Source organism: Homo sapiens, chromosome 13 (genome assembly GCF_000001405.40).
Source record: "Homo sapiens chromosome 13, GRCh38.p14 Primary Assembly".
Lineage (NCBI taxonomy): Eukaryota > Metazoa > Chordata > Mammalia > Primates > Hominidae > Homo > Homo sapiens.
In genome coordinates this window covers 94,408,274-94,683,145 of record NC_000013.11, presented here as the reverse complement: position 1 = coordinate 94,683,145, position 274,872 = coordinate 94,408,274, and the positions used below count along the sequence as shown (strand labels likewise).

General features: G+C 40.1%; 3 protein-coding genes, 1 long non-coding RNA gene, 1 other non-coding gene and 2 pseudogenes across 20 annotated transcripts, besides 11 other annotated features; 4 read left to right on the top strand and 3 right to left on the bottom strand.

Moving 5' to 3' along the window:
- Positions 19,959-21,548: an enhancer, noted in NCBI's record as "VISTA enhancer hs796". NCBI's record gives its function as "enhancer in: forebrain[4/5]" and the evidence as "EXISTENCE:transgenic organism evidence [ECO:0001131][PMID:17130149]".
- Positions 21,877-22,378: an enhancer, noted in NCBI's record as "NANOG hESC enhancer chr13:95313022-95313523 (GRCh37/hg19 assembly coordinates)". NCBI's record gives its function as "activates a minimal SCP1, AML or CMV promoter by ChIP-STARR-seq in primed H9 embryonic stem cells {active_cell/tissue: H9 hESC(primed)}" and the evidence as "EXISTENCE:reporter gene assay evidence [ECO:0000049][PMID:30033119]".
- On the top strand, positions 31,617-31,749 carry RNA5SP36 (RNA, 5S ribosomal pseudogene 36; annotated as a pseudogene).
- On the bottom strand, positions 48,485-81,289 carry GPR180 (G protein-coupled receptor 180). The gene is made up of 9 exons (NM_180989.6): positions 81,074-81,289; positions 77,597-77,755; positions 70,756-70,956; positions 63,816-63,996; positions 63,629-63,678; positions 61,911-62,068; positions 59,846-60,037; positions 57,103-57,180; positions 48,485-56,133 (listed from the first exon to the last, which is right to left on the bottom strand). Exons 1-9 carry the CDS (start codon positions 81,216-81,218, stop codon positions 55,975-55,977), a joined length of 1,323 nt encoding a protein of 440 aa, NP_851320.1. The 5' UTR covers positions 81,219-81,289; the 3' UTR covers positions 48,485-55,974.
- On the bottom strand, positions 71,321-71,572 carry NDUFA3P5 (NADH:ubiquinone oxidoreductase subunit A3 pseudogene 5; annotated as a pseudogene).
- Positions 78,402-78,901: an enhancer, noted in NCBI's record as "H3K4me1 hESC enhancer chr13:95256499-95256998 (GRCh37/hg19 assembly coordinates)". NCBI's record gives its function as "activates a minimal SCP1, AML or CMV promoter by ChIP-STARR-seq in naive H9 embryonic stem cells {active_cell/tissue: H9 hESC(naive)}" and the evidence as "EXISTENCE:reporter gene assay evidence [ECO:0000049][PMID:30033119]".
- Positions 80,879-81,478: a silencer, noted in NCBI's record as "silent region_5435". NCBI's record gives its function as "represses an Ori minimal core promoter by ATAC-STARR-seq in GM12878 lymphoblastoid cells {active_cell/tissue: GM12878}" and the evidence as "EXISTENCE:reporter gene assay evidence [ECO:0000049][PMID:35858748]".
- Positions 80,879-81,551: a biological region, named in NCBI's record as "Sharpr-MPRA regulatory region 4462".
- Positions 81,257-81,551: an enhancer, noted in NCBI's record as "tiled region #4462; HepG2 Activating non-DNase unmatched - State 10:DNaseD, and K562 Activating DNase matched - State 5:Enh". NCBI's record gives its function as "activates a minimal TATA promoter and a strong SV40 promoter by Sharpr-MPRA in HepG2 and K562 cells {active_cell/tissue: HepG2 | K562}" and the evidence as "EXISTENCE:reporter gene assay evidence [ECO:0000049][PMID:27701403]".
- Positions 86,821-87,130: an enhancer, noted in NCBI's record as "active region_7866". NCBI's record gives its function as "activates an Ori minimal core promoter by ATAC-STARR-seq in GM12878 lymphoblastoid cells {active_cell/tissue: GM12878}" and the evidence as "EXISTENCE:reporter gene assay evidence [ECO:0000049][PMID:35858748]".
- TGDS (TDP-glucose 4,6-dehydratase) lies at positions 86,873-109,092 on the top strand. Of its 6 annotated transcripts, none has more exons than XM_011521066.3 (12): positions 86,873-86,984; positions 89,239-89,305; positions 90,837-90,905; positions 92,203-92,293; positions 99,910-100,052; positions 101,957-102,055; positions 103,193-103,252; positions 104,373-104,416; positions 104,976-105,141; positions 105,717-105,775; positions 106,735-106,832; positions 108,294-109,092. In XM_011521066.3, the coding sequence occupies exons 2-12, from the start codon at positions 89,249-89,251 to the stop codon at positions 108,362-108,364; spliced, it is 957 nt and encodes a 318-aa protein (XP_011519368.1). In that variant the 5' UTR covers positions 86,873-86,984; positions 89,239-89,248; the 3' UTR covers positions 108,365-109,092. The 6 variants fall into 6 exon arrangements, 4 of the variants coding, with proteins under 4 accessions (XP_011519368.1, NP_055120.1, XP_011519367.1 ...); NR_130731.2 differs by lacking the exon at positions 86,873-86,984 and adding an exon at positions 86,994-87,095 and having other exon boundaries at positions 92,203-92,289; NM_014305.4 differs by lacking the exon at positions 86,873-86,984 and adding an exon at positions 86,994-87,095.
- Positions 129,979-134,398, bottom strand: LOC124903191 (uncharacterized). 2 transcript variants are annotated; one of them, XR_007063836.1, is made up of 2 exons: positions 132,835-134,398; positions 129,979-131,048 (listed from the first exon to the last, which is right to left on the bottom strand). It is a non-coding gene; the product is annotated as an uncharacterized LOC124903191 (long non-coding RNA). The 2 variants fall into 2 exon arrangements; XR_007063835.1 differs by having other exon boundaries at positions 133,005-133,404.
- Positions 132,604-133,103: an enhancer, noted in NCBI's record as "H3K27ac hESC enhancer chr13:95202297-95202796 (GRCh37/hg19 assembly coordinates)". NCBI's record gives its function as "activates a minimal SCP1, AML or CMV promoter by ChIP-STARR-seq in naive H9 embryonic stem cells {active_cell/tissue: H9 hESC(naive)}" and the evidence as "EXISTENCE:reporter gene assay evidence [ECO:0000049][PMID:30033119]".
- Positions 132,886-133,065: an enhancer, noted in NCBI's record as "active region_7865". NCBI's record gives its function as "activates an Ori minimal core promoter by ATAC-STARR-seq in GM12878 lymphoblastoid cells {active_cell/tissue: GM12878}" and the evidence as "EXISTENCE:reporter gene assay evidence [ECO:0000049][PMID:35858748]".
- On the top strand, positions 133,424-133,496 carry TRF-GAA1-5 (tRNA-Phe (anticodon GAA) 1-5). Its single transcript has one exon. It is a non-coding gene; the product is annotated as a tRNA-Phe (tRNA).
- Positions 133,636-133,865: a silencer, noted in NCBI's record as "silent region_5434". NCBI's record gives its function as "represses an Ori minimal core promoter by ATAC-STARR-seq in GM12878 lymphoblastoid cells {active_cell/tissue: GM12878}" and the evidence as "EXISTENCE:reporter gene assay evidence [ECO:0000049][PMID:35858748]".
- Positions 133,740-246,335, top strand: DCT (dopachrome tautomerase). 10 transcript variants are annotated; one of them, XM_011521049.3, is made up of 10 exons: positions 133,740-133,976; positions 177,527-177,633; positions 178,093-178,235; positions 214,101-214,400; positions 216,488-216,588; positions 217,347-217,513; positions 220,957-221,136; positions 222,920-223,055; positions 239,509-239,710; positions 243,070-246,335. In XM_011521049.3, the coding sequence occupies exons 3-10, from the start codon at positions 178,130-178,132 to the stop codon at positions 243,246-243,248; spliced, it is 1,371 nt and encodes a 456-aa protein (XP_011519351.1). In that variant the 5' UTR covers positions 133,740-133,976; positions 177,527-177,633; positions 178,093-178,129; the 3' UTR covers positions 243,249-246,335. The 10 variants fall into 10 exon arrangements, with proteins under 10 accessions (XP_011519351.1, NP_001309115.1, NP_001309113.1 ...); NM_001322186.2 differs by having other exon boundaries at positions 178,074-178,235; NM_001129889.3 differs by lacking the exons at positions 133,740-133,976; positions 177,527-177,633; positions 178,093-178,235 and adding exons at positions 203,464-204,185; positions 230,484-230,539; positions 237,385-237,427.
- Positions 190,528-191,727: an enhancer, noted in NCBI's record as "CDK7 strongly-dependent group 2 enhancer chr13:95143673-95144872 (GRCh37/hg19 assembly coordinates)". NCBI's record gives its function as "activates an origin of replication core promoter dependent on BRD2, BRD4, P300/CBP, MED14 and CDK7 cofactors, with strong dependence on CDK7, by STARR-seq in HCT116 cells {active_cell/tissue: HCT116}" and the evidence as "EXISTENCE:reporter gene assay evidence [ECO:0000049][PMID:35650434]".

Below are 274,872 nucleotides of genomic sequence, written 5' to 3'. Positions count from 1 at the left end.
TTCTCCAAATCTCCAATAACAAGTGCTCTTGCCTCTTCCTCCCAAGTAAAACCAGCTTCTAGTCACTTCTCTCCAGCTCTGCTGCCCTCTTACCTGGTCACTGCAGCAGCAATCTGAACAGTCTCTCTGCCCCCATTCTTGCCCTGCCCCAATCCATTCTCCACACTACACAGTCACGGTAAATCAGATCACATCCTTCTCTTGCTTAAAATGTTTCAGGGACTGCCACTGTATCCAGAATAAAATGCCCTTGTCCACCAAACACTACAATCTCCTTCTCCTGGCTGACTTCATCCCCTCTCCTGCTTGCCCACAATGGTCCAGCCACACTGGCCTGTCTCTGATTTGAACATGTGAAGCTCATTTTGCCTCAGGGTTCACGCTTCTGTTCCTTCTGCCTGGAATGCTCTTCTCCATGACCTTTCCATGGCTGACTCCTTGTCGATCTTGCTCCCTCAGAGGCCTCTGCTGAGCAGCCATCTCCTCACTCTACCACATAAATCTATTTTATTTCTTTTCTTTGCACTTACCACTGTCTGATACATCCTAATTTGCCTATTTATTGTCTTTCTCCCTGCTCTCATGGAAACTCCTTGAGAGCAGAGACTTTGTGTGTCTTATCATCTCACTGTGTACAGTACTCAATAAATGCCTGTAAAAATGAACAAATGAACGAACGAATGAATGAATGAATGAATGAGTCTGTTTTATGAATGGGAGAACTGAGGCACAGAGAGTTAAGTCCCTAGACTAAGATAACACAACCATAGGTGTTAGAGCCAAGGTTTGAACCCAGGCAGTTAGTTTCAGAGTCCCTGATCTTAACCACAATAACTTTCTGCCCTTCTCCACCCACCTGGCACAGACTTGGTTAGAATTAAAGACCAGAAGGGCAAGAGAAAGGAGCATACAGGGTGGCTTTCTGTCTCAGATCCAAGGAAGGCTCCCCTTGGAACACAGGGAGAACAAAACAACCTAGTGGGGACTGCTCTTAAATGTTACAAGGCGGAATGTGAGTGGATTTTCAGAGCCATTTGAAATCCACCCACCTTCTATTAGACCCCATCTTCAAGTCCGCTTATACAAAAGCTGGCAAAAAAACTGCCCCCAAAGCCTTCCCAGGGATTCTGAGCAGATATTAAAGTCATCCTTGTCTTTAGTCTGACCAAAAACAAAACAAAAGAAAGTCTACCTCACGGCACTGGCATAAAGTCACCTTCACATGCAAGGAGGCTGTGCCTGGGGACTGCCAGTCTGGCCTTTCTAAGGTGCCCTCACAAGGTGAGTGTGAATGGGTGAGGAGCCAGCCAGCCACTCCCCGGCACCGTCATCCCCTGAGAAAGCAATTTCCTTTCCCTCCAAGCAGCACAAGCTTTAAAATATGGTCTCAGAGTTCCTGAGCCTGAGGTAATTTGTTTTTGCTGCATTGGATGAAATATCGTGGCCTATTCTTCCCTGTGTCTAAGTCACTTCCTGAAGTTAAATGTGCCTAAGGAGGGGCAATCATGCAATTAATGTATACAGGCAGCCAGGCTTTGTGGTTCACGCCTGTAAACCCAGCACTTTGGGAGGCCGAGGTGGGCAGATCACTTAAAGCCAGGAGTTCAAGACCAGCCTCGCCAACATGTTAAAACCCTGTCTCTACTAAAAATACAAAAATTAGCCAGGTGTGGTGGCACACGCCTGTAATCCCAGCTACTAGGGAGGCTGAGGCAGGAGAATCGCTTGAGCTTGGGAGGTGGAGGCTGCAGTGAGCCAAGATCACACCACTGTACACCAGGCTGGGCAACAGAGCAAGACTCCATCATACACACACACACACACACACACACACCAAAAACAAACCAAAAAACCTATAGAGGCACCACTCAGGAATTAACTCTTCAACGGTATCTTCATCTCGCCCCATCCTCCACTGCTTTTTTCCCCAGAGTTACTTGTTGGTTGGTGGGTTGCTGTTTTTTGTTTTCCCTTCCCCACCAGCTCCTTCCGTCCTGAAACCCAGAAAAGCAGAATGCTTTCCACGTATTGTTGACTTTCTCCTTGTGTTTTCTGTTCAGTGTGTGACAACAGCAGAGGTAGAATGAAAGGATTACAGATCTTTGGAAATGAGTATTTTCAAGCTCATTGCTTGGAGAAACTACTAATCACTTTAGCAAAGGTTATTCATTGGAAACCAGGCAATTTAAACACACATTTCTCTCTTTCAGATGTAATTTTTGTAAAATGATAATAATTCAGCAGTTAGTAGAAAGAGCAGGACAGTTGTATATCAAGATCACATTCCAGCCCTCTACCATTTCTATTTCTGACACATAATAAAGGGCAACATATTAATAAGAGAGAAATTCAGAAGGTACTTTCAACCAAGAATGACTACAGAAAGATTATTTTTTGACCTTTGTCTTTCTATGCTGGAAGAAAACTAAGACCAAAATACCAACTTTGGTTACCATGAATTGACCAAGATTAGATTTATTGACATAATGTCATCTTCTTTCTTTTCTTTTCTTTTCCTTTTCTTTTTTTTTTTTTTTTTAAGTCAGAGTCTTACCTTGTCACCCAGAGTGGAGTGCAGTGGTGTGATCTCAGCTCACTGCAACCTCCGCCTCCTGGGTTCAAGCAATTCTCCTGCCTCAGCCTCCTGAGTAGCTGGGATTATAGATGTGTCCCACCATGCCAGGCTAATTTTTGTATTTCTAGTGAAGACGGGGTTTCGCCCATGTTGGCCAGGTTGGTCTCGAACTCCTGACCTCAAGTGCTCTGCCCACCTCGGCCTCCCAAAATGCTGGGATTACAGGTGTGAGCCACCATACCTGTCTTCTTTCTTATGTGTTGCTTGGAAATGGCTATTGGCAAGCTATAACTTATACAGGTGTAAATACTTTAATATCAAAATTAAAACATTATTATTTAATATAAGACAGTTAAATCCTAGTACATCAGAAAATTTGAGTTCAACTTGGTTAAAACTTGAGAGAGAGAGAGAGACAGAGTGTGTGTGTGTGTGTGTGTGTGTGTGTGTGTGTGTGTGTTCCTCCTTATTTTTGAGCCTTGGAGCTTCCAGCAGTTATTTATGATAAGGGCTTCCCAAAATCAAGTGTTGAGGACATCACTGGGGGAGATCAGGGACAGCGTTTTAGTTGAGTGGCAGATTCATGAACCGAGCACAATGTGGAAATGTATTAATCGTAATCAAAAGACATAGGATGGCAGGGTAGGGAGGGCCCTTAAGAGTTATGTAATCTCATCACTCTGTATTCAAAAAAAGGCTCTCCTGATAACCTATTATATTATGAAGGGTGGAGGAGGAAGGAGCTCCTCCCCATCTTGATCCAGTCTGGCTGGGTTGTTTGGTGAACTTGTTGATGACTCAACTACAAGTTCTGATCACAAATAAAGTAGGATTTCTAGTAGGATTCTTTGTTAATTGTTTCAGTTTAATGCATAGGATTGAAAATTTGAACGTTTGCTCAATCCACATGCTTCTTGAGTAAGGACGGGCTGGGCGTGAGAAGACAGGCAGGTTCTTCTGGTGTGCTCAGGAGATGTCAGTATTTTCCAGGTTTCCAGGGGGGTCTTGGGGAGTTGAGCTCCAGCTTCAGTTAGAAGCTCTCTTCTATAGGAAGGAAGCTCACATGACCTCCCGCCAATCCAACTAGAAATGGCTCAAAGTGCTGACAAAGTCTCCTGGAGCAGCCAGTGGAGCTTAACTCTGGAAGACAGTTACAAGCTCTGCTGATGAAATCAATTACAATGAACAGAATTTTAAGACACTTGTGGCCAGATGATAATCAGACATGGTGGTTACAATTTCCATGGCAGATGTAGATCCTGCTCTTGAAACTCCCACATTGAAAGGACTGTGGAGCTCCTAACTTCATAGATGACCTCCACATTTAAAACACCATGGAGTTCCAAATACCCACTTGTAAGTCTCATGTAAGTACAAGCATTACTGAAAGGCGTATGTGAATTAAGAGGAATAATCTTTCTTCTGGGTTTGGAGGCAAACCATTTACCAGCATTTGGTTTTCAGGTTTCAAAAAAAAGTTTTTCCCTTGATGTTCAGATACTAGCTCATTTCACCGATCTGTCTGGTTTCTTGAATTTCATAGCAGAATTCAAACAATGTCCACTAAGTCTGAGTCATGTAGGGAGGTTTTTGGCAGCTAAATCTGTACACCCAAGGGTGCTTTCTGTTTTATTAATTAATTAATTATTATTTAAGTCCAAAGCTGTTTTATTTTCACTGGGTCACATTTTGATCCATAACATTCCACTTTTTGAAGGGAAGTGCCAGTTCGCATTTAGTCTGGTGGGATTCCAAGTGGCCATGAGCCACTGATTATTCAGCAGACACTAAAGACGTGTGAGCCTCTTCTTGCTGATTCCTTCCGCTAGAAGAATGCACTTTCCTGATAAATGAAATCTGGAAACCTCTCTTCTCTTTAATTTGCGTGAGGGAATTAGGCAGAGGGCCTACAAGGATTAGGAGGGCTCTTGTACCATTCATCTGGAGTCGCACAGCAGTCACAGAGCTCTGTGGAGATGGCGCCATCTCCACCATATTCAACATGGAAATGACTCTGTAATCGAACTCCATTAGACACTAAGGCTGAGCCTCCCTCAAGTAAGAAATTTAAATATTTGGGAATATTATCTGGGAAATTTGGCTTTAAAAAACATTCACCTGATATATTTGGGTGATTCATTAAAAAATCATTCTCCAGAAGTTAAAAATATTCAAAGAATGACCTGGATTCTTCCTTCCTGTTGATATGTAAGGACATATTCTAAAATACACACATTGTATTCTAATTGCTTAGCCACTGAATTTCAATTCTTTCTCTGGAAAGAGGTCAGATTGACTTAGAGAAGAGAGAGGTCTAGGTCTCGTGCCTGGCCATTCTCCAAAGCCTTGGTCTTGCATCTCTACCCACCTGCTGGATATTTGAACTTGGATGTCTAGTAGTCATCCCAAAGCCCAGCTAGCTCTCAGCTCCAATCTCCCCTTTTCCCCCTAACTGGCCTTCTCCTGATTCCCCTCACTGCCTGTCGCACCAACTCTCTCTGCTGCCTTCTTTTCTTTTGTCCTGCATAGCCATGAGTCCCCAGGGCTTGCTGGGCATTCCTTTGCACTATCTCTCACACCCCACCCTTCCTTTCTATTCCCATTGCCTCCAGACCCCTGCTGCTTCAAGCCTGGATGATTATAATAGCATCCTAACTAATCGCTTACTTGTTTCTCCCCCTCCAATTCACTGCTGCCACAGTAATCTCCCTAAAACACCATTTAATCATGCCAAACCCTTAATTAAAAATCTTCATTATCTCTTCATTACCACCAGGATAAAGTCCAAGCGCCTTAGTTTCCTTCCACTATCTGGCCTCAATCCACATTTCCAGCTTACTGCCCACTATTTCCCCACAGTTTTTGTAGACTCCACGAAAACCAGTCTAACCACACCATTCACCCACGTGGAATGGTTTCTCCAGGTCTACTGAGATTTGTGTGTATTCCTTGAGGCCCACGTGAAGTCCTTCCGCCTTTTGTGAGGCTTTTTCTCTGGGCAACTGTGTCCTCCTTAGAGCTCCCAGAATACTCAGTGTTCTTTACCACGGTCTGTCATTATTTAGTTTTTGAAGTACTTGTGTTTTCTGCCTACTAAACTGTGTCTTGAGATCAGATACATCTTTATATCTCCCTCTCATTATAATCACCACTACCACACCCTGACAACCATCCCAATAAATTACAATTATGATGTGATCTGGTTATATGATGTTTGGGGTTTGATAGCCAAAGAAAATAACTGTTGTAATATGTCCATTGTGATTCTTTTTATTTGGGACAACTGATATGGGCAATTGGAATGCTATATTATGAAGGGAATTATTTGGTGAATGCATACTCAGTTGAATTTAGCCAATCCCAAAGAAATATAGTTAAAGAAGAAGTGCTGGGGAAAATCATTTGTAGGGAAAGATTGCAATACTCTACACTCCTAAGGACTATGGAATACAATGGAGAAAACCCTTGTGCACAGCTGTAGAATAGTAGAGAGGTTAAAGGGAAAGTGGACACAATTGTGTTACTAAGTTACCATTTCCTTTTAAATTCAGAAATGTGTACCTCTGCCCTCTTTGCATTTATGTTAGACCCACATTGGAGTAAGGCACACAACACCAGGATGGAGAAGCATCAGACGGCTGTCATGATTCTCTTTTGTCTTTTGGTTCTGATTAGATATAGGTACCTCAAACTGAGGAGGACTTAATGGATAAAGAACAAAACCAAACCAGCAAGTGTCTTCCCTTCTCTGTGCTAGCCAAGAGTGCATTTCACTTCAAGGGCCTTGGACCTTATAGTGCACTTCAACTCACTGTATCCCTGCATCTCTAAGATCCTGCAGGAGTTAAGTGCTCTCCTGGTTCCCATGGCATCCTGAGATCAGGCACCCATAATCTCATGTGCTCTGATCATGGGAGTAAGAATCTTCCTTAGGGTCATTTGTGTACAGAATGCCTCCTTTCTCCACTTTCCTCCCACTTGCTGGGGAAGAGCTGTCAGGAAACAGACTTCATAAGAAAGCAACATCCAGTGGTTGGAGATGCTGGATTTTTTTTCATTTTCCTTTCCTTTTTTTTCATTTTTGTTTTTGGTCTTAAAACACATTTTCCCCCACCGGGAAACAGGAATCTGGGCCACGTGTGCATTGGCATTGTCTCTGGAAGCCAGAGGTACAAACAATCACATCTACAGTTACCACACCCCTGGGCACCAGCTAGAGGTCTTCTCATGTTGTCAATGTCCCTACTGCACAGCTGTCATCTGAGGAGTCCCCAAGAACTAGCTGATGCTCTCCAACCTGCTTATATCATCTTTCCCAAAGGGTCCTCTGCAACAGGCTTTTCTTTGTTTCTCCCAGTAAAACATTAAAACAGTATTTCAGTCAATGAGATCTGAGGTCACACTATGTGTGCAAGACACCCAGAAGACATCATTTTTAAAAACTCAGATTCATTTGGAGCCAGTGAACTCACATTCACATGACTTGAGGTTGTCTTCAGGTTAAGGTGACATATAAACACTTATGAATTACAAATTATTAATATAGTATGTTACTGAAGGAAGTAATCTGAGTTCAAAGTTGCCCTAAAAGTGTTAAAGTTGAGGAAAATATTGATGCAGATGAAAGAAAATAGAGAAACATGGTATATAAAAACACATGGAGCTGAGTTGGAGTAATTTCTTCAATAAGGATGGGAGTTTAAGAGAATTCTGAATGGAAGTTCCTTTTCCCATCAGGCTTGAAACACAAATTTAGTCTAATGCATCGTTGCATCCATGTCAAACAGCTTAGTGCCAGGCATAGAGTAGGTGTGCAATAAATGTCTCACCTACAATTGGTGCATGAAAAATTAAGTGTTGCAAGATCAAATATATCAAATAAAAATTAGCATATTTCTAACCTTCCTCTATTTTGGTTTAAAATTTTTTATCTTCTTGACTTTTTGACAGGGCTGAGCGGCCAAATGTAAAGGCAGGCCTGTGTTGATTATTATTTATTGCACACCTGTAATGGTCTACTTGGCACATGAGGGTTGTGAGAATCAGATGAGAGGCCATGTTATTGCCTAAGAAAGATAATACAACCAAAGCATGTTTAAAAGCTTTTTGCTATTGGATGGACACTAAGGTCTTCAGAGAAAAGATAAGGGCATCTTCTAAATCACTCATGTGCTATAGATAACGTCTTTATTTAAAAAGTTCAATTTTCCCAAGGTTTTTCCCTCCAGGTCAAAATAACAGTTGCCCTTTCTTGCCTGGATACCTTGCATAACGTACCTTCCAGACTAAAGAGGTAACTGTAATAATTTCCCTCCCCTTGGAAGGGCATATATAGCACAGACCAGAAATATGACTGGAACAACCATTCTTTAGAGAGGAGAAAATATGGAGGCCTTGCTCTCTGTGTGATGCTGGAGGTCTCCACAGTAGCAGCGTGCTAATTGGTGAACTGTGCACCTGCAGATAGCGGGGCAACTCTCTTTGTGACCTCTAGGCACAGGAGCGCCACCTAGTGAGGAAATCCCACTTCAAAACTTTCCAAGCAAAACCACCCCTACTTTATTCATTTCACTTTTCCTTGAAAAATAATTCTTTTAAGCTCACACAAACATGCTTATAATTTTAAATATTTTAATAAAGAATCCTAACTTCAGAGTAAAAATACTAGAGCTAGTCAAATACATTGTGAATCAGGAAATTCACTTTGTATTACTAACAATTTCTTTCAAATTTCTTTTCACCCATGTGTATTTTCAAAAATGCTGATAGGGTATTTTGAAATATAAAGAAAACCTTCAAAACTCTGGAAGAAAATAAAAGAGGCATGGAAGAGGGGTTGGGAATAGAGTGGAGAGAAACAGAAACAAGACTTCATTATATGTCATATATTGCTTGTTTATTTTTGAACTGTGTGAATGTACTGCTAATAAAAAAATTAAGTTAAAACAGAGAAGACAGCACGTATTCATGTTGCAAGTAGTCATTCCATTTCAGCAAAAACAATATCACCAGTCACATTAAATTTATTTGACAGTTTGCAAAGAAAATGCATCCTTCCCATGAGATTCAAGAATTATCTCCAATTACTTATCTGCTAAATGTAGATGGGTACATATAAAAAGTTGATCTCTCTCTCTCTCTCTCATCCCTCTCTCTCTCCTTTCTCTCTCTCTCTCTCTCACACACACACACACACACACACACACTTCCTCTGAGTTTCTTACATCTGACACAAGCAGATATCTCAGCTATTGATTTTTTTAAAAAAATACTTAAGTCAATGGTACTCAACTTCCTTGGACAAGCTCTGTCAAGTGTTTTACCTAATTTTACCCTTGGACATACTAACTAAAAAAAAAACAATGGATGTTAAAAGTTACAAAGCGAAGTTCAAAGGACATGTCTTTCAGGTTGCCCACAACTGCTGAAGGCAGGCTCCCATTTATCTTCTGCTACTTAGAACTTGTGCAAAATGTGGCTTATTGTCATGACAAAGACACAAACTCAGAAACTGTCAGGCCAGGCCTTGTCAGCGTTCCTGAGATGCCAGGCCACCCGTCAGTGTGTCTGGGAGGGGCAGACCACAGTCATGCCTTCCAGCACACCTCACAAGGTTTGATAATTTGCTTTGAGGTTATTTTATAAAAAGCCAAACTGTCTACTTAAAAAATGTGAAGATGAACGTGTTGTTTTGAAGATTTTTTTTTGCCTCTATTTGCGGTTGAATTTTTTCTGTCCAGAGATCATTTTACGATTAGCTAAAAGACCCTAAAGGCTCCAAAATTGTTTTTATAAAATGGGAAGAAAGCAATATTCAAGAAATTAGGCAACTTTTGCTAAGTAAGCAAATGCACTTTTTTTCGAGTTTGTTTTGGAATTTTGAATCAGATTGCCAGTGAATAAAAGCCATACTATCACTGCATTTTACTGTGATTTGCTTTTGGTATGAATATTTGGAAAAATATTGCCTTTGTGCCACATTTAAAGCATTATAATGGAAAATAAAAGAACAGGTTTGGGATTTTGCATATAAACTGCAGATTGTGGCCTGAACATAATCTAATCTTAACAGTATATGTTGCTGTACCTACTGCCAAGTGTAAGTACCATCTTCTGTTACATATATATAAATAAAAACTATAGGCCAGGCGCGATGGCTCATGCCTGTAATCCCAGCACTTTGAGAGGCCGGGGCAGGTGGATCATGAGGTCAGGAGATCGAGACCATCCTGGCTAACACGGTGAAACCCCGTCTCTACTAAAAAATACAAAAAATTAGCCGGGCCTGGTGGTGGGTGCCTGAAGTCCCAGCTACTCAGGAGGCTGAGGCAGGAGAATGGCGTGAACCCGGGAGGCGGAGCTTGCAGTGAGCCGAGATCGAGCCACTGCACTCCAGCCTGGGCGACAGAGCGAGACTCTGTCTCAAAAAAAAAAAAAAAAAAAAAACTATAGAGAATAGTAAAAAATAACTTCAGCAATTATTATATGACATGTTTCAACAATTTTTCTTTACTAATATTCCCTTAAAGTATTAGATTAAATACAGGCTGATAGCTAAAAACAAGAGAATTGAAGTAAAGGTGTGTTGAGACTTTTTAGATACATACATTTCTACCTCTCACTGTATAAGCTTGTGGTTTTAATTAAATGCTATAAAATAGAGTAGAATCAATGACAAGGCCATTATTCCGTAAAAATGGACTAGATTTGAGAGTGTTATTTATCTGACAATTGGTTTTGACATTATAAAAAAAGGGGAAAGTATGTACTATTACAACTGTTTAATAATATCTGGATTATAACTCTAGTCACATAGTTGCAAAGCTAAAAAGAGGTGAAACTGAACCATTCTCTAGTAAACTCATGCCAATATCCCATCTAAACTGTTGTACAATCATCCTCTTTATTTCATATCTGACTGTTCTGAAATTGTTCTTAGAGCAACGACTGTGATCCAACATTTAGTAATGGATCACTTAAGTAGAACATGTCCCTGCCCCACAAATCAGTCAGAATTTGATACTGGATTCTCAACTAGAAACTACTCATATTGCTAGAGCTATAAGCAATATGAAAAAAATCTTCGTTTTTGTATATACATGATTCTCAAGTTATTATTTTCTCTAAAAGTATTATCCATTTTGGTTGCTTAGTTCTTTATAGCTGAGAAAGAGTCTAGCATTCTTTTGGGGCTTTTTGAGACACTGTTGCCCAGGCTGGAGAGCAGTGGTACAACCTCAGTACAACCTGCAGCCTCAACTTCCTGGGTTCAAGCAATCCTCCCACCTCAGCCTCCCAAGTAGCTGGAACTACAGGTGTGCAACAGCATATCCAGCTAATTTTTAATTTTTTATAGAGATGAGATCTCCCTATGTTGCCTCAACTGGTGCTGAACTCCTGAGCTCAAGCGATTTCCCCTCCTTGGCCTCCCAAAGTGCTGGGATTACAGGCATGAGCCACGGCACCCTGCCTAGCATTCTTTATAAAATATTACAACTATTTCTTTTCAGAAAATTGCTGCATGTTATGATAAGACATTTTGTCATGAACTAGGTGGATTTATATGGGAGAAATTATTTGTAGCTCACTCTTCAATTAATAAATAGAAATGCTGGTTGTTTCAACTGGACCATTTTTAAAAGTGAATTGGAGCTAATTATTAAACTTTCTATTCAGAATTCTACCTAGAACTAAACAGCAGATATATTAGCAAAATCATTTAAATTAGACAAAACTATGATTAATATATAATTCTTACAAACACATGATTACATACTGCATGACCTAAAGCACTACAACACTACTCTCAACATATTCTGTGAAAATTTCACTAACTTCCTAAGGAATTCCATTTTTCTTTGTAAATCTGTTTAAATCACTAGCTATCCCAGCAAGTACCTTAGCTGGAAAGTTAAACATGGAATTTTTCTCAGTAAGACTTTCCTTTCTTCATTCATTCATTCCTCCACAAATAATGGATGAGTTGTACATCAATGAACAAATATACATTGAGTACGTAATCAGTGCCAAAATGAAAATATACTTATAAATTGATGTGAGTGAGATGCAGGAAAAGAATAGGGTGCGCTGAAGAATAATAGAATTACCTACTTTAGATGGGGTCTTCAGAGAGACCTCTTTGAGGAAGCAACATGTAAGTCACCTGAAGAATGAACCTGCAGCAGCCAGGTGATGAGTGAGGCGGGGTAGATAAACAATGATTTTTTTTGGTATAAATTTGCAATATTTGGGGCATATTTCCACTAAAAAAAAATATTTGGTGGCCAGGCACAGTAGGCTCATGCCTGTAATCCCAGCACTTTGGGAGGCCAAGGTGGGTGGATCACCTGAGGTCAGGAGTTTGAGACCAGCCTGGCCAACATAGCGAAAACCCATCTCTACTATACAGAAAGTAGCTGGGTGTGGTGGCGCATGCCTGTAATCCCAGCTACTCAGGAGGCTGAGGCATGAGAATTGCTTGAACCCGGGAGGTGGAGGTTGCAGTGAGCCGAGATGGAGTCACTGCACTCCTGCCTGGGTAACAGAGGAAGAGAAAGAAAGAAAAGAAAGGAAAGAAGAAAGGAAGGAAAGAAGGAAGGAAGGAAGAAAGGAAGGGAGAAAGAGAAAGAGAGAGAGAAGGAAGGAAAGGAGAAAGAGAGACAGAGAGAAGGAAGGAAGGAAGGAAATAAATAAATAGTTATTTAACTGGGCATCTTGTATTTTATCTGGCAATCCCAGGTGGGCACCTGAGGTCAAATCAACTGGGAAGGTCCTGGATTGGGCCAGAGCCTCACCACTTTGGAGGGGGTGAGTTGTCTGGCATGAAGTGATGGAAGAAGGGTATAGGTGAGTTGAGGTAGGAGGGCCAGGAGCCCAAGATTACTGCGTGGCTTGTTGAGATGATTCTTTCATGCCACGGATTTTGCCTAAAGCAAAGTTTTGCAGCACATTAGTCAGAGGCTAATTTCAATTTAATATAACTTTTCAATTAATATAAAAACCTGAGAAACATTCTCGACAAATGCACAAACTGTAAACTCCAGCAAGATTTGCTAATTTTCTTGAAAGATAAGTTTAAATAAGGCCTTAGTGGATAAATTATGTGTAGGTTCAATCTCTGCTTTCCACTTGGCTATTTTATCCAGAATTGGCCCAGTCTGTCACTGTACATGTAGAGGTACTGACAAATGCTGCTGTGGACTGAATATATGTGTTCCCCCAAATTCACAGGTTGAAGCCTAAATCCCCATTGTGATGGTATTTGGAGGCAGGGCCTTTAGGAAGTGATTAGGTCATGGGATTGGAGACTACATAAATGGGATTTGTGCCTTTATATAAAGAGACCTGAGGGAGACGATCTCTCTCCCGGCCATGTGAGGATACCATGAGAAGACAGCCATCTGTGAACCAGGAAGGATGTCTTTCCAGACCCGGGATCACCAGACCCCTTGATCTTAGACTCTCCAGTCCCCAGAACTATGAAAAATAAATTTCTTTTTGCTTTTTAAAACAGAGTCTCGCTTTGTCGCCCAGGCTGGAGTGCAGTGGCATGATCTCGGCTCACTGCAACCTCTGCCTCCTGGGTTCAAGCGATTCTCCTGCCTCAGCCTCCCAAGTAGCTGGGATTAGAGGCACCTGCTACAACGCCCGGCTAATTTTTTGTATTTTTAGTAGAGACAGGATTTCACCACGTTGGCCACGCTGGTCTCGAACTCCTGGTCTCCAGCGATCCACCCGCCTCAGCCTCCCAAAGTGCTGGGATCACAGGCATGAGCCATCGTACCCAGGCAAAAAATAAATTTCTGTTGTTTAGGGCACCTTGTCTAAGATATTCTGTTATAGCAGCTTGAATGGACTGAGACAGATGATGTCTGGAGAACCAGAAGGTACTGGCAGGCTGAGTTGCCCTACGGAGGCATTTGACTCAACTCTGGCCTATTACAGGGCTGTTCACTTCAGCCCCTTGGGTAGTCTCACATAAACCTCTCTGAGTAGCACATATGATTTAGCCTTTTCAGATATTTGAGTCAAGAAAACATACTAGTCTCTGTTTTGTAATATTTTATTTAGTGTTAGAAATCATATTATACAATCACCTCCCCCCGCCCAGTGGTTATCCCCACAGAAAGTATACATGTCACAAGTTTGTTCATAACATTTAACTGGTAGCTTTTTGTTAATATACTGTTAAATATTATCACAACGTTTTTCATTCCAACCACAAAACAATCTAGAAAATATTATAATTCAGCTATCTGGGGAAACTAGGAAGCCAAAGGTTTAGAAAATAACAACAAAAAACACCATCAAAAATACACAAAGTGACTCACAAAGGAATATCTGCATTCCATATGCTTTGGGGGAAGTGTGTCCGTTTCCCAGAGCAGCTATAACAGAGGACCACCAACTAGGTGGCTCGAACAACAGAAATTTGTTGTCTCACAATTCTGGAAGCCAGAAGTCTGAAATCAAGGTGTCAGCAGGTTGATCCCCTCTGAGGGCTGCAGGGAGAATTTCTCCCAGGCTTCTCTCCTGCTTCTGGTGGTTTGCTGGCAATGCCTGGTGTTCCATGGCTGCACGCATGCACATGCAGCCCCCTGATCCTCTGTCTTCACATGGCCTTCTCCCTGTGTCCCTTCATATTATCTTCCCTCTATGCATGTTTTCTCCTTTTTATAAAAACAACACAGTCATATTGGATGAGGGCCCACTCTAACAACCTCATCTTAACTTCATCGCCTACAAACACCCTATTTCCAAACAGGTCACATTAACAGGTACTAGGGGTCGGGACTTCTTCAACATCTTTTTGGGGAAGATAATTTGTATTACTCCATTTTCATGCTGCTGACAAAGACTTACTTAATTTATAAAGAAAAAGAGATTTGATGAACTCACAGTTCCACATAGCTGGGGAGGCCTCAGAATCATGGCAGAAGGCAAAAGGCACGTCTTACGTGGTGGCAGGCAAGACAGAATGAGAGCCCAGCAAAAGGGGAAACCCCTTATGAAACCATCAGATCTCGTGAGACTTATTCACTGCCACCAGAATATGGGGGAAATCACCCCCATGATTCAATTAGGTCCCTCCCACAACACGTGGGAATTATGGGAACCACAATTCAAGATGAGATTTGGGTGGGGGCACAGCCAAACCATATCACAATTCAACCCATAATGGGGAACTGAACAATACTGGAAAACCTCGGGGTTTAAAAATAATAATAATAATGCTAAGCTGGTACTATTTTCTTAACCTCAGTTTTGATTACTAAGGAGTCTATGTTTGAGTCCAAAAGCATCTTAATCTATGCAGTCCCAGGAAGACAAGTTTTACACTAGATGACATGATACAAGATGCTGTTTCAGCAGACAGTCACAGGGGAGCTGATTACAACTCACCCTCCTGACCACTGACCAAAAATCAGTGATCAAAAGCTTCAAAAGGACCCATTTTAAAAGCTAGTAGTAGTCTGATTTTTGACAAATCAAGATTCCCTAGAAAGATAGATTGCTTAGTTATGCAGTGAAAAGCTCTGGCTTCCTGGTTTCCCCAGATAACTGATGGCTTTGGCTTTGGGCAGATATTTAACCTTTCTTTTTTTTTCTTTTCTTTTTCTTTCTTTTTTAATTGAGACAGGGTCTTGCTCTGTTGCCCAGGTTGGAGTGCAGTGGTGCAACCCTGGCTCACTGCAGTCTTGACCTCCTGGGTTCAAGCGATCTTCCCGCCTTAGTCTCCCTAGTAGGTGGGACTACAGGCATCTGCTACCACACCCAGCTAATTTTTCTTTTATTTTTAGAGACAAGGTCTCCCTATGTTGCCCAGGCTGGTCTCAAACTCCTGGGCTCAAGCAATCGTCCTACCTCAGCCTCCCAAAGTGTTGGGATTACAGGCATGAGCCACTGCGCCCTTTTCTGTCTCAGTCTCCTCATGAGGGAAGTAGACAATGACCCCTAAGTTCCTTCCCAGACCTATGTACCAGTCACCACTGAACACTGAAAGCCATGATGTGATGTGTTCATGCATACCCGAGACAGGAAAAGAAGTAGCTCTGTCTCATAATCCAGAGTAAGATCTTCAGGCCCTAATCCATGCCTGCACCCTGTATGTTCCATTGACTTAACAGGTGCCTGTCAATAAATATGACACTAACTCCTACACAGTGGTAATGTGCAGGAGTTGTGGAAATACCAATGCACCAATTACAGGAAATGGAAAAACGTAAAGAAACTCTTACTAAGCAGCACATCTCTGTGCTCCCCTTGCCCTGTATAACTTCCTCTCCACCCACTCAGAGACATGGGGGAGTCACTGTGTGAACAGTGTTACAAAAAAAATAGGGACCAAGGCCTTTGCCTTTGAGCAATTTGTTGGTCCCTGTAGAAGGTTTACCAAACAGAAGCATAAATGAACTAAAAGGAACATGAACATTGAGAAGTAGCCATCTAAGTATAGAGGAAGAACCATTCTAAACGGAGCAGCAAGGCCTGGGACACTAGCCACATTCAGAATGTAGACACTAGCCACACTCAGAAATGCCTAATGGCAGGATTGACAGACTATCTTTTGTCTTTTCAGAGCAAGGATCTTACAAAGTGCTTCATAACACACACATTTGTGTGTGTGTGTGTGTGTGTGAATGTGAACACACAAATGGCAGTCAGTAGTGGAACTACTTCTTTAACATGTTTTCACAAGAATTTCAGCTCACAGAGTGTGGAAAGTGTTTTGAGAGTCTCAGAAAAGTACCCCAAATATGACTCCTTTTTATTCTTCAATATGTCCTCAAAATATAGAAGATCCAACTGGACCTATGTAGATCTGTGGATGAAGACTTGGCAAGATCCTCTTTGTTTAATCTTGGCTGGGTTAGTGCTAGGATTTTTGTAAACCTGTCTAGAAAACTATGTCTTTTCACCTTCATTTGGCTACACATTATTGCAGAGGAAGGGTAAATCAAATTTCTTGATGGTGATTGCTCTAGAAGGATGGGGATGAAGGTGAGCTTGGTTTGGTAGACTTCTTTGCATTTCCAAGACGTCATGTAAGACTTGCTTTCCTCTGGCAATGACTATTGGAAGAGAGACTCCTTTCCTCTGAGAAGCAGTAACTGCTACTTCCCTATCCAGTATCACATTTGAAGGGACTTCTCTTTGGGCAACAGTCATGAAACTTCCAGCATTCCCTAAAGGGAAGTAACTCTTTTTTGGCTGGATGTTTGAACTGGCTCCCCGGGTATTCACATGAGCAGACATTTTTCTCTGAGAACAAGTTGCTGTTTTCTGCTGAGTGAGGAGGTTGGAATGAGCTACCTCGTGTCACTACTTGCATCAGTAAAGCTGAGATTGACAAATGATTTGCCCCCGTCACTAGGATAGCACGTTGATGATGTTGGCGAGACTTTTCCGGCATGGGGCATGCTGCAGAAATCAGCGTTGAGTGTATGTGTATTTGTGTCTGTTTTATAATTTGGCTCTTTTGGGACATACCATTATATCAATAGAAAGGCTCATAGTGTGGGGAAATAATCTGCTAAGGGATTTGTTGCACCTTCTTCCTCACCAAACATCTTTATCAAATGCTGAGCAATGCTGTGTCAGGTGTGTTTTGGGGTTTGCAAGGGGGCTTTAGGCTTAATAGCCAAAAAACAGGCCATACCAATAGACACGGGAATCCCTTATGAACCTCTGCATATATAAATCCTGAGTACCCTATTCAAAACAAGCTGGTGATGTGTTTTCTTTGTCAGTTGCCATAAACTAATTCCAGCTGCAAGTGTGTGCAACTTATCCCTGTTACTTCCTCTGTCACTCAGCTTACCACAGCAATGACAGTCACTGATTATAGATGCACTTCAGGGGTGGTTTATGCATAGAGGTAGCAGCATACTAAATGTTGCTTTAGGGAGGAGGAACTCATGATCATTAATGGCAAGGATAATAACGGTAGGTGTAAGGCAAAGTTGGGGTTTATCATATTTCTTAGTGAAAGAGGAAATAGTCCTTTATCACCAGCTGATCTGTCCCGTCAAAGACAAAGGGAGTCCTTTGGACGGGAAAGTTAAATGGGTTGTCATCTTGGCTGCATCTCACCCCATGCATGGTTCCATTTATCTTTTCTCCTGACATTGTCTGTAACCTAAAGACTCCCATCCACAATAGAGACTTCAAATGGGTAGGGAGGAGAATTAAGAGCTTATCAGACATCTGGTGATAGGCAACTTGGGTTTAGGCTTAGACGTTATAGGATCTCCATTTAGAAACATCAAAATGTTCATTTTGTGCCAGTTTGAAATGTGACTTTCAAAGATGACCCTAATCTTAGGGGAGTAGATAGTCTGTCTGACATATGTGAATTTCACTAGACAGCCTGGTTTTGCTTCCCTGTGAGGAATTAAAGTAGATATGCTAAAAGGTTGTACCTCTTTCAAAGCCGATTCTCCCTGTAAGAAAGTGTTAAACTGCAGTTGGCGATGGAAATGGCTGATAAGGCGTCTAGTCGGTGCCACTGCCTCCGTGGGTGGCTGCTCTTTTGACTTATCTGAATTCGAAGTGAGGGGCTGTTTGTAACAAAGTCTTATGGACCAAATTTACATGGTCAGAAAGGTTTATAATATAACAAACACGCTTATCATCACTAGAATCTTTACAACAGCTTGGATGACTTTTTAATTGTGGCTTAATATAGTTAATTATGGCAACCTTTCCCCATTTTCCAGGATGATGAATTAATATTACAGATCATTAACGTTACTAAATTGGCATAATGATATAGTAGATTTAACGTCCCAGTTACGTTAAGACCTGCTTTATAATTTGGCTCTTTTGTTATTTGCCTTAAACAGGAGAAGCATGCAATGTACTTGCCTCTTACAGTAGGCTGCATGTAACCACTTGTACTATTTTCCTTAATAAATTATTGATATAGAAAATCCCAAATGGAAGACTTCTTCATCTTCAGACTCCATATGAAGCCAACATTTTCTTTCTAATATCCACTTCATCAGTAATAAAAGTTAGAAAGCTCTGGCTCTTCAGCCAGGTTTTATAATTAGAGAAGACCGTATTTTACATCTGCAAAATACTCATGCTTAGTGGGAAAAAAATGAGAAACACGATATGTTCCATTCTGTTGCAATGGTTATACCATTTTAATCTCTTAAGTTCAATATATATCCTCTAGCAGGCTATACTTCTAGGATTTCATTTTTAGATCCTTAAGGCTGCATATATCTGTCAAACCGACATAATGAATTTAAAGTGCTAATGCCTAGAAGACCAGAAAAACATTGAAATATATCCTTGGTTGATTAAATTACCACCTCCAGCTACTTTACATCCTCATGTCCAAATAGATTTTCTTTTTACTTACCAAGTGCCGGATCTGCAAGATGTGGAAGATGTAATTTTACGGTGAAAACATGCACATGTCTTTAGACAAGAGCATTTTATTTAAGCATCTTTTTAAAGTCTGTACAGTACTTCTGTGATAGGACTTGCAATTTGATTATGGTCCTTTCAATTATGCTCAACCTGCAGGTTAACCTTGGGATCTGACATGTAACTTACAATTGTATACTTAGAATGAAATTTGCGTTAACAATCTGGGTACTAATATTCAAATGGTCATGATAACAACATTGAAAATATGTCAACTTGTTTTGCAAAAATAAAAAGGCAATGATGAATCATGTTAAAAGTTGTTTGTTCAGGAACTGCTTAGATTGAGAGAGTGACAACTCAAGGCAGCAAAAATGACTGAGAGGCATTCCTTGCTTCTGAATGGGGTTGCCTGGTCATCTAACTAGTCTGTCACAAAAGGGAGACCTGGTGGAAAATCTTATTCCTGCCTGTAAAAGTAGCAGTCAAAATAATCCTAAAATAAACATGTTATGGACCTGAGTGGGGAGAAAATATTGGTTTTCCATTCAACTTTTACTTCTGGAATTTAGGGTAGAATCAAAGCTGAAAGATAATCATTTCTTTCTATATGCCTGTATTCACAGACCTACACTGCCTTAAATAACTCCACACAACTATGCACACTGTCACGTAGTCTAATTCATACACATGTACAAACACACACGTATACTCAAGCAAACCATCATAAAACTCATATATACAGATTGTAGTATCAGTAATCACTCTCTCACCATATTTAACAGGAAAAGTAACAGCAAACTCAGCAGCAGTTTTGGGGGCTCAATTTCTATTGGAAGATGACCCATTATAAGTATCAACTATATGACACCCTGTCCTGACCATGAGCCACTGGAAGGACCAATTCTGACCCATTGGTATGTTTACTGTCCATACCAGTCTGAACTTGACTAAGGGTGGAAGAGAATGGTTCTGCCATTTCAAGGTTAAGTTTCTAGAACCTTGTAGTGCCAACATACAATGCAAAGACAGTGAGTATCAGTGGTTAGACATCAGGGTACTGTGATGTCTGGGGTGAAACTAAAGACCACGATGAACGTGAAATAAAATGACAAGTATCAGAGGAAATGGGGGAAGGTACCGAAGGCAAGAGAGCAGATTTGTAGAGCTTTCAAATGAAACGTTATAATCCCTTTGACAATCCTGTTGACTATGAGCTATAGCAATAGGAGTACAACACAGAAAAAAAGATACATTGTGGGATAAACAGCTTCTTATAAGGTAAAACTGAATGGCCAAAATAGATTAATAAGGAGACACAATGGAGAGAAAAAAAGAAATGAGTCAGTGGCAATATAAGAAAAAGGTAAAAGTGAACAGAGGACAGAAAGGCAGGAAAGAAAAAAAAATGTAAATGAGTGAGACAAAAAAACCAAAAGACGAAAAAGAAAAAGAGAACAAGAGGGGGAAAGAAGTAATATTTTTTTTGATAAAAATGCACAAAAGGGAAGATGAACTTTGTTCTTTTTCTCTTTCTACTCTCCTCTCTTTTTCTGCTTTTCGCCTCGCAGCACGCCAGCCTAAGCTGAGAGCTGTAATGTCATTAAATTGCAAATGCTTTTTCATTTCCGACACACACTGTTTACTTATCTGGCAAAAACATATGTTGGAAGGAATCCGTTAAATTCTGCCCATTGCCTTGGGTAAAAGTGCAATGGAAACGGCCTCACCGAGCGTCCTCTTTCTTCTTCTTTAGCACTCCCCTTATCTACAAGACGGCTTCGCAGAAAACTGGCTAGTTCAATGAAAAATGAAGATACAGCGGGAGATTAGGGAAGAACACTGAGCACAAAATTCCTGGAGAGAGGGTCACTCCATTGCAAATGATTTCACTCCTCTAGATCTGCATAAATTACTATTTTTAAGGCATCTCCAAAGTCTGTATATTTTTCTCACTCTGTCAAACATTTAATTTCACGCCCCGTGTTCTGAATATGCTAAAATGCATATCTCTGATGCACCTTTAAGCCAGAAAAACGAATGCAAAATTGAAGATAAAATGATGTGATTTGCACTACAAGCCTATTACTTGAGGTATTTACATATAGTTTACCTCTGCAGTTCTGAGGATGATTTATTTAAAAAAATCTGGATTAAGCTCATATAAATATGTATAAATCTTTGTTTAGAAAATAGATTTTGCAGCTGTTGTGTCAAAAAAGTTCTTTAAGATTCTGTGAAGAATTTTCCTTTTAGCACGCTTTAAGAGGGGAAAAAAGGGGGACAGAATTTGACATTCTGCTTGGCGGGGAGAAAAAAGCCTATTCCACCATTCGGCAGTTATAAAGATTCCTTTTATTGCCCTTCTTTGCCCAAAGCAGCTGGTTCCTCCTTGCTCTTTTATTATACTCATTTCATTTTCTTTTTCCCCCGCTTTTTGCTTGGGACCAAATAATAGTGTCCTGGATTACAAAGCTCAAATTAAATATCAGTGTTTAATGACTGAAACAATCATGAGTTTCTGAGATGTGCCCCCAGTTCCTGCTCTCCTTTTTCCAAACAGGCTGCCTTCTGCTGCTTCCCACACACAGCCTCTGCACTGACACGGAGCCTTGGAACTGCTGAGGGAGCCGACTTCTAGCTACTGATTTGAAAATGATTATTAACGTAGGGCAAGCAAGATATCTGATCCGCTGGAGAAGCAATTCTAAAAACACTGGAGTTTTGTTTAAACAATCTCCACATGTGCATTTCAGCCCCCCTCTCATTTTTTTTTAAATCTAGAGTTTTGCCTCTTTGTCTGAAAAAAAAAAAAAATGCTTCATTTAGTCCGGCCTCTCACATCCTCCCTGATCCCCATCCCTCTGCGATTATTATGGGGGAATTACTCTTTGCTATTTTCTTGTTAGGCTTTGGGTTTAGGAGAATTTAGATAACAAAGTTGGCTAATTCAGGACTGAACACACATTGGACTCTGCAAATATACCACCCGCTACATGATAAGGGCAGGGCCCAGCTTCTGGGCTGCACCTGCTGTGATGCTGTGGGAACAGCTGCTTCTGGAAGCAGGTAGTGGGAACAGCTATTACTTCAAAGCCCACAATAATCCTTTCGCAATTAAAACAAGAAAGGGATGTTTACAGGCATTTGATCGCTTTAGGTGGAGATATGAGTTTGCTTACAAAGATTGAATTCCAGTTCTGGTGTGCTGTGCCTGCTTAAAGTTGACTAATGACGACTTAAAATAATGAAACTGCAGTCATTTTCAAAAGTTAAGTCATTCTTTTTGCACAAAATGGCTTAACGATCCCCCCTAGTGGCCTGACTCTTGTTACTATGATTTGTGAATACTCTCCTTTCCAAAACTGCCCTATTGGTTTGTTTATAGGTTCATAGCAAAGAAACTGCAGATAAAACCAAAGTCAGATCATTTAGAATTGAACTGAGCTTCCACTAAATTCCTCCTTTTTTGCTCCTAGACAGTGGCTATTGCTCTTAGAGCAATCAGACTAAAGATTCCCACAGAGCCAGCTTTATATCTTGAGGGTTTTCTTAAAACTGATGAATAAACTCAGGTTTCCCACGTTCACACTTCCATTGCTGAAATCAGTGAATAGCAGGGTGTAATGCACTCTATCTTTTCAATATTGCTGGTGGTAGATTTGAGTTTCTGAAGGGAAAATGAGTAAATCATAGAAATGTTCTATGTCTTGTTTTCAGGTAGGTTTGGCCCAAACTGGATTATTTCAATCCTTTGGGATAGAATTATCTTTAAATGATTGAAAAACCCTATATGTTTTTCAAGTGTAACCTCCAAGAAAATGCCTGGTCATCATTGCCACGCCAGTGTTTAATCCTTTTTCTTCACTCTGCATACAAAGGGTGGGCCATCCATTTACTTCAGTGTTTACAGGTGAGATGAACTCTCTTCTGCTTCCTTCAAGGCCCCTGTGGACACCCAAGGGAGGCTGTAACTGAGCTGAAGCCATCTGAATATTTTAAGCTCAGAACATGGAGACAGGGAGAGATTTCCAAACCCGAAGGCTAACTTCTTTTCCTTTGACCACGTTGCCAGTCACATTCCTCTTCTGGAGTATGTAGTTTTGGAATCTAGCACTTCCATTCATCATGGAAGGGGCTATACAGTTTTCCCCCTTAATAGCTCACATGGAAACACTATCAAGATTTCTTACATTACTGGAATATTAAAGAATATTAGATATGTACTAAATGTGCATCTACAAAAAATAGTGCAAAATAATCCTAAAGCCCTAAATCCTGACCTGCAAGAAGCTTATGTTAGAAAAAAGTAACATCAAAATGAATCCATTGCCAACCTCTGCACTTCAGCCTTGAAAACTTCCAGACCTTTCAGTCCTGTTTTCTTCCACATATTTAGACTATTTCCTTCAAAATCACTTGGATATGACTTCATTTCCTTCCTTTCAGTTTCTGCAATCTCCATCCTGGTCCACAAAATCATCATTTCTTGCTACAAATATCTCTAGGAGCCCTAGTACCTACTTTTATTTATGGATTAATTAATCTTAAACCCAGTGGCAAGAAATTTTTCCCTAACCATGCAACTTTCCTTCTTAGAAATCTGCTCTAGTTCCCAATTACATAATCATGAAACTTAATCTCCTTAGCTTTTAGGATCCCTAAAATGACCAGCCTTTTCAATCAATCAGTTAGTAATGTAATTGTCATTTCCTCTATCTGCTAGCTTTCCTTTCCCACCCTAGTTAGTTAAACCTGTTTGTACTTCCTTGAACCACCACTTGGGATTTTGCACATACTCAGACCTCTCCTGCGTAGGCAGATCAACCCTGAAGCTAACAAATCTTAAGCTTCAGGGCCTTGCTTGCACCAGCTAAGACCTTATGCCTAACTTTGCATTTGTTTTCTTAAGGAGGACCCTTATATAAATTGTATAAGCTTCACTTCCCACAAAATCAAGATCCACTCCAGGCTTTCTCCTTTATTATTTCACCTAGGTGTGGACATCTACTCAGTTCAGAATGTTCTTAGGATATACACACATGCCTGTTCATTCTCTCTCTCTCTCTCTCTCTCTGAACTATGTATTGCACTTGTGTCTGTTATCAGTTTTAGGAGCCTGAGGGTTTTCCTCCCTCCAATTGTGCTATCTTTCCCATTAGATGATATCATAAGCCATTCTAAAGTAGGGACTATTTCTTATTTATATTCTGTAAGAGTACTGAGTACCAGAATATAAGAGCATTGGTTTAATATTTTAACATATTGAACAAACATGTTTACCAACTGCTTCTTGAGGAAGCTTGAAAATGGTTTACTTATAAGTGTCTATTTTAAAAATTATTAGAGGCTAAACCTATAATTTCACAATAGCAAGATCATTCAAATAGAAATCAAAACAAACATTCATAGAACATGTTCATTGCTGTATCTTTAACCCTAGCATGGGCGGGTAATAAATACTTTTTGAGGCCACATGCAGTGGTTTATACCTGTTATTCCAGCGTTTTGGGAGGCTGAGGTGGGAAGATTGCTCGAGCCCAAGAGTTTGAGACATGCCTGGCCAACAAGGTGAAACCCCATCCCCACTAAAAAAAAAATACAAAAATTAGCAGGGCCTGGTGGCAGGCACCTGTAATCCCAGCTACTTGGGAGGCTGAGGCAGGAGAATCGCTTGAACCTGGGAGGTGGAGGTTGCAGTGAGCCCAGATCACACCACTGCACTCCAGCCTGGGCAATAGAGCGAGACTTCATCTTGAAAAACAACCAACCAAACAAACAAACAAATAAACTTTTTGAATAAATTATACATAAGTCAGGACTTGGAGTGAGAACAGAGAGACTTTCTCATTGGTTTATGTAACTGAAAAGCCAGAGGCTTTCACTGGCTCCCGGCACAGCTGGATCCAGAAATCAGTCTCTTCCCCCATTTGGTGCTTCTTTCTTCTGCATTGAATTCACCCTCAGGCAGGTCTACTTCATGCAGTTGCATGATGACCTTCAGCACCTCTAAGCATCCTATTGGTTCAGAAGCCACAGAATAAAAAATCAAAACAAAACTTTCCCAAAATTTCCAACAAAAGTTGCAAAATTGAGTCTCACTGGGCTGACCTTAGGCACAACCTAAGTCATGTGTCCCTGCTGACCTGTGCTTAGAATAGACATGCAACTTTGGGGATGGGGAGGGGAGTGAACCTCATTGAGACTATGGATTGAGAGAGTGGTTAGAGGTGATTCTCTAGAGGGAAATTGAGATGCTGCTTCCAAAAGAAGGGAACAGATGCTGGGTAGGCAAAAATGGCCATACCTGCCTCCTGGCCCTCACGTAGCTTTTGATCTAGTTGGAGAGGAAAAGACAAACGCCTGAAAAACTAAATAACAATATAAATAGATACGTAATAGATATGTAAGTAGTATTGCACAGCAAACAAATGGTGCACTCACATGTGTGAGTAGGAATGAGATCATCCTGAAGAAGTCCTTAAAAACGAATTCTAAAAAGCACCTATATAAAGTATCTTTGTCATTCTAGGCCACTTCCATTTCTTTACAGAAAAAAATGACGAATACTTAAAAAGAAACAAAAATTTCTATAAATTGATGGTTGGGGTATAATTTGGTAGAACCACTGTAGAAAATAGTTGGGGATTACCTCGTAAGGTTGAATATATGTGTCGTCTGTGACCCAGTGGCCCCACCCGTCAGTGTATGTCTTAGAGAATTGCTTTCATAAGTGTACAAGAATATCCAATGTCTTTATCATCAGCACTGAACATAGTCACAAGCCAGAGGTTGCGCCAGACATGCACAGCTGTGTCATTAGCCACTGTGTTCCATGCATTGGCAACAGCATATACAGCATCCTTCACACTAAACTCCTTTTGAAAACCTTCCACACCCACTTCTTTTCACTGCTTCTAGCATGCTATTCAATAAAGTGTTTTTGTATTTACTCCTCATTCACCTAAGCATACCCTGGTTTCATGGCTGAATTAATGCAGTCACATATGGGGGAAAGTACATGGCATAGACATTATTTCTGAGAATTTCAGCTGGAGAATGAGATTATTTGTCAAGGAACAACAAAATCTTGCAGTCACCATCCAGTCCAGCCTCCCTGCGGTGAGCACAAGCTACTGGCAAAAAATGTTTGTGAAACCAAAAAGAAAAAAAAAAAAAAAAGTCCCTGGTGACTCATACCTTTCTGTAAGCATACTAATGGACTGGTAAGAAATTCACTCCTTGAAAACAGCAAGGATGCAAGTATTTTACTATTACAGCAAGTTTACATTTATGCATGCCTGCTGCATTAACACATCCCAGCACATTTGTTCTGTCCTTGGCCTTCTTAATCCTGTAAGGGCTGTCTCATCAGCTGTAGTCAGTGTCTTTCTGGGGCAATAAAATTGAAACAGTGATGTTTCATCAGCATTACAGACTTGTTCAGCATCAGGTTTTCATCAGTGATGACCTTGGCAAACTCATCAATGAATTTCTTATTTTTATTTATTATTGTTTTTTAATTTATTATTTATTTTTATTTATTTCTCACTTTGTCATCCAGGCTGGAGTACAGTGGCATGAATACAGCTCACTGCAGCCTCAGCCCTCTGGGTTCAAGTGATCCTCCCAACACAGCCTTCCAGTTAGCTAAGAAGATGAGTGCCTGCCACCATGCCCAGCTGATTTCTTAAAATTATTTTTTGTAGAGACAGGTTCTTGCCATGTTGCCTAGGCTGGCCTCGAACTCCTAGGCTCAAGCAATCTTCCCACCTTGGCCTCCCAAAGTTCTGGAATTACAGGCATAAACCACAATGCCCAGCCCATGCATCAGGGAATATCTTTGCTGCTTCATCAGCAGCAGATGCTTTATCACCACAAATATTTAAATGTTTAATGCTGTGTCTTTTCTTATATCTGCAACCAGCCTATTGAATATTCACAAATCCCTTCAATTTTCAGTTCATCATGATAGATATTTGCTTGTTTCATGATCAGCATACCAATAAGTGGCATGTGTCCACCATAATGCAGACAGATCCACACTTTCAATACACCATCAAGATCTTCATTTTTAGTTTTAGGCAGTTTCTCTATTTTTCAATTTCTGTTCATCATTTTCAACACAGAACTTCAACAGTTCATCCTTCTGTTTCTTCAGGTCCTATATAGTGGTCACTCCAATATCATACTCTCCTGTAAGATGCTTCTCACTTACACAGCTGTCCAGTTTCTCCAACATCTTGACTGTCTATGCTACAGATAAACATAAATGCTTTTTCTTATCACTGTTACCCAGAGGGATTCTGCAGGCCTTTTTTTTTTTTTAGCACTTTCAACAATATCTTTACACTGTAGAACACAGAATAAGTTAAAAAAACAGGCCAGGCATGGTGGCTCACATCTGTAATCCCTGCACTTTGGGAGGCCAAGGTGGGCGGATCACCTGAGGTCAGGAGTTCAAGACCAGCCTGACCAACATGGAGAAACCCTGTCTCTACTAAAAATAAAAAATTAGCCGGGCATCGTGGTACATGCTTCTAATCCCAGCTACTTGGGAGGCTGAGGCAGGAGAATCACTTGAACCCGGGAGGTGGAGGTTGTGGTGAGCCGAGATTGCGCCATTGCCCTCCAGCCTGGGCAACAAGAGTGAAACTCCACCTCAAAAAAAATAAAACAAAACCAAAAACAGAGTGAGTAACGCACATAGGTCGTGGCCCCAAGTGGGGCATCATGGGGAACCTGCCCATGGAGCATCCACCCTGCACATATACCATTTTATTACCCTTTGTGGGTGTGTTTGCATGGGGGAATTTCAGTGTGTGTTAAAAAGATACATCACAGCTGAAAGAGGGTGGGAGGGTCTTTTTCCTTTGGGGACACTGAGTAAATTCTATGTGTGGCCTTTGTTTTGACTGCAACCTGTCACATGAGGCCCAATGTGGAATTTTTTACTTGTGGTGTCACATTGGCACACAAAAAGTTTTGGATTTAGGAGCATTTGGAATTTTGGGTTTTTGGATTAGGGATGCTCAACTTGTAGTATATTCATACAATGAAATACTGTACAGTGGTGAAAAATGAAAGAACTACAGAGACACACAACAACAAAATGTATCTTGAAAACCTGACTGAAGAAGTCACATCCAGTATAACACCATTTTTACAAAGCTCAAAACCATGAAAAATGAAACAATATGTTGTGTAGGGGTATTGTTGTCTCTATATAAAATATTACACAATAAAAGGTTTTAAGTGCCTTCAGTCATAGCTTCAGGAGTCAAAAAAGGTAAAAATAAAAAAGAAAAAATCCATAAACTCCTATATTTGTGCTTCCTGAAAAATTTGTTTATGGATTATTTTCTTCGAAAGGAAAAAATCCTCTCAGTTTTGTTATCCATTTAATATATTTTTAAAAAGTGATTGTAGAGAATTTTTAATCTATAACAGTAGACAGAGTAGAACAGCAAAGCCCCATGTACTTATCACCTAGCTCTAGCAGATATTAACCCATGGTAGTTCTTCCCCATCTACACCTCCATCGACTATCCCTACCCTGTGTATTAAGTTGAAGCAAATATCCATGCATCATCATTTCATAATGACACTCATCCATACACATTTCAGTATATAGCTCCAAAAGTGACACTCTTAAGAAACCCACAATATCATTCTTACACTTTTTGAAAGCCACAATTCCTGGCTGGGCGCGGTCGCTCATGCCTGTAAACCCAGCACTTTCTCAGGCTGAGGAGAGCAGATCAACTGAGGTCGGGAGTTCAAAACAAGCCCGGCCAACATGGTAAAACCCCTTCTCTACTAAAAATACAAAAGTTAGCCAGGTGTGGTGGCACTCGCCTGTAGTCCCAGCTACTCGGGAGGCCGAGGCAGGAGAATCACTTGAATCCAGGAGGTGGAGATTTCAGTGAGCCAAGATCGAACCGCTGCGTGCCAGTCTGTGTGAGAGAGTAAGACTCTGTCGCAAAAATAAATAAATAAAAAGCCACAATTCCTTAACATCATAAAAAATACCTAGAATTCAAATTTGCAATTATCTCTTTTATGTCAAAAAGTTGTTTTGGTAGGGTTTTTTTGTTTTTAGTTTTTGTTTTTGAGACAGAGTCTCACTCTGTCGCCCAGGCTGGAGGGCAGTGGCACAATCTTGGCTCACTGCCACTCCGCCTCCCGGGTTCAAGCGATTCTCCCGCCTCAGCCTCTGGAGTAGCTGGGACTACAGGCATGCCCCACCACATCTGGCTAATTTTTGTATTTTTAGTAGAGACAGGGTTTCACCATGTTGGCCAGGCCGGTCTCAAACTCCCGACCTCAAGTGATCCACCTGCCTCCGCCTCCCAAAGTGCTGGGATTACAGGCATGAGCCACCGCACCCGGGTGTTTTGGTAGTTTTTTAAAAGCAAGATTCAAATAAGGGACACTTTTTCTTTTTTTTTTTTTTTTTGTTTGGTCTAGTTGATATGTCTGTTGTGTCTTTATTGTTTTATTTTGCTTTTCTGTAGTCATCTTCCATTTCTTTTTTCTTTGCAATTTTTTTTAATTGAACAATCTAAGTTGTTTTGTCCTGTAGAGTTTCTCTTCTTCTGCATTTTGCTGATTGCATCTTCTGATAAGTCTATCCTGTTCCTTTGTCTTCTGTTTTTCTAGGAAATTGAACATTGGATCTAGAGACTTGATCAAGTTCAGGCTGTATTCTTTGACAAGCCCACTTTGTTGGGTGGTTGTATCCTTGTATCAAAAAGCACATGATCTTTGGTTATTTTTGTGATGTTAGCAGGCACTGATGTTGAATGCGTAGATCCATTCATTATTTGGAGTTGCAAAACAGGAATAGTTTCTTGTCCCATCCCTTCTTCATTTATTAGCTGAAATACTTGTATAAAGAGAAATGTCTGCTCATTCACTAGTACAGTTTATGCACGGAAGGCATGATAAATGTTTGATTATTTTTCCCTTTATCAATCTTCAAAATTATGATTTGGTTTCCTTCAGTGACTATCATTTTTGGTATCATTATGAACTAATGTATTTAACATGTTTGATGCATTTCAATTCATTGCAGTAATTATTCTTGTCCTTCATTCTTTTTTTTTTCTGTATTATTTTTTATCCAGTGGAAGCAGTTACTATTTTTACTGATGCTGAAGTTCCCGCATTTTTGGTTATTGGGAGCCTTTTCAAACTGACCCCTAAGTCCATTAGACAAGATCCCAGTAATCTTTGATTATGTCCTTTCTTTCTGGTTTGACAAGATGTTCTGGCATCATCTTATAAATTTCCTGCTCCAAACCTGTGATACATGCAGCTGGCATCCTAGGTGCTAGAGGTGCTCACTGTTATGGGGCTCACCATTGTTTCTTGGTTTTTGCAGTGGACGGCACTAGGAAAGTATACATATTAAAAATAAACTATGTGTAGAGTTCACAGCAATACTTCTAGTTTAAATTCAGAGCTACAGGGTTTTACTCTGTCTTGGCCGTCTTTTATTGGTAAGTTTCTTTTTCCTTGTTAAGAATGGTGGTTCTCAAAACATTTAATATTTAGTTTAAAAAACTTGCTTTAGTAGTTGATCATTTTTACTAATTAATAAATTTAATTGGCGATGTTTCAGTTTTTGTCACAGTTCTAATTAAACTCCCTTAAAAAATTATCATAAACATAGGATTATTTTCCTAAAGAAAATTTTAAATTATAATATTTTATATCTAAGTAGTTCAAAACATTATTGGGACATTTCATGTCTTTTCTAGTAGTGTTAGTAATATGTAATGTTGGTAATGTTAGTATTTTACAGTTTGGGGTCTGAAAGTCCAAAAAATGATTTTTGACTTTTGAATAGTCAATAGTCACCCAGCTTGCTTTGTTTAAACACTCCATGTTTTGTTCATGTAGAATGTGATACTAAATCAGAAAACTTATCTAGTCTTGCATTTTAAAAAGTGTTTTGTAAGAGAGCTTAGTGATGGCTTAGAATGGCATCATCATATGAAAAGATAGGCCCAAACATTCAGTTGCTTCTAGTAACATAAACATATTATCAACCCTAACTAGCAGGTTAGTGGGGAGCTAGGATTAAATGCCAGTCTAGGATTAAATGCTTGAAGGGTGCTTCCCAAGTAGGCTCTTCTCACTTCTCTCTTCATAAAAATATAGGAATTGAACAACTTGTCCAAAGTCACACCATTACTTGATAGAGCTGGAGAGATCCTTGACTATAAAAGGCCAATGTCCATGCGTGTTCTTTCCACCAAGACAAACTGTTGTGATTTTAAAGTATGTGAACTATACATTTGACTAGATCTCTACATACTCATCCTTTATCTTATGTGTGTGCATATATATATACACATCTACATGTGTATATGTGCATAAACATATACATACATATATACATATGCACACACATATATAAAAAACATAAGGGATGAGTATGTAGAAGGCTAAGCATGTATACTACTCACAGGTATAACCAATACATAAACATGGCTGACACAGCTTCTTCAGATAATGAGTGCTATATATTTACTACAGGTTTTAACAATTTGTCTTTGAAGTACATGCTTAATTTGGATCATAAATCCAAAGGCCAAGTTTACTTTCCAGTCTTGACCTTGTTTAATTCTTGGCTTGTGCTCAAGAAATATTAAATTGTGGCCATATCATACCATGCCACCCTGAATGCATCCAAGATCAGACAACATTGTCTGATCTGGGAAGGTTAGCAGACTTGGTTAGTACTTTGATGGGAGATCGCCTGGGAATACCAGGTGCTGTAGGTTAAAAAAAAAAAAAGTAGCCATGGCCGGCGCGGTGGCTCATGCCAGTAATCTCAGCACTTTGGGAGGCTGAGACAGGTGGATCACTTGAGGTTAGGAGTTCGAGACCAGCCTGGCCAACATGGTGAAACCCCGTCTCTACTAAAAATACAAAAATTAGCTGGGCACAGTGGCACATGCCTGTAATCCCAGCTACTCAGGAGGCTGAGGCAGAAGAACTGCTTGAACCCGGGAGGCAGAGGTTGCAGTGAGCCGAGATTGTGCCGCTGCACTCCAGCCTGGGCGACAGAGCGAGACCCTGTCTCAAAAAAAAAAAAAAAAATTGGCCATAATGTTACAAGAAACAAAGTGAAAAACTCAAAATCAAAAGTCATATCAAGGGAAAAATTAAATAGGTCATTTATCGAAAAGTAAGCCAACAGTCATTCTGATCTCAAGTTTTCCAAGCAAAATAGATTGTAAGAAAAAGAACAATGATCCAATTAGGGTATTGTTAAACATACTACAGTAAACGTTCTGATTTCTATAATCTTTACTTACATAGCTGTCTAATGGAGCAAAATCTAGCCCTTGTACTATATATTCCTGAGGCAAGGTAGGCAACTCAATTCTAGCATTTCAGCCATTAACTTTAAATTTCTTACAACTCTAATATCTACTGGATGTACTTGTTGGCAAACCTGTTAGCTTTTCAAATATATTACACGTCATACCTAGTAACTATGAGGACTCATTTGTCACAATCTGGCTAAAGAAACTGGTGCTAAATTTTGTGCTTCTGGGTAGATGAAAGGAAAGTGAGCTAAAGTGTACAATTCCAACACCATTCCACAAATGTGGAAGCCAAAGGGTGAATACTAAAAAAAATGAAATGAGACATATCTGAAAAGTAGCTGCTGTATTTATGAGCTAATCACACCTCAAAGCATAACATTGTTTTTTTAAAAAATAACAGAAGCAATAAAATCCTATTATGGATTAATCTCATGCCAAATTTTGTTTTTGAATCAAATCTATTTTGAGCTAAAGAAAATACAAAAATGCAAATGAGGGCCCTGATCCTCCAGATCTTGTGAACATGTAAGGGCTGATACACTTCAAAGATTTTTTTTTAACTCATAAATTTAAATCATTATACGACACAGCAAAACATACTTATTTGTAAACCTTTTAATTTTGTATTCCATGTAAAGTTTCAGCCTAATAGAGGTCTTTAGGAGAGAGAGTTTTAAAAATCCTAAAATTAGATGTTTGCTCAATACATACTGATTTAATTTCTCAACAGTGTCCTATGCTCCTAGAGCGCGAGTGAGAATTCAGTTGTTTCACAAGACAAGCAAAGCTAAACGACAACAGCAAAACCATGTTTGAAAAGAGTCGGTGCCATCAAATATGCAGCCCCATCCTCTTCAGATACACACACCACTTGAACACAAAGGGTGAGAGAGTTCATGGACCAGTTGTTTGTGCAATATTCCCCTGTGTGCTTTCTCCATCTGGGATGAAATATTCATTAGTAGACCTAAACAAACTCTTCAGAACATTTTTATCTCAAAGTGAGAAAATGCTATTCAAACAGGCTGCTAATGAAGCCATCCACCATCTTGTTTGATGTTGCCCTTGTAGAAAGAGTGTCTCAAAGGCTTCAGGCAGTGCCTCCTCTCAGTTGGCAACTGTTTTAACCTTTGTAGGGCAGTTGTGTAGCTTTAACACAGGCTTTTCCTATAAAATGCCAACACACGTGCTGTAAATGTAAATATGGCGATATTCACCAACATCAACTGTGTAGTATCAGGCATCACATAAACTATATTTTACTGCATGAGGTTCACTCTGTAGCAGTACATAATAACATATCATTATAAAGATACTTTTTCTTAAAATTCAAAGTGTAAGAAAGAATGTGTTTTAGTTTCTGTCCTGAAGCCAGAGAATCCATTAGCATTGGGGAATAAATGTATACTGTTGGCAAAATATGTAAAAGAAGCATTTTGTACATATACCTTTCACAAGAATATCTCACACTACCTGCAAGCAAATATGTAATGTGAAATAATTTTATATTATTTCAAGATGTGTGTGTATATGTGTGTCATAGACACAAAACAATAAGTGAAGTGAAAGCATATAAGATGAAATTTTTACATTAAGATTGTAACGATGCAAAGACATTTTAAGATGCTCTTGTCATCCATGCAATTACAACTTTTGTTCCATTGGGTGACTACAGTGATTAGGAAGATGATTTTGTAGGATTTGAGCTGACACAAAATGTGTGTCAGAGCCCATAGGTACTATGTAGAAAGTCACCAAATACAGTATTCTCTACCACATGACACAGATATTTCAAACAATATTCATTTGAAGACAAAACTCAATATTTAACCCCAATGAAATTGCCCTTCTTCATGTACTTTCTGTTTTAATTCATGACACACTCTCTGTGGTAGGCAGAATTCTAAGATGCCCCCCAGGGACCCACACTTTCGAGTATAAGCAGGACCATGAATGTGATGAGAGAGCGCTCCAGTGATACCCCGTGTGGCAAAAGTGAAGGGATCGTGCAGATGTAATTCAAGTCCCTCCCCAGCTGGCCTTGAGTTAATCAAAAGAGAGATAAGCCTGAGTGGGCCTGATCTAATCAGGTGAGCCCTTTAAAGAAGGTCTAGAAGTAAACTAAACTCTAGAAGTCAGAGAGATTCTCCTGCTGCCCCTGAAGAAGTAAACTGCTGTGCTGAGAGAGGACCTGGGAGAGGGCCACATAGCAAGGAACTGGGAGCAGCCTCTAGATGCTAAGAGTGGCCGTGGCTGACAGCCAGTAAGAGAACAGGGACTGAATTCTGCTAACAACCACATAGGCTTGGAAGAACATTATGGGCTGCAGAAAAGAACACAGCCACTCTGACACCTTTGTTGAAGCTTTGTAAGACCCAGGGAAGAGGACCCAGCTCACTTGAGCCCAGGAGTTCAAGAGCAGCCTAGGCAACATAGTGAGACCTCATCTTCACAAAAATTTTTTAAAATGACGCGGGAAGCTCATATGAGCCCGGGAGGTTGAGGCGGTAGTGAGCTGTGATTGTGCTACAGCACTTTTGCCTGGGTAACAGAGCGAGATCCTGCCTCAAAAATAAATAAGTAAATAAGAACTAAAAAATAGGCCAGGCAGGGTGGCTCATGCCTGTAATCTCAGCACTTTCAGAGGCCAAGACAGGCGAATGGCTTGAGCCCAGCAGTTCAAGATCAGCCTGGCCAACATGGTGAAATCCTGTCTCTACCAAAAATACAAAAATTAGCCAGGTATGGTGGCAGGCACCTAAAGTCCAAGCTACTCCAGAGGCTGAAGCACAAGAATCACTTGAACCCAGGAGGCAGAGGTTACAGTGAGCCAAGATTGCAGCACTGCACTCCAGCCTGGGTGACAGAGCGAAACTCTGTCTCAAAAATAAATACATAAATACATGAGTAGAATTTGTATTCCTTAGTCTGTTATTCAAAAGGCTTTTTGATTGACCACCTTGCTAGCCTCTTCTGGCACTCTCCAACTTGTGTCCTGCCCTCTGGCCTTACCAAACAACATGTATTTCCCCAAATAAGCTCATTCAGACCTCTGCTTTGCATGGGCCATTTAGTTTGCTTAGAATGCCCTTCCTTCCTTGGGCCTTCTGGTAAACTTCCTGGCTCATTCTTCAAGATTCCAATATCTTCACCTTGCCTTTCATCACCATGAAGCCCTCTCTGTCCACCATCAAAACCCTGCAGTTGCTTTCTCCAGTCTTTCCATTAAACTGTGTGCAGAACTCCTCTGGTACTTACTCACTGTAATGCCTGTGTCTGATTCCATGCCTATCTGTTACCTGTAAGAGCTTCCTGAGGACAGAGCCTCCATCCCCTTTCTCATTCCTTTGTATCTTCACCTCTAACACACCCCTTGGGACATAGCAAGCAGTGAGTAAAACTTCACGAATGAAAGAAGATATAGTAGGAACTCAATAACAACATCAAATGTTATTTATGAAACTTCTAAAAATGCTTGGCATTGTACAAAGTGCTATGTAAAGTTTAAAAGGTACAATGAATTGACATCATAAACTAATATTGCTGATAAAGATAAACCATGAAAACACTACAAGCAGGAAGGAAATTAAAACAAACTAAAATTAACAGCAGAAATACTATTACATTTGTGCTGTGAATAAATGAGTGTACTGCAAAGTAAAAAAGTTAATTTGGGCATGAAACCGAAATCCAGAATTGAATAAGAAGTACAGAATTTCACTACAGAGGGGAAAGGCTACTATCCTGGCATCCTGCCCTTTCTCTCGTTTGCTGTCCTATAAAACTCACCTAGTGCCTACTACATGCCAGATGGAGTGCCCAATAAAACAGGTCCACTCCAGTCTAGCGGAACTTTTAGTGAAGATGCATTTCTGTTATGTTACCTTCCCCTTGATGAAAGAGGCTACTTGCCTTTAAAAATCTTTAAGAAACGATTTAGCATTGTTTATAAAAATGAAAAATCCACATGTCTAGGAATTCGTTAAGTAAGTTATGTTCACACAGTGGAATAGTGTTCAGGCATTTTAACTGGTGCTAAAAATTAATATATCCTGCACATGATGAAATAATATTATAGAATTATCCCATTTAATATGTGCATGATATTTATATTATACTTAACCTTAAGGGGGAAAATCTGCAAGAATATATACAAATTTATTAACAGTAGTGTCTAGTTGGTAGAGATAGGTTTTTCTGTTTTTTGCTTGTAATATTCTTTGCTTGATTATACTTTCTAATTTTCCCCTATTAAACTCCTCTAATTTTCTTGTGTATTTAGTTTTACAATGGAGTAAGAGAAAAAAGGAATTTTCAATTAAAATGAAAAAATACTTCTTTTTCCTTTGAGACAGGGTCTCTGTCACCCAGAGTGGAGTGCAATGGTGTGATCATGGCTCATTGCAGCCTTGACCTCCTGGGCTCAGGTGATCCTCCCACCTCAGTCTCCCAAACAGCTGGGACTAATTTTTTAAAATTTTTGTATATTTCATATTTGCCCAGCTAATTTTTGTAGTTTTTGTAGAGATGGGACTCACTATGTTGCTCAGGCTGGTCTCAAAAACTCCTGGGCTTAAGCAATCCTCCCACCTCAGCCTCTCAAATTGCTGCATGTAGCCATTAGGAAGTCATTTTTCCCATTAGCCAACTTAATTAGGCTGGTGGTCATCTTTCAACAAATATCTATTGAGTACCTATTATGTGTTAGGCTTCCTGCTAAGTTTTGAGAATAGACTAGTGATACAGTTCTTGCCCTCAAGGAGCTCAAAGCGTAGAGAAGAGGAAGAAAATGGAAAATTGAAGTGCAGTATGGCAAGGCAAGAACCACAGGAGCATAAGGGAGGGGTATCTAACCCACCTGGGAGCTAGGGGAGCCAGAGAGGCTTCCCAGAGGAACTCACACCTAAGGTGAGCCCTGAGGATCAAAAGCCAAAGGATTCTTATTAATCATTTCTTAAAAATTAACAAACAGCTTCCTTCCTTCCATAGTTGATGAGAGCCTAAATGAATGAGGATGTGTACTGACTTAGAGTTTTTCTTTCATGGATTCCATTAAGTAATACTCTCAGATGTCCTGTGGTCCCCAACTCAGGGCTGAGAGAGGCTCTCAGTGGCCAGTTGTCCTTTCCTTTGCTTCCGGTAGCACCATCAGCATTGGACTATGGCGACTGACTTTTGGCAGGGGGGAGCATGCCCAATCACTAAGTTCTTTCTAAAAGTCTAACCTAAATTGCTTTTACCATAGTTTTGAATTATTGCATATAATTCTGTTATCTGTGAAATATAAAAGAGCTATGTCCTCCATATCACACACTTCCCCTTCATTTACTTAAAAAAAAAATAGAATCATGGTCTTGCTCTGTTGCTTAGGCTGGAGTGCAGTAGGGTGATATCATAGCTCACAGCAGCTCTAACTCCTGGGCTCAAGTGATCCTCCCACCTCAGCCTCCCGAGTAGCTGGAACCCAGGCGCTTACCACCATGCCCAGATATATATATGATGTTGGTTACATGGATGTATACATCTATCAGAATTCACCAAGATGTATACTTAAGATCCATGCATTTTACTCTAGGTAAACTTTACCCAAAAATATTTTTTTAAAGATGGCATTGTAATCACAGCTATGAAGGGAGCTGACAAACAAAGTTGTTCCACATAAGATGGGGGCATAACTAACTAGGCACAAGGCATAGAAGCAAAATTCATATTGGACTTAAAATCCAATAACTAAGTTATAGACTAGTGATACAGTATATCACTAGTGTATACTAGTATAGACTATACTAGTCTACGAGTGTGTATATATATACTTGTAGAGATGGAGTCTCACTATGTTGCCAGTCCGGTCTTGAACTCCCGGGCTCAAGCGATCCTCCCACCCCAGCCTTCCAAAGTACTGGGACTGCAGGTGTGCGCCACCTCGCCCAGCCTCATTTACATTTTTGTTTTTAAGAAGTCCCCTCAGCCTTTTCTTTAATCCTTGTAACTATCTGTCGTTTTACATTTCCTCATAGGATCTACTTTACATTGTTTTAGCTAATTTTCTTCTACTCTCTTCAATAGTCCTCTCAAAATATTAAAATCCAATTTAATCTAACATTCCACTGGGTTTAGCCTAGCTAGACTAAGTAAAACAAAATAATACATTTCCAGTTCTTCCATGTAATGCTTCCATTTAACATATTCAGGTCTTGTAGAGTAAAATCTACTCTATAACTTAGTCATTGGATTTTAAGTCCAATATGAATTTTGCTTCTATGCCTCGTGCCTAGTTAGTTATGTCCCCATCTTATGTGGAACAACTTTGTTAGCTCCCTTCATAGCTGTGATTACAATGGCATCTTTAAAAATATTTTTAGGTAAAATTTACATAGAGTAAAATGTATGCATCTTAAGTGTACATTTTGGTGAATTTTGATAAGTGTATATATCCATGTAACCAATATTCAGTCAAAATAAGAATATTTCTAGCACCCCAGAAAGTTCTCTTGTGTCCCCTTCCAATCAGCTCTCACTGCTCTTATTTCTATCACCATAGATCAGTTTTGCCTGTTCTGGTCTTGGTTCTGCTTCTATGTGACCACGTGTTTTCAGCAAATTTTTATCCCTGGAGGCTTTAGATTCCTGGTCAGTAAAATAAGGGGATTATTTTAATAGAACCTCTAAGACTCCTTTTCAGATCTAAGATTTTTTTTCTTTTTTTTTTTTTGAGACAGAGTCTCACTCTGCCATCCAGGCTAGACTGCAGTGGTGTGATCTTGGCTCACTGCAACCTCTGCCTCCTGGGTTCAAGAGATTCTTCTGCCTCAGCCTCCCGAGTAGCTGGGACTACAGGCGCACGCCACCACTCCTGGCTAATTTTTCTATTTTTAGTAGAGATGGAGTTCCACCATATTGGCCAGGCTGGTCTCGAACTCCTAACCTCGTAATCTGCCCGCCTCAGCCTCCCAAAGTACTGGGATTACAGGCATGAGCCACTGCACCCAGCCCAGGTCTAAGATTTTAAGAATTGCCACTCTGATCTGATCAAAATAGTCAAATGTTTAGGATAAAATGTTTCACATCCCCTTGCTGCACTCTAGCACTTAGGGAAGATGCTAGGGCTGTCAAAGTACTCTTCTATGCACTTGTAAAAAAATGACTAGAAAAGAAAAAATAAAAAAATAAAAATAGGCCAGGCGCGGTGGCTCACACCTGTAATCCCAGTACTTTGGGAGGCTGAGGTGGGCAGATCACCTGAGGTCAGGAGTTCAGGGCCAGCCTGACCAACATGGTGAAACCCTGTCTCTATTAAAAATAAAAAGTTAGCCAGGTGTGGTGGTGCATGCGTGTAATAATACCAGCTACTTGGGAGGCTGAGGCAGGAGAATCACTTGAACCTGGGAGGCGGAGGTTGTAGTGAGCTGAGATTCCACCATTGCACTCCAGCTTGGGCAACAAGAGCAAAACTCCATCTCAAAATAAATAAATAAATAAATAGATGATAATCTTTGATTTTTAAATATTAAAATTCTTTTACAATTTTTCTTATTACAAAGAGTAAAACATGATCTTTGTAGAGTATTTGGAAAATGAAGAAAAGGATAAATAAGAAAATCTAAATTCCACCACCCTGAGATAATCATCAAGATTTGGTTGCATTTTTTCAGTTCTTATATAATACTATATATAGTAGCACAAAGTTGGAATTGGAGAGTATTGGCATATATGAAGTTTTCATTTTTTTTTAACTTAACATTTATTTTATCATGGCAATTTGTACATCAGCATTCTTCAAAAATGTCTTTGCAGGGTGGATTGGAACAATTTGGAAAAAGAAAATGTTGGATCCCTACCTGACCCTTTACACAGCGGTTCTTGAGTCTGGTTGTACATCTCAAGTCACTTGCAGAAATTCAGAAACAATACAGTGACCACACCCCACCCTCAGAGATTCTCGACAAATTAGTCTGGGATGGAATCTAGGCATGAATATTTTTTTTCTCATGTGATTCTAATGCATAGCCTGGATAAGAACTATTGTTTTATATAAAAATAAATTCCAAGTAGATTAAAGATTGATTGTAACAATTGAAGCCATGGCATTAGTGTATACAGATGCCAGTGAAGATGGAATCTTGGGTACTGAAGAAAACCAAACGCAGGAACCCCAGAGGAAAATATTCACATACTTGATTATATGAAAGCTTTAAATTTCTGTATGCCAAAACAATCATATAAAAAACTGAAAAGCAAATCACAAAGCAGGAAAAATATTTTCAATATGCATTGTAGGCACAGTTCTTAGCAAGTGTAAAGAAAAAGATGAAGAACTAACAGAAAAGGCCAAGCATACGCAAATAACCCAGAAAAAAGTCATTATATATAAGGAGATAAAAAGCATTTCCTTTTCAAATAAAAAATAAGCTGATCTTCACTTCAGAATCTATTCCTCCTTTTCTGACTCCTCCTCCGCCACCACCTCCGCCCCCACCACTTATAACCCAGAGGCTGTACAGTAGTGTTTACATTCCTGCCCAGAAGCTCCCTAAAAAAAAAAAATCAAACTCAAGGCAGATATATTAAAACTAAAACATGAATATATAAAGAAGAAAGTCACACTGGACGCATAAAGATCTCATAAAACCAGAGGCAAAGGAACGTAGCATCATGTTATTACTGCCTGAGTCCAGCTTTGCACAGGTTCAACTTGCAATAAAAGGAAGTCTTTTCAATCTGCTCTAGTGACTTTACCCTTATTAGAATGCATACTCATTATTTTCTGATTACTCCTCTACATAAAACATATCATTTTGTACCTTGGTTTCCACACCCCTAGTATGGTATTTATATTTTATCTCTAAAGATTGTAATAAATCACTTCAAACACAATAACCCATTTAAGAATGGATTTCATAGGCAACAAGGTGCACCTTTAGTGATGTGATTGCAATCATCAGATGCTCCAATTCTCCTGAAGCATGTATTATACAGTGTGTACACAAATGCTGCAGCAGTGTAGAAGAGGCTATTACAGGCTGAGTGAGTCAACTCAACTCAGTATGTACTTCCTAGTTTCAGGATGTATCCATAGGAACCCTTTGAAATGTTTTGTTTTATTAATTTGGCTCCTTTCTAGTTTTCACTAGAGCCAATGTTTTCGAGATAATGCAGTTTAGACATGTCACAGCTGTTGAAATTCAGCATAAGCTTGAGCTGACAGTGGTGTATCATCAAGAATCAGAAAAACTAAAACAACATTATGATAAAGAGGAGAAGTATGAAAAATACGGAGAAGACAAAGGGCAGGAAATATTGCCTTACCGACTTAAAGCAGAGCCCTGGAGGGAAACATCTGGTTTGGAGCAAACAGTGATTCTTTTAGCACACTGAAGAGTTCTCACTGGATAGAGTGAGGAGTGGCTGGATCTGAGAGAGGGGTTCCTGGAAGCTGAAGAGCTGGCAGGAAATGTTGCTCTCTAGAAGGGAATTCATATTTTAAAAGGTGAAAGACCTATGACCTTAAAATCTAGATAGAAGCCATAATCTGTAATTTTTGCTATGTGTTTAAAACCCAACCTTCCTCTGCCAGGAATGTTTTCCATCTTGAATTCTCAGGTTAACTCTATGAACCACTCTACATTCTTTGAAGAACAATCAAAGATAGAATTCACAGGGATTTAAAAGCCTTGTTAGTTTGGAAATATTAAAATTTAACAACTACCAGGTATCATTTATTTCCACAAAAGCTGCTGTCTTTACAAAATGAAATAAAACATAGTCTACTAATTTGACGAGGAACATAAGTTAGATCAATCTGTGGTGTACCCAGAAAGAAACCACTTTGCACTGAAACAATCTGTCTCTTACTTACCCTGGCCCCCTCGCCAAAAAAAAAAAAAAAAAAAAAAAAAGCCTTTTACAAACATTGACTTCTGAGTAAGTCTTAAAAACTAATCTTCTGAAAGATCTATAAGGCTCACAGGCTAGGCAAGAGATTTAAAAGTTTATTTTGTGTGGGAGTAAGTTGGAATGCAGTCATGTGTGAATTAGAATCTTGAACATATCCCAAACACACCTAACTTTCTGTTCTAACCACATATGTATGATTATTTAAAACAAACATTTCATCTCATGCACATTTAAATATTATCTCCACGAACAGACAGATTAGGAAGAACATCAGGCTCGCTGAAAATTTTACACAAAACCTTCAGGTCTATAAACAATGAGCATTGCACTGAGTGGGAACAAGCACCATACATAATCTTTACAACAATTCCATGAGCTCCTAATATCAGAACTCATCTCTCAGATCTGGCCACTTCTCACTCTATCTTGTAGGACCTTTTCCTGTACTAAAAGAATGACTGTTTGCTCTGAAACAGATTACAAATAAGAAAATTGTTGAAAAATGGCACAGCCAAGATTTGAATTCAGGTCTGTCTTGCCACAAAGGCCATGCTCTTTTCCAGTATATCATAATACCTTCTAATTGTGAAAGGTTTCAACATCTTTTATACCTAACCAGCCATATTTTACAGCACCTAGTGGCAATAAATCTGAAATATAAGTGATGTATAAAGCAAAAATTCAAACAGTACAACTTGCCAGGTGTGGTGGCTCACGCCTGTAATCCCAGCACTTCGGGAGGCTGAGGTGGGTGGATCACTTGAGGTCGAGAATTTGAGACCAGCCTGGCCAACATGGTGAAACCCCGTCTCTACTAAAACTACAAAAATTAGCAGGGCGTGGTGGCGGGAGCCTATAATCCCAGCTACTCGGGAGGCTGAAGCAGGAGAATTGCTTGAAACCGGGAGGCAGAAGTTGCAGTGAGCTGAGATTGTGCCGCTGCACTCCAGCCTGGGCAACGGAGCAAGACTGTCTCAAAAAAAAAAAAAAAAACAAAAAAAAAAGAGCTGATTTTAAATAGACTTTTCAAAGCAAACAGATATGACTCGAGAGTGAATCTGAATGTTCTCATTCTTCATACTGCTAGAGATTATACCATATTAAGTATCCGGATTTTTTTTTTTTTTTTGAAACGGAGTCTTGCTCTGCCGCCCAGGCAGGAGTGCAGTGGCATGATCACGGCTCACTGCAACCTCTGCCTCCTGGGTTCGAGTGATTTTCCTGCCTCAGCCTCCCCAGTAACTGGAATTACAGCCACATGCCACCATGCCCAGCTAATTTTTGTATTTTTAGTAGAGACGGGGTTTCACCATGTTGGCCAGGCTGGTTTTGAACCCCTGACATCAAGTGATCCACCCGCCTCGGCCTCCCAAAGTGCTGGGATTACAGGTGAGAGCCAGCGTGTCTGGCCGTTTTTTTAAAAAAATCTCATCAGTTTGGGATGATAAAACTTTCCAAAATGTATTGAATGATGGTTCTACATCAGGAAATCTATTACTGCTGCTCACCATGTTGATAGAACAAAAGAGAATAATTATATCATCATATTCTTGGATGATGAAAAGGCATTAAACAACATTCATTTTTTATTTTATTTAAAAAAATCATGAGTGAACTCCCATTCACAATTGCTTCAAAGAGAATAAAATACCTAGGAATCCAACTTACAAGGGATGTGAAGGACCTCTTCAAGGAGAACTACAAACCACTGCTGAACAAAATAAAAGAGGACACAAACAAATGGAAGAATATTCCATGTTCATGGATAGGAAGAATCAATATTGGGAAAATGGCCATACTGCCCAAGGTAATTTATAGATTCAATGCCATCCCCATCAAGCTACCAATGACTTTCTTCACAGAATTGGAAAAAACTACTTTAAAGTTCATATGGAACCAAAAAAGAGCCCACAATGCCAAGACAATCCTAAGCCAAAAGAACAAAGCTGGAGGCATCATGCTACCTGACTTCAAACTATACTACAAGGCTACAGTAACCAAAACAGCATGGTACTGGTACCAAAACAGAGATATAGACCAATGGAACAGAACAGAGGCCTCAGAAATAATACCACACATCTACAACCATCTGATCTTTGACAAACCTGACAAAAACAAGAAATGGGGAAAGGATTCCCTATTTAATAAATGGTGCTGGGAAAACTGGCTAGCCATATGTAGAAAGCTGAAACTGGATCCCTACCTTACACCTTATACAAAAATTAATTCAAGATGGATTAAAGACTTAAATGTAAGACCTAAAACCATAAAAACCCTAAAAGAAAACCTAGGCAATACCATTCAGGACATAGGCATGGGCAAGGACTTCATGTCTAAAACACCAAAAGCAATGGCAACAAAAGCCAAAATTGACAAATGGGATCTAATTAAACTAAAGAGCTTCTGAGAGCAAAAGAAACTACCATCAGAGTGAACAGGCAACCTATAGAATGGGAGAACATTTTTGCAATCTACCATCTGACAAAGGACTAATATCCAGAATCTACAAAGAACTTAAACAAATTTACAAGAAAAAATAAAACAACCCCATCAAAAAGTGGGCAAAGGATATGAACAGACACTTCTCAAAAGGACATTTATGCAGCGAAAAGCCACATGAAAAAATGCTCATCATCACTGGCCATCAGAGAAATGCAAACCAAAACCACAATGAGACTCCATCTCACACCATTTAGAATGGTGATCATTAAAAAGTCAGGAAACAACAGGTGCTGGAGAGGATGTGGAGAAATAGGAACACTTTTACACCGTTGGTGGGACTGTAAACTAGTTCAACCATTGTGGAAGACAGTGTGGCGAATCCTCAAGGATCTAGAACTAGAAATACCATTTGACCCAGCCATCCCATTACTGGGTATATGCCCAAAGGATTATAAATCATGCTGATATAAAGACACATGCACACATGTTTATTACAGCACTATTCACAATAGCAAAGACTTGGAACCAACCCAAATGTCCATCAATGATAGATTGGATTAAGAAAATGTGGCACATATACACCATGGAATACTATGCAGCCATAAAAAAGGATGAGTTTGTGTCCTTCATAGGGACATGGATGAAGCTGGAAACCATCATTCTCAGCAAACTGCCTCAAGGACAGAAAACCAAACACCGCATGTTCTCACTCATAGGTGGAAATTGAACAATGAGAACACTTGGACACAGAAAGGGGAACATCACACACCGAGACCTGTCGTGAGGTAGGGGGAGGGGAGAGGGATAGCATTAGGAGATATATCTAATGTAAATGACGAGTTAATGGGTGCAGCACACCAACATGGCACATGTACACATATGTAACAAACCCGCACACTGTGCACATGTACCCTAGAACTTAAAGTACAATTAAAAAAATCATGATACAGTAAAATTGACTTCTTTAATATACAATTCTTTGAATTTTAACATACATCTAGACTGAGATAACCACTACACAGTCAAGATAAAGAAGAGTTCCATCACCTCCCTCAAAACTCCTTGGTGTTACCCCTTTGTAATCATACCCTGTCCTTACCTGTAATTCCTGGCAACCACTGATGTTTTCCCCATTACTGTAGCTTTGTCTATATGAGAATGCCATCTAAGTTGAATCATACAATAACATGTAACTTTTTAAGACTAGCTTCTTTCATCCAACATAAGGCCTTTGATTCTCATACAAGTTGTGTGAATCAAGTTTCCTTTTATTACTAATAATATTCCTTTGTAGGGATACATCATACTTTATCAATTCAGGACATCTGGGTCGTTGTTTTTTATAATTATGAATGGAGCTGCTATAAACAGTATGCACAGGTTTTTGTATGAGCCATTCATTTCTCTAGGGTTAATACCAAGGAGTGGAATTGCTGGGTCATATGGTAATTTAACTTTATAAGAAACTGCAAAACTGTTTTTCAGAATGGCTCTCCTATTTTGCATTCCCACAAGCAATGTAGGAGAGTTCCAGCTGCTCCACATCCTTTCCAGGACTTGGTAATTTCAGTATTTTTATTTTAGCTATTTTAATAGATGTGTAGTAGTATCTCTCCAACCTTTTAATTTGCATTTCCCTAATGACTAATTATAGTGAACATCTTCTCATGTGTTAATTTGCTAGCTGTATATTTATTCTTTGGTGAAATGTCTGTTCAAGATTTTGGCTCATTTTTTAATTGGGTTGCTTTCTCACTGTAGAGTTTTAAGAGTTTTTAATACATTCTTTATATGGAATCCTTTATTAAACTTTATCATATTTACAAATATTCTCCCAGACTATTGCCTGTCTATTCATTCTCTTGACAGTGTCTTTTGCAGAACAAAAGTTTTTCATTTTGAAATCAAATTTGCCATTTTTTATCTTCTGTGGATTATGTTTTAGGTGTCTAAGAATTCTTTGCATAACCTCATCATAAAGATTTTCTCCTGTGTTCTAAAAGTTTTCTAGTTTTATGTTTTACATTTAGATCTATGATTCCTTTTAATATTTGTATGAGGTGTGATATGATTTGGCTGTGTCCCCACCAAAATCTCATCTTGAATTGTAGCTCCCATAATTCCCACGTTGTGGGAGGGACCCAGTGGGAGATAACTGAATCATGAGGTGGTTTCCCTTATACTATCCTCCTGGTAGTGAATAGGTCTCACAAGAGCTGACGGTTTTATAAGGGGAATCCCCTTTCACTTCGCTCTCATTCTCCCATCTGCTGCCATGTAAGACATGCCTTTTGCCTTCTGCCATGATCGTGAGGCCTCCCCAGCCACATGGAACTGTAAGTCCGTTAAACCTCTTTTTCACTGGCCAGGCACAGTGGCTAATGCCTGTAATCCCAGCACTTTGGGAGGCCAAGGCGGGCAGATCACGAAGTCAAGAGATCGAGACTAACCTGGCCAACATGGTGAAACCCTATCTCTACTAAAAATACAAAAATTAGTTGGGCATGGTGGCACTGGCCTGTAGTCCCAGCTACTTGGGAGCCTGAGGCAGGAGAATCACTTGAACCCGGGAGGCGGAGGTTGCAGTGACCCAAGATCATGGCATTGCACTCCAGCCTGGGCGACAGAGCAAGAATCCATCTCAAACACATACACACACACACACACACACACACACCCCTCTTTTTCATTATAAATTACCCAGTCTCGGGTATCTTTATCAGCAGTGTGAAAACACACTAATACAAGGTGAGAGAATTAGGTTGAGGTTCATTTATTTTGCATATGGATGTCCATTAGTTTCAACATCATTTGTTGCAAAAGCATCAAAAGCATTCCTTTCTTCACAAACTTGCCTTTGCACCTTTCTCTCCCACCTCTTCTATTTTTCTGGAATAGATTGTGTAGAATCAGTGTTATTTCTTTAAATGTTTGGTGGAATTTACCCATGAAACCATCTGGGACTAGAGATTTCTATTTCAAAAGTTGTTTAAATAAGAATTCAATTCCTTTGATAGTTATAGGACTATTTTGGATATTTATTTCTTGAGTGGGTTTTGGTAGTTTGCGATGTTGGGAGAGGCAGTCCACCATCCTTTTGCATCCCTGCATGTTCCTAATGGGGAGACCAAGAACACGAGGCTCTAACTACTCTTTATCTAGGCCATGTCTCAAGGTTGTGTATATAGTGAGCAGGATGAGGAAATGTTTCCCCCTTGACAAAGAGCCAGTTATAAAGAAGATAAACTGTCTAGGTTCAGTGTTCCTTGGGTGCAACACAAATCCACTGCATGTGGAATATTCATGTAGTCCTGCCTGTATTGCCTCCATAAACTTCAGATATATGTATAACCAAGGTAAACCAACATGAAGCTCATGGTGCTTGCTGTAACAGGTTAGTTAGCTTGTAAGTATGTAAAATCTCAGACCTTTTATAGTTCTTGCCATATAGTCTTCAGAGAATTGGTTATTTCATCTAAATTGCCATATTTATGTTAGTAGAGAATGTTTTTTTGTTTGTTTGTTTGTACTATTTTCTTACTGTTCCGTTAATGTCTGCAGTCTGGTATCTCCTTTTATTCCTGATATTAGTAATTTGTGTCTTTTTTCTTTTGTCAGTCTTGCTAGAGGCTTGTAACTTTTACTAATCTTTTCAAAGAATGAGCTTTTGGTTTTGTTAATTTTTCTCTATAGTTTTTCCATAATCAAATTCATTGATACCTGCTCTTTATTATTTCCTTGTTTTTGCTTGCTTTGGAGTTTTCATTTTTAAGTTGAAGGAGCAACAATTAGAGGTAAAAAATTGAATAGAAAAGACAAAAATAATGATTATTTGCAGACAATACGGTTGTTTACCTAGAAAACACAAGAGAGCCAACCAGAAATTTATTACAACTGTTAGAAGAATTCAGTTAGGTGACTGGGAACAAAATTAGAATGCAGAAATCAATAGTTTTCATGCAGAAAACAAAAGCCATATGCAACATAATGAAAGAAAACATTAACATATTCATATCAAGAAATGTACAAGAGCTATATAAAGAAGTCTTTAAAAGGTGATTGAGAAACACATACTTCTGATTACTTAATATATAAGTATATATAATATGTACTATATATGTATACAAGTTTTAAAAAATCAGAAAGGCATTTCGTACTAGTTTCTTGGATCACTATGGGAAAACCTAGTTTCCGACAGTTGATAATATGCTTGGCTGAGGAGTCAATGTCATGCTACCACCTGTGGGTTTAACACTCAACACGTTAAGAAAGTCAAATTTCCCTAAATTGCTATGGAAATTTAATTCATTCCACTAAGAATACTAAACAGGATTTTTTTTCTTTTGAAAATCAGAAAAATTGATTTCAAAGTTTATATAAAAAATGAGCAAGACTAATTGGAAAATTATAAAAAACAAAAACACTTAACAGAAAATTATCCCTACCAAAGCGTACAGCAATTTTAAGACTACAATAATTGAAACAGTGTGGTACCAGATCAACAGTTCATCAGATAGCCTTAAAAGTCCAGAAACCAATTAGCAACGAATCAGTAAAGATGGATTATATAACACATGATATTGCAATAAGTCAACAACCATCTGAAAAAAATTAAGTTGGATCTCTAATTCATATTTTAACAGCAAAATAAATTCCAGGTGGATGAAAAAAACATACAAAATAAAACCATAAAACCACTAGATGAAAATACAGGGCATTTAAACATAATCTCAAAGAGCTAAGGCTTTTCTACCTGTGAAACAGGTAGAACACAGAAGAAAAAAATGAAAGACTGATAATTCCACCTGCATTAAAAAAACTACAAGAAAAAGACACCATTAAAAAAGTAAAGAGAAAAATCACAAATTGAGAAACACAGTTCAGACTCATATCACAAATGACCAATTTCTGTTATAAAGAGTTTTAACAAATCAATAAGAAAAAGACAACCAACCCAATAGAAAAGTGGGAAAAATATGTTAACAGATCGTAGAACTGGAAAGAAAATGGTTTTAAAACAAAAATTAATAAGAGAAATGCAAATTAAAACTATAATGAATAAAAGTTATTTATCAGATTGATATCTAGTACAATCCATGGAAAACAAAAACACTTAACCGAAAATTATCCGTACAGAGAGTACAACGTAATTTTCTGTTAAGTGTTTTTGTTTTGCACGGATCATCAGGATATTTGCAATGGCTTCTGACACCAACTGCCTGAAGTTAAGCCAAACTTCACAGATTAAGGGCCCAGTCCTCCATATGACTGCCCTCACTTCAGAAACTAGCAACTTTGGGCATTCCCAGGACCATCCTTACTTCTGACCAACTGGCTGCAAGTTCAGGGGTCCCCACAATACCTTCAGGTTCTATAATTAAATAGAACAACTCACAGAACTCAGCAAAGTGCTATGCGTACTATTACAGTTTATTATAGCAAAAGGATACAAATCAGAACAGCCAAAAGAAGACATACATAGAGCAAGGTGTAAGAGGATCCCAAACACAAAGTTTCTGTGCCCTCAGGGACATGTCACCCTCCTAGAACACACCAGAGTATTGCCAACCAGGGAAGTTCACTTGAGCATCACTGACCAGAGTTTCTCTCGGGGTTTCATGACAGGCATGATTAATTGACTCAATCTCTATATAAAGCTGAACTCCATCTCTAACCCCTCTCTCCACCTCAGAGGTTGGGCTAATATCATATGACTCAAAACTCCAACCCTCTAATCCAATGGTTGGTCTTCTGGTGTGGCTAGCCCCTATTTGAGTCATCTGGTTAGCGTAACTATCAGAGCTCACTATGAATAACAAAGATACTTCCATCACCTAGAAAATCCCAAGGATCTAGACCTGGAACCTGGAGTGGAGGCATTTTGGGAGGAGGGAAGGAAGTCTTGGCAAATTCTTGATTACTGTCTTAATTTCAGCCTTGTCTGTATTAGCAAGACTGAAAACCAACAACGTGCAGTAACAGAACTGATTCTTTGAAAAAATCAAAATACATCCATATAATGGAGTTCTATGCAATTGGTGAAAAAAATGGGACAATTCTAGGTAAGGCTACAGAATAAATTGCTGAATGTGCAAAAGTCTGTATGTTATGCTATAATTTGTGTTTCATATATGTTTATATGTGCATGGGGCCATTTCTAGAAAGATAACTGGTAACAGAGTTTGGATTCAGGGAAGGGAAATGAGTGAGAGAAGGACTTCTTTTCCCCACCTTTTTCAACTTTCTGATTTTTGTACAATGTGCATATATTACCTGTTTAACAAGAAGAAAACATTAGAAGGTTTTCGCATACTTCTTTGAGGCTACTGAACATAACTTATAACTTAATATTTTCTTGATTACCATCAGTCACTGTCATGAATACATTGAACAACAAATCTCTTAAGAGTCTACTGAGATACACAACACAGGGCTGCTTTCACCTACACTAAATGACCCCAGGCTGCTGCAATTTGAGTGTTATTGTCATTTCTAGTTTTCCCATCTTTTCCCAGCTGCTTCTGACTACTGTCAACATTCCCTCCTCTAGCTGACTAGAAACTTCTCTTTTAAATTGGTGCTTCTGGTTGTGGCAGGCCAGAAACCAGACACATGGTCCTATTACAGGACTACATAAAATAAAGAGAAACTGCCTCTGTGAGAATTTGAGAAATCCTCTCGTAACTGATGTTTTATGACAACTACTTGACTAGTCAAGATTTTTACACACTACCAAGTTCCATGCAATTGAACAAAGAATAGGCAAGGTATTATTGAAGTCACTACGGGTACTTCTATTACATAATTAATACTACACTGTTAAGTACAGATTTGGAACTTTTTCAGCATTGCCTTCATTCACTCAAAAATATTTTTGAGCATCTAGTATGCACCAGGGAGTGTCCTAGTATTAGGCATACAGCAATGAACAATAGAGACAAACTCACTTAAAATTTATATTCTAATTTGAGAGATGACAAAGATAAACCAGCTAAGTACAACAAACAAAAAAAGGGATAATATGATAGAACTAGGATGGGGGAATAGCATTAGGTAGGATGGTATGGTTAATCAGGGTCTGATCAGAAAAGAACCACTAGGATCTAATACACATACACATATCTTAATATTCAAAATAAGGGGCTTATTATAGGGATTATAGGAGGCGGTTTCTTTTGTGTCTGGCAGTTGGAAAGGGAAGACATGGGAAATGGGGGAAGCAAGGAACTTGCTAGGATGAGTAGAACCTGTGGGAACTGAGTGGAACTTGTGAGGATGGACTGGAAGCCATACAGGTCTCTCCCTGCCTCTAATCCTCCAGTGTGAATGATGGAGTTGTCCAGCAGAAGCTGGCACCCTTTGTCAGAGTAAAACGCACACCTGGCCCAGGAGCCAGAGAAGCTGAAGGAGCCATTCCGGCAGGAACTGGTGTTCCTGTGGGCCTGGCTGTTGTCCCACAGGCCAAGAGAAGCCAACAGATAAGCAATAATGTGGATAAGCTGCAACAGTGCCTTGTGCCTTGTGCCTTGTCTGGCCCTTCCTCTTACAAAAAGAATGCAGATCTGGCTGCTACTTTACTTCTGCCTTCTATATCTTGTATCAAACATTTCTTATGGCCTACATTGTCCTGAAATTATGCATGGAAGAGAATTCTGCAGAACCTATCTCCAGGTTGACTAAACTGCACCATATAAATCCACCACAGATGGTGAGTTCTCTAAAAGACATCTCAGCTGAGAACCTGAAGGATGAGGATTCAGCCTTCCAACCATGCTAAGATTTGGAAGAGAATGTCCCAGGCAGAGAAGATGGCTAGTGCCAAGTATCTGAGGGTGTGATATAAGCTAGATCTTTTTTTGATGAAGGACAATGAGGCTGGGATATGTGTGTGAGAGAGTGGTACAAATTAAGAGATAACCAGATCATATGGGCCTTGCAGAACATAGTAATGAGTGAGGACTTCTTTTCCTAAGTGCAATGAGAGGCACATGGAGGGTTTTTGTCAGGGAAGTAGTAGTTTGATCTGATTTATATGATTTTTAAACTTTTTGAAATAATTTCAAACTTACAAAAAAATTACAAGATTAGCACAAAGAATTTCTGTATGCTCATCATCCAGATGATTTCCATTTTTAAGAGATTGTTTTGGCTACACTGTGGAGAATGGCCCTAGTGGGCAGGATCACTTCTTTCCTCACCTCCAGGCTTCATGGCACTCCTACAGCACAACACATATGATGCCCCTGGAGCTGTGCAGAAGGCTGCCCAAGTGTGGACATGGTAATATTACTTAGAGAGCTATTGCAAGAAATCAAGCTACGGTGCTTCTACCACACTACTTTCAGATCACAGAGGAAAACCAATCTCATTATTTTAGTCTCAATTCACAAATACATGTTGGAATAAAAAACAGTATTACCTCTTCGTATCTGGCTACTTCTAACAATCATATCAATTCTCAAAACAAACAAAAAACAACCTCAATGATTTGATACCACAGAAGCTATTTAAGAAAATGTTTCACAGATAATTCCAAATTTCCAAATTCCAAAGAACGTGCAGTCTCCTAGAAGAAACATGCTGAAGGAGCCCATGTTCATGTTGATAGATAGGTTCTAGTCTCATTATTTTAGAGATGATCTCAGATTTGTGTATCTCCTATGTTCATCAGATGTGACTTTACTGGAGATAATAAATAATTACCCTAAAGCAAGCTCTTCTGCCTAGATTAACTCTCCTGCTAGTAATACTGTCTGGTTAAAAGCCAGGTTCAAATACTGAAGTGTGCTGAGGTCTTACAGATATTCAAGCGCATGTTCTGATTTTAGCACAATTCCAGTTTTAATGTTCAAATCAACAGCAAAAATTATGATGGATAGCAATTCATTCTCACTAAAACACAGCTAATACATGTTCCTTAAATCATGAAGGTAAAGTGGAAAAACTAAATAGTTTGATGACCTTAGAGAAATCATTTATTCTCTCTTATACTCAGTTAAATGGGAGCCTGGTTATCACAATAGAGATGAGTAATAATGAAGGTAAAATGCCTGGTAAAATGCATCACAGTAGGCACCCATCTTATTATACACATGTCAATAAAAATAAGCATCTATTTTTTAAGGGAAGAAAAGAAATGCTTCTTAATAAAGCTCTGGATGAACCATTTATCTTCTTTCAAAAAATGTAAAAACACATAAAAAAGCATTATCTGACAAAGAAAAGTAGAAAAGATTTTTATCTTTAATTAGAGTTTGTAGTATACACTTAACTTTCTGTAATCTGCAGTGATGAATCTCTATGTAAACATTCAGAAAAAGAGCGAATACTGTGTCATGACTTATGAACTATAAATTTTGTCCCTGATTACTAGTCAAGAACAGTTTTATACATTTATTAACAACTACTTTCCTCCACTTAACAACAGCTCTTAAATAACAAAATAAATTATCAGCATTTCCAACCATAAATTTAAGAATTAAAGTTTAAAAAACTGGTTAGTTTCATAAATGCAAGCAGAGTAATAAATTTCATATATGTTAATTGCAGTTACTTATGTTCTTTGAGTGAAGTAACACAAAGATTTTTCCCTTCCCCTTTTGGCAAGTTCACAAAATTCATGAAAAGTCTTCATCTTTTTCTTTTTTGCTTAATTTCTTTTTTGCATCTCAGCTGAACACAACAGACAATAGCTGGGGTTATTAGCGAGACATGATAAAAGAAAAGGTTATGACCACTCAGACGATCATGTATACCTAAAACATAACTCAGACTTTCTAGTCTTAACCTGTAGCTCTAATGTACTAAGTGATTTACAAAGAACTAATAGAGAGATGATTTAATGAGCAGGTTGAACTTGGTAACTTTGTCATTTTGGGTCACAAACACATATTCTGCCCTGAAAATGAGGCAGAATACTAGTCATTTCCAATGAGACTAGGTACAAAAGAAAAACAAAAACAAAGCCATAGATATTTTTAAGTTGCACTACATTATTTTAACTATTTAATTAAAAAATTTAACTACCAGATCAGTGCACTGTTGCTTGCTTAAACACACAGTAAATAGATAAAAAATATTTTTAAAATAAGCCAGAAGTAAAAAGGAAAAGGCCTGAACAGCTTGACAAACAGCAACAGAATAATTTCCAATCAGTGACTATTAATGGGAATACTCATTTTATACAGCGAGTATTGACAACCATTTAGCAATTCTTTAATCAGGCACTTGATATTTTTTAGCTAGCATACTCAATACTGGGGCATCACACACACACACAAAAGTATGGCTTTATTACAAAGGATTCAAGATGGCAACTACTTAGAATCCAGTGCCAACACGGATTATAACAAATCCAGTGAGTGTTTTGTTTTTCAATTATTCATAGAAAATTTAATCCTGATTAAGTATCCTTGGGCAGGAATTCATGGGTAGTTGATGACTGAAACCAACATTTATGTGAAATGCTTCTGTTAATTTAATCTGTGTATACGGCTTAATTATGATTGGGGATTCAACGTAAGAGAAATGAATTCTATTGGGATCAAAATTTCAGTACCATATCACATAGTACCTTTTCCCTTCTTTCTGTTTAAACACATAAACCTGCTTGTCCCTTCACCTAAGTGCTCAGATTTTAAAATCCTTTGTCCTTACAACCCGTGTAATGTATTTAAGTTTTATTTTTTCATAAACTGTTTGTCAAAAACCTTTGCTAATCAAGCTAAAACCTGAACTAGAGCCAAAAATGGCAGAAAAAATTGGAGAATAACTCCACCCACAAATAAACAAAAGCTTATTCATTTAACTGTGAACCTATTTTATATTCATTTCCTGAAGTAATTTCAATTCCTTTAAACTCAAATATGAAATACATTTTCCTTAAAGCATAAAAAGCAGCAGTTTTAAAAATCAATGTATTACACTGATTTCATAACTGGACTAGTTTAGATATTTATAAGCAAGTAATCATTTAACTGATTACTTTTTATAAGACTATTAAACCTGAGTTAGCTATTAAGATGAGGCATTATAAGTGGTGAATATTTTACCAAAATATCATAGTTATTTTTCACATTTATTTCCACATAGAAATCGCTTCAATAATTTTATAACAACACTTTCTTCAAAGTTTGTTGTTTAAGTATATTTCAAAACATTTCATTTATTACCTTTTTTTTCAGTCTTGGTACTGCTTAAATGCAGTTATATAAATAACATGCTCTGCTTTCGCTGTTCAAGTTTTCATACTAAATGTATGAAAAAAAAGTCACTGTATTTGGATCCTTATTGCACTCTTTTAACCAATTCACTTTTCCTCTCAACAAAAATCAAGTATCAGAAATGAGGGCGACTTTTGTGTCCAGATGATATGGTCAGTGGTAGTGTTACTGAAGAAAGTGAAGAAACTTCCCAGTATAGACTGTGAGACAGAAAGAGTCTGTAGAGAATAACCATGGAAACAGACTGGCAAAGGATAACACCTATTGTAATAACCTGAAAAGAAAAGGAAAGGAATGCTTTTACTACATGCAGAAATAGAGAAATAATATTCAATTTATTATGAATCTATATATGCTTTTTATATAAATACAATACTCTATCTTTCATCTTTACCATAGGTACATTTTATCAAAAAAATTTTCTGACTAATGCTCAGAACTCTAATTGTTTAAGGATAAAAATCCCTTTAACAGTTATTTTGTAGATGACAAAGTAAGGCACAAAAGAATAACTTGCTAAACCATTCTCTCCTAAGGGTATGCACTACAGACAAGTTTCAGTAAATAAGAAAAATCAGGTTCCTAGCTAATTTAGGAACAGGAATAAAGCACGCTCCTACCTGAACTTTAAAGAGTACTCTAAAAGCCCTTTCAAAAATTCTCAAGTTGCTTCTCTATTTTTGTAGACTACTGTCCTATCTATTCACCCTTTGTAAACACCTCAGGCTCAATAAACATTTGTGCATTCAGGCACATACTGCATTGCTTGTAAAGGGCTCCTGGCAGACCTCTATTTTGAAATGATGGAGCCATTCACCTAAGAAGGTAGGTATCAACACAATCAAAATGCATCATACTTGAGCATGGCACTCTGGTTTGTAGTCTGTTCAATAACTAGACTGATTTTTACAAATCTTGATTTTTGCTATTATGTAAGAAAAATTTTAATCATTTTTTAAAAGATGTATTATAAATTCTCTAATTTATAAAACAAAATTTCTATTTTAAAATTATCTATTGTAGTACAATCAAGAAAAGCTATTTCCACCATTTTGCTTATAAATATTTTAAAAATATTTTAAACTTCAAATTTATCTGCTTATTGGTTTACTATTTTGTTTCAAAGTTTTAAATAACCCAGAAAATGTCTTAAAAAATAAATAGGTCCCTCCTATTTAAATATTCTCCCAATTAAGACAATATTTTCATTAAGAAAACTACTTTGATCATGTATATTTCTTACCTTGTCTCTTTGGTAGTCGCTAAAAATGACAGAAATGCATGCAAGAACTGGATGGCATAAAAACCACAAGATACAGCCCTGAAACAAAGGAAAAAGTGAAATAAGTAGAACTGTGTAGCTTTTTTTCAGCATGTACCAGACAAAAAAATGTTACTAGCATTTTTAGGTTCTGATTAACCTCAACAGGCCTTTAGAGTACAGCCTGCAATAAAATGTAGAAATAAATTTACTGTTGCTGTGACATTAATATTTTGTTTCTAACCAAATGAGTATTTTTGGAGTATTTATAATCTTATGTTTATAAATCTGTTGCATACACATTTTGATACACTACAAATTATTAATATAAGTAACAAATTATTAAGTGACAAAAGCAAGGCACAAATGTGTAATATTCCTGTAAAAGAAAAAAGAATGTACATTCATATTTGCATGCTGATACACAAAGAAATCCTGTAAAAATACACAAAAAACATTAATAGTCGTTACCTGTTTGAGGGTTAGAACAGAGGAGGGGGAGCTGGGCAGGTAAGAATGGGTAACTGTTTATACTTTTCAAATATTTTTCTATTCTTCCTTGAACCTAGTAATGTATTCTCTTTTCCAAAATTAAATTTGAAATAAAAAATAAGTTAATAAATAGCTGTTGAAATGTTTGGTACATTAAAGATATAGGGAGAAAAAAACAAGATATAGAAAAATGTTTAGTATGTTACTATTTGTATAAAAATGAAAGGAAATATATATAGGCATATATACTTAAAACTCCAGAAGGATAAATTAAGAACTAATAGCAATTGTGTGAGGAGGTGAGAATAACTTTTTGCTACTCCTTAAATACTTTTAGATGTTTGATCCTATTTAGAAAGTTAAATTAAAACATGAAATACTTTAAATTTTGCACTGCTTTAAGCATAAAGCAAAACAAGAGGCTAGGCGCGGTGGCTCATGCCTGTAATCCCAACATTTTGGGAGGCCGAGGCGGGCGGATCACCTGAGGTCGGGAGTTCCAGAACAGCCTGACCAACATGGAGAAACCCCATCTCTACTGAAAATGCAGAAATTAGCCAGGTGTGGTAGCACATGCCAGAGACTGAAACAGGAGAATCGCTTGACCCCAGGAGATGGAAGTTGCAGTGAGCCGAAATCGCACCACTGCACTACAGCCTGGACAAGAGCGAAACTCCATCTTAAAAAAGAAAGGCTGGGTGCGGTGGCTCACGCCTGTAATCCCAGCACTTTGGGAGGCCAAGGCGGGCATATCACAAGGTCAGGAGGTCGAGAGCATCCTGGCTAACACGGTGAAACCCCGTCTCTACTAAAAATACAAAAACTTAGCCGGGCGTGGGCGCGAGTTACTCGGGAGGCTGAGGCAGGAGAATGGCATGAACCCGGAAGGCGGAGCTTGCAGTGAGCCGAGATCACGCCACTGCACTCCAGCCTGGGCGATAGAGCGAGACACCGTCTCAAAAACAACAACGAAAAAAGCAAAATAAGAAAACTTAATGCCTAAACACCTCAAATACATATTAACTTATCAAACAATAAGCACTACTGTCCCTCTGAAAAACTCAAAGGCAGGATGACATCTTCTTGTCTTGCGCTCAGAAGCCTGAAGTTGGTTCTTAGGGCTGCAGCAGCAGCAGCTTTGCAATGCTCAACACTAGGAATAAAGCAGGAATCTGGCTCTCCTTCCATAGCTGCCTCAGAATAACGGCCAATAACTCTGGACAAGGTGGGCTGCCTGAACAGAATCAGTCTGATCAGAATGCTGGTTCGCAGGGCTAAAATGAAGGGGTATGGATTCTCTCAATCTGACAGAAAAATGAAACCTTCTAGGGAGGGAAGGTTCTATAATGTTACTGCTCTAACCCTTCTCCTGTATAGAAAAAAAACTGAATTTGCTTTTAGATCTCACTAGCACAAGAAGGTCAAGAAAGGAGGAATAAAGTGACACGATCTCATGTGGATGGGGTGAGGCTGGCTGAAACACATGGACTCAGCCTCCTGGCTCCAGCTGCTTATGCTGAAGGATAGCTCCTAACTGTTATAAAACACTGCATAACTCTGAGAATAACAGTTTATAGTCAATTAATAACTGTTGAGAAATCCAAACCATATTTGATTTTAAAAATTTAAAATTCTGGTATTACAGAAAAAAATGTAAAATCCCTATTGATGAAACTATGAACCAGGCAAAACTGACCCGCAAAGAATATATGGAAAATACTGTCTCACAGGTCTTGTAAAATAGGGATAATACCTACATCACATAAGTTGCTAAGGTTAAATGAGTTGAACCACATAAAGAACTTATGGTAGTGTCTGTCACATAACAGAAGTTTTTTTTTTTTTTTTTTGAAAAAAAGAAGGTCTCGCCCTGTCACCCAGGCTGGAGTGCAGTGGCCCAATCTTGGCTCACTGAAGCCTTCAATGCACAGGCTCAAGCAATCCTCCCATCTCAGCCTCTTGAGTAGCTGAGACAACAGGTGCTCGCCACAAAGCGTGGCTAATTTTAATTTTTTGTAGAGATGGGGTCTATGTTGCCCAGGCTGGTTTCCAACTTGGGGGCTCAAGCAATCTGTCTGTCTTGGCCTTCCAAAGCACTGGGATTATAGGAGTGAGCCACTGTGCCCAACCCAGAAGTTTAATAAAAGTTAGCATGTAGTTGTTTATTAACTTCCCAAAGAAACCAGAACCAAGTGGATAATCAGAATAAACGATTTTCTTTCCAAACCCATACTTTGGCAAATGTGATGTAGAACTCCCTTTTGAGTGTACTTCTCTCCACTGTGATGATCTGATAGAGTCCACAGCCTAATGACAATGCTAGGCAAATTCTTAGAACAATTAGGAGGATCCCTGCTAAGTTGTGGTGTGAATGGTAGCTATGATGACTGATATCTTCAAACTGTTCCCAAAGTAGCAAAACACTCTGCAAAAGAAAAACAATATTACATTTAGGAAAAAAAAATATACCTCATTACAATATTTTTTTCAACTCTTTAATAAACATCCCTTTAAATGTTATATAAACATTCCTATCAGACCATAGAGGTTGTTAATTAATAAAGTACAGTCTTTTCATCACTCTAATACCCTAAGCTAGACAAAATGAATTTTTATCAAGTGAGACCACAGTTAAGAGATTTTTAAAAAATTCTATTGCTGCCGGGCACAGTGGCTCAGGCCTGTAATCCCAGCACTTTGGGAGGCCAAGGTGGGTGGATCACCTGAGGTCAGGAGTTCGAGACCAGCCTGGCCAACATGGTGAAACCCCACCTCTACTAAAAATACAAAAAATTAGCTGGGTGTGGTGGCGGGCACCTGTAATCTCAGCTACTTGGGAGGCTGAGGTAGGAGAATCACTTGAACCCAGGAGGTGGAGGTTCCTGATTTCTTAACCAACATTTCTGAACTTCACTTTTGCAATACAGAAGTGCTACCACAGAGCTACCACAGCCCATGGTTCATATTTTTACATATTCAAACTTCCCTGTTTTCATATACATATGCTAATATGTGATCTGTATAAAATACGTATGTATTTGTATAGTCTCTGACTGCCTGTCTGATCTGCCTTGTCTGGCTTGTTGAAGATCAGAGCTATATTTAATGTATTCTTCATAAATGTTCATATAAACTCTAGTGTAATATTATCTCAGTTCTCAATTCATATTTGTCTATGACAATAAATTAAAATTACAATGAAATAATAAAAATGAAATTTTTAAAAAGAAATAAAAAGTGAGAATTTAACCTGACATTGACACTACTCTCCATAAGTCCTGGCTCAAAAACATTAAGTTGGTAGAATCTCAACCTTATTTTAATCAATTCTTCTAATTCAATTATTTCTCATCATCCCCTTTCCTGGCACTACCTCCTTTCTAAATATCACCACCTGTGATATGGTCTCTCTCAAATCATTCATGTAAATTCAATACTCCTATTCCACTCAAAACCTACTATATTAAATACTAGGGATAGAAAGATGAATAAAGCACTGACCCCATCCTTCATTAATACATTTTTCAATTTATTTAATGCATTAAACTTACATTATAATGTCCTCTACAGAGCCTAAGTATATAATTCATTTTCATCTATAGCTAATGCTCATCAAAAACTCAGTACAAATTTTTTTCTTTATAACCTTTCTTCTTAATTTTTACAAATCCATTGAACATAGGCATATGGGTATCTTAGAATGTCAATACTATTAATATAGAGGAAAATAAAAAAAAAGGCATGCAGGACCTTTATAAAAGACTAGTTTTGTTTTTACATTTGCTTTCAAAAACAAGATCCCATTCTTTTTTAGTCTATATTTTGCCCTTTAATTAATCTTAGATAATCACCTGAATTCTTTTACGTACAAAGCAGCCAATCCTAAAGATTCTTGACAATGGATAAATCTCAAATTCATGGAATCACTCATTCAGTGTTAAGTACTTACCATGTGCTAGAGAAATATGAAAGAAAGCTATTATTAAGTAGGAAATAAGACTCTAACCTAGTATTAAACATACTGTGCTTAAATAAGCTGATAGGAGCTCAAATTCAGGTAAATTATAATTAAATTCTGCAGTCTACATATAGTAGCATCCAGATAATTAAGATTATTTGATCTAACACTCTTTAAATTCATACTTTAAATGACACAAATTGTAGAAGCTCAGAAATTTCAAGAAAAAAAAAATGACACAAATTCCTTATGGGTCCCAGGTTTCAATTCTGAAATGAGGTATGCTCAAGTTTGCATTTCTGAGGATTACTAAGCAGAAACACTGAGTATCAATACCCACCTGTGTCATGACAATGAATACTGCAATGCCAGTGGATGCAGGCGTAGAATCCCACTGGAGAGGTCTGCTTTGAGACTTCTTCATTCTGACTATTGTCCAACCCATGCATAGACTCAAAAGTAAGTATAACATCTGAATTTGGGAAGCGATGTCAAAAACTAATGGGACATGAAAACCAACGTCAACCAAGTTTTCACAATATAAAAAATTTAGTGCTTTTTGCATTGAGAACATCTTTTTTTTTTTTTAAGAAAAACCACAAAAAGCCATTTTCAAAGAGAAGCTAACGAAATTCATTAAGAGATATTCGCAGGTAATAATTCTAAAGATTTAAAAATTGCCATAAATTTTGTAATATATTTATTAAAATAGTTAAAACAGCAGCAATACTATTTAAAAATACATATATATGCCCATACCATATGTCCATTAAGTCCAACCTTAACTCTTTTCGTTTCCCATTTTTCTTAGCTTTTCTAACTACATAATCCTGTTCTCTATAACTCACTGCTTATTAAAGCAAATTCTAAATACGATTTCTGCAATATGGAGAATACTAGTACCTTCATTTCTGGGTGAATTTTTTTTGATGGCTGAACTATAATGTGAAGAGTATTTTCTAAAACTATTAACAAGAAACAATACAATGAAATGCATAGCTCCCATAACATCCAAACATTGGCTTTACTTTCAGAATCCTGAAGACAAATGAGAAGCTCCATGCATTAGTGTGATGTGCCACCAGGTGGCCATCACCTACACTGCAGGGGAAGCCTGCTACTTCAAACAGAAAAGATGTATCAAAACCACCTGTATCCAGGTTAACACTACAAGAAAACAACAGAAATCTATAAATGCTTCAAGTTTCATATATATATTTATTTTATGAGGTAGCATTTAATGATTTTTAAGAAAACTTATCACTTTTCTTCACAGCATATTTTGATGTGAGTTTTAGGCTTTGGGTCAGAAATAGAAAAGAGTCAGTTATAACAGAGAGTGGAATTATAATAGGAAGAAAAACTTCAGCTTTGAGGTAAGAAAATTTAGGTCTGAGTCTAGTCTCTACCACTCAATAGCTGACTGACATGTGGAAGTATGTTTCACATCACTGAGCCCAGATCCTTTATCTGCAAAATAAGGATATGCAGACCCCTTTTCTATTGAGGATAAGATGAGAGAATGTATATAAATATACCTAAAAACAATGAAAAGGCAGAGTGTGGAGACTCATGCCTGTAATTCCAGGACTTTGGGAGGCCAGGGTGGGTGGATCCCTCAAGCCCAAGAGTATAAGGCCAGCCTGGGCAACATAGTGAGACCCCATCTACAGAAAAGGAAATTTAAAAATCAGCCAGGCATGATGGTATGTGCCTGTAATCCCAGCTACTGGGAAGGCCTGAGGCAGGAGGATCACCTGAGCCTAGGAGTTTGAGGCTGCAGTGAGCCGTGACTGTGCCACTGCACTCCAGCCTGGGCTACGGAGTAAGAACCCTGTCTCAAACAAACAAACAAAAAAACAACGAGGAGCTGTACACATTACCTATTATTAAGAAGAAACTAAGTAAGACATATGGGAACTTAAACTGTAATCCTGTTCTCAGTCAAGCTGATTTCTAAACAATTTTCGACAGAAAATTTATACTATGACAAGAAATAAAAAAAAAGCAGATAGCGAGTGTAAAAGCTTTTTAAAAAATGCTCAGAAAGATACTCACATTCTGCCAAACTTCCCATAAATGGTACCCCTATTCCATCTTTGGAGTAACTGAGGAATTGAAGAAGAGTAGTGTAAATTACAAATGTGAAAAAAATTGTTTATAATCAAAGCAAGCATAATTTTGGTGGACTAATTAGGATTAATTAGATGTAATGATGAACACAGTTTTAGTGGTTTTGAGTTACCTGGAGAAATGAATGTAATTAGCTAAAGCTGAACCAGCTTGTAACAGCAATGCAGTTGTCAGAACCTTTAAAATCATGTGCATGGGTCCGCCTTTCTTAATAGCCTGCCACAATGATTGAGCATAAATGCAAGCAATCACAAAGTACACTAGGACTAGGAGGAAAAAGAACTCATGTAACCCTGTGAAGAGAAGAAAGGGAGTTTGCTTCAGTAAAACAAAGCCAGTTATCGTATTGGGCTGCTTTCAAATCTCCCTGTCAATATATTTCTAGAACTTGTTTTTTAACTGGAGTCATAGCATTCACCTTTGTAAGAGAAAAAAAATTATTAAAACTTAAACAATTTTGTACCTTGGGGCAAAATTTTAACTACAAGAAAGCAGATTAAACCAAACTAGTTAAGGTCAATCTGTAAGAAAGCATAATGGTCAGGGGAACCCAAAGACTCATCATAAAATCACAGTTTTGTTTGAAAACAGTAAATGAAAATAATGATTTCAGCATTCAGTTAGATATACATTTTACCCCCAAAGTGAATTTCTTTTGTAAAAAGTTTAGAAATAGATTACCTCAGTCAATAACAGTTTAATATGCCCTGACAATGCATCTCAAAGTGTGTTCTCTTGCCCAGCAGCATCACCAGGGAATTTGTTATAAACGCAAATTCTTGAGTGCCATCCAGTTTTTGATCTATTGAATCAGAAACTCTGAGTAGAGCCCAGTAATCTGTGCTTTAGTAAGCCCTAAGCATGATTCTGATATAGCTAACACATGAGGACCACAGCTCTGGAATGTCCCAATACCTTGAATTTCCATTTGGACAAACCTTCAAAATATCTGTCATGTCCAGAGATATCTTCTGAGATAAACTGTCTGCAGCTCTTGCCAAAAAAAAAAAAAAAAAAAAAAATCCTGTGCTGATCATGCGACTCCATGCCAGGATTGGCTGAAAATTGTCTAACACCTAACCAAATGGCTACCAATGCAAGGGGCCAACAACGTAACAATTCTGAAAGCTAAGTTAGGCTAATCATCTTCTCTTAGTAGATCAAACTATAAAGCAGAAAGGAAAGAGGCCATAGAAATTGAAGTTGAAAGGAGCTGATGTTGGGACAGGCCAGACGAATCAAACTGAGCCATGATAAAAACCAAAGTTTTGAGGGAGTAGAAATTACAAGTGAGGAAAGACAGATGGCTGGCAAAGAACAAAGAATGTGCAGACTTTGTATTAAAAATGGAACCAGTCATTAGAGCAGCCTCTAGTGCCTACTAGCAGCTTTTTAGTACAGTCTTCATGTAACCTTATTATGTCACTTTTTCTGTGTTCACGTGCAATCTTTTGACTGAGTCTCCATTTTTCAGAAATTTCAGAAAATTTTTATAATAAAGCAGCAGGCTAGCTTTCAGTTTAACAGCTAACATTTACTTGCTTACATGTCAAGACAGTCCCTAATATTAAGGCTTTTACATTCTATCTAACACCAGACTGCTCTAACAGTGGTGTGAATAGAGCTGTCTTAATTGAGTCTATGGATGAACTTTCATTCCAATAGCGAACACCAAGCCTGCTCTAGTTTCCCATTCGGGTAAACTCCAATTAACAGTCAGAGAAGAAAATATTTCTATTATGTGGAAAATAATTTTGTAAAAGCAATCAGAAGACACAAATTATAAGAATCAATAAATAGCTCAATCAGGCTTTTGGCCTCGTTAGGGGGAAAAAAGCAGCAAAAAGTATTTCTGCCACTGGGTGTCTCTCCTGCTCTATGAATATAAATGTGGACAGTTAACTTTTCTAGTGCAGGTGAAAAAGCATGTTTAGACTTCAGGAAGGGAAAAGAAAGAACATATTTTCTTTTTAAACACCTTACATAGAAAAGCATTCCAGCCTTAGAAATAATGGCAACATAATCCTGGGATTATTATAGTACCGGAACAAGACAGAAAATAAAAATGCTAAATATATTATAACAACTGTGGGTCAGTAAAGTTCCTTATGCTATCCTGTGTTTTGAATCTTAGTTTTTATCTTTCCTTCTTAGTATTAAAAAATTAAACATGGCATTCAATTTAAAGTTTTATTTATTTATAATATTTTACAGAATATCTTTAAAGTTTCTGACTTACAGGATAAAGTTTCTGACTCCATGAAGTTACAACTCTACCATGAAAAGAAAATCCTCAGGTTATTTACTGAGGAATGAGAATAATATAGAAGGAAGGGACTCTGGAAAATAAGATATATGTCACCAGCAAAAAATGTCTTAGGATTATTCAAAGTTAATAATCTTCCAGAAAAAGCTAACATTATAACGAACACAAAAATTATTTCATTGACATAACATATTAAACAAATTGAACTGGGTCTGTCCCACACTTTATTCACTGAATTTTAGATGATTCTTCCCTTAAAACTGTACATAAAATGCTTAAAAGATAAAATGCTAGCTCTGCACTCAGTGTTCTTTTAAACAAATCATCTCTTTAAAAAAGTCTGTTTTCTTCCTCTCTTCAGCTACCAATTTTTTGTTTTGCCACAAGCAAAAATTGTTTGTTCACTTTGAAATTAAACTCAATTTGTGTTCACTTTGTTCACTTTGAAATTAAAATCTAATTTTAAAACAGGTGGATACTAATTGTTAAATCTTATTATACTTAAGACTTAATAATACACATGAAAAAAGTATACACTGAAGAAGAAAAATACTCTTAATGAGCATACAACAGGTGGTGAACACTTGTAAGGAAATGTGTAAGGTTTAAGGCAAGCTTAAAGGAAGCAGCATTGGCAAAATAAAGTAGCAAGAAAACTTAGAGGCCAGCTTCAATAAATTTAGCCCCAGCTAAATGATGGTAAATGAGAAAGGAGGAGAGCCTAAGGGGAAAGGGTCCTTGGGTTCTGGGGCAGCACCTGGAACAGACATTCCCGCCTCCCCATGATCCTTGTCTCAGAGCCCCAGTGGTCTCCCACACTCACGTGTCTCAAGATATATCCTGATTAGTCTAAATCAATCAGAAATTCCCATACTCTTACCAGTAGGAGGTAAACCTAACCCTTTTGACATATTTGTCTACTTTTATCTTCTTTCTTTCATGTCAACTTACATTTCTCTTATGATGCTATGACCCAGTTCTGAAAAAGGAAATGTGATAGGAAGCTTCTGGGAAAGACTTCCTTCCTCCTAAAAAGTGATACTGAATATTGCAATCATCTAGACATGATGCTCAGAACTGCCACAGCTAACTTTGAACTTGAGGCAGCTAGCTTAAGAACAACACTGATAGTCTGAGGATAGCAGGGTAGAGAGATGCTAAATAAACCACCCTGGAGAAGCCGCAAAACTTCTTGTTATGTAAGATAATTCATTTCATTACAGTCTACACCACTTGCATTAGGGTTTTCTGTTACTTTAAGCCAAAAACATTCCAACATGTTACCAGCAACACATTACTGAAGCTAAATGGAAGATCCAACCCATTGTCTTTTGGGACATGGAGGAAAAAAGGGATAACACTAAAGAATGAACATAGCTGCTAGAATTTTAAAAACAGTGAGATGGCAGATGTGGCAGAGCCTGTAGTATTATTCCAGTGAAAACCAGTCTATATGCGCCTTTAGGTAATAACACTCTCAGGATTCTGGGTACTTCTTGGTCTCTAATTAGAGTACAAATACAGTTAACAAGGATTCTAATCTTTTAAAGAAGCAGTTTTATTTCATTGTACCTTAAAATATTATAATCCTATTTAGTACTTTGTCAATCGGCATCACACTTGCCTGACTTTGTTTAATCTAGACCAACTCTGTAAAATAGAGGATTAACCAAAGTCTGGTAGATATAAAATACATAATTGGTTTGAAAGAAAACAAATTATGAAATTTAACCAGAATAACCTGTAACATTAATTGCAACTATCTGCACCAGGTTACTCTAATTCAAACCTCTGAGACATGTGGTAATAGTCAATTTTCTGTAAAAAGCATAGCAAATCAATTTTTCCTACTTGTAGCAGATAATTAGGCAAACTAGCAGAAGTTTCTAAAATGAATTGAACATTTTCCCTGTAAACAAATTCCATACCTGAGGCTACAAAGTAGGAAGAATCCCTCTTAAGGCTGTATTTTAAAACACATTACTAAAACAATGTGAAATATGGACTTTTAGATCAGCGGTTCTGTACATAAGAATCAACTTTAGAGCTTTAACTGGCTTCCACTCCAAACCAAATCTATCTGAGTCTCTGGGTGTGAATATCTGAATTTTTGTTTTAACCCTCATAACCTTAAACCAGATGCATACAGTGATGGGTTAAGAACCACTCATTGATACTTCAATGTAGAGTTATTCACAAAAGCTTTTAAGCATTTTAATCAATAAAATGATGTGATGTTTAGAGGAAGCCACATAACAAGGCTGGACGCTTTTGGATACTTCTGGCACTTTCTAATGATTAATCCCCGAAGGTAAGCCTTGCATAGAATGTCATGCTTAATGAAAATACATACGATTATAGTGAGGTTTTGCCCCTTGTTTAAACATTGTTGCTGACATACTCAATGTAACTTCCCCATTGTAGTATAAGAAAGACAGCTTTTAGACACAAGAGTAAGCATAAAATCAAAATCAGTCACAAAAATCAGGAAAAGGTAGGTCAGAAGGAGACAAAACTAAGAACTGAATCATAACGGTTAGTATGCATCATAAAGAAAAGCTAGCCACAACTCAAGATGTTGAGGAAAACACTGGAAGACATAGGCAAGGTTCAGGACAAGGCAAGGTATGACTGGGATTCAGAGGTCCAAGCATGGCACAGGGCACAAATGTGATCACTTTATAGCCTGGGATAAAAGTTTACATGCCAAATTGGTGATGAAGAAAAAGACCAAAAATGGAAGCCTGGATAAGGAGGCAAGTAAAAGCATATCAGGATCCAGAAAAGTCTCATGGATCTACTCAATACATAAAACCACCTTTTGAGCCAAAGGACTACAGCCTGGAAGGCAGGAGAGGAAGTGCTAATTGATCTGTACTCCACTAGAGGCAGCAGGGTTTGCACATGCAACAACTGCAGCAGAACATTACTTCCTAGTGAGCCTTGACCAGTCCTAAAAATAAGGGTCATATGAAATAATGAAGTCTTACAGTTAAAAAGGACCTGAAGGCTGTGTGCGGTGGCTCACGCCTGTAATCCCAGCACTTTGGGAGACCAAGGCAGGCAGATCACCTGAGGTCAGGAGTTCTGGCCAACATGGTGGAACCTCGTCTCTACTAAAAATACAAAAATTAGCCAGGTGTAGTGGTGGGTGCCTGTAGTCCCAGCTACTCAGGAGGCTGAGGCGGGAGAATTGCTTGAACCCGGGAGGCAGAGGTTGCGGTGGGCCGAGACTGCACCATTGCACTCCAGGCTGGGCGACAGGGCAAGCCTCTGTCTCAAAAAATAAAATTAAAAAAAAAAAAAAAAGGACCTGAGGAGCAATTTAGTCCAACCATCCATTCAATGCTCTTAGTAGACCTGGGTTCCATCAATGCCTTTCCAAAATACAGAAAAAAGTTGGCATCTTTAAAAAGATTAAGGAAATGAAAGGACTAAATTAACTTCCAATAATGATCTATACTAGTCGAAAGTATCATTAATGAAATTTAACCTTTACATTCATCTGCATTCAGAAACAATTTGAGTAGCTTACACTATTTCATTTCTTTCACAGAAAGAACTTCAAATTAACCACTTTAAAACATTTAGGGCCAAGTGCAGCGGCTCACGCCTGTAATCCCAACACCTTGGGAGGCCAAGGTGGGAGGATTGCTTGAACCCAGTAGTTTGAGACAACCTGGGCAACATAGCGAGACCCCGTCTCTAAAAAATAAAAATAAAAAAAATTAGCACACCATTCTATCACTAGATATATGTTTTTTCCAAACAAAGGATATTTTTAAAAAGTTTATCCCTTAAAACATTATTTGTGACCTACTGTCACAATTCTCAAGTTGCTTTTTTAGCTGTGACAAATTTACACTTTGAACTAAACAATCAGTTTAAGCTAATGTGGCCTCACTCCTGCCTCACCTCCACCCACCCCACTCTATGGCCAATGGGATACAATGGAATTAAATTTTTCTCTTAAGCAGATTGACTCTTTCAAACAGCCAATGAACTCATGAAGAGGTAAACCCTTAATGCTTTTCTTTGACAGATGGCCTACAAATCCTTACTCCAATATGTTAATTTACAAATCAGTTATACTTCATAGCATGTTCATCATGATCATAAGAAGTCATTCATTTCTGCTGGGGGTGGAATCTTACCTCAGTAGGACAGAACATAGTTACCTAACATTTTGATGAAATATTTCATATGAGTACATCTGATTCTGAGAAGTATTATGGACTCTGATCATCCCTAAATTGTTGTAAGCTTCAATGAAGGCAATCCCTAAATCTGTTCAAACAAGCTAGTACAGAGTTACCCATACAAAGTAGCTGAGTTTCTAATCTCATTTAATCATTAACAATTTAAATTGTTTAATTTGTTACCATTTTTCTGTTTATAAAAATAATGCAAGGTTATCATAAAAACAAAAATGTTTAGAATGTATAAACTATAAACTACACAAGTTGTTTCCTGTCTGGAGCCAAAACAAACAAGCAAACAAACAAAACTATACAATTCTACCAACCCAGAGTATCAAAATAATCTATTAATATTTTTGTGCTTCTTTCTGTTTTATTCTTTGCAGGTTTTAATACACTCAAGTAATACTCTGCTTTTAAAAATTAATATGATGGCTATCAAAATGCTATAAGAAGATTAATTTAACCATTTCTCTAGTTTTGGAAACACAGGTTGCTTTCATTTTTGATTTTAAAAATACAACATGAATATATTTGTACATAAATCTTTTCCTGAATTTAGGATATATTCAAATACATATTCTTACCAGATTCTCCAGCACTAAAATGATCAAATGGATTCCCTTCGGCATCTGGGTTTAGTAACACCATTTCAAATGGGATATCTTCCACCTGAGAATTCTCCTTGTCATCTTGGCATGTATACTTGTCTGCATAAAACACATGCCACGTTTGTGGAGACGGAATCTGGGACACTGTCAGATTATGTTCGGTCTGGTTCATGGTCACTTTAAAGAGAAAGAAAACACCTTTTGTAACAAAATTCTCAAATGTGTTTCACTGTTTTAGTCATATAATCAATTTGAGGTTAGGACAATCTTTTAATTTTTATTGTCTCAGAAATCCAAGACCTTGTGTAGTATTTGGAATAAGTCTTGTAAACCAGATATTTATAGAATAAATCAGAATTTATCTGCAAAGGAGATAAAAATGATGTTTTTAACCAAGGAATCACTATAAAAGTATGACTATAAAACACCACAAGTAGAATGGCTTCACTGAAACTCTGAATTCTTTTTTTTTTTTTTCTTTTTGGTTTTCACATTCGTATTGGGAGCGATGGGAGGGGCCTCCTCTGTCAGTGGAGGTGCTCAGTTTCTTCAGCCACTCCAAGCTGGAGCTCTGGGGATCCTGGGGGTGGCCGGGCACATTGGTCATGTTCCCATCATTGCGGACGGGCAATGGGTAGTTGTAGGGCATGGTCTCGTAGATCATGATGAAGTACTTGGTGTAGGGGCTGAGTGGGGGCAGAATTACAGCTAGGCTACCAATGATGAAGGACACAACCAGCACTGGCTCCCTGGCCCAGGCATTCTTGAGGAAAGTGCCAAGTCTCGCCACCATCTTGGTCTCGGCGGCTGAAACTTTGAATTTTGATTTTCGATATTTTCACAGTTTCCGGGTTGGTTAATGACATTCAAAAAAATTATTGTGGTAAAATATACACAATGCTAAATGTATCATTTTAACCATTTTTAAGTGTACAGTCTATGGCATTAAGCACATCTACAATGCTGTGCAACAATCACAGTGACATTTTTGAAGATTACTCGAGTTAAATTTAAAATGGAGCATTCAACTTACAAAATCATTATATCTAAAAACTATGTATTTTCAAAAGATTTTCCAAAATCTTTTTCTGATTGGTTGTTCTTTAAAGGTGTACAAAAAGCAGAAAAAATAGAAATTACAGGAATGCAGAAGTTATTATACTGGATCAGGTCCACATGAAGTAGTATGATACAGTCAGGGGTGGGGGGTGTGTGGCATCATTCAGATGTATGTTTGAATCCTGGCTTCAATACTTACCTGTTGTGTGACCTTGGGTAAGTTACATAAGCAATGACACTCACTTTCTTCATCTGTAAAATGAAGATACTACCTACAGCAAAGGGCTGATATAAGCACTAAGTTATTTGAGTCACCTAGCATGGTAACTGTCACAGAGTAGTTGCTAAATGTCAATTCTGCTTTTCCTTTCTTTAAAACAAGGTAGTTATATTAGTAAGTGGTTCTCAATCCAGGGTAATCTCCTTTCCTCCAGGGCATCTGAAAATGTGAGGGGATAGTTTTTTGTCACAATAGCTGGTTAGATACTTGGAGGGGGGCTGTGTTGAACCTCATGCAAAGAATTATTCCCCCTAAAATGCCAACGGCACTCCCTTCTGAGAAACACAAAATGATGTCTAAGATTCCTTCTGGACCTAAAACTATTAGGTTGGTGCAAAAGTAATTGCGGTTTCTGAATCTGACCTGACCTAAGAGGCACTGACTAACACTAACACGAAGCTGCCTAGGAGAGGAGTGTCTCAAGTTCTGGGTGTAACAAAAAGAGTAGAGTTAGAAGAGCGAGTCTTGGCCTTGCGACTCAGCAAATAAATTTACAAACTCTCTAAATTTGTTTCTTCAATAGTCAAATAAAGATACCTGCCCTGCTAGTGCAGAGTTCTTGTGAGGGGCAAATGAAAAGTATATGGAAAGAGCATGATTCTACACAAAGTATTTTTAAAACAGTATTATGATGGACCCAATTCCCAACTCTAGATTGCACCCAAAACATGTCAATATTTAAGGACAAATTAGTCTTAATCTTTTTCTCAATTGTAGAAAAAAACATTTTTAATAAATAAAAGACATTTCTTGAGGTAACTAGAAATGTATGTATGGAATAGATTTCAGAGGACATTATAGAATTACTCATTTTCTTAGGTGTATGATAGTTAAACAGATGAATTTCTTTACTCTTAGAAGATGTATGCTTAGGTATGGTGGGGCAAACTGTGATACCTGCTGCTTATTTTCACATGGTTCAATTAAAACAAAAATCACATACATATAGACATAAAGCAAATTTAACAAAATATTAACAATTATTGAGTCTAAGCAGAGGATATATGGATGCTGGTTGTACTATAATTTCAACCTTTCTGTATGTTGGGAAATTTTCCTAGTGGAAAGTTGGAAAAATGTTATTTATAGGTTGTCTTTAGGAATGAGATACAGATGTAGTCAGGATTTGAATTTTGAGGACTTGGACTGTACAACTGGGAATTTCGTTCATTGGTGGTTAAATTGAACAAGAGGATCTGATTACCACCACCATGGCATTGCTTTTTGGCTACTATAAGTTAGCTGACATTTAAACTACCTTTAAAAAAAAAAAAACACACATACAGTTTCTGGAAAAATGTAGCAAAGACTCTAGTTTCTGTTAAATATTGGAAGACTTTTAGTAAGAATTTAATATATGATCAATAAATGATTCACAAATAAGACTGTTTAAATGTGCAATTTGCAATTATATAATCCGGACCTCATTATATAAAGGCTCTGCTGTGTTGCCATTTTTATCATTTGCCCTTTTTCTCTTAGATAAAATATAAAAAAAACCCACACTTTTACCAATATATTTTTGATGTTTCATTTTAAATTATGTGGATTTACTTCAAACAGAAATAAAAGTATGCTTCATAAAGTGATACCGGCCTTTAGTTTTTGTCTTGCTGTCTTTTCGGCAAGGCTGGGAAACAAGCCTCTTGACAAAACTGTGTGTTCATTGTTTCTGAGACAAAAGACTACAACACAGCATGCATATTCTATGCTGGTGTAATTAGTACCTCAAATATTAACAAAACTTGAACTGCTGAGAATGGTGTTGAATAGCTAATTATCCAATCATATTATAAAAGGATTTGAATACTGTTAACCAAAACACACAATAAAATACTAACACCTTTAAATGATTTATAAAATATACCAAACTACAAAAGGAATCATATGCATAATATGTAAAAAGACAACACTGAAATGTTTTATATACAATATTACATTTAGCTCTTGTAATCTGATAGAAAATTCCTCCGAATCTCCTCGTTAAGTTTTAGATAGAAATACATAAACTCATCATTTTCAGTGCTTTCAAATGTCTTGTTTGCTTGCTTTAAAAATCTACAAAATAGTTTTTAGTATTTTTTAAATCAGATTTTTATGACAGAACAAAGAGATGACTGAAAAATAATTTTTCAAACATTAATTTGGGAGAGTCAAGCAACATTCAACACTAAGATTTTTCTAATCTGCTAGTCTTTTCATAGTACACAGCAGCAGCAAGGTTTTACGTAGGAGCTGGGCAGAGTTACTGAGTTCATTACCAAATAGGTGAAAGGCTGTTAACTCTTAAGTCTCATTAATAGCTAAGAAAAGCACTTGCTATAAGGAACTATTCTTAAATATGTGTTACTATTACATCATGAATTTAAGGATATGCTTTTTGTTTAAATGTACCTAAGCTCCTAAATAACATACCATAAATATGACAATATATAAAAGTTAGAGACTTAAGATTTGGATTTTGTTATTGGAAAAAAAAATTGGTGAAGTACATATATGTAGAAATCAGTATTAAATTTATTTTAAGCCCCAAAATTTGACAAAACAACCTTCATTCCTCTAAAATTCCTGTTACCTGTTATCTTCCATTCCACAATTTCAAAATATACCTCTGCACTTAACAGAACAGGGAAAAGAAAGAGAAACTAGAAAAAGAAACAACAGCAGAAGGTTTTGTTAAGTTGTAGTCCTATACATAAGTAACTCCATCCTTAAGAGTTATAACGAGAATGGCAGCATTTTGGAACTATCATGAACCTTAGGGACACCTAGTCCAACTTGCTTGTTGTACAGATAAGTAAAATGAGGTTCAAAGATAACGAGTTCTTGTTATAAATCACTAGCAGTGATACTCAGTTTTATGGTCTTCCCATTGCACCACACTGTCTCCCTGTATACAGAAGTTCTGGGAATACAGGAATATGACTCATACGAAAATGAGGTTTTTAAGTGTATAAAGTATATAAATACTGACTATGTGATACAAGAGAACAAATCAATATTCCTATAGCTCAAAGCTTTAAACTGCCTAGTAAGTTTTTGTTGGAGATAGAAAAAGTCTTTGAGATGCCAAACACAAAAAGCTAACAACCAGCCAAACAACAAGCCCTTAAGCATGAAGGTCTACGACTATTCATTCTACAAATACTTAGTAAAAACTTAACTAAGCACCGGGGTATCATCAATTCTCATTCTCATAGTGCCATATAATTAGCATTCATAGTACTTATCAAAATTGCAATTTTACATTTATTCACATTCATCTGATTCATTCTGGTCACCTCCACCAGCCTTAAGGACATTTTGGTCACTGATCTATCAACAGTACCTAGCAGTACATGAAACAGTGGAAGCGCTCAGTGAATGAACACACCAGAAGAGCCCTACTGCTCTCATTGACTGATTTTATAACAAATAAATAAAATGTAAAGTGGTAACTATAGTAAGTGCTATGCAGGAAAGCAAGAGGCTATAAAAACTTAGGTGTTAACTTAATCGACGGAGGAGCCAGAGGGGAGGCTGAAGAGGAAAAAGCCTATGCAAAGGCTCAGAGTAGCACTGAAATAAAATGCAGTGAGTGGGGCAATGCCCTGAGATGAAACGGAGAGGTAAGCAGCAGCCAGTCTACAATGGCTTTGCTGGTCAGGTTAAGGAGGCCCGGTCAGGTTAAGGGAAACCATTTATTTTAAGGGTGTGGTAAAGAAGTGAATGTAACATGACCAAATCTGCTATTTAGAAAGATCTAGTTACAGAAGGGGGACCAGCATGGCTATAAAATAACCACGTAGGAGACTGTCGAAATAGCAAAGGCAAGATGAATTCAAGAGATATTTAAAAGTAAAACCTCAAGACTTAACTGATGTATGAGGGGGTAGAAAGGTCAAAGAGGGGAGTATTAGAAGACACCTTGGTTTCTCAACTGTTTACTGGATGGATGGTGGTGCCAATTCTTAAAACAGGGAACATCAGAAGAGGACCAGGTCTGGATGGGGAAGATGGTGAGTTCAGTTTAGACGCCAGAGGAATTGGGAACTGAAGGACATGACCTTTTACACATATGTGCAACACTTAGATGAGCAAACTGGCAGAGAAAGGAAGAGACAACCAATCAAGAGAATCTGCATGTATTTCCCAGATAAGTTTTGAATTCAGGGTCAAAGTAAATAATTGTATGTAATTGTCATTCATCTTTAGGATACTATCTTCTCACAATATCATCTCACAAATCTACATTAAAGATCCCCACAATGGGTGGCAAGGACTGGGGACCTCTGCTCTTTTCACTGATCTAGCTAGTTGCCTTATGAGGGAATCAGACAGCTGATAAGATAAAAGCCAGATGTTTAGAAATGAATGCTTCACTAGAATAGGCTAAGAGAAGAGACTACCATGTTCCATATATGGATGAGTCCCTGAATAATAAGAGGAAAAAGGGAAGAATAATTCCCATTTTTCCTCATGGATGCTTCAAATTTCTAATGTCTTCTACACCTAATTAACTTGCGAGGTGCAAAATGGAAACAATGGCACATGTTCTTCATTTCCGTATTTAAAAAAATTTTCACTCACTCTGGATGGCTAGCAACCTAATGCACAGGACAATGTTGATGAGAATGAATGGGATCACGGATTTAAGCCACTAGATTAGGATTTAAAAAGTACAGCCTCTCTAGAGGCAAATCCAGAAGTATACAAATGATGTGGTGGTGGTACATCTCAAAGTGACTTTTTTGAGACAAAGTCTCACTCTGTCGCCCAGGCTGGAGTACAGTGGTATGATCTTGGCTCACTGCAACCTCTGCCTCCCAGGTTCAAGCAATTCTCATGCCTCAGCCTGCCAAGTAGCTGGGATTACAGGCGCATGCCATCACACCTGTCTAATTTTTTTCTGTATTTTTAGTAGAGACGGGGTTTCACCATGTTGGCCAGGCTGGTCTCAAACTCCCAACCTCAGGTGATCCACCCACCTTGGCCTCCCCAAGTGCTGAGATTACAGGCCTGAGCCACTGCACCTGGCTGTCAAAGTGACATATTTTATACCATATAACTAAGTCTCATGTTCAAATGACATGTTGTGAAACAGCATCACTCAAGCTAAATTACCCAATTAACTAAGATAATACATTGGCATTTAGCTCAGTGCTGGCAGATAATTAGCATTCAACAAATGTTACCATTCATTCCATGCTGCCACTGGGTCAAAATATAGTTTCCATATTGGCATAAATTATGCAAACTGTAAAGAGTCAATGAAAGAAAGGACTCCTATATAAATTATCTGGATTTTTTTTTCAAAAACGATGAATGATAAAAAGGGAAAGGCACTGTTAAAACTCAGCTTAAAATGTACTAGACAAAGTGTCATCACAGTGGGATTATGCTGTCAGGAAACATAACATATGTACATATGGTACTATATTTCAACATTAGGAGGAAAAAAACTATATCTAATGATCAAAGAAAAAAGGATATACTCACTTGTCAACTGAGCTTTGGATAATTTTTCACTACAGCTATAACCATGACTGCTTTGCTGTAGCTTTAGCCATTCCTGGGCTTGGAACAGGTAGAGTTTAGCTTCTTTTCCAACAGCTACTGCTATGTTGTTGATTCTGACACACAGAAGAGCATGGTCACCTTGACATTAAAACAAAAATCATCAACTAGTTTGGTCTTACATGAAACTGAGACATGAGGACAACTCAACACCTCTACTTACCAAAATGGAAATTTAAAAAGCACAATTCTTCTTAAATCTCGCTTAACTAGGTAAATCACATCATAATGAACACAACATTCAGAAGCAAGAGATTATTCAAATGAACGTGTGGTATTTCCTTGAAATTCAGCTGATAACTGATATTTCACTCAATAAACCGCAATATCTGGGGTATTTGAACAATTCACTGTATTAAAATTTTTGCCTCACTTTACAACCACTTCACATTTTATATTTTATTCATAATCTATAGAAATGTCCCACCAAAGTTTCTGTTTTTTAATATGACATAGGTGTTAATATTTAATTATACTCTTAATATAAAAAATAAACATAGCTAATAGCAGGAAAGTTTAAATGTATGTGTTCTGGGGTAGACATATTATACCTAAAACAAAATTTGGTATCTACGACTTTTACAAAAGAACTTTCAGGGGCTGGGCACAGTGGCCACACCCGTAATCCCAGCACTTTAGAAGGCCAAGGTGGGTGGATTCCCAGCCCAAGAGTTTGAGACCAGCCTGGGAAACAAAGTGAGATCCTGTTGCTATTTAAAAAAAAAAAAAATTAGCTGGGCTTGGTGGCTGAGCCTGTAGTCTCAGCTATTCAGAAGGCTGAGATGGGAGGATGGCTTTAGCCTAGGAGTCTGAGGCTGCAGTCAGCTTTGATTACACCACTGCACTCCAGTCTGGGTGACAGAGCAAAACTCTTTTTTTTTTGAGACAGAGTGTTACTCTGTCACTCAGGCTGGAGTGCAGTGGCGCAATCTCGGCTCACTGCAACCTCCACCTCCCAGGTTCAAGCGATTCTCCTGATTCTCCTGCCTCAGCTTCCTGAGTAGGAGTAGCTGGGATTACAGGCATGCGCCTCCACACCCAGCATCACCACATCCAGCTAATTTTTGTATTTTTAGTAGAGACAGCGTTTCACCATGTTGGCCAGGTTGGTCTTTTTTTTTTTTTTTAATTTATTTTTGAGACATATTCTCGCCCTATTGCCCAGGCTGGAGTGCAATGGCACGATCTCAGCTAACTGCAACCTCCGCCTCCCCGGTTCAAGCGATTCTCCTGCCTCACCCTCCCAAAATAGCTGGGATTACAGGCACCTGCCATCATGCCTGGCTAATTTTTATATTTTTATAGAGACGGGGTTTCACCATGATGGCTAGGCTGGTCTTTAACTCCTGACCTCAGGTGATCCACCCACCTCAGCCTCCCAAAGTGCTGGGATTACAGGTGTGAGCCACCACGCCCAGCCACCAGGTTGGTATTGAACTCCTGACCTCAAGTGATCTGCCCACCTCTGCCTCCCAAAGTGGTGGGATTACAGGCAGGAGCCACCCAACGAGTCTGGCTTCCTTTTTAAAAAAAAAGAACTTTCAGAATAATATATGTTGTAAGATGAATACAGAATGAACCTGGTTGCACACACCAACTACATTTAAGGCCCAGAACAGAAATGGCAGTAAGTTATTGCCTCTAGGGAAAGGGATTCTGGGTGAAAGAGCTAAGACAGGAGACTGTTTTTCATTTTAAGATCTTCTATTCTCCTGGAAATTTTTTTTCTATGCTTTTATTACTATAATTACCACTTTGATTAAACATTTTAAATATATTTAAATATACAGTATATATATCAAAGAATGTGCAAGTCTCTTACATAAATTGATTACATATTTTGAAGTCTTACAAGTGACTCTGAGGCCCAATTGACACTGTAAATTGCATTCCGAGTTACAGTTCATTGTTTCAGTATAGTTTTTGTATTATTATTTTACTGAATTGGGATTCATGAAAATTGGTAATAACTATATGTGATTTTACACATATGAAACAGAATGAACGCACTTGAAACACCTTATCCCCAATCTGTCTTGAGAAATCTGAATTTAGTACATGTTTCTCCTCCACGTTTACCAGATGATCATCAGGAACTATGAGGTCGTCCAAGTCTCTCTGCTGGTCCTAAGTAATAACCCACGTCTTCTATACATCCCACATTTTCCAACACTGTCCACATTGTGCCATTTAAGACAGTGGCTGTCAATACTCAAAGTATGGTTACAGTCCGTTGAATGAGAAACTCAAAATGTTACAAAAAATAATAAAATTGTTTCTAGTGTTTCTTCTTCATTCACCCAAAATATATTCCACATTGGATTTTGAAAAACTGGGTTACTGAAACTCCTTTTCTTAGCTATCTTAAAAACTTCAAAAAAAAAAAAAATCAGGATCCCTTCCCTTTATTCTGTCAATTCTGTAATTTCCCAATACTTTAAATTCCTTTTCTCACCAAAGTAGTTCCGTTTCTATTATCTTCTCCTAACAATATTTTCTAGGCCAATATTCTGATGTTCATCGTTGCATCTTTTAATGCTAAAGACTGTACAAATCAAAGTTCCTAATGTCATCAAGGCAAATAATTATTTGAAATACAGCACTAGTCAAATTAAGAGTACCAAGAAAAACACTTAAATTGTGAGAGTGCAAATGAGACCAAAATTAGAATGAATTGCAAATGCATTTATTGAAGGAATAATTACTGATTTTTGAGGAAGACCAAAAGGTCTGAAATCAAACGCAACTCTGATTTCAGAAGAGCCACACAGAACACAAATTAGGGAGCTTCCAAGATGCTACTTAAATGCATTTTCATCAGCTTAATTCTAGGCCTTACTGCCCATAGTAAATCTACTGCCCTAGTAGCCAAGTAACCAAACTGCTCAATATAACAACTACATTATCAAGTGTTTTACTTGGTTTCCAAAACCACTCTGTTGCAAGTAGGTCTCAGGAAATTGGTCTTTAAAAAAAAAAAAAAAAAAAAGGAAATTTAAGTTTCTAGGGTTAAATTCTCCCGTCACAGTGTGGCCGAGACAGGAAGGAGCAAATATGCTTCTTTGCGGGAAGGATCTGGAAAGATGCGGCCGACCAGTCTTTTGCACATTGGCTTCCAAGGGGAGGGTTGGGGAAATGGAAACCAGCTTTCAGGTGCGGAACACGATCACTAGTGGCGAGAGGCCGCTGCCTGGGGCTGGAAAGCCGCACCAGCGGGGTTGGCAAGGAACGCATCCCACCATTCGCGGCAGCTGCTGCAACGCTGGAGGTCCAGGTGAGGCTGGGGAAGTCGCCGGCCTCGCCCAACGTGGCAGGGAGGGGCCGGGAGGAGCGGCCGGCGGACTCAGCCGGCGGGATGGGCCAGCGCGCCTTCATCCCCCTCCCCGCCCCCAGACCTACCATGGAACTCGAAGTGGCCGATGCGCTGGCCCTGGGCGTCCTGGGCCGCGGTGCTGCTGAAGCTGCCCCGCAGGGTCTTACCCTGGCTGCCCTGCGGCCACCAGCAGCACGTGAGGGCCACAGCCAGCAGCCGCAGCCCCCCCATGCCCGTCTCCAGGTCTGCACCGACGCCTCGGCTCCCAGCCGCCGGCGGCTGCCCGCCCCACGTCGGCAGCTGGGGGAGGCGGGGTGGGCGCCGGAGACCTGCTGCTCTGGAGCCTGAGAGCCAATGAGGCGGGCTCCTCTGCCATAAGCCGAAGACATTCACCAGTCAGAGGCCGAAATGGGCGGGACGCGCAGATCCTAGCGTCCCATCAGTCCCCGGCTTTTGACTAGTTCCCGCCTTTTTCTTTAATGAGGAATCAGGAGGATGTTGCTTCAGGTTACGGAAAACTCATCTCCCTCCTCATTGCCTAGCACGTCTTGCTACTGAGCATGCGCGGGCGCGCTGGCACGAGTCCGCGGGGCCTTCGAAGGGCTTGTGGGATTCGGAAAAAACTTAAGAAATGCAGGACAGGACTGTTTCTGGCCGAGAGAGTTAAACTCCCGCAAAGAAAAAACTGTGTTCTTATGCAGATTTTCTTCCTTGGCGCCTGTATAACCTACAGGACGTGTCCGATTTAATGTCTCAAAGACACTTAGCTCCGCATGACCACAATTTAACGCATGCCTTCTCTTGGCATCTCCAGCCGATTTTTCCCTCCTAGGTTCTCTGGCTTCTCGAATTACATTACCCCCACCCCCACCCCCGCCCGCAGACCAGACCGCTGGGAATTGTAGGCCCCCCCCCCCCCGCAATTCAATCAATTCAATAACAAGTGTGGATTAGCCCTTCTTCTGGTGAGGGTGGGAAGCAGCGGCCACAGTCCTACTCAGTTCATCACTTTGTTGGCCTATGGCAAAGACCGTCTCTACAGTCTTCATTCTAATTGGCTACAATCCATCTCTACCCTACAGCCACAGAAAGCTGTAGGAAACAATTTGCTGCACTTGCCTTGAAAGGTTCTCAATTGCCTTTAGCACACAACCCAAACTCTAGAATATGGCTCTTCAACTCTCAAATGTCTGTTTTTTCTCATCTCCATCCTTACCGCCGTTGGTTTCCTGAACACTCCCAAGTTCTCCCTTCTAGGCCTATATCACTCCCTGATCCCTCTGGCTAGAATACTTCTGCTTATTCCAACACTGGACCTCCTCACCTTCCTTTTCCTCCTTTACTCCTCCTTCCCAAGGCACTTTAAGAAGCCTTTCTCAAACCCCTAAGTCTGTAGTAGATGCCCCTGGAACCAGAATCCCTTACTTCCCTACCAGAGCACTCACGCACTGTACTGTAAGTATCCATTCATGTGTCTGAAATCTCCGCCTCTATTGTCAGCTCCAGCTGGTCAGTGACTACACTTTTTTTTTTTTTGAGACGGAGTTTCACTCTTGTTGCTCAGACTGGAGTGCAATGGCGCGATCTCGGCTCACCTCAACCTCTGCCTCCCGGATTCAAGCGATTATCCCACCTCAGCCTCCCGAGAAGCTGGGACTGCAGGCATGCGCCACCATGCCCGACTAATTTTTTATTTTTAGTAGAGATGGGATTTCTCCATGTTGATCAGACTGGTCCCAAACTCCCGACCTCAGGTGATCTGCCCGCCTTGGCCTCCCAAAGTGCTGGGATTACAGGCGTAAGCCACCTTGCTGGCTATACCTGTCTTAATGAAAGTGAGGCAGGAGAATAGGGCCTGGGGTGAGGGAACCTAAGGCGTTTTTACACCGACTTTCTAGAACTATTAAAGGAAAACCCTAACTTTCCACCCTAAGTAACAAAAGGACCAGAGGCTATGCCCTTTGCAAATCCCCACCTTTTCTGTGAGGCAGATAAGAAATTGGCTGTCCCTACCCAGTCAGACTGATTGCCAGCTGAGTCTTCGTTTGCATAGAAGTGCAACTTTGTAACTCTGTAACATTGCTTTTTGCAACCAATCAGATGTTTGCACAGGAGTGTGACCTTTGTAACTCCACTTCAGCCTCTGATTCATTGCTTTCCCCAAGAATCAGACCTATTGGGGGCCACCACTTCATTTATATGAGGTGAGCTCCAAGTGGCCAATGGGAAACTTCTAGGGAGTATTTGGACCCAAGATGATTATGTGTCCAGGCCCTTCTGCGCTGTGTAGTTGCATTTTCTTTTTTTGAGACAGAGTATCACTCTGTCACTCAGGCTGGAGTGCAGTGGCACAATCTCGGCTCACTGCAACCTCCGCCTCCCAGGTTCAAGTGATTCTCCTGCCTCAGCTTCCAGCTGGAATTACAGGTGCACACCACCACACCTGGCTAATTTTGGATTTTTAGCAGAGACGGGGTTTCACTATGTCGACCAGGCTGGTCTCGAACTCCTGACCTCAAGAGATCCACCCACCTTGGCCTCCCAAAGTGCTGGGATTACAGGTGTGAGCCATCACGCCCGGCCATGTACTTTCATTTTCAATAAATCCCTGCTTTCGTTCTTTCGTTGCTTCATTCTTTTGTTGCTTCATTCTTGCCTTGCTTTGCTGTGCATTTTGTCCAATTCTTTGTTCAAAATGCCAAGAAACTGGACAACTTGCAGTCAAGACCCTCCACTGGTAACAAAAGTAGGAGCTCAAAATTATTTCATGAATAAATGTATATAAATTATTTTCATTTAACAACAAGCTTCTATAACATATAAGGAAGTTCTCATAACAGACCTCATCATTTAGAAAAAAAAAATATTGAGGAACCACCTCCTACCATATACACAGCATTTTCAGTATTTCTGGCTGACCAGGAATATGCTGGAAGTATTAATATTTTCGGATTTTTTAAAAAAAAACTGCGGCCGGGCGCGGTGGCTCACGCCTGTAATCCCAGCACTTTGGGAGGCCAAGGCGGGTGGATCATGAGGTCAGGAGATCGAGACCATCCTGGCTAACAAGGTGAAACCCCGTCTCTACTAAAAATACAAAAAATTAGCCGGGCGCGGTGGCGGGCGCCTGTAGTCCCAGCTACTGGGGAGGCTGAGGCAGGAGAATGGCGTGAACCCGGGAAGCGGAGCTTGCAGTGAGCCGAGATTGCGCCACTGCAGTCCGCAGTCCGGCCTGGGCGACAGAGCGAGACTCCGTCTCAAAAAAAAAAAAAAAAAAAAAAAAAAAAACTGCAAGGATTCTTTATTATGCAAGTAATCCATGTGTCTCAGAAAAAAATTCACAGTCAAAAGTATATAAAGTGGGCTGGGCGCAGTGGCTCACGTCTGTAATCCCAGCACTTTGGGAAGTGAGGTGGGTGGATCACCTGAGGTCAGGAGTTCAAGACCAGCCTGGCCAACATGGTGAAAACTCATCTCTACTAAAAATACAAAAACTAGCCAGGTGTGGTAGCATGCGCCTGTAATCCCAGCTACTTGGAGGCTGAGATGGGAGAATCGCTTGAACCTGGGAAGCAGAGGTTGCAGTGAGTCAAGATTGTGGCACTGCACTCCAGGCTGGGCAACAGAGCGAGACTGTCTCAAAAAAACAAAAGTATATAAAGTAAAAATTAAACTCCCCATTTCCTCCTTTCCCTGCCCATATCTCATCCCTAAAGGTAACTTATTTTAAGAGTTTAGGGTCAATCCTTTCAAGTAAGCCACAAATACCACAAATATATGTGGTATTACAAATACCACAAATATATGTGGTATTTGTAAACCAAGGACAGGAATAAAACTGGTCCTGAAGAGAAATCATAACACAGGCCTTGAATGTTAGGCCTTTCCTATCTTTTCTTTCTTCTCAATCAACTTTGTTTTTCTCACTGTGAAGACAGGCTTTCTGGCTCCTCACTTTGAAAGAACATGGCCACCAAAAAGTTCCAGCTTTGTAGGACCTCAGAGTTCAAGTAGAGTAACCAGACTATACTAGCACCTTAGTCGAATTCTAAATCCCAAGAAGAGGCTTCAGTTGGCCTAGAGTCAGCCAGATTTCATTCTGTGGCCTGCCTGGGTCAACTTGGGGAGATCATAAAGGACAGTGGGGGGAGGAGTCTGGTCAGAAAAAAACTGTACGTATCGACTGCAATATATTTTGGTCTTCATTCCATGTTGGTATATTCTTTTTAAAGGCTATATAGCAGTTTACTGCATTTTAAAAGTTAGAAGACATTATACACATTTAGATTATTTCCAGTGTTTCATTATTGCAAGCAATACAGCAATGAACAATTATCTATATTATACATCATGGAATTTGAGGGGGTCATAGAATATGAACATTTGAAATTTTCATATGTTTTACCACTTTGCCTTGTAAAAAGGTTGTGGTATGATTCTTCCACATATACACCTGTACTGGATGTTTCCATTCGTTTTCAGCTTTGCCAAACATTATGGTGGGGAAAAAAAGATATTTATCTATTCGACAATATTTAATGGTCATTTATTCTGTGCCAAGTCTCTAAGGACATGCGATTACAGCAGAAAACAAAACAAAGCCCCTGACCTCATGGAACACTAAACAGAGGGCAGTGACATCAATGTAAATGTTGAGTGCTAGGAAGAAAAATAAAGAAGGATAAGATGATTCGGCAGGGTTGGGCAGAGCTCGCTATTTTAATTGTGGTGGTCAATAGGATGCCATTCAAGCTGAAAACGGAAGTAAGGGTAAAAACTAGGCAGACATCTGGGGAAAGACAATCAAGGTCCCGGGGAAGTAGCATGCCTGGCACATTGAATGAAGAGCAAGGAGGGTGGGGAGGCTGGGGCGGAGTGAGCAAAGGAGAGAATAGAATAAGACATCAGCGTAGGACCTAGGGAATATCTTTATCATGATTGCAAGCCTTCTGCGCTGTCTGTAATAATAATATTATTATTTTTTGAGACGGAGTTTTGCTGTTGTTGCCCAGGCTGGAGTGCGATGGTGCGGTCTCGGCTCACTGCAACCTCTGCCTTCCGGGTTCAAGCAATTCTCCTGCCTCGGCCTCCCAAGTAGCTGGGATTACAGGCGCCCGCCACCACGCCCGGCTAATTTTTGTATTTTTAGTAGAGACAGGGTTTCACCATGTTGGCCAAGCTGGTCTCGAATCCTGACCTCAGGTGATCCGCCCACCTCGGCCTCCCAAAGTCCTGGGATTACAGGCGTAAGCCACGGCGCCCGGCCTGAAATAATATTAACAACAGCAAAAGATCATTTTGCAGGCCAGGCACGGTGCTCACGCCTGTAATCCCAGGACCTTGGGAGGCTGAGGCGGGAGGTTGGCTAGATCCCAGGAGTTCGAGACCAGCCTGGACAACAGGGCGAAACCCATCTCTACCAAAAATTAGGCGGGCGTGGTGGCGCACGACTGTATTCCTAGCTACTCAGGAGGCTGAGGTGGGAGGATTGCTTGAGCCCCATTGGTCGACGCTGCAGTGAGCCGTGATCGCACCACTGCACTCCAGCCTGGGTAACAGAGGGAGACCCTGTCCCCGCCCCACTAAAAAAAAAAATCATTTTTAAATTGCAACCTCCCATCTCCATCTGCAACAACTCCCCGTTCTCAGCTCAACTGATAGGTAACCTCTAGAGATGGCTGTAGTACAAGAATGAAAAAAGGTACTCATTCATAAATCTGATCCATAGTGGTGGCATTTCCGGGAAAAACGTTCCATACCCCTACCATCCGGGCGACCCCAATTGCACCTGGCGGACCAGGCAAGGGCGGAAAGGAGCAGCGCCTGCGCGTGGTGAGCGCGGCCCCGCCCAGCCCGCTAGTGGGCGGGCAGAAACTGGCCACAGAGCAGTCTCCGGAAGCTGCCTCTGGCTGCTCTGTTAACGTGTCCCGCGAGCGAGGCGCGTCGCAAAAGGTCGCGGCGGAACTTCCCTGCGCTTTTCAGACCATACTCTTTACGGTACTAGGCACTGCTGAGCTGGGAGATGTCGGCGGCGTGTTGGGAGGAACCGTGGGGTCTTCCCGGCGGCTTTGCGAAGCGGGTCCTGGTGACCGGCGGTGCTGGTTTCATGTAGGTAATGGCGCCGCTAGCCAAGCAGTGGCTCCCCAGAAACCCCTACCTTTTCCCGCAGCTCTGCTTGCCCTAGGTAATTTGGGTCCAGCTTTGAGGGGTCCTTATTCTGATATGGGGAGGGTCCTAATGCACGACCTGGACCAGCTTTTCTCTCTCTGGCCTGCAAAGAAGTGGTTCCTTTGAAACTGACTTCTTTAAAACGCCTCTTCCAAAGCTGCGTTACTCTCCGCCCTTCTGTGGCCGGAGGTGCTCACCATGTCACTCCTTGAGTGCGTGCAAGTTACCCTAAGCTGCTCACCGACTGCTTCCCACCTCCAGCCTAGAGCACCCACACCCCACGATGGGCCCTGTACATATAGGCACCCCCAAAACGATTTAAGGACTATAATAGGACATCTATGTAATCAGCAAACTTTTACAAATCCACTGTTGACACCCTTTTCTTCCTCAGACCCACATTCGAGCAGCAAGTCCTCTCTACTTCCAAAGTATATCCTTACGGCGACCACTTCTCACCAGTTTCCCGTTTCCACCCTAGCCCATGTTTACTGTCATCTTTTGCCTCGACTGCTGCTGTAGCCTCTTGGTTGGCCATAACTGCGTCCACTCATGTTCCTTTAAAGCCTGTTGCTCACATACAAGTCAGTGTTTCTTAAGTCAATCAGATCATGGTAGAAGCAGGATTTTACTTCAGTGGTTCCTGCCACACTTAAGAATAAAGCCCAAACTCTACCATATCTAGAAAACTCAAGTGCCCAAGCCCTACTTTTGCAACCTGATCTGCTTTTCTGTACCTGCCATGCTTCCCCTCTTAGTTCTTGGAACACACCAAGATACACACTTCTGTCTTGAGGCCTTTGCACTTGCTTCCCCTTTCCTTAGGCTGTTTGCACCACTCAATTCTGGTTTTTATTCAGATAGCACCTCAGAGAGTTCTTACCTGACCACCATATCTAAAATAGCCCCTCTCCCAACTAGCACACTTAACCTCTACCTGAAATTATATTGCGGATTTGTGTCTGCTTGTTTATTGCTTGTATCCCCACTCTAAAATGCAAACTCGGTAAGGACAGAGACTACTGTTCATTCAGCACCTGGAAGAATGCCTGGCCCATTCTATATAAGTCTTTAGTAATTGTGGAATGGATGAATGCAAGAGTAATAAACAGGAAACTCTCCTATCCTCCCCTCAAGGAACTCAGTGGCTAGTGGAAGAAGTGGGAATGTGAGGATTCCTGTTTATGGCCATTTGCACATTAAATCACCCCTTCTAATCCGACAAGTCATTTGGGGGAGAGCATCAGGCTGGCAAGTTTCACTTAATGAGAAAGAGGACTATGGACATGAAAGGGTGATACTTGTGTGAGAGTGCGGGTCCAGGAAGGGTGCGACTTAGAAAGTGCTGTGAAAGGAATGCCGAATACAAACTTCAAGTTCATAATTTGGTCAAGGGCTCCCCTCTCCTGGGAGCCCAACATTTTAAGTATACATGGTAAATCTGGTAGATCATTTCACTGAGATATGCCTGTGATTCCCCTTTAGGGTCCTCTGAAGCCCAGGACCCACTGTGGATATCCAACTCAGAATGGTTTCAGCTGTTATTAGCCTGGGAATCCTGGGTTTAGTCTAGAAGCCTCCTGAGGATTCTGGTTTAACATTACCAAAATCTTATACCAAGAAATAGCAATTGCAGAAGTTACTATTAAATATAGACAACTGACTATACTCATAGTAATTTCATTTTTACATACTTATATCTGCAGTTCCTGAAAAGGCATGCTATAGGCATGTACAGTTGTGCTGACTAGCTCCCATTTATTGTTCCACTTTACTCGATACTTGTACCTGTATGGATGGCATCGTTTGGTTAAACTGACTTTTTTCCCTATACCCAGAACCAGTACATTCTCTCTTCTGCATAGTCTAAATGGAATGTAAAACTTTTGTTTATAGATACTGTTGAGAAGTTTGGTAAAAAGTTTGCATGTGTGTATATTTAGTGTAGTTATGTTTTCTGTTATCTTAGAAAAAATTAAAGTTATCTTTGAGTATTTTCCTAGTACTCAACACCTTAGGAAAATATTCAAGAGTTTAGGGAAGTTAAAGTTTTTCACTAACAAGATATACTTTTTTTCCATAGTGCATCACATATGATTGTCTCTTTAGTGGAAGATTATCCAAACTATATGATCATAAATCTAGACAAGGTGAGTTTTATAAAAATGAGCATCATGCACTGAAATTACATTTCAATTTATGTTTTCTAAAAGTACTAGAATCTTGTCATGCTGATATTTAAATTTTTTATTTAGTCATTTTAGCAATTCAGAGGCTCTGTATAGTAATGTGCTCATGCTGTATTTAATCTTATATAAAAGTTTTTGAAACCTGCATTTCTTATGTTGGTCCACAAAATAAAGTTTTTGTTTTATTTTGTTTTTTTCAGTTGCTACTTTGCAAATGGACTTTTTGGATTTTCATTCAAAAAAACTATAAGAAAAATTCATAAGGCAATTTGGTGATTATAAGCCTTAATTGGATTTTTTTTCTATTTTTTAATTGACATATCTTAGTTGTACTTGTTATGGGGCATATGGTGATGTTTTGATACATGTATACAATGTGTAATGATCAAATCAGGGTAATTGGGACATCCATCATAAGAAGAACCCTTAACTCTTATGAAGCTTTGCCTGACTTGCTATTATGGACAGGAATTTTTTCTGTATCACCAATATACCAACAGTTTGAGGAATAGGTATAATGAATTATAATATGTATAACACAGGTGTAATTATTTTCAATCACTAATTCCTTTTCTGTAAGAAATGGTAAACTTTTCTAGCCACCAGTGGCTACAGGCAAATTTTGGCATGAACATTTTTTTTTTTCTTTGAAATGGACTCTCACTCTGTTGCCAGGCTGGAGTGCAGTGGCACAATCTCAGCTCACTGCAACCTCCACCTCCTGGGTTCAAGCGATTCTCCTGCCCCAGCCTCCTGAGTAGCTGGGATTACAGGCACATGCCACCAAGCCCAGCTAAATTTTGTATTTTTAGTAGAGATGGGGTTTCACGATGTTGGCCAGGATGGTCTCAATCTCTTCACCTGTGGTCCGCCCTCCTCAGTCTCCCAAAGTGCTGGGATTACAGGCATGAGCCACCACCCCCAGCTAGGAACATTTTTTAAAGTAGAGATTTATGAAAAGGTTTTTGTTTTGTTTTGTTTTTTGGTACTTTGAAAAGGTAACAATTACTTGTTTTTTACTTTTAAGATGTCAGAAACTTAAAATGTGTAAAAACAGGCTGGGCTCACGCTTGTAATCCCAGCACTTTGGGAGGCTGAGGCAGGCGGATCACAAGGTCAGGAGGTCAAAACCATCCTGGCTAACATGGTGAAACCCTGCCTCTACTACAAAATACAAAAAATTAGCCGGTCCATGGTGGCGGGTGCCTGTAGTCCCAGGTACTTGGGAGGCTGAGGCAGGAGAATGGCGTGAACCTGGGAGGCGGAGCTTGTGCTGAGCAGAGATTGCGCCACTGCACTACAGCCTGGGCAACAGAGTGAGACTCCGTCTCAAAAAAAAAGTAGTGTAAAGACAGGGAGCAAACACACTTTAAGAGGACATGTTCTTGTATTGTAACCAGTAACATCTGTAGTCTTTAAAATAAATTGGTATTTGATTGGAAAAGCTAATGTCACTTTTTGTGTTGCCCCTTCTGTGCTCTCTTCTTTCAAGCTGGATTACTGTGCAAGCTTGAAGAATCTTGAAACCATTTCTAACAAACAGAACTACAAATTTATACAGGTATGAACATTTTCTTGTAACTGTACCGTGCCTCTTTAGTCATGCAGAGATTATAGTATCTTTGTACTTTACAAACTTGTGTAATGTGGGCTTGAAAAGAACACTAATTAAAGACCTTTTAAAAGATCAGGTAGTTAATTTCCAAAAGTACCATGTGCTCTAGAGGATACTACTTTTGATTGACAACACATAAAAAGCTACATGTGATTTTTGGTACCTTTGAGATCTACCAGTAGCTGACTGAATTCACATGGTTTGTATTTTAGTTCCTCCCTAGTCTTTCCCTATGAAGGTTGATTGACTCTGGAAGTCTCACTTTTAGACAAGTCCAAAGTATAAGCCACAGGACCAGTTCATTAATTTGCAAAGGGAAATGTTATTGTCAAATGAAACTATTTAACTTATGTATTTTTTAAAGTTATTCTATAAACTCTCTTTTTAACTACAAAACTTAAAGAATATACTAACAACCATTTCATAATTCTATTCTGTGTGAAAGTGTTTTCTTCAGCTACTGAAGAATTGTCGAGAATACATATTTTTAGAATAATTAAATGTACATATAAACATTAGAAGTACCATAATTTTACTTAATTGTGATAAAATGTGTTTTCAAAATATCATTCCAGTTGTTACAGTATATTTTTTCGAGACAGAGTCTGCTCTGTCACCCAGGCTGGAGTGCAGTGGCGTGATCTCAGCTCACTGCGACCCCTGCCTCCGGGGTTCAAGCAATTCTCCTGCTTCAGCCTCCCGACTAGCTGGGATTACAGGCGCCTGCTACCATGCCCAGCTAATTTTCATATTTTTAGTAGAGATGGAGTTTCACCATGTTGGCCAGGCTGGTCACAAACTCTGGAGCTCAAGTGATCTGCCCGCCTCAACTTGCACCTCACTTTGGTGCAGGGATTACAGGCGTGAGCCACCACACCCAGCCTAAGATATATTTTAATAATGGTTATCTGAAAGGTTTTTTAAAAAGTGCTAAAAAAAGTTTTGTATTAATATAGTGGCCTTGGGTTGGCAAAAATGTTGCGGACAACACTAGCATGGTACTTAGTAGTTGTTGGTGCTCATTAAAATATTATTTGGAAAAATAGTTTGAATTGAATATCTAATATCCTAAGATGCTGGAGAAATACATCATTGGTATCCTTGTTTGAGCACTTAGTTGAATTTTCAAGGCATTCTCTATTAAACAGGGAGGTGGGAGGTAGGGGGATGCTATAGTAAAAATGGTTATGAATGAGAGTGCTGTATGAAACCTAGGCCCTTTCATGTTTGCTTTTTCATATAGGGTGACATATGTGATTCTCACTTTGTGAAACTGCTTTTTGAAACAGAGAAAATAGATATAGTACTACATTTTGCCGCACAAACACATGTAGGTAAGCATTGTTTTATGTTACAGTTATGATTGGCAGTTCTCTCCCCGCCCTCGCCCCCCTAATACTTATATTTGAAAGAGGATATATCATACTGTACTAGAAAAACAAGCCCACGGTGACTGTGTTATCCATAAACTCAGCACTTTTTAGATACTTTTATTAGCATTGCAAGGCTATATTAGTGAAATACAACCTTGACTGCTGTCTGAAAACTTGAGTTTAACCAATTCAGGATAGTGAAGGGGAGCAACGGGGAGATGGGCCGTCAACTGTATTTTTTATGTTGTTTTTCTTAAATTTTGTTGTGGGTATGCAGATGGACATTATTTATATCATTTTATGAATTTTAGATATTTTCTAATAATTTGACAGTTTTATTATGAAATATAACATATTCAAAAGCATTTAGAAATAGTTAAATAATGATAATGGAGTACCCATGTATCTGTCACCTGAACAAAAGACAGAATGTTGCTGAATCCTCTTCAGTAGTAAATATTACTGCTGCCTATTACCAGATTTAAAGTTATAATTTCCTTTGCTTTTGTCTACACTTTTGTTGTCTGTATATTTATCCCTAAACAATACAGCTTAACTTAGGGTGTTTTTAAATATATGTATATTTAATATTATATATATAAATATACTTAATATATGTTAAATATATATTTTATATATATATATAATGATATGTAGAGTTTTTTTTGTTTTTTCAAAATCGATGTAGATTAATCCATGGAGTTGGATATAGATACAGTTTGTTTGTTTTCAGTGTCATAATATTCCAGTCTAAAAATACATATATACACATACACTGTAGTAGTTTACTTAATATACTTTATTCTTGATGGCCATTTGGGTTCTTTACACTTTGGAGCAATTTTGAGCACTACTACCTTGAACATGTATCATGATACATAAGTATACATTACATTTGGCTATATAACAGATCATAAGATCTGCATACTTCACGTTGAGATAATGTCAAAACATGTTCCAAAGTAATTATACCAACTTCCACTCCTCCAGAAGTGTGTGACTTCCTGTTGCTCCAGATATCACCAAATCTTAGTTTTGTCAGTCTTTCCATTTTTGCCAATTTCAGTGCTGTGTAGTGGTTTCTCATGTTTCTAATTTGTATTTTCCCTGATTACTAATAAGATTAAGTACTTTTCATATGATTTTTTGTAATTTGGATTTCTCCTTTATGAAATGCTGTTGAAATCTTTTGTCCATTTTGGCCGGGAGCGGTGGCTCACGCCTGTAATCCCAGAACTTTGGGAGGCTGAGGCGGGTGGATCACGAGGTCAGGAAATCGAGACCATCCTGGCTAACACGGTGAAACCCCTTCTCCACTAAAAGTACAAAAAATTAGCCGGGCGTGGTGACAGGCGCCTGTAGTCCCAACTACTCGGGAGGCTGAGGCAGGAGAATGGCGTGAACCCGGGAGACAGAGCTTGCAGTGAGCTGAGGTTGCACCACTGCACTCCAGCCTGGGTGACAGAGAGACTCCATCTTAAAAAAAAAAAAAAAGAAATCTTTTGTCCATTTTAAAATGGGATTGTTTACCTTTTTCTCATTGAAAGAGAAGTTTCAATGAGAAAAAATGGCAAGTAGAGTTTTTATATATTCAGGACACTAGTTCTTTATCATTACATATGTTACAGAGCCTTCTCTGTATGGCCTATCTTCTCACTTTTTTGACAGTGTGTTTTGATGAACAGATGTTTTCAATGTATGTTTTTTCCTTTATGCTTAATGCTTTTTCAGTTCTTAAATTCTCTCCTACCCCAAGGTCACGAAGATGTATTTTTGTATATTATCTTTTCAAAGCTTTATAATTTTGTCTTTTATGTTTAGATTTGTAATCCATCTGAAATTAATTCTTATATAACCCCAATTTCATGTTTTTCCATGTGAATACCAATTGTTCCTGTACCATTTATTGAAAAGTTCACCAGTTTCTGCCCTCCGTCATATCAAGTTTATTTTTGTATCTCTGTCTCTCTTCATTTATTTGTCTCTGCCTGTCTGATTACGCACTATATTGACGAATACAATGATTTCATGTCTGTTAAAGCAAGTCCTTCTACTTGGTTAATGATAAAAGCAGTTGTGCACTTCTACCAGCAATTTATGAGATGCTTGCCAACACTTGCTGTGTCAATTTTGTGGTTTTATTTTTCCCTGATGAAGTTAAAAACCTTTCCATTTGTTTATTGGACTATTCTCCCTCTCTTTGTTAGTATATCCTCTTTGGAAAATTTCCATTTAAGTTTCGTGACCATTTCCTATTAGGTTGTCAGTTTTTTCCTTATAGATTTTTATAAGTCCTTTATGTATTTTGGATCCAAGCCTTTTGCAGCTACCTTTTTTTCAGTCTGCTTTGCCTTTTTGCATTCTTTTTTTTTTTTTTTTTTTTTTTTTTTTTGAGACAGAGTCTCGCTGATTGCCCAGGCTGGAGTGCAATGGCATGATCTCAGCTCACTGCAACCTCCGCCTCCCAGATTCAAGCGATTCTCCTGCCTCAGCCTCCTGAGTAGCTAGGATTACAGGCATGCGCCACCACGCCCAGCTAATTTTGTATTTTTGATAGAGATGGGGTTTCACCATGTTGGCCAGGCTGGTCTTGAACTCCCAACCTCAGACGAGCCACCCTCCTCAGGTGATCCACCCGTCTCAGCCTCCCAAAGTGCTGGGATTACAGGCGTGAGCCACCACGCCCAGCCTTTTCCCGTTTTCAATGGTGTCTTATTATTAGTGAAAGTTCTTAATTACAATGTGGGTTAATTTATCTTTACCTTTTTCTTTAGGGGTAGTGCTCTTTCTGTCTCTTTTTTTTTTTTTTTTTTTTGAGATGGAGTGTCTTGCTCTGTCACCCAGGCTGGAGTGCAGTGGCGCAATCTCGGCTCACTGCAAGCTCTGCCTCCTGGGTTCATGCCATTCTCCTGCCTCAGCCTCCCGAGTAGCTGGGACTACAGGCGCCCGCCACCACACCCGGCTAATTTTTTGTATTTTTAATAGAGACGGGGTTTCACCGTGTTAGCCAGGACGGTCTCGATCTCCTGACCTCGTGATCCACCCGCCTCAGCCTCCCAAAGTTCTGGGATTACAGGCGTGAGCCACCGCACCCGGCTCTGTCTTGATTAAGAACTCATTTCCCACCTCCAAGGTCATGGACATGTTGTCTTATAATTCTTTTCTTAAAAGTTATTGTTTTTCCTTTTACATTTAGATTTCTTCCCCATACCCATATCAATTTGACTCAAAATCATTTATTGAAAAGACTTGACTTTTCCTCATTGTCAGTTTTGTCATGGGTCAAATGTTTATATACGTATGCTTTTGTTTCTCGGCTCTATTCAATTCTGTTGGTCTTTGTCTGTGCTTATACTATTATCACACTGTCTTAATTACTGTAGCTTTATAATAATTCTTTATACCAGCAAAGCAAACCTCCCACCCTGTTGTTCCAAAAAACAACATTTGACATTTGACATTGTTGTTCCAAAAAAACAATCTTTGACATTGTTGATCTTTTCTTATGCGTGTTTGTTTTCTATATAATGAATTTCTGGTCTTACCTTTATTATTTCATTATTTCTACTTTGTTTAGGCTTACTTTCTATTCTTTTTTCTAATCTTTGTGATATATTTAGCTTATTAATTTTCACGTTTTCTCTAATGTATGCATTTTAGACTATAAATTTACTTCTAAATACTGGTTTATCTGAATCCTACAGGTTTTCATATGTATTTTTTCATTATCTTTTAAGAGTTTGATTTCTTGCTGGGTGCAGTGGCTAACACCTGTAATCCTAGCACTTTGAGAGGCCAAGGCAGGCGAATCACTTGAGCCCAGGAGTTCCAGACCAGCCTGGGCAACATGGTGAGACCCTGTCTGTACAAAAAATAATAATAAAAAATAAAGCCAGGCATGATGGCATGTGCCTGTAGTCCCAGCTACTTGGGAGGCTGAGGTGAGAGGATCACTTGAGCCCAAGAGGTGGCGGTTGCAGTGAGCTGAGATCGCACCCCTGCACTCCAGCCCGGGCAATAGAATGAGACCTTGTCTCAAAAAAAAAAAAAAAAAAAAAAAAATAATTTGATTTCTTCTCTCATCCGTGGGTTACTTAGACACGTATGTCTTAATTTCCAAACATGTATGGGTTTTCTTGTTCTTATGGAATTCTAGCTTAATTGTATGTGATTAGATAACGTACTCTATGATTGTAGTCCTTTATGCTACGACTTGCTTTTTGGTTCAGTATATGGTCACTTTCCGTAAATCGTGTGTGTATTGAAAAGAATGTTAACTTGCAAACATTGGGTCCATTGTTCTTTACACATCCATTAGGTTAAGTTGGTTAATGATGTTCTTTAAATCTCTTGTATATTTCTGGTGAATTGAACCTTTTATACTTATGAAGTGATCTTTTTTCCCCGGTGATGTGTACTGCTTTAAAATCTATTTTGTTTGACATTAATATAGCTGTGTTACTTCCTTTTTGGTTAGTATTTTCATGATACTTTTTCCATCTTTTTATTTCCAAACTTTCTCTAGTTTTATGGGTTAGCTGCATGTCTTGTAAACAACATGTATTTGGATTTTGATTTTTTTAAACCCATTCTGACCCTCCTCGGCATTTGCCCTCAGTGTTTAGTTTGTTGCTGTATTTGGATTTATTTCTACCATCTTACTGTACGCTTTCTTTTCCCACCTGTTCTGTTTCCTTGGTTGCTGCTTACTTTTTTTAAAAAAAAGAATTATTCCTTTGTAAAAAATTGTTTATTTTAAAAAACTGCTTGCTTGCTTTTTTTAAGGATTTGACTGAGGAATTTTTCTTATTCTCTTTTTCTCCCTCTACTAGTTTGGAAATTATATGTTCTGTTTGTACTCTTGGAGTGGTTACTCTACAAATTACAGATGTGTAATTAGCTTATCAAAGTGTAAAGTTCATCAAAACCTTTGCCCTCTTCCTATTTAATTTCCAACTCCATTTTTAGCTATTTTTAACTCAGTTTTTATCTGGATTTTTTTTTTTTTTTTTTTGAGACAGAGTCTTGTTCTGTCACCTAGGCCAGAGTGCAGTGTTGTGATCTCGGCTTACTGCAACCTCTGCCTCCCAGGTTCAAGCAGTTCTCGTGCTTCAGCCTACCAAGTAGCTGGGATTACAGGCGTGTGCCACCACGCCCGGTTTATTTTTTTGTATTTTGAGTAGAGACGGGGTTTTGCCATGTTGGCCATACTAGTCTCAAACTCCTGACCTCAGGTGATCCACCCACCTGGGCCTCCCAAAGTGCTGGGATTACGGGCATTAGCCACCATGTCCTGCCTGGAATTTTAAATTGATCTTATTTTATTTTGTTTTTTTATTTCCACTAGATGACATTATTACTATTTTATATAGTCAGTAGTCATTATATTAGGGGTTTACAAAATGATATCCTAATTATGTCATTCTTCATTTATACCTGGAATATCTACATAAAAAGAAGTTTTCCAGCCAGGCGCAGTGGCTCACGCCTGTAATCCCAACACTTTGGGAGGCTGAGGTAGGTGGATCACCTGAGGTCAGGCGTTCAAGACCAGCCTCGCCAACATGGTGAAACCCCATCTCTAAAATACAAAAAAGTTAGCTGGGCGTGGTAGTGGGCACCTGTAACCCCAGCTACTCGGGAGGCTGAGACACAAGAATGGCTTGAATCTGGGAGGCAGAGGTGGCAGTGAACTGAGATTGCGCCACTACACTCCAGCCTGGGCAACAGAGAGAGAGAGAAAAAAAAAAAGTTTTCCTTATACATTATTTGGTTACCTTGAGATTTAATTGTTATGGAAAAGCCAGGTTAAGTGCCTGATTATTTTTATTTATTTAGTAGATTTTACTATAATGAGTTGGTTTCCAAGCATCCTCATTTTTCTTTTTTCTTAATATTGCTATGAATTTGTAGATTTTAACACATTTGATTTTGTTTGTTTTAATCATTTGCAGTTATTTTTCTTATTTATGTTCAAAATGACTCACCATTAGCCATTGAGAGGCTCTTCTAGTTGCTTCCTGAGTCCTTTTTGACATGACCTTAGCAGTCTTTGACAACCATCTAACTTTCTGGTTTGATAGGATGTTTCAGTTTTATCTTCAATGTTTTTCCCCCTAGATCTGGAATCAGCCCTTTCTGTCAGGAGCCATTGTTCCTTTTGGTGGGAAATGGTGTTTAGAGGCCACAGTCTGGGCACTGGGAGTGCTTATTAACTGATTGGACATTGTGTCAAGGCTTTTTCAGTTAACAAAACTAGGGAATATTATTTGCCTATTTACTTAAGATTAAATATGACATGGGTTTATACTGAAATGTCCAATCCGCATTGAGATTTTTTGTTTAAGTTCTTCAGTCTTTCATTTATATCATCTTTTCCATACCCTGAACACCTTGGTTCTCAACAGCACCATCCTAATTACTCATTTACTTTATTCCAAAACACACAGTGAGTCCACATTTCTTCTTTTAAGGACACCAGGTAGATCGGATTAGGACCCATCCTAAAGACCTGATTTTCACTTAATCACCTCCTTAAGAGCCCTATCTCCAAATATAGTCACATTCTGAGGTTCTGGGGGAAGGGGTTAGGCCTTAAGATGAATTATGGGGAGAACACAGTTTAGCCCATAACTCTGGGTTAGAGGGAAATGCCTATGTAATTTGACTAGATATTTCCAAGTTTCCTTCCTTAGGGAATTGTAAACATTTTACATCATCATTGTCAGTGTACAAAGTGTCTTTTGCCTAACAGCCTCAACAACTAAGTGATTTGTCAACTTTTTGAATTTTTGCCAGTCTGGTAAGTAAGAAGTGGTATCTCTGAGTTTTTAATTTGGGTTTTTCTTACTGTAAGTGACATTGATCATCGTAATCTTAAGGACCCATTTATATTTCTTCATCTAAACTGTTTATGTCTCCTACCTGTTTTACTATAGGATTGTTCTTAATTTATTTAAAGTTCTTTATAAATTGACGATACTAACCCTTTATCTCTGTAATTTCACATGGTTTTTCCCAGTTTGTCATTTTTGTCTTTTTAATTTGTTTTTAGTTTTTTAACCATGCAAAATTTTTATATGGTCAAATTTATCATCCTCTTCCATTATTGCTTCTGGATTGTGATTCATCATTAAGGAAGTTCCTTCCGTTTCCTGGTTATAGAGGTTCAATTCTTGTAAGGTGAATTTATGTTTAAATAACTCATTCAGCATTTATTGCTTTCAGCAGTAACAGATTGATCTTAAAAAGCCTATCCCTGTAATTCATAATTTTTTTTAATTTAAAAACATTTTAAATTTTCATGTATTATTTTTAAATTTTCTTCCTTATAGAATAAAAAACTTTCCTGCAAATTTAACATTAGTTTTCTGGGTTCTGAGAATTTACATGTACTATGTAATTTAGGTTTAAAGAAATCATAAATATGACTGCCTGTGTATGTTATTATTATAACTCTTGCAGCTGTGGTAAATGAAGAACAGTGACTAGTACTCTCCTTAAACCTGAGTCCATCATTTGGCATTTGTTTTATCCGTTGGGTAGACTTGTTTTAGCTTTTCACTCTTTTCTTTTAGATCTTTCATTCGTACGTGCCTTTGAGTTTACCTATGTTAATGTTTATGGCACTCACGTTTTGGTAAGTGCTGCTCATGAAGCCAGAGTGGAGAAGTTTATTTATGTCAGCACAGATGAAGTATATGGTGGCAGTCTTGATAAGGTGAGCTTAGAAAATGTATATTTTACCTACTTAACCATGTACCATGATACAGTTTTATTAAACCTACACTGGGCTTTTTTCATCCTCAAATTATATACACTTGTGGCACTCTTCAGAGTGTATTAGGGTTCTCTAGAGGGACACAACTAATAGAATAGATATATAAAGGGGAATTTATTAAGTATTAACTCACACGATCACAAGGTCTCACAATAGGCCATCTGCCAGCTGAGGAGCAAGGAGAGCCAGTCTGAGTCCCAGAATTGAAGAATTTGGAGTCAGATGTTCGAGGGCAGGAAGCATCCAGCATGGGAGAAAGATGTAGGCTGGGAGGCTAGGCCAGTCTAGTCTATTCATGTTTTTCTGCCTGCTTTATATTCTAGCCACTCTGGCAGCTGATTAGATGGTGCATACTCAGATTGAGGGTGGCTCTGCCTTTCCCAGCCCACTAACTCAAATGTTAATCTCCCTTGACAACACCCTCACAGACACACCTAGGATCAATACTTTGTATCCTTCAATCCCGTCAAGTTGACACTTAGTGTTAACCGTCATAGAATATTATTCTATTGTCTCCTCTGTTCAGATCAAGTGATACCTCCCCAAATGGGGAACAACAGCCTAGTCTTGGTAGAGACTTATTCATTTATTTTTTCATGCCCCAGAATTCTCTTTAGGTACAGATTTATTTGTAATTTTGCAAGAGAATTGCAAATCTCACCTTTTTGTCCCACTCTTACAAATATGGTGAATGTCATTCCATGGACCAAAGCATAAGTTAGGCTGCAGCATACTACCTGTTCATCTTTCCCTTTCAGTCAGGAAAACATATTGGAATTTCAAGGAGACAGTGTAAAATTCTTGTAAAAACCAAAATCTATTTTTTTTTTTTTTGAGATGGGAGTTTCGCTCTTATTGCCCAGCCTGGAGTGCAATGGTTCAATCTTGACTAGCCACAACCTCCGCCTCCCAGGTTCAAGCAATTCTCCTGCCTCAGCCTCCCGAGTAGCTGGGATTGCAGGCATGCACCACCATGCCCAGCTAATTTTGTAGTTTAGTAGAGATGGGGTTTCTCCATGTTGGTCAGGCTGGTCTCGAACTCCTGACCTCAGGTGATCCGCCTGCCTCGGCCTCCCAAAGTGCTGGGATTATAGGTATGAGCCACTGTGTCCAGCCTTAGAATCTATTTTTTAAAATAAATCATGCATAAATATTACACTTTTTAGGCAAAGAAGACTCCATTGTCTAATCTATAATTTTTATAATTGGTGTCTGCAGTGATCTCATTCTGTTTATTTTATTATTTATGAATTTACTTATTTTACCAAGACACATACATAGTGAAAATCAAATAGTCTGAAAAGACTTACAGTGAGAAAAAGTAAACCTTGACCACTTCTCAATTTTCAATTCTGCTTCCAAGAAGTAACCATTTTTCAATTCTCTGCAATTTTTATCAGGTAAACTTCTTTCTTCATGCACCCTGCCACCCTACATCAGATCCAACACAGTAGCCAGAGTGATTTTTAAAATGTAAGTCAGACCTGGCATTACTCTGCTCAAAATCAGTCATTGTTTTACGGTGGCCTTCAAGGGTATGGCCTTCCTCTAGCTTTCTGACCTCCTCTCCCACTGTCTCTCGCCTCACATCAGCCTTCCTGCAATTCCTTTGGACATGCTTCTGTCTCAGGGCCCTTACACTTGCTGTTCTCTCTCTCTGCTATATAGGATTGTTGTGCACGTTAAAGAAGTTACCACATGTCCTTGGGAAAACACCAGGCACATAGGATTTAAGAAGTGGCTTTTAAAATTTGGTGATTGACATTTGAAGTGTTAACATATGCTCTGATTTCTATACTTAAAATATGCATAACACTTTTTTAAATATATATTTTTAAAAATAGGAATTTGATGAATCTTCACCCAAACAACCTACAAATCCTTATGCATCATCTAAAGCAGCTGCTGAATGTTTTGTACAGTCTTACTGGGAACAATATAAGGTAAGAACTGATTGCAGAAACTCTTGAAACATTTTCCTTTGGACTTAAGTGTTAAAACTCCAAGTCAGCTTTTTTTTTTCTTTTTTTCAAAATATTTTTAAGTTTTCTATTTATTGTTCGGAGACAGTCGCAATCTGACACTCAGGCTGGTCTCGAACTCCTGACCTCAAGTGATCTGCCCACCTCGGCCTCCCAGAGTGCTAGGATTACAGGCGTGAGCCACGCCCAGCCCAAGTCAGCTTTTAGCAGCATGCTTAGAGTAGAAGGCATAGATTGAGAAAATTTACATATTATGGAATTTTAAAAACTAATTTCCTCTATTGTGTGGACAAATTAGGGCCGACCTCTTCGTATTCAGTTCATCATTAAAGGAATAACTTGAATCTTGAATATACATTTTTTTTTCTATTTCAGTAGTAGGTAGAGTGTTACAGCTATAGTCAGAGTGAGGTTGGAGTCCTATGAGTGGAGGAAGACAGAGGGAAGACAGATCCCCTTTCTGCCATGTGCTTCTGTCTGCATGATTTGGCTTTTGTGGCTCCTCATGAGTGGGAAGTAGACTTGCCCCTGGTGGCTCTGACAGTGTCAGTATGGGAGCCTTACCCCATATGAATCCTCACCTTGAATCTCCTACATTTGGCTTCCCACTGCTCTTTGTGAGTTTTTAGGGACTGGGTCAGAGAGGCAAGCCTTGGAATTCCTAAAGATTCCCTCACCATTTGAGTTCTGGTGGCATCAGTCCTTTTCACTTTCATAGTAGCTCTTTTTATTTGTAGGGATTGGTACAATGAAGAGAGCCAACTTAAGAGTCCTTGAGGTGGTCTTTAAAATAATCCGCTGGAAAGTTCTTCCGTGTTTTGCTATCAGTCAGACTTATAAACCTGTGCCATCTGTGTTTATCTTCTTGTACTAATAAAAGAATATTCCTCTTCTTTCTTTTGGAACCTCTGCCTTTATCTGAATCCTATTCTCTCCTTTTTAGAAACCTTACGTTAGAAAAAAATCTCTTCCCTTTGACCTTAAGGTGTGTGGAATTATTTAGGCAAAGGTGCCCATATTTTGAAATTCTGCTTATCTTTAAAATAATCATTATTATTAGACCTTTTTAAAAGCCTTAATGTTGGATATTCTTTTAAGTTTCCAGTTGTCATCACAAGAAGCAGTAATGTTTATGGACCACATCAATATCCAGAAAAGGTAAATTTTACTTCTTAATTCATGGTGTTTTTCAGTGATTGTAACTTCTCATTGTTTGAAATAACCTCTTTTCAGTTATTTGTCTAAAATAATATGTTGTAAATTATACATAATTTTATATGCTGTATAACACCACTTGCAGATTCCTTCAGACTTAGAGTTTGAAAACTTGAGTTTTAAGTCTCAAGCTGGCTGACACTCACCAGCTGGCTTCACCACTTAGCAGGGATTTTGAAAGATCCAATGAGAATGATATATGTGAAAATACCTTGTACTTCTAAAGACTCTAAAGCACTATAGAATACTTCTACCTCTACTGTCACGCTGCAGTTGACTCCCTGTTTGCAGTCAGACCAGTATGTCAGCGTATACAGAAAGTCAAAAGCTAGCTAGATAGTGATGCAAGAAGCTTGTATACATTAACTGTCTTAGTGTCAGCTGGCTAACTGTGCCTCAACTCATCTTTATTGTGTAGGCACGAATATCTTCCAGAAAGTACTACAAGTAATGAATAAAAAATGTAGTTTAGAGGCTGAAAATGCCTGTGCAATTGGCTCTATATCATCAAGCCTGATTTTATATAACTTTGGCTACTCTGCCTAAATTTGGAGACTGGGTTTTCTTGCTTCCCAGCTGGTTGCATTGATCTGTTTGCCCAAAGGAAAGGGCCATGTCATGACCTGCAGGTATTAATATTTACTTTGCTTAATTTAAGTTTTCTTTGAATCCAAGAGCACTGGAATTTACTTTCTATAAATTCCTGAAGCACTTAATGCATAGGTGCTATATGTAAAGCAATAAGTAAGATACAAATATCTGCCCTTATGAAGTCAGCACACAGGTGAGCTTTATGATGAGACCAACTGTCTGATGAAGACTTTTTCTGCATTTTTCCCCTATTTAGATCATTTTATCTTCAAGTAACCTGTCTTTATGAAATAGCAAACTAGGAGTTCTTTTACATATCAAATACTATAGTAGGTTTTTTAATAAACTGATAAAAATAATTAGAAGCAATCCATATGCATATTTCTTAATAATCTTTTAATTTTGGTATGAGTTCAGATTCATACTAATGAGTAAATATCCAGTCTGAAATGATATTTAAATATTCTTTTAGGTTATTCCAAAATTTATATCTTTGCTACAGCACAACAGGAAATGGTATGTTATTATTACCTTTTTACCCATATGCTTTTCTGGTATGTTAGAGTATTTGGTGACACTTTCTTAAATATCATAAAGTCTTAAAGGCCATAGAATTGAATGCCCCACTAAATTTAAGAATCATTTCTCCAGTGTAATAGTTTTTAAAATAATCTGTATCTTATTTTTATAATTGTTGAGATAATTTCAGATCTTAATGACCTATCATAGAACTTTGAATTATAGCATTAAAATTTGAAATCTATTTTTATATAATTTTACTTTCTCAAAGGACTTATTTAATTCATAGAACTGTAGATATTTCTTTAAAATGAACTTATGACATAAAATTGAATACACATTTCACAGGGGTCACTTTCCTACTGAGTCCCCTCAGAAGGTTTGGAGATTAAGAAATATGAACAAAATTTAGAAAAGCTACGAGAATTTGTATTTTCAGTAAAGATTCTGGGATCCCCATGGGAATTAGCTTCTCTGGAGTTGTAGTACCCAGTCAATGCTTTAGGAGAGTTTACCTTTTTACACTTTATGATTTCACTTCGTTTAATCTCTTTAGTTGCATTCATGGGTCAGGGCTTCAAACAAGAAACTTCCTTTATGCTACTGATGTTGTAGAAGCATTTCTCACTGTCCTCAAAAAAGGGAAACCAGGTGAAATTTATAACATCGGAACCAATTTTGAAATGTCAGTTGTCCAGCTTGCCAAAGAACTAATACAACTGGTATGTATCTGTTTTAAAAGGTTGGTATTTTCAAAATTGTTAGTGGCAGTGACCATTAGTCAAAATCAGAAGCATACAGCTTACTTAATTTAAAAGTAAGCAAGTAGAAAATGAAATTAATGATTTTGTGTACCATATGTGTCTTAAATTAAGTTGGATCACCTATTTAGTAACAGCTTTTCAGGAAAAAATAATTCACTAAATGTGCATTCCCTAATTATATTTCTGCATAAGTCATTTGCAGAAATATAAAATTGTCTTAAAACAAGTAACAGTGATATATAAAATAATTACATTAGTAGTTATGAATGTCCATGTATATTAGGGGACATCAATTTTAAATCTTAGTTTAATAGAAAGAGGAACTGAATAATAACCAAAATCCAATGTGTATATCTGAGCTTCAGATGGAATTTAGGTTATAAAGTATAGAAAGTGTTACTAAAATGATGTTCATTTTAGCTGTCTTCCCTGCTATGAGGCAGTTGTTTTCTTTTTAATCAGCCATTAAATACTATTGTTATTCTCTGATCTCATTTTATAATTTGACTCAAAAGCTTTTTCCATTTTGACAGATCAAAGAGACCAATTCAGAGTCTGAAATGGAAAATTGGGTTGATTATGTTAATGATAGGTGAGTAACAAGTTAAAACCTTGGGGAAAGGTTGTGAAATCTTAGGTACTTATAAAATTATAAAATATGTGGACTTGACCAATAACTAGTTTATCTGTTTTGAATTTTCTGGTAAAACATTTTTTTCATAATCGTAAGTACCATACAAATTAAGTATAGCATTATTACTTACTAGCTATGTGACTTAAAAAACTATTGACCCTTTCTAAGTCTGAAGTTTCAAACCTCCAGTGTGAAATAGGGATAATAACATCTTTTTTTTTTTTTTTGGAGACAGAATCTCGCTCTGTTGCCAGGCTGGAGTGCAGTGGCGCAATCTCGGCTCACTGCAATCTCTGCCTTCCCAGGTTCAAGCAGTTCTCCTGCCTCAGCCTCCCGAGTAGCTGGGACTACAGGCACACGCCACTACACCCAGCTAATTTTCGTATTTTTAGTAGAGACGGGTTTGCACCATGTTGGCCAGGATTGTCTCGATCTCTTAACCTCGTGATCCGCCCTCCTTGGCCTCTGAAAGTGCTGGGATTACAGGCATGAGCCACCTTGCCTGGCCAATAATAACATCTTTCTTATAAAAGTATTCTAACACTTATTTATAATGTGTATGAAATACCTGACCCACAGCCTGGCATATGAGTTCTAATAAGTTTTTGTGTATTTGTTTATTTAGTCATTGAACATTTGTTGAGTTTTTTGGATGTGTCAGGTACTTCACTTATATCTAGATCGTGGCTGAAACAAGAAGACAAGACACAGAGAGGGTTAGGCACCTGGCATTATGGGTGACTTTTTTTTTTTAAATATATACTTGATTTTACAGACTTTCTGCAGAAAACCTATTGGGAATTTTTGTAAAGAGAAAAGTTGGGTTGTGGTAAAAATGCATAAACACATATCTCCTAATATCTAAATTTGTAAATATATATCTACAATATTATTTTAAATCTGTTTTGTTTTCCAAGACCCACCAATGACATGAGATACCCAATGAAGTCAGAAAAAATACATGGCTTAGGATGGAGACCTAAAGTGCCTTGGAAAGAAGGAATAAAGAAAACAAGTATGTTTTGAATTAATCATTTTGGGGGCAAGTCAGAAAAATTTAAAGGAAAAATAACTTATTTCCAGAACATTATACAAACCAGTGGAATATTGTGTTGAATCATTCGTACTTTTCAAATTGCCACATTTCATATATTTCTAGTAGCAGTCCTGTGTTTCCTAAGCATCTTGAATTTTATAAACCAACCTCTGATCAATCTTCCCATATCTTGTTAGCATTAATCAAATACCTGTATTATTTATTCTGAGGTACATATTTTTTCACTTTCTTCACACTCCTAAAAGGTATGTATTTTTATAATCACTGGTGTCTTATAATTATTATTGTAGCTTTTTTCTTTTTTACATGTATGTAAAATAATGATCCATCAGTGGCATCTTAGAGTTGGTGAAATATAGATGCAGTCTTTTTTGTGTCTTGAGGCTTTTTATATTGAAACCAACAGAGGAAATAAATTTAGTATGTGCAGAAAAATCTATTAAAATAAGTGCATATAAAGTCTGTGTATACATGTTAAAGCTGTATTTAGAAATGTATTCATGAGAAAAGCTCTACCCAGATGTAGAAAAAAAAGTTTTGATTCAGAGCTTGAAATACAAATACTTAAGTCAAATATTAAGAAACAAAAAATAATTTAAAACTATCAGATTTCTTTAAACTAAAAAAGCTTTTACTGATAGTATAGCAATATAAAATAATTTCACATATTAATAGAAGGAAGGTGCTGGGCATAGTGGCTCACATCTGTAATCCCAGCACTTTGGAGACCAAAGTGGGAGGATCACTTGAGGTCAGGAGTTCAGGACCAGCCTGGGAAATATAGCGAGACCCTGTCTCTACAAAAAGTAAAAAAATCAGCGGGGCATGGTGGCACATGCCTGTAGTCCTAGCTATTTAGGAGGGTGAGGTAGGAGGATCTCTTGAGCCCAGGAGTTTGGGCCTATAGTGAACTACGATTGCACCACTACACTCTAGTCTGGGTGACAGCGAGACCCCATCTCTTTAAAAAAAAAAAAAAAAAAAAAGCAAGGAAGTTCACATCAACTCATTGTGCCTCTCATGCAGTGTTACCATATTTATACGACTAAACACTGTATTATACTTTTTTATATAAAATAACCTTAAAACCAGGGCAGATGACTTATTTCCCACACCCCAAATTCCTTAAAATCAGAATCTTAAATATTTATACCAAGTTCAGTATTGAATGACTTTAGAAGTTAAGAAGAAAAAAATAGTTGATTTTTAATCATAAATTTTTTAGGTGATTTAAATGTCTTCTGATTGACTTCATTGTTAAGTTCAAAATCAAATTGTTTACATCATTAGTCAGCCCTTGTCTGCTGCTTAGCTGATGGGCAAGACTTAGCTAGCAGGAACTCAGTAAAGGTTGGTTAACTGATGTTTAGTTTTTCTTTCTTTTCTTTTTTTTTTTTGTCTTTTGTTTTTTCCTATTAGTTGAATGGTACAGAGAGAATTTTCACAACTGGAAGAATGTGGAAAAGGCATTAGAACCCTTTCCGGTATAATCACCATTTATATAGTCGAGACAGTTGTCAAAGAAGAAAGTTATCCTACCTCGCCAAGTGGTATGAAATTAAGTGACCAAATGAAGTGCACTCTTTTCTTTTGGAATTAGATTCATGACTTTCTGTATAAAATTCAAATGCAGAATGCCTCAATCTTTGGGAGAGTTTCAGTACTGGCATAGAATTTAAATGTCAAAATTCTTTCTGAAACCCTTTCTCCTAGAAACTAGGAAATAATAGGTGTAGAAGACTCTCCCTAAGGGTAGCCAGGAAGAAGTCTCCTGATTCGGACAACCATGAGGGGTAGTGGTGCTAGGGAGAAGGCAACCTTCACTGGTTTTGAACTCAGTGCCTAAGAAAGTCTCTGAAATGTTCGTTTTTAGGCAATATAGGATGTCTTAGGCCCTAATTCACCATTTCTTTTTTAAGATCTGATATGCTATCATTGCCTTAATAATGGAACAAAATAGAAGCATATCTAACACTTTTTAAATTGATAATTTTGTAAAATTGATTACGTTGAATGCTTTTTAAGAGAAGTGTGTAAAGTTTTTATATTTTCACAATTAACGTATGTAAAACCTTGTATCAGAAATTTATCATGTTTACTGTTTAAAATGATTGTATTTATAAAATTGTCAATATCTTAATGTATTTAATGTAGAATATTGCTTTTTAAAATAATGTTTTTATTTTGCTGTAGAAAAATAAAAAAAAATTTGATTATATATTTTTAATCCTTCTTTGCCCTAAAGACTTTAAGAAGACTTGAAAAAGTAACTGATTGGCTATTGGGTTGAGAAAGGGAAAAGAAACTGGGTGGCCCTCTATTAAGAATGCAGATTTTGGTATGGAGGCATCATAATTCCTCATTAGAAAGTCTTATACTTTAAAAATACCCTTAAATACCAGCCTCCCACTGTGCTTAGGGATCCCTGAGTCCATACCTCTTCTATTCAATTTCTCCAATTTCCCCTTTCTGGAGAGAAAGAGAGGGAAGACAGGTGTGTCAGTTGAGTCTTACAGGAAGCAGATGCAGAGAGAAAGTAATGACTATAACGATAAAAGAAGGAGGAAGCAAAATTGGGCAGGCTGTGCGGGCAGAAAGGCAAACCCAACCCATGTGGAGAAAATGTCTATTGTGAGAATCAGCTACTAGCCCTTTCACAGTGGAAAGGGCCCAATGGAGTTCATGTCCCACCAGGTAGCTGGTGGGTTTCCTTGAAGAATAGTGCCATATTGGGGGCTCAGTATTTGTCTCTATTGCCAGCAGGTTGGATATTCACAGGTGACAATAGCTACATTGGCTGTGGTAAGTGAGAATTCATGCTGTGGGTCCCAAGAGTAGGGACCATCTGTACAGTGAGGCCTATTCCATTCAGGTGCCCATCATGGTAGTTCTGGGGTGGCTGATGATGAAAGCTGGCTAAAGTTAACTGACCAAGTCATTTTATCTACTGGGTGGTTCAGTGCCTCTTGCTATGGTGGTTGCTTTCTAGTGAGTGTTAACATGGAATACACAGATCTTCACACTCCCCACCCTCTCCCATAGATAGGCCTATCCACGCTTCTCCAACCTTTACTTCCTTGTTTCCTGCTCCTCTAGACTTTTTCCTTCTAAGCCCCAAAGTAGCTAGCCAGGCTACTGGTCATGACTAAATGTATATTCTCACCACAGGTCACTACTATACATAGTGCATGAGCAGGGATACTACTCGAAGCTTTTTTCTTGGAAAGGTTTTCTCTTTCCACATTCTTTTTAAGGCCACCCCTGCATGGTTTTCAGGCAACCACCCTCCATTTTTGGCTTGCACCCACAGAACAGGCCAATCCATCTATAAACTAAGATCAACTTTTTTTCTCCTTTCAGTTGGTTGTATGGGACCCTCTATATGGCCACAGGTATAAAGAACTAAGGTGGTGACATGGGAGTCTGGCCTACCTGCTCTTACAACTTACCTGTGCTCTCCCATTCTGCTCATGCTCGATCCCAGATGTGCCATTTCCATCTTCCAGTGGACTGCTGCTGGCTCCACCTGACTCTGAGTGGGTGGGCACATTACTCTGCTAGAACTGCCATAACAGAATATCAGAGACTGGGTAGCTTCTACAACATAAATTAATTTTCTCACAGATCTGGAAGCTAGAAGTCCAAGGTCAGGATCAAGGTGTTGGCAGGGATGGTTTCTTCCGAGGCCTCTCTTGGCTTGCAGGTGGCCATCATCTGTCCTTATGTGATCTTTACTCTGTGTCTAAATTTTCTCTTCTTATAAAGACACCAGTCATACTGGATTAGAGTGTATTTTAAAGATCTCATTTTAATATACCTCTTTAAAAACTTTGTTTCTAAGTATAGTCACTTTCTGAGGTACCAGGGGTTAGTACTTCAACATAAGAATTTGGGGGAGACACATTTCAGCCCTTAACAGTGGGTCCAAGTGAACTTAGTACATATGGGCAGTTCTAGATGCATGGTCATTTGGTGTCTTGTCGTCAAGTATTCTGGGTCTACCATGGCACAGTAATTTATTTTCCAAAGGCATGATTCTCCACTGAGCCTGAAATGGTCTTTCCCAGGTGTAACCATGGGACCTGCATAGTTATTCTCCACTGGGGCTCACCATAAAACCCACACTACATCTGTCTCTACCACTGACACCACCAACACCATAGGGTTTACCACATCATATAGCCCAAGTGGCAGGAATGCTTACACCCCAGCTTGGACCTGCTGCAGACCTCTTTCCCGCCCCAGACCCCTCAAAGCTGGCAGCCTTTTCTGTCGCTCAGTATATAAGCTGGAGCAGTATCCCTAAGTGTGGAATGTGTTCCCTCCAGAACCCAAAGCCACACTCTGTGTTTCCTTCTCTGAGGAAGGGGATATAAGATAAAGCAGTTTGACTTTTACTTGGAGGGCATGTCCTGGCACACCTTGATTGTTTGACTCCTAAAAACTTTACTGAAATCACAAGTCCTTGAATCTTCATCAGATTTTATCTCCCACCTTCTGGGGTGAATGTGAATTACCAAAGCCATCAGGGTGCTAGCCACCTTTGCTAATTCTGCCTGATCAGCATGACACCATCAATGTGATAGATCACTGTGACATTCTACAGGATGTTCAGGACACCCAAGTCTCTTAGGAGAGCAGAACTTACATAGCCCTAAGGTGAAACTGCAAATGCTCCTGGTTTCTGATCATCATGGTTGAGATGGAAAAGAACACATACAGCAAATCAGTGGCTGGATACTATGTTCCAGGGTCCTTCTAATCCACTTCAGCAAAGAAGATGCCACATAAGCACAGCAGCTGCCATCAGAACCTGGTATATAAGTTTGGATATTTGTCCCCGTGCAAATCTCATGTTGCATTGTAATCCCTAGTGCTGCAGGTAGGGCCTGGTGGGGGGTGTTTGGGTCATGGAGGAGAATCCCTCATGCTTGACATTGTCTTCAAGATAGTAAGTCCTTGTGAGATCTGGTTGTTTAAAAGTGTGAGACACCTACCCTCCATCCCCGCTACTGCCTCTCTCTCTTGCTCCTGCTTTCACTGTGTAATGTGCCTGCTCCCAATTTGCCTTCCGGCATGGGTAAAAGCTCCCTGAGGCCTCCCCAGAAGCCAAGGGATGTCAGCGCCATGATTGTACAGCCTGCAGAACCGTGAGCCAATTAAACCTCTTTTCTTATAAATTACCCAGTCGCAGGTATTTCTTTACAGCAGAGCTGCTCCTTAATTGAGCTGGCCTTGACTGCAGTCATTTCACCAGGATCTACCCAGTTCTAGCAGTGGCCAGACTGGTGAATTAAACGGAGCTTTGGTGGGGGCCTCTCTGTAACCTTGAGATCCTCAAGGGTGGCATCATCTTCACCTCCTCCAAGGTGTGATTTTGTGTTTTAAATTGAGACGAGGGTCTCACTATGTTGCCCAGGCTGGTCTCGAACTCCTGCACCCAAGTGATCCTCCTGCCTTGGTTCTAAAGTATTGGGTCATGGCGGCGAATCCCTCTTGGCTTCTTGACACTGTCTTCGCGATAGTAAGTTCTCATGCGATCACTGCTCCCAGCTGTGATTTTGTTTTTGATTTACTATCTCAGCCAGGCCAGAGGCCCAGCTGAGGTAGGTTTGTTAAGTTTGCTTCAGCCAAGGTTAGGGTGCTGGTTGGGAAAATCTAGGACCCTGACACAAAGATGAGACTGTCTGAGTGGATTCCTTTAAAGATGTCTGCAGCTTTTAAACTATTAAATACTGAGTTTGGTCTTGGGCTTCTTCTATTCTCCTACCTCATGATAAGGCCCTCACACTTAGTTGTCACTTATTTCTTGTTCTTAGCTTTTCATTACCCTTCTGGAGGACATCAGTACAACTTATTAAAGACCAACAATTCCACTGCCCTTGTAAGACGTGTTCTCCTGAGCTTTTCAAGTGCCTGAATTATTGCAGTAAGCAGGGCAGGGTGGTCCCCTTCCAAAGAACATTCCCCCCAAGTCACCAACATGAAAGTTTTAGCAACTGCATCACTACCTTATGCTAGGGACTGTGTATGCCCCCTGCCTCACCCAGGATGGTATTCTTATGACCAGACAGGCAGAAAGTGATCCAGTCTAAACCCATCTTATCAACTGTTTTGTTAGACCACTCTTAGAAGTGACTGTGTCATTTGGGTCCTCTGGGAAGTAGTGGCTGAGGCCAAATTAGAGGTGCTAGCAGTTTATTAATAGGATAGGGAGTTAATGCTTGTGAAAGATACAAAAGGGAGGATGCATAATTGGGCAGAAGAAATCTTCAGGCTGCAGCGTAGATCAGACATCTGTGAAAAGGAAGGGGTGAGGAAGAGGGTTGGCAGAGTGGGCTTCAGAATCTCATCCAGCTCAACAGGGATCTGCAGAGCAAAATCTCCTGAAAAAAAAGCCCCACCTGGGCAGAAATGGCTGGGTTCCCTATTGTGCTCAGCCATTGGCCAGGGGCTACTTAGAAACGACCAGGTGGATCCCGAAGGCATTGCAAGTGGAAGCTGCTGGCTAACTGCACTCTTGCCAGCTGAATGGCAAGCTTTTTCTTAAAGGGAAATCCAAATGGTAGACCTTGATAATTGCCATTTGTAGGGGAGGAGGGGGTCTTGGAGTTTAATTGCTCTCTATACAGACTTTCAACCAAACCACTTGGTTTTGTTTGTTTGTTAGATAGAGTCTCACTCCATCACCCAGGCTGGAGTGCCGTGGTGCAATCTTGGCTCACTGCAACCTCAGCCTCCCAAGTAGCTGGGACTACAGGCACGTACCACCACGCCCAGCTAATGTTTTGTATTTTTAGTAGAGATGGGGGTTTCGCTGTGTTAGCCAGGATGCTCGCGATCTCTTGACCTCGTGATCCGCCCACCTCCCAAAGTGCTGGGATTACAGGCGTGAGCCATCGCGCCCAGCTGCGCCACTTGCTTTTTATCCAATGCCTTACCCTCGCCTACCTCCCTTACCTCCGCCTTCCACTGCCCCAGTTGCTTCCAGGTTCTGTGAGGTCAGCTTACCCAATCTGGAGGTTCCTAGAAGGCTCATTGGAGATGACATTTGAGCTGTGACTTAATGAATGGGAGTTAGTGAGGAAACAGGATGATTCCAGGCAGAGGGATCATCAGAGTGAAAGCACCAAGTTTTAAATAGTGCTGTGTGTTCAGGAAACAATACGCCATCAGTTTTACTCTAGCATAGTCATTCTCAAAACGTGTCTCCATTTCATTAAGGAAATCAAAACTATAATGAGATATCACCTGACACTCATCAGGATGGCTATTATTTTTTAAAACAACACCCTGTCAATGAGGATGTAGAGAAATTGGGACCGTGGTGCATTGCTGCCGGGAATGTGAAATGACGCAGCCTCTGGAAAACAATATGGTGGTTCCTCAGAAAGTTAAACATAGAGTTATAATATGATCCAGCAATTCCACTTCTAGGGGTATATCCAAAAGAATTGAAGGCAGAGGCTAATATACCTGCACACCAATGCTCATGGCAGTAGTATTCGCAATAGCCAGAAGGTGGAAACAACACAAATGTCCATCAACAGATAAATGGATAAAACAAAATGGCTTATGCAGTGGAATATTATTCAGCCTGAAAAAGGAGTGGAATTCTGACACATGCTGCAACATGGATAACCCTTGAAGACACAAAAGGACAAAAGTGGTATGGTTCCACTCAAATGAGGTTCCTGGAGTAGGCAAATTGACACAGTATCAGAGGTTTACCAGTGGCTTGAGGGAGGAGGGAGGGAGGAGGTATTGTTTAATGTGTACAGAGTTTCTGTTTAGATGATGAAAAAAGTCCTGAAACCAGATAATGGTGATGGCTGTACAACATTGAGTCTACCTAATGCCCCTGAATTGTACGCTTAAAAATGGTTGAACATGGCTTTTACATTATGTATATTTTGCCATAATAATGATTTTTTTAAATGTGGCCCTGGACAGACAGCATTCACATCACCTGGGACCTTGTTAGAAATACAAATTCCCAGACTTACAGAATCAGAAGCCCTGAGAGTGGGGCCCAGTAATTCAGAAGCCCCCTAATGTTTGAAAGCCACTGTTCCATAATGTGAGATGGGGAGGTGAGGCTGGAGAGGAATGTGGTAGCCAGGTCATGGAGGGCCTTGTCTGCCATGGTAAGATGCTTGGACTTTATCCTACCAGCCAAGAGCTAATTCTGGATTTTAAGGAAGAAATTGACATGGTTAGATTTACAGGATTTATCTTTTTCCTAGTTTCAAAAATAATATGCTTATTATAGAAAACTTGGAAAACTAATCAATAAAAGAAAATCACCCATAATCTAACACTGGAAGATAATTCCTGTTAATATTTTGATGTATGTAATTTAATTTTTTGTGCATATATACATACATTTTAAAAACCAAGTAGAGGATCATAATGGACATACTGTTGTGGAGCCTGGTTTTTTTCATGCAGCAGTATATCATGAATGTTTTTGCATATTATGAGATCTTTTGCCATTTTTATTGACTGCAGAATTATGTTTTTGATAGCTTTTTCTGGCAATAGCATGGAAGACGAATTTAAGGAAGACAAGAATGAGTTCCTGCAGGGATTGAAGTTATGAAGCTGTTGCAGTAAATCAGGCTGGCGATGATAAGGCCTAAAGCACAGCACCGCAAACAGGGAAGGGAAAGTCTGGGACAGACATGAGAACGTTTTAGATTTAAAAACTTACTGATTGATGATACATTGGAGGAGCTGTTTTTTGACATGAGTGGTATTTTAAGGTTTTCAGTGTTGAATTGGAAAGAGTGGAGAATGGTGGATTACAATTAGGAGATGTTGAGCTTGGAGAGATGTTGAGCTTTAAGGGTCTGTGGAACATGTTAAGTGGAGATACCTGGTGAACAGGCAAGTATGTGAATCTGAAGCTCAGATTGGTGGTCAGGGCTCAAGATCTAGACATACATATTTGGGAGTTAAATGACTGTTAACATCTGAAAGTAGATTAAATCCCCCCCCCCCCAAGGAAAGTATACAAAATGACAGTGTTGATGGTGGGTGGAATGATTTACAGACAAGCCATGAGAAACACTAATATGTAAGTTGCAGGCAAGCAGCCCAAGGAAATTAGGAAGGAATGGTTAAAAAACAAAATTATGGGCCAGGTGCGGTGGCTCATGCCTGTAATCCCAGCACTTTGGAAGGCTGAGGTGGGCAGATCACCTGAGGTCAGGGGTTTGAGACCGGCCTGACCAACATAGAGAGACCCTGTCTCTACTAAAAAAAATACAAAAATTAGCTGGGCGTGGTGGCACATGCCTGTAATCCCAGCTACTTGGGAGGCTGAGGCAGGAGAATTGCTTGAACCCAGGAGCGGGAGGTTGCAGTGAGCCGAGATCGTGCCATTGGACTCCAGCCTGAGCAACAAGAGCGAAACTCTGACTCAAAAAAAAAAAAAAATTACTCCCACTGCTTCACTTGACTAGCCTTAAAAATCAATCCATCAATCAATCAATTTTGAAATAAAAAAGAAGGAATGGGCGGGGAGCGATGGCTCACGCCTGTAATCCCAGCACTTTGGGAGGCCAAGGCGGGTGGATCATGAGGTCAGCAGTTTGAGACCAGCCTGGCCAACATGGTGAAACCCTGTCTCTGCTAAAAATACAAAAAAAATAGCTGGGTGTAGTGTTGGGCACCTGTAATCCCAGCTACTCAGGAGGCTGAGGCAGGAGAATTGTGTGAACCCGGGAGGCAGAGGTTGCAGTGAGCCAAGATTGCGCCATTGCACTCCAGCCTGGGCAACAAGGTGAGACTCTGCCTCAAAAAAAAAAAAAAAAAAAGGAATAGTCAGAGGAGTGGAAGAAAGGAAGAAATAACGCCACCAAAGCAAAAGGGAGAGACATTCAATAACCAGCAGATGGCCAGCTGAAGTTCAGTAAGGCAAAGACTAAGAAGTGTCCACTGGTTTTTGGCAATGTGCAGGCAAATTTTCTAGTGTGGGGAGAGGGAGAGAACCTCTGGATTATGAAGATTGAGTAGTAATTAGGAATCAAGGGATGGAAAAATGGAATTTAGCCTTTCAATGAGCTGAGAAGAGTCAAGATAGGGCCAGCCCTAAGGAAGGCACAGGCTTAAGGAAAGGTCTTCAGAAGCTGCTTTGTTTTGTTTTTAGCACAGAAAGGACTTCTGTATAATTATAAGCTGAAGAGATGAGCAATAAATGAAGAAAGATAAATGATATTCAGGAGTGCATAATGAATGGAGTACAGTGTCCATGGAGATGGGCTCCCTAGGGAAAGACTCACTTTGGGATAGGGTTGATCTCATCTTTCTGGATTAGTAATGACAGGAGCTGAGATGAGATTGGATACAGTGACTTTTGGGGAGGGACGAGAGGGAATTCACTGTGGCCTCAATTTTCTTCCTGAAAGTCGGGAAGGCAACAGGAGAGAAGTGAGTTTTGTAGTGTCTCAGAGGAAAATGAGAGCAGCAGCTCTACCACCGCCCAGTGAAGGTGCAGCCATGTTTGAAGGCCATGAATTTATACTGTTACAACTATTGAAAAAATGCTGCATTGACCATCTCAATATACACCTGCGTGTACACAGGAGCGTGTATTTCTGAAGGATTAATGCCTAGATTTGGTATATCTGGGTCCAAAAGCACATGCACTTAAAATTTGAAAGATAGAGATGAAATTCCTGCACTCTAGCAAGCCATGGGTATTAATAGACCTTTAATTTTTGCCAGTACGAAAGATGCAAAAATTGTTTTATTGCACTTCTAGAATCTTTAGCTAGCTTGAGCCTCTCTTTGACCTCACCTGCAGATGTTGAAGTTCTGCCATCTATATTACCATCACACTGTACTCATACAATTTGTTTATAGGTGTGTGTGTTCCACTAAACACGGAGCTCCTGGGGGTGTAATCACCTCCCTGGACACTCAGCATCTCTATTCATTTGCAGGTTTTTTAAAGAGCAGAGTCTTTGCCACTGTCTGTCTGTCTCTCAATTTCTCTCTCCCTCTCTCTCCCCCTTCCTCCTCACACACACATTTCCCCCTCCCTCCTCACCCCAGGCAGAATCTCTTGCATTTTTACGATTTGTAGTCAAACACCATTTGACTACATAAAGCTCACTTTCTTGCTCAAATCTCACACTTTAAGAAAGAGGTGAACCAGTTTTGCAAGTCTTATATCTGATTTCACTTATATTTTGTTGTTGTTTAGAAAGACTGATCTTTAATTCTCACTTTGGTGCTTCTTTATAGAAACTTCTAACCTTGAATGATTTTTCTAGGATCCGTCCTTAGCTTTAATAGTATTTTTAATACTGTTGTGTTTTATAGCTAAACCCACTATGTTTTAATTGGCATACTCTTAAAAATAGTGTTACCGGGTGATGGAAAATGTTATATTTTACCAATGTAACCATTCTATCCCAAATTTAGGAAGTCGAAGCCCCCTTGTGTTTTCTCTACTTAAGTCGATTTTGAAGAGCAAAAGAAGCAATTCTAGGTCTTCATCTTTTTCTCTTGGCTCCAAACGACAGGCATATCTCATTTTATTGTGCTTCACGTTATTGTGCTTCGCAGATAATTATATTTTGTATAAATTCAAGATTTGTGGCAACTCTGAGTCGAGCAAGTCTATCGGTGGCATTTTTCCAACTGCATGTGCTTACTTCTTATCTCTGTTACATTTTGGCAATTCTTATAACATTTCAAACTTTTTCATTATTATATCTGTTATGGTGGTCTGTGATCAGTGACCTTTGATGTTACTAGTATAATTGTTTGGGGGCACCGCATATCATGCCCATGTAAGATGGCCAACTTAATTGATAAATGTTGTATGTTATGTCTGCTCCACTGCTAGGCCTTTCTCCCATCTCTCTCCCTCTTTCGGGGCCTTTGTATCCCCTGAGACAATATTGAAATTAGTCCAGTTAATAACCGTACAATGAGCTGGGCACGGTGGCTCACACCTGTAATCCCAGCACTTTGGGAGGCCAAGGCAGATGGATCACCTGAGGTCAGGAGTTCGAGACCAGCCTGGCCAACATGGTGAAACCCCATCTCTACTCAAAATACAAAAATTAGCTGGGCATGGTGGCAGGTGCCTGTAATCCTAGCTACTTGGGAGGCTGAGGCAGGAGAATCGCTTGTACCCGGGAGACGGAGGTTGCAGTGAGCCGAGATCATGTCACTGCCCTCCAGCCTGGGTGACAAGAGCAAAAACTCCATCTCAAGAAAAAAAAAAAATTAGCCAGGAGTGATGGCGCGCCTGTAATTCCAGCTACTTGGGAGGCTGAGGCACAAGAGTTGCTTGAACCCAAGAGGCAGAGGTTGCAATGAGCCGAGATGGCGCCACTACACTTCAGCCTGGGCGACAGAGCAAGACTCTTTCTCTGAAAAACAAACAAACAAAAACTCTACAATGGCCTCTAAGTGTTCAAATAAAGAGTTACACATCTCTCACTTTAAATCAAAAGCTAGAAATGATTGAGCTTAGTGTGGAAGTCATTTTAAAAGTTGAGAAAGACCAAAAGCTAAGCCTCTTGTACCTGTTAGCCAAGTTGTAAATGCAAAGGAAAAGTTCTTGAAGGAAATTAACAGAGATGCTCTAGTGAATACATGAATGATAGGAAAGTGAAACAGCCCTATTGCTAATGTGAAGAAAATTTGAATTTTCTGGATAGAAGATCAAACCATCCATATTTCTTTTTTTTTCTTTTGTAGATGGAGTTTCGTTCTGTCACCCAGGCTGGAGTGCAGTGGCATGATCGCCTCCCAGATTCAAGCAATTCTCCTGCCTCAGCCTCCCCAGTAGCTGGGATTACAGGCATCTGCCACCACGCCCAGCTAATTTTTGTATTTTTGGTAAAGATGGGGTTTCACCAGGAGAGACCAGGAGTTAGGCTGGTCTCTAACCACTGACCTCAAGTGATCCATCTGCCTCAGCCTCCCAAAGTGCTGGAATTACAGGCGTGAGCCACCGCGCCTGCCCCACAACATTTCTTTAAGTCAAAGCCTGATCCAGAGCCAGGTCCAACTCTTCAATCCTGTGAAAGCTGAGAGAGGTGAGGAAGCTGCAGAAGAAAAGTTGGAAGCTAGCAGAGATTGGTTCATGAGACTCAAGGAAAGAAACTGTTTCTATAACGTAAGTGCATGGTGAGCAGCAAGGGCTGGTGGAGAAGTTGTGGCACATTATCCAGAAGATCTAGCTAAGGTCACTGATGAGAGTAGCTACACTAAACAAAAGATTTTCAATGTAGACCATACAGCCTTCTGTTAGAAGATGCCATCTAGGTTGGGTGCAGTGGCTCGCGCCTGTAATACCAGCACTTTGGGAGGCTAAGGTGGGTGGTTCAGCTGTCAGGAGTTTGAGACCAGCCTGGCCATCATAGTGAAACCCTGCCTCTACTAAAAATACAAAAAATTAGCTGGGCGTGGTGGCGGGCACCTGTAATCCCAGCTACTCGGGAGGCTGAGGCAGGAGAATCGCCTAAACCCAAGAGGCAGAGGTTGCAGTGAGCCGAGATCACGCCATTGCACTCCAGCCTCGGCAATAAGAGCGAAACTCCATCTCAAAGAAAAAAAAAAAAAAAAAAGAGGAAGATGTCATCTAGGACTTTCATAGTTAAGAGAAGAGAAGTCAATGTCTGACTTCAGAGTTTCAGAGGACTCTCTTAATGGGGTCTAATGCAGCTGGTGACTGTAAGTTGAAGCCAACACTCATTGACCATTCTGAAAATCCTAAGGCCCTTAAGAATTATGCTAAATCTACTCGGCCTGTGCTCTAGAAATTATACAACAAAGCCTAGATGACTGAAAGATTTCTTTCAAAATATTGTTGCTCATTGACAAGGCACCTAGTTACCCAAGAAGTCTGATATAGATGTACAAGGATATTAATGTTTTCATGCCTGGCAACACAACTTCCATTCTGTACCTCGTGGGTCAAGGAGTAATTTTGACATTCAAGCCTTATTATTTAAGAAGTAAATTTCGTAAGGAATAGCTGCCATAGATAGCGATTCCTCTGAAGGATCTGGGCAAAGTGAGTTGAAAACCTTCTGAAAAGAGTTCACCATTCTAAATGTCATTAAGAACATTCATGATTCGTGGGAGAAGGTCAAAATATATTAACAGGAGTTTGAAAGAAGTGGATTCCAACCCTCATGGATGACTTTGAGGGGTTCAGGACTTCAGTGGAGGAAGTAAGTAACTGCAGATGTGGTGGAAATAGCAAGAGAACTAGATTTAGAAGTGGAGCCTGAGGATGTGACTGAATTGCTGCAATCTCATGATCAAACTTCAATGGATGAGTAGTTGCTTTTTATGGATGAGCAAAAAAAAAAAAAAAAAAAGTAGTTTCTTGAGATGGAACCTACTCCTGGTGAAAATGCTGTGAGCGTTGCTGAAATGACAAAGGATTTAGAATATTACATGAACTTACTTGATAAAATAGCAGCAGGGTTTGAGAGTATTGACTCTAATTTTGAAAGAAGTTCTACTGTGGGTAAATGCAATCAAACAGCACGGCCTGCCATGGAGAAATTTTTCACAAAAGAGAGTCAATGCAGCAAACTTCATTGTTGTCTTATTTTAAGACATTACCACAGCCACCTCAGTCTTCAGCAACCACTGATAAATCAGCAGCCATCAGCATCAAGGCCAGACCTTCCACTATGACTTACTAAAGGCTCAGATGATTGCTAGCATTTTTTAGCAATAAAATATTTTAATTAAGATATGTACATTGAGTTTTTAGACATAATGCTATTGCACACTTAATAGACTACAGTATCATGTAAACATAACTTAAATGTACTGGGAAACTAAAATATTTCTGTGACTCCCTTTATTGCAATATTCACCTTATTGCAGTGGTCTGGAACTGAACCCACAATATCTCCAAGGTACGCCTGTTCTGGAAAGCTCTCCAGTTGCATGTCTAGTAACAGCTCTATACTTTGCCTAGTACCTCATCTATTGACTTGGAATGAAAACATTGCTCTCTTAATGAAGATTGTTGTGAGAATTAACTGTAGGCGTAGGAGAGGAGGGAAAGCATGTTTTTAGGTTATAAGGCTGAATGGAAATTACAGAGATGAGAAATCGTACCTAAACTAAGCCAAATAAGCTCTTGAAAAAAAAATTTATATTTCCAGAAAATTTTAAAAATGTAATGGCTCTGGAGCTCTGCCCTTCACATTTTTTAATTGAATAAACTTAAGGGAAAATATAAAGCAATATTTCTCTGCCCAGAAGAAAAATTTCTAAAGGAAAGTGGTCATTTTAGCTATTTGGATAGTAGATGTCAAATGAAAGCTCCATGTGTTAACATTTAGAAAATGCACATTTCTCTTAAATTGATTTGCTGCTCTGCGGGATTTTCTTTCGCTCTTGTAATATTCTAAATAAGTATGCTACCTCTGACTTATTCTGCAGATATTTCAGCAATCATAAAAAGGGAATAGTGTACCACATAGCTCAAATTAAATCGGCTTAAATTTCTCAGGAGTTGAAATTGTGGTTGCTTAAGTTAATGGACTAATCAAACCATAGTTTTAGATGATGTTACTATAGTATTCTAATTACTGCAATCTGACTTTCCTTAGTAATTGTGAAGGTCAAAACTCAAAGCCTGATTCAAAAAGGAAATTAAAAGTTAAAAATAAAAGACAAGGAAGACATTTTTATCCTCACATACATTATGGTAGATTATTAAGCTGACCTTGTAAAGTTAAAGATTTTGCTGTAAATCACATCGGAGTTGACTACAAGACATGGAAACTGTATATTTGAAATCCTTGAAACAGTGTAATTTCATTTATGTGATTTTTAAATAAAGATGATTCATTGTTAAACAAATAAAAATTATATCTACAAATGTTTTGATTTGTATGCTTTTGTAAGGCTTTCATATGAGTAAAAGCAGAAGCAAGAAAAAAAATCTTTTGCCAGACCACATATCCTGACTTGAGAATTAAAAGTATGATCTTGGTATGTACAAGACAAGCCTTAGCAATAAAGAGATAAAGAGGCTACTTAGGCCGTTTGTGGTCTTGGGGAAGGGTCTGTTCATTTTCACAAAATGTATCTTTAATCACCTTTCCATGCCTAAAATCCTATTGATAAGAAGGAAAGTTGTTCAGTCTTTAATGGAAAATAGGATTGAAATCCAAAAATTTCTAGGATGTGTAAGACAAGACTAATTTTTTAAAATTTTTATGAAAAATTTAAAACATACAGAAAAATTGAAAGATGTATTTCTCTACCTGAATTTAACAATTGTTAACATTTGCCATATTGATTTTTGTGTGTGTATGTATGTGGAAATTTGTGTGTTTGAAAATAAGTTGATGTCATGACACTTCACTTCTAAATACTTTAGCACAAATATTCTGAAACCAATAGTATACTCCTACCTAATGACCATATTATTTTTATACTTAAGAGAATGGAGTCATATATTTTATTCCCTAATATCTAATATACGTATTCTAATTTCTCCATGTCCCCCCAAAATTATCTTATTTACAGCTTTTTTTTTTCCATAGCAGGATTCAGTAAAGGTTCACATATTACTTTTGGTAATGTATTTTCAGTCTGTTAAACATGCAGCTGTCTCTCTTTTTGATGTGGGTTTTTTTTGTCTTCATGGCACTGACATTTTTGAAAACAGCCGCAGGCTAGATGTCTTAGAGAATGCCTCATATTCTAGATGTACCTGGTTATTTCTTCATGGTGTCATCTAACTCGTTTCTCCATTTTCTCAGTTTCGTATAAACTGGAAGTTAGGTCTACCTGGAGGCTTAAGTAGTTTCAGATCAAACATTTTTAGCAAGAAACCTTCATAGGTAATGCTATGCGTATTACTGTATAGTGTATCAAAAGACCCACCCAAAGATGGGTGGGAAGACCTCTGTTTACACTGAAGTATAAATGATTCCTAGCATGTCCTTTTCTGGGCCCCAGATTTTTAATTGAAAGTAATCAGGCCTCAAGATTCTCAAAACAAGTGTTAACAGTGGAGGGTGTCCAGGTTCTTGACGTCTTGAACAAAGAATTGGACAAAACGCACAAAGTAAGAAAGGAAGAAACAAATGTAGAGATTTATTGAAAACAAAAGTTCACTCCACAGGGTGGGAGCCCGCGATGACAGAATTTTTTGGGATTTAAATACCCTCTAGAGGTTTCCCATTGGTTACTTTGTGTACGCCCTATGTAAATAAAGTAGTGGTCTGTGATCAGTCTGATTGGTTGCAAGAAGGGACCAATCAGAGGATGAGGCAAAGTTACAAAGTTACACCCTATGCAAACTTCTGACTGGTTGTGGAAAGTGACCTATCAGAGGCTAAAGTGAAGTTACAACGTTATATTCCTATGCAAATGAAGACTTGGCCTGCGACCAGCCTGATTGGTTGCGGGAGAGGACGAATCAAAAGTACTTTCAGTTTTTCATCTGCCACGCAGAAAAGTGGGGGTTGCAAAGGAAGTAGCCTCTGTTCCTTTTGTTACTTGGAAGTGGAAGATTGGGGTTTTCCTTTTGATTTATTTCTAAGAAGTCAGTGTGAATGGCCTATGTTCCCTGCCTTCAGAGCCTATTCTCCTACCTCACAAGGTTGGCATAGAAATTCTTCATGGGCTCAGGGAATGCGCCAGTTTAGTGTAAGCAGCAAGATTCAACACTGAGTAAAGCCAGGAAGATCATTTGCCACGAAACTTAATATCCGCAAAGTGTATGTTATCATAAATTTAAGCAAACTTCTATTCTGATAAGGTTGGTCTTATACAGGGACAAACAAACATAAACAAGTATAACAACTCTGACCTGGGATCTGAGACCTAAGTTCTAGTCCTACCTCTGTCACCAGATAACTGGGTCACGCTAGCAGTCATTAACCTCTCTGGTCTTTCATTGATTCATACATGGGGTAGAGGCATTGTCCCTTACATTTTGTAAATATTACACAAGCACCAATATGATTGAATATCCTTGTATATTTCTTATTAGGACAAAGAACAGCACTTGGATTTTATTTCTTGCATTTTTTGTGGGGGAAGCATCAGTCATTGCCAAATTGAAGCATTTCTCCTTATCCAACTATTTAGGTAATTATTGTCATGAGGGTAAAATGTGCTGTCTGAATAGGGATCTTTGGCCTGTGGTTTGATAGATTCCTTCCTGCCTGTCGGGAAAGAATCAGGCATCAATGGGAAAGACATGTCGAATGAGAGGGTTGGGTTGCAGTTTTATTCCCTTCTGAATTGTATGTAAACTTTTGTGGTTGGGAAAATCGGAGTCAACTTTTCCAATTGCAAATGAGGAGAATAGGCTAGGGAGCTGAGTGGTAGAATCTGGGGCTAGGGCCCTGCTTTCTATCCCACTAATTGGAAGAGTCGTGGACATGTGCCCTGACCATTCCAACCACAGAAGGACTGAGGACAGTGGGTTCAGTGAGGCTTCCCTTAGAGTCCTGCCTGAGCCCTGACCACAGAGAGCAGCAAAACTCCACTATCCCCTCCTGTCACCCTCTCCTGCCCATACGCTAAAGTCCTCTAGAAAAACCCTGGCCTGTGTGTGCAATGAAGATAGGCAGAAAGGGTGGAGAAGAGCTGCCTTGTCTCCAAGACTTTTATACTAAACACACTACATTTCTGAGTAAAAGTGAGGGGTGTGGGTCGGGCACAGTGGCTCACGCCTGTAATCTGAGCACTTTGGGAAGCCGAGGCGAGTGGATCACCTGAGGTCAGGAGTTCGAGACCAGCCTGGCCAACATGGTGAAACCCCATCTCTACTCAAAATACAAAAATTAGCTGGGCGTGGTGGTGGCTTTCTATAATCCCAGCTATTCGGGAGGCTGAGGCAGGAGAATCGCTTGAACCCAGGAGGTGGAGGTTGCAGTGAGCTGAAATCGCGCCATTGCACTCCAGCCTGGACCACAAGAGAGAAACTCCATCTCAAAAAAAAAAAAAAAAAAAGTGAGGGGTGTGAGGAGTAGGCCAGTGGGAGGAGATGGAGTTAAGGGATACAAATAAATAAATAAACAGGACTAGAGAAATGGATGAAAGCAATGGAAAGTGTTGGAAAGATTTCCCCTTTGCCTTTAGGGTTCAGTGGGTGGCGGGAGGGGCTGTGAATTAACTAAAAACAGACAGATTAATGGGAGAAAAATTTTAACTCACACGCATGTGGGAACATTCAAATGAAGAGGCTGGCTGAACAGCTAGGGATAAGGGTTTATATACCTGCTTAAGAGGGGGAAAGAGGGAGAGAGAGGACTTCTGTGGGAAATAAATGAGCTTTTAGGAGAGACAGATGGCTTTAGGGAAACAAACGGAAGGTAGGACAGTTTGTCATAATGTTTGTTTATGCAGTTTCATATCCCAGTGCTAATAGTCTCCTTCCTTGCTGGAAATTCCCCCAGAGACAGAGAGGACCTATGGCAGCTTCCTTCTTGGAAGGCTGTGCCTTTCCTCAGATAAGAGAAGCTCAGAAAAGGCTTCTTGCTTCATCTGTTGTATCTCAAATGTCTTCAGTTTAATCTTTATACCATTTTGGCGAGTTGCAAGTCCCTACAAAAGTCAAGAATGTGAAGCCCCTGGGAGGCTGAAAGGAAAACAGGACCAAAGTGCACAGGCATCTCTGAGTCGTGGCCTCCTTTTCTGAGCCCCCGGTCATTGGACATCAGCTGTGTACCTCACTGGGTTAACAGAAGAGACTGGTTGATTTATGCTTTCTGACATTTCTTTTTTGAATTATTAAGGGATTTAGGAAACTGTTGTGTTAAATTTATTTCATTTGATTTCTCTAGGTGAATAATCAGGCCTTATCCTTCATGGTTGAATAAGGGTAGGGTGGGAAGATGAGGAGATGGGGACAGAAATGCAGTTGGGAGTCTGGCCCACTTCATCAAAAGGCAGAGACAAGCAATTAAGCTAAGAAGTATTTAAAAAGCATCCAAGCCTCTGAAACTCAGGTTCTAGAATCCAAGTTTTCTGGCCTGTAGGGTATTGTGCAAAGTCCACATGATTAGCTAGGCGTTTGCTTGATGGATGTGGGAGGATTGGATTAGAACATATGAAAAGCTTGGTAGGTTGTTTCTGAGTATAATTTACTTAATTGTTTCTGGCCTGGTAAGTATACCCAGAGGCTTGATATTGATGTCTGTGATTCAACAAAAACAAAAAACAATAAGGTCTTTATGGACTTGTGGTTTAATGGCTTTAAATAAATTAACTTCTTTTGGATCAATTCAGCACACTGATGATCTTTGCAAGCTATTAATTTTTTTAAATACTTCTCCCCTAAGTTACAACTTTAATATATAACTTTGGAGGAATCGCTTTGTATCCATCAAGCAACTTCGTTCAAAAAGCATATACATGCCCATAAAAAAGCATCTGCAGGAGAAAACTGGGCCCTAGCCCTAGATTCAAGTTTGGGTTTTTTATTCTCATGCCAATTTTTCATTGAAACAGTCTTTATGAAAAATATTAAGAGTATTTGGTGCAAGGTAAGGAATATGCTCTATGGGTCAGCAGTCAGCGCTGTATCAGTTTGTGTAATTGCTGTGGACTAAAAAATATGTCCCCCCAAAATTAATATGTTGACACCCTAACCCCGATGTGACTGTATTTGGATGTAGCGTTTTTGGGAGGTAATGAAGGCTAAAGAGGTTGTAAGCGTGGGTTTCTAATCTGATAGGACTGATGGCCTTGTGAGATGTGGAAGCCTTCTCTCTCCACACGCATACACACACGGAGGAAAGGTCATGTGGGCACACAGAGAGGGTGGCCTCGGCAAGCCAGGAAGAGAGCCCTCACCAGGAACCCAATCCTCCAAAGCCTTGATCTTGGACTTCCCAGCTTCCAAAATGTGAAAAAATAAATTTCTGTTGTTTAAGTCACCCAGTCTACGGTATTTTGTTATGGCAGCCCGAGAAGACTGATACGGTAATCTCAAGCAAGTTACTTATTAGTGTCTCCGGAGCATTAGCGTAAAATTTGTGGTCAGGCGAAATAAATGCTAAATTCTCTTCCAGCTCTTAGCTATAGTATGATTCTAACTGAAATTGTCTTGGCTCAAGAAGACCGCCAAACATTATTTATTTATTTTTTTTATTTTAAAAACAAATCTGAGGGTATTTTTTTTTTTTTTTGACAGGGTCTCACTGTGTTACACAGGCTGGAGTGCATGGCATGATCACAGCTCACTGTAGCTTCTCCCTCCCAGGCTCAAGCGATTCTCCTGCCTTAGCCATTCAAGTCAAGTAGCTAGGACCACAAGTGTGTACCACCACACCTGTCTAATTTTTTAATTTTTTTTTTTAAGACAGAGTCTCTGTTCCCCAGGCTGGAATGCAGTGGCGTGATCTCAGCTCACTGCAACCTCTGCCTCCTGGGTTCAAGCGATTCTTTTGCCTCAGCCTCATGAGTAGCTGAGATTACAGGTGCCACGCCACCATACCTGCCTAATTTTTGTATTTTTAGTAGAGATGGGGTTTCACCATGTTGGCCAGGTTGGTCTTGAACTCCTGACCTCATGTGACCCACCTGCCTTGGTCTCCCAAAGTTCTGGGATTACAGGCCTGAGCCACCTCCCCCGGCCTAATTTGTTTTTTTTTTTTTTTGTAGAGACAGAGTTTCCCTATTGTTGCCCAGTCTGGCCTCAAACTCCTTGGCTCAAACGATCCTCTGGTCTCGGCCTCCCAAAATGTTAGGATTATAGGTGTGAGTCACCATGCTTGGTCTGAGTTTCAAATTTTTAGAAAAGTTATAAAATGATACAGAAGAATTCCATATACCTTTTACTCAGATACGCCAAATTTTAATATTTGTTTCTATTTTTTAATATTATCTTCATATATACACATGCATGTGTGTATATGTTTACATATATAATAATATGTATGCATACTATTATTTATTTTCAGAATCTATTTGAGAGTGGATTGTCTCTCATCCCTTAATAGTTCAGTATGTACTTCCTGAAACAAGGATATTTCTTACCTAACTATGGTTGCCAACTTCAGGAAATTTAGCACTGATAAAACACACTCATCTAATCTGCAGCTCATGTTCCAATTTCATTAGTTGTCCCAATAGCACCCTTTAAAGCATTTTCTCCTCCAGAATAGGAACCAGTCTGGGATTACACATTGCACTGAGTTGTGTTTCTTTCACCTCCTTGCATATGGAACAGTTCCTCAGCTTTTCTTTGCTTTCGTGACCTTAACAGTTTTGAATAATACAGGCCATTTATTTACTAGGATGACCTTTACTTGGGGTTTGTATAATGCTGCTCCATGATTAAAGTTAGGTTCTGCTTCCCTGCCTGGAGCACTGTGTGTGTTGTGTCTTTTACAGGGCATCACAATAGAAGGCATGTGATGACCGAATGTCCTACATTGGTGATGCTAATTTTGATGACCGGATCATGGCATTGTCCGTTTTCTCCACTGTGCAGTTTAAGCAATCTGTGGAGAAATACTTTGAGGCCATGCAATGATCCTGCTCCTCGTTTAACTGTCCCCCCTTAGACTTAACATCCATTGATGATTCTTGACTGAATCAATCTTTACTATGATGTTTGGAAAATGGTGATATCCCGTGCTACCACTACCTCCAAATTTGTCAGTCTGCACACTTCATTCAGCTATAAGAATCCTCAATTCCTCCCCTGCATCCACCACACAATTATTGTACTAAAGGACTTTTATTTTATTCAAAGGGTAAATAATCCATTAATATTCTTATTTATTTTGATGCTCAGATTGTCCCAGTTTTGGCCAGTAGGAGCCCCTTCAAACTGGTTCCTAGGTCCTTTTGACATACCCCCATCATTTTTAAAATACTTTAAAGAAATATTGATTAAAATCAGAGGCCCCCAAAAATGTGTGTGTGTGTGTGCATGTGTGTGTGTGTGTATGCATGTGCACTGCAGAATCCCAAGGAGCAAACTGAAGGAGAGATTAATTAACAGCCATTTAAATTTTTATCAGAAGTGGGGCACAGTTGTGTGTGTCTGTAATCCCAGCTACCTGGGAAGATCCCTTGAGCCCAGGAGTTCGAGACCAGCCTGGGCAATAAATGGAGCAAGACTCCCATCTCAAAACAAACAAAAAAACCCACAAAAATTTATTAGCTGTTATAACTATATGCAACATACTCTCTTCAGTTTTATTATTCTCAGATCTGCTAGTTAGTTCTCGTAATTAGCTGGTTTTTTTAATCATAGGTAATTAGACTGGAGTTGGCCAAAATCCGCGAGCTCATTTGGAAAACAGGACTGCAGCTTACACAGTTTCTTTCCAACACAGAGTCTTCTTCAACATCTTTATCCTCATTTTGAATGCCAACTTCTTTATCACCTGTCTCTTCTTACTATGATGTGTGTGCACAGATTTTCACTTCACTTTATTTAGCCTGTGGCGCTTGGTCTCCTTGGATGTTCTGACAGTTCTTCTTTGCGCTGCAATCTTGCTGAGTAAAGCAAGGTTTTTCCCAAACTCATAATAATTGTTTTTCGCTTTCTCTGTTCACAGGCAGCTCTTACTGTCTCAGTAATTTTTTCCAATGCCCCCAGGCCAAAAGAAATGCCGAACAATTCCTTTTATTAAGTACTCAGGTCCAAATAACTTAATAAGGATTTATGTCCAACAACTTCGTAGCCACTTGAAAAAAATTATACATATAAATTGAAAGAAAAGTTACACTTTTATTTCATTCTTTTTTTTTTTTTCAAGGGCAGCCTCCCAAGCCAGAGTAGGCTCAGAGACTCCCTAATTTCATTCTCACCACAGTTAACTTACTGGTGGGATGTGTGTATCCTGGACAGTGTACAATTTCTCAAGCTTGGAAACAGATTGGACATCTCAACCCTAATTTCATATTCCCCATTGATTCATGGGTACTTTTTATCATGCTGAAAGAGATGACATCACTGATAGAAATGTAATCTCTTGCCAAAACAATGAACTACTGGGTAGTTTGCATAGCGTCCCACAGATGCCAAGCATCGCTGTGTTTCTCTCAAAAATGTGAAATATTCTTCAGTGCCCCAGGTGGCTGCAGTTTCGGGACCGTGGCACTAAGTCCCAGAAACTTTCGGTCTCCTTTGTAAAACAGCAACAATAAATATTGGGTTGATGTTGAAGATCTTTTCACTAACAGGAAAACCTAGGGAGAAACCCGGAGAGCATCAAGCTGAGGCTTTCACAAAGTTAATAAAGTAGGTGATCACATTGTTTATTTATCTTCCAGTCATTCCAAAACACTTCTAACTGTTTTTTGTTGTTGTTGTTTTGTTTTGAGACAGAAAGTCTCGCTCGGTCACCCAGGCTGGAGTGCAGTGGCACAATCTCCGCTCACTGCAACCTCCGCCTCCCAGGTTCAATTGATTCTCCTGCCTCAGCCTCCCGAGTAGCTGGGATTACAGGTGCACGCCACCATGCCCGGCTAATTTTTGTATTTTTAGTAGAGATGGAATTTCACCATGTTAACCAGGCTGGTCTTGAACTCCTAACGTCAAGTGATCCACCTGCCTTGGCCTCCCAAAGTGCTGGGATTACAGGCATGAGCCACCGCGTCCAGCCTTACTTTTAACTGTTTAACAGTGAAGAGGCTACTACCATGGAGAGTTCCGGGACAACATATATAAACAAGGACTTTCCTGGATACCCAGCTTATCCAAGACATCTCTCACAACACTTACTTTCTAAAATCAACTTTTACTAAACAAATGATCACTATGACAATGTAGTGTCTATTATCTCACAATTTGCCAAGGGTTCTCATCGCATTAAATCACAAAGCAATGTTTCTTGGTTGCACTCTTCCTTCTCCTCTCTCTCTTATCCTGTTCCTCCATTTTCCATTAGATCCTGCTTGGACCTTTGCTACCCATCCCCACCCCCAGCCTAAATCCCATCAAAACTTACCTGCCACTTTCCTAGTTACCTAGGATTTCATTTCCCAGGTGACAATGCACGAAGCAGCTGGTTTGCAGGTGTGACTACGAGACCAAGAAAGAGAGACACTAACACCATGTCCCAGCCCGTACATGTGTTATCCCATCACTCTCTAACATATATTTTGAGACTTCCCAGATTTGATTTTTAACCTAAAGACACAACTTTTGTAAAATTTAAGAAGCTGAGCTATCTCATGATTGAATCCAGTAAGGAACAGCCGGCCAGCAGCCCAAGAGTTGTTGAAAATAATTCGTCTTGCCTGCAGTGTTTTGAGGAGAATGGGAAAGGTAGCTACATTCATAACATACATGAAAGCCTGTTAAAGGTCTCTTTCCCCATCTCTTTTTAGATGTACGATCCTCACAGGGTGGCTGCCCAAAATTTCTCCCTCTTCCACTCCAAGCTCCCCAAACCCTTCTCTGAACTCTGCCCAGCCCCAAGCTCTCTTTGGTCTCTCTCTCATCCTTAGCTGCTGACTTCTGTTAAATCTCAAGCTCTTTGGTTTCTTTGGATTTAAAAGGCAGCTATGCTAACCACTATACCATCAACGCCTCGGCTCTTTTTTGGATTTGGCACAATAAAGGAACCCAGAAAGAAACTCTCTTTCTTATAAGGGAGGAGGCTTGGCGGAGAAAATAGAGATTGCAAAAATTTCTAATTTTGTATTTTTTTCTCTTTCGCATTTGAAGTCAGCCATCCATCCATCCATCCAACCATCCATCCATCCATCCAACCATCCATCCATCCATCCTATCCATCCATCCGTCCAAATTGGCTGCGAAGTTTCCACTTAAATGCAAAGCTCTAAAGAGCCGGGTAAGATCCCTGCCTTGACAGATTACAATTTAATTGGCGACAAAAATTAAAAAATGGAAAAAGTAAGACGTTTGGGAAGTAAAGAATGAGCCTGGCACGTAGTGGGTGCTTCGGAAACATTTGTTGACTCGTGTGGGAAATAGCATTGACTGAATAATCATCGTTAGTGAGCTCACCCAGCATTTATTTGCCAGTCAGGCTCCATGCAAAGAGGTGATGATTAAGGTGGACATTTCCCGGGCCCGGAGCACGGAGAGGCTGCAAACTCCTCTCCAGAGGCCAGTCTGACGATTCCTGCCCCGTACACTCCTTCATCCAATCGTATTGGGCCTACACGGCTCCTCACCTGGGGCCTGGAACTTTTCGGGGAGCAAGGTGACGAATGTGGATAGTCACAGGCAGGGGCAGATCGAAGGGAAGGGGCTACCAGGCCTGGGCAGGAGCTCCCCGAGGCGACCCCGCTGCTTCGGATCTCGCGGGGACCGGCCCTGGGAGGACGGAACCAGCATCCCGAGGAGCCGCCATCGGGGGCCTGGACCCAGCTCCTGGACCGTGCGGGCTGCGCGCGCCGAGAGCAATCTAAGAAAGTAAGGCGCGTGTGCAGCGCCCAGTGGCAGCGTAGAAGGAGGGAGGTGGAAGAATTCCGACGACACCGTTTAACAGGACAAGGAAGAAATGCTGTACATGATCACCAGGAAAAGACAAGCAAGCCAGTTGGACGCAAAGCGCTCAGTGATAGTTTACTCAGGAGACAACCCAGAACGTGCCGAAATAGCTCAGTTGGGAGAGCGTTAGACTGAAGATCTAAAGGTCCCTGGTTCGATCCCGGGTTTCGGCAGCTACTTTTAAATTCTGACCTCAAAAACTCAAATTTTGTAAGACTCTCCGTCCACGATACCCTGGCCCATTCCTTCAAGCCCAAGCAAAAACTGAGATTTGAAGGGTGAAGGAGGAAATGAAACAGTCGTTCCTAACCACCCCCAGGAGCGAGGCCGCGCCGCATAGCCCTTCTGGGCCGTCTCCTGGCGGGGCTAGAAGAAGCTGCCGCGCGTGCGCGCCACGGAGCCTGGTGCTGGGACCCAGAGGCACCCTCGGCGCCGGAAGACGCGAACGACCCGGGCCGCGGTGGCGAGACGGGGCCGCGCGCCGCCTGGGGGGCTGGTGTGAGACCCGAGGCTCCGATGGGAGGAGGTCTGGTCTGTCCACGGGGCCAGCAAAACACCTTCATCCCAATTTCATCGCATTCCTTCTAAGTATCCGAATTTGAAGAAAAAGCAAAACTGTTGAGTGGTCAGATGGCCCCCACCTGGCGTTGCCGGTGAGCGGAACCCAGTGCTGGTTATTTCTGGCTAGAGGCGCACCGAGGCCGGCCCTGGGTCTGGCCCTGGGGTGGCGCCACCAGGTTACTTGCCCACCGGTGAAGGATGGCAGCTTTACAGCTCCCCGACGCATCAGACTAAAGAACGTTGGCCAGGGTCTGCACCGGTGGTTCTCAAAGTACAGTCCCCAGATCCGCAGCATCAGCACCGCCTGAGAACTACTTAGAAATGCACATTCTCGGCCCTGGATAGGCAGCTCTGGCAGTGGGGCCTAGCAGCGGGTGTTTAAACAAGCCACGGGTCTAGACGTTCCTTTCTGTTTCTAAAAGAGGCCTTGCTTTCCTAAGACAGTTGCTGTGAACCAGCTTTTTCCTTTTGCTGTCTTGCCCCTGCAAGTGTGAAATAGAACTTTGACCCGTGCTCGAAATTACTTTCTGAGATTTTTTTTTGTTTTCACGTGTGGGTGGACGTGGGTACTCAGGGGCATCAGCTTCCCAGCTACCTGTGGGAGCCCACCCCAAGGCCAAACTGGGTGTCCTAGAAAGAAAATGGAGGCCCAGGCACCTGATGTTATCTTGTATGGCTGGTGGGAACTGAGCCAGGACCCAAGGGGAGAAGTTGCAGGGATGTAGATCTAAATTTTAAAAATAAGAAATATCTATCTATTTGTGTCGTAGGAAAATAGAATAGTCAGTTTAGTGAGGTGGCGGGTTGCTGGACAGCAGATGAAGGACCATTGTGAGATGTATGCTTAGGTCTTGCTTGTTTTCTGGTTCTGCTGTTTTGAGGGGGAAGGGAAACTCATATTTATGAACTACTGTGTGTTCTCTCTTATTCATTCATTCTCTAATTGGACATTAATTCCTAACCTCCCACTACGAGCCAGCATTATTTGCTCTTCATAACAACCTTATGAAGTACATATTATTATCCCCATTTTATACATAACAGCCTTTCCAGGGTTGCAAGAATTAAGCATAAGCTATGTCTGTTAGACAGCTAACATTGCTACCTCCTAAATGTTACTGTAAGTGAAAAGCTGTTGAGATGTGTAGTCAAGACAGGTGTGCATAAACATACAGGTACTTGTATGAGGGAAATAAAAGTTTTTGTCTGGCTCACCAGAAAAGGCTCTATGGAGCAGTGGGTCCTCACCCAGAGAAGATATATATATATATATATATTTTTTTTTTTTTTTTTTTTTTTGAGACGGAGTTTCACTCTGACGCCCAGGCTGGAGTGCAGTGGTGTCCCAGGTTCAAGGGAGTGTCCTGCCTCAGCCTCTCGAGTTGCTGGGATTACAGGCACCCGCCACCATGCCCGGCTAATTTCTGCATTTTTTGTAGAGATGGGTTTTTGCTATGTTGGCCAGGCTGGTCTTGAACTTCTGACCTCAAGTAATCCACCCGCCTTGGCCTCCCAAAGTGCTGGGATTACAGGCATGAGCTAGTGTGCCCAGCCAAGATTTCTTAGGTATGGAAAGATTTAACAGGAGTGCCACCAGCTATCACATTTCTAAAGAGTAGGGAAAGGATGCAGGTTCTGGGGTGATAGTGACTTTCATTTCAGACAACCTGAGGTCTGAGCACTCTGCCCAAGGTAATGTTAGTGATGGTGAATCTATGCGGGTCTGCAGCAACCTCAATTCTTGCCTCCTCAGAAGAAAGAATTCGACTGAAGGGCATAAGGCAGAGTGAGAGATGAACACAAGTTTTACAGCGGGAGTGAAAGTTTTTAAAAAGTTTAGAGCAGGGTCAGGCACGGTGGCTCATGCCTGTAATCCCAGCACTTTGGCAGGCCGAGGTGGGCGGATCACTTGAGGTCAGAAGTTTGAGACCAGCCTGGCCAACATGGTGAAACCCCATCTCTACTAAAAATACAAAAATGAGCTGGGCGTGGTGGTACAAGCCTGTAATCCCAGCTACTCGGGAGGCTGAGGCAGGAGAATCCGTTGAACAGGGGAGGTGGAAGTTGCAGTGAGCTGAGATTATGCCACTGCGCTCCAGCCTGGGCAACAGAGTGAGACTGTCTCTTAAAAAAAAAAAGTTTAGAAGCAGGAATGAAAGGAAGTAAAGTACACTTGGAAGAGGGCTAAGCGGGCAAATTGAGAGATCAAGAGCCCTGTTTGACCTCTGACTTAGGGTTTTATACACTGGCATTTCTGGGGTCTTGCATCCCTTCTTCCCTAGTTCTTCCCTTGGGGTGGGCTGTCGCATGCACAGTGGCCTGCTAGTGCTTGGGAGGGAAGCATGCACAGTGTGTTTACTGGCGTTGTACCCATGCTCACTTGAGGCATTCTTCCTTTACCAGCTGAATGTTCCTAGAAGGTCATGTACCAGTTAAATGCTGCCATTTTGCCTCTTAGTGCGCATGCTTCAGCTTACTCGCCCAACTCCTAAGATCTTATCAGGAAACTGATGATGACCAGTTTCAGGTTTTTTCTGTTTGGAGCCTGCCTTTCCCTAGGGCTGGCTGCGACCAATTACCGTTTTAGGGAAACAGTGTAACAACCACTTGCCCACCACCTGTTGGTCTCCTGACATTCCTTGGTGGGGAGGGGGGCTCTCCTGCTGTGCTCATGCCTGACTAGCTCCCTACTGTAACAGGAAGACCAGCTACTGGCTATTGGTGTGGGTGGGGGAAGGATGGAGGCGCACACCTGGTTAGTACCAAAGATAAACCAGACACTAGGTAACGTGGTAAGGACAGATGGTAATCATAATGTACTATTGCAATAGGGAAGAGGGTCCAGCGTGAACTGAACTTTGATTTGTACAGAGGTGACTGGGCATTTTAAGGGACAATGAGGGATTAACGGAGAGGAACCAGTGGGGCTTCAGCAGAGTCAGGAAGGTGAAAACTGACAAAGGATTGACGCATGTAAATGCTGATTAGGCAGCTGTGTCTGCTAGCTGGCAATGATCAAAGTCTGGATTCTGTCCTTCCAGAGACTGGGAGACACTGGCCCTATCCTTCCTGATGATTACATTGTAAAGGAATGGTTTTTTACGTCCTTGATTGCCTTTGTAGGAGATACACAGCCATCTCAAAGGCACAGAGGAAGGAGTCACAATTGTAAGCCCTTTTTAGTAAGTACTCTAAGAAAGTGCCAGAAGCCTTTCATCAGATGGTGCATAGAATTCTTTTGTCAGTCTTGGGCTTTCTCAAGCAGGCACTCTGAGGGGGTTGAGGCCTGGTCTAGAAGGGGGCTCAGAGAGGCCTGGCTAGCATTTGGTCAAGGAGAAAATCTGTGTCATTAGAAGTGTGAGGAGGGGAGGGTGAAGGGGAAGAGTTAGGCCAGGCCTCCACCTGTTGGTTGAGAAGGCTTTTCAGGTCTTGTGACAGGGAGGAGTGATCGGGAAGCAGGTGGGCAGCATTAAAAAAATACACACACCGCTTATATATATGAAATGAAGGAAGACCACCATGTGAGAAAGCAAAGGCTGTTTATTCAGAGCTTGCTATAGCGAGGGAGTCAGCCACCATCACTGGCATTTGGGAGAGACTCAAAGGCAGGCAGGGGAGTGGGAGAGCTTTACAGCAGACACAAGGGACAGCTTCAGGTGTGCCCTGATTGGAGGCTGTTGGTCTGGGAAGCTGGAGTTAGCTAACTGGGAGCCGGCAGCCATGTGATTATTTAAGGCGCCTTTTGTGGTTGGCCTAAAGTTGGAAATGAGGACAAAAACTAGGAAAGCTGTCAGTTATTAATCAATTCCTGGTCATTTGGAATTAATTATTATAAAAGTTATTGTTTAGCTTCTCAGATTGTTATTTCCCAGACTTCTTGCAAGTCTGGCTTTAGCAGACGGGCTTGCTGGACTGTTTATTGTAGATAAGGGGCTGGTTTCCTGGGCAGGTTATGGTCACAGTTCTGTTTTTATATATGGTCTGACCATGGCCCATTTGGATCTTTGGTTTTATAATATATATTTTACCTGAAGAGGTAACATCTAAAAATGTAATCTGATCATTTTTATCATCATCATCTGAAGCGTGATGTGCTCTAATAGATGTCAAACACTGTCACTTCCCGGGAGTGAAGGCTGAGAAAGACTGAACACCAGGTATCTCCTGGGAACCCCACTGATGCCATGATCACACTTTATAACTTAGGAGGCTATGAAGGGTGAAGGGTGGGAGAATAGGGTCGCCACTTACTTTAGAGAAGGAATGCTTTCAGTGGGAAAGAACACCATCATCATTAAACATTTTTTTGTTGTTGTTTTTTTGAGACCGAGCTGCTATAATTGTTATACATAATAAAACCAGATGAGTATTTAGTAATTCATTAAGGCCTTTTGTGTCATCAATGTGTACATATATTAATGCTCATTTCATTAGTCTTGGATCATAATTCTCCTCTTTTAAATGGATGGTGGTTTATAGTTTACTTTTGTTATACTATTTGTCATATCTCAGATTTATTTGATGTTGAGTCCTTGGCCAGAAATAAAACTTCTGTGTGGATTTACTACAGATTCCAGGAATATACAGTTCCTGTACAATCATCCTTCATATATAGTGTCACAGTGGATTACTTTGTTTAACTTCCTTTTCTAATGGATCATCTTGGAGGATAGTCTGCAGTCCCTGCTTAGGCGAGGGCCCACAGACAGCCCTGCAAATAAAGCTGGACAGGCTGAGCAAGGGAACAGCTCTTCATCTCAGACGCCAAATGCACACTTTAGCTCTGTAAATTCCAGTGTTCCTATAATGAGTTGTCTTAAAGCAGGGAGCACAAATATTTTGCTATTCACTACCTAAATATTTCCTACAATGCATCTTGAGCAAACCCGCTTTCCCCACGTATTTCACTGACTCCCTAGTCCAAAGTATCAAAAATAATGAAAAATGATAGTCACCGTTTATGGAGTGTTCTCTATGTGCCGGGCATTCTGATAAGCACTTTTCATACAAAATCCCATTAAACTTGTCAATAATCCTTTGAGATAGGAGGCATAGTTGAATACAAATAAATAAAAAAAAATACATGCTACTAGGAATGCTGTTGTGAAAAATCAGCATAATTCTGAGATGTACTAAAATGAAACATGAGCTCTAAGTATAAAGTATTAGTTCTTCTTTCATACATTGCATTAATGAGATCCATAAAGAGCATTTTTTTTTTTTTTTTGAGACAGAGTCTTGCTCTGTCGCCCAGGCCAGAGTACAGTGGCGTGATCTCGGCTCACTGCAACCTCTGCCTCCTGGGTTCAACCAATTCTCCTGCCTCAGTCTCCTGAGTAGCCAAGATCACAGGTAACCACCACCATGCCCAGCTAATTTTTGTATTTTTAGTAGTGATGGGGTTTCACCATGTTGGTCAGGCTGGTCTCAAACTCCTGACCTCAGGCGATCCACCTGCCTTGGCCTCTCAAAGTGCTGGGATTACAGGCGTGAGCCACCGTGCCTGGCCATTTTGTTCAGTTTTGATTAACTCAACTTAAAAGGAAAGGATTAACAAAGAATAACAACATGATTAGGAAGGGGAGATTCATTTTAAAAATGGATATGAAGTAAATTTGCCAAGAGGAAAGAAGCTAAGGGTAATTTGATTACTATTTTTTCAGTAGTATATAATTTCTAGGAAGATATCACAAGAAGGAATGGGCTCAGATAAAGGCAGGAGAGATTTCTATTAGAGAAAGACAGGAACTGTTCTGTCAGGGTGATAAGATTGTTTGACCTAGTTGTGTTACAGGAAAGTATCCATCTAAGATTGGGTGAGCTAGACAACTGCTGTCCAATAGCCACGTCTGTGTTCAAATAGGACTGCTAGCCAACTTTTGGCACTTTTGAAAAATCTTCTGAGTTGTGGTTTCTTTGTGCTTGCTGCTGCTGATGGTTCAGGAAGGAATGGTGTGGATTGGCATGAGGTGTGCGCAGGGGTAGAGACAAAAAGGGTGGTGGCCTCACCGGATGAATTCTATTACCTCGTTATCTCTTAACACTAAGTGACTAGAAGCAAAACCAGCATCTGTCCCTGCGGCTGTGATGAGTTAGTGTGCACATCATAATCATGTGCCCTAGTCAGGCAAAAACAGAAAGCACTTGGCATCCTGAGATAAACCAAAAGAAACCATCCAACAGGATAACCCTGTCCGGTTAGAGGCCCCTTAATAAATGAAGCCATGAGACTTTCCTGAAAGTTACTTATTCTATGTCAAAGAATTTTTTCCATGACCAGTTCAAAGCTAATGTATGAAAACGTCCTTTGTAAATAAGCTACTGTGACAAAATTGCTGTTTTCCCACCGTGAACAGAGAAACTGTGTCCTTGGCAACATTGGTACTCTCGTGTGTGAACATGGGTGTGTTTTGGTTTTTTGGGTTTATTTCAGGGTTTCCTGTTTGTTTTTGTTTTGTGTTTAAGCTAGACTTTTGAAAGCCTGGACACCCTTGTTTAACTTTCATGCAAGTAAATTACTTTTTGTTTTCCTAAATGCTTTTCACAGAGCTGGTCCCAGAACAAAACATCTGCTTAAAGATAGACTCAGTGTTAGAAAAGTAAAAATCGGAGAACTTCGATTGAGCCCCAGGCAAATGGAAAGGTGGGGAATTGAACGCATGAAGCAGGAGGCAGTATGTGATGAGAATTAAGAGAAGAAAATTGCCATTCCATCCTCAGTGGCCTTGTGTGAAGGGAATGGGCATTTAAAGATGGAACGGGCCAGGTGCTGTGGCCCTGTAATCCCTTACACCTGTAATCCCAGCACTTTGGGAGGCCGAGGCGGGCGGATCACTTGAGGTCAGGACTTTGAGACCAGCTTGGCCAACATGGTGAAACCTTGACTCGACTAAAAAAATACAAAAATTAGCTGGTCATGGTGGTGTGCACCTGTAGTCCCAGCTACTTGGGAGGCTGAAGTGGGAGAATTGCTTGAATCCAGGAGGTGGAGGCTACAATGAGCCAATATTGCACCACTGCACTCCAGCCTGGGCAACAGAGTGAGACCCTGTCTCAAAAAAAGAGATGCAATGCCTGAGAATTCTTGGTAAGGGTTGAGACATGTTAATGTTTGAAGTGCTTGTATAGTAACACAGACTTTTAAATGATGTGCCCTGGTAAAGGGGAAGCGTATATGCTGCTAGTCTGTTTCATGTCAGTTTCATGATTACCTGGAGGGAAATTTGATAGGCAAGTAGACTCCATAAAATTACCTAGAAAATGGGTATTGAGGTACTATATAAATTTACCTGTATGAAGGCAAATGATGGTACTGATGTTTTCCTAAAATCCATGGTCCTGCCTCTGGAGTCCCTTCCAGCTGCAATGACCCGTGTGTAGCCAGCACAGAGCCCCTTCCCTCCACGTTTGTGTGGTTCTCTTTGAATTAAAAACATTTTTTATGGACACATAATAGTCATACGTATTTATGGGGTACATGTGATGTTTTGATACAAGCATACAAAGTGTAATGATCAAATTAGGGTAGTTGGGATATCCATCACCTCAAACATGTATCATTTCTTTTTGTTGGGAACATTCCAAATCCACTCCTCGAATTACTTCAAAATATATTAGGTGGGTGCAGAAGTAATTGCAGTTTTTAAAGTTGCAAAAACCACAGTTACTTTTGCACCAACCTATGCAATAAATTATTGTTAACTATAGTCACTTTATTATGCTATCAACACTAGATCTTTTTTTTTTCTTTTTTTTTTGAGACAGGGTTTCGCTCCTGTCACCCAGGCTGGAGTGCAATGGCATGATCTCAGCTCACTGCAACCTCTGCCTCTTGGGTTCAAGTGATTCTCCTGCCTCAGTCTCCCGAGTAACTGGGATTACAAGTGCCCACTACCACGTCCAGCTAATTTTTGTACTTTTAGTAGAGATGTGGTTTCAGCATGTTGGCCAGGCTGGTCTTGAACTCCTGACTTCAGGTGATCCACCTGCCGCGGCCTCCCAAAGTGCTGAAATTACAGGCGTGAGCCACTGTGTCCAGCCTGAATACTAGATCTTATTCCTACTATCTAACTGTATTTTTGTGCCCATTAGACAACACCTCTTTATCTCCACCTCCCCACTACTCTTCTGAGCCTTTGGAAACCATCAGTCTACTCTCTATCTCCATAACATCAATTTTTTAGCTCCCACATATGAGTGCAAACATGGGTTGCTTGTCTTTCTGTGCCTGTGATATTTCACTTAACATAATGTCCTGCAGTTCCACCCACATTGTTGCAAATGACAGGATCTCATCCTTTTTTATGGCTGAATAGTGTGTAAGTACCACATTTTCTTTATCCATTCATCTGTTGATGGACACTTAGATTGAGTCTGTATTTTAGCTATTGTGAATAATGCTGCAATAAGCATGGGAGTGCAGACATTTATTGGATATACTGATTTCCGTTCTTTTGGATATTTACCTAGTAGTGGGATTGCGGGATCATATGATATTCTATTTTTTTTGTTTTTTGAGGACCCTTCATAGTGTCCTCCACAATGATTGTACTAATTTATGTTCCCACCAACAGTGTACGAGGGTTCCCCTTTCTCCACATCCTCACCAGCATCTGTCTTTTCGATAAAACACATTTTAACTGGGGTGAGATAATATCTCATTGGGTTTTGATTTGCATTTCTTGGATGATTAGTGATGTTGAGCATTTTTTCATGTACCTGTTGGCCATGCGTTTGTCTTCTTTTGAGAAATGTCTATTCACATCTTTTGCCCATTTTAAAATCAGATTATGTGCTTTTTTGCTATTGAGTTCTTTGAGTTCCTTACATGTTTAGTTCTCTTTGATCTCCCACAGTCTTTCTCATCTTTACAAAGCATCTGTAATTATTGATTCTACTTTTCAGGTGGTGTCTTAAATGGCCCAAGGAATATGTTTTTCTAACACTTGGACAATGTGACCAAAGGTTTATTCTCTTTCTGCAACTCTTAGTGCCCAGAGCAGAGCATCTATTCCACGATTTGTCCTTTCTTTCTTCCTTCTCATCCTATCTTCTTTTTCTATCTCTTTCTTCCACCTCAGAGATCTATTCTCACATTTAAGAGTTGGAAATTTGAAACAATGTTTTACATTAAACACATTTTTTTTTTTAGAATTGATAATTGAGCTACATGGTGGGAAATTCAATCAGAAAAGGAAGTACACAATGAAAAAGAGTCTTTCCTGTAGCTCTAAGTTCCCCTCTGCAGAGGCGATCTTTGTTACTGGCTTTTAGTGTATTTGTTCATAAGTAATTGTTGTATGTCTATGTACACATTTCTATATATATATATCACATTTAAAACAAACAGTATCATTATTATGCACACCATTGTAAAGCTTTTATCTAAAGATGCACATTACTTCTCCTTTGAATGCTGACAACACCATACTTTTCCTTTCTCCCTTTTTTTTTCTCACCGATTCTAAACCTGAGCTGAGCTTTCAAACCATATTTTTGTATTCAGAGGCAGTCTCACCCAATAGCAATCATGTTTATGTTCCCTAATTGATTCAAATTCTAAAGATAATGTTGGAAAGGAATTTAATTTTAAATCCATAAATTATATCTCTATTTGAATAGTCTGATCTCTTATCCCAGGAACAATTATTTTACAAACAATAATTTTGTCATTTGTAAAATAAATAAAACCATAAAAATTTGGTTTTATTTCTTTTACAAAAGGAAGAGCTGATTTGTTGCGCAGGTTTAGCTTTGAGTATGCAGGAATGAAATCCAGGTGTACAGTAACACAGAAGAAACATTCCTCTTTTAAGCATTTTCTAATAATAGGTTGGTAAATTGCTCATAGAGAAATGCACTCAGATGCCTGTTTATTTCATATCTTATTCCTTTAGCGTCACCTTAATTCCTACTTACCTTTCAAGTTCTCTCAGGTTTTTCCTCTTCATGAAAAGTTTTCCATAGTTTAAGCTAATATCCAGCTCTTCCCACTCTGACCATCCTGAGAGCTTGCCGTCTGCTATGCTCTGGGCATGTGATCCTGTCCCAACTTTCATTCTCTGTGTTGAATGTGTGCTTTCTTCCTCATAGCAAAATTCTACTGCCCCTCAAAAGGTGGGTTTGATTTCAGGAAGAATTTTCATGTTCTAGTAACAAAGCAGGGGACTAAGAATTTTGTGAAAAGTCATAAAAAGTCTATTGGAGTTCTTTGGAAATGCAGGTGTTAATGTGTCGCCTGGTGGTGGTCGGGACTGAAAGATGTTGTGTGACCTGGAATAGCTGGAGGGGTGTGGGCTGATAACCCCTAGAAGCTAGAGTAGTGCTGGGCTCTTAGAACAAAAGGAAAAGGGTAAGGACAACAGGGAGAGCCAAACCGCACAGATAGAAACAGACAAATCCTAAGAGTGAGGGAGGAGAAGCAGCTGAGTAGCTTAGACAGTTTATCTAACATGTTAGGATGGGGAAGCTTCTGAAAATGATCTTCATCCCAGGTAAAGAGAGAAACTGCAACAAGAGAGACTGAATGCAACTTCATTCTTTTTCAATCTGAGGTCTCAGTTGTATTTGTGATGGGCAGTGGACAGCCCATAACCTGAACGAACCTGGCTGAAAAATCCAAGTTCAGGGCTCAACACAACGGTCTATGGTTTATACCCTTGAATTCTTACATTGTAGCAAAGACGGATAATGCACCAAGTCCATCTGCTTTTCTCACTACAATAGATGAAGAAGAGGGGGAGATGTGGTATAAAAGGAGGCAGGGGAGAAGGCTAATACCAAGGTATTGGGGCTATGTGTATACATATGGCTTGGCGGGGAGGGGTGGTGGGAAGCACAGCCTCTGGAGGCAGGCTGCCTGGGCCAGAGCTCCAGGCTCACCCCCTGCCTGTGTAATATCCAGAAGTTCCGTAACTCTTCTTTGTTTCAGTCTCCCTGTCTGTAAAATGGAGAAAAATAAAAATCCTTATTTTATAGGGCTAGTGTGAGAATTAAATAAGATAATCCATGAAGAGTGCTTGGCATGTAGTCAGGCAGGTCCTGCAGGCTCAGTAAGCACTCTCTACAAGCTCCACCCTTCTTTCAGGAGTCACTTTCCGCAACATCTCATCTTGGCTGCCCGAGAAAACTTAGCTGTTTCTTCCATCCTGTACTCCCTATACCTTATCCACACAATAACCTGGATATCATCTTCTGGTTGTGTATTTTATTGGTCTGATTTTCTGACTGGCTGCTATTATCTCCTTAAGGTCAGGATTCACATGACTAGCAGAAAACTCATAGTAGGTGCTCAATGCATTTTTGTTGAATGAGTAAGAGTACTTCTCCTCTTTTTTCATCCTGCCAATGGTGGGTCACCACTGCATCATAATCCTTGGCTGTACTTGTTTTTATTATATTTCCTAACATGAGAATCAACTCTTCTGAGAGCCTACACTGACGTTCTTATTCCTTTTCCACATCTTATGTCACCTAGCCAAGTGCCAGAAACATTTTAGGTTCTCAAGAATTGCTTGTTTACATCTATTGACTTAACAGTAAGCAACTATTTCAGGACTAAAAAGGTTGTATGGTTAATTTAAGGTTATGGATGATTTTCAGTGTTTTCGTTTTTATTTGTTTTTTTTTCTCACTTGCATAATTTGTAGAAAGCAATAAAAAAGGCTCTACATCTTCTTCAACATGGCAGCACAGGAGAGCAGGAAGCTGTAAGTCTTTGTTAGTACTTCAAAAAGATCATGGGATTGTCTTAATCTAACAGAGACAGAGACAAGTTTAGGCAGTTTAGGAACGGCCATCTGCCAGGACACTAACTTGGGTTAATTTAGGTTGTAATCCTATGAACCAGGATCATAGTCACACATTACATGGTTGACATTCAAAAAATGTCTTAGCAACAACAGCATTCTCCCCATCTTTCAAGTTACTAGATGTTCTGACTGCTATTTTTAAATGGAAGGTTTGAAGAACTTTCTAGAGAAATGAGATTTGGGAAACCTTTCAGATGTAACTGAGATTGAGAACTAAAGATTTTGTGTTCAGAGAAATTTAAAGAAACTAACAGTCTGGCACAAATAGATACATGTCCTAATAATGGAAACATTTTACTTGATCCGCCAATTACCAATTCAATTATTCTTACAGGGTTACCAGGTGTGTTAGCTTGTTTTGCATTGCTATAAAGGAACACGTGACACTGGGAAATTTATAAAGAAAATAGATTTATTTGGTTCATGGTTCTGCAGGCTGGGCAAACATGGCACCCACACCTGCTCAGCTTCTGGTGAAGTGTCAGGAAGCTTTTTTGTTTTTGCTTTTGAGGTGGAGTCTCTCTCTGTTGCCCAGGTTGGAGTGCAGTGGCGCAATCTTGGCTCACTGCAACCTCTGCCTCCTGGGTTCAAGCAATTCTCCTGCCTCAGTCTTCAGAGTAGCTGGGATTACAAGCTCCCACCACTACACCTCCGCTAATTTTTGTATTTTTAATAGAGAAGGGGTTTCACCATGTTGGCCAGGCTGGTCTCGAACTCCTGGCCTCAGGTGATCTACCCATCTCGGCCTCCCAAAGTGCTGGGATTACAAGCGTGAGCCACCGTGCCCAGCCAGGAAGCTTTTATTCATGGCAGAGGGTGACACAGAGGCAGATGTGTCACATAGCGGGAGAGGGAGCAAGAGAGAGGAGGTACCAGACCCTTTTTAACAACCAGCTCTCATGTGAAAACTCATAGACTGAATATTAAATCATGACCATGGGGAGGGCACCAACCCATTCATGAGGGATCCACCCCAAGACCCAAACACCTCCCACCAGGCCCCACCTCCAACACTGGGGATCACATTTAAACATGAGATTTGGAGGGAACAAACATCCAGACTACATCACTAGGTTACACTGGGTTGGTCTTTAGCAGGCATGTTTGGGAGGTCCCCTTTGAAGAGCAGCTTCTTGGAGGCATCACAGGCCCTGGCTGCTCCCAGAACATTACTCTGTCCAATGTCAATGTTAAATCATCAGGTCCAGGCCTTTTGGTACATGGCATCCTTGAGGGTCGGATCTATCAACCCTGGTCCTAAACTGTATCGACCATTGGCTCCTGGTTGCAGCCACATTTCTGAACACAACCTTTTGTCTCCTGGACCTTAAATAAAAGGCTAAATTTTTCTAAATCTGGAAAGATTTTGTCATTTACTGGCTTCTGAGCTAGTTCTTGAGATCATTTGGAAGCACTAGCAAACTTTTCTGTGGTATTAGGGGTTAGGCTATTTCCTGTGAACACCTCTTTAAGATGCTGATGAGGAGCTAGATTGACTTTAGTTAACCATAGAGCCTCTACGGGTGGCAGGAGACATTCTTCCTCGAAGAGGGAAACCTGGGAGGGGCTACGCCATTTACAAGCACCAATATATTAATAGTGTTTTTTTGTGATTCACTGTGCCCTACCAATCTGAGGGTATAGGCGAAATCACAGTACTGGCCATAGCTCAGAATTTTCTGTCTTTGCTCCAACTATTTATTGACGACCTCTGCAATTAGAAAGATGCCCATTTGCACCTGCCCAGGAATGTTGCATGTATTTTCACAAATAAATCTCAGACTGCTAGCATCACAATTGGACCTCTGGTCCACTAGCTTCCCTCATTTCTTGCTTGGCCTCATGGGTTCTGCTATAGTTCCAGGCACTGCCTACATTAATGCTTACAGGGGTGCTGAGTATTGTGCTCTGCATATCTGCATAGGAGAGCTGCTGGTAGCTCTTGAAGCATCCTTATCTGACAGATTTATATGAAAACTATCCTTCAGTTTCTGGCAGAGCCTCATTCCACTGGGCTGGGTGGAGTGACAGATACTATTTCCATGTCATTTCTCCATATTATTGCCCTGATACTTACAGCAATAATGCTTCCTCCTTATTTAGCCAAAGGCCAAACGTTCCTTTGCAATCAACTCATGCAGGTGACTAGTCTTGAACCTCTTCCATCATTTAGTCAAACATGCCATATACCGTGAAACTCTGTGATACATACAACTGAGGACATGTGGACATATAAAATAGTCTGCATGAAAACAGGTATATAGTATATGTTCTAAATTGTATATATTAACAAGCTAAAAACAAATTTCTCAAGTAAGGCCAGATATTTGAACATTCCAGACAGCCTAATCAAGTGGGCTGCAGTCCCTTCAAGTGATGTTTGCAGAATATTTACTCAACATTCATTTGGGCCAGGTGCAGTGGCACTTGCCTGTAATCCCAGATATTTGGGAGGCTGAAGTGGGAGGATAATTTGAACCCAGGAGTTTGAGACCAGCCTGGGCAACTTAGCAAGACCTTGTCTCTAAAACAAACAAACCACATTTATTTGGATGGCATTGGGGAAAGATGGATGTTACGGCTAATAGCAACTCTCAGCTGTGATGTTGGGGAAATTATCTTTTGCCTTCAAATTTTCCTCCTGCATTCAAACAAGAGTGTTTAAGTTAGCTAGACCCACCCTCCCTAGAAGGTACTTTAGTAACTTTCAGATATTGCTTCAGATTGCTCTTTGAAGATCTCACTCCCTGCCCAGGGCAGCCGATGGCAGTAGAGCAGAAACTTGATTTAGCCTGTGCTTTCCATTTTTTCTTTCAAACAAACTGACTTATGATCAGGGTCCACTGAAAGCCTATGGCCACTCTCTAGTATCCCAGCAGGCTTCTGCTCCCAGTAGTTGACTTGTATGCTTGGCCAAAAGCTGCTCTTGTTCCCACACCTGTTTGTGCCAGTTGTACTTATTACTATATGAATGTGAAAAGCAAAAGACAAAGAAATAATTGGTGGTCTAAGAAAATTAAGTTGAATGCCTTGGCAAAACTTAATACAATGAAGTCATCAGCTGAAACACATCATTTAGCTGTAATGAGGGCTCAGCCCCCTGACTCATTGTACATTCCATTCGACTTGACCTGAAAACTTAGCAGTTCTTCCTTTGAGGAGACATCAGGGTTTGATTTCAAGGGAAACTTACTTGATTACTTTCTCTTTGTAAAAGTAAGAGAGAGAGTTGGACACAATAGGGTAACTAACAGAGATAAATTAATAGGTTATTTAATTTATTATATACATTTTTATTTAATATATAATTATATACCTATGAATAAAATATATATGGGGAAACTTGTGAATGTGGACTGAAGCTGCAGCCAACTTATTTTGTAACAATTGTTTTGATCTTGTTCTATTGGAAATCATGGAGGATGCATCACAGGTGTAGTAAGTGTAAGAACTTTGGTCAGTCAACCTACACTCAAAGTGTACATACATAAAAAGATGTTTAAAGGAATGAACAGTTACATGTTTTAAGATAAAATACTGTAAATTATTTAAGGTGCTTGTGTAATTTGTCATGATTCCTTGCTTTGATTAACTTTTTCAATGACCTACTGGCCAATTCTAATTGAGTTGGTAAGAGACATTTGCTCGATTTCTTTCTTTCTTTCTTTTTTGGAGGCAGAGTCTTGCTCTGTTGCCCAGGGTAGAGTGCAGTGATATTGGCTCACTGCAACCTCCAACTCCTGGGTTCAAGTGATTCTCCTGCCTCAGCCTCCCAAGTAGCTGGGACTAGAGGCATGCACCACCACACCCGGCTGATTTTTTAATTTTTAGTAGAGACAGGGTTTCACTATGTTGGCCAGGCTGGTCTCGAACTCCTGACCTCAAGTGATCCTTCCATGTTGGTTTCCCAAAGTGTTGGGATTATAGGTGTGAGCCACCGTGCCTGGACTTTCTCCCATTTCTTTCAACCAGGGTGTTTTCCCTGTATGATCCAGTAATTGCCATTTTTCTCCATCTGGTTACTTTTCCTGTGGTGTTTTGGCCTGTCTTACAGGATTGTCACAATGCTGAGTGCACTTAAGTTTGTAAAACATTTTCGGTAAATATTTTAGGTAAGATGTTAATAAGCATCTTTTGGACAAAAAGAATTGCATGGTCTTACACCTTTGAGAAATGATGGGTTATGCCAAATAAATTATTTTTGTCATTTTATTTTTATTGTCTTACTTTTAGGATTCTTTCATGTTATAACTACTCCCATTTCTTTCAACCACGGTGTTCTCCCTGTATGATCCAGTAATTGCCATTTTTCTCCATCTGGTTACTTTTCCTATGGTGTTTTGGCCTGTCTTACAGGATTGTCACAATGCTGAGTGCACTTAAGTTTTTAAAACATTTCCAGTAAATATTTTAGGTAAGATGTTAATAAGCATCCTTTGGACAAAAAGAATTGCATGGTCTTACACCTTTGAGAAATGATGGGTTAAGCCAAATAAATATTTTTTGTCATTTTATTTTTATTGTCTTACTTTTAGGATTCTTTCGTGTTATAACAGAGAGAGGAAAGGGAATGGGGGAGAAAGGTCACAAAAATTAGCATTTCCCAAGCAGTTTGCTGTGGAGCCCCCTTTTCAAGGATTGCCATTTATTTATTTGTTTATTTTTTATTATACTTTAAGTTCTAGGGTACATGTGCACAGCGTGCAGGTTTGTTACATAGGTACACATGTGCCATGTTGGTTTGTTGCACCCATCAACTTGTCATTTACATTAGGTGTTTCTCCTAATGCTATCCCTCCCCTAGCCCCTGACTCCCTGACAGGCCCTGGTGTGTGATGTTCCCTGCCCTGTGTCCATGTATTCTCGTTGTTCAACTCCCACCTATGAGTGAGAACATGTGGTGTTTGGTTTTCTGTCCTCGTGATAGTTTGCTGAGAATGATGGCTTCCAGCTTCATCCATGTCCCTGCAAAGGATATGGACTCATCCTTTTTTATGGCTGCATAGTATTCCATGGTGTATACATGCCACATTTTCTTAATCCAGTCTATCATTGATGGACATGTGAGTTGGTTCCAAGTCTTTGCCATTGTGAATAGTGCCACAATAAACATATGTGTGCATGTGTCTTTATAGTAGCATGATTTATAATCCTCTGGGTATATACCCAGTAATGGGATGGCGGGGTCAAATGGTATTTCTAGTTCTAGATCCTTGAGGAATCGCCACACTGTCTTCCACAATGGTTGAACTAATTTACACTCTCACCAACAGTGTAAATGCGTTCCTATTTCTCCGCATCCTCTCCAGCATCTGTTGTTTCCTGACTTTTTAATGATTGCTATTCTAACTGGAGTGAGATGGTATCTCATTGTGGTTTTGATTTGCATTTCTCTGATGACCAGTGATGATAAGCATTTTTTCATATGTCTGTTGGCTGCATAAATGGCTTCTTTTGAGAAGCGTCTATTCGTATCCTTTGACCACTTTTTGATGGGATTTTTTTTTCTTGTAAATTTGTTTAAGTTCTTTGTAGATTCTGGATACTAGCCCTTTGTTAGATAGGTAGATTGCAAAGATTTTCTCCCATTCTGTAGGTTGCCTGTTCACTCTGATGATAGTTTTTTTGCTGTGCAGAAGCTCTTTGGTTTAATTAAATCCTGTTTGTCTATTTTGGCTTTTGTTGCCATTGCTTTCGGTGTTTTAGTCATGAAGTCTTTGCCCATGCCTATGTCCTGAATGGTATTGCCTAGGTTTTCTTCTAGGGTTTTTGTGGTGTTAGGTCTTACATTTAAATCTTTAATCCATCTTGAGTTGATTTTTGTATATGATGTAAGGAAGGGATCCAGTGTCAGCTTTCTACATATGGCGAGCCAGCTTTCCCAGCACCATTTATTAAATAGGGAATCCTTTCCCCATTGCTTGTTTTTGTCAGGTTTGTCAAAGATCAGACGGTCGTAGATGTGTGGTGTTATTTCTGAGGCCTCCGTTCTGTTCCATTGGTGTATATATCTGTTTTGGTACCAGTACCATGCTGTTTTGGTTACTGTAGCCTTGTAGTATAGTTTGAAGTCAGGTAGCCTGATGCCTCCAGCTTTGTTCTTTTGGCTTGGGATTGTCTTGGCATTGTGGGCTCTTTTTTGGTTCCATATGAACTTTAAAGTAGTTTTTTCCAATTCTATGAAGAAAGTCCGTGGTAGCTTGATGGGGATAGCATTGAATCTATAAATTACCTTGGGCAATATGGCCATTTTCATGATATTGATTCTTCCTACCCATGAGCATGGAATGTTCTTCCATTTGTTTGTGTCCTCTTTTATTTCGTTGAACAGTGGTTTGTAGTTCTCCTTGAAGAGGTCCTTCACATCCCTTGTAAGTTGGATTCCCAGGTATTTTATTCTCTTTGTAGCAATTGTGAATGGGAGTTCACTTATGATTTGACTCTCTTTTTGTCTGTTAATGGTGTATAGGAAAGCTTGTGATTTTTGCACATTGATTTTATATCCTGAGACTTTGCTGAAGTTGCTTATCAGCTTAAGGAGATTTTGGGCTGAGATGGTGGGGTTTTCTAAATATACAATAATGTCATCTGCAAACAGAGACAATTTGACTTCCTTTTTTCCTAATTGAATACCCTTTATTTCTTTCTTCTGCCTGATTGCCCTGGCCAGAACTTCCAACACTCTGTTGAATAATAGTGGTGAGAGAGGGCATCCTTGTCTTGTGCCAGTTTTCAAAGGGAATGCTTCCAGTTTTTGCCCATTCAGGATGATATTGGCTGTGGGTTTGTCATAAATAGCTCTTATTATTTTGAGATACATTCCATCAATACCTAGTTTACTGAGAGTTTTTAGCACGAATTGCTGCTGAATTTTGTCGAAGGCCTTTTCTGCATCTATTGAGATAATCATGTGGTTTTCGTCGTTGGTTCTGTTTATGTGATGGATTACGTTCGTTGATTTGCATATGTTGAACCAGACTTGCATCCCAGGAATGAAGCCGACTTGATTGTGGTGGATAAACTTTTTGATGGGCTGCTGGATTTGGTTTGCCAGTATTTTATTGAGGATTTCTGCATCGATGTTCCTCATGGATATTGGCTGAAAATTCTCTTTATTTTGTGGTGTCTCTACCAGTCTTTGGTATCAGGATGACGCTAGCCTCATAAGATGAGTTCGGGAGGATTCCCTCTTTTTCTATTGATTGAAATAGTTTCAGAAGGAATGGTCCCAGCTCCTCTTTGTACCTCTGGTAGAATTCGGCTGTGTATCCATCTGGTCCTGGACTGTTTTTGGTTGGTAAGCTATTAATTATGGCCTCAATTTCAGAACCTGTTCAGAAATTGAGGTCTATTCAGAGATTCAACTTCTTCCTGGTTTAGTCTTGGGAGGGTGTATGTGTCCAGGAATTTATCCATTTCTTCTAGATGTTCTAGTTTATTTGCATAGAGGTGTTTATAGTATTCTCTGATGGTAGTTTGTATTTCTGTGGTGATATCCCCTTTATCGTTTTTATTGCATCCATTTGATTCTTCTCTCTTTTCTTCTTTATTAGTCTTGCTAGTGGTCTATCAATTTTGTTGATCTTTTCAAAGAACCAGCTGCTGGATTCATTGATTTTTGGAAGGGTTTGTTGGGTCTCTATCTCCTTGAGGTCTGCTCTGATCTTAGTTATTTCTTGCCTTCTGCTAGCTTTTGACTTTGTTTGCTCTTGCTTCTCTAGTTCTTTTAATTGTGATGTTAGGGTGTTGATTTGAGATATTTCCTGCTTTCTCTTGTGGGCATTTAGTGCTATAAATTTACCTCTACACACTGCTTTAAATGTGTCCCAGAGATTCTGGTATGTTGTGTCTTTGTTCTCATTGGTTTCAAAGGACATCTTTATTTTTGCCTTCATTTCGTTATTTACGCAGTAGTCATGCAGGAGCAGGTTGTTCCGTTTCCATGTAGTTGTGTGGTTTTGAGTGAGTTTATTAATCCTCAGTTCTAATTTGATTGCCCTGTGGTGTGAGAGACAGTTTGTTGTGATTTCTGTTCTTTTACATTTGCTGAGGAGTGTTTTACTAACAATTATGTGGTCAATTTTAGAATAAGTGCGATGTGGTACTGAGAAGAATGTATATTCTGTTGATTTGGGGTGGAGAGTTCTGTAGATGTTTATTAGGTCCACTTGGTCCAGAGCTGAGTTCAATTCCTGGATATCCTTGTTAACCTTCTGTCTCATTGATCTGTCTAATATTGACAGTGGGGTGTTAAAGTCTCCTATTATTATTGTATGGGAGTCTAAGTCTCTTTGTAGGTATCTAAGGACTTGGTTTATGAATCTGGGTGCTCCTGTGTTGGGTGCATATATGTTTAGGATAGTTAGCTCTTCTTGGTGAATTGATCACTTTGCCATTATGTAGTGGCCTTCTTTGTCTCTTTTGATGTTTGTTGGTTTAAAGTCTGTTTTATCAGAGACTAGGATTGCAACCCCTGCTTTTTTTGCTTTCCATTTGCTTGGTAGATCTTCCTCCATCCCTTTATTTTGAGCCTATGTGCATCTTTGCACATGAGATGGGTCTCCTGAATACAGCACACCGATGGGTCTTGACTCTTTATCCAATTTGCCAGTCTGTGTCTTTTAATTGGGGCTTTAGCCCATTTACATTTAAGGTTAATATTGTTACGTTTGAATTTGATCCTGTCATTATGATGTTAACTGGTTATTTTGCCCGTTAATTGATGCAGTTTCTTCATAGTGTCGATGCTCTTTACCATTTGGCATGTTTTTCCAATGGCTGGTACCGGTTGTTCCTTTCTGTGTTTAGTGCTTCCTTCAGGAGCCTCTTGTAAGGCAGGCCTGGTGGTGACAAAATCTCTCAGCGTTTGCTTGTCTGTAAAGGATTTTATTTCTCCTTCACTTATGAAGCTTAGTTTGGCTGGATATGAGATTCTGGGTTGAAAATTCTTTTCTTTAAGAATGTTGAATATTGGCCCCCACTCTCTTCTGGCTTGCAGGGTTTCTGCCGAGAGATTCACTGTTAGTCTGATGGGCTTCCCTTTGTGGGTAACCCGACCTTTCTTGCTGGGTGCCCTTAACATTTTTTTCCTTCATTTCAACCTTAGTGAATCTGACAATTATGTGTCTTGGGGTTGCTCTTCTCAGGGAGTATCTTTGTGGTGTTCTCTTTATTTCCTGAATTTGAATGTTGGCCTGCTTTGCTAGGTTAGGGAAGTTCTCCTGGATAATATCCCAAAGAGTGTTTTCCAGCTTGGTTCCATTCTCCCCGTCACTTTTTGGTACACCAATCAAATGCAGATTTGGTCTTTTCACATATTCCCATATTTCTTGGAGGTTTTGTTCATTGCTTTTCACTCTTTTTTCTCTAATCTTGTCTTCTCACTTTATTTCACTAATTTGATATTCAATCACTGAGATCCTTTCTTCCACTTGATCAAATTGGCTACTGAAACTTGTGCATGCGTCACGAAGTTCTCGTGCCATGGTTTTCAGCTTCATCAGGTCATTTACGGTCTTCTCTACACTGTTTATTCTAGCTAGCCATTCATCTAACCTTTTTTCAAGGTTTTTAGCTTTCTTGTGATGGGTTAGAACATGCTCCTTTAGCTTGGAGAAGTTTGTTATTACCGACCTTCTGAAGCTGACTTCTGTCAACTCGTCAAACTCATTCTCTGTCTAGTTTTGTTCCCTTGCTGGCGAGGAGCTGCAATCCTTTGGAGGAGAAGAGGTGTTCTGTTTTTTGGAATTTTCAGCTTTTCTGCTCTGGTTTCTCCCCATCTTTGTGCTTTTATCTACTTTTGGTCTTTGATATTGGTAACCTACAGATGGGGTTTTGTTGTGGATGTCCTTTTCTTTGATGTTGATGCTATTCCTTTCCGTTTGTTAGTTTTCCTTCAAACAGTCAGATCCCTAAGCTGCAGGTCTGCTGGAGTTTGCTGGAAGTCCACTCCAGACCCTGTTTGCCTGGGTATCACCAGCGGAGGCTGCAGAACAGCAAATATTGCTGCCTGATCCTTCCTCTGGAAGCTTCTTCCCAGGGGGCACCTGCCTGTTTGAGGTGTCTGTCGGCCCCTACTGGGAGATGTTTCCCAGTCAGGCTACACAGGGGTCAGGGACCCACTTGAGGAGGCAGTCTGTCCATTCTTGGAGCTCGAACACCATGCTGAGAGAACCACTGCTCTCTTCAGAGCTGTCAGACAGGGACATTTAAGTCTGCAGAAACTGTTCGCTGCCTTTTGTTCTACTATGCCCTCCCCCTAGAGGTGGAATTCATAGAGGCAGTAGGCCTTGCTGAGCTGTGGTGGGCTCTGCCCAGTTTGTGCTTCCTGGCCTCTTTGTTTACACTGTGAGCTACTCAAGGCCCAGCGATGGCAGACGCCCCTCCCCAGTCAAGCTGCAGTGTTGCGGGTCAATCTCAGACTGTTGTGCTAGCAGTGAGCAAGGCTCCATGGGCGTGGCACCCACCGAGCCAGGCACAGGAGGGTATCTCCTGGTCTGCCAGTTGCTAAGACTGTGGGAAAAGTGCAGTATTTGGTCAGGAGTGTACTGTTTCTCCAGGTACAGTCTGTCACGGCTTCCCTTGGCTAGGAAAGGGAAATCCCTAGACCCCTGGTGTTTCCTGGGTGAGGCGACACCCTGCCCTGCTTCAGCTCCCCCTCCATGGGCTGCAACCACTATCCAACCGGTCCCAATGAGATGGACCAGGTACCTCAGTTGGAAATGCAGAAATCACCCATCTTTTGCGTCAATCTCGCTGGGAGCTGCAGACTGGAGCTGTTCCTATTCGGCCATCTTGGAATCACCCCTATTTATTTATTTTGAAGGCTAGGTCTTGCTCTGTTACCTGGGCCAGGGTGCAGTGGTGCAATCATAGCTCACTGCAACCTTGAACTCCTAGCCTCAAGCAATCCTCCCACCTCAGCCTCCCGAGTAGCTACAAGTGCATGCCACCATGCCCAGCTAATTTTTAAATGTTTTGTAGAGATAGGGGTCTTGCTGTGTTGCCCAGGCTGGTCTTGAACTCCAGGCTCAAGCGATCCTTTCACCTTGGCCTTGGAATTGCCTTTTAATATCTCGGAATATCCGTGTTACTCAAATACAGTTTGGGAAATTCTTTGTGCTGGATTTTTAATGTCTTTAATCTGGTTCTCAATTGCTTGAAGACAGAAATTGTGCATTATTCATCACTGCAGCTCCAGGGCATCCCACAGGGCCTGACTCAAGTACTGGCTCAGTAGATGTGTGTTAACTAAATGAGTGGGCATACAGTGAGTGCTGATTTGGCTCTTGCCATGATAGTACCCATAGTTGGGACCCAGGAGCCATATGCCCCATAGTTCTGTCAGCTTGCTGTAGATAATCATGCCCCATGAGTTAAAAGCCTTGAAGACAGCACATGTGGCCAGAATTCAGTGTGCTCATCAAATTGGACTTTGAATGAAGTTGTGCTGACCCATTTGTAGCTATAATCATCATGGCCTTTGGGCTTAAATGAAGAGCAGTTTACAGAAGCAACACGTGTATGCAGCCAAACCAAACATTTGTGTGGTCATCTAGCAGAAGCAAACTCCTGGTAGAAAGATTCATGGCACCACCACGCCTGGCTAATTTTTTATGTTTTGTAGAGACAGAGTCTCACTATGTTGCCCAGGCTGGTATCAAACTACTGGACTAAAGTGATCTTCCCCTTCCTACCTTGGCCTCCCAAAGGGCTGGGATTATAGACATGAGCCACCATGCACAGCTGAGAAAATTCATTAAAAGAAAATCTTTTCAGTAATCTTAGCTGTGCAGAGGCCTCAAGAGTTGCGTTTAATATGACACAATCCACTGAGGCACAACCTCCTGCAAAAGCAAAGGGAGCACCCTCTCTCGCTGTGATTAGGCCGCAATGAAGGAGGCAGGGTGTCTCTGTGACATGAGGGAAAGACAGAATAAAGATGGCAAGTAATTCCTACACCAAGGGATGGAGCCTGTATTTGCTTGCCAGGGCTGCCATAACAAAGTGCCACAAACCGAGTGGCCTAAACATCAGAAATGTATCACCTTGGCCACGCATGGTGCCTCAGGCCTGTAATTCCAGCACTTTGGGAGGCTGAGGCAGGTGGATCACCTGAGGTCAGGAGTTCGAAACCAGCCTGACCAATGTGGTGAAACCCCATCTCTACTAAAAATACCAAAAATTAGCTAGGTATGGTGGTGCATGCCTGTAATCCCAGCTACTCGGGAGGCTGAAGCAGAAGAATCACTTGAACCCAGGGGGTGGAAGTTGCAGTGAGCAGAGACCGTGTCATTGCACTCTAGCTTGGGCAACAAGAGGGAAACTCCACCTCCAAAAAAAAAGAAGGTATCACTTCACAGCGCTGGAGCCTCGAAGTCTAAGAAGATCTCAGGGGCTGGTTTCTTCTCAGTTATATCAGGAAGAATCTGTTCCCTAGCTTTTGGTGGTTTCCTGGCAATCTTTGGTGTTTCTTGGAGTGTAGAGGCATTATCTGATCTGTCTTCATCTTCACAGGGTATTCTCTCTGTGTTCATATACGTATCCAAATTTCCCCTTTTATTAATATAATGGGTACGGATCATATTGGATTAGGGCCCGCCCTTGTGACCTCATCTTAACTAGTTACATTCGTAACAACCCTATTTCCAAGGAAGGTCACATTCTTAGGTACTGGGACTTAGGACTTCAACATCTGAAATTTGGGGGCACGAGGGCACAATTCAACCGACAACAAAACCCTACTAGGGTTCTCCAGAAACAACCCCAAGGCTGAACCAAGAAAAGACGCTTTTAATTCTGGGGGAAGACAGCAAGCCACTCTGCACATGCGCACAAAATGCAATAAAAATCTCTCTTTTCATGGAAGGAGAATCACAAAGCAGCCAGCACTTGATCACTGGCTTTGCTCACGCTTTCCCACCTCCTCAGACAGGACTCTGAGCCTGCCTATCTAAAGGGTCTCCAGGCCAGTGGCAGAGGGGATTGCTGCCAGGGAGGGTCTGGGCTGGCCCAGGACGGCTATGGGCAAGCAGGCCTGTGGCGATGGTCATAGGCTGTCCTCGGCCCAGGATGCCATGTAGCCACATGATCTCCCCATCCTGAGCAGACATAAGGCGGTAGCCACAGCCTGCTCCCTGGCATCCTTGTCAGTGCTGCTTTTCATTCTTCAGCCATTCCGAAGGTGCCACAGCCCATTGAGTTTCCTGCACCTGTCAGGAGCTTGTTTTGGGTTTACCACAGCTTCTGAGAGAAGTGGAGCTACCTAGAATGTATTGTTACAAATGCCAGCCTTCTACACCCCGGTCATAGCTCGGCTTGAGTTGCAACCAAAGCTTTTTTGGGGATGAAACAGTCTGGATGGAGATCATCTCCTCCTGCTATAAAGGGGGAGGTATTAGCTCATTTTATTGAATTCAAGTTCACAGATGAACTGCAAATCCCTTTTTTCTTCTTTCTCTCCCAAAGTAGTTTCCAGATGTCATATATACGTTTGCACTCACTTGGGTGCATGAATGGTTATTGTTAGCAAATTACTTAGATTTGGGCTTGGGGGAAATGCAAAATGGTAAAAAAAAAATGGAGTCCTCAGAATTTTAGGTAATTTCTTTCCAGCCCAGGGAGCAGGGAAATTTAAGCACGCTATTGTATACATTTTCAGAAAGGTGTTGGGGGCTTATGTGGGGGTGTAAATACAGGACAAGAATCTCATTTCTCCCCAATTAGGGCAGGGCAAAAGTGTCTCTGATCAGAATGGTGCTGCTTAGGAATGGCGTAGTTGTAAAACCTTGAATAGAGGTTTAGCCAGGGAGATATGAAGACGGAACACTGTTCCACAGTGAGCAGGTCTATGCAAACCTATCCCAAAGTCTGAGGAAGTTGAGAGGCCAAAGAAAGAGATTGACTAATCCAGTTTCTTAGAAAGAAACATTTAATAGGGACTTATGTACAGAGGCCATGTCTGTGACTCAGGTAACTGCAAGACTAGATGGTGCATCACAGTACTACTAACCCTCAGACTCAGGGCTTAGATACCATAGGTGAGGGGCATGTAGGACAATTGAAGTCCACCCCCCAGGGAAAGGCAAGAAGGCACTGTGAATCTTCCTAAGGGCAGGATTTATGGTCAAAGTTGTTTTGACTTAAGGGCAAGATTTATTTTAAGTACATGCTCTTATACAAGAAACAAAAGATAAAATAGAAATCTTAGAGGCATTCCTGGAACTCAGGTTAATCAGAAGTCAGTATGGCTGATTAGCATCCCAAGATGGAGCTTCTTTCACTACCAAAAACATTTAACAAAGGAATGGTTGATTTGCTTCCCCAAGGAGTGGGTCATCCCCAGTAGAAACTGCGACATTCTTGCTTTGAGGTTGGAGACCCCAGGCCCCCTTCTACTGGCTACATATTCTCTGGTGATTGCATGTTGGGAGCAAATGAAGGTAATGGTAAATGGCTTTTATCTACTCTCAACTTCCTCCCAGATGTAAAACACGTATGCTAACACCGTCAATCTTCACACACTCACCACTGCATGGTTAATGCTCCTGCAGCTTGACTGTACCAGGAAAAACACAGACTCAATTCAGAAGGCCTGAGTTTGAGTTCTGGCGGTGCCAGTAACTATATGGCTATATAACCTTTGCTAAATAAGACTCTTAAGTTGTCTGGACTCATCTCTAAAGTGTAAAATGACATCTGTCACCCAGGATCATGGTGAGCTGCAAATGAAATTGCTCATGTTCAAATGAAATCATGTGTGTCAACATACCCTGTAGGCTCCAAAGCAGCTCCACAAGGATGAAAGTTGGGACTACGTCTCACTTTTTTTTATAACTTAGCATCGAATTCACAATTAATCCAAAAATAATAGCAATGATTAAGCAAAATGTACTACATCCGTATGTATTAGCCAGGGTTCTCTAGAGGAACAGAATTTATATATATATATAAAGGGGAATTTATTAAGTATTAACTCACATGAGCACAAGGTCCCACAATAGGCCATCTGCAGGCTGATGAGCAAAGAGCCAGTCCGAGTTCTAAAACTCTAAAACTGAAGAACTTGGAGTCTGATGTTCGAGGGCAGGAAGCATCCAGCATGGGAGAAAGATGTAGGCTGGGAGGCTAGGTCAGTCCCTCCTTTCATATTTTTCTCCCTGCTTATATTCTAGCCATGCTGGCAGCTGATTAGATTGTGCCCACTCAGATTAAGGGTGGGTCTGCCTTTCCCAGCTCACTGACTCAAATGTTAATCTCCTTTGGCAACACCATCACAGACACATCTAGGATCAATACTTTGCATCCTTCAATCCAATCAAGTTGACAGTATTAATTATCACACCATGCAATAGGATATTATTCAGCCATAAAAAGGAATAAGTCCTGATACATGCTACAACATGGGTGAACCTTGAAGACACTGGGCTAAGTGAAAGAAGCCCATCCTAAGAGACTATGTATTATATGGTTCCATTGATATGAAATGTCCAGAATAGGTAAATCGATAGACACAGGAAGTTTATGGCTGGGAGAAACGGAGGGATTGGGACATGTTAGGTATTAGGTATAGGGCTTCTTTTTATAATAATGCAAATGTTCTAAAATTGTGGCGATGGTTTCACAACTCTTTGAACATACTAAAAGCCATCAAATTGTGTATTTAAAATGAGTGAGTCTTATGGTTTGTGAATTATATCTTAATAAAGCTGTTAACAACAACAAAAGCAGCAATTGAAATTACTAAAGGTTTTTTTTTGTTTGTTTTTGTTTTGTTTTTGTTTTTTACAGAGTCTCACTCTGTTGCCCAGGCTGGAGTGCAATGGCATGATCTCAGCTCACTGCAACCTCCACCTTCCAGGTTCAAGTGATTCTCCTGCTTCAGCCTCTCGAGTAGCTGGGACTACAGGCACAGGCCACCACGCCTGGCTAATTTTTGTATTTTTAGCAAAGACGGGGGTTCACCCCATTGGTAGGCTGGTCTCGAACTCCTGACCTCAGGTGATCCGCCCACCTCGGCCTCCCAAAGTGCTGGGATTACAGGCGTGAGCCACCGTGCCCGGCCACTAAAGGGTTCTTAACATGAAAATGTATCTTTCTTTTTTAAACTCATTAAAAATATTTAGGTTCCTCTATTGACAATAATAGTAACTAACTTTAACAAGCACTCATGAAGTGCCAGGTACTGAGCTAAGCATGTTATACGCATTCTCTCTTTTATCCTTACAACACAGGTTTTTGTCCCTGTTTTAGAGATATGTAGCAGAAACTCAGAGGGGTTAAGCAAGTTGCCCTGGATCACACAACTAGTAAGTTGCCAAGCTGGCATTTGAAACCAGGCAGATGGACTCCACAGCCTCCATCCTATTACCCAGGTCTGCCTGTGTCTTCATTGAGAGCCACTGTTGAAACATCTTTACCTTCTAAATGTGGGCTAGTTAGGCCTGCCTTTGTCTTCATTGACAGCCTCCATTGAAATATCTTTACCTTCTTAGTACTGGGCTGTATTCTGTCCCATGAGCTTTCAACTGAGTTTAAATGGATACGGATAATTCTGCTTAAATATTTACCGTGTGATTTACCATTAGGGAATAAAAGCAGAATCTATATTTTCTGGGGACTAATTATTATAGAAAGGTATAAACTTGGTCCCAGAAACTCCATCTGACTTTACTACTGCCCAGCATATGTTTTGATCTGGAGATGATGCCAGGAAGGTGTGAGTTTCTCAGTCCTTTTTTTTCTCTACCCACCTTGCTAGAAAGCCAGAGCTTCTGACCACTTAAAGCCTCTGTATTTACCTCTTTTTAGAGAGAAAGGAAGGCAGGCTAGGTTGATTCTTCCTGGGGAATCATTTAATATTTTTGTAAGATATTTGGGGCTCACATGTTTTGTGATAGAATTCACCATGAATACAAAAGCCACAACTGATCTGAGGCTCCTCAACGTGCTAGAGATTGCTTTCCCCTTCGACGCAGGGTCGGATGCTGTCTTCCAGCCTTATGGCAGGCCTCGCCACCAGAATAGATTAATTTTGTCATTACCCTTTCTCAATTTCTGCCTTTGACCAGAAAAAAGAGGTTAATTGTGTGCCATTTCTCAGGAGAATGAGGTATCAGAATTTTAATTCCTGATATTTTATGAATTGTGGGCAGCTAATTAAAACTTAAAGATTAGAGGAACTATTTTGGCTAAGAGACCATTTGCAGGATTGTGAAATAAAGAGAACAAAGGGTTGTCTTTTCCTTTTATTCCTGCAGCTTAAATGGAACTTCATGCTGAAATAGAGCCTTGAATTGTTTTGCATACTGAGTACTCATTGTATTGACTCTAATTTTAATTTTGCAGCAAGTGGTATAATATCTGAAAGCTATTGAGGAGCTAACATTGAGATTATTGAGAATGTTAAATAGCAAGATTTGTGTTTTGAGGCTCTGTTTGACCCTTCTTGACCTCAGAGAGACATCTTAGAGTCAGATAGGGACCACTTAAAGATTCTATTAGATGTCCTTAATTGCCACCTTAGAACTCAATATGTATTTAGACCTTCTCCTCAGTTCTCCCTCATAGTTAACTGTTTGAATAGAATAATGGACATGTCTCAAGCCTGGGGCTTTTTCTTGGTTCTACTACTACCTGTCTGAATTTTAGGCTATTGCATTTCTTTAAGCACCACCAAAATCACCCAGGACCCACATGTTTGGGATGTGAATCAAGGCAACCACTGGCCTCTACCATACCTTTTCTCAAGATAGAAAAAGGACATCTTCAGCAGATGCAGTCCCTACCAATGTGTAGCTGGGAAAGCTGAGCATGGTTGGATTGAAGCTCCTAACCCACCTCCTGACAATGTTTCCTTGTGCAGTGCAAACCCCATATAACTTTACAGTGGCCATGCTGAAATAACCCCTTTTAAATTGCTTAGGTACTCATCTCAATATGCTTCTTGATATACAGTCATTTCTTTTTTCTGAGATGGGGTTAGATGACATGAGATTTGAACAAGTATCCAAATGCAAACTCCTTGGGTACAAAACCAGGTTTTGCTCATCTTTTATAACTCCCAAGCTCCTAAGTTTTCCATTCCATCCAAAATTGAATAAGCACTCGCTTACCTACTAGGGCCCAAGCACTGTTCTAGGTGCTGGAGAGTCACCAGGAATGAGATGGATAAGGCTCCAGACCTTATAAAAATTATAACCTAGGAAAGTGAGATACATTAAATGAATCAAATAACTACCCAAGTAGTTCACAATTTCACTTGGGTATGTGCCGTGAAGGTAAAGTATAGGGGGCTTTAGCAGGATATCATTAGCAGATGTGACCTAGGCAGGGAGGTGGTAGAGATTTCCATGAGAAGATGACATTTGTGCTGGAACTTAAAGGAGGAATAAGAAATAACCAGGTTAGGCGGAGGGGGCAATGGTGGGTGGGGCAAGGAAGAAAGAACAATCCATTCAAATAGAAGAGTGTAGGCAAAGGTCTTGGGGCTGGAAAGAACTTGGTGCATTCTAAGAATTGAGATAAGGCCAGCAAGACTGCAACTTAAAGGGATTAAGAAGAAGCACAAATCAAAATGAGGCCGAAGAGAGAAGAGGCCAAATCATGAAGCAGAGCTGGAGTCCATGCTAAGGATTTGGGACATTATTCTATGAAGAACTGGAATATATTCAGATATTCAGTTTTAAGCAGAGAGCCAAAATGATTAAACTTGTATTTTAAACAATAACTCTGGTCATAACAAATGAACCAACAGGAGGAAAGCAAGAATGGATGCAGAGACGTGTGCAGAGGCTATTGTCCCAGGTCAGACAATTGATGACAGTGAATTGAATATTACATTGGTAAAAAGTGGAGAAATGTGACCAGGTTTGAGAAACTTTGAGGCACTAAAATCAACAGAATTTGATGATGGATTCATCAAGGGGATGAGAGAAGAAAAACGTCAAGGATTCTGACATGAATAACTGGACAGTATTAGGGCCAGTATTTTCTGAGCTGTGGAACATGTAGATGTAAGTTTGGAGAGTGAGATCATGAGAAAAGTTTTGGATACATTGGATTTAAAGTGCCTCTGTGACTTCCATGTTGAGTTGACAGTGATATACATATAGTCTAGAACATGGCTGAGGGTAAGCAGTGTGGAGGGTTCAACTGAGGTTCCCAGATATCAATTTTGGGTGGTATCAATCTGCCTGGTTGTATAATTGTTTTTTTTTAACAACACTTAGTTGCCAGTTGCTGACACAAAGATGGCCAATGGTTGGACTTTCTTTCTTTCTTCCTTCCTTCCTTCATTCCTTCCTTCCTTCCTTCCTTCCTTCCTTCCTTCCTTCCTTCCTTCCCTTCGTTTCCCTTCTCCTTCCTTCCTTCCTTCTTTTCTTTTCTTTTCTTTATTGCCCAGACTGGTCTTGAACTCCTGGACTCAAGTGATCGTCCCACCTCAGCTGCTCAAAGTGCTGGGATTAGAGGTGTGAGCCACTGTGCCTGGCCCTGAAATCATCTTCAATGGGGTGAAATCAGTGGGGACCATGCTTTCCTTTGAGGCTGTAGTGGGGAGAATTCATTCCTTGCCTCTTCCAACTTCTGGTGGCTACCAGCATTCTTTAAAAAATTTTTAAATTTAATTAATTAGTCAACGTATTTTGCTACTAGCATGCTTTGGCTTGTGGTTGCATCATTCCGATCTTTGCCTCTGCCTTCACATTGACTTCCTGTCTTCTGTCCGTGTTAAATCTCTCTCTGTATATCTCATATAAGGACACTTGTGATTTGATCTAGGGCCCACTGGGATAATCCAAGGATACTCTCCCCATCTCAAGATCCAGAATTTAATTGAATATTCAAAGTCTTTGCCATACAAGGCAACATTTACAGGACTTAGGACTTGCTGTCTTTGGGTGTCATTATTCAGCCTGTTACAGAATGCTTGATCAAGGGAAGTGGAAGGATGTGAGGGTGTGGTCACAGAGGTGGATATTTACATGTTATAAATTTTAGAAGTCTCATTTTTGAAAATGACACAGTTTCAGGTGATGAGAGTCAAGAATGAGATCATGAGGGTGGTATCTGAGGTAGAGAAAAAGAGGAATTCACTAGAGATGAAGTCAAGAAGATGAGGGTCCAGGATATTGGGTGAGTGTCAACATGGACCTTGAAGCCTCATTGGAAAATGGCAAAAATTGTTGAGGTTAATTGTCAGTCTTTGGATAGTGAGTAAAAGTGATTAGATGTTAGGAGACAGAAATGAAACGATGTTGTTGGGTGGAATAAAAAGGGTGGAAGAGAAATTGTTAGAAAATCATTTCCAACCTATATAATTCTCCTCAATCCCTTACTTCGCTTACCCTCTTATATTTAGGAAATGACCATATTTGGGGGGAAATTTTAGAAACTACATAATTAGTATGCCTTGAGGTGCATTATTTGCAATAATGTATCTTTGTACAAACTTGTTTCTTAGAACACGCTTTTGAAATTGGTTTTGACTTTCCTTGAATAATCTTGTAAATTACTTGGTTAGGAAATGTGGTTGTGTCTCAGTCTATTTTCTGTTGCTTATAACAGAATACCTGAAACTGGGTAATTTATAAAGAAAAGGAATTTATTTTTTACAGTTATGGGGGCTGAGAAGTCCAAGGTTGAGAGGCTACATTTGGTGAGGACCTTCTTGGTGGTGGGAACTCACTGCAGAGGCCCAAGGTGGCACAGGGCATCACATGGTGAGGGGGGGTGGACTCAAGTATCTGTTCCTCTTCTAATAAAGCCACCAGTCTCATTCCCATGATAACCCATGAATCCATTCATTCATAAATGAATTAATCCATTCATGAAGGCAGAGCTCTTATGACCTGACAACCTCTTAAAGACCCTCCCTTTCAGTAATGTCACATTGGGGATTAAATTTCAACGTGAGTTTTGGATGGGACAAATATCCAAACCATAGCAGGTTGTCTCCTAATGATTTATTCTCTTAAAAAGTTTTTTCCCCCATTGCAAATGAGACAAACCGTGAAATCTTTAGCACAAAGAAAAATTGTTGATTTCACTTAGCTTGAACCATGTGACTTTCACCAGATGTATTTCTTTTCTGGGCAGCAGTTATAGCAAGGATTGAAATTTAATGTAGAAAATAGCCTACCTGATTTGTATCTTTCCTCCTCAAGCCTTAATTCTTCCAGAAGTTTTCCTCCCTACCCACCTGCACTTGGCCATCATCTTTTCCTACTTGGAGAAAATTCAGGCTTACAATATCTGCCAGGCACACTCAATCCATATGCCACCTCTTCCATATACAGCTCCGGTCATGCGCTAGAGAACATGAGGCTGAGGGCTTGCACTGGGATCAGCTGAGTCTGGCTCCTCACCATAAGAGGTGAGGAGCTCCTAAAGTTAGACGGTGGGTGGGGGTGGGGGCGGGGCTTGAGTTGCTGCTTATCTTTGTCTTATTTGGACTCCTGTGGATACTGTCCTGTTCTTTCTCACTTTTCTGCATATGTTCTCTCTGGGTGATTCCATTTTTAAGCCCCATGGCTTTCAAATCTGTCCTTCTAGTTCAGAGCTCTTCCTTGTTATCTGGATGTGTGTATCAAACACCTTCCTTGGAGATCACGTCGCCTACCCCAACTCAACTTTCCATTCTCTAGCTGAACTCCCAGGTGAGTATTTGTTACAGTGCTGTAGGCAGTGTAGACAGCTGCAGTGGCTTCTTGGAGATGACCTGCATTGCTACTGTAAGCTGAGGTCCAAGCTTTCTAGAAGTTCTTGAGATTCAAAGAAGCTTCTCTTTTTCTGAACAGCAGCTGTAGCACTTCTGAAAACCACTCCAAGCCCTTCTTGAGGTTTTGTAAGCCTCTACTTCCTTGTATCAGAACCCATGATGCTTGGAATACACATAGCAGCTTGGCACTGACAAGTACTGATTCAGTATTTGGTAAGTGGCATTACCAGCTACTCAGTTAGCTAAGCCTTAACCATGGTGTTTACTTTACTTCTCCTGTTCCTCACCTTCCGCATCCAATTGGTTTCCAAATTCTGTGTATTCTTTTGTACGTCTGTGTTGCAGTTTGAATCTATCCCATCCTCTTCATTCCCACTGTTGCCAATTTGGTTTAGAACCTTGTTTATTTAGTACTTGGGTTATTGCAGCAGTTTCTGGACTAATTTTACTGCCTTCTGTATCCCCCTTGAACTCTTGTCTTAGTCAGTTGGGGCTGCTACAGCAGAGTACCATAGACTAGGAGGCTTATAAACAACAGACATTTATTTCTTACAGTTTTGGAGGCTGGAAGTCCAAGATCAAGACACCAACATCGTTGGGTTCTGCCCAGGGTCCTCTTCCTGGTTCATAGACTGCCATCTTCTTGTTGTGTTCTCACATGGTAGAGAGAGGGCTAGAGATTTTTCTGCAGTCTCTTTTCTAAGGGCACTAATCCTATTCCTGAGAGCTCTACCCTCATGACCTAATTATCTCACAAAGGCCTCACCTCCTAATACCATCACATTGGGGTTTAGAGTTTTCAGCATATGCATTTGGGCAAGAAGTAGGGGGTACAAACATTCAGTCCGAACAAACCTAGTTAACTTTTTCCATCCTGTCATCAGAGTAGTCTTTGTAAAATACAGCTGTAATTATGCTACATCTGCCGAGCTCCTCACTGTCTGCAGTCTAATTTGCAGGTTCCTTTGCCTGCCATGCGAGGCTAGGTCTCCACGTCCATCTTTTGTCTTCCCCCTTCCCGCCTTGCCCTGCAGCCATATTGAGGGAACCGAAAGGCCCAGCCTTTCTCACATCCCTGCCTTTCTTCCTGCTGGTCCCTTTGCCCACGTGCTCCCCACTCTGCCTGGTTAACTCCTGTTTAGCTTTTGCATGTAAGTGCAGCCTCTTCTGACACTGCCCTGGAGTCTGGGCCACACGTCTTACCCTGTGCTGCAGCAGCCTCTGAACACTCAGAACCTTCCAGTGACTCAGCCCAGCCAAGGCTGCTCACTTTGCTTACTAGCTGCTAACTTTGCTTACTCCTCTCAGACTCTGCAATGGTCAGTATAGCCTTTCAGGGCAGGAAGGGAAACAAGAGGAAGGGGTTCAGACAGGCTGCATGAAGTCAAATGTAGTGAACCCCATTGATGCCCACCCCCGTTTTGGTGGTTTGGCCACCTCCCCTTTCTCTGTGAGGAAATTCATATTTTGCCACCTCCCCTTCCTTGGACTGTTGTTACGACATCACATCTGTGCTCTTTCCGTATTTCATTAGGATGGAAGTGGTGATGTTCCCGGCACAGTAGGCAGCTAGGTCTTAGAGCTAAGTGTCGATGGCTTTTGCTTTCCATCTCTGGAAAGCCCAAGTGCCCAGCCCATGATCCTAGTCTCAGGGTTCTGGTTGCCCCGTCGCCAATCCCTGACCTTTTACATCTAAATCAAGAAAAGAGATAGGTATCTATCTTTTTTTTTTTTTTTTTTTTTTTTGAGACAGAGTTTTGCTCTTGTTGCCCAGACTGGAGTGCAATGGCACGATCTTGGCTTACTGCAACCTCTGCCTCCTGGGTTTAAGTGATTCTCTTGCCTCAGCCTCCCTCAATAGCTGAGAATACAGGCGCCTGCCACCATGCCTGGCTAATTTTTGTATTTTAGCAGAGACGAGATTTCACCATGTTGGTCAGGCTAGTCTCGAACTTCTGATCTCAAGTGATCCACCCACCTTGGCCTCCCAAAGTGCTGAGATTACAGGCGTGACCCACCGTGCCCAGCGGTATCTATCTTTATCTAAAGGCCATCTCCCAGCCTAACTCTCTGGGAACTGAGTAGAGTCTTTACAGCCTGCCTAGCCCTAGTGTGTGGACCTCTGGCTGCTTCCTGCTTGTTTTGTCTCCCTGTCACAGAACATTCCCCACCAAATCTCAGAGGCATAGTAAGTGCCTAACAAATGCTGCCCATTGTTTCATATATTGTTTCTGAAAATTAGATAATTGGAGGTTGGTTGTTATATAAATTGCTTGGTGTGCTAAAATTTACTCTAAGCTCAGGATTATTCCACAGACACCGATAAAACTGTAGCAGACCATAGTTACCTCTCCACACGATAAATTCTTGTGCTCTACAAAGCACTTTGAGTGGAGAGAGTAATTTATATGCCCAGGTGGAACCAGTACACAAATCTGCTAACCAACTGTAGACTGGAATGCAATCTGGAAAGCAGCCTGTTAGCATCTCAAAGGAGATAAAAAAGGATACTTCCTTATTTTTATCTCTGACAGAGCTGTCGCCTTGGGAATGACTAGCACACATCAGAGAGGCACCTTCTTTCACCCAGCATCACAAGTGACACAAAAGCACAGACGTGAATCAGGAGAAATGAAGAAACCAGCCCTTTGTGTCTTTAAATACATGGGTAAGACTTTGACTTAACAGAATGGCACGTTCTCTGAAAAAGTTCATGGCCTCACCCAAACTTTTGCTCATGCTATTTCTGCTGCCTGGAAAGCCCTTCTTTCTACCTTCTGTATATTCAGCCTCCCACAGCTTCCTCTTCAAATCTTGTTACCTGCATGAAGGCTCCTCTGGCTACAATGATCCACACTAATCTCTTCCTACTCTGAAGTTCTCATGGGTCTGGATACTTAGTTTGGCTTTGTTGTTTTAAATCTTTCATGTGTTTCTCTTCTAGCTCCTGTGTATTTTCACATAAATACACATGGGGTGTGTGTGTGTGTATGTATATATGTGTGTGTGTGTATATATATATATATGAAACCATTGGCATGTTGTATTATAAATATTACATAGATTTGTTGAATTGATGAACTAACAGGGATTATTGAAGATTGAATAGAAACATTCCATACTGAGTCAATGTTTTGGTGAACAAAGCCATGCCATACTACATGTGTTTCACTAAATAGTTTGTCGTTTTTTCCCACTTCTGGCTTCTCAACTGTCCATAATAATTATAATTCCTATTGACATATTTTTATTTTTAAATGGCAAGAACAACTCTTCCTTTAATAAATTAGAAGTTATTTGAATGTCTTTCTTTGGGTGGTAGTTTTGCCTGAAAGAATTGTGCACTATTTTTGTTACTTGATGATATTTCCAATTTCTTTAGATTAGAGAATCTGCTTCTTAGTGTGTCTTGTGGTGTTTAGCACAGTCCTAGGCCACGCTCAAATTTTATTATCTCAATATACTTCTATAAAGTTATTATTAAAAGAGGCAATCCATGTGAAGCAGAGAGCAGTTTCTGACATGTAGTAACTGCTCAATCCCTGCTGCTATTATTAACATTGTTATTATCGTTGCTGTTGTTATTATTATGCTGTATCCAGTACTGGGTGAGGCACTAGGGATACAAAGGCAAGTCAGGAATGGCTACTTCCTTTAAAAGCCTTATGGTCTAGTGGGAGTAGACAAAGTAAAAGGGCAATAAAAAACCAGGTGTGGTATCATGCACTTGTGGTCCCAGCTACTCAGGAGGTGGAGGTGGAAGTATTGCTTGAGCCCCAGAGTTGGAGGCTGCAGTGAGCTATGATTGCACCATTGCTCTCCAGCCTGAGCGACAGAGCAAGACCCCCATCTCTTAAAACACAAACACACACACACACACACACACACACACACACACACACACACACTGACAATGCTGGGCATTGAGGTGTATAGTGGGAGGAGACAACACACCTATGGTATGAGAACATGGAGTGGGGTGAGAAAGAGTTTCTCCTTTAGCCTGAGAGAAGGGGTGGCTGGGGAAGTTTTCATGGAGAGCAAGCTGGGAGTCCTGAATGATGAAAGTTATGAGGCCGGATGCGGTGGCTCACGCCTGTAATCCTAGCACTTTGGGAGGGCAAGGCAAGTGGATCACTTGAGGTCAGGAGTTTGAGACCAGCCTGGCCAACATGGTGAAACCCCATCTCTACAAAAAATACACAAATTAGCCAGGTGTGGTGGCACACACCTGTAGTCCCAGCTACTTGGGAGGCTGAGGCACAAGAATCACTTGGACCCAGGAGGTGGAGGTTGCAGTAAGCCAAGATCATGCCACTGCACTGCAGCCTGGGTGACAGAGTGAGACTCCATCTCAAAAAAAAAAAAAAAGAGAGAGAGAGAGAAAGTTATGTAGGTGCAGGGGAACACGAACAGCCTTCCAGGAAGAGAGCAGTTTGTGCAAAGATCCAGGGTCCTGAGAGAGCAGGGTGTATTGGAGGAATCAGCAGTTCAATGTAGCTGGAGGGGCAGGGCAGTCCCCATTTCTCAGGTGGGAATGGCGGAGAGACAGATAAGCACCTTATCAAGAAAGGCCTGATAGACATTGTTAGGACTTTGGGTTTTATCCTCAAGTCCACTGATGCCATGAAAGCATTTTTAAACAGAGGAGATTTGCATTTTGAAATGATCCATCTCTTGCTAGGTGTCTACAATAAATTAGATGGAAGATAGACCACTGAAAGCCAGTGAGGACAGAAACAGTGGGGATGAAGAGCAATGCAGAGTTTTGAGAAATATTTAGGAAGTAGAATGTGCAGGAGGTGGTTCACATGGTTGGGGGAAGATGTGGAGAAGTGGAAGGAATTGCAGGCTTTTGTCTAGTGGACAAGTAGATGTTGATGCTCCACAGGCAGCACCAGGAGAGGAAGAGCCAATTTTGTGGAAGATGTGTGTTTGGGTTGGATGCGTGAGCTTGGAGCTCAAAAAGAAGTAGGTGCTGGAGAAGCCTATTTGTGGATCATAATGTACAGTGGTAAAAGCCATGAGAAAGATGGCACCACTCAGCAGGAGTGTCTAAAGCAGCTCTGTCTGCTAGAAATATAACATAAGCCACATATATAATTTAAAATTTCCTGATAACCACATCAGAAAGTAAAAAGAAACAGGTAAAATTAATTTGAATAATATATTTAACCCACTACATCCAAAGTATCATTGTTTCAACATGTGCTCAGTATGAAAATTAAGAATGAGTCACTTCACATGCTTTTCTTCATACTAGTCTTTTAAACCTTGTATGTATTTTACACTGACAGCACACCTCAGTTTGGACTCACCACAATGCAAGTGCTTAATTGTCTTATGTGGTCACTGTGGTGGACAGTTCAGGTGCAGGGCATTAACTCTCCACTTTGGCTACACAGGATGATCACTTGGTGGTAGGAGGGTGGTTTAAATATCCCGATACCCATGATGCACCCTAGTCCAATTATATCAGGAAACCTGCAGGTGGGACCTGGGCCTTAGGACTTTGTAGAGCCATCCAGTGACTCTGATGTGAAGAGGGCCAAAGACATAACTCTAGAGAATGCCCTTGATAGTTAGGGAGTAGAAAGAGAAACTGGAAAAGAGATTGAGGAGAGGACAGAGATCTAGGAGGAAACCAGCCAGGAGGAATATCTTAGAAAACAAAGGGGGAGTTTCAAGGAGGATGCTGCCAATGAGTAAGATTACAACTGAATATCATTCATCAGATTAGCAATAGTGTGGTAGGTGTCATTGATGCTCCTTGTCAAGAATGACTTAATTTGATTCTTCAACAAATTGCTATTGAGTGCCTGGCCAATAGCAACAAATTGCTATTGAGTGCTGGGCACATGATTCCTGACCCAGTGGAGCTTATGGTATAGTGATCATAGTAGATAACATTTTTGAGCACTTACTTATAAGCCAGGCACTGTGTTAAGACTTTGTATGTATTAACTCTCTCACTTGATTCTCACAGCACTTCTAGAAGATGGGTGCTATTATGATTCCATTTTATGTATAATAAGTCTGAGATTTAGCAGTGTCAAGTAACTGGCCCAGAGCCCATGTATCAGTCAGGGTAGGCTAAGTTATGCTGAGATAACACTCCTAAAATCTAAGTAGCTTAAGACAAGGATTTATTTCTCACTCACACTGCATATCCATTATGGTTGGCAAGGGGCTGTGCTCCACATTGTCCCCACTTTAGGGCCAGGCTGAAAATCACACACTGGCTTTACTTCTTTTATTTTACTGGCCAGAATGTGTCACATGGTCACACTCCTCTGTGTGTGTGTGGGGAGGGGGTGATGGTGTGGGGGGAGATGTCAGTACTTCCCAGGAGAAAAGATATGGAAATATTTGAGAGAACAGCACCAATGACTGCCACAGCCAGGAGATGGGGACCCAGGATTTATACCCAGGCAGGCTCTCCACAGCTGACATCCTACCCACCATACTGCATGGCCTCCCACTTACAGAAAAAGGAGAAAAGTTCACAAAGTTAAGAGTCTTCCAAATTTTAGATCTCATAGTTTTCTCTCAGCTCTGAAAGACTGACAGCAATGCACTGGTTGTCTGATTCAGCCTCTTATTTCCAAATACCCATTCAGTTTGCTTCTCTCAACTCAACATAATAGGTAGCCCAGAGCTAAGACACCATGGAGGAGGGAGTTGGAAACTGACCTCTCTCAGTAGGGTCTGATTCAGTGGCTTGGAAACTGACCTCTCTCAGTAGTGTCTGATTCAGTGGCAAAGCAAAGGCTCAGAATTCCTCACAGAGCATCCTGACTAGAAGAGACTTTCAAAGTCGTTTAATTTAAGTACCAATCCCCTGTTTTTATTCTTCTTCTCTGAGAGTTGGTCATCCACCCTCCTCTGTAGCACTCATGGGACCAAGAGCTCAGAAAGTTCTGAGGCAGCATCTCCTGTAATTGGACTATCTGGTTAGAAAGTGTTTCTTTATAATGAGCTAAAATGTGTCTGTGTAAACTTCCACCCAGTGGCCCCCTATTCTTCTTTCTCAGGCCACACACAACAATTCGAATCCCCCTTTCCCAGAACAGCCCTTCACATTTAAAAAACTGTCTTTCATATTCCTCCTGAGTCTTTCTCCTCCAATTGGAAACTTCTCTAATTTGAAACACATCAAACTGAAAGTTTCATTTTTATGACAAGGTTGAGACTCTTCAGACAATTTGAGATTTCTTTTCCTTCTTTCTTTCTTTCCTCTCTTCCTCTTTCCCTCCATGCCTACTCCCCTTTCCCCAGTGCTAACAGAGTAAACTGATTGAAAAGACATAAATAGAAGGGAATTGATCAAATAGTGCCTGTTGCTGTGACAACTCAGTCACTGCTCCAGCACAGACCTTTCTTGGGGTCCAGTATAACCCACCTAGCTCTTTCTCTGATGCCAGATATTACTAGCGAATATGTGTTTGCAGACTCATCTGTGCCTAACTCATAGTGTTATTGAAGGAATAAAATAAATAATCTATAAAGTGGTCTGCTCAGTGCTTCATATGTAGTAGGAATCAAATGTTAGTTATTATGACAAACAATTAGGGCAATGATAGACAGTTTCTACCACCAACGTAATACATAATAATTACTAGTTATCACTTTTTACTAACAGCATCATGAAATGTAGCATGCTATGATCTTTGCAGATAACTGAGGTTTGCCTATGTATGCCATAGTAAACAATGTAAACTTATAAAAATGTGACTAAAGAGCAGTATATAAGGCCCTTTCATGTGCACATTTTTATCTTTGCTAAAGATTTGGATGAGCAATTTCTTCTATCATGAATGAAGTGAAGGATAGAGACTAAAACATGTAGACTCTTGACTCTATAAAGTTAGAAGTGATTAATTAAAACTGAGCTAATATCTTCTAAGAGTTTAGATAAAAAATAGTCAATATACGGCGGGGCGCGGTGGCTCACGCCTATAATCCCAGCACTTTGGGAGGCCGAGGCAGGTGGATCACGAGGTCAGGAGATCGAGACCATCCTGGCTAACACGTTGAAATCCCATCTCTACTAAAAATACCAAAAATTAGCCGGGCATGGTGGTGGGCGCTTATAGTCCCAGCTACTTGGGAGGCTGAGGCAGGAGAATGGCGTGAACCCAGGAGGCAGAGCTTGCAGTGAGCCAAGACCATGCCACTGCATTCCAGCCTGGGCAACAGAGAAAGACACTGTCTCAAAAAAAAAAAAAAAGTCAATATACCAGAAATGCAAACTCCAACTGTTGTTCAAAAGCAAGCTGTTCTTTGATAGCCCACATCAAAGGTGTTGCACCTGTTCGCTTGTGGTGTGAGATTGAAAGGCTACCAGAATATCCTCTTAGAATACCAGATGTTTTTTATTATCAAACTTTTTATTTTGAAATAACTTTAGACTTGTAGAAAAGTTCCAAAAAAGAGTAGCGAGACTTTCTCTTTACTTTTTACCCCCAGCTTTTCCTTATGTCAATACTTTACATAACCCTAGTATAATTATCAAAGGTAGGAAATTAGCATTGATACAATGATATTTACTCATTCGGAGATCTTATTTGAGTTTTGCCAGTTTTCCTTCTAATGTCCCTTTTCTGATTAAGCATGGCATGCCATGTAGTTGTGTCTCCATATTCTCCTTGGTCTGTGCAGTTCTTAGTCTTTGTCTTTTATGACTTGAACACTTTTGAAGAATACTAGCCAGTCCAACATCCTTATTTTCCAGATAAAGAAACCAAGACTCAAAGAGCTCAATAGAGTAAGATAATAGTAAAAACTCTCAATGTGCATCAGCCTGATTTTTAAAATAAATATTAATAGATTGAAGCTAAACATTTTTGGCAAGAACACTGCCAAAGTGATGCTGTGCCCTTTTTAGTGAATAACAGGATGTACATGATATTGATATATCTTATCATGGTGATGCTAAATTTGATCACTAGTTTAAGGCGGTATCCTACAGATTTCCCCACTTTTTAAAAATTATTTTTCTCTTTATAAGCAATAAATATCTTATAAGAAGATATTTTGAGACTATGTAAATACACTCTTTTGTCATGCAACAGTGTAATCCATAATGATTACTGTGGAATTTGTCTAATAGTTACTTTCTATTTGCATCATTCTTTCTATATTTACTAATTAAATTCTGCTGTCCCTTCTCACACATTAATTTTTTTATGTGTTTATTTATATAAGTATGAACTCATAATTATTTATTTTATTCTATGGGTTATAATCTATTACAATCATTATTTAAATTCTTGTTCACATTGTTTCAGATTTTACCACTGGGGGCTCTTCAAGTTGCTTTCTGTATCCTTTTGACTTGCCTCATCATTTTAGGGAGGACTCCTTACTTTCTTGCATCAAAAAATGTTTCAGGCTCTGCTTTTGCCTTTTTCTGCCCCAACCCTGGAATCAACTTTCCCCAAGAGCCTAGGTTGTTTTAATGGAGAATGGTATTTAGAAACGAAGAGCTGGGGCTAGATGACCAGATGGAGTTTTAAGCGATTAAGTAAACACCAGGGGGAGAAACAAAAGATAGTCACTGGTGTTTAGATATCCATGGTGGCAGATAACAAACTATACGTGATTTCTGAATATCAAGTATATTAGTTATATATTGCTGTGTAACAAATTACCCCCAAATTTAGCAGCTTAAAATACATGTATTATCTCACAGTTTCTGTGGATCAGGAATCCAGGCAGGGCTGAGCTGGTTCTCAACTCCAGCATTTCTAACAAGCTTCAGTCAAGTCAGCTGGGCTGTAGTAATCTTAAGGCTCAGCTGGAGATAATTCACTTCCAAGCTCACATGGATGTTTCCAAGATTTGGTTCCTTGTGGATTGCTGGACTGAGGGCCTTAGTTCCTTGCTGGCTGTTGGTTGAAGACTGCTCTCAATTTCTTGCCACGTGGGTCTCTTCAACAAGGCAGCTTGCTTTATCAAATTGTTCAAGCTGAGAAGACAATAGTGTTGGCTAGCAAGATGGAAACCAAAGTTTTTTATACAAACTCACAAAGTGATGTCCCATCATGTTTGCCATTTTCTCTTCTCCCCACTTTTGTGCCATACTCACTCTCTTTCAACTCTGATTATGTAGAATGGCTGTTGGTATCCTCCCGGTCTTCCTCCATGGCCGAAAAGGAAAATATGCTCCCATGGAAACCAGGATAACAGATGACCAGATGGCTTACATTCTCAAGCTAGGTACATTTGTTTTTCTAAAATGTAGCTTCTACAAACGGACTTTCGGCCAAATCTAGACTCTGACATTAAATAAGATAATGACTGATGTTAGAGGATTAGTAGAAAATCTAGAAATAGCCTGCACTTGGCAGTAGGACTATGGTGTCTAATCTGGAGGTAATATTATCTTTGTCTAACAAAGAAGTAGAATTTTTGAAGCTGAAAGAGACCTTAGAATAATGCAGACCAAGCCCTAATTCCCCTTATTTTCCAGATGAAAAATCTAAGACCTAGTAAGATAATGATAAAATGCGTGTGTCAAGAACCCTAGACCAGGATACCAGATCTAGTGTGCTTTCCCCAAGACCAAACCAGGGCCTTCAGGATAACAAAGAGTATTTCTGTGACAAAAGAGACAATTTGTTCTTATAAACATTTTCTAAACTTTTTTGGTGTACCAGGCTTTTGTTCGTTTTTCAGTCATCAAGCCTAACTGAGCATCCACTCTGTTGCTGAAATGCTGCTGGGGATACAAAGACAAATGAAGTGCCGTCTCCGTTCTGATGTGACAAAGAGACTAGAGGAAGATGAACATGTGAACACACACAGTCCAATGAGAAGAGGTAGGAGGGAGTTATGCAGAAGGTGCCTTGGATACAAAGAAAATAAGCCAATACAAGTCATTTCTTATTTTTCACACACCTAATAATAAATGGCATCACCTTGACAAGTCACAAATGTTGTATTGGAAATCCTTAGCAATATTTTTCAGAGGGTTGCTTATGGGCATTTTGGGTGGGACAACTCTGCCACCTGCCCATTGAATGCCAGTAGCAAGTATCCCCCCAGATCAAAAACAAATGCTGGCCAGGTGCAGTGGCTCACCCCTGTAATCCCAGCACTTTGAAAGGCCAAAGTGGGTGGATCACCTGAGATCAGGAGTTCGAGACCAGCCTGGCCAACAAGATGAAACCCCATCTCTACTAAAAATACAAAAAATTAGCCGGGCATTGTGGCAGGCACCTGTAATCCCAGCTACTCAGGAGGCTGAGGCAGGAGAATCACTGGAACCTGGGAGGTGGAGGTTGCAGTGAGCTGAGATTGTGCCACTGCACTCCAGCCTGGGCAACAAGAGCGAAACTCCATCTCAAAGAAAAAACAAAACAAACAAACAACAAAAAAACTACAAATGCCCCAGCACCACCAAAGTTGTGCACTGCATCAGTTGATAAGCTCTACCAAGGCTAACAGGTAACAAGAATCTACCTGCAGTACACAGAAGCAGAATGCTGCTTTGCAAACATATTGAAGCATTGAAAATTAGTGTAAATTTGGAACAGATGATTTTAGCTGAAGATTAATTACATTAGCCAAACACAAGAATCACAGTCTATAAAAATAACAAGGATTGCACCACTTTTCAGCAGCATCTTATTAATTCCAAGTCTTGCAAATTTGGCTTTGGATTAAGATGTACTAATGTTTATTTTTGCCTTCACTTTGATAAATGAGTTCACCAAGCAACAACATAAACAAAACAGAAAGAAAATGTTTACTTCACTTATGCACAACCAACACCATTCATTTTACAGGTATAAAGCAAACAGTAGTTCATCAATAACTCTAATAGTTATGAAAGCCAGGACCCCCACTTGAAAATTGTATGAGCAATTTTTAAAAAGAGAATAATGGGTATGTACCTGTATTAGTTTTCTAGGGCTGCTGTCACAAATTACCATAAATTGAGTGGCTTAAAACAGCAGTAATTTATTCTCTCACCGTTGTGGAGGCCAGAAGTCTGAAATCAAGGTATAGGCAGGGCCATGCTATCCCCAGAGGTTCTAGGGTAGAACCCATCCTGTCTTCCAGCTTCTGGTGGCTCCAGGAAGTCTTTGGCTTGTGACAGTATCACTGCAATCTCTGCCTTTGTCTTCACATGGCTTTCTTCCTTGTGTCTCTCCAGTTTTCTGAGGCCTTTGTCTTATGAGGACACCAGTCAGATTTTGTGCCCACCCTAAATCCAGGACTGTATCATTTTAAGATCCTTAACTTTCCCCTCCCCTCCTCTTCCCTCCCCTCCTCTCCTCTCCTTTTCTTTCTTTCTTTCTTTCCCCCACCTCCCCTCCCCTCTCCTCTCCTTCCCTTCCCTCCTTTTTTTGAAATGGGGTCTCTGTCACCCTAGCTGCAGTGCAGTGGCGTGATCTTGGCTCACTGCAGCCTCGACCTCCCAGGCTCAGGCAATCCTCCTACCTCAGCTTCCTGAGTAGCTGGGACTACAGGCATGCACCACCATGCCCAGCTAATTTTTTGTATTTTTAGTAGAGATGGGGTTTTTGCTATGTTTCCCAGGCTGGCGTTGAACTCCTGGACTCAAGCAATCCATGCCCCCTTGGCCTCCCAAAGTGCTGGGATTATAGGCATGAGCCACCGCACCCAACCTAACTGTATTTTCAAAGACTTTATTTCCAAATAAAGTGACATTCACAGGTCCCAGGGCTTAGGTCTCGAGCACATCATTTTGGCAGACATTATTTAAACCACCACGGTGTTTCTAACAATATTTTATAACCCACCTCTTTACTAGTTAAACCAGGTTTTCCTTGCAATGAGCCTGACTTGGGAAGCCTCACTGAGTCACAGAAAGGTGGGGACCTGGGGTGGCAGGCTCACAGTGGCTGGAAGTCAGAGGATTTGTCTGCATGAGCAGATGTGGTCTGGAGATACAGATTTCGGAGAGAGTGCAGCGAGGAGAGGAAAGGACAGCCACACGTTGAAGGGCTAGTAGACGAGAAAGATTTATAAAGATGACTGAGGAAAATGAAGAAAAAAAGGAGGACACAAGGAGAATGAGGTACCTAGAAGCTGAGGGAAAGGGGTGAACCAAGAAAGGAGAGGAGGGGGTCAGAAAGCTACAAAGAGGCCAAGCAAGCGAAGGACTGGCCAGATGCCTGCTGGGTGTAATCACAAGTTCACCAGCTCCTCGCAGCTGAGTGTTGAGGGCTGATGACTGAACGCAGGTGCAATAGTTAAGGATTAAATGGAAAAAGAGCAGGTGGAGGCTGGGAGCTCAGGCCACTCTCCCAAAGAGTCTGGCAGGGAAAGTAAGCCGAGAACTATGGCAATACCTGCTGGAGGAAGGTCCGTGTCCTTCCCCACCACAGAATCAACTGGAAATGGCAGAGGCAACAGAAGAACATGATGGTGAGAGAAAGGGGCAAAATTCATGGGATGAGGGGGACAGCAGGGAGGGCTATGGAACAGTGAAGGCACCCTCAGCAGAGCCTCAGAAGTGGGGGCTGGGGCTATGGAACAGTGAAGGCACCCTCAGCAGAGCCTCAGAAGTAGGGGCTGGGGCTATGGAACAGTGAAGGCACCCTCAGCAGAGCCTCAGAAGTGGGGGCTGGGGCTATGGAACAGTGAAGGCACCCTCAGCAGAGCCTCAGAAGTAGGGGCTGGGGCTATGGAACAGTGAAGGCACCCTCAGCAGAGCCTCAGAAGTGGGGGCTGGGGCTATGGAACAGTGAAGGCACCCTCAGCAGAGCCTCAGAAGTAGGGGCTGAGGCTATGGAAACAGTGGGAGACCCAGCAAGGGCAGAGTGAGGGAGACAATAATACCTACAAGATAGCGAACTTTGGGCTGCCTTCAGCTTCCTTAAGCTGAAACATGAGGACTTTCCTGACATGGTCTCTGCTCAATCTGCAGCCTTGTCCCTCATGAACTCTTCCCTTCTTGCACCTAGTGCGCCACATTGTGATGATTTGGCTTTTGTAATGCTGTGCCCTCTGCTTGGGACACCCTCCCTCACTCTCGCAGGTTTGGTGGTCTTGCCAGGAGTTTCTGCAAGCCTGTTCTCATTCTCTCTCTCTCCTCTCTCTCCTTTCTCTCTCTCTCTCTCTCTGTCTCTGTCTTTGTCTCTGCATAAGTACCGTGACTGCAAGATCCATGGCTGTCTTCTTCCCCATCCTTGTGAGCCTGGTGCCTAGTGCAGGGCCAGGCATACAGTAGGTGCTTAATAAACATTTGTTCAAGGAATAAGTCAAAAAGGAAGGAAAGTAGAAAGGAGGAACAGATGGTGACTAGAAAGGACAACTTACTTTTTATGTACTAGAGGCACTAACTTCTTTAATTTTTCCGACAGCCTGATCAGAGAGAGGTATTATGAACACCATCCACTTTTTATAAACAATGAAAATAAATGCTCAGAGAGATGAACATTTCCAAATTCTTTTATTTATTTTTAATTAATTAATTTATTTATTTATTTGAGACGGAGTCTTGCTCTGTCACCCAGGCTGGAGTGCAGTGGTGCGATCTCCGTTCACTGCAAGCTCCGCCTCCCGGGTTCACGCCATTCTCCTGCCTCAGCCTCCTGAGTAGCTGGGACTGCAGGTGCCCGCCACCACGCCCAGCTAATTTTTTTTTGTATTTTTAGTAGAGATGGGGTTTCACCATGTTAGCCAGGATGGTCTCTATCTGCTGACCTCGTGATCTGCCCGCCTCAGCCTCCCAAAGTGCCAAATTCTTTTAAAATCTATAAAAGAACAATTATTTAGAAAAAAAAGAAACTAAAAATCACTGTGTGAGGATGGCAGTGGTAGAAAAGTCTGGAAGGATCGTCACCAAATGTTAATGGGGTTGTCACAGAGTGGTGCATTGTGCTATTCTGCTTTTGTTCCGTTTGCCTATCTGAATGATTTTTTAAAATGAAAATATATTTACAAAGTGAAGAGCAATGTTTACTGCAGCATTATTCTAATAGCCAAGAAAAGGAAACAAGCTAAGTGTCCATAAACGGTTGAATGGACAAAGAAAATGTGGTACACAATGGGATATTATTCATCCTTAAAAGCAAGGAGATTCTGTCATTTGCAACAGGATGGATGACTCTGGATGACATTATGCTAAGTGAGATAAGCCAGGCATAGACAGACAAAATCTGCATGATCTCACTTATATATGGGTTCTAAAAACATCAAACTCTTAGAAGCAGAGAGCAGAATGGTAGTGATATGGTTTGGTTGTATCCCCACCCAAATCTCATTTTGAATTATAGCTCCCATAATTCCCACATGTTGTGGGAGGGACCAGGTGGGAGATAATTGAATCATGGGAGTGGTTTCTCCCATACTGTTTTCATGGTAGTGAATAAGTCTCACGAGATTTGATGATTTTCTAAGGGGCTCCCCCTGTTGTTGGCTCTCATTTTCTCTCTTGCCTGCTGCCATGATTGTGAGGCCTCCCCAGCCACGTGGAACTGTGAGTCCATTAAACCTCTTTTTCTTTATAAATTACCCAGTCTCGGCTATGTCTTTGTTGGCAGCATGAGAACAGACTAATACAGGTTGTTGTCAGGGATGGGAAGTGAGGGAAATGGGGAGATGTTGATGAAAGGGTAAAAGCTTCAGATGTGTAGGATGAATAAGCTCTGGAGATCTAGTGTATAGCCCGGTGACTATACTTAACTATACTCTATTGTATACTTGAAATTTGCCCAAAGAATAGATCTTAATTGTTCTCTCACACACAAAAAAGGTAACTATATGTTATGGATATGTTAATTAGCTTGATTATCATTTCACAACATATAGGTATATTAAAACTTCCTATTGTATGCCTTAAATATATACAATATTTGTTTGTCAGTTATAACCTCAATAAAGCTGAGGAGAAGAGGGAAGGCCAGCTGTGCTTTCGGTTAGAGCATGGTGGGGGTTCAGCCCTCTCCTATGGAGAGAGTGAAGGGCTGGAACACAGGGTTGGCCAGAGTCATGAGGGGAGGTCAGTTTAATATTCTCCATGGCTTGGACTTGAGGCTAGCTCTGGGAGTCAAATCATTCCTAACTTATTGATTCCAGTGTAAAACTGAAATGGTGTCTAGGCCACCGATGGTGCACTTTGCTTATTTGTTCATTAAGAACTAGAGGTGTTTTGTATGTTTAAAATTAGGCCATCTAATTCATGCTGCCAGGTTTGCTTTTGAACATCCTGAAGAGAAAATTATTCTTTTATACTGCCATCAACAGCCACTGCTTGGTGCTTTGGAGAGAACGCACACACACACACACACTCACTCTCATGCACACTCCTTTGGTCCTTTTATTGCTTTGGGAATGGGAGCATATATCTTTATGCTTTTAGTCTTCTTTATGCTAAATATTTATGCCAAGTTTTAATCAGGAAGCTAAATGTGTGTCTGGAATTGGTTCCTTCTGGTGGGTTCTTGGTCTCACTGCCTTCAAAAATGAAGCCGCAGACCTTCACGGTGAGTGTTACAGCTCTTAAAGATGGTGTGTCTGGAGTTTCTTCCTTCTGGTGGGTTTGTGGTCTCGCTGACTTCAAGAATGAAGCTGCAGACCTCTGCAGCCAGTGTTACAGCTCTTACAGGTGGTTTGGACCCAAAGAGTGAGCAACAGCAAGATTTATTGTGAAAAGCGAAAGAACAAAGCTTCCACAGTGTGGAAGGGGACCCGAATGGGGTGCCACTGCTGGCTGGGGTGGCCAGCTTTTATTCCCTTATTTGGCCCCACCCACTTCCTGCTGATTGGTCCATTTTACAGAGTGCTGATTGGTCCATTTTACAGAGTGCTGACTGGCGCATTTACAATCCTTTAGCTGGACACAGAGCAATGATTGGTGTGTTTTTACAGAGTGCTGACTGGTGCATTTACAATCCTTTAGCTAGACATAGAGCAATGATTGGTGTGTTTTTACAGAGTGCTGATTGATACATTTACAATCCTTTAGCTAGACACAGAGCACTGATTGGTGCATTTACAATCCTCTAGCTAGACAGAAAAGTTCTCCAAGTCCCCACTCGACCCAGGAAGTCCAGTTGGCTTCACCTCTCAAATGTACACAGCTCCTGTCATAGTTCAGGCTGCTGTAACAAATTACTGTAAACTGGGTGGCTTCAACAACAAGTGTTGATTTCTCACAGTTCTGTCTGGAAGCTGGAAGTTGAGTTTAGTGTGCTAGCTGGGTCAGGTTCCTGGTGAAGGCCCTCTTCCTGGTTTATAGAGGAAAGCTCTCTCTGGCCTTTTCTTATTAGGGCACTAACCCCATTCATGAGGGCTCCACCCTTGTGACCTTATCATTTCCCAAAGGCTCCACCTCCTAATGCTATCCCATTGGGATTAGGGCATCAGTATGAATCTGGAGCAGGGAGAGGGGATGCAAATATTCAGTCCATAACAGCTCCTAAAGATTTTCTGCTCAGCTCTAATTTATTTGTTCACTTCTTTGACAATTTTAACTGTGGGATTGAGGAGAAAGTCTATAAAAGTCCCTCTTATTATGCTTGGTCTACCTGTTTTCACTCACTGATGGAGTAGCCAGGGGGCTTCATCTAGTGGTTTCCTCACATATTTTATCCACATGCAATTCTTGACACACCAACTTTGGGGATTTCACTCATCCAAGATTGTTCCCTTCCTGAGGGAGTAGAGGTTTAGGATTCTGTCTGGCTGTTGTCCTCGATTCTGAGTTTGCTTCCTGAGGACAGCAGCTCTTACTTAGGCCTCCAAAAGGTAGCTTGTTCTTTGCATTTAAGAATATCCTCCACTGAAAAGTGCAGAGCAGACATATTAAGGTACTCCAGGGAAACTGAACCAGTAAGATGTATATGTGCATGCATGTGTGTACACACACACACACACATATAGGTGACCCCTGAACAACATGGGTTTGAACTGCACAGGTCCATTTGTACATGGAGTTTTTTTTGATAAAAGTTACATGGAGCATGCCTGCCTCTCCTGCCTCCCCTTCCATCCCCTCTACCTCTTCCACCTCTGCCACCCCTGAGACAGCAAGACCAACCCCTCTTCTTCCTCCTCCTCCTCAGCCTACTCAATGCAAAGATGAGGATGAAGACCTTTATGATGACCCACTTACACTTAATTAGTAGATATATTTCTCTTCGTCATGATTTTTAAGTAAAATTTTATTTTCTGTAGTTTGCTTTATTGTAAGAATACAGTGCCTAATACATATAAAATATGTGTTCATTGACTATTTATGTTATTGGTACATCTTCCAGTCAACAGTAGGTTATTAGTAGTTAAGTTTTGGGGGAGTTAAAAGCTATACTTGGATTTTAGACTGCATGGGGAGTTGGTGCTCCTAACCCCATGATGTTCAAGGGTCAACTGTTATTCACCTAGAGAGACAGATTTATTTTAAGGAATTGGATCACTTGATTATGGAGGCTGACAAGTCCAAGATCTGCAGAGTAGCCTGGCAGGCTGGAGACTCAGGGAAGGGTTACCGTTCAAGTCTGAAAGCAGTCTGCTGGCAGAACTCCCTCCTGCTCAGGGGAGGTCATTCTTTGATCTATTCAGGCCGTCATCTGGTTGGATGAGGCCCACCTACGTTATGAAGAGCAGTCTGCTTTACTTAAGGTCTACCCATTTAAATGTTAATTTCATCCAGAAAATACCCCGCAGAAATATCCAGAAAAATGTTTAACCAAATGTCTGGGTGCCCAGTCAAGTTGACACATAAAATTAACCAACACAGATTTCCCAGAGGCTCGACTGAAGAACATTTATGAGACACAATTTAGTTCAACTCTTAACGTGTTCCCTGTGAGTCTTGAAGGACGTCCAGCACTTGTGTGGGCACAGCAAGGAGCACTGAGGCCTGCAGCTTTCCTCTCTCTCCTCTGCTCCAGGTGTATTCACAGCCCACTAGACACTATTTCCAGAGCCTGCAGAAGCCGAATATCCATGGTGCTCTGAAGTCCTGGTATCTAGGAGCATGTTGCAGCCTGCTGTTGTGCATTTCCCATGGTGAACATGCAGGTTAGGCATGTTGCAGTTCTAGTGCTTTAGCAGTTAAAAAGGGATGCTCAACCTATTAAATGCAAACTGTACCACACATAAATATCTTCCTTCACGTCTCATTTTTCTGTGCCTTAGCATATCCAAATTATGTCCCTTACCACCAGCCCATACCTGAAGATCAACAAGGTCTGTACATGCCACTGTGAGTTCTTTGAGATGAGTGAAAATGTTAATAATGTTAATAATGACAGAATCCGGCCGGGTGCGGTGGCTCATGCCTGTAATCCTAGCATTTTGGGAAGTCGAGGTGGGTAGATCACTTGAGGCCAGGAGTTGGAGACCAGCCTGGCCAACATGGTGAAATCCTGTCTTTACTAAAAATACAAAAATTAGCCGGGTGTGGTGGTGTGTGGCTGTAATCCCAGCTATTTAGGAGGCTGAGGCAGGAGAATCCCTTCAACCCAGGAGGCAGAGGTTGCAGTGAGCCAAGATCATGGCACTGTACTCCAGCCCAGTGACAGTGAGACTCCATCTTAAAATAAAAATAAAAATAAATAATGCCAGGATCCATTCCAAAAACAAGTATAGACTACAGCTCTTAATCTCTGAGTTGATTAAGCTGGATCACACTTTATAAGGTTCAGAATGAGGTCAGAAGAAAGGGCTGGGTAACATCAGCATGTTGTTGACAATAAGTGAATACTGATGGCACAATGAATAGGGCAGAGAAAGGCAGAGAAGAGTCAATTGGCAACGATCAGAGGCGCGTTGTTCCTTTCTGGGAAGAGCCTGCTCTATAGACTTCTATGCAACAGACTTACCATGCAGCTTCACTAGCCCTGCAGAGCCATCCCTTCATGAATTCTAAGGGGGTGCCATATCAAATTATTTATAACCAGATTTAAAAGAAAACCCTCACAGTTGAAATATGAAGTTATTGTGTTCAACTTCTTATTACTCCAAAAAGCTTATACAGTTGAACCATGTCTCTCTCTCCCTTTGAGATAGTACATCCTTCACAATTGTGGAATGATTAATACAGTTGGAGAGAGGGTAAAAATTAATATTTTAATAGAAATATTGTAATATTAGTGTCATGACATCTTCCAAAAAGGTAGCATGTTATATTCTTCTTTTCTCTTTGAATTTTTGCATCTTACATTTTGACAAGTGCTCCTACATTCACTAAAATTTAAACTTTGATGATACATGGAATACATTTTTTATTTGAAGTTTTGGCTTAAAGATGAAATTATGTCTTGGGCGCTCTGCTTTTGGGAGTAGAAGTGGGTACATTCTTTCTGGAGGGCAATTTGGGAACATATAACAAAAGCATTAAAAATAAGCATGTAAGGCCGGTTGTGGTGGCTCACACCTGTAATCCCAGCCCTTGGAGAGGCCGAGCTGAGTGGATTACTTGAGCTCAGGAGTTCGAAACCAGCCCAGGCATCATGGTGAAACCCTGTCTCCACAAAATATACAAAAATTAGCCAGGTGTGGTGGCACATGCCTGTATTCCCAACTACTCAGGAGGCTGAGCTGGGAGGATGGCTTGAGCCTGGCAGGCAGAGGTTGTAGTGAGCCAAGATTGCACCACTGCACTCAAGCTTGAGTGACAGAGCCAGACCCTGTTTTAAAAAAAAAGAAAATATAAATAAGCATGTAGTTGAACAGTCTGCTTCTTGGAATTTAACTCATGGAAAATATCATAGAGGAGGGCAAAGATTAATTGACGAGGATGTTTGTTGCAGAATTATTAATACAAGTGACAAGCTGTAAATAATGCTAAATATTCAAAAACAGGGAAATTAAATCAATTATGACATCATAATTATCTACTATACAATGAGTATTCTATAACCCTTCAAAATCATATGAAAAAATATGCATAACATATTGTTAAATGGAAAAAATAATGCAGAATGTAATATCATAATTTTGTTTCAATTATGTATATGCACAGAATAAAGATTAAATGTATAAATATCAACATGTAAGCTGTGGTTATCTCTGAGTGAAGGAGTAGTGATTAATTACTTTCTGCTTCTGTTTCTTTAACACTTTAAAAACTTTCTATAATGCAGTGAATCATTCCTTCATTATATTATAGAAAGTTTTCAGAGTAAATGATAACTTAGTGCTAGGGAAGACCTGCAGGAGGCTAGCGAGTAAAGGGTTAAACAAAATTCCACACATTTACTTCCTAATTTTGCTGTTGCAAGGAGAATGGGTATACAGCAGGAATGAGACAAAACTGAGTGAAGGAAGAGGAGATCAGCAAATAATACCAATTAGGCGTTCCCTGCCTGGGAAATCCCTGAAGATAGAGGAGAAACTAGTCTCAGAGAACCCCTAGTGAAATCAGTGAGGCTGATTACACCTAAAATAGACTTAAGGAGCACAAACAAAATGATGAAAGGATGCAGATTGGGGAATAGTGACAAAGCAATCAAAATGCCCCTCTAAGGAAACTGTTTCCTGGGCTCTGGCTAGGAGCCAGGATCGGGGAGGCCAAGCACAGAAGGCAGATGTTAAAAGCTGTGAGGCCTGCAGGGCCAGGTGGCAATGTATGGGGACGAGGAGCACTAGCTGTGAGATCCTGGGGAGCCATGAGTGGGCTTAATGCAGGATTTCTGGAGCTTCTTGTCTTTTGGGATGAGCTTGAGATCCAGACTTTTAGGTGGAATCTCCTAATTTTATAGCTTTTGGCATCTCTAAACATTTAAAAAAATTAATAGCCTTTATTCTTTAGAGCAGTTTTAGCTTTACAAAAATTGAGCCGAAAGTAGAAAGAGTTCCCATACAGCCTCTTACTGCCCCACTGTTTCCACTGTTGATACAATCATTAACTTGGGCCCATAGTTTACATGAGGGTTCACTCTTTGTGTTGTGCACCCTGTGGGATTTGACAAATGTATAATGACATGCATTCACTGTTACAGTATCACACAGAATAGTTTCACTGCCCTAAAAACCCGCTGCATTCCACTTATTCATCTTTTCCTCCCTCCCTACAAGCCTCTGGCAACCACTGATCTTTTTACAGTCTCCACAGTTTTGATGTTCCCAGGATATTGTGTAGTTGGAATCATATCGTATGTAGCCCTTTCAGACTTAGCAATATACATTTTATTCTGTCCATGTCATTTTGTGCATGTCACCATAACTTGACTGAGGTATAACTGATGTATAATATACTGCACATATTTCAAGCCTACCATTGGATGACTTTTCACCTAAGAATTCACCAGTGAAACCATCATCACACTCAAGGTAATGAATGTTTATCTGTCATAGTCCTCATATGCCTTGGGAATTCCTTTCTCACAGCCATACCTACCACTCTGTCCTCTGGCCGACACTCATCTGCTTTCTGTCACTTAAGATTAGTTTGCATTTTCTAGAATTTTATATAAATGATTATATGTACTATTTTTGTCAGGTTTTTTTTCACTCAGCATAAGTCGTGGGGGGCAGGCATTTCCCTTGGATCCTGTAGAAGTCTAAATTTCGAGAAGCTGGCAAGTCTTAGGATGATGGCTAATAATGTGGAATTAGAGATGTGCCCTAATATCAAAAACCATCTTATAGAGTATATTAGATCTGAAAATAGCCCACAGAGTTCTTTTCTTCGGGGTCATGTTGCAAAAGAGTCTCTCTTGTCTTGAGCACAGATGTGAAGCATTTTTCACCATTGGATACAATGAACGTTCCAAGCACAATGGATGCCTTGGGTGCTGCCATTCTCTATGACTGCCATGTTTTGATTGAGCAAAGATTTCAGACTTCCTTCCTCTGTACTTTGACAACTGCAAATTTGGAAAAAGCATTTTCAATATGTACGTCGATCAGGGGTCAATATAGACTATGAAAATATATATACTATAATTCCAATTAGGTTTTAAAAAGCTATTGAAGGAATGAATATTTTCATCTGGAATGATAAACACCCAAAGATTAATTAGAATAATTTCTTGATGGTGAGAACATGAGTGATTTACATTTTCTTTTCTGTACATCTTTGTGTTCTTCAGTTTTTCTAAAATCAATGTTTCTTATAAATAATGTGAAAAAAATTATATTAAACCTCAAATTTGGGGGTTTGATTTGGAAGACATTAGCAAGTAATTTGGAATAAGTTCCCATCCCCAACTAACTTGGATCCTGTAGTCCAAGTAATAGTCATGGTCTATCATTCAGTTACTTGTGCTAGGCACTGTGTTAGATATTAGGTATAAATATTAACAGAAGGCAGGGAGTGAAGCCCCCAGGCATAGCCAGTCATGTTGCCCTGGAACACAAAGAGGTGTCCAATCTCCTGCAGGAAGAGGAGCTGCTGCCATTCTGGGAACCTCAAGCTTAGTTCAGAGGAAACATCTATGAGGAGAAGACCCAACCACCTTCAACTTAGAAGAAGCAAAAGAGTTCTGTGGACCCCTCTGTAGAGAGGGAGGGGCATGTGATTCAAGAGGCCACCTGGATATTTCAGTTGAAGTTTATCTTTAAGGCTCGCTGCTTCTCTGCTGTCATTTATAAGTTCATTCAATAAATACTGAGCACTTTCTATGTATCTGCCTTTAACTGTTGAGTTGGGAGAACGATGAGCTAAGAGTGAGTTTTACAAATGCGATGCTTGAGACAAAGGTGAGGGGAGAAAAACGTGTCCATAACAGGTAAGAGAGATCTCATGTTTTACTCACCCCTGGTTGTCCAGTGAGAGAAAAGAGCACTGCACTATGAATCAGGATGCTGAGGCTCCATGGTCATGAATGAGTTATTCTAAACTCTGAGTGGGCTTTGATTTTCTCACTTGAGAGTATTGGTCTAAATGATCTTTAACTTCTCATCCAGATCTAAAATTTATGAGGTAATATGGTTCACAGAGACCATGCATAGGACTAACTGCAGAATTCTGAGAGGAGATCCAGTACTGATTGACAAATGCTAACCTTTGCAGAAGTAGACTCCCCTACACCCAATTTGGCACTTCCGTGAGATTAAGCAGAATTCTTCATGTCACCAGAAAGCAGCTAAGTCTTATGATGGTGACCCACTTCTCTTCAGTTTCTCTTCCATACAGCATGACCCATACCAACTCTCCTTCTAATCCCAAAAGTTTGAGGATGTGTTCAGGATGACTTGGTTGTAAAAAGAGAATGAGTATTTGAGTTTTGATGCCCAGTTTCACCGTTTATTATCTGTTATCTGTTGAATTGTGTCCTTCTCAAATTTATATGCTGAAGCCCAAACCCTGAGTAACCCAGAATGTGACCTTATTTAGGAGTCAGGTCATTGCAGGTAATAATTAATTAAGATGAGGTCATACTGGAGTAGGATGGGCCCCTAATCTAATATATTGTTGTCTTCATAAAAGGGGAAATTCAGGCCCAGAGCCTTGAACACAAGAAGAACATCATATTAAGATTGGAGTTCTATATTACAAGCCAAGAAACTACCAGAAGCTGAAAGACAGGCCTGGAAAAGATCCGCCCCTATCACTTCAAAGGGAGCATGGCTCTGCTGACACCTTGATCTTAGACTTTTAGCCCCAGGACCGTGAGATGATAAATTTTTATTGTTTGAGGCACTCAGTTTGTGGAAGCTTTACTCTGAACTCTTTACTCTCTATGGTTCCCAGTCCCTAAAAGCGCCCTGACTTTTCTTGTTCACTGACATCTTTGTATTCTTTCCGGTCTTCGGTGAGGACTAAATGTTTCCACAAGAAGGTTGCTCACCCCTCCATTATTACATACTCTTCTGCTGAGCTCCAACCTGGCCTTTGAATCATTGGTGCTCAAGGTGAAATCCATTTCATGGCATAAATAAATAGGTAACTTTCCTGAATTCAATAGATCTTGTGATTACAAAAATATTACATATTATAAACTCATAATTGAAGGTAAACTGAAACCTCTATGAAATTATCTTGTTTTCTACTACTTTTCAGTGTGTCTTCCTTCTTATACTAGAATACTTTTTAGAAATGAAAAATTCATTACAACAAAATTTACATTTACTAGGCAGCTGTCTGCTATGATTTGTAAGTACATATATCTTTTCTATTATGAAAGTTTGGAGGTTTTTTTAGCTTTGTGTATGTGTGTGTGTGCATGCACACGTGGTCCATGAAAAGTAACTGAATGAGTGCAGGTGAGATTCAATGAGAAGAACCATTTTTAAAGCAAATGTCAGACAGACACAGACACCATGGTTAGTTGTTTTTTTTTTTTTTTTTTTTTTTTTTTGAGACCGAGTCTTGCTCTGTCGCCCAGACTAGAGTGCAGTGGCACAATCTCGGCTCACTGCAACCTCTACCTGCCAGATTTAAGCAGTTCTCCTGCCTCAGCCTCATGAGTAGCTGGGACTATGGGCATGCACCACCATGCCCAGCTAATTTTTGTATTTTTAGTAGAGACAGGATTATACAATATTGGTCAGTCTGGTCTAGAACTCCTGACCTCAGGTGATCCACTCACCTCAGCCTCCCAAAGTGCTGGGATTACAGGCATGAGCCACTGCGCCCAGCTTTGGTTAGTTGGTTTTTGACAGCAATGATAAAGTAATGAACTTGGTGTAAAACCACCAGATTCAGGTCAAGAAATTTTTGAAAAAGATTTTTCCTTATTTTTAATGATAGCATTTATTTTTGTCAGCTCTTGAAATTAGTAAGAGGGCTCCTATCTGGTTTATTCATTCTCTGTGGCTTCTTTAAACCTTGCCTCCACCTATATTTGTCATAATTAGTGAGATTCCTAAGTTCCAAGGCTAACAGAATAGCATAGCTGTAAACATAGCGTATCATCATTTGACTAAGCAGAATCTAAGAAGAAAACAACTTCATTTCTGGGTAGTAATATTGCATTATGGACAAGAATATCTTCTATGTGTGAGTTATAAATACTTATTTAGTTTCCAGAAAAAAATTATTAGAAGTACTTATAATTAGATGCTTAGACATGTGTATATGTGTGTGTGTGTGTGTGTGTGTATTAATCATTCCTAGAATCAAAATTTTCTCAGTGGAGAGGATTTTTCAGTACTCTGGCAAGATCTTTCACCCCTTCCTGGCTGTCCATTGAAATAGAGGTCATATGGGCTACTGATTATGAAGGTAGTAATTTTTCAAACAAGTAATAATATAATGGGTCAGACCAGTGGTTTGCCAGTGTAGAAATTTGAGGCATTGTTTAATGGAAGTAATAAAAATGTGCTAAGTACCTACTGTGTGCCAGATTCTGCTAGGCAATTTATATCCAATGCCATATCTAATCCTTAAAATTATGCTTTATTAAGTAGATATCTTCATCTTGGGTTTACAGATGAGGAATCTGAGGCTGAGAGAGAATAACCACTTGTCCAGGGTCATAGAACTGGTAAGTTTCTTGCCTCTCCATATAAACCTCTACTGTTTGTCCTTATTCACAAAGTAACTTGCTGGGATTTTGACTGGGTTATACTCTTTTTAATACTTCCAGGAAACTCCTCCTTTATGTAATGTCATCCTCACAAGTCCTCATCATTCCAAATTTTTTTAACTTGAATTTTTTTATTAACGAAATTTTTAAACTAAGTACTATACATGCATGGTTCAAAATTCAAAATGTACAAAAATATAGAATGAAAATAATTGTTCTTTCTGCTCCTGTTCCTCACCCCATTAGGCCCATTCCCACAGACAGCACTCAACCAGTTTCTTGTGTTTATTCTACACATTGACACACACAGATGGGCAGATAGACACAGACAAGTCACAGACACAGACATACTCCCTGCCCCCACTCCCTCACATGTACATGTTAGCATAAACATAGTGAGTTCATAGCTATATACCTTATGTTTTTCTCTTGACTATATATATATGTGTGTTTGTGTGTGTATGTGTGTGTATGTATGTGTACATATGTGTGTGTATATGTATGTATATATATGGTGTGTGTATGTATGTGTATATGTGTGTGTATATGTATGTATATATATGGCGTGTGTGTGTGTGTGTGTGTGTGTGTGTGTGTGTGTGTGTGTGTGTATATATTAGACAAGAAGGTCTGGCCGTATCACCCAGGCTGGAGTCCAGTGATGCGATCTCAGCTCATTGCAACCTCTGCCTCTTGGGCTCAAGCTATTCTCCCATCTCAGCTTCCCTGAGTAGCTGAGACTACAGGCATGCACCACCACGCCTGGCTAATTTTTGTATTTTTTGTAGAAATAGGTTACGCCATGTTGCCGAGGCTGGTCTCAAACTCCTGAGCTCAAGTGATCCTCCTGCTTCAGCCTCCCAAAGTGCCGAGATTACAGGTGTGAGCCACCGTGCCTGGCAGACAACATATTTTGGAAATCCTTCTAGACCCTGAACAGTCTAAATTGTACATCTATAAACCCTGGTAGATCCATTAGTACTAAAGTTGTCTAAAAATATATATATTTTTTCAGCCCATACAACCTCTTACAAATGTATAGGTGGTATTTTCTGGATTTGATCAGAATTGAGCAGGAAGAGAGTGATTCCCTCCCATAGAACTGTATTTTGAAGAAGGAGTAGCTCTATTGCTTACCCAAATCAGTCATTAAATTATAAGGGTACACATAAAAATCCAAATTGAATACTCATGTACCAGAATGAAGCATAAAAAACAATGATAAAATAAGAATTAGAGGGCACAGTGTGCATAGCAAATAACTAAGATTAATATAAAGATAAATGATGCAAAATCTGAAATTAAAAAGTGTTTGGTGTATAAACACAGACTTAAGGATGAACTATAAAAAATGCATTCAAGATGAAAAAAATGCACTCAACTGAAATAACAGACCACACGTCCCATTTCTAACCCTTAATTCCTCTGAAGAACAATTCATACCACCAAGAAGAAAAAAGGCTCTTAGATGTAGAAAGCAAAACTCTTATCAGGACAGATGTCCAGCATTTAGGAAACAACTTGGTCACAGGGAAAAAAATAATCTCTTTTCCCCATGATGAGGCAGCAAAGAATAGATCAAAAACCATCAGACAGGGAAGGTGAGCAGGGGGCTAAAAAACGGGGAGGATTTTCACATTCAGAGGCACAGGAGTAAAGAGCAGGCAACTCGTTGGCAAGCAGGAGAAAGATGCATATGTTTTCTCTGTATTAATCTTAGCCATGGCTCTAACACATCTACCTTTCTCTTCAATTGCTTCCCAGGCTTTGAGCCATTTCTTCCTCCTTTGAACACATAGACTGGCACAGGAAGGCATAGGCTGGCATCCTAGCTCCAAAGCTATGCATGTCTGCCCTGCATCATCCACTTACAAATTCTCTAAGGTATCTAATTCAGTATGTCATGAACATACATTGAGTCCTTCTTATGTGCAAGTTGGTGCTAGGTGCCGGCATGCAAAATGAAAGTATGCAGAACATCCCTTTTCACTTAGTCTTGCCTCAGCTGTAAAAAGAGAGAGTAAAATGAATTGCTTTCTAATAAGGCACTTTTCTACTCTCAGACTATTAAGCTGTATGATACACAGCTGCCTCTCTTTACTGGCTTTCAGAACATTCCTTATAGTAGTCCTTGATTCGATGGCTTCCATTGGTAACCAATGGTCTCAATACACCCATGAGATATCCCCTCTTGGATTCTGCTATTCAGTTTCTAACAAAGACTTTCTCTTTTGCAAATAATGCAATGTTTAATTACAGTCATGCTTATGATTTGAGATCTTCTTAGCTTATGTCCTTAGGTCTGTATTCACTTATACCAAATTTTTAGGGATTCTTCTTGAACTCTTCTCTAAGCCCTGTTTTGTAAACAACAACTTGGCTGTGTGTTTGTTACCTTTGCACTTACACAGAAATGTGTGTGTGTGTGTTTGTCTTATTTCTCAAAGGATTTGAGACAAGCTAGGGAAATACATAAATTTGCAAAAGGATAAAATAAGAATCCCAGAACCCAGGAACATAAGGGAAGGAGAATATTAAAGTAGATACTGCGTGAATCAGTTGCTTGATGTGGGGGCTGCAAATTTGGCTCCAAGCTTCATAACTGGCCAAGGTAAAGAAAGAAACACCATCCTAAGATTCACATGGTCCAACAGTCCTGGATAAGCTGCTTTCTATGGGGAAGTACAGCTTTCCTGGATACTGAAGCCTGCAAGAAATCTCTCCCTGGATCCCCATAAAATGACATTGGGAAATGTGTTTGATGATATTAAAAATACCTTACAAGTTTCACAGGATGTTTTTCCAAATCATGCCCTAATGCAGGCTGATGGCTTAATACTAAAGGGTAATTTAGTTAATGCAAGGCTAGGAGGAGCCCAACCCTTATTCTCAACTTCAATCAATCTCCTCCATCAGAATGAGGATTTCTTAATTCTATTCTGACGTGCTTAGGGCTTCCATCTAGGGTAGCAATATTAAATCAATTCACTTAAATTAGAAATACTAAAATTTCAAGCAGCAGTTTCTTGGAATTTAAATGAGATAACAAAAGGTAAGGAAAGCAAGCTTAGCATAGTACCTGGCATGGAGTAGGAGATAAGAGATTGTAAGTTTCCATCAGTCCCTTTGTATGAGGCACTGTGCTGACTTCCCCAGAGAAAATGATGAGTTTGACAACTCGACATGGTGAAAAGACCACAACTTTGGAGTCAGGAAAACACAGCTCTGTCACAGAGCTTGTTACCCGAGGTCTGGCAGCCTCTGTTTTCTCTTCTGTAAAATGAGGATAATAACCAGTGAATAAATAACTAGAAACATTACATACTCACCCTTAGCTTAGTGCCTGGAGCATAGTAGGGACTTAATACATTAAGCTGCTTTCTTACTTTTAAAATCATGCAATCGAGCAACGCGTAGGAACTAAAAAAGACCACAAACCCAATGACATTGAGCACTTCACAACGTATAGATCACCTGCAGCCTTATCCTTCCAAATCCAAAGGAAATCTCTTTATCTTTTTGAAAATCAGTCACTCCCTAGCAATTCTCTTGGCTAAATAATCAATACTTTTAGCCCTTTCTCACCTATCAAGCATTAGTATTATTACTTCCTGTCCCATTTTGTTTTCTCTGCTCTCCTTCAAGATATGGGACTTCAAACTGGGTGTTTCCGTGAGAGAAAGAGTGACCTGCCTTTATTAGGAATGATTGTGAATTTGGGGAGGATACTATAGATGATGGTTCATTTACTCAACAGTTATTTTGAAAGTGCTTCCTATGTGCCAGACACTGTGTTTGTGCAAGGTTGATGGGATTGCAGCTTCGTTTAAGCCTTTTCCTTTAAGTATTTAAGGCTTTTCTTTTAAGACCAGGTGAGTACAGGAAAGCTCAGGGGCTCTGCCATTCTAGGAGAAAGGCAGTGAACTATACAGGTGCCTCCATTGTGGACAAGCAGACTGGTGGTTAATGGCCATGACATCCTTTGGAAACACTGATGATGCTCGGAGTCTCTAAGTTCTCTCACAGAGCCCTCCAAGGTTCTACCTGTGCTAAAGTCTCAAGGGCAGGGTCATGAATCCATTTGAGAAGCTAACAAAATCTATGAATCTTCTTAACAGAAAAAGACCCATGCTACATTTTCTTCACAATTTCAGGATGTTCAAAGATCCCCCTGAAGTTCCTCTTGTGGCCACCCCCCCACCGCCCCCCAGCAGAGTGCCAGAGTGAGACGCTTTTGTTTGAGTGACGTGTCTCAAGTCCTGCCATGGACCTTGACATTCGGTCATTTTCATCAATGAATTGGGTTACGAAGACAATAAAGACGGGTCAACCAAATGTGTAGTTAGGACAAAGGCAGGAATGAGAGAAATCCCATTGCTTATCACACCCATTTAATATGACAACATTGGACAGAGGCAAAATAAACCCTTTCATTTACACCCTGTTAGGAGCTGAACTGCATCCTCCCCAAAATTCCTACATTCAATTCCCAACTTGCAGCACCCAAGAATATAACTGTATTTGGCAATAGGGCCTTTACAGAGGAGATTAAGTTAAAAATGAAGTCGTCAGGATGGGCCTCAATCTGACCAGTGTTCGTATAAAAAAAGGAAATTTAGACACATGAGAAGGCACCAGAAGTGCATGTGCAGAGAGGAAAGACCATGGCATGGGGCAGCAATAGGGAAGCTCTCTGCAAGCCGAGGACAGAGGCCTTGACAGACGAATCCAACCCTGCCCATGCCTTGCTCATGAACTTTCAGCCTCTGGAACTGTGGGAAAGTACATTTCTGTTGTTTAAGCCATCTACTCTATGGCATTTTGTTATGGAAGCCAAAGCAAACTAATACAGACCTCAAAAGGCAATTCCATACGAATAGAAGAGCAGATGGGGATATGAGAGGCATCTGACTTTAAGGCAGCCTTGTGAAAGCTATATGAAAATGACATAAGGCTTTAAGTTGATTTCAAATGCAGTAAAAATAAAATACTTCTTGACTCTCCCTAAAGGGGCCATCCTCACAGAACCCCTGTCTTTGAGAGCAGCTGTCTTGCCCGCGGACTTGCTTTTTGCCAATGGGGTGGGAGCAGACGTGAGTAAGGTGGACCTCTTCCAAGTAGTGGCCCATCACTGACCTCTACTTTGACGCAAAATTAGCAGAATGAAAAGAATGAAAAGATGCTGTTTCCCCCTGGGTCCTGGAGTGAACACAGTGTACAGCACAGTCACAGCTGACATGTGGTGGATGTGCAGCTGCATAAGAAATAAACATTTCTTTTATAAGCCAAATAACATTTTGAGGTCTTAACTGCAGCGTGAGTTAGCCTGAGTGGATGTAGACAAAATTGATGAGGTGATGTGACTGTCTAGCAAAGCTTACAAGGTAATTCTTTTTCGGTTATCTTTGCTTAGATCGTAGCAGGAACATTGAATTAAGTTATGGGAAACCTGCATTCAGAGGTCAAATCGTGAACTGTGTTGTCCGTAAAAAAGACCATGCTGATGGGGAGATTTAAAACTAAGTCATATGGGCCGGGCACGGTGGCTCACACCTGTAAACTCCCAGCACTTTGGGAGGCCGAGGTGGGAGGATCACCTGAGGTCAGGAGTTTGAGACCGGCCTGGCCAACATGGTGAAACTTCGTCTCTACTGAAAATACAAAAATTAGCCAGATGTGGTGGTGGGTGCCTGTAGTCCCAGGTACTCGAGAGGCAGAGGTAGGAGAATTGCTTAAACTGGGAGGTGGAGATTGCAGTGAGCCAAGATTGCACCACTGCACTCCAGCCTGGGTTACACAGTGAGACTCTGTCTCAAAAACAAAAAACAAACTAAGTCATATGAAAGAAAATGAAAAGGAATGGAGAATATTTAGTCTGGAAAAAAAAAAAAGGGAGAAACGCCTGTGGGAAATGGACTGTACCCGGTCTATGGAGCCTGACTGGGTTACCAAAGGCTTTTGATGAAAGAATTGGGGAAGGAAATTTTTATTTAACATTTATGTTTAAATTTACATTTAAATTATACTTACTGTTAAAAACTTTTTTTTGTTTATTTATTTGAGACAGGGTCTCACTCCTTTCTGCAGGCTGGAGTGCAGTGGTGCAATCACGGCTCACTTGTAGCCTCAACCTCCTGGACTCAAGAAATCCTCCTGCCTCAGCCTCCCTACTAGATGGGACTACAGGTGCATGTCACCATGCCCAGCTAATTTTTGTATATTTAGTAGAGATGGGGTTTCACCATGTTGCCCAGGCTGATCTCAGACTCCTGGGCTCACGTGATCTGCCTGCCTTGGCCTCCCAAAATGTTGGGATTACAAGGCATGAGCCACTGTGCCAGGCCAAAAACTTATTGAAAAGGAAGAATTTCCTCACCCTTAGAACTGTTCCTGAAATGTTGTGAGAACCTCCTCACTAGTGATATTTTGTTGGAAATACTGAGGGGGGAGTTCATGGGTTGTAGTGATGTTGGGTTGGTGGTTTTCAAACATTTGCAGCAGTTTAATAAAACCTAATATGAAACCCCCAATATAATAGTGGTCATTATAAGCCTAAGTGTTTTATATATTCAAAATAAAAGCATTTAATTTGTATAAAGCCAGTCACTATAATAATGAGGCCCTTTTGATGAACATACAGTTTTGAATTGGGAATATTTATTCATCAACTATTTATCAAGTAGTCTCTATTTGCCAAATACTGTTGCACATGTTGGAAAAACACAGCAGAGTTAAGGAGCTTATAGTCCAGTAGATGAGACAGTCTTTCAGCCACCTAACCAATAAGTCAGATAACTTTAGATGGTGATAAGTGCTATGAAGAAAATAAAATAAGGTAATGTGGTAGAGAGAAGGTGGCTGGCTGTAGACGTGTTAAAATATCATGGAAGGCCTCTCTGAGAAGCTGAGGGCTCTGAGCAAGATTATTCCAGACAGAGGGAATGGCAAGACAAAGGCCAAGGTGGAAATGAATGGGGGCATGTTTGAATAATAGTGATTGCAATAGTCTGCCATCCAGAAGAAGAGATTGAGAGGCAGGCGAGGGAAAAATCATGGAGGATCTTTTAAGCTAGTTCTCAAACTATCCATGGTAAATGATTAAAAAAGAAAAATGTTCCAGCCACAGACTAACACGTGATCCAACTGCACATGACTCATTGCATTCAGCCTGTGCTCCGTGATCATCACCATGCACGTTTGGCAACCTCACAGCCGGACTCTCCCCTCTTGAATGAAACTACTGATCGTATGCCTGAATGTTATCCCAATGTCAAATTGCTATGAAAATTTCCCAGTGTTGACTCTCAATTTCTATTCTTATTGTTCTTAACTTGATGTAAACCAGGAACACACCATTCACGGATCTGTTGGCCACACTTTGAGTAGCACATGCAAAGCACCTCGGATTTTACTTGAAGTGCATTGGAAAGCACACATGGGGAGGTGGGAAAGAGAAGACTCAAAGATCACTTGTAGGGTTGTGGTGATGCTGCTCTTTGTGGAGATGGAGAAGACCAATGGAGAACACATTTGGGAGGAGAGAGCAAAAGTTCTCAACTTGGGTGAGAAATATCTAAACCTTCAAGTAGAGAGGTCCAGTAGGAAGTTAGATAATATGAGTCTGGGGCTCACAACTGAGGTCAAAGTCAGAGTTGTAATTTTGGAAAGTCATGATAGCCTGCATTTAAGGCCTCAGACTAGCTGAGTTATCTAGCAAGTGTGGAAATGAAAGAAAAGAGATCCTAGGACTTCGACCTGGGGCATTCTGACATAAGAATTATTGACTCCATCAGTTTTAACATCCAAGAAATTTTATCTTAACATTTATGGAGCCCCAAGGCTTCACAAAAACCTGGAATAAAATTCCCAAGTGTCACAATGCTGGCATGAAGTGGCAGTCAATAAATATACATGGAATGAATGAATGAGCTCCAAAATAAAGGTTTCAAAAACCCCTGAGATTTTGCGATTTTAGAACCCCAAGTTTCTTCCCACCCATGATGTGTTAGGTTGAATGGTGACTTCCCCAAAAGATATGTCCATGTCTCAGAACCTGTGAATGTGACTTTGTCTGGAAAAAAGAGTCTTCTTTGCAGATGTAATTGAGTGAAGAATCTTGAGATGAGATCATCCTGGATTATCTGAGTGGGCTCTACATCCAATAAGTGTCCTTATAAGAAACAGACATGGAGGAAAAACACAGACAGATGGGGAGAAGGCCATGGGGCTGTGGCAGACATTGGAGCTGCGGTTTCAAGCCAAGGATTGACAGCAGCTGCCAGAAGCTTGAAAAGGCAAGGAGGATTCTAGCCTAGAGTCTCCAGGGAGAGTGCAGCCGCCTGGCTGACACACGCCAGTCCTGCCAACACCTTCATTTTAGACTTCTGGCCTTCAGAACAGTGAGAAAATAGATTTCTGTTGTTTTCAGTCATCCAGTTTGTGGTCATTTGTTACAGAAGCCTCAGGAAACTATTGCACATGGTCTCTTTTAGCTGATGCTGATGCAATATTTCCTTTGGAGCTCTGCTGTATTCTGATTCAGTGATTCTCAACTCTGGCTGAGCATTAGAATTGCCTAGATGTTTTCTAACAAAGGTTGGTTGGTGTCTGGAACATCCTCAGAGATTCTGATTCAGTAGGGCTGTGGTACAGGCTGATATTGGTGTAGAGTCAGACATAAGAATTGCCATTTAATTAGTCACAACAACTTAACATCAAGGGGTGGCACAGAGGTACAGGGGGTGGGAATACCTATATAATTGTTTCACCTTAGGAATTTGCTTTGAAACATAACAATATGTGTCTTTACATTCAAGTATATTCTTAGAAACTAGCTGAAGCCGTTTCGCATCCTTGTGGCACTAAGTCCTGTTTCCACTGTGAAACAGTTACCAAGACAGTCCTGTTTCCACTGTGAAAAAATAAATGGATGTTCTGACAGGTGGCCACCATTGCTGACCTGACCATTCTCCAGAAGCACCAGGAGGCATTGCTTTCTAGACTGAAGCTCAGTCATGCTTCACTTTAGTCTAATCAAAAAGATTTGCTTGCAAGCCTTCATTCCAAATGGTTCCAGTGCCTTCCATACAATCAGATAATGACAATTGTGAGTTTCTGGTGGCATGCTACTTCATGTAATTAAAAAAAAATTGCTGCGTAGATGTGCTGAATAGGAGAAGAGTAAGTTATTATTTGGAGGGAAGAGGATTCCCAATTGTGGAACAAAGCAATTCCTTGTACCCTGGTTCTACATAAATGTTTCTTTATTTTTGAAGTTGCATGACCCCCTGTTGTGGTCTTTTTTGCACACATGTCAGAAAGCAGCCATGAGTGCATTGTAGTTGGCAATGTGAGCTTCTGTGTAAAGGGTCTTTGACGAAGAGCTCACTGCATCTACTGACTCCCCAGGATGTCTGAGGTCACAAGTTTGGCTGGAGCACATGAGCCCAGATAAAGAAGATGGTTTTGCCCTCCTGAAATAAAGCCAGAAGTGATCTCCTTTATTGTGCACTTTGGGTCATGTGCTAATGATGAGGGTTTCTGTAATACTAATCCCCCTAATGAAGGCTTCTCCCAGCCCTTACACAAGCCCCCAAGGCCCCGTGGCTTGGCAAGCCAGAGAGAATAAAAGCAGCACGGTGTTTGGCTTTTGAACTGAGTTCAAGGCAATTAAAGTCAAGAGCTAAGGAGGGAGGGAGAGGGTTTAGAAATACCAGCATAATAAGTAGTATGACTGGGTGCTCTGTAAATTAACTCAATTAGACAAAGCCTGACTTAACGGGGGAAGATGGTGAGAAGCGCTACCCTCATTAAATTTGGTTGTTAGAGGCGCTTCTAAGGAAATTAAGTCTGTTAGTTGTTTGAATCACATAAAATTGTGTGTGCACGTTCATGTACACATGTGCACACATGTAACCTCTGTGATTCTTGTGGGTATTTTTTTAAGAAGAAAGGAATAGAAAGCAAAGAAAAATAAAAAATACTGAAAAGAAAAGACTGAAAGAGTAGAAGATAAGGAGAAAAGTACGACAGAGACAAGGAAAGTAAGAGAGAGAGAGAGCTCTCCCAATTATAAAGCCATGAGCCCCCTTTGGTGGGGGTTTCTGCTCAGTTGCTTGGGCTGCAAAATCCTGCCAGGAGCCCAGGGTCAGTTCCCCCGAGTCTGCATGACGGTGGACAGCCTAGTGAACAAGGAGTGCTGCCCACGCCTGGGTGCAGAGTCGGCCAATGTCTGTGGCTCTCAGCAAGGCCGGGGGCAGTGCACAGAGGTGCGAGCCGACACAAGGCCCTGGAGTGGTCCCTACATCCTACGAAACCAGGATGACCGTGAGCTGTGGCCAAGAAAATTCTTCCACCGGACCTGCAAGTGCACAGGTGAGGCCCATGCTCCAAGCTTGGTGGGGAGGGCCAGAGCTGGGGAAAGAGCTCCTTCTAAGGAAGAGATGAGACTCTTGACAGAGACTCTTAGATTAGGCTTTGAAAGGCAAACCAATGATGGTTTTGGTCGGAAGCATATTCAATAAGGCTGATGTGCTGGTTTATTCTTCACACCCTCTAGTACATCTAGTTATGAAGACTAAATAAATATGGCGTGGGCCAAGCCTGCTTATATGAATGCATGCCAACATACTATTGGCTTGTTTGTTGGAAGGGGAATTTAAGAGCTTAAAAGCGTCAGCTTTGAAACTCGGAGCAAGTCCTTTCAAGATGGATTCGGTGCCCTCTCCTGAAATGGGTTTGCACTTGTTGAAAAGGGATGGGTGAAGCTTGGCATTCGGAAGACAGGAGTCAAAGGCAGGTGTTCTGGTCTCAGCATTTCTCATGATTTGAACAGATCTCTCTCTCTCTCTTTTTTTTGGAGATGGAGTCTCGCTTTGTCACCGTGGCTGGAGTGCAATGGTGCTATCTCAGCTCACTGCAACCTCCATCTCCCGGGTTCAAGTGATTCTCCTGCCTCAGCCTCCCAAGTAGCTGGGATTACAGGCACCCGCCATCATGCCTGGCTAATTTTTGTATTTCGAGACGGGGTTTCACCATGTTGGCCAAGCTGGTCCCGAACTCCTGACCTCAGCAGGGTGCATGTTTCTCATTAAAGCTTATGACCAGGTTGTAACTTTGACAAAATTGTCGAGACGTGGCAAGACAGAGCTTTCTCGAGGAGCTGGGGGTGGGGGGGGCGGGCGGGGGGTTGTTATTAGATAACAATGGCTTTTTGTCACTCTTCTCTGGACTTGAACCGGACATCACAAAATTTGCTCAGTGTCCTTCCTTTAGACTCTGGTCTCTCTCATTACCTGTTGCTTTGACATCTCTGTGCATTTCTCATTCCTCTAGCTCTTTGGGGCTTTTTCAAATCCTCTTCAATCTTTCCCACCTCCAGTTTCCAGCAGCCATATGCCCTTCGGGAATAAACACTCAAAGCCTGGCAGGGGGCCACTGAAATACAAAAAACACAAGTGGCAACCTCAGGAAAGCCCTTGGACACTGTTGTAGGCTGGGTGGTTGCAGAAGACTTTTTCCTTTTAAAAATACTTTTTACTTCTCTTCTCATAGGATGCTGGAACATAGGAGGATATAGGTCATTGAGCTTCATAAGGGGTTGAATAGGTATTACTAAGGGAACATACAAAGGCCTGTGATGTTGGTGTAGGAATGACATTCGATTTTTTTTTTTAATTTTAACTTTCAACTTTATTTTAGATCCTGGGGATACAAGTGCAGGTTTGTGACATAGATATATTGCACAGTGCTAGGGTTTGAGATATGATTGATCCTGTCACCCAGGTAGTGTGCGAAGCACCCAGTGGGTAGTTTTTCAACCTTTGACCCCTCCCTCCCTCCCCTCTCTAGCAGTCCCCAGTGCCTATTGTTGCCATCTTTATGTCCATGAGTGCCCAGACATTAGATTTCTTTTTTCACATTAAGAGTTCTGGCTTTAGGCCTGGTGCAGTGGCTCACGCCTGTAATCCCAGCACTTTGGAAGGCTGAAGTGGGTGGGTCACTTTGAGGTCAGGAGTTTGAGACCAGCCTGGCCAACATGGTGAAACCTTGTCTCTACTAAAAATACAAAAATTATCTGGGTGTGGTGGCAGGCACCTGTAATCCCAGCTACTCTGGGGGCTGAGACAGGAGAATCTCTTGAACCCAGGAGGCAGAGGTTGCAGTGAGCAGAAATCACACCACTGCACTCCAGCCTGGGTGACAGAGTGAGATCTGTCTCAAAAAAATAAATAAATAAATAAATAGTTCTGGCTTTATAATCATTTTGTAGTAATATTTTTAATTCTGTCATTCAGAAGAATATCTAGGTCCTGGTTTTGCCCTGGGTATTAATCATGACAAAAATTTCAATAACATATTGGATATATATTATCCAGCTTTTCTAAGTTTTTTAAGCATTTGCTTCTATAGACCTTCTCTCAAAATTATCATGGTGTTTTAGACGAATGAGGAGCAGGTTGCTGGTGTGGTTAGCGTGATTGAAAACCACACTAACACAGTAACTTCTTTGTTCAAAACCCCAAAATACTTCTAGAACAATTATTTCTATGTCAATCAATGAAAAAGTGCTGGCCAAGCGCAGTGGCTCACGCCTTTGGGAGCCAAGCACTTTGGGAGGCCAAGACGGGTCAGGAGTTCAACACCAGCCTAGCCAACATGGTGAAACCCTGTCTCTACTAAAAATACAAAAATTAGCGAGGTGTGGTGATGGGCACCTGTAATCCCAGCTACTTGGGAGGCTGAGACAGGAGAATCACTTGAACCCAGGAGGTGGAGGTTGCAGTGAGCTGAAATCGCGCCACTGCACGCAGCCTGGGCAACAATAGAGTGAGACTGTGTCTCAGAAAAAAAAAAAAAAAAAAAAGAAAGTGCCAACACTTTCAAAAAGTTGTAAATCTGCATTGCATAGAATCCTGAGGCAGAGGACTTTAGGAAGTCACATATAACCATAAACTCTTTTTGTTACCAGCTTCTTCATATTTTTGCCATGGCTAGCAAGTTTTGTTTTGTTTTAGGTAGGGATAGAAAGAATAGAAGGGATCATTGCTATTTCCCTTTGGTAAGGAAATGTTTATAAATATTGCTCTAGAAGTAATAGGAACTTAGGATCATGGAGACCTACCTTCAAAAAAAAAAAAAAAAAAAAAAAAAAAGAGGCTCCCCCTGCTCTAAAAAGCCCTTGGGCCAGAAATAAATAGGGCCTGTTCTTTAAGTCCAGGCTGTAAGGAAGTCCCATGTACATAAGCCAGTCCAAAGAAGCAGGGCTTCCTCCAGGGAGATGGTCTGCCTCTCCAGCCATTGTCAAGGCCCGGCCTGGCCCTGAGGCCCCATCTCCAGGCTGTGGCTCACCTCCCCCCGTGATCTGCTCAGTCCAAACTCATCAGGAACAGAACTCTTTCCACACCTACATTTTTTTAAAGGTAACTTAAGATTTACTGTATCTATAAGTTCAATTTACTAGACTTTTAATGTTTCCCAGTTTTATTGAGGCATAATTGTTACACAGAACACTGCACATAATTAACGTGCACAATATGGTGTTTGGACATACCTATACAGTTGTGTTGCCATTTCCACAATCAAGATAATGAACATATTCATCATCTCCAAAGGTTCCTCGTGGTTCTTTGTTTTTGTTTATTTTTTGCTTTTGTGGTAAGAACAGTTAACATGAGATCTGCCCTCTTAACACATTTTTAAGTGCCGAATGCCTTATTGTTAACTATAGGCACTATATTGTACAGAAAATCTCTGGAACTTGCTCATCTTGTATCATTATAACTTTACAACTCCCTATCGCCCCTCCCCCATCCCCTGGTAACCACAATTCCGTCGTGTACTTCTCTATGTTCAGCTACTTTAGATGCCTCATATAAGAATAATCATGCAGAGTTTGTCCTTCTGAGACTGACTTATTTCACTTAGCACAAATGTCTTCCAGGTCCATCCATGCTGTCGCAAATGGTAGAATTTTTTTCTTTTTAAAGGCTGAATAATATTCCATTGTATTGTCATACCAACTTTGGATGGCTCTACTTATCTTGCTAGATGGTCTTTTTCTTTGAATCTCAGGGCACGAGACTAAGTCCTTAGTGACTGAGCTGGGAAGTTATTTTGTGTATGTCATAATTACCATTCTGTGATGAGCCGTGTGTCCCAAAGCAGGACACATGTCCTTCAATTAATTATTCCCCAAAGAGTAAGTTGCTAGCCTTCCTAGGGTAGCTTTTTTATGGTTTGTGGGGCAATCTTTGGAATTGAAACCTGATCCTGAGCCTCCCAGAGAACATCCTCTACAGTAGCCTGATGACTCTTTTGCGAATGGAGTCACTGGGGCACTCCTGGGATGATCCAAAATTTCTCAAGGAAGAGATGTAGATTAGTGTCTTGTAACAGACTATTGATGACCCCAAATGTTGTTAATTCTTTGGAAAATAAACACCTCATAGTTTCCATAATCATGAAGCTGGTAAAGTAATTTCAGCCTAATAAGTAGAAACACATAGAAATTCTGGGATTTGTTTTTTAAAACTCTAAATTCTATGGTGAAATTCTCTGTAGAGAGCTTCTCTATAGTCTCTGTAGGGATAAATTGAAACAAAAAAGCCACTGAGCTTAATTGTCAGGAAGAGCTGAATTGCAGGAGACTTTGAATTTGCTATTCACCTTATAAGGCTTACCTGCCAGTTGGCTTTATGAGAATATGCCATTTGCAGCTATGTCTTTTGGCTTCTGAAAAACTTGCGCACCAAATAGTTTTTGAACAGTTGACGGTGAACTTCTTGTTTGTACAAGTGACTAATTGCCTCCATTTTCCAATCTCTGAAATGGGGATAATGATGAAACCACACTTGTAAAATCCTTTTGATTTCTGTAGATGAAAGGACCTATGTAAGTATAAAGTATTGTTATTAAAATAATAGAATCTCTAATTAAAAGGAATAGGCTATTTAGAGTTCCTTGTAAATTCACTAATCGGTGGTCTTTAAGCTTATTTAGTCTAATGGCTTTCTGAGGTTGAGCTGATGCAGTTCATGTAGGAATGTGTGGTGTTTAGATGATCTCACTCTTTTTTCCATTTTTATCATAGTCCTTTGTAAACATGAGACTTTGACTCTTTAAATTTAATTTTCACTGAAGGACATACTCAATGGTCGATAGATTGATATTATCTAGGAATCATTTTTTTTCCTCTCTCCATTTCCCAGTAAGATAACACGGTTCTTTCTAAAACACTTCTCTTCTTATATTTTTTGCATTGGTAGATTAAGAAGAAAAAACTAAATCATGTTAAATTGATGGAAGATGCTATTAGGAAAACTAAATTAAAGAAATAAACATTTTGTCTGCTAGGCTTTCATGTTGTTACACTTTTCAGTCATCTCCAGCATTTCAACAAATTCTTCAGGTCAGGTCTATAAACTTAGAAATGAAAGGGACCTGACTGCAGAGCTTTGGAATAATTTCTCTGAGACATCTTGGAAAAGGAATTTTTTAATTGAATAAATTTCTGGGTCATAAATGGGCTCCAAAACAGACACAAGCTTTCTTTACCCCCCCACTTCCCATTCTTTTCACAGATGTTGAAAGCTTTCTTATTAGAACTTATACATTGCCTTTTGGAGGCAACTCTGGTTACATTAAAGTTTCTTGTTCACTGTAGTTGTGAAGCATCTCTGATTTTCTGAATCAGGATTAATCATTTCGTCATTTGTCATCCAGTGGAGCTTGACTTATTCCTCTGTTTTCACTTTTCCCACAGTTTGACTTGTGTTGAAATGTCATTGTGTACTTGTCCTTCATTTCCACTAGACTAAGGTATTATTGCCTCATTTATACAGATGCTCCCTGACTTATGATGGGGTTACATCCCAATAATCCATCATAAGTTGAAAATACTGTTAAGTCAAAAATGCATTTAATACACCTAATCTATGAACATCACAGCTTAGCATAACCTACCTTAAATGCACTCAGAACACTAACATTAGCCTACAGTTGGGACAAAGCATCTCACACAAGGCCTATTTTATAATAAGGTATTGAATATCTCATGTAATTTACTAAATACTGTACTGAAGGTGAAAACCAAAATAGTCATATGGATATTCGAAGTAGAGTTTCTACTGAATGCATATTGATTTTGCACCATCCTAAAGTTGAAAAATTTTAAGTTGAACCATCATAAGTCAGAGGCCATCTGTATTTGTATTCACTAGTGTCTGATCCCTTTTATTCAATTATTCATTGATTCTTTCACCACCCATCCAAGCAACATTTATTTAGCATCAACTAGGCCCTTCAGATACAGAGAGGGGGAAAAACTGACGTGATTCTTAAGATGTGCACAGTATAGTCATATGTAAGACAGATATGAAGACAAACAATTGCTATACTATTTGATAAGTGGTCTCTAATAATACTAGTAATAATAACACAATATAGAACTCACGGCAGGGTGCGGTGGCTCATGCCTGTAATCCCAACACTTTGGGAGGCCAAGGCAGGTGGATCACCCGAGTTCAGGAGTTCAAGATCAGCCTGCCCAACATGGTGAAACCCCATCTCTACTAAAAATACAAAAATTGGCCAGGTGTGGTGGTGTGCACCTGTAATCCCAGCTACTAGGGAGGCTGAGGCAGGAGAATCGCTTGAACCGGGGAGGTGGTTGTTGCAGGGAGCTGAGATCACGTCACTGCACTCCAGCCTGGGTGACAGAGTGAGACTGTCTTGACAAAAAAAAAAAAAAAAAAAAAAAAAAAAAATATATATATATATATATATATATATATATATATATATATATATATATGTATGTATGTATATATTTAACTCACTGTATACCAGATGTAGTTCTATGTGCTCCACATTAATGTGCTTGTTTTTTATAACATAAAAGCTATGGTAGCATAAAGGAAGATGTGTTGATTGTTGTATTTTTTAATAGACTTTAGAGCAGTTTTAGGTTCACAGCAAAACTGAGTCAAAAGTACAGAGAGTTGCCAACCCCCTGCCCTCACACACTCACATCTCCCTCACTGTCAGTGCATGTTTAGTGTTGGCTACCTTTTAGATAGTAGCTGTTCAATAAATTGTTTGTTAAATAAATACATGAGAGAGCCAATTATTTTGTTTCTGCCAACTACAAAGAATCATGGCAAAGAAAATAAGAGTAGTCTTCAAATTCATGGCATAAGTTATGAATGACTCAGTTTCAACAGTCAGGCCCCCAATTCAAAAACAAGTGTTATGCCTTTAAATGTAAAAAGGTATTAAATTATTATTATAAATTTTAGGTGTGTTATTTATTAATATTTTTAAATATTGAGACTTTATTATTTTAGATCAGTTTTGGATTCACATTGAAATTGGGGAGAAAGTACAAAAAATTCCCATCTACCTTCTCCCCCACACTCTGCAATCTTCCACTAGCAACATCCGCAAACCAGGGTTACAATCAATGAACCTCTACCGACATTATTATCATCCAAATTTCTCAGCATTATGAAGCAAGGAATTACTCTTCTACTGCAGAGAAGTGACTAGACATTTACCTCCAATCAGCTATAGATAGGCAGCTGGAAATTTGACTGAATTTTAATCTGGGTAGCTACTCTTCTTTAGACACAGCATTTTGTTCACTCAGTTCTCAAAACAGTGTTCCATTCCTGTACTGTCATAGTAGGTGATATGTTTTAATCAAATCTGTTTTTAATACATACAGTTTTAGTAAGGTTGCCCCAGGGAAAATAGACTTCAAGGTCCATAAAACGAAGCATCTTGCATAGCATCTGATGAGATAGTAGCCGCTTCATAAATATTTGTTAAATAAATAGTTTGTATTTAATTATCTCCAGGAATCAATGTACATTTTAATGTTTAACTTAAACTATTCAAAAACATTGTTAGTCTTGGGAAGAGTAGAATTTTTCCTTTTTTCAATATTTTAACTTATGTTCTCATAGAGTGCTGTAAAAGAAAAATACAGATAATTGAGCTACGTAAAAGGTGGGATATATGATATATTATAAAAAACAAAAAAACTCAACCGATTACAATTAGAAAAAATTCTCCCTACTTACATTTTAAGGAAATTTTCTTTAACTATCAGAAAATCCACTGTAGAAAAGGAAGCCTGTGCATTTTCTTTACAGAATGCTGTTAATCATTTTGTTTTCATGCTGTTGGAAAATTTTCCTTTCCTTGAGAGATCCAAATAACTCCCCCTCCCCTATGGTCATAGTACTTTTTACTTACCTCTATTTTGCTACTTGTAGTTTACCAAAATTATTTATAGGGGCTGCTTTTTCTGCAAACCCACAGAACAGGGAGAGAAAATGTATGTGGCATCATCTGCTACATGCTCGATACTTCTGTTATTCACTCAACACACATTTGTTTTGAACAAGGCTAAGCACAGGCCTAGGCAGTGAGTTCACAGCCTTACAGCTGCCTGGAGCTGAAACAAGTGTAGTAATGTTTACAATCAGTGTAAATAAATGTGAAGAAAGGGGATGTATGAGGTGCAAGGAAGTAACTGACCCGAACCCCGACCTTTGGAATCAAGAATGACCTTAGAGAGCACAAACGTGAAGCTTAAAGGAGAAATGGATCACGCAGGTAAAGAGGAATTTAGGGAGACAGTGAGGGAAAAGTGTTTCAGGAAGAAGGAAAAGCAAGCAAATAGGCCTAGGGCATGAGGTAGAGGAGGAGGAGTAAGTGAGCTGGTCACCCTCTTTAAATGCTTTACGTAATCCCTTTAATCTTCTGGGAGATAAGCATTATCATCCCCTTTCGTTTCAATCTTGTGCTCTAATGATATTTAAATTTTACCCTCTAACCTAAGGAATGAAATGTTGGTCATACCCAAAGGCAATAAGTTGGAAGGCTAAGAAGGGAAAAGTCTGGGGCAAGCTACAAGGATGTAAACTTTAGATGCTGATCAGAGAGATGCCCAGAGCTTGATCTTATTAGTCCTGTCCTCCTTCCCTGGGCTTTGAGAAAGCAGGGAGCTTTGTGCAGCTGACAGAAATCCTGTGGTGGTTTGTACTTCCTGACATCATGGCTACTGATTCACCCTGAGGACTTGACAGCTTCCGTTGATTTTGTCTTAATGCTGTCAACTTCGTGAAATAAGTCAGCTTTTTAAATGTGAGATTTCTTCTAAATTCCTAGAAATCAGTTAATTTATGTATTTATTTTCTTTCTTTCTCTCTCTCTTTCTTTCTCTTCCTTTCTTTCTTTCTTTTCTTTCTTTTTGAGACAGAGTCTTGCTCTGTCACCCAGGCTGGAGTACAATGGCATGATCTCGGCTCATTGCAACCTCTACTTCCCGGGTTCAAGCCATTCTCCTGCCTCAGCCTCTGCAGTAGCTGGGACTACAGGCATGTACCACCACGCCCCGCTAATTTTTGTATTTTTAGTAGAGACGAGGTTTCACCATGTTGGCCAGTCTGGTCTCGAACTCCAGACCTCAAGTGATCTGCCCGCCTCGGCCTCCCAAAGTGCTGGGATTACAGGCGTGAGCCACCGGGCCAAGCCATGTATTTATTTTGGTTTCATCTTTAGCTTGCTGTGTATTTTCTTCCTTCTCTAAATCAATGAACTGTTCTGTGTCATCCCTTTTTGTGGGCGTGGAGTGGACGCAGGAGGAGACACGCCTGCGATCCTGGGAGGAAGGAGTGTGTGCATGAGTCTGCTACTGCTGCCGTAACAACATCCCACAGACTAGGCAGCTTAAACACTGAAATTCACCCTCCCACAGTTCTGGAGGATGGATGGCTGAGATCAGGGAGTTGGTTTCCTCTGAGGGCTGTCTCCTTGGCTTGCAGATGGCTGTCTTCTCCCTGTGTCTTCATGTGGTCTTCCTTCCAAAACTGTGTCCAAATTTCCTCTTCTTTTGAGGACACCAGTCATATTGGATTAGGGCCTACTCTAATTACCTCATTTACCCTTAATTACCTCTTTAAAGACACTATCTCCAAATATAGTCACATACGAGGTATACTGGGGCTAGGACTTCGGGGACACGGTTTAGCTCATTGCAGTATACAGTGTATTTCATGTCCTGTTTCTTTGCTGGGAATGTGTCTAGGAAACCCTCTAGTGCTTAGTCCACTTGGAGATATAAACATTTAAGAGGAGACCATGGGAGGAAAATTGACTTTCTTTGCCTTTGTGTAAGCACCTTCATCTTCTCTTCCATTCAAATTTCAGAGTACAAATTCAGAAATTTCTTCCAAACGACATAAACCCCCTTCCTTTCCATCTTTCTGTTTTGTGAACTAGGAAACTTTGCCGGCTATAATTGTGGAGACTGCAAGTTTGGCTGGACCGGTCCCAACTGCGAGCGGAAGAAACCACCAGTGATTCGGCAGAACATCCATTCCTTGAGTCCTCAGGAAAGAGAGCAGTTCTTGGGCGCCTTAGATCTCGCGAAGAAGAGAGTACACCCCGACTACGTGATCACCACACAACACTGGCTGGGCCTGCTTGGGCCCAATGGAACCCAGCCGCAGTTTGCCAACTGCAGTGTTTATGATTTTTTTGTGTGGCTCCATTATTATTCTGTTAGAGATACATTATTAGGTGGGTTTTTTCCTTGGCTGAAGGTATATTATTACAGGTTTGTGATTGGGTTGAGGGTATGGCAGTGGGAAGTAATTTCATGCAAGTTAATTAAGAGAGCAACCACAAGGCAGCCTTAGGTTTATGAAAGTCGTAGAATTATCAAATACCGCCTGGAGTTAGAAGGAAGCAGTTTCTTCCTGTGCATTGGATGCAGACACTTTAAATGTTCTCTCCTCTACCGTATGTTCTTGGTTCAAAGTGTAAACTTTTCTCTGTGAAGCTGTTAATCATCAAAGATGTGAGTTGGTGAGGTGGAGGCGAATTCCTTTTGATTTCAGAAGAAAATATTTGCGAATCTGGCCATGGAAGCCCTCTCTGACCTTTTCTCCAAATTAGAGGAATTAACTGAACATGTGCTAAGGCACATGAAGCTTCTTTGTGCGGAATTAGAGTGCTCATGTTGGGAGTGGGCATCTTGTTAAACTCACAGGATAGATCAACTTTGGATGGATTTTAGACAGTCTATCACATGATAGACTTTCAGATAATCATTTATGGTACTCCTGCATGGTCCGGAATCCCCAGGTTTCTTGGAGCTTTATTGTCAAGGAAAAGTACAAGCTTAGCCACAGCAATGTAGAGTTTCTGCTGCTTAGCTCTTTGCAACACAGTCATGTTGGATGCTTGAGAAATTGGTGACCTGCCCTTCCAAGTCTTAAAAATTGGGGGCTGGGTAGGACTTGGAATGAGGGGGTTGTCTGTTACAAACTTCATGTATCAAGTAGGTTCAGCTTTGTCCTTATTTTTCAGTCAAAGGAAAGCCATAGACACCAATGTATTCCAGGAGGGCTTGACTCCATCCTAGATTCTTCCCATAGCAGTTCTTGAATGCATGGCTGCACGTGCACCTCTCCCCATTTTTGGGGTCCTTCATTGGGGTCAGGATGAATGAAGACATCAAGCTCACTTTGAAGAGCAAGATTCTGATTTGGACAGGTTCATCCTTCTGCTCATCACTTGTTCCCCTTCAATTGATACCCTCTCGTTGTTGGGTTCTGAGAATTTGAAACCTTGCTCTGAATTGAACATGAAAAAGGGCCGTGTAGCCAACATCAGGGACAGCAGTGCTTTTCTCAGTGTGAGTCTTTTAAAACTTGCCTTACAGGTAAGCATCTGTCTGTCTTTATCGATAGATAAGGAGGCTCTTTTGGCTATAAACCTTTATAGTTTTCCTGTTATCACTCTGAGGAATTATTGCTTTATGAGAGAGTACTCTCTCAAGAGGAAAAGAAAGTCCTAGTTTCTGGTCATAGCTACGAATTAAATTTATATTCACGTCTGTTCAGCTCTCTGAAGTTGTTATAGGTATTTTGGACAAGAACTAAAGTTAGCTAAAGTTTCCACATAACCATCAAAGCTGTTATGAAAAAGGGAAGAAGGATGGACCAGGCAGTAAGGAGGTCATTAAATCGTCCAGAGCTTTTCACTAAAATTGGCAGTTCCAGTGTCCAGCCTAAATGGCTTGAATGTATTTTTCTCTCTTCTGGTCTCAGCGAACATGCTTGTCAGCTAGTAGTTATAACAGATTGATGGGTGAGGCAAAATACGCGAAAGTTCTTTTTGGTTACATAAATACTGCATTAGGACTAAGTGCAGTTGAAGTTACAATATTATTAATTAATCCCTCCCTTTTAAATTTATATCTTTGTGAAGCATAGGTTAGCAAATGCCTTTAAAAAATATATTTCCTTTAGGTCTTAATGATCTATTCTTTTGGATAGTCTATTTCACCTGAATGGATTGTTGCTTACAAATTAAATATGTATCAGGGGCTCCCAATCCTGAAAGTCACCTGAATTTCCTGGATCTCTGCTAGAAATCAACCTTTTAAGAGATAAAGGAGGGTTTATCCTAAAAGTACTAGTTACTTCTGAAATTCATGTCATTACTATTGCTTTTGGAGATATAAATAACAACAAAACTTTTTTTTCTTACTACTATAAAACATCATGGACTTATTGGCTCTATAGATACAGCCCAGGTAAGATTTAACATTTTAAAAAATTCTATTCTGTCATCTCTAATATGTTTCCCAATTGTTTCAGGACCAGGACGCCCCTACAGGGCCATAGATTTCTCACATCAAGGACCTGCATTTGTTACCTGGCACCGGTACCATTTGTTGTGTCTGGAAAGAGATCTCCAGGTAGGTCAAAACTATGCATTTAGTTCTTTTAATTTTTTAAAAAATTTATTGTATATATTTAAGGCATACAGTGTGAATTTTGATATACTTATCTTGATACTCATACAAGATAAGTGATTAGTGCACTAAAGTAAATTAACATACTCAGCATCACATAGAGATATCTCTTTTTGTGTGTGTGTGGTAAGAGTACCTAAGGTCTACTCTCTTGGCAAATCACCAGTACACAATACAACGTTAACTATAGTCTCAGACCTCGAGTTATTTATCCTACATAACTGCAACTTTGCACCTTTCAGCCTACATCTTCCCATTTCTCCCAGTCCCTTGTAACTACTATGTAACTCTCTATGTATTCACTCTTTTTCTTTTTTCTTCTTTTCTTTAGATTCCACATATAAGTGAGATAGTGCAGTGTTTTTCTTTCTGTATCTGTCTTATTTCAGTTGGCACAATGTCTTCTAGATTCATTCACATTTTGCAAATGGCAGGGTCTCCTTTTTAAAGGCTGAATAATACTCCATTGTACACAGTATATATATATATATATATATATATATATATATATATATATATATATATATATATAAAATATACACACACTGATTTATGTCACAGTTTCTTCATTCATTTATCCATCCAGTAGTCTTTGTCTTGGTAGATATTTGGTTCAGATACATATCAGCCTTTGCCTTGTATGCTTTCTTGTTGTATCTGATGGCATGGATTAAATGACTAGGCCTGCCCTTTGCTTTTAGCGACTCATTGGCAATGAGTCTTTTGCTTTGCCCTACTGGAACTTTGCCACTGGGAGGAACGAGTGTGATGTGTGTACAGACCAGCTGTTTGGGGCAGCGAGACCAGACGATCCGACTCTGATTAGTCGGAACTCAAGATTCTCCAGCTGGGAAACTGTCTGTGATAGGTAATGGCTCCTGTACCTGCAATGGCATCCAGAGATTGTCTTTTCTGATGTCTGAGACATGGAGGAGAAGTCACTTTATAGTGCTGTTTCTTATGCATGTGGTGTCCTATTTACATGTTTCTAAAAACAGTTTTCCTCTGGGAGGTGGGATTTCAAAAATTCAAAGCTCTTTAATTAAAAAAAAAATATCAAAATCACATTTGTGAATTGGTTATGCTTGGCCATCATTTTGAGATCAGGTTAGTTTTATCAGATTAGTGCAAATGTAATTGCGGTTTTTGCCTTTAAAAGTAATAGCAAAAACCACAATTTCTTTTGCATCAACCTAATCAAATTAAGAGTAGTTCTTGCATTCAATCAACATTTGCTAAGCACCAATCATATCCCATGTGATGTGGTACTGCCGGGAATACAAAGATGAATGAAATAAAACCTCCCTTTTGAATATTGTCTTGTATTAACGAGATAGATTTCTTGTAAGTAAATTACAGTTGAGTGTGGGAAGTACTGTAATAGATGTATACACAAAGACAAGAAGAGAGTCTGGGCAAGTCCCCAAGAGGCAGAGATGATGGCTCTGAGAAGGGGAGGGGCACAGACCTGAGGTGTAGAGGAGGGTGAGGGGAGTGTGGGAGGGCAGTGGGTGGGTCCTTGATGGAGGAACATCATGTGTGAAGCTAGATAATTCTCTGGAAACAGCCTGGTATGGCTGAGTCACAGGATGCTGGTGAGTTGAGGAGGACAGGGGCTTGGGGCCAGCCGGGGAAGGATGATCTGTGACATACTAAAGACCATACACAGGTCAGTGGCCTGGCCTGCAGCCCATGAAGAGTTCTGTCCTCAAAGGCTCCTTGAATTTGTTTCTCTGTCCTGGAACACCTGGAACACATTTCAGCCAAAAATTTCCCAAGAGGCTCCTCACCTCACCTTCCTTTATTCATTTTTTTCCTCCAAAATTTGTTTTGTTTTTTGTTTTTTGTTTTTTTGTTTTTTTGAGATGGAGTCTCACTCTGTCACCAGGCTGGAGTGCAGTGACGTGATCTCGGCTCACTGCAACCTCCGACTCCCTGGTTCAAGCAATTCTCCTGCCTCAGCCTCCTGAGTAGCCGGGATTACAGGCATGCGCAACCACGCCCAGCTAATTTTTGTATTTTTAGTAGAGACAGGGTTTCACCATGTTTGCCAGGATGGTCTCGATCTCCTGACCTCACGTAATCTGCCTGCCTTGGCCTCCCAAAGTGCTGAGATTACAAGTGTAAGCCACCTCACCCGGCCTCAAAATCCCCATGTTTTTAACCCCACTGCTCTGTCTTTCGTCCCAGGTCCTTAGACTGCTCCAGGGCACAGAGCTGTGGCTCCCCCGGCCCCCAGGCTTCACTGCCAACACCCTGAGCCTGCATAGGTGTGCGTTTTGAGGGGCCCATGCCCAGCTAGCAGGGACTTCGTCTTCCACATCCTGTACATTTCCTACAGTGCTCAGAACAGTGCTCCACGAGCAGGGACATCATCAGTGCTTTTTCTGTGACTGAGCTTAATTCCATCAAGCGCCATTTCCCACCATACCTTGGAATAGTAGTGGATGGTATGTGAAAAGAGATTTCCGTCATCAAGTAAATTTAGAGAAGGCTGAGTTTAAAAGGTTTTTAAATTTTTAGAATGTCGTCAAGCTTTCCATAGATAAATGTGGTATTCTTTTTCAAGAGGAGCCTAACCCTGGAACTCTTACTTCACCGGACATCCCATTGGAATCCACTTTGGGAAACGCTGCCTGGGAGGCCTTGGAGACCTTTTTCAGCTTAGTGTTTAGGTCCTGGCCTCTTTCATCCCTGTGGATGTGCTGATTATATTCTCACATACTGGGTCCTATCCCTAATTCATGAAAACCCTCACAATAACATCTTTAAATTTTTATCTCTGCCAGTGAAATAATGGTCTGCACTTTGGGAGACCAAGGCAGGGGGATCACTTGAGGCCAGGACTTCGAGACCAGCCTGAGTAACATAGTGAAACCCTGTCTCTACAAAAAGTTTGAAAAGTTAGCCTAGCTGGGCACGGTGGCTCACGCCTGTAATCTCAGCACTTTGGGAGGCCGAGACAGGTGGATCACCTGAGGTCAGGAGTTCGAGACCAGCCTGACCAACATGGTGACCAACCAGCCTGACAGCTCTGTCTCTACTAAAAATACAAAAGTTAGCTGGGCTTGGTGGCATGTGCCTGTAGTCCCAGCTACTCAGGAGGCTGAGGTAGGAGAATTGCTTGAACTCAGGAGGTGGAGGTTGCAGTGTGCCATTGTACTCCAGCCTGGGCTACAGAGTGAGACTCTGTCTCAAAAAAAAAAAAAAAAAAAGTTAGCCAGTAGTCCCAGCTACTGGGGAGACTGAGGCAGGAGGATTGCTTGAGCCCAGGAGTTCAAGGCTGCAGTCAGCTGTGATCATGCCACTGCACTCTAGCCTGTACAACAGAGTGAGACCCTATCTCTAAATTAAAAAAGAAAAACTAAATAAAAAGAAAGAAAGAAATACTATTCTGATGTTGGAATCCAGGCCATAGCAGGCGTGTAGGATATAATGTCTTACGGACATGGGACCTTCTCAGCCCATGCTGAGCACTTAACTATTGATACTCTACTACCTTGGAACATTTTCCAACACAGTGTTTCTTCTAATATCTCCCCTTTGTGTACTTTCATCTGCTTTTACTCTGACCTCCCCGTTTGCCTTCAGTTTGCCTAAAAGGTTTTCGTAACTTTACATGTCACTTCTGCCAAAACTGGCTTAGCTCAGCATAATACGAACCACCCTATTCTCCCTTCAGTTACTCAAGATTCAAATGCACACAATAGGAGTCATCTTGCCTTGTAAACCCTCTCACTGTCTTTCCAACAGAATGGTAATGATTATTCATATTTATGCCCATGTCCGTATTTTGTGCATCTACATTTTTGAAACTTCTCGACCCATAATGACTTTCAGGTATAGTACTTTTTACCACATATTGTTAACTCTGGTAAAGTAATTGTAATACAATTTTACCATGATTGTGACCCTGATTGATTTGCTTGGCCCAAATTTATAATACTGTACATAAGTTAAGACATATCATTTTTTGTTTTGGGGGATTTTTTTTTTTTCTTGAGACAGGGTCTCACTCTGTCACTAAGGCTGGAGGGCAGTGGCATGATCTCTGCTCACTGCAGCCTCTGTCTCCTGGGTTCAAGCGATTCTCCTGCCTTAGCCTCCTGAGTAGCTGGGACAACAGGCACACACCACCAAGCCTAGCTAATTTTTGTATTTTTAGTAGAGCCGGGGCTTTGCCATAGCTGGTCTCAAACTCCTGGCCTCAAGGGATCCACCTGCCTCAACCTCCCAAAGTGCTGGGATTACAGACGTGAGCCACTGTGCCCAGCCAACATATATTATTTTAAATCTTATTACAAATCTTAGCTTGGATGACTACAACCACCTGGTCACCTTGTGCAATGGAACCTATGAAGGTTTGCTGAGAAGAAATCAAATGGGAAGAAACAGCATGAAATTGCCAACCTTAAAAGACATACGAGATTGCCTGTCTCTCCAGAAGTTTGACAATCCTCCCTTCTTCCAGAACTCTACCTTCAGTTTCAGGTGGGTGCTCTGAGCTCTGCTGGACCTGCCTGTACAGTACAGGTTTTCATGCCTGTGATTGTAAAGAACTGGAAGGAAACCCAGGTTTTGGGGGTTGTCTACGAAGCTAAGTGATGGAGAGAGGCCTAACGAGAGAAGTTAGCAAGGGATTGGTGTGAGGAAAGTCTTTACCCATCTACTATGACTAACAATGTGGTTTTAATACCTTCTAACTTAGCTGTTCAAAACCAACTTTTGTATTTCTAATTGCAGTACATTAATAGGTCCAGTCTTTGGAAACAGGGTACTTCATTAAATATAGTGTTTTTTCAATGTCCATGCTCTTTCTCTTTCCTTTCTTATTTTTTAAAATGTCGATATTAGAAATTTATCAGCCATAGAACTTAATAGTGAGGTCTGAGATCTCAGAGGAGTATTGCAGACTAAATTCAACTCAAATCATAGCACAGCAATGACATTACAATACTTAACATTTAAAGACCAACTATTAATCTTCCACCACAGGTTGGGCATGGTGTTCATGCCTGTAATCCTAGTGCTTTGGGAGGCCAGTGCGGGAGGACTGCTTGAGTCCAGGAGTTTGAGACCACCTGGGCAACAGAGCAAGACCCTGTCTCTACAAAAAAATATAAAAAAGTAGCCAGGTGTGGTGGTATGTACCTGTAGAGGTAGGCCTAGAATTTAAGCACATCTCAAAATCACCAAAGAAAAACACATGTTTCATGCCCTGCTCCCAGAGTTTCTGGTTCAGTAGGTGTAGGCTGTGTCTTAACAACTTGCATTTCTAACCAAATCCCAAATGATGCCAGTTAAGGTGGTCTGAGCACTGCATTTTGAGAACAACTCCCCTAACTCAAACATATAGAAAATGCAATCTGTTTTAATAGCACTTTTGTCACAATGAAAAACTAATTCATCCTCCTTTTCAAAACAACCTTAAATGTTACCCTTCCCCCACCTTTGACACTACTCTGAAGGCTGTGTCCAACCTCAGCAGACTGAGCCATGCTACACTTAGCACAACCTCTACATTTGAGTCCAGCCTGCCCTGCCCTGGGCCCATACAAATTGTCTACTTTAAACACAGTTAAGAGAGAGAGAGAATCCAGTTTTGGAGAAGATCTTTAATCTATCTACCATCCCCTTTTTGGACCCATCTTTGTTTAAAGTCTTATTTATAAACATATTTCTCATAATTCTTAAAGTCTTTCTATGGTGGTAGAAAATTTTTTTCTTTTTTCTTTTTTTTAGAGCCAGGATCTCACTGTGTCACCTAGGGTAGAGTGCAGTGGCACAATCATGGCTAATTGTAACCTCAAACTCCTGGGCTCAAGTGATCCTCCTACCTCAGCCTCCTGAGTAGCTGGACCTTCAGTCAAGCTGAAGGTCTATTTGGTTGAGAAATATAAATATCAGATTATATGTTAAATAAAAGAATTTACTGATCACAGACAATCTGCTGGGCATGGTACTGAACCCTGGCAATAAATATCTGAAGAAAACATAGAGCCTGCTCTCCAAGGGAATGAGAGACAGATATGAAAGTTGTCATACAGTACACAAAAGAGATATAATTCAGAAATAGCGTTGCTTAGGAGTTCTCTCCCCTTACAGAGGATTATCATTAAAGTTTGGGGCAAATTCTTGGTCAATTTGCTATGACAGAGCTTCCCATATCCCTACCCAATCTCAAATTAGACAACTATTATCTAGGCTGAAAACAACAAAAAAGAGACCTTTATCAGTCTTTGTCTGTTGTCACTGATATACTTGTTTCTCCTAGGAATGCTTTGGAAGGGTTTGATAAAGCAGATGGGACTCTGGATTCTCAAGTGATGAGCCTTCATAATTTGGTTCATTCCTTCCTGAACGGGACAAACGCTTTGCCACATTCAGCCGCCAATGATCCCATTTTTGTGGTATGTTCAAAGATTCAGAATGCATGAAAATTTTCTAGATAATATGTCAGATTTATTTTTTCATACAATTAATGTTTGATGGTGTTTTATTCTCTGTGTGAACAATGTGATGTGTGCAAATGTAAATTAATTTCAATCTATACCATAGGGATGGTTAGGTAGCATTTGAAGGCCCTAATCAGAACCCATGCTTCAGGGATGGTTCACTTTTGGGTGATCTTAGACAAGAGTTTACAATTCCACTGGTGAATTCATAAATTAGCATAATAATAAATGATTTTTCATTGGCTAAGTGAGTATTGTTGAGGTTCAGTAGTCCACACAAACCACCTTCAATGTGTTACCTGCAGGAAAGAGAGGTTCTGTTAGCCAGAAAAGGGGAGGAGAATGGAGAGGGTGTGCTGGACACTTAAACCTCCTACTCCAACTTGAGTGAGCTTTACTTGAGAAAGAAGAAAAGCAGCACCTGACATCCAAGAGCTGGCCTGGTGAAATCAACCAGGCCTTGGTGTCCCCTGTTGGACATAAACAATCTCCTAGAACATCAACAGCAGACAAGGCCACTCTGATCATGGTGGATCAGGACAAAAACAAGACTACTCCATAACTGTGTCTAAGCACAGACAAATTATGAACATTTTCCAAGCCACAAGATGCATGACATCCCCTTTCCTGGCTAATAGGAGCAAAAAATGACAAATGCCTTCACCGATGGCATTAATACAAAAACTCACATTTGAGGCAATTTAATTTGTTAATCTGATTCATACCTCTGACATGTAATAATACAGACAGTAAATAGGATTGCTGTTGACTGTGCAGGAGCCTCACAGTTATTTAAATTTCAGTGTGATGAACTCCTTTGGTATATCAGTTTGATTTCTGTCTCACTTTAAAACAAAAGAAGAAAACTGCCAGGCATGGTGGCTCATGACTGTAATCTCAGCACTTTGGGAGGCTGAGGTGGGAGGATCACTTGTGCCTAGGAGTTCAAGACCAGCCTGGGCAACATTATGAGACCTTTTCTCTACCAAAAACCTTTACAAATTAGCTGGGCATGGTAGCATGCACCTGTGGTTCCAGCTACTTGGGAGGCTGTGGTGGGAGGATCACTTGAGCCTGGGAGGTCGAGGCTGCAGTGAGCCATGATCGTGCCACTGCATCCCAGCCTGTGCAACAGGGTGAGACCCTGTTTCAAAAACAAAAACAAACTGAACAAAACTTGACAATAGGATTCTAAATTTTACAATTCTGAGCTTTTTTAGTGTTTGTTTATTTGTTTGTTTTTGGAGACAGAGTCTTGCTCCACTGCCCAGGCTGGAGTGCAGTGGTGCTATCTGGGCTCACTGCAACCTCTGCCTCCTGGGTTCAAGTGATTCTTCTGCCTCAGCCTCCCAAGTAGCTGGGACTACAGTTGCACGCCACCACGCCCGGTTAATTTTTATATTTTTACTAGAGACAAGGTTTCACCATATTGGCCAGACTGGTCTCAAACACCTGACCTCCTGATCTGCCCACCTCAGCCTCCCAAAGTCCTGGGATTACAGGCGTGAACCACTGGGCCCAGTCTTTAGTTTTTAAAGTATATTCATCCCCTGGTGAACTTTTCTAAGACAAACAAAATGGGGAAATACGAGTCAGGGCTACACTGTTCAGCTACCCTAGTCAATGCTCTTCAGTCTGTGACCTCTAGGAACACAATGTAGTTGAATACATTGGTCTGTTACTCCTTGCAGGCAGAGAATGGAGGACTGTGGAAAGTCTCAGCCAGTGGGTGTTGGAAAAGACAGAAAGGGTTTGGGCTTGTGCTAGGTGATTTGGGGAGGACTTTTGGAAGCTTTGCTCTGAATCAGATGTTGTCAGGAAGCAGGGGTATGCTTCCTGATTCTATGAGTGGGTATCTTGATAGAGTGATTATGTCTGTATATGGGGCAGACTAGACTGAGGTTAAAGCCATAATTGGTAAAACAGCAGCAGATGCTCATATTAGCCGGGAAAGGGGGTGTCACGCATCTTGCATCTTGGACAATGTTCATAATTTGTCTGTGCTCAGACACGGTTATGGGGTTTTCTTGTTTTTGTCCTGATCCGTCATGGTCACAGAGTGGCCTTGTCTGCTGTCGATGTTCTACGAAATCGTTTATGTCTGATAGGGGGACATCAAGTCCTCGTTGATAGCGCCAGGCCAGCTCTTGAATGTCAGGGGCTGCTTTTCTAAGTACAGGTCACTCAAGTTGTCATAAGAGATTTAGACAACATACACATTCATGTCTCAGCAGCCAATCCCCAAAAGTGCTCCTGCTTTACAGATACGCAACTCACCCTCGTCTATTTTAACCCTGTCTGTGTGTCTTCTGAGTTGTATGTCTTGAATAGATAGTTTTGGAGCAATTACAAGAAGAAATTTCACCTCTTCTCCTTTTTTATTTTGCCAGTATTTTGAGTTTATATTGTTATCCAGTTAGATTGTGTGATATCCAAAGACTCTCTGTTTTTCTCCAGAATTTTCCTCACCTTAATGTTAATCTTAGCAATGTGTCTTAGTCTGCTCAGGCTGCCATAATGAAAGACCACAGATTGGATGGCTTAAACAACAGAAATTTATATCCCACAGTTCTAGAGGCCAGGAGGTCTAAGACCAAGGTGCCAGCTGATTTGGTTCCTGGTGAAGACTCTCTTCCTGAGCCTTCTAGCTGCATCCTCATATAGTGGAGGGAGAGAGAGAATAAACTCTCTGATGCCTCCTTTTATGATAACACTAATCCAGGGCCCTATGGTTCTGACCTCATTAAACCTTAATTACCTCTTTCTAGGCTCTATCTCCAAGTATAGTCACATTGTGGGTTAGGGCTTCAACACACAGATTTTGGGGAAACACAGTTCAGTCCAGATATAGCATTTATAATGCATTGTCAAACCATCAGTTTATAGAAGTTTGTTTTTCTTTTCTTTTTTCTTTTTGAGACGGAGTCTCTCTCTGTCATCCAGGCTGAAATGCAGTGGTGCAATTTTGACCCACTGCAACCTCCGCCTCCTGCGTTCAAGTGATTCTCCTGCCTCAGCCTCCCGAGTAGCTGGGATTACAGGCACGTGCCACTGCGCCTGGCTAATGTTTGTATTTTGAGTAGAGACAAGGTTTTGCCATGTTGGCCAGGCTGGTCTTGAACTCATGACCTCAAGTGATCCTCGGGCCTCGGCCTCTCAAAGTGCTGAGATTATAGGCGTGAGCCAATGCACCCAGCCAGAAGTTTGTTTTTCTGGACTTTTTGGAGGCTTCATGACTGATTACAAGTCAATCAGTTTTACTTGATACAGACCAGGGCAATCTTGGGAATGTAATTGAACCACATGGAGCTTCTGCTTCCCACTCTGCAAAGTGTGGGTCTCTTGACCTGATCTGGTGGTGAAAATGTTGTTCTCAGTGAAGTGACTCTTAGTAGATTAGGACAATAGGAAACTGGTCTAGAGCCCGTCAAGTACAATACAAATGTTATCATAACAATAATAATGTGTTTTATAATGGTCAGAATTAGAGAACCATATGTTAGGTTTAGATTTTCAAACCTTAATTAATATTTCTTATCTTGTTCTCCAAAGCAGACAGTAATGCCCTAAGACATTTTACTAATAAGCACAAAGTCAGAAGTATTTCACAGGTGATTTATTATTGTTACTCAACCCAGGGTACAAAAAAAGGAGCTATGAAGAGGGAGAGTAAAGGTATAGCTTTCAATGATTCTAAGCTTGCCTGATGGGTGTGAAGTAGCTTTCTGGGGCTCCTAGATAGATTAAAGCATAGTCAGGTGAGCTTCAAGAAATCCTGAGACGGAATTAGTTGGTAGAGTTGTTCTTTCCTTCTAAAAAATGTTTCTTTCCTCATATTTGCATAGTAGCAATAAATGAAGGGGTTGTCAGAAGTCTGAATTAATGGTCCCAGCCTCTAACAAGGTGGGGGCTTATCTGTGACGCCGCCACAGCGATCTTTGCTTTTCTCTAGAATGCCTGCTTTGTTCAATGATTTTAACTTGATAGTTCACATCATTTTTTCTGGCTATCGTCTCAGCCATAGCTTATGCCAAGCATTTCTGGTGTCTGCTTTCTCAGCCATGTATCTGTACATCTATTTATACTATACGTCTCTAAGTATTTATTAAAGCATACATTGTCAACTGTACAATTTATACACACAATTCATATTCATAAGGAAAAATGTCATAATACTCCTTATCCAGTACTCCAATATGTTATAAGTAGAACAGTGGAATCCTCTGATAAATTAAGGATTATACCCCAACTCTTTCTCTCCTATTAAAAATGATGCTAGTAATTTGATTTTCTGCATCCCAAGTCTCCAGGATTGCTAAACCGTATCTCCTTCTTTTGAACAAGCCTGCTAAGTGGACAGAAATTGGCAACATTTTTCTGTAAATAGCCAGGTAGCAAATATTCTGGGCTTTGGAGGCCAGATGTTTTCTGTTGTAACTACTGAACTCTGCCCCTGTATCATGAAATCAGCCATAGATCATGCATAAACAAATGAATGTGGTGTTCCAATAAAACGTTATTTACAAAAACAGGTTGTAGGCTCTATTTGGCCCTCAGGCTTTAATTTATCAACCTGTGGTGTAAAGGATTCACTTTTCTTCTTTGTATTAGTTTGTAGTAAGGATAGTAGGAATCTCTCTCTCTCTCTCTCTCTCTCTCTCTCTAAGAGACAGTCTCTCTCTGTTGCCCAGGCTGAAATGCAGTGGCATAATCATAGCTCACGGCAGCCTCAAACTTCTGGGCTCAAGTGATCCTCCTGCCTCAGCCTCCCAAGTAGCTAGGACTATAGCCACATACCACCATGCTCAGCTTTTTAAATTTTTTATTTTTGTAGAGATGAGGTCTTACTATGTTGCCTAGGCTGGTCTCAGAACTCCTAGCCTCAAGCAATCCTCCCACCTTGGCCTCCCAAAGCACTGGGTGAGTCACCATATCTGGCCTGTAGTAGGGATTTCCCTTTAGTCATATTTCTCCTTCTGCTTTAGGGTGGAAGCTCACATTGTGACTTGATGGGTGAGAAATCCCGTGGTTCAGAGATATAAGACATTTAATCATCTTTGTGTTCGTTGTTTCTAATGTGCTTAATGTTAAAATTTTATTTTTCTTTAGTAGTATGTGTAATATACATATAAATAAACAAAAAGCCACAGCGTTTCTTTAAAGGCACAGAATGAATAATGTTTTGGGCCTAGTTCCAGAACTCACCATTACTTTAGGCTATTTTCAAAGAGTTTTATGCTGAAGCCAATTCAGCCTTAAATGATTTTTCACATATTGAGATCCAGGTTAAAGTATTTCAGTTAACAGAGTTATAGCTTCTGGAATTTCAAATTCATGAGGCAATTCATGCAAATATATTGCACATGACATTTATTAAAATTTTTTTTGTGAAATCTCTCCAAGCAATAGAGCTACAAAATTGTATGTGATCACAATAATGAGCAAAAGAAGGCAGAACATTAAAGTGCAGGAAAAACTCTGAAGCAATCTCTAGTAATTCCTAAGGTAATTGAGGCAAATGCACACATTTATCATGGAAAATAAGATTAGGCCAGAGAAATGCTAAGTGCTGTCTTCAATATTAAATTTAGATATAATCCAGAAAAGAGAAAAAAAAGGAAACCAACAGACTGTAAAGTTATTTAAATGCCAAGAAAGAAACTGTGTTACATAGTGGTAATTTCCTTCCCAATTCCTAAAGATACTATTCTTAAGAGTATACTTGGATGTTATCCTTTTAGAAAGTACATTTGGTGAGTTCTACGTTCCTTCAATTCATCAGTGGCTGGGGGGTCCATAGGTTCCATAATTAATACTAAACAGCTCGTGCCTGTTTTCTACCTTGTACGTTGACATTCTAAATGGAATACAACATACAGTAGTCTTATTACTAATCAGTGTATAAAATAAGTTCATTAATTTAGAAAATGTGCAGCAGGAGAAAATGAATTTCTAAAACCACACATAGCTGATGGACTACCATAAATTAACCCTGTAAGAAAGAGCCCTTCTGAGTCTGCTGTTCTAGGCTACAACAAAGTTAGTGAAATCAAAAGCTCACAATTACAGGTATAAATAATTCTGAGTTAGAGTGAGTTTAGTTGAAATTTAAAAAAAGAAGGATAGGTGTATCAGTCTGTTTTCATGCTGCTGATAAAGATGTATCTGAGACTGAGTAATTTATAGAGAAAAAGAGGTTTAATGGACTTACAGTTCTATGTGGCTGGGGAGACCTCACGATCATGGTGGAAGGTGAAAAGCACATCTTACATGGTGGCAGCCAAGAGAGAACTTGTGCAGGAAAACTCTCATTTATAAAACCATCAGATCTCATGAGACTTATTCACTATCATAAGAACAGCATGGGAAAGACCCACCCCCATGATTCAATTACATCCCTTCCACAACATGTGGGAACTGTGGGAGCTACAATTCAAGATGAGATTTGGGTGGGAACACAGCTAAACCATATCAATAGGGCATTGCTTTTTTCTTCCCAAGAGTGAAACATTTAAAGATAGATCCATTTTGCTTTACTTTAAATAAGAAAAATCATAATTAGACTAATATTGTAAAAAAATAAAATAACATTGTTGTATGTGAAATTTTTATTTTTATTGGTTTATGATTTTTATATTATTTATAATTACAGAAATGTTGGTGAAAATAGTTTTTAAATGCCTGTAATTCCATCTCAATTTTTTTGTTTATTTCTTTTCATATTCTCATATGTTTTATACAGTTGCAATTATAGTCATCCCTCAATATCTTGAGGGAATTAGTTCCAGGACCCCCCACCATGGGTACCAAAATCTGTGACTACTCAAGTCCCTTATATAAAATGGCATTATATTTGCATATAAGGTACGCACATCCTTCTGTATACTCTAAATCATGTCTAGATTACTTATAATTGGATTCAGAGGACCATCTCTATAAGGCACCTATTATGTATAATATCCCATTATCACTTAATTTATTTAATTTTTAGGTTGTTGCATAGTTTTCTAAATTTTTTCATCTTAAAATCTTAGTGCACATAAAAGATTCAAAATATAAAATGTATAAAATGAAGTCCGTATTATCACTACCATCTTCCAGCAAACAATACAATTTTTTTCTAATTTTCCAGATATATTTTATAAATACACAAACAAATATGTTTATATATTTATCTACATGGTAGCATATTATAGACCCCTCTGTCCCTTTGCCTTTCCCCCACTTTTTTTTTAACTTATTCCAAATCATTTCAGTTCTGAAGGGCATTCTTATTCTTTTTTTATAGCTGTATAGTATTCTTTTGCATGGATTTATCCTGAAATGTATTATTTTAATTTTAAATTTAAGATTTTAAACTATTTTCTGTTGATGGACATTTAGGTGATTTCTAATCGTTTGCTTTACAATGCTACAACAAACATCCTTGAACATGTAAGGTAAGTAAAGAGAATAGAATCCCTGGCTTAAAGGGTAAAAAAATGCATTTGAAATTTGATAAATGTTACAGAATTGCCTCTAGAAGTTTGGACAATATTCCCTCCTAATACCTGTGTGTCACCTATGTGTCAGAGCCACAGTTCCCCCATCATTCCCTCTCATTATGCTCTTTGTCCCTGTGTCATCACACTTTTTCATCTTTGTCAACGTGATAGGTGAAAAGGCATTTTAGCAAATTTTAATTTGCATTTCTCTTCTTATAAGTGAAGTCTAGGCCAGATGCAGTGGCTCACGCCTGTAATCCCAGCACTTTGGGAGGCTGAGGTGGGTGGGTTACCTGAGGTCAGGAGTTCAAGACCAGCCTGGCCAACATGGTGAAACCTTGTCTCTACTAAAAATACAAAAATTAGCCGGGTGTGGTGTTAGGCACCTGTAGTCTCAGCTGCTTGGGAGGCTGAGGCAGGAGAATCACTTGAACCCGGGAGGTGGAGGTTGCAGTGAGCCAAGATCGTGCCATCGCACTCCAGCCTGGGTGACAAGAGCGAAACTCTGTCTCAAAAAAAAAAGTGAAGTCCAGCATCTTTTCAGACATTCAAAAAGAAAAAATCCATTTGCACCTCCTTTTCTGTGATCTGTCTTCATAACTTTTGTTTGTGATCATGACTTCTGGAAAAAGAAAAAAAAAACCCTAAATATTCAAAAAAGTCAGAATTAGGGAAAGTAATTCGTCCTCTGTGTGAGTAACAAAATACAACATTTTCTTTTAATATTTTATTTTCCTGGAAAACCTAATAATCTGGTCATGTAAAGATGTATTTTGTAGGTTTTATTAGTTTATGGAAAATGAATGTGATCACTGAAAACATACTCAACCTCTAGAACAGTACCTGACACTTAGTAGATGTTCTGTACATTTTTGTGAGGAGAATGTCCTATTATTGTACATCTATTCTGTGATGGCCCCTATGCGAGATGTCTTGCAAAGCTCACCTCTTAAATGAACAAATCTGTATATAGTAAACTACTCTCCTTGTTTTAAACACAGGGAAAATACAGTTTAGAGAGGCTAAGAAATGTGTCAAGGTCACACCAATCAGTAAATGGCTGAGCAGAGATTTATAAGAAAAGTTTCCTATTCAAAAATCTCCCCGTGTTCAATCTTTCAACTACAATTTTGCCTTTTGTCAGTTTAGACAATTCTTAACTCAGTCTCTTCACAATTGCATTCACTATAGCTGAGGAAATTAAGTCCCGTTAGATCATATTAATAGGAATTAACACTAATTGGTGAAGGGCAGATCTGACTAATTTTGCACAGCTTTTGAAATGATAGTCATTGCTTTCATTGTGAGCATGTATTTATGCTTTTTAAATGTCACATTTACTTATTCAATACTAGTTTTTAAATAGCAGGTACACAGTTACTACCTCCTAAGTGGCATAACATCTTGATGAGTTTTATAAGAGCTGAGGAATCAGAGAGGGTGGCTGGACCCCTCTCTGGTTCCCCAGGGTGGCAGTGTTTCTATGGACTAGGCTGGGGGCTGGCTTGTTTTCTTTAATTTCACAGGTGCTAAATGTCACCTGAATGGATTCTCTTCAACTCTAGAATTTATAAGGATAAATGCATACTATATTGAGAAGAACTAAACCTATGAATTACATCCAATTCATTCTGATAAAATATGAATATAATAACAAACCACAACTTACATACAAATCTAAGATGGTTCTAGCATTGAGTTGAGCAACTCTCTCCTAGAGTTTTCATGATTGTTTAGTCAAGAATGGCCTGAGAGGTAGCTTAGTCTCTGTCTAGAATCTCTTCTAGCATCACCTTGGTTCTTTCTCCAATCCGTAATGTCAACTTATGATGCATGTTGAACTGGTCACTTCTTTTAAAGTTGACCTAGCAGAGTCTTTCTGTAGTCCTCTGCATCTGTTCAGAGTTTAATTCTTGAAGAAGAAGCTTTTTTTCCTCAAGGGTTTAGAATCAGCATTTCTAATTCTCTCGATTTTTTTTTGTATGTGTGCTGTTAGAGCTTGTATACAATGTATATTGTGTACATTTTTACACACATATAGTATACAAGGCTATTATACAAGTCTATGTGGGAGAATGTGTTCCTGATATAACTCCTCCAAAATGCCTGAGAAATACTCTCTGTTTTGCCTGCCCAGGGTGCTATAAAAGAATGGATAGGGAAATATAGGGAGAGAAAATTATAGCACCATCCTTGCTGCGCCCTGCCTGGAAGATGCTATTATTGCTCCAATATCTTTTTTTTTCTCTTCCGTGGTTGTGTCCTAGTCCATTCAGGCTGCTAAAACAAAAATACCAGAGACTGGGTGGCCTAAACAACATTTATTTCTCACAGTTCTGGAGGCTGAGAAGTTGAAGATCAAGGCATTAGCAGATTCAGCGTGTGGTGAGGAACTTCTTCCTGGCTCATAACGGCCATTTTCTTGCTTGTCCTCACGTAGCTGAAAGGGAGGAGCTCTCTGGGTCTCTTTGGTAAGGGCACTAATTCCATTCATGAGAACCCCATCCTTATGGCTTAATTATTTCCCAAAGGCCCCATTTCCTATTACCATCACACTGGGAGTTAGGATTTCAAAATATGAATTTGTTCGGGGTAGGGCACACACATTGAGTCCATAGGAGATTGTTTCTCATCAGTCACTGAAATATTCTCTCTGTGTAGTACCCACCTCCTTGTGGCAGAGCTTAGTTAATTAAATAAAGGCTTGGGTGTTGTTTAACTATTTCATGCCTATTACATATGGCCTATTTAGGGCAGTGTGAAACCAGCATCCCAATTACATTTGTTTTCAAATCTTTGGTAGAACAAGACAAGATATTTCCCTAAAATAGCAAGCCTGATGAAATATATTTTTTAGGAATGACCATTAGGAATTCTCTCATTTAAAAAGTCCAAACCAACCTTTTAATGTATACCTTCTACTTTAAGTTTTAAATTAGAGTTCCCATATGGACCTGTGTGTGCTTTTATCTGTCATGTGGCTTTTAAGTGATCACATTTGAATTGTCACTTAGTTCTGACTCTCAGAGGACCAGAGCAATAGCATGTCACCACAATAGGATCCAGTCTGATGACAAAGGATGCCTTCTGGGCAGTAACACATGAACTCAAGTGGTGAAAGCTACACTGTGCTGGTCTTTAATGATGCACACACATCTTTGCAGCCGGCCTCATATTTCCATGGTTCTTTCTCTAGATGCAGAAACTTTTCTTATTTCATCTGTGTGGTGGGAATCCAAATTTATAGTCATTTAAGCTAAGGCCCTTTGATAGTAACTTTATCCTCCAATGATCTTGAAAAAATAATGCACACTTTCTTGTATTTTATTTTCTTTATGCCTGCAGGTGCAATATTTGTTGGTTGATTACTTTCTCCTGCATGGGTTACATGAAAAATCTTTACCTTGAAAGCCCATGTAATCACATTTTTTTTTCCATTATGGCCTCTACTTTGAAATTTAGTGTTGTTTTTTTTTTCCTTTTCTGTACCTATCCTCATTTTGTTGGAACAAGACAGAATAGGTTTATATGCCAAAATTCGGAACCTCATTTCTGAAGTACTCAGTTTCTAATACCAAAACGTAGCTATGTAGCCCTCGAGCAGATGAAAGGCACCAATGATACAAATTTATTTATTTATTATTATTATTTTTTTTTTGAGATGGAGTCTCACTCTGTGGTCCAGGCTGGAGTGCAGTGGTGCGTTCTTGGCTCATTGCAGCCTCCACCTCCCGAGTTCAAGTGACTCTCCTGCCTCAGCCTCCCGAATAGCTGGGATCACAGGTGCACGCCACCACACCCAGCTAATGTTTTGTATTTTTAGTAGAGATGGGGTTTCACCATATTGGCTAGGCTGGTCTCGAACTCCTGACCTCGGGTGATCCTCCCACCTCAGTCTCACAAAGTGCTGGGATTACAGGTGTGGGCCACCATGCCCAGCCCAATGATACACTTTCATTTAACTTTTGCTTTTGTTTCCTACCCTCAAATGACATTTGACCCTTTACAGAGATATTAACTTGTATTTAACATTTTTAACTTGTATTTAACAAAGATACAATTAGTTTTTCAAGAGCAATTCAAGGTACCTTATTGAGGAATAATGCCCACAATTTTAACAAAACTACCTATTCCGTAGATTGTACTACTTCTCTTTTTAGCTTGTAGATATGTTATTGCTTGTAGCATTTTGTTCATTGGATGCTTTGCATTTTCTCAGCATGTACCAGTCTTTTCAAAAAAACTTACATTCTATAATTTGGGTACTCTGTATATAGTTCTTACTAGAGCTTTGTTGTTGTTGTTGTTGTTGTTGTTGAGACAGTATCTCGCTCTGTCACTCAGGCTGGAGTGCAGTGGCACAATCATAGCTCACTGCAGCCTTGACTTCCAGGGCTCAAATGATCCTCGCATCTCAGCCTCAAGTAGCTGGGACCACAGGCACACACTATCACACCTAGCTAATTTTTAAATTTTTGTAGAAATGGGGTCTCACTCTGTTGCTGGGGCTGGTCTCGAACTCCTGGGCTCATGTGATCCTCTTGCCTCAGCTTCCCAAAGTGCTGGGATTACAGGCATGAGCCACTGTGTGCAGCCTTACTAGAGCATTTATTGTATGTTTTATAGCCCTCCTGAGAGCTACAATTTCAATTCCTCCTTATTATTTTCCCCTATTCTTTTATCTCTCCAGATTACTAATTGCCTTAGGATCTTGCCTTCTCCTTTATTATTTACATTTTTCCCTTGGTGAATTCTGATACTTTCTATAAGTTATTTGCCTCTTACAGCACTGATTCTGCATCTTCCTTGTGTCCTGATAGTCTCTTGTCTCTTTCTGTCATCACAATTTGAACCCTGACTTGAACTCAGACAGTATCTAAAAGTTCATGATTGGTTTAGGACTCATAGGTCAAAGTATCCTCTTTCTGCATTGTTAAGATTGGAGAATATGCCTTCAAAATCAATTTTTCTTATTCTAGTTGGTCCTGAAGGTTGTACTACAGTGTGGTGGTGTAAAGCAGGGGTCCCCAACCCCTGGGCCATGGGCCCATGCTGGTCTGTGGCCTCTTAGGAACTGGGCCACACAGCAGGTGGATGGTAAGCAATTGAGCATTATCACTTGAGCTCCGCCTCCTGTCAGATCAGCAGCATTAGATTCTCATAAGAGTGCAAACCCTATCATGAACTGCACCTGAGAGGGCCCTAGGTTGCACACTCCTTATGAGAATCTAACTAATGTCTGATAATCCAAGGTGGAACAATTTCATCCTGAAACCATCTCCCTTCCCATCCACCACCCCCTGGTCCGTGAAAATTGTCTTCCTCGAAAACCAGTCCCTGGTGCCAAAAAGGTTGGGGACCGGTGGTGTAGAGGAAGTAGAGTATGTGGATTAGGAACTCTCACTTTAGAACCAGACTTCCTGGGTTCAAATTCTTACTCTACCATATATTAGCTGTGTGACCTTAGGCAAGTCACTTAACACTTTTGTGCCTTTTATTCCCCATCTGTAAAACAGGGTAATAATGTTATGGGTTGAATTGTCCCCCACAAAATTCATATGTCAAAGTCCTAATAGCTAATAACTCAGAATGTCACCTTGTTTGGAAATAGGATAGCTGCAGATATAGTTTATTAACATAAAATGTCATACTGGAGTAGAGTAGGTCCCTAATCTAGTGTGAGTGGTGTCCCTATAAAAAGGGAAAATTTGGACATAGGCACCTGCACACAGGGAGAACACTGCATGAGGATGAAGATAGAGATCTACAAGGCAAGGAATGCCAAAGATTGTCAGCAAGGCCCGAGAAGGTAGGAGTGAGGTCTGGAACAGATTTTCCCTCACAGTGCTTAGAAGGAACCAGCCCCACTGACATCTTGGTGTTGGACTTCCAGCTGCCTAGAAGCGAGACACTGTCTCCAACCGTAAGACAAATGCCTGTTGTCTAAGCCACCCAGTCTGTAGTACTTTGTTACAGCAGCCTGAGCAAACAAATAATATCCACCAAATCAGGCTGCTTTGAGGATTCAATATGTCATTTTGGGTAATTGAGCAAACACTAATAAATACTCACTAATTTACTTATCAAAAAGTGCTAGGCATGTGCCACATGCATTCCTAAATGCCCAGCTCCTCATTGGCTATATGTACAGTGTGTGTGATTTCAGAGGTGCTTGCAGGCCCCACCCACCTGCAAAATGCGAATTCCATCATTCTTCTTCCATAAGTCCTTGTCCCAAGTTAAAATAATAATAGTACTGATGGTATAGTCATAGTGATAACAACCATTGAATAACCATTTCCTACAAGAAAGGTGCTGTGTACTAGGTACCTAATATATATTATCTTCCCTACCTTCTCAGTGCCATGTTATTGGTGTCCACTGTTGAGGTTTACAGACCTCTGTGATCCTGGATCATCAGCTCCACAGGCTGTGTTTTATTCATCTCAAGCTGCGTCACTATCCCCGTTTCACCACCTCTGCCTTCTCATTCTCTGTCTGGATCTCTTAGCTACCCTCCCACCCAGGGGGCAGCAGTGTGGAGGAGAAGTCTCAGGCCTGACATTCCATCTGTTCTCCTTCCTGGAACCCAGAGGGGGCCAGGAAAAGGGGGTGGCATCTCTAGCCCCCCAACACTGAGGAAGAATGGGGCTCTTCCCATTTCACCCCGCCCCCCCACAGTTTCTCCCCTGCCTCCAGGAATGGGCCACTTCTGCATGGGGCAGCGGGTCCCAATTCAGCTCACACTGAGAATGTAAGAACTACAAACAAAATTTCTATTAAATTTTGTGTCTCAACAGAAAAGAGAAAGCGACCAAGGAACTCCCTTCCCTGCATGTGCTGGTAACCATGAGCCTGGGAGGCTCTACTCAGGTTTTTTTCCTTTGTTGTGTTTATCCATTTCTGCATAACAGATTACGATTACCCAAACACTCAGTGGCTTGAAGGTGACCATTTCATTTCTTACCATTTCTGTGGGTCAGGAATTTTGGAAGGGCTTGACTAGGCAGTTCTAGCCTAGCATCTTTCAGTGCAGCTGCAGTCAGATGGTGATAGGTGTTGGAACAGCTGTGGACTGGCCCGCTATCTGTTTTTCTTCCTGAAATCTTGAGCCTCGCCATCATGGTCACTCTATATGAGTTGGTTTGGGCTTCTTCACAGCATGGCTGCCTCAGGACAGCTGGACTGCTTATTTGATGGTTCAGGGCTCAGGCACAAGATAGGAACTGCAATACACTTTATGATTTAACCTTGAAAGTCACAAAATGTCACTTCTGTTGCATTTTATTGGTTATAAAAGAGTCAGAAACTCACCAAGTTTCAAGGGAAGGCCAGATGAAGCCAACCTTCAATGAGGGAGTGGCAAGATTCTAGAAAAGCATGTTAGTCAAGAAACAAACATTGTGTGGCCTTCTTTGGAAAATATATTTTTGTATATCCCTAGACACTGTTTATTTGCACAAACTGTTTATGTAAATAAAGATGCATGACACTGTCATCAGCCAACACATACTTAGTAAATATTGACTCTGTCCAGGTTGTATGCTAAGCTTTGCACTGTATGCAAAGTGTCTGCATGACACTGTCATCAGCAAACACATAGTTAGTAAACATTGACTCTGTCCAGGTTGTATACTAAACCTGAGACTTCAAAGGTGAAAAGTCCTTATCTTAGACCTTAAGGAGTTAGGATCTTGTTAGGGGACATAGATACATAAATAACAAGTTATAGTATCATTTGATCAGTGCTATAAATGAGGTACAAGGTACAGTGGTGAATGGAGGAATGAATACACTGAATAAGTATTTACTGAAATAAGTACCTCCCTTTCTCCATATGAGACACCCTGGGGTGACAAGCTCTGGGGATCCAGGGGGAATGAAAAAAGGACACTGCCCCTGAGCTCCTTGAACTTACCATCCAGGAAGGAACAAGGAACTCCAACAACTGCCATCAAGGTGGGACTGAACTCTCAAACTTGTATCATGTTACAAAATCAGGGCTATCAATGTGGAAATTTTGCTGTTAATATTTCAAAACATATAGTAATTGCTATATTTTAAAAGGACTTTAATGGCTTCCTTGAGAAAACATAAATGAGCACTTTGTACATTACCTTTTTAGACTTTCTTTTGCTGGCATAACAGCAAGAATTCAAGTGAGAGTTTATGAAATGAGTAGACAGAAGAGTATTCCTGGTGAGAAAAATTTACTGTTCCTTTATATTATAATATTGATACAGATTGAGTATCACTTATCTGAAATGCTTGGGACCAGAAGTGTTTGGGATTTTGAATTTTTTCAGATTTCGGAATACTTGCATTATACCAGTTGAGAATCCCAAATCCAAAAAATTCAAAAATGCTCCAATGAGCATTTCCTTCAAGTGTCATGTTGGCACTCAAGAAGTTTCAGGTTTAGGGGGATTTTAGGTTTTAAATTTTCAGATTTCAGATACTCAACCTGTAAACACAACTTTTTCTTTCTCTCCTGTTAAACCAAATCATCTCAATACTAGAACATGTATCTTATCATACTTGCCTTTTTCTGAATTTCATAATTAACACATATATGTTGAAGGCCTCAAATGTTCAATCTGCAACCAATGTTAAATCCAACATGAACTTTCATTTGCTCACTTGACAAAGGGGTTTATAGTCCTGCTTGGAGAGAGAGATTCATACATCGTTGAAAACTTAACTGTTTTTCTTCCCGAAATCTTGATCCTCGCCATCATAGTCACTCTATATGAGTTGATTTGGGCTTCCTCATGGTGGTACACAGAAGGGGGTATTCCACACATGGGTATACAGAAGTTCCTATGTCAAGAAGAAGTTATTCCACTTTAGAGAAAGCAACAGTCAGGTTGGTGTGATCGGAACAGACTGATTTATGTTAAATGCTGTGTCCAACTGTTTTGCAGGTTCTTCATTCCTTTACTGATGCCATCTTTGATGAGTGGATGAAAAGATTTAATCCTCCTGCAGATGCCTGGCCTCAGGAGCTGGCCCCTATTGGTCACAATCGGATGTACAACATGGTTCCTTTCTTCCCTCCAGTGACTAATGAAGAACTCTTTTTAACCTCAGACCAACTTGGCTACAGCTATGCCATCGATCTGCCAGGTAACTAACACAACTTCCAAATGGGTGATTCATTCATCTTCTAAAGAAGCTAGCTTTCTTGCTTTCTTTCTTTATAATGTAAACCAAGACCTTTAGCCGAAGCTTTCAGGTCTAGTTAAGTTTATTGACCATTTTTCTAGCATATACGTATTTAGCAAAATGAGCCTTTAAACTACCAATTAAACATCAGAAAGGGACTAATGAGCTGACTCTTGTTTTAGAAAACTGAAAGTTTTAAATAGATCTTATTAAATGAACTATCTGCTTTTACACCTGACTTGACAATTCTCTCTGAGTTTATTGGATTAATAAAAAACCTCCCTATGGTTCTTTGAAATTTCTAACCAATGAAATAAAAATGAACTAGCCACACTGTACAGGGACTAGCTGGATTTAGAGATTATTCCTTGAGGGCAGGGCTGGGATTAGGGTGAGGAAAGTACAACATTTGCCTTGAGCACAAAATTCAAGAGGAGGCCAGAAAACTCAGTAATCAAGGTAAGTAATAATATAATACAAAATTTTGGAAAGTCAAAATTAATGCAAAAAATTAACCATGAATAATACATCATCAAAATTTTAAATAAAGGCAGACTTTTGTTTGTTTTTCATACCCACATCGTCTTATAACTGAATCAGTCATTTCCCATTTAGCCTATACCACCTGCGATGGATAGGTTCATGAAGGCTGACATTGATTGGTCTACCAACAGATTGGGCTACGTGGGACTCTATGTGTATGTTGCATTAGTTACTGTTTTTAAAGTCATGTTTTAAGATTGTAGATTTCTTATTAACTTTTCCCACTTGGTTCAACATATGGGAGGATATTTTGACAAGTATATACAGGGCACATGTTTTTCTTTTTGGCCCAGGCCCCAATATGGCTCCACACACCATTTAAAGAATGTTAGGAGCCTGGCAACATACTGAGACCTATCTCTGCTAAAATTCAAATAATATTAGCTGGGCATAGTGGTGCATGCCTGTAGTCTCAGCCACTCGGGAGGCTGAGGTGGAAGAATCGCTTGAGCCCAGGATGTAGAGGCTACAGTGAGCCCTGTTTGTGCCACTGCACTCCAGTCTGGGCAACAGAGTGAGACCCTGTTTCAAAAAAACCCAAAAAAACAAAAACAAAACAATTTAAAAAATCTTAATCAAGAAGGTGAAAAATCACACAGCCTATTTACCCAAAGTCTCAGCCTAGAAAGCAATCAAGATGATTTCAGAGCTCAGTCTCTCTCTCTTTGACCTGAGTCTTTCAAGCCTGGCTGTAGTGGGACGCTTGGGCAGAGAATTACCTCGAATTAAGTTCAAATTTATGAAAGAGCCTAGGTACAGAGGGCCTTAGATGCCAGGCAGAAACCCCAATAAGATACCACCTCATACCCATTGGGATGACTGCTATCAAAAAAAAATAGAAAATAGTAAGTGTTGCTGAGGGTGTAGAGAAATTGGAATCCTTGTGCATTGCTGGTGGGAATGTAAAATGGTGCAGCCACTATGGAAAACAGTATGGGGATTCCTCAAAAAAATGGAACAAATAATTACCATATGACCCAGCAATTATACTTCTGGTATACCTAAAAGAACTGAAAGCAAGGTCCAGCAGAGATATTTGCACACCCATGTTCATAGCAGCATTACTTACAATAGCCAAAAGGTAGATGCAAACCAAGTGTCTGTTAGTGGATGAATGAATAAACAAAATGTGGTACATACATACAGTGGAATATTATTCAGCCTCAAAAAGGAAGGAGATTCTGATACATGCCACAACATGGATGAACTTTGAGGACACTAAGCTAAGTTTAATAAGCCAGACATAAGAACAAATACTGCATGACTCCACTTAGACTATGAGATAGTCAAATTCATAGAGACCCCTGGTTACCAGGGGTTGGGAGGGGAGAATAGGGAGTTACTGTTTGGTGGGCACAATGTATCAGTTTTGCAAGATATAAAGGTTCTGAGAATGGATGGTGGCGATGGTCGCACAACAATGTGAATGTACTTAATGCCACTGCACTGCCTATTTAAAAATGGTCAAGGTGGTCAAATTTATGTTACATATATGTTACAACAATTTCTAAAACATAATTTTTTAAAAAACTAAGAGGATTTGGACAAAAGCAAAAGGCAACCATTTTTTGGTCTTGAACAAAGAAATGGCAGAATAAAAATATATGTGTTTTAAGAAGATGAAGTTGGCAATAGGTGCTGCTGGGTTGAATCAGGAGGAGACAGATCAAAACCCTCTTGGAGGAATCCCATCAGGACAGGTCAGGACCTCCCATGGGATTGCAGAAAAAGGACTAGAAAGAGAATCTTATATTAGGTGAGTGTAAGGTATAGAACAAATTCAGAGGAGCTGAATTTAAGAACAGTTGGCCAAGGAGAATATAATTTTTAAAATAAATGAAAAATAGGCATATGTATATTAAAAATGAAATTCGGCCAGGTGCAGTAGCTCACACCTGTAATCCCAGCACTTTGGGAGGCCGAGGCAGGTGGATTCCCTGCAGTCAGGAGTTTCAGACCAGCCTGGCCAACATGGCGAAACCCTGTCTCTACTAAAAATACAAAATTTATCTGAGCATGGTGATGGGTGCCTGTAATCCCAGCTACTCGGGAGGCTGAGGCAGGAGAATCGCTTGAACTCAGGAGGCAGAGGTTGCAGTGAGCCGAGATCATGCCACTGTACTCCAGCCTGGGCGACAGAGCGAGACTTTATCTAAAAAAAAAAAAAAAAAAAAAAACCAAAAAATGAAATCCACTAATTTTGTGGAAGAGAGCTTATAAAATATATGAGAGTAGAAGATTGGATTTATCATGTGGGAGATTTACATTTTATTCACAACTATTTGAATGGGTATAAATATCATCTGCTTGGTTATTGAGTGTCTCCTGGTGTAATAGCCAGTCTGATCCCTCTCACAGGTTTATCATTCTATAAAAAAGGTAGAGACAATAGCAGAATTTCTCTTCCCAAGGGCTGTATATTTTGCAGCTCCCCAGATGCCATTTTAGCATGCACTTTCACAAATGAGTTTCTAACTCAGAAAAGTAGTTACATTCTTCCTTAGAAGGTTTCTTCGGCATAAGCATTTATTGTAACAAATTTTTAAAATGCAATAAGCTGTATTTAAGTAATGGGATGCCAGTTCTGACTACCCCAAGAAAAACAATTGTGGATATGATAAATGGTGAGAAAGGAGAAGATAAATTTTAGTCTAGCATGAGTAGTTTTGCTTTATCAACAAAAAGCACGTGAAAGGCAAGTGCGCTTGCTCTTTTTCTCTTCTGAAAGTATTCAGCTGATGAAAATCCTGATTGTAGACCCTTCTCTTCTGCTTTAGTTTCAGTTGAAGAAACTCCAGGTTGGCCCACAACTCTCTTAGTAGTCATGGGAACACTGGTGGCTTTGGTTGGTCTTTTTGTGCTGTTGGCTTTTCTTCAATATAGAAGACTTCGAAAAGGATATACACCCCTAATGGAGACACATTTAAGCAGCAAGAGATACACAGAAGAAGCCTAGGGTGCTCATGCCTTACCTAAGAGAAGAGGCTGGCCAAGCCACAGTTCTGACGCTGACAATAAAGGAACTAATCCTCACTGTTCCTTCTTGAGTTGAAGATCTTTGACATAGGTTCTTCTATAGTGATGATGATCTCATTCAGAAGATGCTTAGCTGTAGTTTCCGCTTTGCTTGCTTGTTTAACAAACCCAACTAAAGTGCTTGAGGCTACCTCTACCTTCAAATAAAGATAGACCTGACAATTTGTGATATCTAATAATAACCCCCCCCCCAATATTGATTAAGCCTCCTCCTTTTCTGAAAGCATTTAAAAAAAAACAAAAAAAATCCCAAAACATTGATCCAGGGGAGTCATTTAAATTTGCAGGTCAGTGCAATGTGAGACCTGGCCAAGACCATACATCAATCTTTCTTAGCCCCAGTGTCTTTATTGGTAATGCCATGGAGGTGGGAGTTGGTAGGTGCTAGATGAGTCTCCAAGATCCCTTTTAGCTATAAACATCTCTGCTTCTAGGCACCCTCCTGATTATCTTCCTTGGGCTTCTTTTTCTTCTTTTCTCTATATTTTTCCTCTCCAGCTTAGAAGATGAGAATAAGCCTTGTTTTCTTTACAGGATGGAAAATGACTAAATGAAGGATCAATTCCACTCTATTGTGTAAACTAGATTTTACGGATTTTACTTAAAATCTGCAGTTTTAAACAGTAGACCTATATTACAGGATTCAATAGCTGGATACACATTGATTCTATAGTGATAAATAGAGAAGATAATAAAATTATAGAGTTTCCTGGTTAGTTGATATGCTACTGTAAACCTATTAACAAATACAGAATTACTCTTTCCAAGGAAGGCTGACTGAAGGCTGGTGAGGCTGTAAACCTGAACATGAGACAATTTGACTTGAGTCCCATTACTCTGAGGTCTCTTTGGCTGATCCTCTACCAATTTCTTTACTAGGTAGCCTCAGATGAAAAATTATTCCCACATAATGCACTGGGCTTATTTTTAAGCATTGATGTTAGATTGATTAATGTTGCCGAATACTCACAGTTACTTATGAATGCTGATCAATTAAGTCTTATCATTTGAAAGCAAACCATCTGTACAAAACATGACAATTCAGAATTAAGTGGTTATATTCTGCTATGCAATCATCAGATCATGAGGAATAAGAATGAGACAATCTTTACTACGATGTTCAGACTTATCATGATGGACCCCACTTCAGAGAAGTTAATGGCTCTTGAGATTTCCAGGCAAATTTCATCTGCTCATATCTGGTTTCTGTGCATCAGGAGTGAGACTGAAGTTCTAGGGCGTGGCTTGTCTGTCGAGGCCCCTCTCTACTGGAATGAATGAATGTAAAGAATGGGTGTTAAGAGGTCCCTGGAGCTGCCTTCAACATAAGGGGTCCTAGAGGGTGCAAGACTCATCAAGAACCAGTTTACCCCATGCAAAAGGACTGCTAAAGCCAGAGAAATGGACAAAGCCCAGTTGGAACTGAATTTGAATCTCATAAAGCTACAGGTGCATCTGAGAGCAGGCTCAGTGGTGAAGATCAAGATAGCCCGGTAAAGCCCTGCTTGGGCTTTTTAGCCTCAGCCACATGGATACCTCTCAGTTCCTGCCATTAACAATATTCATGGAAAATACAGCACTGTGTCTTTCACATGCTCCACTCTGGAAGGTTTATGCTCTGAGCTCAGGATAGTTGGGGAACACATTTTTAAATCTTGGTTTTAAACAAAAAGAGAAATTTATTAAAATGGAGATATAATTGTGCATGGTACATATATTTCTGAAAAGTTATGTATAAATCAATTATGTTAAAAGCGCCAGAAGTTACTTTTTATAAGTGAACTATTACGAATAATTTCATAAAGCAAATAACCACCTCTAGCTTATCTGTCAGGTATATCAGAATTCTCATATATCATAGTCTCATAAGACTTGGTTAAAGCAGATCTATCTTAGGTAGGAAAAAATAGTAATCGATTATACTTAGCTGCTTTTATCTGTAGTGTGGGTGACTTTTTATAACTATTATGTTTTATAATGTCTTCCTGAGAGAATTTCCTAATTTTGTAGTTCATATAAGAGAAATACAATTTTCTAGCATTTTCTGACCTTACAATAAATCAATTATGAATGCATTTTAACAAATATTAAGGTAGGATAAACCAACAGAATAAAAAGTTGGTATTTACTTACATTGAATATCATGCAAATAAACTCAGAAAATGTCACCAAATACTGTGGGCTATATTTCTCAATGATAGGGGGAAGAATTCAACCTTGGAGAAAATGACCAGATCACTTTACTGCTTATATCTTCAGTATTAGAAAAACTGCATGTATGATTTTAATAGAAATGCTTTTTATAAAGCTAACATTCAGAAATGGGATAAAATGCAATAACATCTTTCCTTTGTGCATTAAATTCCCTTCTAATTCTAAAATTGACATTTGTATCTTGCTTAGGATTTAACATTGTTAATTATAATACTTTTAATGACTAGTTTTAATCTCATTATTAAGAAGTAGAAAACTTACTAAAAAGGAAACTAAAAATAAATGTTGTTTTGCAGATTATTGTTTGTCTTTTGAGGATTATTGTTTTTTAAGTAGTGTGCATCAATTCCCATCTTTTGGGCACTCAGCATGTATATTGAAATATATATACATGTAAAATATATAATAACAACCTCAGTCTGAAAAATAATCTCTTAAACTGATATGCTATTTTCTGGTGAGTTTCCAAACAATTGCTATTTTCTGAATCTGTTTGAACAGGTAGGAAAAGGAGAGCCAGCCTTTCCTCAGGTGAAGTTACTTTTGATATTCCCCACAGTTTAGTGACTAATCCTGGGGTGGAAGCAGGTGGCTGCTTCAAGTGACTGACCAGGGAAGAGAGGTCCTGCAGTAGCTAACTTGGTGATCTCCCAGATAAGCCTTCAAGATGGGTCAATTTGTTGGAGACTCTAAGGTTGAAGCTCTTCCTATTTCTATAGTGCCTTACTTATCCTGAGTATTTTATAAATATTCTTTGAATGAATAAGTGAATGAATAAACTAATTTCAAAGTAGAATGTTTCATTCAGAGCTTCTGACATCTGTTTTAAGATGTACTGGATAAAACATAAGATCCATCTCTGCCATGAAGTTACCATACAACCTATCCTTCAGATTTTGAATTGCACGTATGCTAGGTAGAATCATACTCTATGCAACCTAACACAAGGAGATACTCTTCAGGTGTATTTTCTTTCTAGATGTATCTTCTTCCTACTATTGGTAGGCCTTAATTCTACCATTTTTAGGGACTAGGATAGGAAGTTAAGATTTCTACCCATCTCTCCTCTAAGTCCTCACACATGCCATTTTAGGATCCTCCACTGTCTGATATCCTAAAAGCTTTGTTTCAGTGGAAGGAGTTAGTGGGCAAATTATTTAGTCAGGCAAACCAATGCCTCTCTCACACTGATGGACTCAAGCAGCAATTGCTTTAGAAACTCTCCAAAGATGACAATACTTTGACTTTAGCCGTAACAGCAGTTCAAGCTGAAAAAAACCCTTATGAACTTAATTCTGCTTTGGCAGGTCATTAAATGAAATATTGAAAACCATACACAAGAGTATTGTGAACTAGAAGTTAAAGTTTTCTAAAACAAAACAAAGTTAAAAGGTTCCTATTCAATACTTGCATGCTCTGTATAATTTTCTCCACAGCTGCATGTTTGATGGAAACCATTGGCCCACTTTTGTTATTTGCCCCATCAACTTTAGTCAGACTTCTTAAATCTAATATGACTGGATTTGGTCATTCTGTTAGCCATTTTCTGCTCTTTTGGCATTTTATGAACAAACTAAAACTATCACAGCGCCTCCCAAGTATAATTGTACTGGTTGTAAATAATGCTAAGTAGAGATGCTTGAGCTTGGCCTTCTTTATTAAAACAACAGATTTCACTGCCAGAGTTATGCACCCTGATTACTCCTTCACTTTGTATGTTATTGAGGGTTTCTGAATTTGCAATTAGCCCAGTGACTGATCTTGATTACCAGGGGAGTGGAATTAGGCTTACAATAAAGCAAAACCTGCCCTCTTGTGTTTTATTAGAAAATTGCACAATGTAGTAAAGTTCTTAAAGCTATTTTCCTCTACCATGGTTGATGGTCTACCCCGAGTGGAAAAAAAGGCTGGAAGATTTGCCATGAATTCAGAAATCAGAACAGACAAAGCACAATATTTAGAAAGAAACAGTTTCCTACATAGGCTCTCACGATTCCCCGTTTAATCTATTTTGAAATGTTAAATGTTTACCAGTAAGCCAGAAAAGTTTAGAGGAACATTTCAGGCCACTGGGCAAAAATGCTTTTAGGCTTGGCAAACACACACAGAATATAATTTAGTTAAATATTATTTATATGATCACATTGCAGCTGGAAACTGGGGAAACTTATTTTTTCTATTAAAAACCGTCATCAACAAGAAAAATTTGGGGAACGTTTTTTAAAACAAATGTTGGATCAATGTATTAAAACTATATATAAATATTTGAACTCAGGTGTGGGTTGAGCAGTGTCTGAAGATGTCCTTTAGTGTGGAAAATTCGCTTTTCAAAACTGGGAGCCCATGGTGGCTTTATGTTAGGTGATTGATAAACTCAAGTGATAAAGAAAACATGGCCTCTTTCTAGTTTTTATAAACCTTTCCCCTCTAGGGAAATACACAGGTAAAGACTAAAGAGAAACACGTGCACATGTAATTTATTTGCTTATTCTGGCTAGTTTTGTTTGTCAGAAAATTGGGGCTTCGATTTTCCAGCTATGTCTACCTGCTCTTCTTTTCTGGTGGTTCTCTCTGGAAGAAGATTACAGACCTGGTGATAGTCATTGTTTTTATGGAGAGAAAGGAAAGGGAAAAACATAAGTGAAGAAACTGAAGAGTCTGATTTGAATCACATCAAATGCTGACAGAAGATGCAGTCTTTCCTGGAGAAGAACCATTAGCTTACTCCCTACTGATACACTATATAGCATACTTTGCTGAAGACCTATTTTCCAATGCGGCAAATGTATTATTATTTTAAATTATTATTATTATTTTTTGAGATGGAGTCTCACTCTGTTGCCCAGGCTGGAGTGCAGCGGCGAGATCTTGACTCACTGCAGGCTCCACCTCCTGAGTTCGAGCGATTCTCCAGCCTCAGCCTCCTGAGTAGCTGGGACTACAGGTGCACACCACCATGCCATGCTAATTTTTGTACTTTAAGTAGAGATGGGGTTTTGCCATGTTGGCCAGGCTGGTCTCCAGCTCTCGACCTCAGGTGATCCACTTGCCTGGACCTCCCGAAGTGCTGGAAATATAGGCGTGAGCCACCGTGCCCCACCCTGATATTATTATTTAATAATACTACTTAAGGTTTCATTTCCAGTATTTTTATTTGTTTTTTCAAATAGCAAGATTTGTCTTGATCATTGCCACTAATCAGTTTTTCCTTCCTAAAATTATTTTTGTATTTTGAGTCTTGCATTTCATGTCAAGGAGGTGTGCACAGCAGAGACATGTATGTCTTGGTGCTTTAAGTCATTAGGCTCATTTGTACGAGCAAATGACTGGTCTCGAAAACAGAAGCGTAATCTCTATAATAATCCGTGCAGTTAGCTATTGCTTCTTTTTCTCTTCTTCAACTGTGGCAAGCACACAACTTTCAGGCTTTCCTAGCTTGAAGTCTGATTTGAGCTGCCCATTTTCTTTTCATTTTAGGCATTTTACAATTCCGAGACGTGTAGCATTTTTATAAACTCAAGGTCATTTTCTTTCTTTCTGTGCATATCTCTCCTCACTGATGTCCTCTTATCAAGATGCAGGCTTCTTTGTGTTTTTAACATTTTTACTTGAGATATTTCCAACGCTTTGATTCCGTGCTGACTCTAAATCGTTTGCTGTCAGCTACACTTAGTGCAGATCTGGTGCGTCTCGGCCGCCGCTCAGTCCACCGAGCTCTTGACAGCATTATCGGGCCTCTCCAACAATCAAAGGGCTCTTGCAACCCAGTAACATGCAAATTTGTTCTTTATCTGCTTCAGTCTGTCGCAGCGCACATTTTGCAGCTTAGCTGCACAAAAGCAGGCGTGATGAAAATCATTCTGAAGTTGACGCTGGGAGTAATGGGTATAAATTCATTGTTTTTAAGCAACCGCTACTCACAACATGCAATTACAGTGAACTCACCTTGCAACTAGATGGCTGCCTTAGAGCTGGTTTCCCCTTGCTGGAGAGATGATGCAATTGAGCGGCTTTTATCACAGGGCAATCTGCTCACCCTTGCTGTACTTGTCAGCAGGTAATCCCCCTGCTGCTCTCTGGGTTTGCCCAGGCTTCTGGGTGTGTGCTTATCTATACACAGTCCCAGGAGAAAACAAATCCTCCTCTAGGTGCGGCAGCTCCTTCCCTTTTTATGTCTGTCAGCTTACCCGACTAGAACTTGTTCCTTTCCAATGAACACTAAAAATGCCACCAGGAAATATTAATCTCAAAAAGCCCACTATATTTTTTTCTACTTGAACCACCAATAAGTGACTTGACCTCCCTGTAAGAAATCTCTGGAAGTCTAAGATAAGGGTTCTTGGCTCCCATGAATAACATGGTCTTTCCTGAGCCCAGTGACAAGTTAGTTTCAACACACTCTGGCGTAATTGTAATTTTCTCTGTAGAAGCGAGCACTGAGTCTGTGGTCAGGGAGGGCTCTCAAGGGATATTTTCAATGATAAAGGGGCACTTTGGGAATAAAATATGAACAGGCCTCAGCCGACGTGGAAGTGAAACATGTTAGGAGAGAGTTTTTTCTTTTTCCTTTTCCTTTTCATTTCTTTTTTTCTTTTTTTCGTGTAAGAGAAACATAACATAAAATTTGCCATCTGAACCTTTTTAAAGTGTACAATTGAGTGGCATTCAGCACGTTTACAATATTCTACAACCGTTACCACCATGTTTCCAGAGCTTTTTCATCATCCCAAATAGAACTCTGTACTGTTAAAAGAAAACTTCAGACAAATTAAATTTGATGGAATTTAATTGAGCGAAAAGAAGAATTAACCGTTCGTGAATCGGGCAGCCCCCAGAATCACAGCAGATTCAGAAAGACTCCAGGGGTGCCTCGTGGTCAGAAAAAAATATAGACAAAAAAAGGAAAGCGATGTACAAGGATTGGAAGTGAGGTACAGAGATAGCTGGATTGGTTACAGGTTGGCATTTGCCTTATTTGAACACAGTTTGAACACTCAGCAGTCTATGAGTGGCTGAAGCATGGCTGCTGGAATTGGCCAACACTCAGCTATTGTTACAGGCTGCATACTCCTAAGTTAGGTTTTCAATCTTGTCTTCCTATTAAGCTAGGTTAGGTTTGTCCACAAGGACTCAAATATAGAAGTACACAGTCCTTCTCAGGCCATATTTAGTTCACTTTAACAGTACCCATTAAATGGTAACTCCCTCCCTATGCCTCCTCCCACCAGCCTCTGGCAACCTCCAACAAGGCTTTGGGAAGTTCCTTCCATCTCCATCCTGAGACCCTCAGCTCTGTGATTTGGATGGGAATCTAACTGTCTTAAACAAATTACTCTATTCCAGACCCTTGGCCATGGTGTCTCAGCCATGAATGTGAAACTGAAAGCCAAATAATGGAAAGGCACTTTTGCTGAGGGTTCTGAGAAATGAGGCCCAAAGACCAGGTCTCACCCCTGAGTCACATGATGTGAAGATGTGAAGGCTGGAAATGTAGCAGCCATCTTACCTGCTAGAGGATTTATAGTGGCCACTTATTAAAAAATTTAATTTAATTTAGAAGTAGCCACTTAAAAAAATTAATTTAGACCAGTTTGAGTTGGGGGTTTCTCTTACAAGATAAATAATCTTAACTAATGAACTCATCTTCAGAGAATTTAAAAAGAAAATGAGGAAACAGAAGCATTGGCTTTCTTGCTTATTTATTTGTAGATACCATATTCCATGTTTTTAAGTGAGTAAAAAAATTTTTTTTTCTTTGTTCTTTAAAGATTGCAAGAAACGGAGTGATGTAGCAATTCATAGTGAAGGATGCCAGCAATATACAGAAACAGGAGCATGTAGTGGTTCAGCATGGCCTCTGGAGGCAGACAGAGAACGGGCATTTAAATTCTAGCTCAATCATTTATTTAGCATGTAATTTTTCTTTAACTTGTATTTTCTAACTGCTCTGGACTTTAGTTTCCCTGTCTGCAGAAGGATGTTGATGCCCCTCTTGTTCCATTTACACACACACAGAGGCTGTTGTTAGAATGAATTGAGTTAATCTATGTAACTTCTTCAGAACAGTGCCTGTCATTAGACGGGGTGGTTTAAACAATGGAAATGTATTTCTCACAGTTTGGAGGCTGGAAATCCAAGATCAAGGTGTCGGTAGGGTTGGTTTCTCCTGAGGCCTTTCTTCTTAGCTTGCAGGTAGTCATGCTTTTGCTGCCTCTTCAGTCTTTCCTCTGCGCATCTGCACATGCCTGGGGTCTTTTTGTGTGTCCAACTTTCCTCTTCTCACAAGGGCACTGGCCAGGTTGGATTAGGACCCATCCTAACAGCCTCATTTTAACTTACTCACCTCTTTAAAGGTCCTGGCTCCAAATATGGTTCCTTTCTGAGGTACTGGGAGTTGGGACTTGAACATATGAATTTTGGGATTCAACTTGAAACAGAGAAGTTGCTCAATAATATTTAGGTTTTTTTTGAAGTTTTAGATCTGGGGTTACACATGCTTGTTTGTTACATGAATATTACATGTGTAATGGTGAGGACTGGGCTTCTGGTGTACCCATCACCCAAATATTGAACATTGTACCCAATGGGTAACTTTTCAACTCTCCCTCCCCTTCCACTCTCCTGCTTTTGGATTCCCAGTATCTGTTATCTCCTTCTTCATGTCCATGTCTGCCCATTGTTTAGCTCCCACTTATAAGTGAGAATATATGATATTTGATCTTCTGCTTCTGAGCTCACTTAGGATAATAGTCTCCAGTTCCACCCATGTTGCTGCAAAGGACATGCTTCATTGTTTTTTTATGGCTGCATGGTATTCCATGGTGTGTAAGTACCACCTTTTCTTTTTTTTTTTTTTCGAGATAGAGTCTCGCTCTGTCACCCAGGCTGGAGTGCAGTGGCACGATCTCGGCTCACTGCAAGCTCCACCTCCTGGGTTCACGCCATTCTCCTGCCTCAGCCTCCCGAGTAGCTGGGACTACAGGAGCCTGCCACCATGCCTGGCTAGTTTTTTGTTGTTGTTGTTTTCGTATTTTTAGTAGAGACGGGGTTTCACCGTGTTAGCCAGGATGGTCTCAATCTCCTGACCTTGTGATCTGCCTGCCTCGGCCTCCCAAAATGCTGGGATTACAGGTGTGAGCCACTGCGCCTGGCCATGTACCACCTTTTCTTTATCTGACCCACCACTGGTGGACACTTAATTAGTTCCATGACTTTGCTATTGTGAATAGTGCTGTGATAAACATCTGAGTGCAGGTGTCTTTTTTATAGGCTTTCTTTTCCTTTGGGTAGATGCCGAGTAGGGAGATTGCTGGGTTGAATAGTAGTTCTATTTTTAATTCTTTGAGATATTCTCATACTGTATGTTTTCCATAGAGGTTGAACTAATTTACATTTCCACCAGCAGCATATAAGCGTTCCCTTTTCTCCACATCCAAGCCAACATCGTTGTTGTGTGGCTTTTTAATAATAGCCATTCTGCTGTAGTCTCAGCACTTTGGGAGGCCAAGGCAGGTGGATCACTTGAGGTCAGGAGTTCAAGAGCACCCTGGCCAACATGGTGAAACCCCTTTTCTACTAAAAAAAAAAAAAAAAATAGCTGGTTATGGTGGGGGGCACCTGTAAAACCAGCTACTCAGGAGGCTGAGGGAGGAGAATTGCTTGAACCTGGGAGGTGGAGGTTGCGGTGAGCTGAGATCGCACCACTGCACTCCACACCGGGTGATAGAGCGAGACTCCATCTCGAATATATATATATATATATATACATATATATATACATATATATATATACATATATATATATGTATATATATATATGTATATATATATGTATATATATATGTATATATATATGTATATATATATATGTCAATTCTGATTAGTGTAAGGTGATATCTTAGGATGGTTTTAATTTGCATTTCTCTCATGATTAGTGATGTTGAGCGTTTTTTCATGTGTTTGTTGGCTTGTTGGCTACTTGCATTTCTTCTTTTATAAATGTTGCTATTATTCGTAAAATCTTTTTGGAATACCTTTTAGGTAAATCTAGTGCAGCAGGTTAGATTTCATGGATCAAGACAAGAAATCCTGGCTTCAGAACTCAAATATAGGCTCTTCAGAGTACATAAAGATATTTGAAAAGCTAAGTGGGACTTAGCTCTGTAAGCTCATTGCTCTTTCACTCATGGCAGAAGAACCTGTGTGATTTTTTGGTGCTCAGGTGGGTCACTGAGGTACAGGTGGTTCCAGTTGGCATCAAGATCTCTCACCACTGAGTGAGAAATGAAGAAAAGGAAGAGTGACAGAGAGGGAAGCACTTCAAGGAGATCCAACCATCCTGCTAAGCCCCAAAGGGCACCATTGCCTTTTCCACTTGGTGGAGAGAGAACTGGAATGTAAATGGTGTGTGAAATGTTAAATGTGAGTGAACTTTAAGCAGTTGACATGGTGCTTCTGCTTCATTACCGATTGCATTTTTTCTGCTAGTGAAACCAGAGAAAATGTTCCCAGTTTCCAATTCTTTCTAAGAGATGAACAGCTTTAATGGCGGGCTCAGGTTGGACTTACTACAGGCATACTTTGGATAATCACAGCCTCCTGTTTTCTTGGTTTGCCTGCTGGGCTTAGCTTTGGGGTGGGAGAGAGGCAGAGGGGTTTGGGTGATTGGGAGGAAAAGAGCTGATTAGCTCCTCACTGCTCAGTCTGGAGCTTGAGCTATTTACTGCCTTACAAAACAGTCAAGAGAAATGAAGAGTCTTCTCTCTGCTCAGCATGTGTCCAAATCCTTGGAGGCTTTGACTTAGAATTTTAACCTTCCAGAGGTCATTTATTTGTCTTTGTATATTTTGTTGTCTTTCACACATTTGACTGTTGTACTATAACATATTCTTCCAGAAATTATGCACTGACACTTTAGGCCTGCCTTACAAATTGCACATTGGATTTGCTTATATCGTTGAACCAAAAAAAATTGTGAGCTATGTTGTGCTGTGTGTCACCTGTCAGGTAACAGCTCAGTTTCAACAGAATTGTTAGGTTTTTCTCTCCTGCAGTATTTGTGCACCTATTTGAATATTTAATTTAATGTTTACCCCTTAATATTTTAGAAAAGCGAATGCCAAATGAAGCAAAAAAAAAAAAAAAAGAGAGAGAAGGATTAATACTAGTGATAAATTTCACAAATAACACACGTGAGACAAAGATGGAAACCAAGTGGGGGTAGATTTAACTTCATTGGAATGCAAGGTGGATATCTATGGATTTAATTGTGAAGAGAAAGAATAGAAAGAAATGCAAAGTCCTAAAAATATATCCTCAGAAATTACATCAAAATGGTGAGGTGTAATTAGGAATTTTTGTAAATATTTTAAACTCTCTGGAAATACATATTTATTGTTGAATTTTTATTTCCAGCTTCTTTGGCTATTCCCTGTGATTAAAATTAGAATCCGCTGCTCTCAGATACGTGCTATTTGGCCAAGGCTAATTTTAACCTGCAATCCTAATCTGAACTATTTTTTTTATTAGGCCCTAAAACATAAAAATAATGTCTATTTATTTAAACGAAGGAAATAAGGCATTATACATCTCCCCTGCCCCCACTGGAGATTATACACTTCCTGAACAAAATTTAAAGAAACAAAGGCAGATAAAATTTTGCTCTTTTACCCCTCATCACTGTTACAAATTCAATACTTAACAAATGAAAATCGTATTCCTAACCCTGATTAAAAAGGCTTTTTTTTCCCCCAAAAAGTAACAGGCATGACTGAGATAGTAACCTTGGAGTCCAGATATGATTACATCTCTTTTTTTCCAGTTAATTGCTATGTGACCAGCTTGCTATATTAGTGGGAAATCTAGAATATCTTTCTGAGCTTTCCCCTGTTGAATTACTCAAAGTTGCCTGAGGCTTATGTAGTCCTCAGTCTGATTTCCACCCCTACGAAGGAAGCACTGGTGATTTATTAATCTCCTCTTGCTGTTATTTCTCATTAGCCCATGGTGTGGATTTTGAAATCTGGCTGTAAACAGTTCAGCAGGTGACGCTGATCCACTCTATACTGCAAGGATCATGCACTGTTCGCTCATTTGTCTACCGCTGCCTTCTCAGGGGTGCTGGACTTTCCCAGTGTGCAAGGTGTGGCCTCCTCTGCTGGCAGCTGTTGAGTTCAACTCTCTCAGTGCCACATTCAGGCCTTTCCCAGGGTACCAGTTATCCCAGGGTTTGGCACCTCTTGTTCCTGAACAAACTGATCCCTTTCCTGCAGAAAAAGGGGTGTGTTTTCTCTTTGGGCCCAGGAGCTTTTTCTTTTACAAATCTTAGAACTCAAAATGCTTGATTATACTTCTTTTATGGGTCAATGGCATTGCCTGTTCTTATTTCCAAGAGAGGCAAAACAGGATTTTTTTTTTTTTTTTTTGAGACAGAATCTCACTCCGTTGCCCAGGCTGGCATGCAGTGGCATGATCTTGGCTCACTGCAGCCTCTGCTTCCTGGGTTCAAGTGATTCTCCTGCCTCAGTCTCCCAAGTAGCTACAACTACAAGCACCTACCACTACAGCTGGCTAATTTTTGTGTTTTTAGTACAGATGGGGTTTCATCATGTTGGACAGGCTGGTCTTGAACTCCTGACCTCAAGTGATCCACTCGCCTCGGCCTCCCAAAGTGCTGGGATTACAGGCATGAGCCACCGCACCCAGCCCCAAACAAGATTTTTCATGGGACCCATCCACTCCCAAAGGGATCCAGGCTCAGGGACTCACCTTCCTTAGGATGCCCCAGGTGATGTTCAGGTATCTTTCTCTTTGGAGCAAAGAAAAAGAAATCAACCCACACGGCAAAATAAATTCAGTCTCTAATGGAGCATCTGGTTTCATAAGTCAACCCAAAGTTTGGATCCTGAATCTCTCCCAGGATTATTATAACCCTCTGAATTCTGTAAATATTGGTTATTGATTTTCTAGCAAAATTTCTTTGACTACTCCATGATTTCTTTTCTGATGGATTATTTACACCATTGTTTCCATCTGTCATTTTCAATTAAAATGAAAATATCCTACAGAGATGGAAGATGGAGGTAAAGAAGTATCTTTTTTTTTTGTTCCTAGCGTCTTACTTGCTTTTTAAAAAAATCTCGTTCAACATAAACAGAAGTGATATTAATCACCTAAGCTTGTCCCTCTGTAGACCGTAGGAAATTTTGTGACTCCTTCTTTTCCTGCCTATCCCTTTTCTTTCTCCCAATTTTCTAATCAGAAGGAAATAATTGTTGGTTACAGAAAAGTAAAAGGACACTAACTGTTATTCGCGACTGTTATTCACTGTGTTAGTGGGTAATTTAGTTAATGATCTATAGTTAACCACTTTATATGGTACATATATGCCTTTGCTTTGGGGCATAAGTATCATGGCAAAGTAGGCATAAAAATGGTTTTTATTACTAGCTCATATTTATATCAGAATAAGAACTAAATCTCACCAGATTTTCAATAAGAAGATGTCAGATTGTCTAATAAATGGAGCTTGGATAAATGGCTAGCCATTTAAAAAATTATAAAGCTGGCCTCCTAACTTTATTCCTTTCACCAAAATAAATTACAGATGGATTAAAATTTAAATTTAAGAAAGAATATTATGAGAGTACTAGAAGAGAATGTAAGTCAATATATTTATAATGTAACGATAGGAAACACTGTTTCTAAGGACCACACCGAATTAGGAGTCAAAAAGTAAAAGATCAACAGATTTGATACCATTCAAGTGTGAAACATTTATGTTTTGAGCATTGATCATGTGTCAGGACTATTCTGGAAGCTTAGGATACAAAGTAATGAACAAAACAGAAAAAAAAAATGATTTCTTTACACTCCACTGGGCTCAGGAGGAGGGGTGAGACAGACAACACACAAACAAGTAAACTATATAATATGCAATATGCTGAAAAATTCTTTAGAGAAAAACGTTGGAGAACGGTGCTAAGGAGTGCTCCTTATACTCAACTTCCTACTCTACCTTCCTGCTGTGACGTCTAAAGGACAGTTTACACCTAACATGTCCAAAGCTGAGCCCTAGATAGTCCGCTCCCAATTCTGTTCCTCTCTGCATTGTCCCATTTCACTGAATGGCAACTCCATCCTTCCACTGGTCAAGCTAAAGTCGAGCTTCTCTCTTTTCCTCACATTCCATGTCTATACCATGAGTAAGTCTAGTCAGTGCTGCCTTTATGTAGCCCTATATGGGGTGTGGATCACCTCTTATCATCTCCAAGCCCCCATCACCTCTCTTCTGGACAACTGTAATTGCCTCCTAAGCAGATCCTGCCTCTGCCCTTGTCCTCACACAGCCTCCCTCAGCAGCAGAAGTCATCCTGTCACTCCCCATTAAAACCCCCCAGCTATGCCCCCCTCACTCAAGGAAAAGCCAAAACCTTACAATGACTTAAAAGACCCATGCGATCTACCTCTCTTCTTCCCTCTCTGAATTCATTCCTACAACTCCCGCTGTCTTGCTCACGCCATGCCAGTCATGCCGGTTTCCTAGCTGTTCCTCAATAGCATGTTATGTCTCAGGGCATTTGCACATACTGTTCTCTCTCTCTGGAATACTTTTCTCCCTGACACAGGCATGCTTGCTCTTTTACTTCTCTCATGATTTTACCCAAAAGCTACCTTCTTGGTGGGGTCTTTCCCGACCACCCTGCGTACAATTTCAATTCCCCACCTTGGCACTTCATATCCCTCTCTCTCATTTGTTTTTCCCTTTAACACTTAACATTATCTAACATCCTATCCCTTTCCTTATTCATTTTGTTTATTGTCTGTCTCCCACACATAAAGTAAGTATCATGAATACAATGCCCAGAACAGTGCCTGGCACATAGAAATCACTTATTATATTATATTATATATTATATAATATATAATATATATTATAATATACTATATAATATATTATACTATATAATATATAGTATAGATTATATATATTATACTATATAATATATATATTATTTGGATAATTGAATAAATAAATAATAACAGTTTAAATTATTTTATTCAGTGACCTTTAGGGAATTATAGATGCAAATTGCCACCCCAGAGGAAGTTCAGAGCTGGAAGTACTAGTTTGCAAACTCATCTGCCAGAAGTGATCACCAAATTGTTGAGATAGAGGTAATGAAATCAACAACATGGTCCTGGATGTCAGGAAAATGGAAAGGATTAAATGGCAAGGAGGAGGGAAAGACAAAGAGCTTGGGGAGAGCCAACATTGTGGGCCCAGAGACAGGAGACTGGGGACATTTAATCCCAAGTTTTCCATTGGCTAGCAGCTGATCTTGGGTAAGCAAGGTGAGGCAAGGTGACCTCTCAGTGCTTTATTTTGTCCATCTGTAAAATTGGGGAAGGAGGTGTTGGGATTAAATGATCTTGAAGACCCTGTCAAGCTTACAAGGAGAAACTCCGTAATACAACAGAAAGAACACAGAACACTGAACTAAAAGGCAGAGATCTGAGACTAAATTCCTTTTCTAAGCAAGGATTGACTTAATAACATGTATGAAAACATTTAAAAAGTTGCTGGCATGTAGAAGGGGTTCAGTGATCATTCACTGAATCTGAACTAATGTTTGTGAATCTGAAATTTATGTTTTTTGATGATAAAAAGGAATGGAGGACCATTTTGTTTCCATGCAATTTTTGCCTTACTTATCCTCAGAAGCTTTGGCTGACAAAGGTAAATAAAATGGAAAACAGAGAACAATTAAAAACACCAAAAGGACAACAACAAAGCAGAAGGAACACAAGAATCAATAATACTTTGTTCCTAGCACAGTTTAGTTACAGAGTTGGACACTGAATCTAGCTCTGAGTTTCTTAGCAGCTAAATTAAACCTAGGATTGCATCGCCTTCTATAATCAACAGTAGAGCCTCCTTCCGGGAAGCGCATACACTCATTGGTAGGGAAATTTCTTGCACATAACATATAGTTGGTCATGTCATTATGTCATTTGGAACACTGATAACTTTGGGCAGTCTCTTCATTCATGGTTTGGTAATTTATTGTGAACCAAAAAAACCACAAAGATGGAGTAAAGTGTTTTTGCTTGTTTTTGGATTCAGAGAGTGGGAAAACAAAAGTGTTTTTTTTTGTTTTTGTTTTTTTTTTTCTTTTTTTTGAGACCGAGTCTCGCTCTGTCGCCTAGGCTGGAGTGCAGTGGCACAAACTCGACTCGCTGCAAGCTCCACCTCCCAGGTTCACGCCATTCTCCTGCCTCAGCCTCCTGAGTAGTGGGGACTACAGGTGCCTGCCACCACGCCTGGCTAATTTTTTGTATTTTTAGTAGAGACGGGGTTTCACCGTGTTATCCAGGATGGTCTCGGTCTCCTGACCTCGTGATCCTCCTACCTCAGCCTCCCAAAGTGCTTGGATTACCAAAAGTGGTTTTAATATGTAATAATATTATTAGCTGGGCACATACCAGCATGCCCAGCTAATTTTTTAATTTTTAGTAGAGACGAGGTCTTGCTAGCCTTGGCTTCAAGGAGTGTAGGGAAAAGCATGAGATCAAAAGTAACCTTAGTTCTCCTTAGCTTTTGGGAACTCTTATATTACTTTTGAACAAAGGACAGTCTCTACTGTTTAGCCCTCAGTTATGAGAATTTCATTAGTCCTGGTGTGAAAACAGAAACAATATTCTTAAGGTATAAAGGCACTACACAACTTGAATGCTTTAAACAGGTTGAGCATCCCAAATCTAAAAATCCCAAATCTGAAATACTCCAAAATCTGAAAACTTTTGAGTGCCGACATGATGCTACCAGTGGACAATTCCACACCTGACCTCGTGTGACAGGTTGCAACCAAAATGCAGATGCACAACACATAGTTTGTTTAGCAACGCCAAGGAAAAAGACCCTCCCATCCCCCTTCGGCTGCAATATATCTTTTCTGAACATACCCAGATTCTCCTATGCAAGCACACCCACAAATGGTGGTAAAATGGTTCAGTGTACACAAACTTTGTTTCGTGTACAAAAATATTAAACATATTGTATGAAATTATTATTGGACATACAGACTATGTGTTTAAGGTGTCTATGAAATATAAATGAATATCATGTTTAGACTTAGGTCCCCGCCATGAGCTATCTCATTATGTATATGCAAGTTTTCCAAAATTAGAAAAAATCTGAAATCCGAAACACTTCTTGTCCCAACCTTTTTTTCTTTTCTTCTTTTTTTTCTTTTTTTGTGACAGGGTCTCACTCTGTCACCCAGCCTAGAGTGCAGTGGTGCAATCATGGCTCATTGCAGCCTCAACTTTTTGTGCCCAAGCGATCCTCCCACCTCAGCCTCCTGAGTAGCTGGGACTACAGGCATGCACCACCATGCCCAGCTATTTTTTTTTTATTTTTACTAGATATGAGGTCTTGCTATGTTGCCCAGGCTGGTTTTGAACTCCTGAGTTCAAGTCATCCTCCTGCCTCAACCTCCCAGAATGTTGGAATTACAGGTGTGAGCCCTGGCTCCTGACCCCAAGCATTTTGAATAAGGGTTACTCAATCTATATATAGAAATGAGTCGTCTCCTCCATTTTGCCCCTGAAAATATTTAACAGAACCTCTCCTTCCCCTTCATACACTATCATATAATTTTTTAAAAAATTCTGAAAGATATTATGATTATGTTTCAAGCATTAATGAAAGATGTGGTGGGTTCTTACTAGACTCTTGATTTAGGACTTTATATGCCTTCAGGGAAAGAAAGCAGGGTTTGAAGAAAAGGTAAAATGGGGAGGAAAGTTAAATGACCCAAAAGTCAACTTGAACTTTATAAAGTACTGTACACATGTATTGATTATTGATGCTGTGTAACAAATGGACACAAACTTGAAGGTGCAAAACAACAAACATTTATTATCTCACAGTTTCTGTGGGTCTGGAATCCAGGCACAGAATAGCTGGATTTTCTGCTCAGGGTCTCACAAGGCTGCAATGAAGGCAGCAGCCAGGGCTGATGTCTCATCAGAGGCTGGACTGGGGAAGGGTCTGCTTCCCAGCTCACATGGTTATTGGCAGCATTCAGTTCCAGTGGCCTGTTTGACTGAAGGCCTCAGTTACTTGCTGTTTGTCATCTGGATGCTACTGGGCCTTACCAACATTTTTGCTTGTTTCTTTAAAGCTAGCAAGGGGGAGAAACTTTTGGCAAGATAAGTATCACAGTCTTATATAACATAATTTCATAATTCACACACCTCATGTACTTGCTTTTACCTTTGCTATTTTCTGTTGGTTAGTGATATGGTTTCACTTGAGGAATTCTTCCCTGATATGTTTTGGCTCTGTGTCCCCACCCAAATCTCACCTGGAATTATAATGTCCACAATAGCCTCATGTCAAGGGTGGGATCAGATGAAGGCAATTGCATCATGGGAACAGTTTTCCCCATACTGTTCTAGTGATAATGAGTGAGTCTCATGAGATCTGATGGTTTTATAAGCATCTGACATTCCTCTGCTTGCACTCATTCTCTGTCCTGCCACCCTGTGAAGAGGTGCGTTCCACCATGATTATAAGTTTCCTGAGGGCTCCCCAGCCATGCAGAACTGTGAGTCAATTAAACTTCTTTTCTTTGTAAATTACCCAGTCTCAAGTACTTCTTCATAGCAGTGTGAGAAAGGACTAATACAGTTAGAAGTAAGTGAAAGGTGCCATGCACATTCAAGTGGAAGGGACCACACAGGGGCATGAAACTGGAGGCAGGAACCATAGGGACCACCTTAGAGTCTGTTTGCCACAAGACACAACTATATATAGCAATCCATTTCAAATTTAAAAAGCACAAATGATTTTGGAAGGACAATCAAATCTGCAAAGCCAAACCATCAATTAATAACCATGTCTGGCCTCTGCTTTCTTACTCTTCCTTCCATCCACCTTTCAGAGCCTTCCGCCAGCATTATCCTCCCTTTGGTTTTTCTCCTCTCACTACCTGCACTCACAGTTTCTGGAAATTGCTTCCTCTCATTTTCTCAAGTTTAAACTCTCATTCTCACCTACAGAGTTCAAATAACGGCACCTCACATGAAATCCCCTATCCTCCCTCATTGTCAAAGGTACTTGTGTGGCTGCTTCTAAAACAGGCTCTTTTCCTTCCTCCTTCCCTTGTTATGTTTATCACCCTGACCCAACTTCAATCTTTCTGCTTTGAGCAGTTTTTCACTTTATACGCTGGAAATCCTCTCTTTTCTTCAAATCATTCCCTACAGGCACCATTGATTTTGAAACACCTGCTGATGTTCATCTCTTTCTAAAGGTGTATGTATTTTTCAGAGCTGAGCTGATCTGTGTGGCATCTCACTCAGATCCAGATTTCAGATTTCTTTCTTCCTTTTTTTTTTTTTTTTAACATGAGATCATCTCAGTGCCTTTTTAAATGACTTCCTGCAATTTGCTCAGCTAGTTCTAGGTCCATAGCTTCCTTTTTGATAACTGGGACCAATCCAGGCTGAATGACCACATTCACTGTTGCAACGGCTTATTATTCTCCTGGAAGTAGTTCCTTGTTTCAAGATTACCCTTTCTAGGTTAGTGAGTGTTTTCCATAAGTAATTCTAGAAGCCACACATGGGTTCCAGATGCATGGCCCAGCCTGAGCTGGGTACCAGGGCCAGCTTCATTGGTGTGTTACTTGTACAGTTTCACAGGGTCTCATGCTCAGAAGGGCCCTGGGCTTGCTTCAATGCTCCATTGTCATTATCTTGAAATTCTTGATAATTTTATCTTTGAACTTGTACTTTGTATATAAAATATGATGGGACAATGCAACATGTATGTGAGCAGAAGATAGGTGCAAAATATACATGTCTGCTGTTCCTTGTCACCTCTTTCACTTGCAGCATTTGTAATGTCCCATGAGTACAAAACTCCAGGGAACCTATGATGTGTGGGAGTTCAGTGAGACTCATAGTTAGTATTAGTAAACACATCACAGCTATGACTAAGCAGGGGTGCTGACACACAGAGGGACCATGTTTCCATTTGAATGAGAATTTGCTTCAAATGCAATAAGAAGGCAATTCTAAGTAAGACAAATGACTAAGGAAACTTATCATATATTTCCTCACTTGTATTACTTCCGTATTAGTCAACCACTTACCCTGAAAATGACATAAAAAGAAAAGAAAAAAATAGAAAAACCCATAGTTATTTTTCCTTTCACTTCTTCCTTCCTGTTCAGTAGGCTAAAGATAGAGCATGTTGGTAGAATCTGTGAGTATCAAGAAATGAAATAAAAACTCTTGAGTTTTGTGCAGTGTTTTCACTGCTTTGATAAGAACAAAATACATACGCATGTACAAACTATGAAATACAGATTGTGTAATTTCAGGGATTTCTGTTAAATGCACATATATTTTCATTTAAAACTGGCAGTGCTCGATTAAAAAATGAACGGTAAAGTGTGTGCTAATATTTTAATTTTCTTAGAACAGCATTAAATAGCAAGTTAAAAAAAAAGTGGCATGGCAAATTAAGGAAGAGAGACCATAGAGAAAGGAAAAAGGTTTATATTTTAGCGACTATAACTGTACTTTTTTCCTACATAAGGCATCCCATGTTTTCATTTTCAGTGGGCCTGGTAAATTATGTAGCTATGCCTGCTGGGGGTGCTGACTGAGATCGGAGTTAAATCCCCTCTATTCTACAAAGGCATATGTGACATCAGTGGAATTCCCAGGCCATCAAAAGTCTAGAAGAAGGCTTCCAAGTATTCCTTTGGATATAGCTCATGTCACTACCTCTCACTCCTTAGAACACAGTTAAAGGCACACCAAGATATTAATTTTCTCAGTCCTCAGGGTTATGAGCAGGACCAAAGCTGGTCAAATCATCCATTGACATCAGAGAGCCACATATATAGAGGGAAACATTGTGTTAGAGAGGTCTAGTTGTGGTTGAGATCAAAAGACTTGTTAAAAAAAGCTATAAGATGCTAAAGAGAAAACCAGAGAAGACATCTCCATTAAAATGGATGTGACTTAACATCAAGACTATTGCAACTGTTATCAGTTTTGGTTAGAGTCAACTGAGTAGGGAAGCACATGAAACAAACAATTCTGATGACAGTTGATTCTCATTATTTATGGAAGTTATGCTCTATAATTGTAGTGAAGACTGAGTCATTGCCCCTAGGGGGAAATACAGGGTTCCTACAAGCCTCTGGTCATAACATTTTAATCAACTGATAAACATATAACTATTTAATTGTGTTTCTGTTTAAAGACATCTTATTTAATATATATAATTTACATTATTGATTAATTAACTTTCAACTTGCCACCACAAACACTGTAACATGCCTGAACGAAGCTTATCTAACACATGCATTTTCTCTGTAAGACACCTCAAGAACTCCTCAGCTTTAGGAACACTACACAGCACTTCAGCACCACATTTGGTGGGGGACATTGTAAACAGCAAAATCAACAGAAAGCACAAAACTGAGAAAAAGATGGCACTAAATAGACTGTGAAAAGAACACTAGTTTTAGTATGAGAGTTGAAATGAGAAGGCAGAGCATCACCTTGTTGAACCTCAGCTAGAATGTGGGCATCAGATGAGTTAAATTTGTCACTGCTCTGTGCATATGCATGTCTGCAAATCACTATGAAAATGAATTTTAATGAGTAGGTGAACTAGCAAGTATGAAATCTGCAAGTAATGAATTACAAAAACACCAGTACTATATTTAATTCCTATACTTAATGAGGTCTTTCAAACCACCAGATTTTGGCCTCTTTGTGGAGGAAAATGAAATGATAAATAACATGAAGTGAGTTGGTAGTATGGCATACTTATTTCATATAATTCTTATAAGAATAGGTAAGGGGCTAAAAACTTTTCCTCTATCATCTTAGGTTTAGTGCCAGGCCTATGAATTAAACTGATAAAATACAGGTTAAAAGAAGAAAAAAAACCAGAGCCTATTTACACATGGTATATGTAGGACATGAGGGAGAACTCACTGATGAGTAACTCAGAGGGCTGGTTAGAATTGATAGCTTATATACCATCCTAACAGAGGGTGATAAATTCTGGAGACCTAGATAAAGGAAAGGGGGATTGGGGCTCCTAGGGGAGGTAAGTTGTGGGAAGGTGACTAAAAATATATAGTAGATAAGAGTTGTTTGGTAAGATTGTTATGCAAATAACAGCTCTCTCCTCTTTCTAGTAAGGAAGATGTGAACACCTTTACAAATAAAAATTTGTGTCAACTTTACAATGGGAAATTTATGCCCTACTTTTAGGCAAAAATGGGGAGGAGGGAGAATTCCTCTTATGTCTGGTATTTCTCAATTGTCTTCAGCTCAAAATAATTCTTATGTGAAAGTGGCATATTTTGGGGTGGCATATTCTGACCATCTTCAGATAAAATAGACAATTATTATGGCAGAACAAATGAGCATTTTTTTGTTGTTTTTGCTGTTATAACAGTTCTTAACAGATCATTCAATACAATTATGCAAACTGAGACATGGATAAAATTTTCACAGATGTGAGAAGTGTATCAACGGTGTAAAAGACTATTCCAGAATTAATTCTTGCTTTTCGTCTTGGGTTTTAATAAACGCAGCAGGAAAAATCTCCTGGGTCAATGGTCTGAATAGATAGAATGTTTACCTGAGATGCTTATCTGGTAAGCTCTCAGGATTTGCTAGTAAGTAGTTTGTAGGGACTCTAAGTCCTAGTTTGAAAATGGGGATTAGCAAGTAGGTTAAGGGTTTAGATTCTCACATTCACGGTGATTTTAAGAAAGGGGTTACAAACTGGTTTTGGGGAAGGAGATTTTTGCTCTCAGACCTGTCTTTACCAGCTGTGTGCGGAATGAATGCCTTGGAATTGCACAGGAATCCCTTTAGGTGGCGCTAGCTCATGCTGCTTAGTTGCAGCCAGCACCTTCCTTGTTGCCTCATACTTTGCAGTTGCTGCAATTGCATTACCTGCTTGGTCAAGGAGGCAGTCCTGCAGGCCACACTCAGAAGCTACTAGGCTAAGTAATAACTGCACAGAAGCAAGAGCCCTTTGCCCTAGGACTGGCGCCTTCATCACTCTTTCCTCCCCTCTTGCCAAAGGTAGAAATTTGCTTTGCTGGGTGTTTTTTTTTGTTTTGTTTTTTGTTTTTTCCTACATCACTCACAGCCTTCACTCTTTCTTGAGTTTGAGTTTTTTTTTTTCACATCATTTGGATCTCCCTCATTCAAACTGAGGAAAGACTTCTTACTAATAGCAATAAGGCACATTCTTGGGGAAGTCAGATGCCTGAGGATTTAGGGGTACTTAACTCTTTTTCCTTTTTCATGCTTTACAACTGTGATTAAGTCAGTGCAGACCACCCGTCACCATTTCTTACTGCTTAATTAAGAAACATCTCAGAATTTTCTCCCTGTTAGTTTCAGGCAGATTAGAAGGGAAAAATATTTTAACAGATGCTAAAGAGTCTTTCCAATGATTTGAAGATTAGGAGAGTGCCTTTTATAGAGCTCCCAAAGTGTTCCCTGGCTGCTTCTGCCAGAATTGAAAAAAATTTAGTGGCTGAGTACTTAATGAAAAGCCAAGATGCTCTGACAAAGAACTCCTGGGCAGCTATTACTGTAGCTCCAAAGAGTTATTGCAAATTAAATTTTATTCTTGTCCTTTATGATCTATATCAGGCAGTAGGTGTAACAGCATGACTGAAATATTCTTGTCTTACACTTTTGTTAATGAAAGCACCCATTCATTAATATATGTGTACCAGCAGGAAATATGAAATGGTGTGCTCCAGTTGAAAAGCCAGATATTGTATTGTCAACTTCGTAGGCAAAAGGCAGGGTAAATACAATTAGAGTTCGGGGACAGGGTAATTACTGTCTCCATCTGGTAACGCATTCTTTATCTGAGCTCAACCGTCTTACGGGTTTTAAGTACTTATGGGGCATCTTGCTAGGCAACCTAATAAAGGATTACTTTTTAAATGTTACCTTGAAAGCTTTTCAAGATTGCCTTTGTCTAACAACACAATATCACATCTGGTATGATTGCCATCGCTGTAAAGCAAAATCTTTTAATAGTATTTATTAAGTACTTCCCAAAGATGCATGATCACCAACATGAGTTGGTGTTAATAGAGAGTCATTAGTCAGCTCAGTTTTCAATATTTGTGGAAAAGCAGGCTCAGCAAGAAACGTATAATGAATGTAAAGCAAATACAAAACACAACATCCCTGCGGTCTGACTCCTTTTCCCGATGGATGGGAACATCACGTTTCACAGTCTAGCTGCTTGGTAATTTCTGAACACTGTCTCTAAAATATTTGGCATGAAATATCATGAGCTAAAGAAGCACGAAGAACACAGCAGCTAAAGGGAGCCTTATGGGGAGAAATGGTATTTACTTTAATGACCATGACTTAGGAAATTGCCATATTCCATACTGGGTTAATAAAGGCTTGGGGCAAAGTGGAGAGTGAGTGGCAACCGTGCTGGCTGAGAGTGTGGAGGAAATGTCAAGCACCTTCTCATTGTCACTGGAACATCAGAACTCTCCACTCCCCTCTGCTCCTTCCCGGAGCCTCACAGCCCAGAGCAGGGCTGGGTAAGAAAAAAAATTGTGATTAGGGTAATTCAGCAGCTGGGAAGGTATTTTCTGACAGTTCTGCAGATAATGGAGCGTTGTACACAGGGTAATAAGCAGAGAGAGTATGATTGTAAGCTATAATTCAGTCAAGAGGTTAGATGATCTCATAAACAGTCAGCACAAAGCCACTGTGGTTTGTCTTAATATTATCAGGACCTTAAGATTGAACAAGAACTTTGCTACTCAATATTTTGCCGAGTTTGTTCCTTTGGAGTATGGAGTGGGGATGGGAACCAGGTCTCCACTTGATCAATTATTCTAACCTGTGTATATTTATGTGCATGTACATATGGCTTTATGTATATCCTGTCAGGGCTATGCATTCTCCCCAGACCCCAGGGTACACAGAGGAAACACAATTTAAAAAATCTTGACAGAGTAACAGCATGTATAAAAATGAGATGATCATTGACTATTTTTCATGCACTTTGTTTTGCATTGGAGCCCACACTAGATCATTATTTCCAAAAGGTAACCTCTCTCCTTCCTTTATGCTACTGCAGAGCAGGGAATACTTATCTCTCTTCATTCCAAACACTGTGCACCTTTTCAGGTAGCCATAGTGTATATTCAGCTTTGGCGATGTCAGCATTTTTCTATCTGCTAATTTCTAGCTGTATGGGACCTTGAGGTAGTCATTTAACTTATCTGTGCTTCAATTTCCTTATCTGTCTACTTAGGACAACAATAGTACCTACTTTTTTTTTTAGAATGTTTTATTTTTAGAATAAGATGAATTAATACATGGCAAGGGCTTAGAACAGTTCCTAGGCATTTCTTATTACTAGTGTTGCTTTTGTTATTACTTTTTGGTAGGTGGTGTTATTTTCTCCTTGAGCAGACAGAGTATGTCTTGATCAATTATATATCTTTCCAAACATATATCATAGTACAGTGCACAATAATAAATGAATTGCATTTAGATCTTTGGCTAGATTTTAAAAGTTTGGGGTAATATTTTAAATTCTAGTAGAAATCTTTGTCTCTACCCTGTAGACAATACAAGTGTACACATTTGTGCCCAACTGATCTTTAAAGAATAACTTTAGGAATAGGTAATCTTGCAAAAGCAAGCCTGGAGTATCCTTTGAAGGGCTGAGTGATTTAATCAAAGGGTAAGTTCCTTTATTCCAGTAGCTGTCAATCTAAGAGGTACCTTTTAATATGTTGGGTATCAGTAGGTGGCACTTTTTATATCACACTTTGTTCTCTTTGGAACACATCCTCTCACATGTTAAGTGGAACAGCACAAAGATCTCATAAATCCACTGTAGGAATCAATTGGAAAGTATTGCAAGTAGTTTATAACTGAATTAGTAAAATATGTGAATGATTTTCTGTAAGTTTGAGTGGATTCATTATGAGTTTTATGGCAATTTCATACCCATCACTTCCTTGCATTCTGGTATGCTCATCTGAGTGGGAGAGAAAGGGGTGGGGTTACATTTAGTGCAATTAAATGTAAATAAATTATTGGTACTACTTGATGTGAATATCATGTGTCCTGTGGTATGGATGGCCAACCCAGAAACAGGGCTCAAGCAATTGATCATAGATGTGAGTCAAAACCAAAAGAAAATGTTAGCAGAGCATTTTCAACTTATCAACAACTTAGAACAATTTAGCTGAAGTTGTTGTGGGACTGCTAAGATTGGCAGGTAAAGAAAACAAGCCTCAAATTACAACCCTCTAGCAGCAGCAAATGGAACCAAAATACAACTTCTAGGGTGGCACCCATTTTCAGTGGTTTTGTTCACTGACATATCCAGCAAAATTGCTGAAAAGGAGAAGGGGTCAACCACCTGGGATCAAGTTTCAAGTGTGGCTTATTTTGAGATGAAAGCATGCTGGCGTTTAGAGCTGGGCATTTGTGAACTGGGATTATCTAGCATACTTGGCAATGTCTAAGTTGTTTTTGGATTCCTGATTCTGATTCCAGATGTCTTTCAATATAACAAGTAGGTAGGGAGATTTAAATAGGAAAGTCACTGGTGAATAACATTACCCGTTACTTTCGTCAGCTGGGTGGGTGTTTTGAAAAATTATTAGGTGTCATATACATTAGAGTGTAAATTGATCATGTGAATAGCCATGATTTATACCTAGGGTGACCATAGAATTTACCATTCAAGTGAAGGACAGCATGGAGAGTGAAAGGGTGCTGTTAATAATAATACTAGGACAACAGACATAATGGGGACTGTCTGAGACAATTTGGGACATATGGACTTTTTATTTACATATGGTGAGTGAAGAAGAGTATTCATTCAACACACCAGAGTTCCTATGTGATTTCTTTTTAAGTTTTTCATTAAGTACCGTTATTTTATATTATTTGTAGAGAACCTTCCCTTTCTATGACAGGAGACTTTTATAGTAGAGGTTCAGAAATGGTCAAATGAATATATAGGAAACTTATCACATGTGTCAGTAGTACTGGATTTTGGTTTTTCCCTCTTTTTAAATTTTGCTCCCCCACCCCCGTGCCATTCTATGGCACTCCCTCCTTGTTCATGAGGTACAAACAGGGGAAAGATCAAAGGCTTGCCCCAGGGGAAGGAATATTTCAGATGTGGAGGAAATCTCTGTTCTTCCCTACAGAAAGCCCTTTTGCTTGCCGATTTCTCCTGGCTCATGCTCTCTGTCCAATAATGCATTACTCAACGTAAAGTTTTTCCTTTTCCATTAAAAAAAACCCTTAAGTTCAAACACAAGCACAATCACAGAACCTTCAGCTGTATAAAAATAGCCTTCGTGCACTAATTCATATGCAATAGTTCAAACAAACAAAAACCAATACAATCATTCCTGTGTCACTAACAGGATTTTCATAAAACTGTTTGAGTGAAATTTCTTGGGCTTAATATAATTTTGGGACTTCTAGTTTTTTTCACACACGGAAACTCAGTATATAATAGCTCACAACATATGATTCAGAAGTGGAGATGAATCAGAAGACTGTTGGGGTATCGTTCTACCAGGCTCAGCTTGAGAACTAGTGGCTGGGTCCCTGCAGCTGAACTACTGGGCTGGTTCCATAACCTAGTAAGAGGTTGGTAGGAACAAGAATGATTTACATTCAAGTCCTTACAGTTTGGGTGAGCTGGGGTTAAGGGAGAGAAGAAGAAGAAAAGGAGAGAAGAGACAAAAATAAGGTGAGAAGATCTCGGCTCCACCGTGTAGCTTCTCTGATCTGTACCACAGGGTCAGTAGCTCCTGCCTACTTCATGGAGATGTAGTGAAGATTATGAAAGAAAATGATTTGAAAGCTCCCTTTAGGATGAAATGCTTTATGTAAATATAAGGCATGTTTTATCAAGAAACAGAAATAAACAGAGCTTTGTAACAAACCTTTCCCTAACGTGATCATCACCTTTATGAAATGTCTAGAGCAGGGGTCCTCAACCCACTGGCCACAGACTGGTACTGGTCCGTGGCCCGTTAGGAACCGGCCGCACAGCAGGAGGTGAGTGGCAGGTGGGCGAACATTGCCACCTGAGCTCTGCCTTCTGTCAGATCAGCGGTGGCATTAGATTCTCACAGAAGCACAAACCCTATTGTGAAGTGCACAAGTGAGGGATTTAGGTTGCACACACCTTATAAGAATCTAATGCCTGATGATCTGTCACTGTCTCTCATCACCCCCAGATAGGACTGTCTCCTTGCAGGAAAACAAGCTCAGGGCTCCCAGATTCTGCATTATGGTGAGTTGTATAATTATTTCATTATATATTATAATGTAATAATAATAGAAAGAAAGTGCACAATAAATGTAATGCACTTGAATCATCCTGAAACCATTACCTCTCTAATCCTAGTTCATGGAAAGATTGTCTTCCATGAAACTGGTCCCTGGTGTCAAAAAGGTTGAGGACTCCTCATCTAGAGGAACTTTTTTTTTTTTTTTTTTTTTAGATGGAGTCTCACTCTGTCACCCAGGCTGGAGTGCAGTGGTATGATCTTGACTCACTGCAACCTCTGCCTCCTGTGTTCAAGCAATTTTCCTGCCTCAGCCTCCCGAGTAGCTGGGACTTCAGGCACCCGCCACCATGCCCAGCTAATTTTTATATTTTTAGTAAAGACGGGGTTTCACCATATTGGCCAGGCTAGTCTTGAACTTCTGACCTTGTGATCAGCCCCCCCCCCCCCCACCCCCGGGCCTCCCAAAGTGCTGTGATTACAGGTGTGAGCCACCGCACCCGGCCTAGAGAACCTTTTTAAGAAGGACACAACCTGTGCTCAATACCCCTGATTCTCTCAGGTAAGGATGGCAATGACCCACGCCTTTTAAGCAAGCATGAGGTAGAAACCAACAATGAAAGTAGCTTTAACTCCAGGAATATGAAAGGCACAGGGGGTCCCTATGCTGCAGTCTTTATTTTAACTAAGAAAGCCCTCGCTAGGACTTTGATTGGGCTGGATGTTCAATGTTACGGTACTTTATAAGATGTTTTAACAGTCAGTGTAGTTTTCAAAGCTGCCAAACTAGTTATCTGAGTTGGGTAATTGTTGAGCTGTTTTGATTTATATTTTAGGTCCACTTGACCATCAGAAGAGTTAAATTACAGACGGCTAATATACGGGAGAGTCACTGGGAGTTGGGCTAAGCCCTGTGAATTTGATATCTAATTTGCTTCCTGTGAATATGGTGTCTAAGCCGAGTTGACAAACAAGGGGAAGCAGGCTTGATGCGTGTTTCTGTCTTAGGGATCATGCTTTGTTTCAAGGTGGCTGCAAGTTCAAAACTACATAATAAGAACCCAGAGTCCCCAGTCATTTATTTACTTAGGATTTTAATTTTGAAAAAAATTTAAGACACGAAGCAACTCCATCTCAGAATTAAAATTTCACATATATCCTTTATGCTGATAGAAATCTGTGGATTCCTGTTTTCACACTTGTTGCCAATTTGCACAATTGTTGTCAATACTCAGAGCACGCTTGGATAATTGAATTTGTAACAACAAAAACAAACTTATATATTAATACCTTCATTTTTCTGTCCAGTTCTTACAGATCAGGGTTCATATCATGACCTTCTTAGTGTGATTGGGTGAGTTATTAATTTCACTGTGTCTCATTTTATTCAGTATAAAATGGGCATTATTATGTTTATATCATAGAGATGCTATAAAGATGAAATATGGCTGGGCATGGTGGCTCACGCCTGTAATCCCAGCACTTTGGGAGGTTGAGGCGGGCGGATCACGACGACAGGAATTCGAGACCAGCCTGGCCAACATGGTGAAACTCCGTCTCTACTAAAAATACAAAAAATTAGCCGGGCGTGGTGGCAGGCGCCCGTAATCCCAGCTATTCGGGAGGCTGAGAGGCAGGAGAATCGCTTGAACCCCAGAGACGGAGGTTGCAGTGAGCCAAGATGGCGCCACTGCACTCCAGCCTGGGCGACAGAGCGAGAGACTCCAGCAGAACGAGACTCCGTCTGCCCCACCCACCCCCCGCAAAAAAAAAATGTTAGTGAGTGCGACCAGCAGGGCTGCTGTGTCCCACGAGGGTTCTGGCTTCACCAGGGGATAAGACCATAGCTTTGGCCATTAGGCTTAACATGGCTGCCCCAATTTTAGCGTCTTGCTCTTGCACCCAGGACCATGTTTGGCATGCGATAATTTCTCATTATCTATCTTTTGAAAAAAAGTGGATAATTCCCAAAGTCAGCTCTTCAGTCATCTCACCGCTCAGCACCTCACTGCAGTCACGCTGAAGTACAGGTCATTCCTGAACTGAGATCTCTGCATTTGCACTTTCTCTGCTTGGAAATTTCTATCCCCGGCTCTGCTCATGGTTGTCTCTTTCCCTGTCATTCATCACAGCTCCATCACCCCAGGCTCTCCTGGACCACTAACCTAAAGGAGAGTTTCCTTCCTGGTCGCTATCCCATTTCCTGTTTCATTCCTTCATGGCGCCTTTCACTTTCTGAATCTTCGTGTTCATTTATTGGCTTACATGTTGTCTGTCTCTTCCTCACTAAAGGGAGAGGGCGGAAATTTTAGTGTCTTGCTCTTGCACCCAGAACTGTTTGGCATGGGATGATTTCTCATTATATATCTTTTGAAAAAGTGAATAATTGCTGAGGTCAGTAATTTTGTTTTAATTAAAAAAATCCACAGATGCTTGTTCTTATTAAAGGGAAGGTGGCTTTAGTCAAGGTAAATATTCTTCTGCTCTCTTGAATCCAGTTTGTAATCCTTCTTTCACCTTCTCTCCAAACTTGAGCATTCACAGGGTAAAAGTCCCATTTTCCCAATTTCTCGTTTTGCTTTATGCTTCAAGGTATACATGAGCTTGCGCTCCTTAAGCAGGCTATAAAGGCAGGCATCTAATTCCTCCTGGCTTTGTTGCATGCCCTATTTATGAGCCAGCAAAATATGTTTGGCCACATGTTTACACCAGCAAAGAAATATGTCTATGGAATGGAAATGTGTCTGCACTAAGTCAGTTGTCAACGTCTATTTAAACAGACTTAAATTTGTGCCTGCATGTTTCTAGCTCTCAAGATACAAAAACACTTTATCCCTCATTGCCACTGTTTTACAAGTTGGATTTTTTAAATCAATGTAATTCTGTTACCACATTTGTGCATATACTTTAACTATATCCCTGTCCACTTATCCAAAGAGCAAATTAAAA

What these genes read in the sequence shown, in the direction of transcription:
- GPR180 (NM_180989.6), bottom strand. Translation starts at nt 81,218, where the DNA reads ATGGGGGGGCTGCGGCTGCTGGCTGTGGCCCTCACGTGCTGCTGGTGG. An exon ending in CGGCCACTTCGAGTTCCATG is followed by an intron (nt 77,756 to 81,073) that starts GTAGGTCTGGGG and finishes TTTAATGTCAAG; the next exon opens with GTGACCATGCTCTTCTGTGT. An exon ending in TCTACATCACATTTGCCAAA is followed by an intron (nt 57,181 to 59,845) that starts GTATGGGTTTGG and finishes CCTTTGTTTCAG; the next exon opens with GGCTGTATCTTGTGGTTTTT.
- DCT (XM_017020401.3), top strand. Translation starts at nt 203,891, where the DNA reads ATGAGCCCCCTTTGGTGGGGGTTTCTGCTCAGTTGCTTGGGCTGCAAA. An exon ending in CCAATGATCCCATTTTTGTG is followed by an intron (nt 223,056 to 230,483) that starts GTATGTTCAAAG and finishes ATGGACATTTAG; the next exon opens with GTGATTTCTAATCGTTTGCT. An exon ending in GCCTGGGAGGCTCTACTCAG is followed by an intron (nt 237,458 to 239,508) that starts GTTTTTTTCCTT and finishes ACTGTTTTGCAG; the next exon opens with GTTCTTCATTCCTTTACTGA.
- TGDS (NM_014305.4), top strand. Translation starts at nt 87,010, where the DNA reads ATGTCGGCGGCGTGTTGGGAGGAACCGTGGGGTCTTCCCGGCGGCTTT. An exon ending in AGAACTACAAATTTATACAG is followed by an intron (nt 90,906 to 92,202) that starts GTATGAACATTT and finishes TTTTTCATATAG; the next exon opens with GGTGACATATGTGATTCTCA. An exon ending in CCAAAGAACTAATACAACTG is followed by an intron (nt 105,142 to 105,716) that starts GTATGTATCTGT and finishes CCATTTTGACAG; the next exon opens with ATCAAAGAGACCAATTCAGA.